This window comes from Uloborus diversus, chromosome 3 (assembly GCF_026930045.1).
Source record: "Uloborus diversus isolate 005 chromosome 3, Udiv.v.3.1, whole genome shotgun sequence".
Lineage (NCBI taxonomy): Eukaryota > Metazoa > Arthropoda > Arachnida > Araneae > Uloboridae > Uloborus > Uloborus diversus.
Window position 1 is genome coordinate 147,726,460 of NC_072733.1, and position 267,812 is coordinate 147,994,271.

The 267,812-nt window shown below is 32.3% G+C and overlaps 1 protein-coding gene across 1 annotated transcript; it reads right to left on the minus strand.

Annotated features, from left to right (window-relative positions):
• Positions 1 to 106,907: 106,907 nt before the first annotated feature.
• On the minus strand, positions 106,908 to 209,717 carry LOC129218278 (alpha-N-acetylglucosaminidase-like). The gene is made up of 21 exons (XM_054852509.1): positions 209,661 to 209,717; positions 188,904 to 189,051; positions 167,898 to 167,968; positions 164,456 to 164,617; positions 163,001 to 163,069; positions 161,965 to 162,028; positions 157,032 to 157,102; positions 155,084 to 155,158; positions 153,931 to 154,015; positions 149,343 to 149,492; positions 148,951 to 149,093; positions 144,706 to 144,778; positions 144,242 to 144,328; positions 142,274 to 142,365; positions 135,211 to 135,315; positions 130,541 to 130,661; positions 129,931 to 129,993; positions 127,806 to 127,849; positions 125,416 to 125,573; positions 124,686 to 124,811; positions 106,908 to 107,043 (listed from the first exon to the last, which is right to left on the minus strand). Exons 2-20 carry the CDS (start codon positions 188,964 to 188,966, stop codon positions 124,771 to 124,773), a joined length of 1,737 nt encoding a protein of 578 aa, XP_054708484.1. The 5' UTR covers positions 188,967 to 189,051; positions 209,661 to 209,717; the 3' UTR covers positions 106,908 to 107,043; positions 124,686 to 124,770.
• Between the last annotated feature and the right edge of the window lie 58,095 nt (positions 209,718 to 267,812).

Below are 267,812 nucleotides of genomic sequence, written 5' to 3' on the forward strand. Positions count from 1 at the left end.
TTTTTGAGCATCAATCATATTGTCCAGCTACAGCATATGATTTAAAAAAATAAAATATCTTTTAGCTGACAAAAAGTTATTTTTGGCAAATCTATTTCTATTCAAGTCAATCATCATTTTCACCCTTTTTTGAATAATCTACTTAAATATCTTAGAAACGTAAGAGTTGCCATTAGCGGAATTTCTTTAGACGTTGCTTCTTAAGTTATAAAAAATACGTATTTTTTAACTCATGTATACGTGCAAATGGGTTTCAGCAATGGGTTTGTTAAAAAATCATTATGTTTAATATAAGTTTCAGTAAATAACTTATTTTTTTTAAAAAAACTATTTCAGGATGATTAAAACATAATTGTATTAATCTTGTTAACATAAGACGACAAAAGAAAGTTTATTTTAAAAAAATAAATCAAAATTAAATTGAACCAACAAGCGCATGGGCACTGCGAGTGTGAGTTTTATATTCAAGCGTCAGTTAAATTTCAGCTCATGTAAGCCATAAGACAAACACAGGTAATTACCCTCATCCAGTTCTTTCGAAAAAAACTAAGAAAAAAAATGTTCTCCCGTTGAAGTAGGTCAAATCAGTCTGTTACTTCCATACAAGACTCAGTGCTGGGCACATACGCGCTCAAGAATGAAACATTTGTATCAATTTTACCCTATATCAACTGGATCCGGCCTTCCATACGATTGATATTGCAAAAATTCTCAATTCCTTTACTGTACTATCAAGTAATGCCAAAATCAAAAATTTAAATAAGTCTTATGGCATTTGCATTGCAGTGGGAAACATAAGGCAAGACGGCTCAAGGTATAAATTTGCCCCAATATATATATATATATATATATATATATATATATATATATATATATATATATATATATATATATATATATATATATATATATATATATACATATATACACTAGCTGAGACCCAGCCACGCGTTGCTGTGGCGAAGTAGATGGATTAAAATATTCTTTTGCTCTATATTTTGATAGAATCTAATTAATATTTTTAGTAAAGCTTAAAATAGTCTAGCAAATTTTAAGCTATATGAGATTGATAATGGGCGTGTTAGACTGAATTAAGTACTTATTGATATTAGTAAGTACTAACTAAATTTTCAATGCTAAAAGCACTATACTTACAGTTAGTAAATTTTGCAAGTGCGACTTCGGTCAAGAATAAAAGCAGAATAACTTGAAAGTGATAGTAAATATCGAAACTGATTGTTAAATATCGGAACGTAGAAATTAAGCGTAAACCAACATAAACTTTTAGAATGTACACTACACTTTATTCATCTCAGATTTCTCTATAGTTTGTAATCAATAACTTCTTTACAAAATACACTAACTAAATTAAAAACATATTAAAATTAAATTTTATAAATGAAGTAGATAACATTGACTTCGATCTATTGCTTATATTATTTGAAAACTGAAAATTATCTAAGCACTTATTTGTGCACGATATTCTTGCTTAACTTGTCTATTGCCAACTCGAATAGGTATGATAACTTTCTCCCTTGTGAGTAAGCGATAGATAGTTGCCCAATAGAGAAACATGTATGTTTCAAGTCCAACACTGTAAAAACGATTCAGAAACGTTCCTGGAAAATAATAGGCAGCTGATGTGCCCAATTTCAACCACTAACATATCTTACAAAAACCAGGAACGTTTTCCGATAAAAGTCAGTAACCTTTCTGAAATATTGCGAAATCTCCCCTGATAAAGCCAGTTGTGAACATTCTAGATGTATGAAACAGGCTTTATGTATTTGATTAGAGCCTTCCTAATTTCCCAAGAAAGCTCGAGAAGCATTCGAGCAATTCTCGCCGAAACTACGCGAAAATCGCAAGCAAAGACCAAGCATTTCCTTGCCTGCAATTCCTGCCTCGCAAAACCGCAGCTATCCAGCGACTTTTTTTTTCTCCCACTGGGAGTTTTATCAACCTGGGCGGACCGTGATCAAATTGAAGCCGATACACTTAATAAACACCGTCAGTCAATCTTTAAACTGGTAGCAAAAATTATTTTTCACAGCAGTGAAAAGTCTGCATTCGTGCATCTTTTAGCAATTCAGAAAACTTTTTTGCGAAGATACTTGATTTTGCGGGGAAATAGGTGAAATCACGAAACGTTCCACGAAATCAACTAGTAACGTTTCGAAATTTTTTTACGGTGAAACCGAAAGTAGACATTCTTTGGTTTTAAGATCTATTTATGGTCTTTTCAAAATCTAAACAAATCGGAATTGAAGCCATCCAAATGTGTTTGAAAATTATGACGCTATTAATGGATTGCGTGTCAACACAAAAGTTCTCCTTTAAACCTTTCCGTCAAAATCGTTTAAGTTTTGATGAAAAAAGTGTACCGTTGCATAATCTGGGTGGGTTTAAACTGTCAAAAAGAATAATTGGTGAACCAATTTTCAACCGGAAATCGTCAAGCGGTATTCCTTGTATATCCAAAGAATTTAAAAATTCAATTGGAATGTTAACGGCTTTGTTTTCATCGACAACTGTATAGCCTTGTTCAGGATCAATGTTCAGCACAATATAATTTTGATTTTTTTCAGCTGTAAGTAATGGCTCCTTATTTACAATAATTGTAGCTAAGACAACGTCATTGCACTGTTTTTTCTCGTTGTAAATCAGTGTTAACTAAGTCGGTGACCAATCGATCAGGAAATATCATACCATAATGACTAAACAACAAAATTGAAATTGGAATGCATAAATCTTAAATCAACACTAAAGCTTCATTATATATATTTGGTGTAAAATCTAGATTTGTTCATCGGTGTGTTTGTTTAACTCTATGAAGTACATCTTCAAGCATATAATTTATGTAGTTTCCCCACAGAAATGATGATTGTGTTGGATATTATGTCATCAAAATTGTCTTAAACAGCTGACGAATACTGCATTAGAAAATGCAACTCCCAATGATTGTCTGCTACCAATAATTACAGTTCACGAAATGCATCGTGATATGTATTAAATCCTCGATTAGTAAAGGTCCGCAAATATTCCCATCTTTTCGGGAATGCCTAACGAAAACAAATGCAAAAACAACATTCACTTTGTTTTGGATGCACAGTTTTGTTTTGGATGGAGTTTTGGTCCAAATGTCTTGGCTTTAATTTTTAATTATGCCCGAGATTGATGAATGTTGCGTTCTTTGTTTGCGTGGCTTCCATAATATTTTTGATTTTATTCAACACTGTAAAAACAATTAAGAAACGTCCTGAAAAATAATGGATAGCTAACAGGCCCAATATCTGCCGTAACATATCTTGCAAAAAAGTAGGAACGTATCCCACTTAAACTCAGAAACCTTCCTAAAATTATCCTGAATTCTTTCTGAAGAATTCCGAAACCTTTCCGATTCGAAACAATCATTTCTCTGAAAGCTTTAGAGAGAACCGAAGTAAGATTAAAAGTAATAGCTTGGCACATTTTTCGACTTACCAAGAAAGTACCAAAAGCATTATCGCAACCGCAGCCACTGCTAAGAAAGACTTTCAAGCATGCACAAAGAATTCTACTTGCTCGTTCATCTTGGAAAGTTACGACATCCAGAGACTCACTTGCTCCCATTCGGAGTTACGTCAGGTCTAGACGGGCCACGACAAAGGTAGTTAAGTCAATTCATTACTGAAATTCATTCTCCTTCCTGAAATTGTCCTGGAATCCACTTGAAGAGTTCAGTAATATCCCTGGCTAAAAGCCAGTTGTGTTGCCTGACCCCTCCCCCTTCAGATAAAACTTAGGTAATTTAAATACAAAGCTTAACACCTTTCTACTTTCCTAAGAAAGCTCCAAAAGTATTACTGCAAGGATTGCGGAGGGTAAGACTGACTTGCAAGAAAGTATCGCGAGTCTAACTCCCCTGCGACTTCTGCAAAGCTACGGAATCCAGAAGCTCATTCACTCTCATTGTGAGCTTAGTCAATGTAGACGGAACGTAATTGTCCTGATATTCCCTCATCGCGTTTTTTCGTCCCTATCTCGTACCTCAAATGCGACCAAATAAGGACCCTTAATAACGGCTTTGACACAGTCGGTAACGGAACTTAAAACTCGACATTTATATAAGCCTCATACGTTTTAAAATGCAGTGGTGAGTATGTAACTACCCGCTGCTTATCAACTTCAACTTGATTTGTAGAATTTGACCTTTACATTGAAAAGTGTGGCCTCTATACTCCTCCTTTTTACGGAGATATTGTTGATAAATATTAATATCCGTAACATATCATCATTTTTAAATTTTAATTAACTTAAGAAAATTTTTTTTAAGACTGAATTAACTTACAGCGCCATCTATTAAAAAATTACAGAACCAAACAATCGATACACACTATTAATGTATAATAAACATTTTATTTGCAATAAAAAATTATAAAAACTATCCTATCTTTTAAGTTGAAACAAATTGCAGATACGTATAAAATTTGATAAAAATCGGTTCAGTAGTTTCGAAGTTTACCCCGAACAAACATCGTGACACGAGATTTTTATATATATAGATATATAAACCACCTTTCCCATTCTCATTTTGAATATTTTTGAATATAGTGTTGTTGAGTAACAAGATACCGAAGAGACATTAAGCTGCTTCTGTAAATGCAGGCAATGTATTTCAGCATACTTTGCATCATTTTTTTTTTTTTTTTTTTGATCATTGAGCTGTTGAGAAAAAATGGTAAACAATTTTTAATTATTGCAGCATTGTTAAGAGTAAAAATAAACGGCCTTTACTCAAAAGAACTAATTAATTTCCAAAAGCAGAAAATATGTATACAATTTACTAAACGGCAAATTAACTTTTTTGATCATTTATCAAATCATTCGGCTGTTGAGACAAAATGGTACCTGATCAATTATTAACAATTTGAGCGTTGCTGAGAGTTAAAATTACACAAGACAACAAAAAACAAACTTTTGTCTGCATCCTGGTTTTAAATAGTCTATTCTTACTAGATTCAGGTAGGAAAATAAAAACAATATGTAAATTTTTTTTTATTCGCTGTTGTTTTCAAGATAAACAGAAGCACGCTGAAGAAAGATGCACTACAACCACCCATTGACTTGAAGATAAAGTTAAAAAGGGGAAAAAACCCTGTCCAATAAATGTAATTAAATAAGTTCTGTTTAATGAAAAAATGTTTTTTTTTTCCAAAAGTAGAGGTTTCTTTTATCCTGTTTCTGTAAACTCTTCATTTTCGATTGTTTCTTGCCCGTCAAAGAATAGCAGCAATAGTCCTGCAATATTTAGTGGGACTTAACTCAACTCAGTGATCCTGGTATACGCATTCCATTTCAGAGATACCTTCAGGATACTTTTCCCCATGCTCATTGCTCTCAGATTCAAAGTTTTTAGGCAACATATTCTGAAGGAAGTGGTGGAACTGGAGTTTACTATTGCATCCTAACCATAGCTTCCATATATCTTGGTAATTTTACTCTGAGGAAATGAGAAACAATCTTTTTTCATTGCCTTCACAAAGATCTTCAGTGAATCAAGTATTCCCAGCAGAAGGAGCATAGATGGAAGCAGAAATAAGTGGATCTACTAGAGACTCATTTTGAGCATTTTTCTCCATAAAACTTATTTTTTTTAAAGGCCATTTGTGTTTTATGCAGTGAGATTTTCCATCTCAACCAGGGGACGAAGTTTAAAAGACGTCCCATAGGAGGTGCTTTTATGTGCTGGAAAAAAAAGAAAAACAGTCAGATTTCTCTACCCCAATTAGCCCTGTATCTTGGAAGCGAGAGCTAATCTCTCTTTTTTATGACGAATTTCGTATTTAGCGAGAAGAAATACTTCGAAAATAAAATATTTTTGACCCGGATGCATTTTTTGTTGATTAGTGTAACCGACAGTTAAGCAAAAAAAAATAAGTTTTCTTTTTAAAAGCTGAATATTAGTATGACATTTCAGCGATGACAAATCAAGTTTATTGAATTTTTAAGAAACGATTTGGCTATTAAGGAAAAATGACAATCAATTCTAAACTATTTGAGCATTAGTAAGAGTAAAAATAAATTGAATTTACCCCCCCCCCCAAAAAAAAAAAAAAAAAAAAAAGTTTCTCTCCTAAAGCAGAATACAATGAAATTTCATTGATGAGAGAGAAAAAAAAAACTCCATCATAATCATGCTGAAAGTTGCTTCAAACGGTACTTACAAACTTCTAACGGTAATGCATTTGACTGAAGATGTTGGTCCCGGGATCGAGGCCTTTAGTCAAATATTATGCCCGACTAAAATTTTAGAAAGAGAAGTCCAGTCCCCACCAGTCCAGAGGTTTGGATACCGAGCTGATAACTCTATATATTAGCTTTGAACTCTGTAAAAACTATGATCTGACATCAAACAAATGTTGATGCACTTTCCAAAAAAAAAAAAAAGAGAAAAGAAAATGCGTGTTTTAACTAAAATTTGTGAAAATAACTTTGCATTGTGAAATAAATCTCAGTTAGTAATTACAAGTTCTTTAACTATATTCTAAAATATATACAAGTAATTAGTATTTAAAAAGTTACGTTCCTATGCTGCTATACCATCAAAAGCCTGGTAGTAAAACATGCGGTTAAAATAACCAGCATACATAAATGCAATCATAAAACATTTCATTTGTTTCCCCCTTGCATACAAATTGCTTCTAAGCCTGATACACATGAATATGAATGATATGTGAAACTTATTCTCTACTTCAGATCAATCACTCTTGCCATTTACAATGTTGGCAAATATTTTTGCTACAAAGTTTCAGATTTCAATATATAAGACTACTCAAAGCTAAGCAGGATGCTTCATGAAGATACATACAGAAATTCATATGCATACTCTCAGCTTTCAAGGTAATAACAAACACAACTTGGAAGAGTTTGTGTGACATATCTGGGAAGAACGTAAACTTCAGGTATAAAGCAGCAAAGTTTTGAATATTCATTTCACATGCGTTCAGTTATACAACGATTGCACAATATATTTTTGAATAAATTTTAAAAATTTGCATTTTGACATAGTTTTAGAAAATATATGCAATTTTTTTATGTATTTAATTGAAATTAATTCTCATTAAATAAATATGACAATGAAGTGCAACGCAAAAGTTTGCCATTCATTGCGAATTTATTGAGCAAACCTTTGGATGAAATAGGGCTGTTTCAAAAAACAATTTCTTGGTTTTGCAGTAAAATATCACTTTAAAAATAACCTTAACTATAATTGAAAAAAAATTAATTGCAACTCTTAAAGAAAAATATGAACATTTTAAATTACTTTCAGGAATCCATTTGGAAAAATTTCTACTGAAATAGACCATACAAAAAATGCATTAGGTAAAAGCTATTAATATTTATAATTCTAAACGTTATGCATTTACGTGCTCAATAACACAAACATTTGAGTAAAGCTACACCAGATAATTAAAAAAAAAAAAAGAAATATTAACTCACAATTTTTGATTATGAAATTATTGAAAAGTAACTTATAATATTAAATACCTAAGGGGAATAATAAATGTTTTAAAACGTGAATAAGAAAAAGTTCACGATGAGAATTAGACATATGTATTTTATAATAATGGATAATCTAAGCATGCCAAACTTATAAATATTAAAAATCAGTTACACAAGTAGATTTAAAGAGCGTAAATGATACTCAAACATTGTAGGAGTAACTTACATATTTTCTTTGCTGTTTTAAATAAGATACCCACAAAACTATTAAGTGAATGATGCATAAAACTGAACTCTTTTCTATGCAAATATATCTTACTCAAAATTTTTCTTGCCGTAAAATTACTACTTTGTATTCCGGGGAACTCAACAAACTCAATTAACATGTAGTCTTGAAAAACAGCCCAGCCCATTTGTCTAACTCTCGATATCCTTTCAACAACTACTCATTTACTCATTTTCTGCTCACTGGTTGCTTTCAAAATTATAAAAGTCAATTCAGTCGTTGGTAAAACTATTGAGTCTGAATAACTCAAAAGCTTGCAAAGAGTCTTGAGCTCCGAGTTGTTACAACGTATTACGTGTCAAATACTTTATACACGTGGTAGATATTTGCCTGTCATTAAAGTAATTGTGCAATACACTAACCATTGTCATTCATCAAGAAGCGTAATTACCTTAGCTAGGAGCAAAATAAAAAATAAATCTTCTGAAAATGTGCTTGAATTATTTTTATTTAATTATATGAATCGATTAATACACTTCGCACACGGTAGCTTGAATAAATAACTTTTAAAAAGCATAATGTGTTGTTTACCATTATTAGTGTTCCTTCTTAAGGCACTAATAATGGTAAGGGTTACCATTATTATATTTATAGGTGGTAAGTTCACCTTAAAAGTAGATAAATAAACCTATCAAGATATATATATATATATATATTTATTTATTTATTTATTTATTTATTTATTTAATGCAGTTTAAAAAAAATTTATGTTTTCCAAATTACTTTTGTATTGAAGACGTTTTGGTGTTAAGCATTATCAGGTTAATTAAACGGTGCTAGCTGAATGCCCATTTCAGCAATAAATGTGTTCTTGATTATTAGTTTGAAGAACAAGCGTTATTCATAATCAAACGATGAAGAAGCAAAATTCAAGTGTATTCCAAAAATTTGATATGTCTTGCCGAATTCTTAAATAAGAAAGATTATAAGAGATAAATTTTACTATAAAATCTATACTTATATTACATTGAATGCATCACGTTTAATGAAAACTTTAATGAAAAAAATTTTAGACGAAACCATACAGAGGCTAGTTCCACAAGAAAATTAATGTTTGATCAATTTGTAGATTCATTTAATACAGTTCTCTTTCGTTTGAGTTTTGCATTGAAATCTTGAAAAAAGTTTTTCATTTTGGAAAAAAAAAACCCCTCTGCATTCGCATTGCATTTGAAAAAAAAACTTGATTTAAAACATGCCACGCAAAATTGTAGCTTCCAGGATAATTATCAAGAGGTATAATCTCATAGCTAATTGCAGATGAAATTTAAAAAATTTCAATTTTTAATCTATAACTTGAATGTTATGAGTGATCCGGCAACAACATTTAGTAACAAATACTATTGGCAAAAATAATTTTAAAGTCGAAAACAATAATTTGTTTTTAGAAAAATTTTTTACATTTATAATCCTCTTGTTTTATACCACAGATATAATAGTCTTTTATCTTTAAAAAAAGCTAATATTTTGATAAATTTAACTTATGTCATTGCTTTGCTTTAATAGATATCGCTCTCCAACGAAAACTTTAGCGCATCACAAAAGATAACAGTAGTTGAGAAATTTATGGTTTTACACAATGCTACTTTTAACTGACTTGTTATTCTCAAATGCTACAATATGTTTATGATGTCACATTTACTTGTTTAAGATGGTTTGTTTAGATATAAGTACACGAAAGAAGAATTCAAAAGAGTAAAACACCAATCACTTTGTAAAACAACCTGCAATATTCAAAAAATAATGTATCTTCTTCCCTGAAACCTGCAGACTTAAAGACTGTGGAACTTTTCTTTCCACCGATACAACATAGCGCATTGATCAAAGAAATGGTTTTAGCCTGAGGTCCGAATTAGGCAGTAGTTCATTACAAACGGTTATCCCATATTGGTTTCTGGAGTATATTGTTAGATAAGACTTTCTTCTCATGAGAGATTTTTTTTCCTTAAAGTTGCATCAAAGTGAATGTAGAATACTTAACACAATTTTCAAAAAAAAAAAAAAAAAATAGTGTGAACAATTTAGCAGCTTAATTATTGAAATACAATAACTATCAACGGTTTTAGGAAATATAAATGCTTTTTTGGTTTAAAATCAAATGTGCGTTAATAACCGGTGTTACAGGAAATTGAATTCTTTTTTTGTTCCTAAAATAGTCAATATCTTTATGACCTATGGTAAATTAAATAAAAATATTGATGCATATACACTCCTGTTTGTGAAAATTGCAACACCACGAAGGACTTACGCGAGTGATCTGAAAATTGTAGGAAATGCAAAGTAGGGCATGATATGCAAATGATTAGAATTGCAGACCGGTAGCGCATGCGTATGCTGAGTAGCGCCCTCTGAACGGCGGGTCGAACCGAATATAAATAGACGGCTGTAGTGAGGCGTGTATGATTATCAGTGGTTATATGCTAGAGTAAACGTTAACTGAAATCTTTACTATGCCTCTACAGCGAAATTTGAGCAAAATTCGAAGTTTGAACGGGGCAGAATCGTAGACCTTCGTGAAGCTGGGTTGTCTTATCGTGCAGTAGCTGCTCGTGTGCAGCGTAACAGCAGCACAATCATGCGTGTTTGGAAGTAGTGGACGGACGATGGTCGGACAGCTCGGAAATCCAGGAGTGGACCCCGTAATGTGACGTCAGCTCGCGATGACAGACACCTGGTGCGTATGGCGCTGACGGATCACACAGCTTCTTCTAGACAATTGGCTGCGCAGTGGTCAACAGCTACAGGTGTTTCATTGTGTGCTTTATCAATTCGGAGACGTATGTTGCAGCGTGGGCTGCGCTCAAGGATTCCTTTATAAAGGATTCCTCTCATGCGAAAACCATCGCCGCCTGCGGCTACAATGGGCCAATGTAAATAGGAGCTGGCGTAATGATTGACAGCAGGTCGTCCTTTCTGACGAATCCCGCTTCAATTTGGGGCACCATGATGACCGAACTCGTGTCAGGCGCTATGCCGGTGAACGGCACATATCGGAGTGCATTATCGAAAGCCACAGTGGACGAACGCCCGGAGTTACGGTCTGGGGTACTATAGCATATCATGGACGATCACAATTGCTACGATTTGTGTGCAGTTTGAACAGTACCCGATACATAAATGAAGTTTTAAAGCCCCAAGCTATTCCTTTCCTGCAAGGATTGCCAGGGACTGTTCTATCTCTTTTTATTGTTTGTTTGGTTTGAAAATGTAATCATTTATTTTTACCATTAGCACTGAACTGTGTATTAAATTCCATTTAACTATGATGCTTCCTTCATGGTGCTGAATTTTTCACAAACAGGAGTGTATATAGATGTATACAAAGGTTTATTCTTCTATATTTTCTTGTTAACACATTTGAAAAAAAAAAAAAAAAAAAACCCGTAGTTCAAAATTCGTAAAAGAAACATCAGTGATGGACTTTTAAGTGATAAAAATATATTTCTAATGCTTGAGATTAACTGCATTAATTTTATTACTTAAGCTGTTGTTTCTTAAACCAATCGGGTACCCCAGCTCGAGTAGGCATTAGTACAAAGTAAACTCTTCTATGTTTATTGTATTAATCAGACACTATAACGGATGACATTAAGGTAAACGATGGAACTAATTAACTTTAACTATTCTTCTGAAACAAAAACTAATTTTTATTCATCTTTTTTCTGAGTAATGGTTTGCTTCAGTAGACGTTTCACTATAGATAATAACATTACCTTTCCTTAGCAACAAGTATCAGTTTTCCGACAGAGCTTTTAGTTACTCTTAGAGTTTTGTTACTCTTACACCCTTTTCAACCAAGATTCATAGAGAAAAAACTATAGAAAGGTAATTTATCTTTATAAATCACACTTGTGCGATTAAAATGATTAAGCATGTCCATTAAAAGGATGATTCTCCGCATTTGTTCGTACAATATTGCTCAAAATATTGAAATTTATAAATTTGTCGGATATTGCAACCATTGTATTTTAAGCTACATATAATGTTTTCAATTTAATAAAAAAGTATTTGTAATTTATCTATCGTGGCCACAGAACAACAGTAGGATATCTTTCTGTTATATCTAGCAGATGTCTTACCGTTGATTTGAGATGACGATATGATACCACGCAGTGATTATAGTAGGGCACAGTGATAGAAAGCACCCTGTACAGTGTTGAAAAACATTTCAGAGGTTATGTGACACAAGATGGCTTCTTTTAACTGGGGAAAAAAAAAGGTAAGCTCATTTTTATTCACATATGAGGTAAAATATCCCGCCGATTAGAAGTACTGAGGTGTAAGATCTGATTACCATGGGGGTCGTTCATGTATAAGACATCGATTAAGGACATGACTGTCTCTAAATGTCGACCTCAGACATGTAATAACAGTCGAATCTATGTGCGGAGGCACTCAATAGAGCATAAAATTTATTGAAAGAAGGCCTCTCGTTCAAATAAGGGATGGCTATATTCTTTAATAGCACCTCGTAAAAATCACCTGGATCAGATACGGTAGGAAATGCGGCTCCGTGCAGTTCTTCGACGAAAAAATGCCATTAAGTCAACTACAGTGCTTGCTACCTTTAGGTCATAGCAATATATATATATTTGTTTCATTCTGAACAAAAATCCACCATGTTTCTGAACATTTATATGAAAAACGCATCGTTTTATTGTGAAACGTTCAATAACTACAAAGTTTTGAAAAGTTTACTGAGTTTTGGATTACCCTGTCCATCATCATTCACAATTTGCACGATTGTATCTCACACTCCTATCATTTGAAAAGATAAAAATGAAAGCGTATCAATTATACATTGCTTGGTCGATACCACTCCAATAGGGTGCGTCTTATAATGCACTTTTTAAAAAAAATCTGAATTTCTTATGGGGCACCCCTTTAATTGCTTCTTTTTGATGAAAAAATACACACATAAAAGTTTCATATAACTTGAACAAAATTTAGAGGTTGCTACCAGCGGTCATTGTGAAATTAAAAGTGCGGTCATTGTGAAAAAAAAAAGAGTAAAAATAGGTTCCCGATTTTATATTGCCGTATTTAAAATCAGCATGAAATTGGGTTTGATAGGGTAATCCAAATACTTATTTCCTAATCATACAAAAAATAATAAGCGTTTCATGATTGCTATGTTATAATAATGCCAAACAAAAAGCATGCAAAAGTTCGATTACGCCATTCATATCATTTGTTTACAATTTCAGTCTTTTTCATCCACCAATATTGTAATTTTTCTCTCTTAGTTACTAGTATGTGAGGTATACAAACCTTTTTCTAATTGCTACTCCTCATCCAAACTATAACATCTCTTCTAAAACTTGATGAAAAGACCCTAATGGAGAAATATCTGAATGTTAGTAACAAAATCCTCTAATTTTCCCCTTTGGTTTTGATTCTACAACATCTGCTATACAGTGTTTCATAGGAAGTTCGTTAAGAAAGAGGCCAATTTGGAGTGTATCTCTTCAGAAATGTAGTCTTCAAAGCAAATAAAAGCAAAATCCTTTTCTGACAAGTAGATGTCAAAACAATTACTGGAAACAACAGTTGAAATTTTGGCATTTCCTTCTTAATAGTGAAAATGCTTTTCAACATCATCATGAGACCAAATCTAGATAAACTTGAATACAAATTCTTATTCTTCAGGATCAGTTGAAGTACATTCAGTTACAGAGGATAAAACAACTACACTTTCACGAAAATTGATACAGATTCTTCATGATTTTCTATCTTTCAAAGTTTCTTCTTTTTGTGCAAGTTTTGTTGCCTTTTTAAATAGAGATTTATTAGTTACCAATTTTGCCTTGTCATCCTAGTTTTGTTAAGTAGAAATAATTTCTCGTCTGGAAATGAAATCTTGCATAAAGTATCACCAGCAAGAGCAATGTCAAGCAAATAATGTGATGATAGATTCCAATAATTTTGTTTTTGATTGCCGAAATAGGACGCTTTTACTTTACTTTCTGAGTTGTTAACTAACAACTTGTGTTTGTTTGAGTTGTTAACTAACAGTTAGTTAAGAGGTTGAAAGTTGATTGTAGCTATAGTTAATTAACATGATTTAATAAAGTGTAAAATAATTAGAAAGTCAATAACAATCTAATTTATCACTAATTAAAATGAATGACAAAAAGGTTACATAAATAAATAATATAATAATCAATGCAAAAAAAAGTAAGATTTCACAAATTTTGCAGCAATGGTAGCAACCTCTAAATATTATTCAATTTTTATTTTTAAGATATGTGAATTTTTTTTTCATCCAAAGAAACAAAATGAGAGGGTGCCTCATGAAAAAATAAAACTTTTAAAAATAAGACGCACCATGCCCTCCAACCGCTCCTCCAAGTTTCGCGAGTAATAAACTTCATTTGATTTTCTCGATGCAGGAATCGAGCCTTTCTATTAAAAGAGGTAGATTTATGGTACATAAGAAACCTAGAAGACTTAAAAGCATGCTTTCAAAAACTCTTCTGTTATCAGCCCCATGATGAGTGATTGACACAACAAGAAATACATTTGAAAATAAATGCGTTTCTCAGCCTGAAAAATTAACAATAGACACTTTTCTTTGCAACCGTAAACTATTAATAAAAAAAAGGATGTCTGACGTTTGTAAAGAACTCTGCTGCTGAACACAGAAATCATAGAAACAAGAAATCTTTTGGCAAAAAATTCTTTTTCAAGTTTTATATTATGCATTCGTAATATGCATTCTGAATTGATTTACCATAGCTAGTAATTTAGTTTTTAAAAATACCTGTTTTTAAATTCAAAATGAATAAGAGAAATTGTTCGCTGTGTCGTAATTATTTTGATGAATTAATACAAATAATCGATCCTTACTTCTATTTTACTAAACGTGAAAATTTTAATTTTCTGCTTCAAATTATCATGAGACACTGGTAGTGACGTTTTACATTAACATTTGCATAACAATGTGCATATAAAAATGATTAAAAAAAAGAAGAATATTTTCTTACGTAATCTCAATCATAAAGAATATTTTATTAATTAGAAAACCTTTTCTGTTTTTTGTAGAGATAGTGTGCACCACATCCGCTTTTTTTTCTCGCTTAAACTATTAGAAACTACTTTGATGATATTTTTTTGCTATTATAATTAAAATTATCAATGATAATGAGTTACAACATATAACTTTTAATCTCTGCGATCAAAACAGAAAACGCCATACTTGGTTGAAAAAGCAGAAGTATATCAAACACTAAAAAAAAGCATTCGACACTTAATTTTATAGATAATTTCTGTTTAATGACTGTTTTACGAAATCATCGTATTGACGATAAATTTTGGAATTCAAATTGAGAAATTAATGATTACAATGATGACATATTGGTGTCAATTTATAGTTTAGAATCACATTATTATGAATAATTGATTGCTTTATCTTGGATTTAACTTTTGACTCATGCAATTAAGTGATTCGATGTTTATAAAAGCGAGTCAAAGCATTACAAGTATAACGCATTATAAAAATTCTTTTCGAGTAAAAGAAATTTAAACACAAAAAAGTCAATAAATTCGAATTTACATCATCCCTACAGATTCCAAATTTATCAATCTATTTGGAGAAATCATAGTTTAGAAACATGCCAGAATTCCTTAAAATGCGACTCAATACAGATAAGTAATGGCCTTAAAAAATTGTGTTGAAAACTAATACAGTGCGTTTTAAGAGTGACAAAATCCCAGAAAAATTTAATAATTCAGAGAAACTGAATCGATTAATTGTGAGTAGGAGCGTAAGAATCATTTGTATACTATGAAATTATTGAGAGACGAGTTTAGGCCCGATTGTAATTGACAAAAGAAGCACTAATTCTTGAGAAAGCCTTAAATGACATCACATGCAATTCACCGACTGTCCATTTGTGCCATCCAGAGACTTTAGTTTCGTCCTTGTTAAGGACTCATCAGTCTGGAATAGACATTAACCGAGCTGGAGGCAGATATCATCTTTTTGAAACTGAGAGTGCAAACGAACTATTAGCTAAAGTAAATTTAGCACACCGATGAGAGTCCACGGCAATGGTACCGTTTAACTCGTCAATTGAAGGCAAAGTTTGTGTATTAAGCAGCAAGTAGTGTCTTTTCCAGTCAGATGAGTCCATAAAAAGGACAAAACTGCTGTCTCTGGAGGACCTGACCAGGTTTTCAGTGTATTGTATGCAGTTCTGCCTTACAAGCGGCTTGGGAGCAGTAACTTGCTGCTTAACTAAATGACATTGCTTGGTTGTTGTTGTTGTTACTTATGATACTCGGAAACCCGAGCTCGAGTAGCAATGCTTCTAGATTTTAAGGCAGAGGGGTTATGGCTTCCGTTTTAATCGAGCGCCTATTTCTAAGTGGAAGTCCGATTTGGCTCAGACAACACAATAGATGGCAGCACCATCTACGGACAGTTCGATAATTTAGAACCTGACCAGAACCGAATAACTGGTCTAGCACCCCCAGAGGTATTGTTTCACTTGGAGGACATTGTGACCACGAGCATATTTAACGTCGCCCAGTCACCATTAATGACGACGGTGGATCTTCGAACAGCGAGGATAGAACCCGAGACCCTCCGTCACAAGTTTGATGCCTTACCGATCAGGCCACCACGGCCTCGACATTGCTCAGTTCCAGGCATGATTGAAAAATTTAATGCCAAATATCATTATAATGCAGAAGGACGAAAAATGTCTCCAGCATACAATAAAGCAGAGTCTTTCTTGTAGCTTACTTCAGTAGAAATAAACCCTTTATTTGTCTAACTCTACCTCAGTAAGAAATTTTTATTGCAAAAATCTAGGGTAACGGCACCAGTAACAGACATGCTTAAGACATCGCTCTCTGGTTAATTCAATTTTTTGATCATTTTAATGTATTTAGACTTTTTAAACTATTTTTCTTTCATGCAACTACATCTCATCTAACGTTTGGCTGCTTCTGGATCCTCTGAATTAGTTAATTTATTTTTTATATGCTAAATTTCGAACCGTGTGTAAATTTTCGTTCTTCTTCAGTCTTGAATTAAATTTTAAAAATACCTTTATAAAAAATTTAGTTTCTCCGACGCTGAATTTCTCGATACATTGTCTCAAGGGTTTTCAATAATTTATGTATTCTTTTATCAAGCATCGTTATGAAATGTGTACTTTCAAAAGAATACCTCAGGTAAATTCACTTTAAAAGAAAATATATTTCAACACTATAATACTTGTACCACTTGAAAATATGATCAATTTTTTCAGTTAACTGAAATTAAAAGAGTTTGAATGTGTCGTTGTTGATATAGCAAGTAATTTTTCTTTTCTTAAATTAATTTCTTAGTATAAGATTTAAACAAAACTATAACTCAAAAACTATATTCATAAAACGATTCTTTTCCATTTTATTTGTGTATTTACTTATTTTTTGAGTTTCGAGGTATCGATCAATTTACAGTTAACGTTATTCGTCAACTTGCATCTTTCCATGAACTGTCAGAGAGTCAATTTGATCAAAATCTTAATATGCCTGTCATTAACTTGCATTACATCCAAAATTGAGTTCTAGTACTACACCATTAAATTAGAAAAATGAATTTTACTCTTTTAGTTGTGTTTTACGCCTATTCCCTTTCTACATTTTTAATTTCATTTATGGTCACATTTAAGCGATGTAACTGCCCAATTCCATCAGAAGAGTCGCGTAGATCAGAGCGATATTCCATCTCATTTTTTATCAGTCTCATCCAGTGATTCCACCTATTTGTCTACTTTACCGTCTGGTTCTCTGTTACTAGTACAAAGATTCGGTTGTGTTTCAAGAGTCTGCCTCTAAACCCGTTTAAGCATTTAGGTACTTATGTTAGTAGCTTAGCTAAGTACGTAGTTATCTTAACGTATTTAAATTACGCAGCACATTAGAAATGTGTGAATATTCAAGCTTGCAGTAAGTGGTTTACTCTGATATGATTATTGATATCCCTGTAAATTTATTACTGCAGAAAAAATTGGAATATTTTGGTGCTTTTAAAAAAGTAAAAGCATCATTCTAATAAAGAAAGAAAACATAACTACAGTAAGCATATAAACCAAAGTTTTATGAAGTCCCAAGTTATAACCACTTGGTGCGCAATGATCAGTTTATAGATGCAGGTTTTCACAACTCGAATATACTACGGCATTGAGGCATTTACAAAAGTTCACATTTTTACAAACTTCCCGACAAATAATAGACCATTTTTTCTTCATCTTTTGTGACATAAAAGGTTTGCTTCAGCTGACACCCTTTTCAATACAAATTAGACACCCATGAACTTAGGGGATCAGAAACAAATTGAAGAAACTAAAAAAGTTTTTGATCATCCTTCACCTTCAATAGCTGGAAATAAGCTGCAAATTTCAGAAATGAGGTTTCCTACTATGTACAGTAAGTTTACTGATTTTCGTGAAAATATTACTCATATTGACGAAAAGATAGGCATTTCTTTCAAAAATATCAATTTTGTTTTCCATGTTTTTAACTCTTAAACACGCAGAGTTTTCTGTCCAACTTCGCAAGTTTTTTAGAAATTTTGACAGAATACAAGATAATAATTATACTAAAATTTGAAATAAAAAATATTGAAATTTTAAGGAATTGCGAACATTTAACTTAATTTTTTTTCAATACGAATGTTCAAAAGGCAGCACTAATAACTTTCAAATTTCCTAGCTAAATAAGGCTTGGCAATGGATAAAAAAATCAAGTTAAATATCATTAAAACCTAAAAAGATATTGGCGACCTGATGACTTATTCCTGCCTCTAAAAGATCCTCCTTAAATTGGCAATGCATGCCTACAATAGTTCTGTGTGATTCGTGATAAAAACTGATTATTTGTGAAAAACCCCTTATGTGTGTGTGATTCATTACGTTTGCAGCTCACAAATACAGCTAGCTCATTAGATCACAGATGTCTTTTTCTAAGCTTTTTAGATATTTAGCTGGATTTTTTTTAAAGAGTTTCCAAATCTATTTAACAACGAATTTTAAAAGTTATATTTTGTTATTTCTCGCTCATGCGCAGTGAGAAATTAATTGCTTCATTAAATCGTTATACTTCATGCTGCGTGTTATGAGCCAGACACGTGCGAACAAAATTGATACTTTTGAAGAAAAGGCTTATAGCTTCGTGAAAAAAAGTGATACTCTCTCGAAAACATGTAAAAACTACTGTGCATAGAAAGTAAACAAACTTGTTAAATTTACAACTTATCTTCAAATTTTTACGATGAAAGATGATCAGAAACCTTTTTGGAATTTTCAATTTGTTGCTGTTCCCCTAAATGCATGGATGATTTAATTCTCATTGGGAAATGTCCTTTTTTATTTGGCGAAAGTTACAGAACAATAATCTCTTACTTGCCGCGAGAAATTCTTTAAAATGTTCCGCTTTGAAAGTGTCCCAATACTTTTGGTAGCATAGTAAAGCAAAGCTGTTGCGGTTAATCGAAACTGGCAATTAAAAATTGCAATCATACCACCAGGAAGTAGAATTAAAATAAGTAAAAAGTAATTGTTGCAAAAAAACTTGATATTCGGTCGAAAAAAAAGAACTATTAAAAAAATTTGGCTATTCTTTCATCCGTAATGAACCGGCTACTGGTCTGATGTGATAAGAAATCTGACCAATTCATTACGTTGATCACTTAATGAAGACCCTAATCATGTCGAGAAGGATGTTATGCTTCAAATGGTATCAAGTTGGAAATCCTAAGCTATTACAAGAGCTTATTATAAATAACTTTATTTGGCAAGTGGGAGTATTTATGTACCATATCAGTATTAATAGTACCTATCAGTAATAGATGTTTTTAGTCTAAATGATCATATAAGTATTCTAAGCATCTACAAATGGAGAAGTATATAAATAAAGCTTCTTAAGCAAAACACAAAAATATATTTATTATTAAACAATGATCGTTGGTTTAGTTTTTATTAATGCTCAGAAAAACAAAAAACTTCGCAGAGTGAATTAATTTTAACATAATCAATTAATGCTTATTTTAATCTCTAATAGTAATTTAACAATAAAATTAGTTCGCTAAACCGAACTTTTTGTGATTCGTTCTATAAAACGTCATGAGAGTAAAATTCCTTTTTTCAATTTCCCGTGTCGTAGGAGGTTTACAATTGAGAATTTAAATCAGGGTATGTTGGCGAATGCTCCGTGGGCAGATTACCGAGCTCACTTTCTGCTTTATTTTAGTAGTTTTATGTATAGTTCTAACATCTTACATACATAAATATATTATAATTAATGCAAACGTTATTTTAAATTTGTCATTTACTACAGTTTTATTAATGAAAATAGTACATCTCTTTATTTTACTCTCGCGTGTATGGCAAGGCAATTAAAACTGGTCTATACCATGCATGCATACGAGAAAAAACAGGTCACTTTCAATTCTTAGTTCGTTCCTAGTTAACGATCGAGAGAAATTTACTTTAATGTGTCGCATTGCAAAGGAAATTAATCCACCAATCGTTCCCCAAAACATACGCGTATATTGAGTATCCAATATCTTTTTCCAACTCCTGAAGAAAATTGAGATGAATCAATGCATCCACGATTATTCTTCAAAATATTTCGTGATGATTAAAAATCCTTGTTTTGGTTACACTTTCTAAAATAACTGCCCTCCCATGTTAGTAGCATCCAATTTTGTGGCAAACCCAATTTTTAACTATACCGTATGTATGGTGTTTTTTTGTTTGTTTGTCCAATCACATAGCGTCTCACCTAATGAATCGAATTTGATGATTCTCTTTTTAATGGATAGAGGATGGTTCCACTTAATGTCCCATTACTTTGACGATAATTGTTCATTAGAAAAAAGTTATGGGTAAAAAACAGTCAATTTCATGCAATTTTTTTTCTTTTCTTTTTTTTGTTTGTTCACTCACAGCGTCTCACCTAGTGAACCTATTTTAATGATTCTTTTCTTAATACATAGGAGATTGTTCAACTTAGATCCCATTACTTTAACGATATTTTTTCATTAGAAAAAAAGTTATGGGAAAATAACAGTCAATTTCATGCAACTTCCCTATTAAAAAATTATTAAATATAAACAGTTGCGGATCCAGACTATGGGTTTGAGAGGGGAACTTTTTTAGAAATTATGTTCATCGAGGGTATATGAAATGTATTATGTTTTTGAAATCACAGTAGAGTCTCGTTTATCCGGCCCTCGTTCTTCCGGATCAAATTTTCTGAAAAAACATTTTTATCGTTACATAAATAACTAGTTTAAATTACGGTAGCAATAACATAGCTATAATACGCCAAACATTCGCTTTTTCTTTAGTTAAATGAAAAGCTCCTGTACAGGTTTTACAATAAATTACGGTGGGCTAAAAAAAGACAGTTCTTGAGAAAACTCCAAAACTACCTTCAATAGTGGCATTTTAGGATTTTGTTTTTGGTAACGTAAGTGGAAGACATGAAGCAGAGATTTTCCCGCGAATTTTTTTTTTTTTTAAATACAAGTCACTTGTTACGTTATAGAGTCGGGGGTCAAGTTGGGAGAAGGAGCGCAGAAAAGTTACTTTCTGCTGGAAATGTTTTAGAAATATTTTCTCTATAAAAATGCATTTTTAAAGTTATCCGTGGCGATATTAGGAAAGGGTGTTAGAATCGGAGTTTTATCTCAGAAATTTTACACAGCAAAGAACGAAAAGTGAAGTTCTAAGCTTTCTTTGGTCTCTTCAGGAGATCATGACACCCTTTTTGCATTATGCTTGAACTCTTATCGATACTCTTGAATTTGGCACCAGGAGCAAGGGGCACCCGCAGCAAGCAATCTGGCTTACCCCAGATCCGACAGTGACTCGGATTCAAGGTATTTTGGAATATTTGTGTAATTTCCCTTGAAAAGATCATTCCAAATTTTTGGTCATTTACTGAACCGTCTTTGATAGGGTGGTTTATTTGTGACGTCAATTACACAGTCCCCCATCTGAGACAAAACCCTCAAAATTATCTAGGGTTTTGAAAAGGGAACGTTCTTCTAGTTTCCGCTTTGTGGATCTCCCTTAATAAAAACATTGTTTCAAATGTTTGTTACCATATAACTGTAATAGTAAATATTGTGAGAATGTTGAACGAAGGCTTCTCTGAAGCATGTATCAAGTTTATTCCCCGTCATTGCTCTTTAGTGGGGGGCAAATTTAACCTGGAAGCGAAGAGAATCCCCTATGTCAATAATAGATATTGAGGTTACGTAAGGAGATATGGGATTGCATCACAAGCAACTTTTATGTTGTGACACAAAAATTAGTTTAGGAAATCGTTTATATTTAAATGGTTATAATTAAATTCGCATTTAAATGAACTCCAGAGAGAAACAAGGACAAATTTTTAGTACCAATCGCATTAAGTTTAAGGCGTGTTTATAGTTTTTTTTTTTTTTTCTGTATGGAGCATTTTTAGGAAAAATAAACTGAAGTTTCGTGATAGTAAATTCGTACATTTACACTAAAAAGAATGAAATGGAATAATTATGAAAAAAAATGGAACAGACTTCAAAATGCTATAAAAAATGAAAAATAATTTATTCTTTGAACACCGTCGATAGTATTTTTAAACTAATTTTAGAAAGGAGCAAAAAAATAGATAAAATCATTAGTAGCCATAATTCAACCAGTACAACTATAAATTTAACCGGGCCCAGTTTCTTCATTACCACTCGCATACATTACGCATTGATGACAGCAGATTTGAGTAACTGCATAAAAGTTTCGTTCCTAACTTAGGATGATTTTCTTAAAAGCTATGAATGCAGTATGGTTACACATTATTTTGTTTTTTGTTTTTGCGCCAACTTCAAAAATTTAGTTTAAAAGTATTATCGATGGTGTCCAAAAAATAATAAAATTATTTTTCACTTTTTAGAACAATTTTGAAGTCGGTCTTACTTTTTTTTTTCAAAATTATTCTATTACGATATGAATTACAATACTTAATGAAACTTGTTGCAGCATCACAATGGATGGTAATAAAGTATCTATAATAAATCCAGGCACGGAAGAAAGTTAAGTATTTTTATAGCAAATTGTTTTCACTATATTATTAACAGAACGAAAACAGACTACTTACGAGGATTCCCGCTGTATATCCATTGTCTTGATGCAACTTGTGTTTCAGTAATTTACACACATAAACTGCAGTTTCCTTGAATAGATGAAACTTACAAATTTAGTATCTTTCATTTGAAACACATCAGAAAACGCCATTTAAACTCCACCTTGCGGTTGCTTTAACCTGCGTCGTCGTTGCAGCACCTGCAAAATATCCGCCATGTTTATTACTCGCTAAGCATCGTGCGAGAAACTTCTATCCATAGCTAATTTTGATTGCGAACTGCGATATTTTAAAGTGAGTTTGGTTGAACTTGCATGGCGTGAATCGCAAAATGCCATCACATGTGTGCGATTAGCTATCATTGTACTTGCATGGTCATACAAGTAATTGAAGAAAACGGATTGCTACCCATTTTCAAGTGCCAAACTGAAACGACGAGCTTCACCAGCAGAGGTCAGTCAATTTCGAAATTTTTACCTCATTCCATACCGTTTCCGTTTTCTTCTTGTATTTTCTGTGCAAAAAGAAGTTCGTCTGAACAGTGGTTCCTTTTTTCAACACTCATATAAGGAAGAACCCTTACAAAACCATCAAGCCAGGCAATGTGCTGGAGAATCAGACGCATTTTTAGGTGCATATAGAGATTATTAAAGGGGGAGGTTTACACGAAGAAATCTAAGTATTTTTTAGAACTTTCAGTTTAGAACGATCAATGTAGGCTTACAGTAGTTACAGCGTGGATATGCTATTTAGTAGTCCTGTGACTCAGTGACCTGGGTTCGATTCCTGGGTTGGAAACGGTGAACTCCTTTTATCCCTTCAGGGGGTAATTAAAATAAGTACCAAACGTGCTTGGGAACTGAACCATGCGTGTTGGTCCAGCACCTAACCGGAACTTCTGCCTTGCACCCCAGAGCCCCTGTAAACTGAAATGGGTACAGTAGGCCTTTTAACCATATTGGCTGTTGCGTTACTGAATTTAGTTCTTTCATGCTATTTTTTTACGTTATTTGAAGTGGTGAAGGTACTTTTGGAGCAGTAGTGACACTTTAGTTTTTAGCTGATATGGGAATTGTACATTGTGTTGGATAAATATTTTTTTTTTACAAACTATATTTAGTGAATTTGAATAGTTATAATCTTAAAACTCTTCGCAATTTTCAAGCTAAGAATTTTTCTCTCCCCATCCCCTCCTATACAGAAACTCGCTTCCCTTTACCGGGGAACGTTGGTGATCTTCTACGGTCTTTTAGTACTCAAATTGGGAAAATCTGTGTTCATAACTTAATCGGATTACAAATGTACAGTTTTATTAAAGATACCAATACATATTATCTTCACTGCAGCTTTTAAACATTTAGCATGGATATTGCGGTTGAAAAAACTCAAACATTAAAAGTGCGCCGACCATATCTAGCCCCCTTTGTTTAGAAGACTTCTTTTGCATCTGTTTTAGCAAATTGTGCAAGGATGTTCGTTTAAATAAACAATGAAAACCGAGTATGAAATAAACAATGTTTCAAGTGAATTAGTTGGGTGAAACATTTTGGCTTCTGTGGAAGTGCGTAAAAAGTTCCCTTTATCTCTAAACAAAAACGCATGAATGTTTTGTAACATAAATTATAGATGCTTTGAAATCATTTATTTTTATTTAAAAATTTAGTACAACTGTTCTTCTCATTAAAAATATTATTTTCGTGGAAAACCCATGATGGGAATTGCTGTTCATATTGCTTTACTTCGTAGGAGTCATTAATTCACCAATCATAGCAAGGCAATAGGTATGCAATTATTTTAGGGGAAGCTGCTGTACCCACGGACGGTTGTACCGACGGACGTTGGTCGGGAAATTCCGGGTATCATCTAGAAAGATCCTAATTGGGATTCAACGTGTATGTCACAGCTCTCTCCAGTACCCCAGGAAGTTTCAACGCTATCAAAAGAACATTTAAGATTTTATCACTTTTTCGGTTTTAAGTAGGATCTAAAAAAAAAAACATGAGCAATTTATTTTTTTTTCGTCTGTCGTGGATTGTATTATTCATTTTTGTTGTAGGTATCATGGTTCCCTATACTTTGAAGATTTTGTTTCTGATTTTTAATGTTGTAAAACTGTGGCGCCGTCGATGTGATTGGCTTGCAAAACCAAAATGGCGTACCTTTGTACCCAAGGACACATAACCATGTGTACCCACGGACGGCAATTTTTAGTCTCCTTGAGTCACACCTGAGTCTTCTTACAATTTGAAGTACCTCAAAATTTGCCTTGTCATCAACGTCCGAAATTTTCTTTCAACAATGATGATGAATTTGAAGTAGTGCTTGAAGATATAGTGTTGAAGTAAGTTGTAGGATCTACAGACCGTCCATCCCACCTGTTTTCATTTGAAGTCGACTTTTTTAGATTTTTGTTGGTTTAATCTAAACTGAGTTTTTTGTAATGGGTCAATTTTGGTTAAAGGTTTCAATTTGTATATAAATTGAAGTTGTTATATGGGTACAGAGAGAGCCATACTATCATGAATCTAGTTTTTTTTTTTTTTTGGTTTAAAAAGATATTAATTATTCATAACATTATTAACTTTCTTAAGAGCAATTACTTTTTTTAAGAGTTCACTGATGTTAAAAATTAAGGAAAATTGAAAGAAGGGAAAAAACCTTCGATTAATTTTCAAAGTTTAATTTCTGTTGGATATTTTATTTAATGTTATTTTCAATGGATGTTTGAAGTATTTCAATATAAAATGGCTTATGAAAATGTACTGAGTATAATTGAGTTCCTCAGACCTATTTATATATATTTTTTTATATGTCCATGGGTACAAAGGCACCTGTCCTCGGGGTGAACGGGGTGTTGTACCCACGGACAAAAAAGATGGGTTTAAAGAAATTTCCTTTTGAAGTTGAAAGCTTTGAGATTTTCACCTGACAAAAATTGCCAAATTAGATGATTTGAACTCTGCCAGAAAATTTTTCTGATCGATTATCCATTCCCAGAGACCAGCAAAAATTGAAAAGTAAATTTTGTCCATGGGTACAGCAGCTTTCCCTATAAATTTCATGACAACCAACATATTTTTGTAAAAAATTGAGAGGAAATTCTTTTTAAAGGCAGTTTGAAATGGGCATCAATATATTTGGAACTTCCCTGCGTTTCTGAAAATATAATCTTATATAAATCTCCAACACAGATTTCTCACCAGATGTTTGTTTTTACGAAACTGATGTCAACTTTAAGACAATATTTATGACTTAGTATTGATCTTAAGATTGAAAGATAACTTTCGAATAAACGTATTAAGTCCATGTTATCATAATTATATTATATACAGTTCGATCTCTCGTTTTAATCCTTTGAATGAAAAAATAGGCATTATTAAAACAAATTCGTTTAGACTTTATAAGAATTTATGTTCAGTTCGAATATAACCACTACAAAGAGACGCAGTACCAGCGATAATTGGTTGGTTTGTTTATTTTGTATGGCGCAAGAGCCCGTACCAGCGATAAACATTATGGATCCTATAATCCCTTATAATTGTATTGTTAATAAATGAAATTATTATGTTTAAAACAAACATGCTGTCTTTAATTTTGAGTGGATAAAGTTTTAACTGTGTACTACTAAGTTAAGTTTTGCAAGGTGTTACATAAAATGTCCAGGTTCAAGTAATTACAAATTCTTTATAAAAAGAAACAGCTTTATTTCTGAGGGCTTGCAATGCTAGATGACATCTTATTTTGCTACAGCTGCTTAAAAATAACAAACGTAAATACACACCCAATCTACGCTAAAATATCGCACACCCTATACAACAGCGCCGAAAGTCAAAAATTGTCGATGTTTAGTCATATACATGTCTTGGCGCATTTTTATTAGTTCTATCAAAATGCAAGACAGTCACAAACGAAAAAAAAAAAAAAAAAAAATCTTAATTTTTTAGATGTGTCAGTGTGTTACTATAAGAATTTAAGATAAGGCGTAATACATTTAAATTGATTTTTCTCGAAAAGTAGTTTTTGCATTTGTGGCAGTGCTGTATTAGGTATGCGAAATATTATTTTCTAAAAACTCAAAATCCGCCCATAAATGTATATACATCTAAACAGAAGTAATTCTCCCTAAAAACAAATCTGAAAATACTGAGATGTACAAACATATTAAAACATCCACATCGCAAACAGTCATATTTCACGTGATAGGTACTGGCTTTTTTTTTTTGTATAAGACATTGCCTTATCATACAAATGTTTATATGCCAAGAACGACGCTGAAACAACGGCGAGAGCACTGAATTCCATATCACGCTTCAAGTTCAGAAGACTACTTCACCTAATTGGAACTGATGTGATATACCCCACCCTTGGCGACTTTTTCCTGTTGGCGCCAAGAAAGCGTCGCCAAGAAAACGATGTATGACGACATATGTCATACATCGTTCTTAGCGATGCTTTTTTTGCGCCAACAGGAAAAAATCAGATAAAAAACATGATCAAAGCACTTCAGAACACAATATATATAAAAACAACATAAAAGCACAACAAAAAACATCACGAATATATGTTTCAAAAATGTACAGGGCCGGGGTTTTTTGTAAACATATTAAAATACAATGAAATAAATTATTGTATTAATTACAAGTCGAAATTAATGCATTAATTGTTTTTTCATCATTTCTCCGGGATACTAGCCCTCGGTCTCATAGTACTTTCGTAATGAGACCGAGCCGAGGTCTCATTACGAAAGTACTATGAGACCTCTGGCTCGCCAGGACCTCGCTTCGCTCGGTCCGTTATCCCTCCGACTGTTAATATACATTACAGTCGGAGTATGGTCACAATTATGTATATTTATGTATATTATGCATATTCATGTGTATGTACACCCAAAGGTGGCTCCTTCCGTTCAGTGTACAATAATGACACAGTTTTAAGTGTGAAATATGCACCATTATTGTGCAGATTTATTAATAAAATTCAGCATTTTTAAGAGTACAACCGAAAGAACTTTCAATTGTTAACATAAAATTCAGTACCTAAAGGAGGCACGTTAATGTCTAAATAATTCTTGGCATCGATAAGAATTAACTTTTAGAACAAAATAACCGAACCATTTTTGTAAAATTAATTAACATACAGTAAAAATAAAGTTAAAAGCTACAAGAACCCCTCAAGGATTTGTAAAAAACAAAGAATTTCCGAAGTGAGAATTTTTATGTGAATTCTAAAATAAAGAACTTACCTTTTTATGGTATAAATCCTCACACTCAGTCCAAAACAAAACATCATCTGACAATGGCGCGTTACAGATACACACCACGTTGGAGTTAACTTTTCATTAACCTTCAAGTTTGAAGAAACTGGCATTTTCTAATGTTTTTACTTCAAAACACAACTACTGAATCTAAACTAACACAAAATAAGCATTCCTGTAAGGTATATTGCACAAAACAACACGTATCTCTCCTGCGTAAAACCAAGAACCCAAGTAAACAAGTTCGAACAAGTTTGCCTTCGCGTTGCCAACCACAGGTTAGTTTCACCAGGGATGCCATGCTTAAAAATTTATCGCCTCATTGGCGAGAAAAATATTTCAATTTTGTGCAAAAAATCGGATGTCGCCAAATGGGGGGGGGGGGTATATCACATCTGTACCACCTAATTTATCTTTGCACAGCTGAACTTGACGCTATGCACACTCACCATCCAATTTTTGAAATGACATAGCGGTATCAAACTTACGGCAAGACTCGTAAATACCTCCAAGAAAGAAACAGGATCTTTTCCTATCGATTCATTCGATAATCTCAGATCGCTGGGATTCTGATATTCGTCTTACTATCTAATTAACCGACTTCAAAAAAAGAGGTTATGATTTCATATTGCGGCTTTTTGTGTGTGTTTTCGAATTATTCCAACAGTACTGGACCGTTTTTAAATTTTTTTTTGTTTCGAAGGGTATACTTCCCAGATGGTCCCGTTGTAATTTGGTCTGGAGCTGATAAGCGGTCCCGGAGAAATCCAAGAAACTTGAAATTTCATACGTCATGGTCACGCGGTGTTGCTGTGATCGAAGTATTTTCACACCTAAAGTTTTGGCTTTCGCTTGAACGATATTTAATTCTCGCGGCACATGGATGATTAATTTTCTCAACACTGCGCCGAATGGTAATTTTTTATTAAAGGTGTTACTAATGTATTTATTACTGCGTAGCAAAGCAGTAAATTAAATATATTTTGAAACTTTAATAGTTGAATCAATTACCTTAATATTTTATTTACTAATAAATAACTTTATTTAGGCACTAAAATATAAAGTTCTTTATTTAATATTCCAATTTTTAAATATATTTAGTGTTCAATTGAGGGGAAATTGAATTCAGAACACCCCTCCCCCACGAATTAATTTACATTCTTTAATAATATACATTATAACTGTGTATGATTTCTGAAGTTTACCGATATTCTGGATTTACAATTTCACGATGCCGCCAGTTCAATTTGAAATTAGGGTTATATTAATTAGCAGGCTTCAAAAAAAGGAGAAGGTTCTGAACTCGTCGGATTTGTTTTTTCTTTGTAGAGTGTTCCATAAATACTCGAAGACACCTGCACCCAGGGGCGTGCACAGGGAGGGGGGGGGAGGGACACCTGTTGAACCGGGCCCGAGCCTGGAGGGGGCCCAATATTTTTGTAACTAACGGTGAAATATAGGGGTAAACAATATGGAGAGGGGCCCGGAAAAGTCATTTTGGATGGACTCCAAAATTTCTGTGCACGCCCCTGCCTGTACCGATAAGGAAAAGTCTTTTTTTGTTTGAAACAGCATAGTTCCTCGGCGGTCTAATATCAATCAAGTTCAGGTTTGATGAAATTGAGGGAACTCTTCAAATATCATACTCACATTTAAATCGATATGTACTTTATTAACTTTGTATATCGTCTCACTTAGTGAACCGGTTTTTATCCTTTTTTTTTGTTTAGTGGTGGTTTTGTTTAGGAGTGGTCTAACTTAGGTTCCAAATCTTTGATTTATCCTATTTGTTCTTTAGGGAAAAGTTAAGAGTAAAACAATAAATTTCATGCAATTTCCCTCACAAACGTTTTAATATAAAACCCATTGATAAAACAAAGGCCATAAAACAAAGGTTTATGCTTTCTTTACCTATAGTTAAAGAAAGTACTAAAAAAATATATTATCAAGAGCAATGATAATGAAAATTTTGAATTAAGGATTCTCTGAAGCAAACATAAAATTCATTCTAGTGATATTTTTAATCTCTAACGATCTCTTAATTTTTAATAACCTTTTGAAGTCGGGGCCTCCTATAAACTACTACCTAACGTAACTGAGTTGGTTTAGTTTTTAAGACTAATTTCGCGTATAGTTAAATTAGTGTTTAATTCAGGATTCGGTGGGTTGTCAGTTACGTTATGTAGTTGTTTATAGGAGGCCCCTACTTCAAAAGGTTATTAAAAATTAAGAGTTCGTATATAATTAGTTAGGTATTTAAAATAATTCATCGTATAGTAATTTAAATCTGTGTTTATTTTATAATTCAGTGTTTAGTTTAGTTGATTTTTGTACTGGAATTGTAAAATAAATTTCATTTCTTTGTTTGGGTAATAAATAGAATGTACGTGTAATCAGTTATTTTTTGCTTTTTAGTTCCTGGGTATTTTTTGAACGCGGTTTTTTTTTTATTCAAAAGTAATTTATTTCCTTCTGGTCTTCAGGTTGCAAATTGCAACGTCGCACAGAGGGGTATTTGAGCCAAAAATATGGCCAAAAATCAAAATGGTCAACTTAACTGATTGGTGTCGCCCTTAAGTCTCAAAGCAGGTGGATAAGCATGATATTATGTGGAAGCATTCATTTTTCATTAAGACGAACAATGAAAATTACCAGCAATCGGAACTTAGCACTTTCATGGTTCAGTTGTTTTTGTTTACGACATTCAAGTTTTTCAACAAACCTTTCACGTCTTATCTTCACGTGAAAATTATATTAGAAGAAACATTTATTATGGATGGCCTTGTGGTGAGGTTTGTATTGTATTGCTCATCAATTTTTACTTTTTAAGACTGTTGTTATCTGTTTTAATGCAATTCTTAAAGCCTCACAAAAATATCATCTTTTTTTTTTTTTTTTGAAATTGTTTATGTAATTGAATATTTTTAAACATTGCGCATTCATTTTTATTACTTCTAAGCTATACCCTCTGTTACTTTAGAATGACTACTTTGATAATCTGCAGCAAAAGTTTGCCCGAGTTTGCTCAAAAAAATAATAAATATATAAATTGAATACATCATTATTTTTATAATTTTGAGCTTTGCAATTAATTTTAGGTTCTATGGCTTCAGCCAAGATTATGACACAAAAGCAACTACACAATATTATAAAAGACAGTACCTAAAGGCTTTTTGACGCAAAGTTCAAGCAAATAGAAATTAAACTAGCTGAAATTATGTATCTCTCTTCTAAGAAAACATCGAAATTAAAAAAAATCATACATTTTTATTTCTGGGTCTTTAAATTAAAACTTGACATAAAATTGTTTTTATTTTGTCTAATTTATAATATGGTGTAGTTGTTTTCGATTTATATACCTGATTAAAGTCTGTGAATCCAAAAATAACAAAAAAATAAATAACTAAATAAAATCAAATTTATTTATTTATTTATTTATAATGAAAGTAACAGTCTGCTTTATTTACAGCTCTATTATTTTATCGTGCAAACTCGGGAAAAATTTTGCTGCAGACGGTCAAAATAGATAGTATTATAGGTTAATTTGGAAGTAGTGCAAATAAGTACACATTATTTAAAAGCATTCACCAACAAAAAGAAAAGAGGGGGATGTCATTTTTGTGAGGATTGAAAGAAATAACAAAAATTAATATAAAAATAAAAATTAATGAAAAATACCGTAAAATGGTTCAACTTTGCGCCAAAGGAGCAACAATGGGCCACAAATCCATAGTGGTGATTTTGCTCTCTAGTGGCCACTTCTTCGAACTTACGTGCTCCAAAAAAAATTCACCAGGTAGTATAACCATTTCGGTAGTTAATGACACTTTATCAGAGATTGCCAATGTTGTTGTATACCTTAGATAATTTAGTCCTTCTTAGTACGCGATTTGAGTCACTCATGGAAGAGCCAAAAGTCTTCTTTTGGACAGACCACTTATTCTGTTTTCCAAGATCTGGTAAGTTCAGATTTGCTTTACTATTTTATCAGTTATGAATTAAGCCGATTATTGACTTAAAATGTTTCATATTTTTCACAAGCTCTCAACATTTATCGAAAATGGGAATGTTGCTGTACAACAATGGGCCACCTATTTTTTACGATTTTTAGTGGCTTGAAGCTTCAATTTATTCTCTGTAAGCATTCTTTCGTCACATTTTGTGTTATTTAATGTAAATAACGGCAAGAAAACACAGAAGAAAGCTTGGAGTTCTCCCTATCTCCCGTATTCATAGGAGTTTTTGCAGAAGGTGCTAACTGAAATCCGGACCAAATATAAACTGAAATAATTTAAAAAAATTATTTATTTTGCTGAGATTTGGAATATGTGAAATGAGATTTCAGTTCAGTCTTTAAAATTTTTGTTGTGGTCGTTTAAAACTTTTCGAACCTACGTATTTTCTGAGGTACCTAGCCTTCAGTTGGTGAGATTTTTCTAGTTTTCAAATGTTTCTATGTCAAAATTACGCAGATAATAAATAACGTTACCAACATTTACCTTGTTGAACTTTATTAATCACTCGAGACGACAAGTGATGATTAGACCTTAAAAAATTGAAAAAAAAAAGGTTAAATGATGGACTAAAAAAATTCTTTATGCATCTTTAAGCAGAGGGTAACTTGTATCCACAGTCAACAAGATCAAGTTTTTAACGTGTTTTCTAGGTTAAAATGAGGTGCCCCATAGTTGTACCCGTAGGGGTACAACTATGGGCTACGGGGAAAAACATTCCATTTCCTCTTCTTTCCAATTGAGATTTTTTTTAAACATTTTATTCGAAAAACGAGATGTATAGCTAACATTGCTAAAGTCCTCAAATTTCTAAATCAAAGATGTTCCTTGGAATTTTCATTGAAAACATCGAAAAATGGCCCATAGTTGGACCATTTTACAGTAGAGTACAAACCTTGCTTAAAAGCCCTTCCCCAATAAGTTTTTTTACTGCTGGTAATTTTTTATGGTTAGTCTCAAATGGTTAGTCATCAAACCTGATTGGCAACCTCCAAAAACCTCTTCTATTGCTCTAGTACATACATTCATGCTGTCCTTAATTAGGATAATCATTTAAAAAAAAAAACCTCTACGTCAAGATTTTCTAGCACATTAACCGATTTCAATGCTGTTTATCGGTTTGAACAAGCTTTCTAGCTTGTTCAAAGGTTTCATTTAGATTTTGGAAAAACGTAATGCTACCCGGAAATTACGCATCTTTCATAGATTCTATCAATAATAGCTTTACGAAATGTGAAACTCAACACAATACTTTTCGATAAACTAGTTTCAACAGTAAGACCATTCAACGAAAAAGTCAACCCTTTGCCCCGCACGTGACGGTTCATATATTTCATTAAAAAGTAATAATTTTAAAGGGTAAGGACGAAATATTTTGCTCAAGTAATCACATAAGTTAGTAATTTTTTTAGCGGAAAAAAATGTTCATTAATATTTTAAAGTATTTTTAATTAATATATGTGAGACGGTACGTGCAGGAAAAAATCTTTTTTCCGTGGAATGTCCCAGTATAACAATGCGTAATTGAAAACGATTTAACTCAGCTTGTTAGTATTCGTCTGCGAACAACATTCTGAATACACTGAGTCATCCTCACTAAGAATAAATCTAACAGCATTTTGATTATGCATGCTTAAGTAGCCTCTTCTCGTCGAACGCAATTCAATAATTGCTTTTTTACTATTTCAAATTTTACTTGTAGAGACATTTACATTATTTCACTTCCTTTTACACCGATGTTCCTTATGAAATGGAACAGAAATTCAATTCCAGTTCTTATCAGTTTTAGAAAGCGCATATATGATATTATATTTTATGCGAATGTCTCAGACATAAATGACTGAATTCTTTAGTTTGTAACACAATTAAGAAACGAAATCTATGCTTAAAGCAATTAAAGTAGTCAATCCAGCTTTGAACGGTTCAAAACGTGTAATATATGTAATTCAAACATTCAGCTATGAAGGGTTTAATCAATCCTTTGCAGAGCAAATGTTGTTTTGATGCTATAGAATTCTAATTTACATTGCTCATCGATAAATGTGATAGCTTCAGACCGATAATAATTCCTTTAAACTCAAATGAGAAATCCGAAACATTGACTTAGTGCATTTTCTTGAGCTCTAATTTCGTTTACGTGTTCTGCTACGAGTAATATTATCTTCTTCTTTACTACATCATTTATTAGTCTGAAACATGTTCGGGGCTGAATCAATTTCCGTAATAATCAAATAATCCTCAAAGAATTCGTGTTTTCAGATATTTGATGTTATTTTTTATTCAATTTCTTTTCACATAAGTTTTCCAAAGAAGATAAAAACATTTTCTTGTACATTAGAAGTTTTTGCATCTCGATTTTTCTGCGTAGGATGAAATTTTACCAAAGCTTCTATCCGACACTGAGAACGGTTCTAATAAAGAATAGACGATTGGAACACAGCTACTGGAGGTGGTGGTGGTGGGGGGGGGGAGAAAAAAAATAAAGATATATATGTAATTACACCATTTTACAGCTAATATATCGTTTTTTTTCGTCACGAGTTTGTCTCGCTGCTCAGTACTCTTGATTTAATTTTTAAATTTTTCTAACGCTATGTAAGTATACTAACTTTCAGAAAGATTTTTATTTTATTTTATTTTCAGTGAATTATTTTTGATTTGAAGCTTGAATATTACGTATTTATTACGTCATTTTGTTTTTAAGCTAGCAGAAAAAATCCATCGTCAAATAGTTTCGTTAAAAAAAAATATATATATATTTATTTATTTCCTTTTTTTTGTTGTATCTTGTTTAATTCATTACTATATTAAAACAAGAATAAAAAGTTAAAAAATATTCGTGAAATACTTTCCTTGTATTTCTACCTTTTACAATGACGTGAGCTCAGATACTAGAGGAAGGCTTATGAAAGATATATGTTTTTGAAAATACATTGATAAAGTTCTAAACAAAGACAAAGCACTCTTAATTACTCGTCTGTCGTATGTACTAAGCCAGAAGAAAAGGTAGCAATCGACATGGATTTAAGTCGTCCTAAAAATCGTTCAAACTTTTTTTCGTATGAAAGACTATATGCAAAGTAAAATGAACCAAAGATTGAGAGTTTTGGATTAAACCCTTATTTTTTTTACTCCGCAAATGAATTTTATGAAATAAAAGCAGCGTGATTACCGAGTAGTCAATAAAAGAAATATTAATGTTAAATATTTCATTGACCTCAACCACAAGAAAAGTGAATGCTTTCAAGATTAAAGTTTAACAAGCTACGGGAAAAAATCTAATGAAACATTAGTTTCTACGGAAATAACTGAAGCTACTAAATTAAAATATTACGTACGACTTAGGTATTTTGTTTCACAAAGCTAAAAAGGAATCTTACGGTTACAGATTAAAAAAAAGGACAACATTCAAACATTTTATTGAACACTTATTAGGAGGTGCAATTTCAAGTACGATCAGAGAATACTTGCAACCTAGAACAAACCTAGAAGAATATTATCTATGTTGAGATACTGCTCACTTTCGACAATTGTGCAATCGTAAGAGAAATTTTTTCAGTTATGTTGATTCTTTTCTAGCTAGGTCAGAAACTCATGCTCAAAACGTCAATTTGATATAAGTTTACTCGGAATATTTTTCACGGTGACGTTTCGTGAAATACGATGAAAATGTCATGAAATATGAGCATGCTTTGCTGAAAGATAATTTCCTTAGGTTTCCCAAGAAACAAAATCTTCTGCTTGAAGTTTATATGTATTAGCATTTCAAGAGAGCGGAGTGTTCTCCATTTCATAATGCCTTTTTTATTGTCAAAAACAGATAAATAATAGGAGCGCTGTCAGTATCATTATTTAAAATTTTGCAAGGGGTGGCAAAGGGTATGTATTAATTTTTTTACGGAAAAAACAACAAAATGCGTAAAAAATTCATTATTACATTATATTTCTAAAATCTCGGGGAAGGGGCAACTAACCCCACCCATCCCCAGTTGATCACCCAAATGATGGTCACTGAACGCTGCATTCCTAGAAATATTCATATACATTAATGTTATATTATAAATATGCATAATAATAATATAATTCTTACTGTGAATGTAACTTAAAAAATATACAAGTAATATGGGCAGTTATTTCACTGAAGATTTTCGATGCAACTAGTAAGCAACGTGCGGCGCTTCCAAGATTTAAGAAAAAAATACAAAGTTAGTATGATTTCAGATATGGGGCCTATATGCGTGAGACTCACTCGTATATTTTTATACTGAATAATCAATGAACAAATTAGTAAAAAAAATAAGCAGAAAAAAGGATTTTTTGATAATTTTTTAAATATTTTAATAGGAACTCCTTACGCTTCTCTCATTGCCACAAAAGCTATGTGTTTCTAACTTTTCATCTATACAGCTCTTCAGAAGAATGTAAACAATTAACGTAATGCTCCATTCCCCTCCAAATCAAAATATTGGCTATAAAACTGCTGAAAACTAAAAAAAATACAGGGGGCTTGGTGTCATCAAATATTTTAGGGGCTTCGCCTCTGGCGATGCAACCGGAGATGTCCAATTTGGTACAAAAACCGAATGACATTTAATGATTTTAATGGAATAATTATCTATCCACTATATCACTAAGTAGTATCAGTATTTTTCCACTTCAAGCTTTAGAGGGATGATACTGGGTGAAACGGCCTCTTTTTAGTTTACTATTACAATGAAAAATGTTCTTTTAGGTGTTTAAAAACTAATTCTTTTAGCTTTTTGTTTTGATTTTATTTAAAAAAGTTTACTTTGCTACACCTAGCTGAAAATCAATTTATATGTGACTACCGAAATAGATTCAAAAAATACAATTTTCTTAGAGAGGTATATTGTTCAAAGTTCGGTAGCAAGTATATCACTAACAGTTCTGTCTAAGATTTGCAAAGAAACTTAGTACATAATTTTAAAACTCACAAATTTCATCTTGCTAGTTTGCAATACCCAAGAGCTATTATTGATTGTTTGAAGAACACCATCAGTATAAATTATGACTCTCAGTGCCGACAGGCTGACAGACTTCCTTTTATAGTCTTGTCTCTTTCGCTTGCCGCATGACGAATGGCGGGATGTCAAGATTCATCCATCAGGTTTTTGAGAATGTCAAAAGCAAACATTGGCTCTTTCAACACACACATATTTGTTATTTTAAAACGTTTTGCAGGTAAACTATTTTATTCTTATATCGAAGAGATTTTTCAAAACACGCATGAGGATCTAATATTGGATAAATGTTATTTCTGAAAGATGATGTAATACGTTATGAAATACTGAAAGAAAACTTTTTCAATTACTGTTATAGGTATTTGGGAAAATAACATGCTTCAACATAGATAGAAGCAATGACATAATTTTGTTAATGCATTTTCTGATTCAACATTGCGATGCATTTAATAATTTTTCTGCGGTGTCTTCTTTCAACCGTTAAACTAATTAGTCCTTAGAGATGCATTCATAATTTTGTTGCGTAGTATCATTATTAAATAAGTGCTCTCAATGTGTTTTATTTATTGAGAATTTTTATGTTTCAACTATAGCTGACGTGAGATATATTTTGTTTGTTGTTTTTATCTGTGCTATTCAATTGCTCTTAAACAAATTGTATTTTAAACGACATTTTTTCTTTCTTTTCTTGATATTAATAATGAAATTTTATCTTCTTGTGTTTGCTTCCCAGAACGTCGTTCGAAAAAGTCAAACAATTTATTCTTCATCAGGGGAATACAAGAAAAATATACATAATAATAGACATAGAAAAAAAATCGAAAAATATATTAAATAATTTAATTTCTAAGCAATACAAGTTTTACTACAAGTTTACAAGTTAGACTACGCAATACAAGTAAAAGTCCTGTCGTTGCTAACGGACAAAAATTGCTAACGGACTCTTGCTGGCGTCTCTAAAATAATTTTAGCAAACAGTTTGAAGTAAATCTCAGCTTCAATGACAGGGCATTTATTTCCAGCTTAATTATGACTATTTCAGACTGATAAGTCCATAAAAAGGACAAAACTTTAGTGTCTGGATGTCGTAACCGAGCTATCAATATATGCTTTTACATGCGTTTGTTTACTGCATGGGTAGTTTTGAAAAAATAGCGGAAAAACATTCGTAGTGCAAAGAAAACAAGAAGCAGTCCATAATTGTTCACAAAAAAAAAAAAAAAAAAACTTGGAGACGCTTAAAGGAACATTCTTAGAAAGAAATGCACCAAATAAGTGCCGTAAATAATATATAGGATTTACGGGGGGGGGGAGGAGGCATTATTCTATTAACCCCTTAACAATCGAGTAATTTTTCAAGAAAACGGTCATAAAAGTGTCTGTTTTTTTATTAAAGAAAATTACATAAAAAAGTGTACGAAAAACATGTGCATTCAATTTTTAACTTTTGACATTTTTTAGATTGAAATTTAAAATGTTTTAAAAATTTTATAAGAATCCCACAAGCAAGCAGCGAAAATTTAAGAAGTACGTCTCTTAAACATTAAAAAAGGATTTTATTAACATTTTGTGTAGACATAAGTAAAGAGTAGTAAATTTCTCTTGTGTGGTAAATTTCAAAGCGTGAAATATAGAGGCCAACGTCACAATCTGGCCAGAAAAACCGAATTTCCTTCCTGCATCCCTGCAATTACATTTAAAACGAACTGTTGCTGCCATCATAAGTGCATAAAAAGAAAAATAAAATGCATTCCGGGCAAAAGAAATGAATTGGTTTTAATAGTTTTGTCGCGTTAATATTGCACACCCCAGCACATAAATATCACGGGAGCGAGAAATGGAGGTCGAAAACTCAACACGGCATTTTCACGGGAGCGAGAGGGAAGGGGTTAACTGTATCTAATCTTAGTTTATCTACTCCAGAAAGTCGTTTATATCTAAATGCAACACTACGTACTTCCTTTATACTTTCTTTGAAACTCTGACTTAAGGAATTCCTTGTAACCACTTAAGTGCAATTTTTTGCTTTTACTTGTAGTATTTTAAAGATGTTATTGACTTTTTATATTTCTTTCATATACTTAGCCTTTCTACAAATTCACCTATACAGTTTTTCAAACCCGTTATTTAACAGAAAAACCCTTTTCTTACACTTATTGCACGATTACCACAAATACGCACTAAATTCAGAATTAGCTCATTTGTAATAAACAAACATTTTAATTTTAATATTGAAAACATTCTTCCAAAGGGTTTTTAATCTCACGTATTTTTAATATATTGTGTACCGCTATAGGATTAAGAGATAATTTTTAGTCTCCAAATCAATATTCTTGTCAGGAGTAATTGAGAAAGCTGTTGAAACTTAACTAACGTAGGAAAATATTTTAACGAATAATTGCACTCTTGAAAGTTAAAATTAACATTAACTAGAATAATTAAATCATTTAATGTACAATAATTAAGACTGAAGGAACATTTTATAAATATGTGAAGTAAATTTTAGAAAAATTCTCCTAAAGGATATCCGATGTCCTTACAATTATCTGATTTTATTTCAAAGAACACGTTCTGTATTAATGAATTGTTGTTTCTCTTCTCGCAAATCTATACATATAATAAAATAAGATGTTTGTGTGCGTGTGGCGCGCTTCCCGGGAAAACGGTAATTCCTAGAAAGATGAAATTTGGTATACAGGTACAGTTTTTGCCCAAGATGTGCACCTCGGGCTTCGATTTTTAATATTTTAATCAGAAAAAAAGTTTTTTAATGTTTTATGTGTTTTTTTGCACTTTTTACCTCACAGACCCCGAACCAATCGAACCACGCAAATATTTTTTGTACTATAGTGTAAAAAATTTAATTTTAAACATGATGAATGAAAAAATTTTGAAGATTGAGCAATTTTTGTATTTTTTATGATTTTTTGAAAGAACCTTTAATTTGCATTTTTTTCTGGGTTTTATTTTTTTTCTAATATCATCCTGCGAGAAGTATCAAAGCCTCATTTCTAAAATTTAAGTTGGTAATAGTAAAAATATTTCGCCCTCTTCAAAAAAAAAAAGTTCTTAAAAATACGCAATCGTTTTTTTTTACAATTTTTTTAATGCTAAACACATTGTCTTTTCACGCATCGGTCGAAAAAAGCGTTCTTCAATCTTTTATGCCTCTGACGTCACTACTTGGATTTCGATTCGATATTTACGATGGAATCTTAATCGCAAGCAATGCTAATCTTTTTTTTTTTTTTTACTATATAGCTTACTTCTACATTTTATGACGTGATGACCACATGTTTTTCCGGCAGCGCTTGCTTTTTTTCTTTTCTTTTTTGTTTTATTTAGGGATTGCATTTATTTATTTTTCCATTCCCCCCCTCACCCCAAGCTGGACCTTTTGCTGTATCTATATTACGTTACATTTCATAGTTGTGCGCATTTAATTCAATAAAAACAGCGAGTTTTATTTTATCTTTGTCGACCGCTACTTTTTGCACACTACGGGGAATTTTGGAGAGAACTTTTTTTTTTTGCTCTACTTAAATAATAAAAAAGAGCGGTTTTTTTTCAGTGATCTTTGTTTTTATTAGGAAATGGGCGGGGAGGTTAAAATAAATAGAAATGGATAAGAAAACTTAGAGATATATCGTAAAGGTAGATAGCCTCCGAAGGCGGCAATCTTGGCGTAAAAATGTGAATGGCACAATAAAAAGATAGAGATGGATTGATTAATACTGCTGCCAAATTTATTTAAACAGCCGCCGAAGGCGGCAAACTTGAAGTAAAAAAGTAAATGACAAGTTAGGCAAACAGCCGCCGTAGGTGGCTGCTTGCAGAGAAAGGTGAATGGCGTAAGAAGGCGAACCAGCTGGTCGCCGCAGGCGGCTAGTAATAAATATGATAGAAGCTCTAACTTAAAAAGTTTCTATAAAGAGGTTCGTAATGTTTTTCGCAAAGCAATATAGACTATTTTTTGAGTTAATAAAATTAATTTTTATCTAAAACTTATTTCTGTTCTCGCAGATGATAAAAAAAGAGAAGTTCTTGCTTTGAAAATGTCTATAAAATGTACTGAAATATCTATAAAGAGTAAACAAGTAAGTACTTTTTTTTTGCAAAACAATATCTACTGCTCATTTTGTGAGTGAATGAAATACATTATTTAAAACTTTTTAGAAATGAAGTAGGCTAGATAGATTCTCTGTAAAAAATGAAATTATGTTGACATTTGGCTATTTTTATTTTAGATCATATTATACCAAAAAGGGGATTCTGAGAAATGATTTTTTTTTCTGCACTTTACGTGAGACATTTTTTTATAGTGGGTCGTTCCATAGAAATGTCAACCTCAACCTCTGAATTTTTTTTTTCACAAAGCCTATTTTGTGACCTATCATTTCATTTAGCATACTTTCTAGTACATAAATCCAGTAACAGTTTGCAAAAATTTCATTCAGTGTTTTTCTTCTGGCTCTAAACGTGCGAGGTTGTAGAAAAGGCTTAGCATGTGCAAAAAACATGTGTCTACGTTTTCTTGTGTAACGTAAAAATTTTTGCAAATTTTTAAAAGAACTATGTTTATTCTAAATGATTAGATGTTGGCCCAATAAAATTGACTGCTGTTTTTGCATACATTATAAGATAAGTATTTTAATTAGTTTGGTTATTTCACTGAAATTATTTACGTTACGTTAGTCACGAAAATGTACTATTTTCTGCTTAAAAACTAAACCAGATGATTGAACCAAACAGCACTTTTTATTTTCTTACATCAGTATCATATCTACTTAAAAAGTGCAAAATATTTATTTTAGTATTAGTAGATATAAAATAACTTGTGTGACTAACGTAACATTTGAACTGTGACTAATGTAACAGTTTGCATGTGACTAACGTAACATTTTAAAAATGACTGCTAATATTTAAAACCTGTTTAATTTAATGTACATTTTCATGAACAATTTTGAATATGTAGGCATTCTATACTGATTAAAAATATAAAGGATGAAAAATACCAGCAATATTACATTGTAGACCTTCTGTTTACTTAGAAAAATACTGTTTTAAAAGTCTTTAAAAAGATACTTCTAAATTTAAAGAATTATTTAAAAAGATAAAAGGTGAGTAAACCAAAATGAATACTCTGCTGAATGTGCATTCAACACAAGAATTCAAGCTTAAATATTAAGATAATAGAAATACAGTCTTAACAAAGGAAAACGTCTCTATTTTTAAAAAAAATACATCTCCACCTATTATTAAAATGAAGTAATGGCTGCTCGTTGGAAAACATTTGAAGATGTTACATGATACAGTGACAATAAGCGCTGATATTTCAGAAAATGCAAGAATGATCATTTAGAAATTCAAACATTTGCGGTGATATCTGGAATTAAAATGCATTCTGCAAAAACATTCGAGTATTTTTTTTCAATATTACATCTTAATTCAAAAGGATGCACAACACTATTCGTTCGATAAATCAGTAAACCTTAAAAAAAAATATGCCATTGAAAAGTATTAGGAGTTTCTTATGACGATAACTAGTATATATGCAGAATACTAGAATTCGGTGAAACTATCAACTTTCATAAAGGTTATTTTTTAAAAGAGAGATATTTAGGATTTAATTAGCCCAAAATGATGTTATTCAGCATGTAAAAGTAGTTTTTTTATTTGTTTATTTTTTTTCGCACATTCAAATTGAGTTAATTGAACTGAATCCTTCCATTCAATTTTTTACACTAATATAGAAAAAAAGTAAAGAAATAACCATAATGCAACGCAAAGAAGGTTCCTAAAAAGTGAAAAAGTAATATAAGAGCAAGAGATTAATTACAAGAAGTTTTTATATGCATTCATTGCTTGTGATTCGACGGTTACGTTAGTCACGTTACGTTAGTCACACACAGTTTTTCGTAAAAGTACCATTAAGGGCCAAAAAAGATTCATCTGTAATAAATCTGTAGTACATTTTTAAAAATTGATTGTTTACCTCTTGCAAATATATCGGCCAATTTTAAACGCCTGCGTAAGTTTCAGAAAAAAATGTCTCGTAACATAAGCATTGTTTCTCAGGGTTGCAAAAATGTTACGTTAGTCACGATGCCTTTTTTGGTGAAAAAACACCTGCCAGCGCTTATTTTGCTTCAAATTCTTGGTAGAAATGTAAAAAAGTCACTTTGTACATTTTAAATCTGCATATTAAACCAAAACACATTTATTTTTACTCCCGGTGTAAGTAAAAAGAGTTTGGAAATTAGCTGCGAATGTTACGTTAGTCATTATGGAATGACCCTAGTTTGAATTGATAAAGGGAAGTTGTGTTAAATTTTACTTTTTCGCTGAAGTGTCGCGGTTCTCCAATGTGTTACTTAATTAATTCAATCCCTTAGTTAATTAATTTTGATCATGTTTTCATTAACGTTTTCAATAAATAAGTAGTTGCAGAGTTTCTTTGTAGTAAACTTTAAACTAATAATAAGCGTTTTTTTTTTTGACATTCGTTTAAATTTATTTCTCAGAAAACTTTTAGTTATTTCTGTATTACTCAACACTAATATTTATAGTTTACAGTCGTGCTTTTTTATAAATAAACTGATTTAAAATTAAATCATTTTATATAGCACATCTGTTCATTTAATAACAAAGGTTTTTAGGGTTCATGCAAAGGATACCACAAACCGTGTTAGAGCTATACAACATCTGTTTTGATGCATGTCCCAATTATTACCGACAGCTCGCTTATTTAAATTTTTTATAACAGTAAAAATATTTTAGTAAAATAGCGATGAATTAAAGTTGGGCATCTTCCTATTTCCTTTTCACCTTTCACTGCTAAAAATAGCTATAGACACTCTTTCATTTCACGCTCGATACCATTTGATGCGTTAAAAACGCTTAATTTTGAATTTGTCTTGTAATATCCAAGACAGCTTTAGCAGACCAAATGACACTACACATGCAATTGAGTTTCCACTTACTTTACCCATTTTACATAAAACGATACAAAAAACTCAACTTGATTTAACTCTGTTGAGCTGCGTCTTTTCAGGAGTTTACTGAATCATGATCCCGAAGACGCGACAGGGTTTTCAGTGCTCATGTATCAGGACTACTTAGGAACTACGGAGGATTTATGTAGACTTTTTGACTGCGGTTATCCGCAATACTTTATGCAAACCAAGAATAAGTATGGTGCATCATTAAAGAGGCATTATTTTTGTGTGACAAAGCAAAATACACCGCATAATCATTGCGGTGAATGCAAAATGTCCTCCTTGACCTTGGAAAATTCATCCATCAATTTAGTAGGATTTTCATTCCTTTGCGTTTTCCCATACAGCTTGGCATATTAGCGGTCGCACTGCTCCCAAATGGGTTATCTTTGAAAAGAAAATGAAATTGTAGTGTTATTACAACAATAAACTGATCTAGTTTGTATCTCACACAAAGTTTACTCTATGTTGACATATAGTTGGCTCTTGAATGCATTTATTTGAAGATATCATGCTAATACTGCTAATACTCAAATGAAAGCTCCTTTTTCATGCTATAGGCGAAAAAGTTAAAAAAATTTAGTAATGCTCTCTGTACTCGAAATATGTTTTCCAAATGTATCAAATAAAGAGTGTAATATGTAATTAGCATAGTTGTACTGCCGTGTACAGGTAACCAGTAGTATTGGCAGAAATGAGTTTGCGAGATAGTTGAAGAAACGTGTTCGGGATTCAACACAAACTATAGGGAAATGTAGGAATTAGACGTTTATTTCGCGTTTTTTTTTTTAACGGCAACAAAATAAGCAAGCTCGTACAATACAGCTAACGTACAACGTAATTCTAATGTATAACAAAAATGAAAAAAAAAATTAAAAATTGAAAATTTAGTTACTGCCTTTTACCTGCTCACTTCAGTATAGCCAAACATGCGAAAAATGTTTGCGTACTTTGGATACTGAGGCTGAATTTTCGTCAAGATAGCTGCGGCATGTTACAAACTTTGTATCAAAAGCCAGACGTGACTTCTCATATAACGTTCAAATAATAGGACAGTCCTTTAAATTCAAATTGTGCCAGTTCAATTTGAATTTCAAGTTTGCATGCTAAAGCATTGAATACTACAAACTATTTAAAAAACCTCACCTATATTTATTTACTTACTTATTTGACGCTGTATGGAGGTACAAGCTAGAACTATTTAAATTAGCTTTCCTTTTCTATATGAATAATGGCACCAGTATAATAAAACTATTTTCAAAATTCCATTCTTGCTTATTTCAAATGTTTCGCATTAATGTAATTTGCTTAAGTTAATGAGCGTAATTCTTACTGCCACAAAGTTTTCTTATTAGTATTTTAAGCGCTGCGTCTAATCCCGGCTTAGTCAAAAAATGCGTTATAAGTATTCTTGGAATTTGAAAGCTAAAAATCATTTTGCCAATTTCAGAGCCAAAGAATATTTTGTCGTGTGCTCAAAGAATGTGCTGATTTTAAATTTACATTATATAATAAGTACATAGAACATTACAAGAAGGAAAACGAAATATCCGTTATTCTGAACGAGAATCATGGAATAATTGAGTAATAGGAATAAAAAAAGTCCATGTTCCTATTTTTATCTTTTAGTCTATCAAGTGATGTAATAAAAACTATCAGCTATTCCTTTTTTTCCAAAGCTTAAACATATCAGGTTTAAATAGAGTCAGATGAGAATAATAGCTGAAAAAATAAAAACCCACAGAAAAATATCGTGTTTTGACTTAAAAGACATACAATATTTGAAATTCTTAAAAATTGGAAAGTCATGTCCTTGGGGGTTTTCCAACAGAATCGTTCCGCTTTTGTCATTATTCATCTTTGAATTCCTTTTTTTTCTGGAAGCGCGACACATTGCAAATTGTTTAGTAGACTGGGGCGAAATCTTTCATCTCTGTTGGCAGAAAGCGTTTATTCATAAAATAAAACGTGTTCAACAGCGATTGTATGTACATTGTATATTGTAAAATGCGTATTGGTTTGTGTGTCGGTGAAAATATACGTTTTTAATATTAAGATATCACGCCGCACTTAAATAAAAGTTTTCAAGTTGAGGTGTTATTTGTTTTGGTTTGAGATTTTATACATTTTTAAAAGCCCGTTATACCTTTTAAGTAATATTGTTCGCAATCTAGCTTTTTTTACTTGCTTCTGTTAAATTCCAAAATTATAATATTTTAAATCATAAAATAATTTACTTAAATATGCTTCCCTACGATTGTTTATTCTCATTATATAAAGTCACTTCACATTTTACCCATTCGTTACATCAAAACTTCTAGTTTGACAAAGCTTTACGTGTGTTTAATTAGATGCATTGGGTGTAAAAATGTTAATACTCAGTGCAAATGAATAAATAAATTTACTGACTATCAGAAACTGATCTCAATACTTTTAATCCTCTTTGAAATGAATGTAAAAATGCAGCAAATTATTAATTGTCTGAAGCAAGTTCCAATAAAAAAAAAGCAAATACATGCTTTCAAAGAAACATTGTTTAATAAATTTGCAAGAACTATTTTTCTTCCATTTTATCATCTTTTGACATCTTGTACAATAATCAACCTTTTCTCATTGTCAGAATTTTAATAAAATCTATACCCTGGTAGCATACATGAATAAATGTGCACAGATTGCCAAATCTTCCTCTGAAGCAATATATATGTGGATATAGCTATCAACATAGAAAAAAAAAGTTGCCTTAGTTAAATAATTTATGTCTTATCATAAGCAAGCGAATTTTTTTCCTGGAAGGCCCCGTTGTTTTTATCAGGGCCAAAAGATGCAAGGCAAGCTTAAATAAATATGCATTGTATCCTAACTCGCTTTTATGCACGAAGTACTGTCCTATTTTTCTTGGGCAATTTCACCTTCTTTGCTAAACTGGTTAGTTTTTATAATCAAGCTGTGTGCAAGTGATTAGAATAGATTAATGCATTATAGTAAAGCAAGAAAACCTTTAAAGTTACGTAATTACGTGATATAGACGTAAAAAATAACGTTGTGAGGTGCTGTAATCATTTAAGATGCATGATTTATGTCGTCATTTCAATTATATTTTATTTATTGAATATATTCATAACATTGTTACGCATTAGGGCGTATTGAAAAAAAAAATAAAGCTGTTTCAAATGTTTTTCGGAATTAACTGCGAACGTTAGTTTACTTATTAATTCAAAATGATAATAATTATATTTTATACAGTTTGCATTACTTGTGGTACATAGTATGATATTTATAAAAACTAGAATTGCTTTGAAACACTGTAATTTTCTCTCTTCGTAAAACAGACGAGAACAAAATGCAATAGAGAAAAATAGGTTTTTCCGAAGAAAATTCTCCTTCAGAGTAAACCGAGGAAAATAATTCAAAGGACTATTCATGTAACTAAAAACTGTCAAAAAATATAAGTAATAAAGTAAGTTAGTAAAGTAAAGTAATATATAAGTAAGTAATAAAGTAAGTTGTTAATGAAAAGTAAAGTAATATATAAAAATGTAAGTAGTTAAAGTAGTATATACGTAAGTAAAAAGTAATTTAGTAAAGTAATATGTAAGTAATAGTATATATTACTTTACTTTAAGTAATAAGTAATAAAGTTAATCCTTTAAACAACTTCAGAGTTACGTTTAAATGGAGCGTTTAGTATTAAACCTAGCAGAATCCATGTTTCATATTTTTTTTTTTTTTTTTTTTGGAGTTTGTTCATTCTTGGTTGTTGATATTGTGCTACAATACAATTTGAAATTAATCCCTAACAATTAGGTTTAAAACTTTTAAACTAGCTCATATTTATTTACTGAATGCACAGTAAATACGCCGGGCTAACATCTACAATATTGTAACGGATTCGGTGAAACTTCCAACTTTCTTGAAAGGATGATACAGTTCTTGATAAAAACACAGGAAATTTATTTACACTATGTACAGGAAATATCGTCAACAACTGCTAAATTATTCATCAGCAATTAAGCAATTATCACACAACACCGTAAACTCAACGTTTACACACGTATTTACTTCCAAATACGAAAACAACACAGCGAAATGCCTCGCAATAAACAGAGCTAATCCACTCACAGCACAAATTCTCAATCGAAACTCCTCTGTTTATTCATCGCTAACGGCTTATATAGACACCGAAAAGAAAGTTTCTCAAATATTCCACACGCTTCTGTAAAGTAGTAGACCGTTATCAAATTTTATCAATGAACAAAAAGGAAATAGGGGTCGTATACTTTAGCCATAAGAAAAGGGGTTGTATATTCATTACGGGAAACTATTTACAGGTTACGTTACTACAATAATTACTATTTACAGGATTTGTAACATTGCCCCCTTCCTAAGGACTGCACGTCCCGGGCAGTACAATCCCCAGAAAGGGTGCCAAACTTCTATCACAAGTTCACAATTACACACATTAAATAATAACTAACAGATACAGAAAACACAATAATAACAAGAAATATTACTAAACATTAAAAGCAAAAATTATCTACAACTTTTATGTTATCAACCATGGTTATTTACTTAATACTCATGAACTATGGCCATAGTATGGGGCTAACCGATCATAATGTACAACCCTAGGTTTTGCATTAGGTGATTTTTGGATCCTCACTACGACGTCATTCAGTCGGTTAAGGACTTTGTAGGGTCCATCCCAATGCGACTGCAATTTGGGTGACAGACCTTTCCGTCGGATGGGATTCCATAACCAAACCTTGTCGCCTTCGTTGAATTCATGCCCAGTAGACCTTGTGTCGTATCGGATCTTCATCTTCTCCGCCGCGATGTTGATTCGCTCTCGTGCGAAGTTATGAACGTCTTCCAACCGGGCCTGGAGATCGTGGATGGCGATCCCTCAGGCGATGAAGGCGCATCCGGAGGACGACCGAAGACGAGATCACAAGGTAGCCGAAGCTCTCGTCCGAAGAGCATCTGAGAAAGGGCAAATCCGGTAGTCTCGTGGACAGCACTGCGGTAGGCCAGCAGGAACAAAGGTAGCTTCTTGTCCCAATCCTGTTGATTTCTGGATACCATAAGTGAGAGATTATTCAGGATTGTGCGGTTAAATCTCTCCACCATGCCGTCCGATTGTGGGTGTAGTGGTGTTGTCCTAGTTTTCTCAATTCCGAAAATTTGACATAGGCCCTTAAACACAGCAGAGATGAAATTCCTCCCTTGATCGGAATGAATCTGCAAAGGTGTTCCGTATCTCGAGATCCAATGTTGGACTAGAGTCTCTGCTACGGTGGTAGCTTCTTGATCTGGAATGGGATATGCTTCCGGCCATTTGGTGAAGTAGTCGATGGAAACAAGAATGTATTTGTTCCCATCAGCAGTTCTTGGTAGAGGACCCAGGATGTCGATCCCAATTCGTTCGAAAGGAGCTCCAACGTTGTACAGATGTAGCTTCCCTCTGCTTCTCTTCTTCGGTCCTTTACGAGCAGCACAGGCGTCACAAGAATGGCACCACTTCTCCACGTCATCCTTCGCCTTGCTCCAGAAGAAGCGCTCCCGAACTTTATTGAGGGTTTTCAAGGCACCAAAATGTCCTCCAGTCGCATTACTATGTATTTCTTTCAGAACATCTGAAATCCTTGATCGGGGAAGTAGTAACTGCCACCTAGATGTTTTGCCCTCGTCAGATTCCAATTTCCGGTGTAGCACGCCGTTCCGTAAATGGAGTGAGTTCCATAAAGCCCAGTATCTTTTTGTTGCAGGACTGAAGATGGAAACGTCCTGCCAGCTAGGGCGTCGACTGTCACTTTCCATTAACTCCAAAATTGGTTTTATGTCGGGGTCTTCAAGTTGATCTTTTCGAACTTGGTCGTCACTCCAGGGATCAGGTTCTGATGATATTGGAGTCACTGTCACCTGATAGGCGGTAGGGCTAGTCGTTCCATACTGTTTTTCGATTCGGGAACAATAGTGGCAGTTCTCAGGACAGGGTCTTCTTGATAAAGCGTATTACCGTGAGATAACCCTTTTCGATGCTTAATCTCCATGTCATATTCCTGGAGCCGCTGTATCCATCTGGCTATCTGGCCTTCCGGATTTTTGAAGTTCAAAAGCCAAGTTAATGAGGCATGATCTGTCCGAAGCAGAAATTTTCGGCCGTAGAGGTAATGATGGAAGTGTTCTACAGCTTTCACTATGGCCAGTAACTCCTTTCTGGTGACGCAGTAATTTCGCTTCGACTTTGATAAGCATTTGCTCCAGTAAGCGATGACATGTTCATTTCCGTCAATTTCTTGGGATAAAACAGCTCCGATGCCCTCGTTGCTCGCATCAGTGTCCAGGATAAAGGATTTTTCAGGCTGAGGATAGGCGAGGATAGGTGTTGATGTTAAAGCCTCCTTCAGTCGTAGAAATGCATCTTCGCATTCTTTGGACCATTCAAACTTTTGCTTGCTCTCCGTCAGCTTATGCAAAGGTCGTGCGATGTTGGAAAAACCCTTTACAAACTTCCTGTAGTACGTGCAGAGCCCCAGGAAACTTCGCAGCTGATGGATGTTTTCGGGACGACTCCAACTCCTGACCGCAGATACCTTTTCTGGATCGGTTTGTACACCTTCAGAAGAGATGATGTGACCAAGGTAGTTCACTTCCCGTTGGAACAAATTACATTTGGACGGGCTTAATTTCAAATTGGCTTCCTTAAGCTTTTGCAGCACCTTCCTAAGATTTGCCAGATGTTCTTCGAAACTGCGTCCCACGATGATGATATCGTCTAAGTAGACCAGACAGGATTCGTAGGAAAGTCCTCTTAACACTGTCTCCATAAGACGCTCGAAAGTAGCTGGTGCATTGCAGAGGCCGAAGGGAATCACTTTAAACTGCCATAAGCCTTGTCCAGTTGTAAACGCTGTCTTTTCTCGGTCATCAGGGTGTATCTCAACCTGCCAGTAGCCGCTCTTCAAGTCCAGGGTCGAAAACCACTTGTGTCCGGAAAGAGTGTCCAAGGTGTCGTCTATCCGTGGAAGAGGGTAACTGTCTTTCTTGGTGATTTCATTCAGCCGTCGGTAATCGACACAAAATCTGGTGGAGCCATCTTTCTTTCGGACCAGGACGATGGGAGACGCCCAAGGACTGGATGACGGTTCGATTACATCGTTCTCCTTCATCTCTTTCAGGAGGGTCTCAACCTCTTCCTTCTTGGCGAACGGTAGTCGTCTTGGATGCTGTTTAATAGGGGGGTATTCTCCAGTGTAGATCCTATGCTGCGTTAAATTCGTACGGCCAACATCCTCCGATGTAGATGAAAACAGATGCTTGAAGTCATCCACCAATTGTTCCGCAGCAGTTCTTTGATCTTTCGATAATGGTGCACTCCCAATTGACTTCGATGTCAGGGACTCAGAAGACACAGTCTCGGGGGAATTGATTCTTCTAATGATGCAGTTTACTGGAGTACAAGTTGCTAACACTTCACCTTTCCGGATATTCTTTGGCCTTTCACTCACGTTGGCGACTCTCACAGGAATTACATCCTTAGAAAGGTCCACAAGCGTAGATGCTACCAGCACTCCTTTTAGGTTATTGCTTAGGTTAGGGTATTCAATGAGTCCAAATCGAAAACTATTGCTTTCTTCAAGGGAGCCAGGTATTAATGATTCTGACCTTGAGGGAATCGATAAATCTGTTTGGGCTATTATTTGATGAGCGGATTTTACATCACTTTCTGCAGGGAAAACGGCTATGTCTTCTCTCATCGAGTGCAGCTCATTAGTCTTGAAGTCGAGAGTGAAGTCATATTTCTTCAAAAAGTCCAATCCGAGAATGAAGGGGTCCGTGATATTAGCGACGAATGCCGTATGATGGTAGGTGGCATTCCCAAACACTATTTCCAAGTCCACTTTACCGTCAATCTCGATTTTGTCAACTGTCACAGTCTGGAGACTTACGCGTGGCGATGTCCACAGCAGTTTCAATCCAAATTCACGAGCCACATCTGTCCTAACGATTGTCACATTGGCTCCAGTGTCGACAGACAGTTTGCAAGGATTCCCATTTACATGGGCGTAAATGACAAGTCCATCACTGCCACTACTAGAAGAGGAAATCTGCAGAGCTCTGGTGGTGGTGATTTCCTTCCCTCGCGTAGCTTGGCGAGCCGGACAACTCCTTCGCAGGTGTCCTTCACTACCGCATTTCCAGCACTTCTGCTCTTGTTTCTTTTGGGCTGTTATGCTGCTCAGATGTCTTGCCAAGTCACCGAGTTGTCTCTCGAGTTCAGCGAGGTGGGACGACCTGGAATCAGACTCATCAGATTCCAGAGTTCGGATGAGATGGCGATCCACACGGGTTGCTTGCTGGGCGGCCTCCAACTTCATCGCATACATAACAGCAGAATTCAGGTCTTTGACATCCGCCATCCGTAGAGCTTTCTGGATTTCCGGATCTCGAACCCCGTCGATGTAGTAGTTGAGTGCCAGGTTGTCTCGAACATCCGCAGGGCAGTCGCAAAAAGCAAGATGAGACAGTCTCTCGATGTCCGCCGCAAGCTCTTGCAGGGTTTCCCCAGTTTTCTGGAAACGGGACTTCAACTGGAGTCGGCTGAAATCTTTCTGGCACTTCTCACCGAAGCGAAGCTCCAACGCAGATGTGAGGGCGGCGAAATCCAGACGCTGGCTGTCCGGAAGGGTCTGAAGAATGTCCGCTGCGTCACCTCTCAGGGATGCTGCAAGATGGCAGGCCTTGGTAGCAGAGTCCCATCCGTTCGCTTCCGCCACTATCATGAATTAGGTCTTGTATACCTGCCACGAACTTTTCCCATCAAATGTGGCCAGTTTAATGGACGGTCGAGCAACAGATGTGGGAGCGCCAAACTGTACAGAGCTGCTTTCCGCGGTCGCCAATCTCCTTTCCACGTCCTTAAAGATCTCTTCTTTAAGTAGATGAAATCTTCTATCTTCTTCTTCAAATTTATTTTCTACAGCATTGAATCGGCTTTCAACGATATCAAATTTTTCTTCAATAGCATCAACTCGATGCTCAATGTCATTAAATTTATTTTCCATCACAGTCTTTACCGAAATAAGGTCGTTTTTAATTTCTTCTTGGTTAGACGTTAAGTCCTTTTTCAGCACCGTTAAATCGCTTTTTAACTGGTCTTGATTTGCCAACATACTTGCAGTCAGATCACTTTTTAATTGTTCCTGATTAGCCGCCATATCATTTTTTAATTGTTCTTGATTAGCCGCCATACTTTCGGTCAAGTCATTTTTCACAGCATTAATTGCTTCCAGAAGTTGTTTTAATTGTTCATCCATTGCGCGAGTAATCACCATAAAAATAAAGTCCAAATTTAAAAAGTGTTTATGAAAAAAAATGTCCAAAGTCACACTTACTGCAAGAAAGTCCTGAAGTAGCCCCACGTTGGGCGCCAAATTGTAACGGATTCGGTGAGACTTCCAACTTTCTTGAAAGGATGACACAGTTCTTGATAAAAACACAGGAAATTTATTTACACTATGTACAGGAAATATCGTCAACAACTGCTAAATTATTCATCAGCAATTAAGCAATTATCACACAAGACCGTAAACTCAACGTTTACACACGTATTTACTTCCAAATACGAAAACAACACAGCGAAATGCCTCGCAATAAACAGAGCTAATCCACTCACAGCAAATTCTCAATCGAAACTCCTCTGTTTATCCATCGCTAACGGCTTATATAGACACCGAAAAGAAAGTTTCTCAAATATTCCACACGCTTCTGTAAAGTAGTAGACCGTTATCAAATTTTATCAATGAACAAAAAGGAAATAGGGGTCGTATACTTTAGCCATATGAAAAGGGGTTGTATATTCATTACGGGAAACTATTTACAGGTTACGTTACTACAATAATTACTATTTACAGGATTTGTAACAATATATTTAATCCACGGGCTAATATATGGCGTGAAGCCCAGTGGTTTAAAAGTAGCGTTTTGCCACTTCACCGATCCGGGTTCGATTGGCAGGTTTGTTGCTCAACCTTTCATCCCTTCAGTGGGTCAAAAAAATAAGAACCAAGCTCAGGTGGGGCACTGTCTTCAACACTGGGGCTTGTCTTCGCAAACCAAAGCTCTCGGTCACAAAAACCAAAAAGTTATACAGTATGCCTTAGCCTCATAGGCAGTAGCGCCACTGAGTTTTGCGGAATGTAGGGCATTAAAATGATATACGAAATTAAAATTAATTGTAATTTGAAAAGAAACAGATTTACGTTAGTTGTGGAAATTTGGTAGCCCAAATGTCAATGACATAATATCTCGCTCATTAATAGTTTAATTGAATCTGACGTTTTTACATTTATAAGCTACTCATAAAAATAAAAAAAAGTAATTCCATCAGAAAATTTAAGTTTCAAAGACAATCTTCAACTGTTTTGACAAACAAAGACATTTTGGCCTGCTCAGAAACATGGGTCCTGAATAAAACTAACGGTAGGAAAGAACTCCATCACGCTGTATTTAGAATACAAAATGCAAAAAGCACTGAATTAAAAATTCTTTATTGTCAATACAGAAAAATATTAAACCACACTTGATAAACTAAAACACGATCAAAACTTACATATTTACTGCATACAAACGGGAAAAGATCAATCATCACATTCGGGCCACTGATAAATCGTTATTTTCAGTTTTTTTTATCTCTTCTGTGCTGCAGTGTTCGTGCACATATGTGCATCATATGTGGTTCATATTCTTCACTCCAACCAACACTGCGGTGTCCTAATAAGGGCACTAGGGTCCTAATAAGGCCAATAATGGTCTTAGTTGGCTGCAATTCCCTTTTCTAGGGTTATCAGATGACAGGATAAAATGGCGGTACACAGCGACATTTTACTTTTTAAGTTCGTCAAATGCACAAATGAGGACCAAGAAGAATAAACTTTTTTTTTAATAAAAGTAACTACAGCGAACAAGAAGGAAAATTTGCTACGAAGTAAAATAAAGTAGTCTTGACGTCACTCTTCTGCACGTGCCCGGTTGCTTGGGGAAAAAAATTCTTTTTTTTCTGAGCAAACTGCAAAAAAAAAAAAAAAAAAAATCAGTTTAAAGGTTTTATCATTTTTTTATTTCCTCCTCAAAGAATTTCTAACCCTCTTAAATCTTAAAAAATGTAAAAAGTAAATAATGTTTGCAATAAAATTATGTTTTGAAGTTACACATAATTTTATTATAAAATATGTTGCAGGCATTTTTTTTTTTCACATAAGGATGCATGCACTAATTAATACGTTTTATAGCCGCCTATTTAAAGCTATTATGTTTCGTTAATCTTTTAAAAGTGTAAATACTTTCTTTTAAGATTTACTCGCGTTTTCGAGATCGTTTGGTGTTAATTAATCAACATCTAAACCTCAAAACATTATGTCGTTTTAAAGTCGAAATGAAACGATTCTAAAGCAGCATATAATTACACGTTTACACATCACTTTATGCGAGTTAAAAAAAGCTTTTACTATTTTAAACTCAGCAAAAATGTTGCTGAGTTATTTTTTTTTTTTAATTTTCTCTTTAGTTTTTATTAATTATGTTTTACAACGATTGAAAAAAGTAGCATTTTTAACCCATATTGAACTAGATTAGAACTAGATTTTTGCTTATATTTTTTTCTTTCATTAGCAAGTGCTGCGTTCAAATGCCAGTAAAATTATTTGCATCGTTTCTTTTCTTTACATTCATGTAAACTGAATTTTTTCTCTAATGGTTACATTTTTGTTGTTGATTAAAACTTTATTTACTTTCTTTATCTTTTGCTTTTCTGCAACTTCCTTAATAAGTTCATGTGTCTATGTTTCTATTTAAGTATTGTGATGCCAGAGTAGAATCGTTTTAATATCAAGACGGTTCTCTGTACAAAAAATTTTTTACTTTACTTTCAAAAAATCATTGTAAAAAACATTTCAATAATCGAAAGCTAAAGAGTAGTTACACCTAATTGTTCACAATTGATTTTTGTTCACGGGATGGTAGGCTCGTTCAGTTCTGAAAGAACTTTGCTGTGATACCTTATGATTAGCACTTCTTTTATTTGGCTATTTCGTTTCTTGAGATGAAACCTATAAAAATAAATGAGTTTCATTCGGACATCGTTTTTTAAGATTGAGTGAAGAAAAAAGGAGGAAAAAATGAAATGGAAACAAGAATAAATGGAGAAAAACTCTTTCATCTTTCACTTTACTCTAAAGAGCTAGCAAAATCTTTTATGTATTATATTTCACATTAAATGATATGCCAAAGAAAAGATTTACTATGTCATAGTCTGACGTTTCTTGTTAAAAATTCAACAGAGGAACAAGAGCTGATAAATCTAAAGAATTGTTTGCGCATTGCTTTTAATCTTTTTCGAATTCCTTTGCGGAAAAGAAACAGAAAGCAAATTGTAATATATTTGGACAATGTGGTTGACGAAAACTCCCGAAACATAATAGAAACTTAGAGAGCTTATATAAATGCTTCTAAGTTTTTTTATGAAAACTAACATGAGAAAACTAGCACATAATTTTGAACTTATTCATCGCATTACAGTGTGAAGTTTGAATCTAATCACAACACGTTATATTTATAACAAAAACCGGTATTTTGATAATCTAAAAATGCAAGTAAGATGTTTAAAAATTAAGCCTTAAAACAAATAAAAAGTGCCTTAAAAACGCTCAGGAATATACGAAAGGATGCCGATTTAAATTGATAGCCGTTTATTACAATTGCGATTTTATAAATATGTGTTAGAAGTAACTTATACAAAACATTGAAATTAAATGCTTGATGATAAAAAAGGGAAATAAAAGGAAGAAAAAGAAAAACTTAAGCAGAAAATAAAATAGTAGAAGAAAAGGTGTAAAAATGGGCACCCCTCTCTAGTGCCTAAGGTTGGTACTGAAGGCTGCGACGAGGACTGCAGATGGTTTCATTTACTGATATAAGACATTAGAAAGCAGTTGGGAACATTTTTTTCAAGTAGTGTAGTTTCAGCATGAATTATTGTGCAAATTGGTGTTTTTTTGGAGTGCTAACCTTTAAGACTCATGTGAAATCGTTTTCTTTTCTTGTTCCTATGTTTAGTTGAAAAAAATTTCACAGTGGCATCCGGAAACCGGAAATCTTAGTTACTTTTTGAAGCACACCTTCAGTAACGCACACTTTTACGGTACATGTTATAGTGACCATCTTTCTTAGGTGCTGTTTGTGTAAATACGGACCCTCATTTAAAGGGTGCCCATAACTATACCACCTCTTTTTTTTTAAACAACAAAAATCATTTCTCAAGCGATGCAGCTTGCATTGTTCGTGAGGGAAACTTCTCTGAAAACATATGGAGAGAAGTGTGGGTCAAATGTGTTATGTGCCAAATGTGGGTACACTTAGATTGTGCCGGGAGTGAAAGAGCCAGTTGTGTTTGCGATTTTTTAAATATGTTGCCCCCTGTAATAAATAAATCCTCTACCATTTTGCATAGCTCTATCCTGCTTTTAATCTAATTTTGGGGACATTTTTGAAGAGTGCCCATATTCACATCCCATTTTTTGTACTGCTTTTTTTTGAAGTTCTTTGTAAGTCGCCATTTTTGAAATGAAATAATTGATGTTAATCGCTGCTTTGCCTTCTCGCATTTAGTAGTTTTACTTGTTACAGTGGTTAATGAAATAGAAAAATCTCGAATGTTTCGAATTGAAAGTAACTTTAAATAAAATGAAAAGAGGGTGCCCATATTTACACCTTTTCCTCTATTAGTACCTGAGATAAATCGTGCTTATAAATCTCAACATATGAAGTAGTGAGGAGCAAATAAGTGCAAGAGGCAAATATTGGAGCAAACCAGTACAGACGGTATGAGAACGTCTCCTCTATCTTAGGGGGCCTAAAAATAGTACTAGTAGCCTTGGTAGGTGTGTCTATACCGCATGATTTGGAAAAATATTTGAATGAAAGCCCACCTATGATCTGAAATTTAAACGCGTTTTACTCAAAACTTGAAAACGTAGAATTACATCCCTTTGCTTCTCACTTTAACAAATCATTCATTTCATCATCTCTCATTCATTTTAATGCACCAGTTCCTAAAGTTGCAATAGGTGGTTATTTAAAGGGAGACACCAGTTTAGATGGGTCAAAAAATCAACTTTTTTTAAAGTAATAAAAAATTAGTGAAACTATTCAAGAATATGTTGTAAAAATTTCAGTGAAAATTTCCGATTAGTTCCAATACTTATGAACACTTAAAGTGACTGTGGAGATTCAAATACGTTCACAGTATTCTATTTCAAACACGTTTTTCTTGAAACAACATTTTTTCAACTGGTGGGCATTCTAGCTCAAAGAGTTATGGACGAATCGTTCTGAAAATTTATGTGAATATTCTTTATTCAACTGTACTCTATATGAAACTATTTTTATTAAAAAATATTTAATGAAAGATATATAAAAGCAATGATAGAAAAACTTGCATTGTAATCAAACACCTCAAAACCCCACTTGAAAGGATCTCAAAAAAAACTAAAAAAAAAAAGTTGAGAAAATCTATAGGTATTTGGCCCACTTCATAAGCCTACATCTTAAGAAAATCTGCAGACTGAAAATCTCTAGATTTTCTGCAGAATGTTCTGAAGTTGAGAAAATCTGAAGGTATTTGGCCCACTTTTAAACCTAAATCTTAAGAAAATCTACAGACTTAAGATCTGTAGATTTTCTGTAAAAAGCTCTGAAGAAAATCTTCAAATTTTTATTCTCAAGGTTTTCTTAGAATATATAGGCTTAAAGTGGGCCAAATAACTTGAGATTTTCTGAAGGTGGGCGTTTCTGAAGATTTTCTTTAAAAATTAATTTTTTCAGAAAATTTTACTTATTTATTTATTTATTTCGAAAAATACAGTAATTAAGAAAATCTTAAAACTCTTTCGGCTAAAACATAGTTCAAAATGATTTGAAACTCCCTAAAAATTGCATAATGATAATGTATTTAATCTAGATTTGATTATGTGCGTAGATCATCCAAATAAAAGCTTAAGAAGCATTTGAAATTTCAATCTACATACATGAGATGCTGTCATGATAAAAATTTCCTACCACAAATAACTTGGAATGTAGTATTTAAAATTAGTTCAGAAGAATAAACCTAGAGTTCTTTTTTTTTTTTTTTCCATTGTGCTTGGCAAAAAGAGATACCTTGAAATAAGATTTTTTAATTTAGACTAAAATGTGTTCACCGTACTGATGTAGGACAACGTATACAATGTTTTTATTTCATTGGTGTTATGAATAGGATACACTTTTTTTATTTCTTGTAGATGGTACTAATTTTTTTAAGATAATGGTCATAAGTCAAATATTTCAAACAGAAATTGACAACAGAAATCCCTTCTACTTCAAGAACAGTTAGTTATATTGTTGAAAATTTTGTTGTGAAAAGTACTTCATTGGTTATTTGAGAAGTGGAATGCACCTGAATATTTTTCCAATCAGAGTAGGAAGAATATAATTTAATGGGAAGATAGTAATAACCTTGAATTTTTTTTTTTTAACATTATAATATATATTTGCTCTACTCTGATTTTAAAAATATATATACTGTCGGCCCTGCTTAATTGAATACTGTCAGTTCCAAGAAATATTATTTGATTAACCGGGGAAATACTTTTTATCATTCCAAATTGACAACATTTGTCTTAAAATGTAGTAATAATGAATCAATAACTATATAATGAGAGTAATGTTTTTGGTAAAAATATATTGAAACAAGCTAAGTGAACAACAAAATAATAGGTATGTATAATAATTTTAAATATATATTAGAAGGGTGCAAGGAAAAAAATGCAACTTACAACCTCATCTGTTGTATGCATAAAATATAATTTAATATTTTTACATGAATAATTGTTCATACGTAATTAATTTTTAAAATACTTAAAAAAACTTCTTAGCAAAATATTGTGAAAGCTGATCAATATTGTTTGATTAAGCGAGGATCTTTGACATTTCCTCAGTGGGGAAGTATTCGGTTCCAAAAGGTTTTATTCATATTTTGGGTATTTGTTTATCCGTTACCCGTTTAAGCGGGGCTATAAGAATACACACACAATATAAATTTTTTGTTCTGATATGAGATATTTAGCATCAATTCTACACTTCTGAGACTTAATTGTGCAACAATTTCTTTATTCCTAAACACATTTAAATATATATTACTGTGAAAGCTTTAAAATAAGAGAATGTTGACTTTCACCGTCTCATGTGGACAGTTGCCAGATATTTCAAACTTTTAGTTTCATGTAGAGTGAAACTTTGGAAACTCGACTTACGGATAACTAGACTAACCTGGTAGCTCAACATTTTCCTTATGGTTGGCTCAATGCTAATTTCAATGGGCTAAAATCTCTCTAACTTGACGCACATTTGCAGGAACCCCTATAAGTCAACATCCAATTGCTATTCTAGTCCACAATTTTTTCTTTCAACATTCTTTCATACTGACCTTTTCTCAGAACCTTACGCTGTGATTTCTTGGTCAGTCAATCTTTTTTGGGAAGTTCTTTTAGAGAATTCCATTTTTATCCAGGGGAGTCTGTCACCACTCTGTGCTGTTAATGCAATTCTAAAAGGCTAAGGTAAGATAAATGTCCTCTAGAGAAAGGTGGCATTGTGACATGTTTTTCAAATAAGGGTGAGCAGGACTTTATCTTAAGACGTGGCTGACAAGAATCTGTTTTATCTCTTTAAAGAAAATAATGGCGAATTTATTATGTACTTTTTAAAATTAGAAAATTCTTTTACCGGAATAAACTTTCATAACGTGAATGTTAAGCATTTGTAAGTGATAAGGCTTCAGAGTAGAGGGAAAAAATGACCGGCCCCGACTCTGGGAATTTTAGATCCTTAGACTACGACGCCACTAGCAATGGCAGAGTTGCAGGTTTTGGGAGAAAATGACCGACTCAGACTCTTGAAGTTTTAAAACTTTGACTCCTTTGCCCCAAAACATGTCAGTCATTGACTCCGCAGCCCTGGTAAGTGATACAGAAACTGTTTAGGAATTACAATTATGGAACCTCAGTAAGTTGACTTCCGCTTCAGTCGACATGTTTTCATGTTCCCCGGGGGTGTGAATTCAGACCTGACTGACAAGAATCTGTATTATCTCTTTTCAAAAATTATGGATTTATTATGTACTTTTCAAAATAAGAAAATTCATATACTGGAATTATTTTCCATGATGTAAATGTTAAGCATTAGAAAGTGACAGGGCTGTGGTGTAGGGAGAGAAAATTACCGGTTCTGACTCAGGAAATTTCATACCCTTAGACTACGACTCCGCGAGCAGTGGCAGAGTTGCGGGCTTAGGAAGAAAATAACTGACGCTTGAAATTTTAAACCTTCGACTCCTGAATCTGACTCTTTTGTCCTAAAATCTGTCAGTCTCTAACTCTGCAGCCTTGGTAAGTAAAAGTGATACATAAACTCTTCAGGAATTAAAATTATGGAACCTCAATAAGTTGACATCCACTTAAATCAACATGTTTTTAATTTCCCTTGGGGTGACGAGTTATGAAGCTCCACTGTATATATATTCAGTGATGTAACCATCAATTTTTCTGAGGTTATACTTCCAGTAATCCATTATCCACAATTGGTGTACGTGATCATATACATAGTATATTATAATATGAAAATTTATGCAATTTGATATTATATGTCTAAACAATGTTTGAGAGTATACAGCATATATATGAAGTATACCCTATGGGAACACCACTGTACATATTTCAGTAGCGTCACTACAAAGAGCGATGTTTAATCATTCAAATTTTAGCGAAAATAGAGCACTATATTGCAGGGAGGGAGAGGTTATTTAAAGGTATATACTTCCTTTAATTATAAACCTAAATTTTATCAAATTTTTAGATCAGACAAGATAAACAATAATAATGTAGGGCAATCACATGTGTTTATGCATGCAGAGGCACTGAAAATCATGCAAGTGCAGGTGCTACATTTAGAGTTTTGAAATCCATGACTTTAATTGCAACTTTCCATGACTCATGAGTTACAATTTCGTAGAAAAAACATTCATTTTTCACAAGAATACCGAAATTTAGTGTTTTGTGAAAAATAAAATTTCAACCACCTGAACTAAAGTTAGACATTAAATTAAAGCGAAATGTAATGAGCTGAACTACTATTGTAACCAAAAAACAGAAATAATAAATTTCAAGAACATTTTCTGGTTTTCAACAAATCATACAAAAATTAGGTAGGAATTTTCATGAAAGCAAATTTATTATTTTTTCCTTGAAATATCTGATATAATACACAATAATCTCTCAATTACTAAAAATACTGATTTTACAAAACAAAGGAACCTGCTAAACTGGTTTTATTTACTGCATTTTTTTTTGAAATTTACTTTTAAAAATATGTTATTTTAAGAACAGAGAAAGATGCTAAGATTTAATTCGTTTGAAAGCTAGCAGTTTTCTTTTTCAAATGCGTGACTATCAATAATTTACTAAAATCAAGTTCAGAATCAACCAAATGAAATAAATAATCAGAATAAAATAAACAATTAAATTAACTTACCAACTTGATCAACAAAATTTTAGGAAAACCTACAAATATTTGAAACATTCCCAATGTTGTGTAAACTACATTTCCACACTTATGAATAATTTTAGATAAAAATTACCCAAGCTTCCCATTTTCTATCAATATTTTTAAATGTTCCAAACAGGCAAGTAAGTGTTAATGGTGTATTTTCATTCTTGACCCTGTAATGAATATGCATAGATATTACAGAGGCACATGTTGTGCGCACATACATTTGCTGATATGTGCATTGCCTGATAATATTTAATTAATATCTATACTAAGCATTATCTTCAAAAACGGTAAAGTAATGCAAACAATTCCATTTTTGCTGTCATGGATATATGATTGGAAAAAAAGCTAATGGGATTGTCATTTATTTTCATCTTTCAACTGCATATTGTTTTTCATTCCTGCAGATATTTTGAATTTTCAGCGTGATGCTTGATGTGAATAAGTTCTTTTCTTACTGTAAGAATAAGTTCTTGGCTAATGTGAAATTTTTGAAAATCAACTCTTTTCGTGCTTTGAAAAAGTGCATAAATAAGATATTATGAATGTAGAATCAGAATTAAAATTTTAACATTTTTTAGCAATATATTTTTACCTTTTTAAGCATAAAGTAGAAGCAATCGTATGTAAAAGAGATACAGTAGAGTCTCAGAACTGGATAACTTGGCAGACTCTCAGAAACACATTGAGAAGGGTGAAAATACTGTTGTTAAACCCCATTCCCGAATTCCTGGCATTTCCAAATTCGGCCACCGTTTAGTCAACATTAGGGTAAGTTTTTTGACTCTGCTGCACACGGTACTTGCCACAATTGTGCAAAATCTAGGAATGTAATGATTTCATAAGCACTGTGTGCATTTTAGGAGCACTAATATAAAATAATTATCCCCTCACACAAGCTGATTAGAAAATCTTGTTTTTTTTCTTATTTTAAATGCAATTTAACGCATTAGACAAAACAAAGCTTTCGTAGAACTTTCCACACAACTTAAAAGGAGTTTATTCGAGATATAAGAGAACTTTGTATTGAAAAAACTAAATTATTTTAGGACTGAGTGAAATCCTCGAGATAAAGAAATATTCGAGTTGTAAGGCTTCGTGTTATCGAGAGTTGACTGAATAGGACACCTTTGATCATGCCTGGATTTGTAACTTTTGGGCCCCCTAACTGTCCACCAGAATATGCTATGGCACTAATGGCCACTGCCGTTTTAGAGGCGTGCCCCCCCCCCTTCCCCACATGGCAGGTACGTTAATTCGGGCCTGAATTTGAAGACATTACGGTAAGGAACAGGGGGGAGGGGGAGAGAACACTATTACGTAAGTTTTGAGGAATGGAAGTTAAAAATTTATCTAAGACGATCTTCCATGATGTTACAAGGCGGAGGTTTGCGAATTTATAAAAGGGTAAATATCTGAAATCAATCTATTCCTCCTTCTTCATTCGCACCTGCGGAGAATACAAATTAAAAAATTTGGGGCAGTCTCGAAAAGTTTCACAACAAGGTAGGATTAATCAAGTTGGAATTTAAACAAAGCATATCAACCTATACTTCTAGTCCGGCAAACTTAAATAATTTTTTAAAGCAAATGAAACAACGTTAAAAGCACAAATATGCAAGAGCACTGCAGACACGTCAGTGGCGACTCGTCACTATGGGCCGAGCCCACTCGGAAAAATTGTGCATAGTTAGATTATATAAAAATGTCTTTTTGTGTTTCAGTTTTAAATAAAATCAGGCATGAAACTGATTTTAAATTTTAGCACTCTGCTAATCGCTAATATAAGAAAAAAGTGTTCTTTTTCTGGTGACTAGCGACAGCGCTTTAAGAATGATCCTTCAGACCATCTCAATAACGGCCCACAACTTAACCAACTGCGAGCATTACGAAAACGGCAAGCGACGTCACCCCGAACGATGTGTATGGGCCGGCTCCTTTCCTGCCTCTTCGAAAAATATCTTCATCTAATAGCAATAGTAAAAGCAGTGGGAAGAATGTGTCTCGTCTCGTGTCGCTTATACAATGTTTCAGTGAGGCAAAGGGCAGAAATTTCAGAGCCCACCCCACGGGGAAAGGAAAAGTTCTCTCATCGATTTCTCTTTCTCTCTCTCTCTCTTTTGATTTAATCCATTTTTTTCCTTTTCTTTAATTTTCTTATAAAAACAACATATTGGTAATTAAGTAAACTGCGTGTTTCTAGAAAAATTAGTTACCAGTTTCGTAATTTGATATAAACGAAGCATTTTAGAGTGAAAGTTAATGCTGCTGCATGATCCCAGTCACAATCTAATTTTTGCTATCCTGCATGGGAAAAAGAGGGGGGGGGGGTCTCATTGGTCTTCATTGCCGTATTATTTGGCATACTCACCTTAGTTCTCTTCAATTTATGTTTTCCTTTATTTGTGAAAACTTTTATACAATTGTCAGAGGCAACCCAAACTAAAACTTTTAGGAGGAGAGTGGTTAAGTTGTCAATTTACAAAATGAAACTCCGAACTTTACCAAATGATAAAAAATTGGCATCACACGTACTTAAATATAATTAGAGGATACTCTGGGCCTTAACAGCTATATGGACTCCAAATTTGCCAAATAAAGAATATTTTGGGAGGCCACAATGACTTCCATCGGGGTGCCCCTGATAACAGCGGGCCCACCCGCCGAATTAAGCCACAAGCCACCGAGACACGTGTTTCTGTATTACAAGGAACATCTTTTTCAGTGCATAAAATGCGAGATAATGAATGTAAAAAAAATCGGATATTTGTCGGATGTCTTTAAATCCGTAAGCTCACATTTTGTGAATTAAAAAAAGCATTCCTTGTAATGCCAAAACACGTGTTTGCAGTGTTCCTGCACATTTGTGCTTTTGACGTTGTTTCATTTTTTAAGAAAAGGTATTTTTATACTTCTTATAAATAATTTTCGAAGTGGCAAAAATCCATTTAATAATATTAACATTTCATATTTTCTATACTTACCTTTTTGCTCCATTTTTAATAAATAAGTTTTATCAACTTTGGGGCTTTAAAATATAAGATTTACTCCATTGAAGCATAACAAACTTCATTATTCTCAAAATTTGAATTTTACTTGTAAATTTGAATTTTAAATGACTGCAGTATATTATATGCTTGCACTTTTTTATTAATTGTAAAATCCGCTTTGAACAATATTCAATTTTTTACAACTACTCGGTATTGGCCGAGTACCGAGTACTCGGCAAATTGTCTGAGTAAGTCGAGTACCGAGTAGTTACCGAGTACTCAGTACGTCTCTAATTTAAGCTATTTTTTATACTTATTGACAAAAAATGAAAGACGTATGCGGTAGGTTTCTGGCAAGGGGGACTGACCTGATAATAAATGTGTCAGCTATAGTGTATAAGTCTGCCTTGCTACGCTTTCACTCATTCTCTGTTTTGTTCTTAATTTTGGGTTACTTATTAATTAGAAATTTTTTACTTACATTCAAGTTTTCATTTAAATTTTTCACCATATAGTCAAGTAACATGCGTCTATCTTTCCATGCTTGTCTACTTGCACATTGCTCAATTTATTTTTAACTATACATTTGATATTTGAGTCTTATGTGAAATTCGTTTTTCTTTAGGTTACTTCTATGCATTAAGTTACTCACAGTCAACTGTAGTTTCAATTTCGTGCAAATAACGTTATAAATAAAAATAATCATAATAAAAGTAAAAAGAAAAAACCCGAACATATCAAATAAAACGAACAATGTTTCAACTACCAAAACACGCAATAAAAGCTGCACATGAACAAAAGTGTGATTTTTTTTCCCTCACATTAATATGAAAATTAAAGCACAGTAGGGACATCAAAGACTCAATTTGCTTTAAACAAAAACAAAGAAATAACGAAGCTGAAAATTTAAAATATCTAAAGAATTAACTAGCAATTATAAGCACGTGTTTTACGTTAACAAGCCCAGCGATTTGGCGATATACGATAGTAAAGAAATCACATGACAACAAAAACCCTGTAGAAAAAAAACCTGTAGCTCAATTAATATGAGCAAAAGCAGTTTAAAGACAAAATAAAGCTTAAAATTATAATAATAGCGAAAAAAAATTGAATGAGCGGAAGCGAAAAGCATGGAAGAGGCATACAAGCAGATAAACAAATCGCCGGTCGCCGGTAAAGCTGGAAGCAAGTTCTCTTCACTTCAAGCCCGAAACTGATTAGTTTGGAGCAAAAAAAATATGAAAAAAAGTGATTCATAAATCATTAAATAAAAAAAAAACAACAACGAATTAAGAAAAAAAAATGCAGCATTTTCGGACAAACTATCAGAATATGAACTAGTGTTGTATTAATTTTCATTGTCGTGAATTGCTTAGATTTTGCTGGACTCTAGATTTTGCAGTAGGACAGGAAAGTTATTGCGCAATCAAAAGTTAATTTCATTTATAGATTGGTTCTTTTATGTCAATCGTATCTTGTTTTTATGGATAAAAATGTAGAAATATGTGTTCAATTTGTATAATTTTAATTTAAAAAGTAAGCATTGTACTATCACAGATTATATTCTTAAAATCTAAAGGACACCTATGTTCACAATACTTTCTTTAACATCGAAAAACTCCATTCGACATCAACATTTAATAAAAGAAAAATAAAAGTGTAAAATTTCCCAAAGAGCTATTTTATGACTCAATATTTAATTTTACATGACTTTGGATTTCTTACTTTTTTTTTAGAATCTCAAAATTTCAGTCATTGTAAAAAAAAAAAAAAGTGTAAACATTCCCGTTTCACAGACTTTCTGGCGAAACGCCCTGGAGGGTCTATCCCCCCCCCCCGCGCAAAGGGGTGAAAACCCCTCATGTAAACTCCTGAGCATTAAGAGCCTGTTTCATATTTAGTAATGATCCGATGCAAACTGTGGATTAGTATTAAAAAAAAACTCCATGGGGGGGCGACCCCCCCGCCCCCCACATATGGGCGAAAACCCACCTATGCGTGTTCCTACTGATCAAAGGATTTCTGTGTCAAATTTGTGAAAGATCGGACGAAAACAGATATTGTACAAAGAAAACAGCCCAATGAGGGGGGTCGCCCCCCCTCATTAAGGGTCCCCCCCCCCGCCCACAGTCGAGATTCTCCTTTCGTAAATTTCTGAGCATTGAACGACCTCTGTTCAAATTTAGCAAAGATCCGATGTAAGCTGAATTTTTATAAGGCCCCCCCCCATGGAGGTCGACCCCCTACAGGGAGCAAAAACTCCAATATGAGCTCCTCCTGATCAAAGGACCTTGGTGCCAAAATCACTTTAGATCCGATGAAAACTGAATTTGAATAAGAAAAACCTTTTTCAATGGTGGGGGGGGGGGATAATCGACAATCCTCCCCTCACTATAGGAATGAGAGGAATCCCCCTCTGAATTCTCGAGCATCAAAGGACCTTCGCACAACATTTATAAAATGAATTTTCAAAAAAAAAAAGCTTTAAAATTTCGAAAAAGAAAATCGCAAAAATCGTTGTTCGTTCGATGTTAATGGTATCTGCAGATTTTTTTCAGATTTTACTTTAGCGCCAAATTGTTTTTAAATTTGTGTAGAAATTCTTGAGACAAATTTAGCAAGCTGTGAATGACTCTAAAATGTTTCAAAAAATTCTTGAGATATTTTTGAGGCAAAACAAAATCTTAAAAATATCTTCAGATTTCTGCAGAATTTCTCAAGAAAGCGGCACTTTCTAGAGAAATTTTTGAGATCCTTTTTAGTGGGGAAACGTGCAATTTTCAACTTTTTTGATAATAATTACGTTCATATTCTTAGGAAATATGCTGTTTACGAGAAACAAAAAGTGTAGTGGTTACACACAAAAACTGCGGCTTCGATAATGCCCATCAGAAGCTCTAATGGCGACCACATATTGACAGGAGCTTCTTACTCCACTATTTCTGGTGGAAATGACTTGAAGATATAAGGGTTGCGTTCGACCAACCTCACCGGTCGCCCGGTGAATAACCGGTTACTAACCGCAGCGTTCTATCATCTATCGGTTACCGCACCGGTTGCCATTTTAAGCTGTTGATTGGTTGATTGAAGCACCTGATCATTAGCTGTCACGTGATCGGTTAACCGGTTGCTATCGGTTGAGCTCGTGTACTTCAAAATATGAATAAATTATTCTTTAAGTATAAAAAAAAATTGATTATTTCTTTCCGGTTAAAAAGAAAGTCACGAAAACACTAAAGTTTTGGCCGCCTAAACTGGTTTCTCCCGTTAATTATATCATAAGAAAAGAAGCTCTTTGCTATTTTCGAGTGTAAAAACAGCGTATCTGGTACAAAAGACAATTTTTAAAACTAAGGGAGTTTTCTCATATCTCTAGATGTGATTAGGCTTAATTTAAAAGATAAAAATCAAGGTAACGGTAATTATTAAAAATTGAGAGAGTCCATATCAACCTGATTTTGGGTCATAGAAACGATATTAATGTAATGCAATTTGCACCCAAGTTCTAAATTAACTTGTGTTTTTACTATTTGTGTTTAAAAGTACGGTTCTCTTAATATTTTTTTTGCCATGTAACGCAAGCTTATTGGAAAATAAAAAAAAAACGGTTTATGCTTTTAAACATTTGTGTTTCATAATGCTTTTAAAGATTTTTACGTCAATTACTTTTCATGAAAAGAAGAAAAAAATAAGGACTTAAAGTTTTAAGATCAAATCTGTCGTGGGCAGATAAAGGGTAGTAACTGGATTTTTTTCATTTTTTGCGCTTTATTGTACAAGCTTGCTTGTTTGGCTTCCGCTGAATAAAAAACAGCACGAAGAAAAGTCTAAATCATGCATTTTCCCGTTGTTAGTATGGAATTCACAACACGTTTTTCCAAATTTCTCGAAAATTCATTTCTGCAGAGGCTGCCGCTTGCCTGCCCACGTCAAAAATCTATCTTGTTGTTGCTCGTCTCTGATAAAAATGTTGAGTTAGTAAATCAAACTTGCTTTTGCAGATCTCAGAGGAAATAGCAGTGTAGCATACCGTATCAGGGAGAGTAAATCCCGTTTGGAATATCTGGAAGAGCTCCACGATAATCCATCATTTTCTTGATTTTCACGTGGCAGGTCTTCATATTACTTTTATCCAGGGCTTTATTTCGAACAAAAGAACTGTGGTAGCATTATAGCCTGTAGAACTTACTTCGCTGTGGAAAATGCCTGAATTTCGTTTAAATGCTGAAATTGTCATAACATTGAAAAGAATTAGGGGAGACCGGGGCGATATGACGAGCCGGGTAAGATGACGAATGCCTTAATTTTTCCGTTTTAAACTAGGTAACTGCATCAACTGCATGCTACTGGCTGTCCTATCCGCTGTTCGTTCAGCAATAGTATAGAGACGCTGAAATCCCCATATTTGTGTTAGTTCTGAAGCTCTGATTGTTTACCGTTGCCACGGTATAACTTTTATGCATGCGTAAATAAGCTCTGCTGCATATACATATAGGATATATCGTGTCTCTTGAGTATTTATGAGTAACTTAGTATAAATACTACCTATTACCATGAATAAATGTCAATTAATTTCCTTTTTTTATGGCAATGGAGAAGAATCCGTTCAAACAGGCAACGCGGGGCAAGATGACGAGCTTGCCTATTGCCCGTGTTTCGGAAATTATGTTGTCCACTTTATTAAATTCCTGCAAACGCTGTGTGTTTGTCCACGTGACCTTGCGCTTCTCCTCTGGGGCTAAAGACGCATGGAATCAAGGGAGGTATTGTTCGAAAGCGGTGACTAGGGGCTATTTATAAACTAGTCGACCAAATGACTAGTTGAATGAATTAAACCAAACAAAGAATCCCCTGCTCTGCTGATAATTAACAATCATAAATTTCGCATAGCTTTGCAGGCTATCTTATATTGCAGTGAAAAAACATTACCATGGTTGGGTTGCCATTTCACACATCGCATCGTCTCTAGTTCCTGATGCGTCATTTTTCTGCCCATTAAAAACCTACTATAGCCAGGCATGTGACAACTTTATGGTCATTCATCAAGGAAAAACTATCACAGAAAAAAAATATTGGTGAGTTCTTGAGCACCGCTAACTTCAAAGCAGCTATAGTTGGAAATGGCGATAAAGGGTTTAAAGAATGAGGTATTGAGTCTCATAATTTTCTTGTTTTTAGCGGACTATGACGGTCCAGAGCTGTAAAAGCCAAGAGGGGTAGCACGAGGAATATTTCAATCGTGAAAATGCTATTTTTATTTGTGTCTATTGTTAGCTGCACAACTTAACACTTGAACATTACGCTATGATGCATTACGCTTAATTTAATACTTATACTAAGATGTAAAAACACAGTAATCATTTGTAAAACTAGGTAACATATTCAAACAATAAAATATGTTCAACCTTTTTCAACGTTGTCATCTTGCCCCTAGGTCGAAGTCATCTTACCCCAGTACTGGGGGTTCTTACAGTTGCAATAAAAACAAGCGATGTTCCTTGCAGAGTAGGATTGAATGTTTACTGAACGTAAATAAAAGGAGATCCACCGACGTCACTGAACACGCCAAAAGTTTTACTTCCTTTTTAGTCATTTTTTTTTGTTAAAATAAAAATATTTTTATTATTTTTGCTTTGAATGTCTAAATATTCAATAATATCATTTTGAAAGTAGCGTCCTTATGACAAGAAAATGTGTCTATCTCTGTCACGCGCAAAAACTTTTGAGGTAATAGTTGTACAAAACATTTTTTGGTACAATATAATGTTGGGAAATGTAATAAATTGGTAACTGAATATGATTTATTTTAGTGATTCTAAATTAGAGTTCAATAATACTGGGCAAAATTTGACTTAAAAATGAGTGTGATACTTTTAAAAACTTTCCTCCCAAAATATTCTTCAAATAATTATATTCAATGTAATGCTTTTATAACAACTTATTTAATATTAACGAATATAAAACAACTTAAATCTCTTCATTAAAAATTTATTAGTTTTCATAACCAGATCCCAGTTGCAACTTTATTGACTTGTAAATTCATAAGCTAACAAATATGAAACTAACTCATATCTCTTAACAATTGGGCAAAAAACGGGATTATTTCTTGAAATGCATTAACAAAGCACTTCGCTTGTATTGGAGTACATCCAAGTTGAACTTTTAACACGAAATTCAACGGTAAAAGGAGATAACGTTAACAGAAATTGCATTTGATATTATTTTGAATATCACCGTGGTAATGAACTCGAGCTCTTTCTGGTTAAAGTAATTTTTTATACTTCTCTTTTCATTTAGAATGAAAAATAACCACTAGCGCTTAAGTACTGTTTTACAAAAAAAGTTTAGTGTCATTCTTATTCAAGGAACCTTTCAGTCATGCAGATTAAAAAAAAAATTCTCTGTGTGATTTTCATTGAAATATTTTGTCGCGAATCATTTATTCGTTTTTAATTTTTACAGTAATAATAGCTTGCGCTAAATCGTATGTCGAAACGGATACAGAACCCTGTGCATTTTTTTCTTTCGGATTGATACCTATTTGTAACTCCCTGAAAACTGTCTAAGAAGAAAATCGTTGGAATGATACTGAAAGTCGTGACTATTACAACGTGTCAAAAACGATATTGCTAATAAAATAAATATGAGTATAAAGAAATGGATTCTAACTTTTTATTATATGTCTCTGTGAAACATATATTGAATTAAAACTAAAAATGTACAACTAGTAAGAAAGAAATTATTATCTTGACATTGATATAGCTTATAATATTTAATAACTTAAAGAATAATCGCAGTAAAAATCAAAATGTTGCTCTGTGTAAACTTTAAAGCAAAGGGATGTACTATTTGTTCCTAAAAGAAATATTGGAGTTATTTGTTTTTTTTTACATAAAGCTTTTGATCTAAATGTAGATATTTTTGTTGTTACTATCAGCAAATTTCAGTTATACAATTAAAATTTTTTTCTTGAATCTAAAGCTAGTATTTTGAACAAATATACTCAAATGTACAAAATAGTAATGGTGCAGCTGTTTACTTAATTCTTACTCTTTTTAAAATGGAGAATAAGTGTATTTATGAACTATTACAATATAAATTCTAAATATTATACACTAAAATTTTTAAGTTACCTGCAGTGTATTGTTATACATTTTGCACAGTCGAACACATGTTAAATGTATTAAGCACACTTGTAATTGTTTTTTTTTTTTTTTTGCACTAGAAGTCAATCCTTCCTTAACAGAAGAATATAAAATACTTTTAGTTTCCATCAGCACAAGTGATACCATTTGAAATTAACATACTTCATGAGCACAGGTAATATTTCTTTTCAGGTATCACACATTTATTTTCACTAACCGCGGATCCTATGGGGGGCATGGGGTGTCATGACCCCTTCCCTTAATCCACCAAATATAATTTAAAACTGCATTTTGAAAACTTCAGTTCAACAATTTAATATGTAAAATAATGTTTATAGGCAATTTTAACTGATGTCCTCATGTTTCTTCTGTGAGTGCTCACGAATTCCATTCAAATATACATTTTAAAAGCGTTATTTTTTCCGGTTATGAAGTACTATGCAAATCAATTATTTTTTACAAGTCCACAATAAAATTCATTTCGTGACAATGTGTCAGACAAAACTCAACGGTCACCCATCATTCATTTTCATGATCATTTTTCTGTTAAAAAAAAAAAAAAAAAAAGCTTTAAAATTCTAAAATAGCATTTTTGATATAGAGTAAGTCGGGGTATCTTGCCCCGTGAGATAAATTGCCACAGTAACTGTATTTCACGGTTTCAGAAATAGGGCGTGCCTGTGTCGAAATTTTTTACAGTATTTGTGTATAAAAAAGTTTTACGCATACACTACAGCCATTTTTAATGAATTTTTAAGGGTAATTACAGCGTATAGCTAAGTGAAAGATAAATACGACAATTTTTAACGCTTGATCTAAGTTAGTACTTTTAAGAACTTTTGTTAAAGTAACTAGCGTTTCAATATTCTGTTAAATTATCTGTTTATACAGGACGAGAACATCATAAAGAAGGCTCTTACCATTGATTGCAACAAAATTGGCTTGCTATTTAAGCAAGAGGTGGTGGAGCGATTAACCTTGACAAAAAGGTGATTTGCCCCACCTAATTAAAACTATTTGCCCCACTAATAAATCGACTAGGTAATGTGCCCCACATTGAATATTATTTACGTGTGTTGATATAAATCCGAGAATTACCTTTATTTATTTTCTTTTGCCAGAAAACTAGAAGATCGCGATTGTGTCTGCATGAGGAAGTTTTTATTTTTAAATTTTTAAATGTAAAAACAAAGAAAAAAAAAAGAAATATTTGAGGACATTTAGTCACAACATTAAAAAAAACATACATGTTTGAAACACTGAAAACTAAGACGAAATTTTTTCTGGATTAGAGAATTGTTTTCTGAGGTTTAAATTTTTAGGTTTAAAAGGGAAGAGATGATACTAGTAGATCTAGTAGATGCTGCTTCACAGCAAGATTTAGAAAAAAAAATCAAAGAAAGTCTACCAAGGATCTAAACGCGTTTTTCTCAAAACTTTAAAAATTTCATGAAATCCCTTTGCTTCTCACTGCCTCATATGCCACATTAAAATTAAAATCTTTTAGGAAAACAATAGCGTTTGACGGATTCTTTAGAGAAATAATCATTTAAAATGCAGACATGTTTTGTTATACATGTACATGTATGTACCTTAAGTACTTCAAGTGTTGACTTGTAATACTTTTCCCATACCCCATGCTTAAATTTTGTTTAAGTATGTACTGTTTGTGCAACATTTTGTGCGTCATTTACTGCATTGAATTTTAAAAAAGAAAATCTCTAGTTGGATTTGAAGAAAACTCAACTGCAAACGTTATTTAATGTCAAAGAAATTCTACGTAAAATACTCTGCTCGGTTAAATAAATTGCTTCAATTTCCAAAACAACTCAAGTCTGAATTTGATTATGCTATTTTCTACAGAAAAAAGCTCTATATTCTAAAACCCTGATTTAACGTTTCAAGATGAGAGCCTAGGAATAAGTCTCATTTTATAATTTGAATTCATTTGAAAAAAAATAATCTGTACTGTGCGAAGAATATAATTTTCGTTACGACAGTTTTACCCCAGTGCTTATTATATTTTCCCCATCTCTTAGAAAAGTAGAAATTAGTTCAAGATTTAAAAAAAATTGTATAATGCTGATCGAGTTTCCAACTTCTCTATTTTTAACAAAAGTTTCTTACATACTTTTTTCAACATCCTTTTTTTTTTCCAAAATGAGAGACAAAGACATTACATGATGCTACGTAATATGGAGTAATGGTTAAACTTAAAAAAAAGGTTGCAAATTAATGAGCAGATTCACCACTACATGTGATGTTTTCCACTCATTTCTTTTACTTCTTTTTTTTATTGTAACGAAAAAAGACATCTTAGAACGACGTAATATATAAAAGCGTGAATAGATTTCAAGAAACTAGTTGTGAACTAATGAGTTAGTCAGTATTTCTCTGGGGGGTGAAAAGAGTGGAAGTGGAAGAATATAAGCTTGCTTTTAAAAACTCCGGTTTTTATTATTATACTTGACTGTAAATTCAATTTTTAAAGTTCAGTAAAAACTTTCCTTAATGTCGATATTTTTTCTAAGTGTTTCAACTTTTGTGAGTTTGACTCATTTAAATGAGGAGAAACCTCTAAGTTTTTAAAAGCAAGATTTGAAATTGCGGAATTATTTCTTATATTACTGTACGCTTCATAAGGACTGCTTTGGTAAGTAAAAAAATAATGTAATTTGTTTGAAGTGCAAATAAATGATTTATGAAATGCAAACATTTGTTTTATAAACTTTGGGCAAACATAACCTGACAGCATTGTGAAAGTTACGCAGATCCTAATCACAGCCTTATGATGCTGCCAAGGTAACTTTGTTCCACTTGTTATGTTATTTTGTTGTACTCTATAATAGCATACATGTCGTGTAAAAAACCTTTTTTTTTCTGTTCTGTTAGGAAGTTAAAATTTATGTGTAAGTGTCATTCCATAGAAATGTCAACCTCAGCCTTAGAATCTTTTTTTTTCACAAAGCCCTAATGTGACCTACCATTTCATTCAGCATACTTTCTTCTATATAAACCCAGTAACAGTTTGCAAAAATACTATACACTGTTTTTCTTCTATCTCTAAACGCGCAAGATTATAGAAAGCGCTAAGCATACGCAAAAAACATATGTTTTAAGTTTTCTTGCGTAATGTAAAAAACATTGCAAGTTTTTAAAAGAATCATGTATATTGTAAAAGATTAGATGTTGGCCCAATAAAACTGAATGTTCTTTTTACGAAAATTATAATTGAGTATTTCACTGAAAATATTTGCGTTATACGTTAGTCACGAAAATGTACTATTTTCTGTTTTAAAACTAAACCAGATAATTGTACCAGTCAAACCTTGTTATTTTCTTACATTTGAATCACTCTATACTCTACTTGAAGAGCGCAACTTATTTATTTTAAATACAGTAGATATAAAATAAATAGTGTGACTAACGTAACATTTGAGCTTTGACTAACGTAACAGCTTAGATGTGACTAACGTAACATTCAGAAAATGACTGCTATTATTTAAAACTTATTTAATTTAATGTACATTTTCATTAACAATTTTAAATAAGTAGACATTCTACATTCATTAAAAATATTTAGGGTTAAAAATACCTCTAGTAGTGTTACAATATAAACCTTCTGTCTACTGAAAAAATGTTTTTAAAGGTCTTCTTTCAAAAGAAATACTTCCAATTAAATGAAGAGTTATTATTTTTTTAAAAAAGTGGTGAGTAAAGCGAAATGAATACTCTGCTGAATATGCATTCAACATAGAATCCAAGCTAAAGAATTAAGAAAAGAGAAAGACAATCTTAAGAAAGGACAACGTTTATATCTTTTGGAAAGTATATCCACTAATTATTAAAATGAAGTAATGGCAGCTAGTTGGAAAACATTTGAAGATGTTATATGATACAGTGATTATGAACGCTGCTGTTCAATAATACAGAAAGTGCACGAATGGTGATTTAGAAATTTAAACATTTCCGAAGATATTTGGAATTAAAATGCATTCTGCAGAAATGCTTTAACAGTTATTTTTTCAATATTACATTTTAAGTCAGGATATATAACATTATTCGTTCGATGAATCAGTAAACCTTGAAGAATAATCTGTCGTTGAAAAGTGCAACGGAGTTTCTTATGACGATAACTAGTATATTGGCAGAATACTAGAATTTGGTGAAACTATCAACGTGTATAAAGTTAACTTTTTAAAAGAGAGATGTTTAGGATTTAACTAGCACAAAAACGATGTTATTCAGTTAGTAAAAGCAGTTTTTTTGGCACTTTCAAATTGAATTAATTAAATTGAATCCTTCCATTCAATTTTTTACTCGAATAAAGGAAAAAGTAAAGAAATAACCATTATGCAGCATAAAATAAAATAACTGAAAAGTGTAAAAGTTAGGACAAGTGATTAATTACAAAAGGTTTTTATGAAAATTCATTGCTTTTTATTCAATGGTTACGTTCGTCACACACAGTCTTTCGCAAAAGCACCACTAAGGGCCAAAGAAAATTCAGCTGTAGAGGAAGTGGTGCAAATGTGGAAACCCTGTTTTAATTTTTGGTGTATCTAGTTTTTTTATCGATGAAATTTGTCAAAATTATGGAAAACACTTCAAAAAAGATTATAACAATAACTGCTTTTGGTTTTATGCAAAACATTACGTTCACTTTCTATTAATAATAGTTAATAACAAACTGACTCTTTAACCCGATTTTCAAAATGTGCTGGTAATGTGGAAATGTTTGTTTTCTGGATAAAAAACACTAACTAAAAAATTCATTCTTAAATGTGTATTTATTATACATAGCAAAACTAATACAAATGGTTAAGAATTAAACTTTTTTAGTAAAAAAAATAAAATAAAAAAAAATAAATAAAATAAAATGTTCACTTGCAAAAGTCACAAATGTAATGATCATTTACACATCCAGCGCACAAAGTATGGCACCAAGACTCACAAGCCAAATATCTGATCCAAAAAACCTCCCCTTGAACATCATTCGAAAAATTACCACATTAACCCCAGTGTAGCGCTTCCACATTACCAGCATAGCCATATTGAACTATGAAGATAAAACTTCGCTATATTTTCAAGCTAGGAATCTACTTAATTGCACCAGATTGTAGAGTACTTTTTGCTTAACCAATAACTGCCTAAGTACTAAGAAATAGCTTAATGGACTATGTAATTATACCAACCTTAGAAACTTACCTCAAAAGTTTGAAAAATCTAGAAAAACTTAAAATAACAACTTCACTGATAATAAACCACGAGTTGACAACCAACGCTTCTACAGGCTTACTAAAACACAGTAACTAGTTGATGCGTTCACCGCAAAAGTGCAACGCTTCACAAACCGTACAGGTTATATTTCCACATTACCAACACACTTCCACATTTGCACCACTTCGTCTAGTAATTATGCAGTACATTTTTTTAAAAACTAATCTGTTTACCTTTTACAAATGCATCAGCCAATTTTATATGCTTGCTTAACTTTCAGAAAAATTTGCCTCGCAAGAAAAGCATTAATTCTCGGGGTTGAAAAATGTTACGTTATTCACAATGCCTTTTTTGCTGGAAAAATATCTATCAGCGATTATTTTACTTCAAATTCTTGGTAGAAATGAAAAAAATCACCTTGTACATTTTAAATCTGTATATTAAACTAAAAAAAAAAATCATTTTTCTTCAGGTTTTAAGTAAAAAGAGTTAGAAAATAAGCTGTGAATGTTATGTTAATCACAACGGAATAATGACTCGTAATTTTTTTACTTTTAACTTTCAACTCAAATGATTCTAATCCTAGATTCGTGAATTTTATTTTTCTCTCAATATTCTTTTTTTTTAATAATGTTAGTTATAAGTGACAAATATAAATTAACCCTATATTCGGTGCTTTTACCCTACATATAAAGCTGAAATTGATTAAACTTGTGTTAAGTTGGACATATCTGAAATATATACATATACACGTGCGGAAAAAAATAAGAGTACAACAAGAAATGTACAATGCAAATAATCAAACACTTTTTGCACACGTACACTTGTCTCCTTTTTGAGAACACTATTTTTGGTCAGTTTTCAAAGCACGTCTAGAAACACTGTTCGGAACATGTATTTCCTTTTTAGCGCACTTTTTAGACACTTCATGGATGGTTTTTAAACATTTTGTGGGACACGTTTTGGTACAGTGTTTAGGGTATGTTTCGAAACAATTACGGATCACTAATATCCTCCCGGAATGCGTGCTACACAAGTATAAAAGAAGCTTACAAAAAGAAAAAAATACGCACTAAATGCACTTTTGTTGAGACTGTAGGCTTGATGTTGGGTTTAGACTTTGAATGAATATGATTATTAATCTGCATTACTACTTTGAAAATTTAAAATCTAATGGCATATCAAAATCAATTAAATAGTTTACAGCAAAATGACAAACGAGCAAAAAATGTAGCATCAAATTATTGTAGAAAATCATATTTACTACAGAAATAATATCTAAATTTGAAATATACATTTTCATAATTACGTTTTCAAAGCCAATCAATAATGTAAAAATTAAACAAAAATATGTCAAAAACAAATGGTTGCATAAATTAATTTAAAAAGAAATCCTCAAGATCAAAAACTTTTTTATTACTGTCTACACTGTCTGTTTACGTTTCTACTACTTAGCTATTCAGTACAGTCTACTGCTCGGTTTATGATCAATGACCAATAAAGTAAGTAGTGTTCTTTTAAACCATTAAAATGCAATGAAATTCTTTAATAACTAATCATTTCTGTGAAACTTCACTGCAAAGATGGAATTACCAATTAATTAGTATTTAATTTTTCTTCCTTGTGCGAAGTACACGAAGAAATGTATTAAGCAAATAAAAAAAAGAAAAAAAACACACAATTTTATCTAATTAGGCCTAAAAATTCCATTATACGTATTCCCAAATGTATGTTTAGTGTTTTTGACCCGTCTTCAAGTGCACATGAACGTACGGGCAATCAAAATGCGCAATTTAATTCATTACTGAATTCATTATCACGAGTTTTCTCTTGACGTCAGTATATACGTATGTATCAGAGGTGAACTCGTAAATGTGGCAGTACCAGAAACGCCAATGAGAAATAAATAATGATTCCTGGCCAGTTTTGTGTGAGAGCGGAATTCAATTTTCTTGAAAAGTAACGGCATTCCGGTAAGTTCAAGCACCAATTCACCCCTGCCTGGTTTTGATGCATCTCGTATAACTGAAAAACTGTACGCCGTAATAAGTTAAAATTTTGTATGTAGACTGAGTGGAGTCTGGTTGTGCACGTCCCTTTTCGGTTGTGCACAGTGGTTCCAAAAGAAGCGTTTACACTTTTTCGTTTTTTGATCCAAATCGGTGTAATTTGCAATGAAACTAAGAATATTTTTCTCGATTATGTTCAATTCGATCGACTTCTATCTACCAGTCACGTAGGGAAAAATTTTCTTCTGGGTGAAGTAAAGGAAATTTCTGGCTGTACTTTTGGTTGATAGAATTCGTTGGAATCGAGTCATCAATTATGTTAGAGTTGAATATGCCCCTGAAATGATGTTATGAATGGACGATCACTTGGTGACAATTTGGGCAACAAATATTTCACTATTTACTGTTTATAATTTTTTTTATTTCAGAATGATTTTTCGGAAAATTACTTCTGGAATAAAATTTTGTGAAAATCCAATTATTAGGTTGATTAAAAGTTATTCAACGTAACTTGCTTTATTTTAATGGCATATTCAACCCGATTGTGTTCAATTCGATGGAATGCTATCTGCCAGTAGCGTAGTGATAAATTCCAACTGGATGAGGCAATGCAAATTTTTGGCAGCGCTATTGGTAAATACAATCGTATTCGAATCGATCAAACTCTGTTTGAGTTGAATGTGCCACTTCAGTTTAAAAAGTTTCAGTTGTACTTAAGTTTTTTAAATAATGCGATTTTCTTTAAATAAAAACACGCGTTCACAGAAATTCCTGGTCAAACTGGTTTAATTACACTTTGAAATACAGAGTTCTTTTTAAGAGGTTAAATTGTCTCAAGGAAGAAATAAGTTCACTAATGCAGCTAAAAATTAAAACACGTATTTAGTTTACATTTTAAACTGCCACACTTAGAACCTCTGAACTCCTATTTTGCAGTTTATTAAACGCATCTTGTCGTAAAACAAAATATTTTTTAAATTAACCTATTTGACATAAATACACATTTTAAAATTTACATCACATTTCTGGGAGTAGTATTGCGGAATCCATATCGTCTTTGTGCAAAAGTTTAATTAGTTGAGTATTGGTGAACTTAGACTTATTTTGTTTCGAACAAACGTCTAACTTACTTTAGTGTGGAGGGTTCATTATTTCAAGGCTTTTCAAAGTACGAAAAAAATGAATTTCGGTTTCAAATGTCTGGAAAATTAAATACAAACGTCATCAGGCAAACAGTCTTACATAACTCGAGCTTGAACAGAAGTATGTTCATTTCTTTTCAATAAAAGTAAATCTTAAAACGCATCTGCATAAATCGTTTACAGTTTTCTTACTAAACAGTCATTAAACTCAATGTTTTTTAAATTAATTTATTTGACACATATATAAATTTTAAATTTTTCATCACATTGCTGGATAGTATTGCAGAATCCTCGTTTTTACGTGCAAGTCGATTCTATTGCAAAATTCCATAAAAAAATAATTTATAAAACCTATTTTTTTACATTTATAAACTTTATTAGCTGAACACAAATAATATGTGTCACCTTTATGTACACTGAATTCTCTTGGATAATAGTTTTCTAAAATGAGACCCCCCTCCTTCTTCCCTTTCCTTTTATTATGAAATATAGCTGAAATTTTTTTAAGATATCAGTTTCTTTTTAAAATTTACAGCGAGATTCTCCGAGTTTCCTTCCTCTAACATCTTCAAATAGGGGAGAGGGTTGTACCTTGGGACACTTTTTATATTTTAATTTTTAACATCAATAATGTGAATTAAATTTAAAATCTAAAAGTCACATTAAAATACCCCAACATACTTCTATTCAATATATATATATATATATATATATATATATATATATATATATATATATATATATATATTTTAAAGTTATAAAAAAATATCGCCAGCCGTTTAAAGTAAAGGTTCCAAGCTGTCTCAAGGTACAACATCCTATTATACCTTGGGAAACATCATTCTTTACTATGGGAATTTTTTTTTTTTTTTGATTCAGGAAACAGCCATATGTTTCAACCAAATTTGTACCAGAAAACAGAAAAAAAAATTTTTTTCATAGTAGTGAATTAAATCATGAATGAACAATTATGAATTATTAATAATGAATTTTGAATTATTATCTAACATTCAATTTATTTAAAAAACTACTTAAGATTAAAACATTGTTTCGTGTTCATAAACATATCTTAATTATTAAGAACCATGCATACGTTATACCTTTGAACGTATCCTAAGGTACAAAATGTTTGGCTGTCCCAAGGTACAATCACCACGTGGTTTAAGAAAAGCCAAAATGATGGTCAATCTAGATGCAATATCATTATTTTCTCATAAGCAAAATATCAAAAGAACTTCTCTTTCATAACAAAATAAAATTCAGTTGATTAAATTTAGAAATACGAAAAAAAAAAAAAAAACGAAGAAACTATTTGCTATGGGGTCATAAAATTTACTTTCTCTCACAAAATCGTCAATTTTTCTCATTTGATGCTGATTTTTACTATAGCACCATTTAGTGGTGAAGGTTACTATTAGAGATTGAAAAAACATGGCTGCTAAAAAATAGATTCTTAGAAATCAGCAGTGTCTTGAGGTACAAACGTCCCAAGGTGCAACACTCTCCCCTACAGTTTAAAACGGTACTTTTAAAATTGAATTTTAAACCATTGAGGTTGGACATCCCCTTAATTCCCCTAAAGATATTCTTAATTCTTCACTTCTGAGTCGTTTTCGGAAGGGGTCATTCATGGAACCTCTTAACCTTACAGTTTACTAAAGACGGTCTAAAATTTCAATTTTAAAAATCCAGATTAATTCATTTTTCTAGAAAGTCCCCCCCCCCTTTTTTTCTCCTTTTTACCTCACCCAAAGACAGCTTAATCGTTATTTTCAAAATATCAGCTTCAACAAATATTTCGGGCAGGTAACCCTACACGTTTTTCCAAAAATAAAAAAAATAGCCTAAAATTGGGTTATTAAAGCTAAAATCGGAGTTTTTTTTAGTTAAAAGCCCTGAAAATTCCGATTATCCCAGTCTGTGGCCCCCTGAGCCTCTCTTTTATAGTGTTAAATTTGTTGCATGAAATATATGTATATTATTGAAATATTTCTTAAATAACAGCATTAGAATGCACTTTTTACTTATCCAATATTTACACGTCTTTCGTCAAATTTTCTTCATATATTTTTCTTAATTTTAGTTCAACAAGTTGTGCATTTTTTTCATAAATAGGACATGGTCATGTTTCAAAATATAAAATTTTTATTAACATGTCGAACAGCAAATTGAAAAATTGATTTTAATTAGACAAAAAAAGGTTAATTTCTCAGAATGATCTTTTAAACCAGTGGTTTTAAACCTTTTGTTTCCCTGTCCTATTTTTGAACAATTCCAGGTCCGACATATATACTGAGGTGCACACATACATTTATACAAGCCTATATAAGCTTTAGTAGTTTCAGAAATCAGACCAAGATAGCTGATATAACTTTTTGCACATATTTCGAGCTCAGATTAGAAATTCAAACATAATTGTTTTTGCTTTACTATGCATTTATGTTAAATTTAAATTGTGAGACTCAAAATTTCATAACTTTATATAGTGTAACAAATAATAATAAAGGTTAGGGATCCTTGTTCCAAGCATAATCGATGGTCAAACATCAGGATTACAATTGTATAGTATTTGAATTTAGATATTTAGAATCTTCTATTACTTAAGCAGCATCATGAATAAAAGTTTATTTAAAACAAAATGTGAATGCTCAGAGATGTACAAGTGCTTAATGTACAAATGTTAACGCATAATGTACACAAAATATGTAGCTCAACGATCTGCAAGTACTAAGTTAATTTTCAAATGCTTAAGCATAATGTAATGAATAGTGATAGAAATAAGTAACTTGCATTAAAAATATTCCAAACCAGACCAAAACGGTTATAGATGAAAATTCTGAAATCGACATCAATGTTTACTTATACTTTCTGCGTAGCTTCGCAGAATTTGACACACGTGATGAAATACGTTACAATTTCGTAGCACTAAGTTCTTTCAGATAAGTTTGAGTGAGGGGATTGAAAAAATGTAACAAAATTTGCTGTAAAAATAACAGCATTTTTTTAAAATAGTGTATACATACAGTATATAGTACAACCAACCAATCTTTATCTAGCCAACTCCCTTTGCAGCAAAGGAAGCAATGATTTCTCAAGTGTACCCAAATGTGACCAAATATGCTTTCAAATGTGTTCACGAACCATCTGTTGTCTGGATTCGTGTGTTGGCACACGAGGTTCAGTATCCAGAGCACATTCGGAACACTTTTGAAATCTTTTCCTTCTGACGGAGCATATTCAGAACACGTCATAGTGCACATTCACACATTAGGATCACTTTTTTTTGAAACTAAGTGTTCCAAATTGTGCAGCTTTATTTGCAGTGTACTAAAATATATTGTTGTTGTATTTTTAGTCATTTTTAGGAGATTTAAGGCCCTGAAAAGATTGTTTTGCTTCAAATTGCGTATTCCGTAACACTTTACAGTACATAATAAGAAATACTTGATGAATTCTGTTACCGCTTTAAATTGGTCGTGCCTTTGTTTTTTGAATGAAATTTTTATATTCAAGCAAATTTCATCATTGCTTTTCTTCTTGCAAATTGTTACAAAATAACCCGTGCTAGTTATTAGACAAGTGCGGGTTCTAGTCTATCAGAATTTTACACCGAATTTCATTTGCAGTTTACATGTAACACAGCAGCTAAAAGTTTGTTTTCAAATGAAAAATAGCAAGTATAACAGTAATATGATTTGGAAGAATAAAAACTCTTGGAATGTTTTGAAAAGAATTTAATAATACTTTTTGGGGATTGCTTTTTTTTCCTTTTAGAATCTATATAAAACTGCATTGTGACAAAATTCTTCTTCCTATGATGATAAGAATGTCATTTCTAAGCTTTCAATACTGAAAACTAATGTGCCGTATAATGAGGAAAAGCTATGTGTCAAACATAAATATTGATTTGATACTATTTTTAAAACTTTATCACAAAAACTGTTTCATATGTATTATTATTGTCGATGAACTTAAATCAATTTGGTTCATAAAGAAATCAGGTGAAAATATCTTGCATCAAAATCAAATTTTAAATTGTTCGTGTGAGAAGTAACGAGATGTGAAAACCATTTGAAAAAAAAGCATTATTTTCCTGATATGACAATGCAACTTAAACATTTGATTTTTAATTACATATGTTACTTCTAAAATTATCACCTATTTTTCTTAGAACGTTTTTAAATGCCGCCTGTTTTCCGTTTTTTTTTTGGGTGCATAATTCCTAAGGTGGTTTCAAGGAATAGCATAATTGTTCCGCTCAGATATACTGATGTATCCAAAAATAAACATTCCCACATGCAATGTAAAATTATTTAGTTTTAAATTTTTAAAACCTAATGTCTGGTCTGGTAAAGTACTTGGATCAAGCCAGCCAGCCACATCTTTCCTTTGAATGAGATTTCTTTTTATCAATGTAAGCAAATTTTTGCATTAACCTTATTAACTCAATTCTAGACACATCATTAATGTTCAGTTTAACGTCATTATGCTACCGTTTTCTCTTTTCAAATAGGGGGACCATGGAGAAAAATGGACTGTTAAAAAAAAAGTAGAGTTCCCTCTGGTAGCAGGACATTTGCAGCACGAATAACAATATTTTTGATAATCTGCACTGTTAAAAATTCAGGAAACTTTTATGGTAAATATTACTGTAAAATGGTGTGCTTACAATACAGAAAAAAAATTACATTAAATTGTACCGAAAACATTGTACCCGATTGCAGCGCCAAGTGATACGCCTCGTTATTTACAGTGCAAAACACATACACTGTATTTCCCCTCATTCATTAGATGTGTCCCAACTGGTATGGTGGTCAGTGAAGCAGCCTGCCAATATGAAGGTTCCGAGATCGGGGCTGCTGCTCGCTAAAACTCTCATTCAATTTACCATAAAAATTTGCAGCAGAATTACGGTATAAGTCACAGGCAACATGGCTGCCAGTAACTTTTGTTGTAAAATTTCAGGATTTTTTTAACAGTGTGCCGGCTTTTATCAGGCGACTTGCTAATAGGAGTGGAATTTGTCTGATTCGGTGACCTCAGCAAAAGTTTTGCAGTCAGCCCCTCTAAAATTCCAAAAGATTTTGTTCTCAACATAAGATTTGGTTCATATTTACATCTAGTATAATGGGATAATGATCGCTGCCTATGTTGCTCATAACTTTCCAATTGCAAAGTGGGAAAATGTTGGCGCTAGCAAGAGAAACTTCCAGAGTCTTGGCAGTATTATAGCCGAAAGAAAAATAAGTGGGAGAACCATCGGCGAGAAATGGGGGCGATCTATCACTGCCTCTGCAGTTGTTAAGTAAAATATAACGTTTGTATAGTAAAAAGTCATAAAATAACGTTAAAAAACGGAAAATAACGTTTGCATGGGATACAGAAGTTTACTAAGTTCTTTGAATTAAGTCGTAATTTGACGTTAGAAATAACATTTTAAAGAAAAGAAAACGAGAAGATTTTTATGCTGAAAAAAAAAAGTATTTATGGAGAAAAAAACCAGAAGTTAAGAACTTTAATTTTCATTCGTATTTTTATGTTTTGTCGTTATCTTTGAAAAAGAAATGATAATGATGATTCTTTATGGCAACGGTGAATCAAAATATGGTTTTAAATGTACTTATTCGAGCAGAATTCTCTTAATTATCCTGAACTTTTTGCCCTTTAGTTTATATTTTTGCTTAGGCTTTACGCAAGGAAACATTTTTACAACCAGATATTTATAAAATTACACTAATTGTTTATTTATCTATGAGCAATACAGCATTTAGGGCTGCTTAATCAGCTATTCACACTAATTTTAACGAAATAAGTAAGAATTAAATTGAATTTTTACATAAAAAATACACATTTTTGTAGTATATTATTTTGTTCAACTGTGCGTAATAAACTTTACTAACCTACAAATATAATATAAACAAATAAAAATGCGAAGATTAATAAAATATGTTCTCTTACTAGGCATTCATACTAAGTTATTTATGAAGTCACTTCTCAATGTACAAAACTCAGAATACTTCAAAGAGTTACAATATATTCACAAGCTGTTACAATAATACAAAATCCATTTGCTTTGTTATCATAAAAAACAGAAATAGATTATCTTTTCTTTTCACACAAGTTGGAACATAGAAACAAAAGTTCTCAAGACGGAAATGAGACTAGTTTTGTCAGATCTGTTTGATGGATTTCTTTTGCTATACATTTGTTGAAACTTTTATCTTTGTGGAATCCATCAAATATCAAACATTGCTTTTTTACTTTAAAAAAATATTGCGCAAACTTTAGACATGAATGAATGGCATGCTTTGCTTTTGAATCATCAAAGTTTTTAGTTTAAAATATCAACAAAGAACTGCCAAAACTAGAGAGAATGCAATTTATTTTAGGAAATCGTAGTGAATGTCTTAAAGTCATCGTGACATTGTATCGTAAGTGATTTGTAAGAAAGAGTACATATATATATATATATATATATATATATATATATATATATATATATATATATATATATATATATATATATATATATATGCACACTGGTGTGCAAAAATTAAGGACGAGACGGTTTTTTCAATGTAACTTTGTACAAAAGTTTTCCAAATAACACATTTAATACTGTAAGATCCCCAATACGTAAGGACATGTGTAATGTAAGCAACACTTACTAAAAGAGAAATCAGAGGGATAAAAAGAAGCTTTATTGAAAAAGTAGCATTTAGCGCAATGCGACTGAAGGCCGAAACATCCCTGTGATGGGTGTCCAGCAAGTAACATCTGGTCTTTAATAGGGGATATGATCTCCCCCGAATGCTAGGCAGGTTTCACAGCGTCTGCCCATGCTGAGAATGAGGGTGTCAATGAGTTGTTGAGGCATTGCTGCCCATTCGTCTTGCAGCGCCAATCGAAGCTCCCGAATCGTTACTGGTGGTAAGGTACGAGCTGCCAAGCGTCTGCCTAGAAAATCCCATACATGCTCGATGGGATTGAGATCCGGAGATCGTGCTGGCCAATCCATACGTTCAATATCCTCACTCTCTAAGAGCTAATCGGCAGCTACTGTGCGATGACATGATGCATTGTCGTCCATGAAAAGGAACTGTGGACCCATAGCGCCTCTAAAAAGACGCACACATGGAAGAAAAATCTCGTTACAATAACGGGTCCCGTTGACTGAACCTGCGTCGAAGATGTGAAGGTCTGTACGACTACAAAGCATGATGCCTCCCCAAACGAGAGCACCGCGACCTCCATACCTATCCCTTTGAATGATGTTCGAGGATTGATTGCGGCTTTCCCGCTCTCTCCAGATGAGTATGCGATGAGAATCGCTACTCAGACTGAATCTGCTCTCATCTGTAAAGAGTACTCGTCCCCATTCATTGTCTCTCCAATTCCGGTGTTCCCGGCATCACAGAGAACGCCTTCTCCGATGGGCAGGCGTTAGAGGTACACACCGTATAGGGCGTCGTGCAAACAGACCACCACCGTGCAGTCTTCTGGCCACGGTAAAGCGCGATATCGGTTGTCCAGTCGCCTGTGTCGTGTGTCTAGCGATTTCTCCCGCTGTCTGCCGCTTGTTTCTTCTGTCCTGTAAGACAGTATACCGGTCATCTGCGGGTGTGGTTCCTCGTGGACGACCACTACTGAACCCCCCCCCCCCCCGGATAGCTGTTCCTGTAGTTTGAAATTGTCTCCAAAGTCGTGAAACGATGCTGTGAGCAATTCCGAACTCTGCAGTCACACTTGTCACACTGCGGCCTTCCTCCAACCTCCCAATGATTCGACCTCGGGTAAAAGCCTCCAGATGTCGTCTAACAGATTGATTATTCGCCATTTCTCGCTGAGGCAGCAACTCGGTGTGATTTTAACTGCTATACGGCGTGCAATCTATTTGCCAGAAATACTGATCTTACACCGACAACATGCTTTATACTATTCAGACACTCCCCCATTACGTCTGCCTGCATATCTGTTTAGTTTTTTTCTTCTCATCTTTAATTTATAAATCCAGTTTCGTTTTTTAAACCGCTAATCTTCTCAATCTATGCTTTTAATTTCTAAATTATTTAACTTTCTTTAATTTGTTCACTCACTCGAAAGACATCCTATTTTTTTTCTGAAAATTTCCTCAGGTAATATTATTAACATCCACAGAATAGAGCGATCACTATCAGTGTGGACAGAAAAATGGATAGGCAAAAATAGTTATGTGTTGCCAATCCAAATAGGGGGAAAAATTAAAGATGAATAGTTGTGAGTATAGGTCGTCATCCAAGTTTGAAAAAAGGTCAATTTTTTTTCTTCGGAATGCTAATGTTATTAGTGTTTGTTCAAATGTGATTAAATGCTTGCGAATTATTTACTCTTATTTAAATATCTGGGTCATTTCATGTCAAGTGATCCAACGTTTCTTCATAACATTTTTGTATTTCTTTGAAATTTGGCTCATCGATTGTTCCCTTGAAGGTCATCAAAAGTCCAAATTTTTAGATTTTTATCTCTTTTATTTTTTTATTTATGAGACTTTGATTTTTAGAAAAGTCCTCTATTTTTCATGGATGCTTGAACATAAAATGGACAATAACTCAGCGCCAAATATAGATAGAAGGTTTTGGTAAAGATCATTTCAAAGTACATTAGTTGCTGTTTAATATGATATGCAACATGACTAATTTTATAAAAAATTTCATTTTGAGAAATTTAAATTTATGTTTAAAATTTATTTTTTTTTTAGAAAACATAAAATGATTTTTAAAAAAAAGTGTATTTTATCTTTATTTGAGCAAAATTTCAAGTTGAGGTCTCAATGGGATCATATTTTTACTGGTGATCGTCTAGTTAGTAGAGTAAGTAAGCATGACTATGCTTGAAATGAGCTGACATGAACTTGTACATGAACTTGCTGACATAATTGGTAAGCCTCCCCCTCCTCCCACACCACCACATTTTATTTTTTTCCCTTCAAAACTCTTATCAAAATAAAAAAAAAGCTGGTACGTAAGAGTAATAAGACTAACAAACGCTGCCAAATATCAGTATTGTTTGAGGCTTTTAATGGGGGGGGGGGGAATCACAAACACTAAATTCGGGACATTTGTAACAGACAAATAGAACACTCCATATACGCCGTATACGCCGAAACACTTTTCGGACATATTATTTGTATGATGCATACACATATTGTGCATAATGGATTACTGGGAGCATACCCTCAGAAAAAATGATGGGAACATCACTCAATAGAATCATACTCATTTTCAGCTTTTTTTTTTTTTCGGAAAGTGGGATGGTATAGTAAGGGGGGGGGGAAGCAATCTGGAATGAAGCTTAACAACATGGAAAGTTATATGCTCAAAAGAGCAAACTTTGTTTGATTTATGACTGTTTTTATTTTTTTGTATAGATAGATCTCGTTGCATTACTCTCCTTTACAACAGAAATTAAAAAGAAACATGCAATAAAGAAAAGAAAAAACAGCTGCACTCCAGATGTTGTAGAAAGACAGTTATGTGTGGACAGACATATGACCTGATACTATGATTTGTTTGTAGTTTTGTGTGAAAAGAATGGAAAAACGTTAAAACAACATGGGGGACAAACACTATTTTACTATGATCTTGGGGCAAACTATTTTCCTCCTTCCGAAATTGAAGGTTGGTGCTGGAGTAGGGGATGAAATGAATCATAACTTTCCTTATCAGAAATTGAATTAAGCAAATGCACTTTGTGAAGCTACGATCGAAAAAGAAAGACCTGGTTTGAGAAATAGTCAGGGTTGCATTTCGAAAAGTGTGTTCCGAGGTATGAATAAAATGTTTTGACTTTTTTTGATAGCTTATGTTATGTACATTTCAGATGCGATTGATGCCACTTTGCCAGAGTTGAGCATTTTGAGTAATTCAAGATGGCATCCAAGATGGCGCCCAAAACATTGAAAATTTTGTTATGAAGCAACATTAACTTTTAATATATTATTATACGGTCGAACCCGCTATAGTGAACCGTCTGCGTACCCAGGGTTGTCCTAAAAAATTATTGTGACTGGGCGAATATTCTTCGACCCCCCCCCCCACCCCCCCAAACACTTTTTTATAGAGTAAGATGAACATTTAAAGGCCTTCTTTTAAAACCCCGAAAATCACATTAACAAGCTGTTTAGGGCTTGTAATCGTTTGATAGAAAAGTACCGAACGTTATCATAACTTAATTTTTAAACATAGTTGAACAAGTAATCTTAAATGTATGTGTATTTTACGAAAGCAAATCTAATGTTTGAGCATTTAAAAATTATTTTTGATAAAAAAATAATAATAACAATGATAATAATATTTTAGAAACTAAATTACAATGCATCAAAAATTTAGTTCGCAGCCTCTTCTCATATTTTAGTGCCCGGAGGCATCGCCCTGCTCGCCCATCTCTTCCGACGGCCGTGTGTGCACTAGGGTGGATCGAAAAAAATGAAATTTTGAATCTTAATTTGGAATACCCACCAAAAGCTGTGCATGTGTAAGAACAATACACATGTAAAATATTATCAAGTTTGAGGGTCCTACCAAGGCTTGAACTTCTCCAAAAATAGGAAAAAATGTCAATTTTCCCAAAATTTTTATGAAAATAATAAGGTTTAAAATTTTTGTTATAATACGGTTAAAATGCTTCCTTTGAATACTCTTTTCATGTATCTTCACAATTATTTACAGTCTTTGCACCATTAAGTTCGCACATAAGCCGTTAAGTTTCGCGAAATCAACCAAAAACTGACTTTTTTTAAAGCTTTTTTGCCCATTGCAATAGTTCTTCTTTTAAAGTCCAGTTTTCTTTTTTACAACGCCTGTACAGAATACAGTTTTAAACGGAAGTGAAGTTAAACTTTATTACATTAACTGCCCAGCATTCACTAAAAACAGGTGGCTGCATTTCGAGTTCCATTCTACCTTTTCCATCTGCCGAGCCATGTATTAAGCATAAATTTATTACTCATTTTACATTAGAAATAAAATATCAAAATCATTGTTAATACACAATAGTTGTATTAACTAAAAAAAAACATGGAAGTGCATTGGTTACAAAGAATGTATATTTACTCACACACAGTCGCTCTCACATATAAGCATCAATATTTAACAAAATGAGGGACTTGAAAAGTATCAGTTAGTTAAAGCCAGAGAAAACAGTAGTTCGTTACATCAATTCATGAAACCTATTTGAAATCATTTTTTGATTCAAACGATGACATGATACTTCGAGATTTGATTTTTGCTCTTATGAAGCCATCTCTTGCCGATTGACTAATCACAAACAAAGAAGCTTCTGTAACCATATTAGCACAGCGTTCCACCACCTGAGTGTGACAGGAGAACTAAACGAACGCAAAATTGGCGTTGGTGTTTTCAATCTATTGTTGAAGACTTTCATTAAATATCTCAGCTAAAATAGGAGAGGGGTGGCAGTTATTGCACATTCCGGTTGATAACATCAGAGTAGTCTGATGCATTAAAGTTAATCCTTGAATTATAGAATACTCTTATTTCTTCATGAACAGAAGCCACTTGTCTGGCCTTCAAAATCTTCGCAAAGTCAGTTCTCTGATGTACTTCGTTCATCAGTGATCACTGTCAAGAGAATATTTTCTGGGTGGCAAAAATAGGCATTTCGTTGAATGACAGGATCAATAATTTTTTCCGATTTTCACTCACGTAGCGAGATGCTATAATGACACTGATGAGAAACAGCAAAATTTTGTTTCAATTCCAGAAGAAGAAAAATTTGCAACGGCTATACTCTCGCCAACAGAGCCATCAACATTTTTTGGTGTTGATGTCACTTCAAAAGTGGAACAAATGAGGCCTTCTCTGCCAACGCTATCAAGAGTGTGCTACCAATACGGCATTTCTGACAGATGTGCGATGTGCTGCAGCATTTGCTTCAGAAACATTACAGGATTTTGGTTCTGTGTCAAATAATTATCGCTCTAAAGTCGTTGATAGGAATAAAAATTCGAAGACAGCGACAGAAGTGCCACAGGTATCACAGACGAAGTACAATGCTTCTCTTCGAAACCTGCAAACGAGTATTGAAAGAGTTTGAAAAGTACATTTTTCGATAGCCGAAAAGTCAAAACTATGACAAAAAGAAATGGTTGGAGACAGATGCCATAGAAGAACCATAAGCGAGGAATCCATGGTTGAAAAATCCAATGCTCTTTATTTGGGTCATGTGACGACAACTTCTGGAACGGGAAAACATGTCGCGACAGCAATGTGACTTTTGAACTGAAAATTTGTTGAGGCCGTAAGGATCTTTCAGCTTTTGGCTGTGATGGCATGGCCACGAATGCCAGAAAAAAGAACGGTGCAATTACGGCCATAGAGAATAAAATTGGACATCCTGTCCCATGGTTAATGTGCGAACTGCATACGAGCAGCCTTTGCGTCACCTGTTCACATTACTTGATGGTGAAACTGTTGGTCCATGTGAATTTTCGCAGAACCAATAAGTAAGTTGCTAGAAAGGTGCAACAATTTACCACTGGTCCAGTTTGAAGCAATTACGCTCCTTGTCGTAGGTGCTGGGCTGTTAATATAATAAAGTATAATTTCTTTTCCATTTAAAACTGCTTTTTGCACAGTCATTTCAAAAAAAAAAAAGCACTTTAAAGGAAAAAAATACCGCAATGTGCAAAAGGCTTAAAAAAGTCAGTTTTTTTTCGAAATTTCACGAAATTTTACAAACTTGTTGCGAACCTAATACTGCAAAGAATAAAAATAATTTTGAAGATACATGAAAAGCGTGTTAAAAGGAAACACTTCAGTGGTATTAGAACAAAAATTTTGAACCTTATTATTTTCATAAAAATTTTGGAAAAATTGATATTTTTTCCTATTTTTGGAGAAATTCAAGCCTTGGTAGGACCCTAAAGGAATTCTTCAAACTTGATAATATTTTACATGTGTATTGTTCTTACACATGCACAGCTTTTGGTGGGTATTCCAAATTAAGATTCAAAATTGCATTTTTTTCGATCCACCCTAGTGTGCACCCCGCAGTAAGTCCACTGAAACAGATGATTTACTAGAACCAAATCAGTAGGGTCTGGTGGGGAAAGTGGTCAATAGGGTAAAGTGGTCATACTTCAAATAAATGACTATAGCTTGGAAATAAATGTTCGAATGAATGTGAAAATTTTATTTCAGGTTCGGTGAGTTAGAAAATACATTTTGAATACAAAATTTCAAAACTGGCAAAATTTTATTTGGTTAAAAAAAAATATTTTGTGTAAACATGAAAATTTTAAAAATCTAAACACCTCTTTTAACTTCTTTGGCAAATTTTGTTTGTTAGAATTATGAACAGATTGACGGCACAGGAAGCTTCCTACATGTCTTAAGATCGCTTGCTCATTAGCAGTTAGCTGAATATATTTTAGATAATTTTTTGGAACAATTTCAGTAAGATGGGGTAAAGTGGTCATAATATTAGGCTTAACGAATATTGTTCTTCTAATGTCACTTAATAGTTAAGTATAAGGCAGATATAAATTAAATATTAATTTCACTTAATATGTATTGTTCTTACCGTAAGTAGGGTTAAATATACCAGTATATACGTATGCATACGCATATACTCGTGTAGGCGCGTACATAAACGTATTCACATAAATGCATCAATAAATACGTATATGGGTATCTGCGATATAGGTATTTTTTATCTATGCAGATATACATTCGACTATACACGTACATACTTGCTTTTACTCGTATGTATACGAACACTTATATACTCAGGTAGACACGTATATACACGTACGTACTCGAGTAGACACTTACATAGAAGCATATGATACCACAGGACGCGGGAGCGTCCCGCCCCGCCAAGGAAACCAAACGTCAGCAGCCAACAGAAGCAAATCCACCGCCAAAGACGAAAGGAAATAAAAGCGACCAAGACCAAGATTACACGACAGAACAAGTTGGGGTTTTTTTGGGTTTTTCACCCCTCTGTATCTCAGCCCCATGAAGACCCCCGGAGTTTGGGTACACTCAATCTCTAGTGGTCCCCTGACGCCGTAAACCAAAATACAATCCCCTGGACCATCAGGAGGAGGAGGTATTAAAGTTATAAAATCGCTCTTCAAAAAAGTTTTCGCTTTCTTTGACAGGGCTACAGCCCAGACGAAAAAAGGAATCAAGCTGAAATTTCGCACACACATTCCTTGTGCCCTACTGATGTGTCTTTTGTGCCATTTGACCCCTCTCCCCTTCCCCCCCTCTATTTTACCCCCCAAATTGTACCTTCCCGCGGTTCTATCACAGTCCCCCTCGGGGGACTACGGTAATGATTTTTTTGTATACATATTCTTGGGGGGCCATTGAGTACATATACAAAAATTCAACCCCCAGGGACATCATGGACCGGAGTAATTGAAGTTTGAAAAATCACTAATTTTCCCTAAATTTAATATGTACTTACTCTCAGCTCATAGGGTTTGTTTATCTTGGACTGCAATTGCAAGGTTAGAACAGATCTAACAGTTATTCCAAAGTTGTCTTAGGAAATGAAATTCAATCAAGACTAAAACATATCCAACAGTTGCAACTATACGTTAAATCACGGATATCACAAATTTGCCACAGCGACTGCGCATGCGCGCAGACTTAGCTCATTGGGCTTTTTGTTTTCAGATTCTATGTTGTTTGTTTATACTTAAGCGGAGAAACAAATTAATGAATGAGATTAAAATGCTGTCCCCCCCCCCCCCCCCCAAGTTTTGCCGATACTAAATTTCCTTCACCCTGTTTTTCAGTTTTTATATATTTATGGAGGGAAGAAATTTTAAATGTCGGCGCGAAACTGCGGTTTAAACCATTACAATTTTTTACGTGACAAATTATATGAAACTGTACGCATATGAATACGGCACATATAACTTTTTAATTGAAAGCGAAAAATAGCACTTTTTTATTGGTTTGCTTATTTTCTAAATTAAGGGATTTTTCACAAACAACACATAATGAATTGAAAATATATGAAATACGTGTGTGGATATCCGTGCTTTGCAGTAATTTGTTAGCTGAAAATTTTTTTGCAATTTGCGCAAGACTTTTAATGAGCTTAGTCCACGCGCAACATGCGCATTCACTATGGCAAATTTGGGATATCCGCGATTTGACATCGAGAAAAGTTGTATAGATCTTCGGGACACATTCAAATTTAAAATATTTAATGGATTAGTTTTTTTTTTTTTTTTTTGCTTGGTGATAACATGCGTTATTTTGTTTTTTAAATGAACTTTTAAACAAAACTAGGTATTAAACAAGACAAAGACTTCTATCAAGAAAAAGATAAATCACCAAACAATTAAAATTATCCCATAAAACGTAAAATAATCCACGATTTAAGAAAAAATGTATGTAAACAAGAAAGTGAAAAGCTAGATTAAAATAGCCCTCAAGCTGTAAAACATTTAAAGAAACATTCATGAAAATGTTGAATAATCTGTCAAATAAAGAAACTGTAGTAGAACTTATTGCGAAGTTGTAAAACACTCGAAAACAATATAATTTAAAATATAGTATTTTATTATCCAAGAAGTTTTCTTTGCAACAGAGAGGATAAAAGAATTGCAATAAAATTTAAACCGTTTAATTCACGCAAAATGAACATAGAATCTTAATAGTCAGAAAATAACTTGACGTAAAATTAGGCTAGCTATTATTGTTCCTTAAAAACACAAAACAGCGTTGTTTCAATTGAAATTTTTCTGACTTGAAGTTCTCAATTCTAAAAATACAGACAAAGTAATAATATCAATGCAAAAAGATGTGATATCTCATCAAAAAAAACCCTGTTGTAAAAATTTCCCCGCCAAGAAAACCTTTAACATTTCCGCACAAAAAAGAAAACCTGCATCCTAAACCCAAAAACCCTCAGCCATAAAAAGTTATGATATCTAGTTTGCCCGCCAAGTATCTGCCAAACTATCATCTTCCCTCTTCTCCTTTTTCATCACAGCTACTTCCATTAGAACCTCCTCCCACCTTCAACTCCTCAGAAATATGGATAGATCTTTTAAATTGTTTATCTTGTTTGGCGGGAAGCTTTTCAAAGTGAAGTGGTTGCTTGGTGAGCAAAAAGCTTCCCGCCAAACAAGATAAACAATTTAAAAGATCTGTCCATATTTCTGAGGAGTTGAAGGTGGGAGGAGGTTCTAATGGAAGTAGCTGTGATGAAAAAGGAGAAGAGGGAGGATGATAGTTTGGCAGATACCTCGCGAACAAACTAGATATCATAACTTTTTATGGCTGAGGGTTTTTGGGTTTAGGATGCAGGTTTTCTTTTTTGTGCGGAAAAGTTAAAGGTTTTCTTGGTGGGGAAATTTTTACAACAGGGTTGTTTTTGATGAGATACAAGTATACAGGGTGAGTTTAAACTCTTGGGAAAATTTTTAAAAGGTGTAGAGGGGAGGATAAGAAGTAAGAATGATAAGGAACATATGGTCACAAACACAATGCTGACGCACTACATGCACGCAAAGTCAAAGACTGATGGATGCAAAACAGGTTACGAATTTGTTACACTAAGGCAATTCTACACAACATTTTAAGTCGTAAGAAAGTTTTAAAGCGATTGAAGAAATCTGCAGCCTGCAGCTGTAATACAAGCGTCGTAATCACAAAGACCTCTCTGTTTTAATAACGAGACTCTTGAAAAACTTTCATCCATCGCTGCGCCTTTGTTGCGATGCGTGTATTAGAACTACTACGGGCCGTAACTTTTAACAAGTGCTCTAAATATTGCTTTAAAACAAAAATTTTGAGTAAAATCATCTGTGTGTAAAAAAATTGTGACCTGTTTTGCATCCATCAGTTTCTGGCTTTGTGTGCATGTAGTGCGTCAGCGACCATAAGCTCCTTATTATTCTTTGCATTTTATCCTCCCCTCTCACACTCCTTAGATTTTTGCTCCAGAGCTTGGATTCACTCTGTAGGCATATATGTATATAAGCCTATATACTCGTGTATACATATATGTACTGGTGTATACACGTAAATGTACGTATATTGGTCTTTTCAGGTATATAACTTTTTTTACACGTATATATACGTATATAATTCTATAGATACATGTATATACGTGAGTAGATACGTACAAACACGCACTGGATGCATCCACGAATTAACTCGTGTATACCCGTATATACATTTATGTACACTTGTGTATGTACCCACATGTACACCTGTATATATATGCGTATATACGTCTACTATACACGTATATATTCAGATATGCACGTGTATACTCGAGATACAAGTGCATACATGCATATGATGTTCGTTTATAAGCGTATATACACGTAGCGCGTATATAAACATGACACATATATACTCGTGTAGATACGTCAACACTCCTTTAGGTAATCACATATACATGCTTATATACTCGTGTATACACGTATATACTTGAGTAGGCACGTGCATGCATGTATCTGATGTATACATGTATCTACTCATATATGAACGTGTTTACTCATGTTTACGCGACACGTATATACTCGTGTATACACACATATATTAGTGCAAATACTTGTAACCATAAAAATAACTGAAATATACAAATATTATGGTTATTTAATATGGTTTTGCATTTATTTTTAACTATGACCACTTTACCCCATGCTATGACCACTTTCCCCCATCCCATGGGGTAAAGTGGTCATAAATACAAAGGGAAAAGAAAGTGTTGTAAAACTAATTAAATCAATATTTTTTTTCTAAACTTCAATGTACTGTGTTCTTTAATAATGCAATGTAAAATATCATCAAAAAAAGTTGAAGTGTGTAAATAATTTGTTGTATTTATTATCCACCAAAGTTAAAAACCTACGATTTTATGACCACTTTACCCCACCAGACCCTATTTTCTTGTATAGTTTCCGACTGACTGCTGCCATCTTCAATATATTTGATAATTCTAACCTTATTCTCAATGGAAAATGTTTTGCGTTTTACAGAATTCAAAATTTATCCATATATTGTGTGAAATCGATGCCAAGATAATGAAGAGAGTTACTGTAAAAACGGGGAAATTCATAGACTGTTCTGCTTTCCAATTTTCAAGGGTTGACTTGAGGGAACAAAAGGGTTCTGAAAAATTGCCTTTACACAAATAAGAAAGTAACAGAAGAATCAGTCGTGATGTTGTACATAGGGAGAAGTTAAGGAGAAAACTGGAATTGTGTATACAGCCTTTAAATCCATCAGAGCATCCTCAAGGACTGGTAAACATTGTATCTGGAAAAATTGCAGCAACTAAATCAGTTAATGTGGACAAAGCTTATGAAATGGCTAAGATAGCAGTACATAATTTTCAAGAAAAGTGTCTCAAGTGGATTTCATGTCAGTCAAAAAAAAAAAAAAAAATTATACGCATGGATGAGGATAAAGAGAGTGGCAAACTTCCAACCGTGTTACAGGTGGACGCTTCTCTTTTTTATTCCAAAATCATTGCTCTCCAAGCAGAGGTATAAAAATGACTGATATCTTAACATACGAACTTTCTTCTGTTACTCCATCTATGTTTAAAGACGATGGAAACATGAGAGAGGTTGTTGGTATGTCTACTTTAATGAACATTATGAGTGTGTCGCAATCTAGTAGAAGTAAGCCACTGACACTAATAATCGTTGACGGTTGTGCTTTACAGTGGGTTGTGCATTGGCCTTTAGGAGGGTCTGTGTATGATTTCCTGAAAAATTTTCTTGAAAAAAATCACTGACATGTTGAAAGATGCTCATGTCCACCTGGTATTTGACAGATGCTATGACTACAGCATCAAGAGTGCAACAAGAGCCAGTCGTGGGAAGAAAGTATGAAGGAAGTTAGTGCTAACTGAAACGACACCACTTCCCCCACAAAATATAACGCTGTCCAATTACAACTCCAAGCGTCAATTGATATACATCTTTTATGTAACTTCATTTCTACAAATGTTTGTAATGTCCCAATTGAGAACTGTTTGGTTGTTACTGGACAAAATACTAAGCCATTTCAAGTACATAGGGGCAACCTCAGTCAGAGAACTGATTTAAAAACAAAACACGAAGAAGCAGTTATTATAATGATCCAGCAGCTAGCATCTGAAAGTAAAATGAAAGAAAATTAAACTGTTCATGTTATATGTGACGACACTGATGTATTCGTGTGACTGTTATACTCCTACCATCGATTAGGTATGAAAAATGAAGTCTGTGTGGTATCGTTAAAACCAGGAAGGGCATCAGTAGACATCAAAGAAACAGTTTCAAAATACAAGGATATAATTTTAAGTTTGCCGGCTGCTCATGCCCTGTCTGGCTGTGATTCTGTTGCTCCATTCTATGGGATAGGAAAGAAAATAGTTCTGAAGTGTCTTCAGGCTGGTAAACAGTTACGAAAATTGGGTCATAAACAGAGTTGTATGACAGAGGTAATTAAAGAATGCACAGCATTTATTGCTTCTTGTTATGGTGTTGAAGGTGCTACGGATATGATAGAAGTAAGAATTTCTCTTTGGGCAAAAAAAAAAAAAAAATGGTCAAGCACAGCTACGAGCTACTTCATTTGCTTCATTACCACCCACTAAGGACTGCTTTGCCGAAAATGTAAAACGGGTTCACTTTCAAACTATTTTGTGGTTATCTGCAAACAGTCCGTTATTTCTTCACCCAGATCCAACATCATTTGGTTGGCAAAAAGATGAAATCAACAAAGAGTTTTTTTCCCATTGCCATTCCACAAAATACTCCAATTGCTCCAGACTACATTATAGCAATGACGAAGTGTTCATGCCGATCTGAACAATCCTGCATAACTATGAGATGTAGCTGTAGGGCAAATAATATTTCATGTAGTATAATGTGTCAATGCTTACATGAAGGGGAAAGGTGCTGCAATCCAAATACCAATATAGCTCGCATTGTAAATGAAAGTGACTCTGAAGAAGAATTTCAGCTGGATTTGTACTTTACAACTATGTAACCTTGAGCTCAGGTAACAATATCACATATATCTTTTTTATATCAACTTCAGTACTATCTTTTGAACTGCAACTTTAGAACCTAATCCTTAATGTTAACACTTGAAACATAGTTTCTTGACATCAACACGCTTGCATGCATTTTTCACCAAAAATGACGTTGTATTCTGATTCCTCGACCTAAAAAACATATAAAAAGATGTATCACATGATAAAATCGCTCCAAAACTAAATTTTCACCTTTTTGAGCGCCATCTTGGACACCATCTTGAATTACTCAAATTGCTCAAATCTGGCAGAGTGGCATCAACCGGATATAAAATCTACACAACATAAGCATTCAAAAACAGTGAAAAATTTTTATTCATACCTCAAAACAAGGTTACCCTTTTTTTGAGCATTTGGCGCCCAGACTAAAAAGAAGAAAACATATGGGGTAAAAATAATTTTCAATTCAATCCCCAAGTAAGGCGTGATACAATTATAGTGTAAATCATATGTTTGGGTGCGTGGGAAGGAGGGGGGATATACTTTGTCTTGTTTCAAAGAAGAACATTTACCACCTTTTAATAAGTATACTGTTATTTGTTTTTTTATTTATTTATTTATTTATTTTGAAAACTAAAAAAAAAAAAGAAAAAAAAAAGTGGTGGTGCAAGGGGGGGGGGGGCTTGCCAATCTACAAGTTCATTGCAGTTCATTTCAAGCATAGTCATGTTTACTTACTACTCATTTGACCATCACTAGTAAGAGAATTCCATATTTAACTAAATATAATCTGAAAAATATCATTATTTCTTAAATCAAATTTTATTCAAAAATTCGTAAAAATATGATTCCATTGAGATCCCAACTTGAAATGTTGCACAAATAAAGATAAAATACACATAATTTTTTAGGATTTTTATAAAAAATTCATTACATGTTTTCTGAGAAATTTAAATTTTAAATTTAAATTTAATTTTTTTTAATATAATTTTTTTTTGTAAAATTAGTCATGTTATATATCATAACAAGCAACATCTAACGAACTTTGAAATGCTTTTTACAAAATCTTTCTATCTGCATGTGGTGCTGAGTTATCGTCCATTTTATGTTCATGCATCCATGAAAAAAAGAGGGTTTTTCTAAAAATCAGTCTCATGAATAAAAAAATAAAAGAGATAAAAATCTAAAAATTTGGACTTGAAGGGTTCATTCGATGAGCCAAATTTTAAAGCAATCCAAAATGTGAGTGAAAAAATTTCTCAATGACCCATCTTTAAAACGATTTGTCTTCTTTTACATTTTTTATGTTGAGCACAATCAGTAAAGTCGGTAAACTAAACAAAAGTTTGACACTTTAATCCTTTTTTGTACATTGCAGTAGTTTCTTAAAGTCCAGTTTTACACTTGTCATATAATGTGTGGCTCGTCTATCTCTTTACTTGTAGGGCAACTATCATTAAGTACATTAACCAATTAACCTTTGGTGCTTACATAGGAATGGGGGTCATGGCACAGACTGCGCCGTTGAAATTTTTAGGAGGGGGCGCGTTTCAGGGGTAATTTTCTCCTTTTTGGGGGGCTCTTGCTTTTGGGAAGAGTCTTCGAGATATTTAGGGGGGAGGTGCGCATTTGCTGTTATGGTAGGGGCACCCCTGCATTAACAACCCACAAACTACCATGTAGATGTGGATTTGTGGATGCATGTTTTTATAATCCTCACTTTCCCACCCACTTAACTAAGAGGGATTTTCAGTTCGATATTTGCGATATATTTACATAAACGATTACTACTTATAATTTAAACAAATTTTTACTTTTAGATTAAGGGTTGAAGTTGAATATGACTTAGCTTTACATTCTTGATCGCAAATACACTGCTCGACATTGAAAATGCAACACCAAGAAAGAGTGGTCAGAAAGTGATGACATTTGGAAAAAAGACAGAGACAGCAAGGAATAATAAATGATCTTAATTTCAAAATGATAGGCAGAATACAGAGCGAGAACGGCTTCGGTTCAGTAGGATGTAGGACCACCGCGGACAGCGATACACGAAGAAACGCGTCTAGGCATAGAGTCAATAAGGGTGCGGATGGTGTATAGAGGGATGGCTCTCTATTCCCTTTCAACCATTTGCCCCAGTTCGAGGCAGGGACAGAGTCTGCAAACGGCTTCCAATCACATCCCACACATGTTTGATTGGTGACAGGTCAGGAGAAAATGGTGGCCAGAGAAGCATCTGTGTGCGTTGGAGAGCATGTTGGCAGATGCGATTACTGTGTGGTCGGGCGTTTTCCTCCTGAAAATTTGCATTAGATAGCCCATGAAGGTAATTGATTGCCACCGGCCGCAGCACATTATATAAGTATCGTTTGGCCTTCATAGTGCCCTGAATACGAACTAGAGGTGATATAGAATTGTACGCAATTGCGCCCCAAACCATTATGCCACGTTGTCGTACGATGGGACGTTCTACAGTTACTGCCGGATTAGATCTGTCTCCACGTCGACGCCCCACACTTATGCAGCGACTATCACTGGATAAACAGAAGCGGGATTCATCTGAGAACACGACATTTCGCCATTTTGTCAACCACGTCGCTCTAGCCCGGCACCATACTAAACGTTGCTGTCTATGTTGTGGTGTTGTGGTAGTCTTCTTAGCGAATTCCGTCTTGCAGACCACGTGCGACCAAACGACGGGAAATGGTTCTGGTTAACACGGGAACATTCAGGGTATCTTGCTCCTGCTGCAGAATCGAGAAACAAGTGACTTGTGAGTCTGCTACAGCTTGTCGATGGATGCGTCGATCCACGCGTTCTGACGTCACTCTGGCTGTTCCTGCACCCCTTAATCTTGCCACATTTCGTTGTTCAAACCATCTTCGGCACAGCCGATGCACTGTGCTCGGATCCACGTGGGTATCAGCTGCGATTTGACGTGCGGACCAACCTCCTCTTCTCAGTCCAATCACCATACCCCTCGTAAAATCGACTATCTGCTGGAAGTACCTTCGTTGACGGCGGCCTGGCATTCTCTCTTGTTACACGTATCCTCCAAGACAAAAGCAAAATTTCTTCGATAATTCTCCAGTCAGAAATAACGACACGAATATTGCCCATTCTGCAAGTTCCTTCCCTTATATCTTACTTCATGTGCGTCGGAGAGCTGCGGATTTCACATCATTTACATAACTCAGTGATGTACGTCTACTCTAAAATATGCATATATTTCTGAACACTCCTTGGTGTTGCATTTTCAATGTCGAGCAATATATTTAGTAAAATCCATTTCTTGCCAGATCCTTAAATACCTTTCTGTCTGTTAATTTGCCGAATTTAAAATCCATTACACAACCTGAGCTTTGCACAGGGACGTTTAAGTATTGATAATAGCAAGTGTAAAATCATTCTTGCATATCAATGTAGGGGAAACCCGGGCAACGTGAATACCTTTAACTTTTCCTTATTATTGTCGTTTAGTTATAACTTTGGAAATTGAAACAAATGTTTATAATCAGTAATTCGGTTTAATGAACTTACGTAATGCAATAACAGTTGTCCTTAATATTAATTACACTATTAGATATAAGGCCAGTTTTCAACAATGGCATGAATATCCCCTTTGCCCTACACCCCGGGTAAAGTGGATTCGGTACTAGGGCAAAGCGAACAACAACATTATTTGTCATGAAACTAAACATTAAAAATAAAATAACCGTCGAAAATTAAAGGAACATATCCAGAAAACATTTTATTCCTAAAATGCTAATTATTATTTTTATTACAAACAAAGAAATTGAACTTTAAAATAAAATAAACATCGAAAATTACAGGCTCATATCAAAAAACATTTTTCTGCAGTACTAATTATTGCAGAATTTATTATAACAAACAAATTAAACTAAAAAATAGTCGACATCCAAAGTTTAGGAGCATATTAAAAAAAAAAATTAAAAAAAAAACATTTTTCTGTCACAATGCTAATCATTGCAGTTATCACAAACAAAATCATTTCCATTTTCGAATGCTGAATACTCTTTATGACACCATTGAGTACAAATACGACATTGTATCCAGTTTTCCTTTGGCTGATTATCTTCTTCAATGACCATTTCATCACAGAAAATGCACCTTACATCATCAAATGCAGTCCTATGTTTTGTAGCAGAGATTTTTGATTTAGTGTTTTTGGTAGTGGTCTTCTGAGAAGCTTTAGTCGAAACGTCATCTAGTTACTTCATGACAGTTTTTTTTCTTTATTTTTAAATTTTTTTTTTGCTGATTGTCCTTTACTGGAGTACTTGTCAGGAGTGTAGATCTGTGTAGCTTTCGTTTTCGTGTTGTTATTGGTTTAACAGTCTGAGGAATAGGTTGTAAAACCGAAAGACTGTAGTAGTTCTTAGAACATCTAGGTTTGGGTGAAGCGGTGGGAACATCATTGCCTTGGACTTATTCTGTTGTTTCAGATCCCAAGGGAATATAAAGATGGTCTTCAATGATAGCATTGTCTTGAGATCTTAAAATTGAAAGACTTCCAGGTTCGGATGAAGTGGTTTGTCATGACCGGGCATAGTGAATATGGTATCCACTTTGTCCAATCCGCTTTGCCCTACAGGTACATTTTTGAGGTTACTAAAAATTACTAAAAAAAACAGAGCAGTCTAAACTTGTCGTCTACGGATAGTTGAAAGCTATATAATCGTACATCAAATCCTACTCATAACAAAGAACTTGCAACAAAAAGTATTAAAGTTATGAATGAAACACTAACCTCTGTAAACTAATATTGTTTGCCCCAAAACATACTTTGTTCGGTCACTGGCGTCGCGTGACGCGAACTCGCCCCGACGTGTTAGCCGCACACGGAGCGGCAACAGGCGACAGTTTCCATGACAACGCGGCTGCCGGCCAACTAATTATTTGGGAGTTATAGGCAAAATTCGCTTTGCCCGGGGTATCCACTTTAGCCGAGTTTCCCCTATTGCTTCTAATCTGCATACTTGGTTACAGAGTCAGTGACCAGTTTCACTATCCCTTAAACAGCTAAAAAAACGTTTTTAGACTTTTTTGAAAAAAAAAAAAAATAATAATCATGTGACTGAAAAAGTGATTTTTTTTCTATGAATACTGATTTCACCTTTTTTATATTGACTGTGTAACATGTTAATTGATAAACTCGTGATGTCACGTGATACAAAACGGTTTTTGCTCTTTAATAGTTCTTTTTGCATTTTGTGTGTCTGATCAGTATTGATGGCATAGGGACAATTTATCTGCACTGAAGGTGTTGAAAATCAATCTTTTCAAGGCGTCAAAACATTGTATGTAAAAATAATAAATGTTTTTAAGGAAGCAAAACACAAATTTCTTTAATGATCAGTCAAAAAAGAAATAAATAATAATTAAAACTGTTGTTTCATCCCAAGATGCACTGTAAATTTTGCTTTGCCACTAGTAAAATTTCAATGAATTTTTACTAGTAGAAAATACAGTAAGAAGTATACACAATAAACATAGAACTTATGCATAGTTTTGTTATTGTGTTAGTTCTAGGTGTTGTCAAAACTGTGCAATAAAAGATAAATGTGTAAAAATATGTTTAATAAATGTGCATTTAGATAATGTACAAAAATCAAAGCTAACTAATAAATACATTTTATTATTTGCGTTCGTTTATTAGGAAATATTAAATTTGTCTTCTATGTGACCATATCTTCTTAAAAGTCTCTTTGATATTTTGATTGAGTCACCTGAAAAGAAAAGAAAATCAAAAATAAATTTTGGACTCAGAAAGAAAGTTTTTATTATGTGTAATGAACGAATTTTTAAAGCCGCAAGTAGAAAGAAAGGTTGAAAAAAATGCCTTTGACAAAAACAACATTCATCGATTTGTTTACTCTGGTTGCAAAATAATTTATTATGTACAGCTCAACATTTTCCAAAAATCTTATTTTCCTTCCATGCTTTATAAAAATGCTGATTACGACTTTTCTTTAACAGTATGAGTTTATACAATGGCAAGTATGAGTTATTATGCAAATACAATCGCCTTAGGCCCAACAAACAGAATGATAAAGTTAAAACTTTTGTGAGAATATGCACAGTTTATTCGAATCTTTTATCTGAAGCACACATTTTCAAAAACAGATCCGATGTGTTTATTACAAATTGCATAAAATGTTTAAAAAAATTAATGAACGTGTTCATTCAAGTGTTAACGCATATCCATATTTTTCAGCAGTAAACTGAAACAAGAAGAAAAATTCAATTCAGGAAAAAATGCTTGTACCTTAAGAAAACGACTAAATATTTTTTCGTGAGATTGGGTAGCAAATTCAATAATGTGAGCCAGAGAAATCCGATAAAAGGGGGGGGGGGAGGTGCAGATGTGAACATCTTTTATGTTATATTTAAAACGTATTTTCAATTTCTTAAAGCAAAAATGTCCATATGTTTCAATAGCCTTTACTATTTGTTGTGGATTTTTTTAAAAAGTTTGTTGTTGTTACATATGCCACTCGGGAACTCGAGCCCGAGTAGCAACGCTACTCGATTTAAGGCAGAGGAGTTATGGCTTCCGTTTAATCGAGCGCCTATTTCTAGGTGGGAGTCCGTTTTTTGGCTCAGACAACACGATAGATGGCAGCACCATCTACGGACAGTTCGATAATTTTGAACCAGATCAGAGGCCGAATAACTTTCTGGTCTGGCACCCCCAGAGGTCTCGTTTCACTTGGAGGACATTGTGACCATGAGCATATTTATCGTCGCCCAGTCACCATTAATGATGACGGTGGATCTTCGACCAGCGAGGATCGAACCCGGGACCCTCCGGCCCCAAGTCCAATGCCTTACCGATCAGGCCACCACGGCCCTTAAAAAGTTTATATAGGTGCTTTGCGAAAAAAAATAAGTTCTTTGCCCTCAACGCATTTTGCGGCAACACGAAATGTGCTCCAAGACCAGGAACAAAAAATCTTGTGAGACGCTTGTTCCGATGGTTGAAAAATCAATCCTGCAATTGTGCATTAAATATTTTGTATTGAATTTAAGAGGTTTTTCTTTACTACAACTATAAATCCGTACTTATTATTATAATCTGGTGTTTGATCCATTATTAAATTTTTTTACGAGGTGTATTGGAGGAGGAACAAAAATATGGTTATTTTTCAATTATGGTTAAAGTGATTTTTTTTTAAAAACCTTTTTATCAGCGGAAAGCATTTTTGTTTCATTAATTGAGCTTAAATTCCATATCTTCCCCTCAGAGCAACACTAAGACATCTTATTCCAGGAATAACACTAAGATATTCTACTGTTGCTCTGGGGCGACGATATGTAGGCTTATTTGTTGGTGTTATACACATTGTTTTGCATTTATTGATCATAACATACAGACCAGACTCCGTGTGTTAATATCAGAATCAAAAAAGTTAAGGGGGAAGAAATATGGCGTTTTAACCTTTTTATCTTCGTACGGAATATGATAATGCATATATAAATTGATTTCAGTTGAAGTTTTTAGTTACATGAAATTTTAAAAAAGTATATTTTAATTCAACTATTCTTCGAAACTAAATTGTTGACAGGTGTGCAGTAAAAAAACTTTAATAAAAGCAATTAACAATAAATTTATATATTCATTATAGTAAAATATTAATTATGAATATCTAAACTGTTTCGAAAACTTATTGAGGAGACCGGGTACAGTTGATACACTTCATTTATTTTATTTTTTCTTATTCTTGTTACTGATGTTACATACCAAACTAAAATTGCACGTAATACTGTTACTATTTTCCACTCAGAATAATTATTGCATATTTTTTCCGATATTTAGCTCCATAATTTGATTCTGTAGGAGTTTTCTAGTGGGTTTTGATTTCTCTATTGCTAAAACTTTTGTTTATGTTCTTATAGTTGAAGATAGTTACTTATCTAAGTAAATAATTTCATTTGTATTATTCTATTGTGATTGTTCTTTATAACTTTTTTTTCTCTTAATGTTTATTTGGCGAAACATTTTAAATTGCAGAAAAAAATCACTTCACTAGCTGAAGAGCAGGGTTACGGTAAGCATGGTTGCTTGGCGTGTCAAGCAATGAACTATACTCTTGCAGGATTATTTTGAGTTTTAAAGCCAATGCTAATTTTTTTATGTGTTTCGGCGAATAGTTTTAAATTCCAAAAATACTCTAATGGATTTTTGAAAATAAGTGTACCCCTCTTAGTTGAAGAAACATGATCATTTCACATCAGAAGGCATGGAAGGGTGTACGTGGACTTTATTTTTTTTTCAACTGCTAGTATGACATAATTTCTTAAACACCCTGTCCGACAGTTGAAAGCAAATCGTAAAAATTTACTTTGGTGCAAAAAACAAATTAATTGATCTGCCCTAACTCTCAGTGAGAACAAATACAGTTTCTCCGGCCTACATTGGTCAAATTAGCATAAGTCTTACTTCGTCATAAGACTTTATGTTCTGCGGGCGTACGCATTCACGCTATTGATAGCTCTAAGTTTTGGCCAAACAACAGAAGCCGATATCGTAGAGGAAACGTCAAGTGTAATTTCCAATACCATTCTTAAAGGGATTGTAGATGTTACTGCGAACCGAAAAGCAGGTCCAAAGCAGCAAGTCACGTTTCACGACCCATCCTGAAATCAGACACATTTTCATGCGAAAAAGCCTGAAGTTTAAGACAAGTAAAATATGTTTTTTTCTCTTTTAAATTATTACCGTATTGCATGTCATATAAGTACAGATTTGCAGGAATTATGCAATCTGAATATATTTTCTTCGTTGAATAAATTGCTTTTACTCACGTGTAGGTAGATAATTTCAGTTATTTAACATTGTTAAAACATTTAATTTGGCTTTTCTGAAGCTGCAGACCGGTGGTTCACCCGGCGTATGAGTGATCAGAGCATATTGTCAAAAACAGACAAACAGTTAAAAAAATAAAAAAAATATATATGTAAATATAAAAAATTCTGGTATAAACTTACATTCAAGCTATTATACAGTTTTTTTCATTTTCAAACCCTCTTACCGACTCGACTGGCCTTTGAAAGAAATGCTTATTGGTCAAATTCAGACACATTAATTAAGAACGATTTGTTTATAACTCACATCATGTTTCATTATTAGTACCTTTACTTTTTGCTGCCCGTGTAAAACAGTTGTCACGTGTATTACCCGAAGAAAATAAAAGTTGGGTGCGACCAGTTTATGACTTTTTACTTCCTTTTACAAAAAAAGAACTTTTGTACTCGCGAAAAAATTTTCACTCAAAAATCGGTCTTAATTTCCCTTTTGCTCACCCCCAAATGAATATTGAGTTTTTTTTTCAACCCGACCACACGTGGATATGTGCCTAAGAACGTACAGACACCCAAAATATCCATTTTGACGATCCCCAAGTTAATTACAACGAGTTTTCTCGTGACGTCTGTATGTACATATGTATGTGCGTATGTGTGTATGTATGTCACCTAACTCAAGAACGGAATGTCCTAGAAAGTTGAAATTTGATACGTATACTCCTAGTGGGGTCTAGTTGTGCACCTTCGTTTTTGGTTGCATTCGGATGTTTCAAAGGGGGTCTTCTGACCGTTTTTGGGGGGAAATCATTGTTAATTTCGATGTAAACTCAAGTGGTGTTATAATATGGGGGACGCTTGGCGATATATCCCCAGTCTTTTGGTCGCCAAGCTTTTGTCGCCAACCTGGCGACAAATTTGGCGATTTTGTATTTTTTTTTTTAAATCTGGTTTCAATTTGGCTTCTGTTGGTGATATTTAGAGAGTAAACTATTGAATCATATTAAAACTGCCAATGAGAAAATGACATTATATCGGAGTAAAAGGAAGTCATGAGATGCACACATCAGCTCGTTTAATTTTAATTTTTTGTTCTTCACTTCCGAATTCTAAAAGTATTATAGTAAAATTTATACCGTTAAGTTAATAATTGTACCGTTTGTAAGTTAAAAAGAAGCATTCGACCGAACTAGTGGTACTAATTAGACATTTTTTATCCATTGTAACCTGCTACATTTGACCAATTATAGATTTTTTTTATTTTAAGTAACATTTACTGCAGATTACTTTTTATACGCTGGTGGGTCATTACGATAAAAAATTTATACGAATATTTTTTTCAGTATGTTACCTGAAAATGAAACCAACAAATCATACAAATATTCTGACCGTTATGCTGTTCCGTCGAGAAATCAATAGAGCATGTTCGTAACTTACTAGAATAAATAGGGTAAGGTGGGGCATTTGTGACTGAAAAATCCATTGTTGATTTTTGATTATTTTTAACTGGAAAACTATTTACAGCAAAGTATTAAAATAAAAACTGTCAGGTGATGTACTTTATAGTTATGTACATAATATGCTATAGACCAGGATCTGAAGGGGGTTGAGCATGCATGGAAAGGCTGACGCAATATTATTTCTGATTATTGAACAGGCACGATGGTAATTATGAAACCACATGTCGTCGCCCTCTGAGTGGTCGACAACCCCGGGGGAGGGGGGAAAGCAGTGGGGGAGCCGTTTGCTAAAACACTCATAACTCGCGAATTATTGGAGATAAAACACTGAAAAAAGTGGCAATCGACGCAACAAAACAAGGGCTTCATAAAAGCTGGATATGATTATGGACCTATCTTTGTTGGTTTCCTGAGGAAAATTTCATTTTTCGCAAACAAGCAAAATTTTTGAATAAAATGTGCAAAACAAACTTTTTTTGACCAAAATAAATTCCAAATTAAAATTATTTTTTTTTTCAAATAAAGTCCTAAATATCATTATTTAATTTGATAAAACTATTTAAGTACTGCTAACGCGTTGAAAAACAAAATGACAGTAGCAAGCTTGAACACGATTTGCAGTATAGTTCAGGATCTGAAGGGGGGTTTTGAGCATGCATGGAAGATCTGACGCAAAATTATTTCTGATTAATGTCACAGGCGCTATAGTGATTATGAAACCACATGTCGTCGCCCCCCTGGGTGGTCGACAACGCCGGGGGGGGGGAAAGCAGTGGGGAGAGCCGTTTGCTAAAACACTCATAACTCGCGAACTATTGGAGATAAAACACTGAAAAAAGTGGCAATCGACGCAACAAAACAAGGGCTTGATAAAAGCTAAATATGACTATGATCATATCCTTTGTTAGTTTCTGAGTAAAATTCTATTTTTCACAAACAAGCAAAAATTTTGAATAAAATACGCATTTTTTTTTTTTGAAATTATCAAAATTATTAAACTGTTCAGGGAACCAATAAAATCTGAAGTATCACTATCCAGTTTGTTTATAATTACTTAATTATTATCAAAGCGTTGAAAAGTGAAGTAAAAGGAAGCTCAAAAAGCATTTGAGGTAATTCACAAAAAAAAAAAAAAAAAAAAAAAGTTTGCGGAATGTACCTTGAAGACTCGACATAAACCAAAGTAAATTTTGTGGCTCCCCTGTTTTGGCGGTTTTATTTCGTAATATTATCAAAACAATGTCCCAGTTAAGTAATTACTTAATTATTTAACCTTTAACGCCTTAAAACTGCTTACTATGGGTCACAATGGCACTTTTTAAAAAATTAATACATGCAAGTTTGCAAGTACGAAGTAATTACAGAAAGGATAAATGATCGGGATAACTCTTTTGCAGATTTAACACCTGAGTTATGAAACATAGTGAGCGAGGCTATTGCCACATAAGCAACATCAAAATTTCAGTGGAACGTTAAAAAAAATGTGAATAGTCTCTTATCCAGAGAAGTCCTGCAATGGCAATGTCTTTCTTCAATAGCGCCTGCAAAACAGCAAAAGAAAACCAAAGAAAACATTTGACCTGGGAAACGTTAGCTCAAAAGTGATGTTAGTTACATCTAAAAATCATTCCCACACAATAAGCCCAATGCTAGGTTAGGTTCATCAGAATGGTTCACTGAAACAAAGCGAGAGGTCCGATTTCGCGATTGTAATTGAAAATGATACTTCTTGCAGCAAAACTCTAGAAGAAGCACCCTATTTTAAGAACAAAGTTCAAGTTATCGATGAAATGACTCTGGTCCATAATGTCTTAAATACTACTTTCAAATGCCAATGCTTGTCATCTGAGAGCCAAGTAATAAATTTCTCTGAAATGCCCGAGTCCAACCAAGACGAAGCACGCAACAGAATCTATCTTCCTCCATATGATTCAGTGCAAAATAGGGGGAAAGGTAACTAATACTTTATAGATCAGAAACTAATGAATTCTTATTGACAATCTTTGTTAAAGGACAGAGGTTGCCATTTCATGTGCTGGTGTTGTGGAAAGGAAAAGAGCTTTAGGATGGCATCTGTCTTCAGGAGCACTTACGGAAAAAAACATCTAAAATTTTGCAAGCTTTTGATACATTTTCCGACTGCGATTCAACAAGTAAAATAGGAACAAAAAAGTATGTTTTCTCTTTACCAAAAAAAGTAGGAAACTGTTTTTTGTATACTAGAGTTATCATTAAAACAATATCTGAGTGCTTCAGAATTTCAACTGTTAAAAGCTGTATTATAAAAAAATTGTCAAGAAAATAGGTATTTCTGGCGAATGCAACCATTACACACAATAATTTCTTGTCACTTCCATCAGAAATAAATATAATATCAGCTCTCTACCATGCTCCTGCAATTCTTTCCATCATGTGCTAAGAAGTATTGCTCAACTGTACTATTGAATCAATTCCCCTGTACCTTAGCAGTGTCTTTAGATGGAACCAAGTTTGGGTTTCACTTGAATTAAAATAAAACAATAAAGCGCCAGACCTTATAATGCAGCCAGTGATACCAGAGAGTTTAATTCCACCCTGCGCTGGCAAGAACTATAAATAATCTTGTAAATGTTTTATTAATCATTCATCTTGCTGTAAATACTGTGCTATTAAGGCTAAAGCAAAAACCCCATAAACTACAAAATACTCGGAAGAGAACGATTCAACAGAACAATTACAAGCCAACAAAAAAGAGTATGATCCAGCTTTCCGAATTTCTGATATATTAATGCTTTATGTATGCATATTGATATTCTGCAATTATTTTTTGATGAGCATTATTTTACTAATTTTATTTAATTAGTTTTTTTTAGAACTCTAGTGTATAATTTTATATTTATATTCGTTTTCATAAAAGCTCAAAGATGCTTCTCATTTTTTATATTTATTTAGAACATATTATTTCTCGTATCATTGTTCTTTGTTGGGTAAATTATAAGAAACAATATCCGCAAAACAATACCCGCAATATTCTTTTGTGAAAATTGAAAATTTAAATTAATAGAAATAAATAAAAGTTATATTTGAATTGAAACTACTGTGGGCCTGGTTCTCTAGTTCCTCTCAAATTTAAAGCAGTATATAACAAAATTAAAGCCATAATTGAATACCTTGCAATTAGAATAAGTTTGTAAACTGAAGAATGAATAGTTCGTTATAAGGATAATAAGCCTATTTTTTTATCCTTAGCATACTGCCGTTTTATTCAATGCGCTAACTTAGGCAGTGCTTGCATTTTCTTTTTCGCTTTTTAACGCTCACGTTGGTAATAAGTAAGTAGTTTTAAACAAACTGAATAATGAAGTTTCAGATTTTATTGATTTCCTAAACGGTTAAATAATTTAAAAAAAGAACTTATCTTTGGAAAAAAAGCTTTTTGTATTTTATTCGAAATTTTTGCATGGCTGCTAAAAAGGAATTTTACTTATAAACCAACAAAGATAGAACAATAAACATGTTTAGGTTTTTCAAGCCCTTGTTCTTTTGCATCTTTTGCCACATTTTTAGTGCTTTACCTCCTACGGTTAGCGAGTTATGAGTGTTTTAGTAAACGGCGTCCCCCTACTGCTTTCCCCCTCCCCCGGGGATGTCGACCGCCGAGGGGGGGACGACGACATGTGTTTTCATAATCACTATAGTGCCTGTAACAACATTCAAAAATAATTTTGCGTCAGGTCTTCCATGCATGCTCAAAACCCCCCTTCAGATCCTGAACTATACTACGAATAGTGTTCGAGCTTCCTACTGTCATTTTGTTTTTCAACGCGTTAACAGTACTTAAACAGTTTTAACAAACTGAATAATGATGTTTAGGACTTTATTTGAAAAAAAATCGAACAATTTTGATTTGGAATTTATTTTGGTCAAAAAAAGTTTGTTTTGCGCATTTTATTCAAAAATTTTGCTTGTTTGCGAAAAATGAAATTTTCCTCAGAAACCAACAAAGATAGGTCCATAATCATATCCAGCTTTTATGAAGCCCTTGTTTTGTTGCGTCGATTGCCACTTTTTTCAGTGTTTTATCTCCAATAGTTCGCGAGTTATGAGTGTTTTAGCAAACGGCTCCCCCCACTGCTTTCCCCCCTCCCCCGGGGTTGTCGACCACCCAGGGGGGCGACGACATGTGGTTTCATAATCACCATCATGCCTGTAACAATAATCAGAAATAATATTGCATCAGTCTTTCCATGTATGCTCAACCCCCTTCAGATCCTGGACTACTATTTGTGGATGCACGTTTGAGTTATGGTTAAAAATGTGTTACTTTTTAAAAAGGATCTAAAAAGTCACATTTGCCCCGGGACTGGGGCATTAATGACTTTTTGAGGGGCATTTGTGATGACTGCCAATTATAGGTACTTATTTTAGTGCTTTATCATTCAGGGTAATTGTGATGAAAAATTTACATTCTGAACTGCAAGTAGCTACATTCTTAGTTTTAATATGACAATAGGTTCTTGAGAAATTAAATTTTATTATGACCCACAAATTAGAACATTTTTCAAAATTAAAAATGATGCATGAAAAAAGATGTTATAACCAACAATTTATAAAGGAAACAGAGCAAAAACGTCATTTTTGAATTTGTTAAGTTTTTGTACATTAAAGAAATCATAGCATATGTTTTTGAGTCCAACGTGAATGGTCCAATTCCTATAATATTTAGTGGACTAGCAAATATAAATGGCTTATTAATTTCTGAGATATGATCTCTTCTTGGCCATTGGAAAGTTTGGTTTTCAGCCTTGTGAAGAAACTTAAACATATATCCAGTTCCAGTTTTATTCTCTGACAAAACTCTCCCAATATAATAACACTTTTCGAAATATACAGCATACTATTTCTCTAACTCGACATGATACTGAACTTTATTCAATTGTTGTTTGAGTTCATCTAAAGTCCAATCTTTTAAATCACCTTGTAAATTTAGTTGAGTTCCATGAATTTTGCCATCATCTTTATCAACAGAACTATTTTCATTTTGACTCTTTATCTCAGGGTAAGTTTCAAGTTTCCCTATTTCTTCATATTCTTCTAGTTCATCAATAATAAAGTCACTCACAGATATATCACCATCACTGTCCTTGTTCAACTCTCTGTTAAGTTCTTCTTCCAAGTCTCCGTCTACTTCGTCACTATCAGAATCTACTTGATACACTTGAAGCTTTTTTTTTCTGTTTACATAGATTTAGAGCTTTAAGTTCACGTTCTTCCTTTTTAATTTGTCTTACAGCATCTTTCTTTTTCTTTTGTAATCTTTAATCTTCTTTTTATTTATTTTCTCTAGCCTCTCCGATTCTTTTGCTTTCTTTTTCTCCAGTTTTTCTTTCTGTAATGCTTTCTTTTTTTCCTCTTCCGCTATTCGTTGTTCTAAATAAGATTTACTTGCTAATGCTGTTGACAAATCTATTCGAAGACGTTTAGTAGCTGTTAATAAAGGGTTGGGTAACAGTTTGAAGTAATATATCTTCAAATGAGCATCTTGTTTCACTTTGGCTAAGTCTTATGAATTTAATAAATAAAAGATAATACTTTATAATAACAGCAGTACATTTGAAACTTACAAACCAAAGATCTAAGTGATGTTTAAAAACATGCCTCAAATCAACACCAACTGGTAGCCATACTGGAATCACTTTTGCCCCACACTTGTCATCACTATTGCCCCCGTCCCATTTTTAAAGGGGCATTAGTGATTTCACTTAAAATAGCTGTTATAAGTGTTATAAAATTTATATTATTATAAATTTTAATGTAAAACTTCATTTAAAATAGCGTAGTACAAAAATTATAGTTTTAGAACAAAAATTAAAAGTTTAGTGAAAACCTTTGTAGACCTGAAATCCATGTTCAAAAGTAATGTAATAGGAAAACTCCATCCATTAAAAAGTATAATGTAAATGCATCTCAAATACTTTTGAGTGTTATATAAGACATTTTAAGTTATAAGACTGAGGTAATTTCATATAGTAAATAATAATATCACAGGAGTAATAAACCCTGGTCACATTTGCCCCAAATCACAATTGCCCCACCTTACCCTTCCGTTTCCTGCCTTTCTCTTATAAGACGAATAGCCCAAAGACTGAGCCAAAGCATGTTCAAATGTTGTTTAAAGTAGACGAGTTCACCTCCATTACAAATGTGGCAGCATGGGAGTTTATGCATAAATTAACAGAAAAAGTTCATTGGTTAATAAACTCTCATTTCTTGTTTCAATTATTTTGTACAAGGATGTGATTTTATCAGTTTTATTACAAATATACACATTTCACTTAAGAGCTATAACACACATTTTTTTTTCCTCAAGATGCTTATTGTGATTAACTGTTTAATCATATTAGTGTTGAAACGTGTTTCTAACATTTTAAACGCATTACGATGAAGTTTGCAAAGAAAAAAAGGAAAACTAATATAAAAATTTTCTGATGATAAAAATATTAAAGAATGCTATGTAAAACTGACTAATTATGATAAAAAAGTTTTTTGCAAGGGTAGCAAGCTTGTTTAAAAAAAACATCCCTAATCATCTTATTCTTAAGTTATTTGACAAAAATATTACTTTTTAACGTACGACTGATAAGTGCTCGAATTATTTAAAAGCTCACTCAGCTTATATAACATTTATTGTTAACTAAATGCACTAATTGAAATTTTAAAACCACTTTAATCACGATAGATTGCTCACAAGGAGTATTTTAAGCTTAAATTCCTGTAAGTACTCCACCTATTCACTACATATAATTATGGTTATTACCTCTAAGTCCTTTAAATTAACGTTTCTAAAAAGTATACTTAATTATTAACTAAAACAATACGTACAATTGTAACGCACCAAAACAATTTTAAAAAGCGCAGCAAATTTACACAATTACGTTTGGATACAATTTTGAAACAACATTTTTTTTTACTCTGTATCCCAATAATTTGTTTTAGTTTCAGTAAAAAAAAGTACTGGTAAATATGGCAACTGGAATAGAACCAATTAGATATAGTAATTTAAAATTATAACATTTCTCAAGCAAAATACCTATCGCGTTTAAATTTTGAAAACCATTAAGGGTTGTAAAAATATTTCAACGACGTGTCTTCACGATTTACTTGGTGTGGAAGAGTGAAACCAAAAACGCATTGCTCATTCTATCCTAAATTTTCTGCTTTCACTTATTTGAGACCAATAACTTACATGTATTTCTAAACAGTGATATTATCAAGTAAGCAGATAAGGAAATGACTGATGCCATTCTTCATTTGAATTATTGATTCTCTTTATTTTCTCCCCGCCTCCCGTTTTTTTAGTTTGAAACAGTTCCACATTTGCAGACAATAACGAGGAAAAGTCTTTTTGCTTGTACAAGTTGTCTGATCCAAGTCCAGTCAATTTACCAAGTAGTTTCCAAGTACTTTCAAAGTACTACGAAGAGCTTGCTTTGCAATATCTTCTACACTTCACGCTAAGGAGAACAAACTAAATTATTTAAATGAATATTTTTTCGTATGTTGTATTGTTTCAAAGCAGCATCCTCCAGCTTCTTAGAAGTGTGATTAGAATCTCGGAAAGATAAAAGATGCAAAGTAGGGGAAGACCACCTAAGGTAAACGCACCAGTAGTGGCCACTGCTCCAGTAGTGGCCACTTTAAGGTTTAAATTTTAAAAATAAGGATTCCAGGTCTCCCAATGGATTCAAACTTGTAGGAGGTAGAGCTTAGACTATATTGTAGTGAGCAGTTCAAGGATGAGTAGGTAGAGCATCATGGAAAACTGTTATAAATTATTTAGTACGGTCGTCTGGATTGTCCATGTTTTTTCAGCTGTCTTCTAACGCTTCTCCATAACGAGGTATAAAAACATTGTGTTGTGTTATGAATAGAACAATGCTCAAAAATAATATTTTTAGAGCTGTAACCATGTTATGAAATGTGAAAGATCATGTTTGGAACGTTTTCAACTCCAAATAGTTGTTTTCTCGGCTGACAGTTTATGTGGCCACTACTGGTACCAAAAGTGTTAGGAAATTCAAAAGTGGCCACCGAGTGGCCACTACTGAATCAGGAAGGTTTTTCATAAATCACCTAGATTTTCCTTTTAATAGGTTGTAATACCTTAATATGATAACCTGCGCCATTTCTAATGTAAAATGATTGTGTGATCTAGTAGTAACCACCCGGTGGCCACTTCTAAACAACAATATGGCCACTACTGACTCATGTACAATGGCCACTGATTGATCAAATTTCAGGTTTGGGAAAAAATTGAAAAATTGATATTCTGGCATTTAAAAAAATAGGACAATTGAGGAAGAATAGGGCTATAATATGCTCATTGAGTTTCAAATATGGTAATTAATACTGTAGCCCCACAGTTTAACGAAGCCGCAAAATATGCTTCACTGTGTCAACTGCTAGGTGCGTTTACCTCTTGTATGGACAGGCCAGGATTACACATTACGTCATCCCCTAGGCCCCAACCTTAGGGGCGCATATCACAGAGGGAAAACATTATTAAATAGCTTGTTGGTTAAAAAAAAAAAAAAAAGAAGAAACAGGAGTTTGGCGCGCTAGTATATATAGAGGAGAAAAATGCAACTAGAACCGATTGCTACTTGCCTGCTGAGCAGGTAAAAAAATGCAGGGGGAAGGGCCTTATGTTTGATCGAGGTAATCCCTTTTCTAATCAAAGCAGATAATTTTTAATTTCTTAGGTTTAAGAATTCATTTCTTGAAAATACAGATTTTCTTATTAGAAGTAAGTCACACACCGTAAAATTAGTAAGAGCCATGGTATATAAAATTTTCAGTTATGAAGCTTGTTTAAGTAACCACTTTTCTCTTGGAAGTCTTTAAATCATGTCAGTAAGTATGTGTTTTTCAATTAATAATCTATTAATTCATATTTATTAATGACTGCTAATAGTCAGAAGCACCCGAAATTCAAAAATTTTGGGAAGGGGGACGAACTGAATACCGAATAACAAAATGCGAGCATTGTACTACTAGTAGTTTTCTAAAATATCTGTGACTAGCAATAATTTAGTGCTTACTAAAATTAACATAAATAATCAGAAAAAAAAAATTAAATCAAAGTACTACTTAAAAATTAATTTACCAGACAATACCAGATATTTACCGCCAAAGTATTTGGATAGGTTACAAATATTGTAAAACTTCCAAATATGTGAAATATGTAACATTTACGGACTTTTTAAAAAATTTACCTTCGAAAATTCCCTGATTTCTGTAATTTATCGATGTCCAAAACGTCCGTAATTAATTCTTCAAACCGATTTTACTGTCCAAAACGTACGTAATTAATTCTTCAGACCGATTTTATTGTCTAAAATATTCATTAACTCAAGACACAGCTGAGAATTAATGATAATTTTTATGAGTCTCTTGAATCAAAACGGATAATTAACATTTTCTCATTGAATGCGATCGGCAAAAACCAGAAGTCTAAAAGTCCTCAACTACACAATGAGACATATAAGGAAGGTTAAAAATAATGCTAAATACATAATTATAAATGTCCAAATTTTAAAAATCTCATGAAAAGAAAAACGAGCGAATATTAGAAAAGTAGATGCAATCGGATTTCGAAATGTGTGAAAAATTCGTATTGACGAGTAACAGCGGAAAAAAATAGCCAAGATGTGTATGTTTAATCTAATGTGTAGAATTCGATAAATATTCAAAATGTTCTTGAACTCAAAATCCAAGACCAATAGACGATTTCTATGATTTTTGAGCATTTTTTGCCAAAAATCATGACTTTCCATAAACATTTTCGATCATAGCCGAATTCCATGTCTTTCCGGGTGCGCGAACAGCCTGCCTTTAGTAGTGTTGAAATCTTATGCTACCAATATCCGATATCCATTGATGTGTCTTCGTAAGTTGTAGGAAACAAATTGTCCTAGAATTACATTGAATAGTGTGCTTACCTTATTATTAATTATGAATGATTTTGAAGTGATGGTAACTATTCAGTTCATACTTACCAAAGTTTATATGTATAATACTTATATAAGTACATACATTTTCTTTTAATTTATTTTTTAAATTAGCTTACAAAAATTACAAATGCAAATTTTCTATTTAAAACGTTTCCTTTTATTCTAAGTACTTATGTACTTTGAAGAAAGAAATGTACTATAAAAATGTGATTAGTACAGTGAAATCCCGTTATAACGAGCTTCAGGGAACCGCAAAATTTGTTCGTTGTAACGAGAATTTCGTTGTAATGTAATTCCTGTAGCGCAGTAGAAATGAAGTAAGGACTGAAAAGTTCTTTCGCTGAAACGAATGTTTCGTTGTATTGGTATTCGTTGTAATGGGAGTTCACTGTACATTGGTAGGTACATAATGTAACTATCATATTGAATCAATTTTATTCATCAGTTATTTGGATTTAAAGTAAGTAATGTAAATTCTAAGGAAAGGATGTCAGATGGCCTCTACTGACTCATGCATGTGGCCACTACTGAAAATCTCAGATTTTGGAGTGGCCACTAATGGATCAAATTCGATGTTTTGGAAAAAATTAATAAAAAATTGAACAAATTGAAATTCGGGCATGTTTGTAAAATGGGACGATTAAGGGAGAGTTGGGCTATAATACGCTCACTGAGTTTTGAAATTAGTATTGATATTGTAGATCCACAATTTAAAAAAACACAAAATATCCTTAACTGTGGCCACTACTGGTGCGTTACCTTATATTGGATCTCCTAAGAACAAGAGGCCCGTGTCGCTAAATGTGAAGCAAAAAGTAAAAAAATAATGCATCTGAAGCCAAATTTCATTAGGAACCGCCATAGGAACTTACATTTTCTGTAAAAATGACAATATTTTTTTTTTAAATTATTTTTGACAAAGTTGCAAAAGTCCAATCTAGGAATATATGCGCCTATATTGAACCATGGGCATCCTAAATTGGCCCTAACTGTATATGAAATAATAACTTGCAATTGAACTGTACGGTCTTTTTTCAGGATTTGCAATAGAATTTCCTTTGCTTTGAGCTAACTGTTGATGAACCCACTGATGGTACAGTAAAATCCCTCTAATGCGGACACTAACGGGACAAATTTTTTTGCCCACAATAGAGAGGTGTCCGCAGGACAGGGTTTAATAATGTTATTTGCATTATAACTGGGGTTCCGCATAAAAATTGTCCGCATAAGAGGGGTGTCCGTTAGGAGGGGTTTTACTGTATTTCATACATTAAATCATACTTTGCACGTCATCTCTATGGCAAATATTGCAAGTCCAGTTCTTTTGTTCGGTTTTTTTTTTTGCTTCTTCTTTTGCAGCCTTTTTTGTTTTGTGTCCTGTTTCTGTGCCGATGACGTTACAACGTTTGCCGAAGTAGGTTTCCTTCTTCTGCCTTCCATTTTTTATGCAAAGGTTATATGTGTGCCACTTTAACAAAATCATTAATAGAATCAATCGACCAGCATAACTTGATGATAACTAACCACTGATTCCTTCGGAACTTGGGTTAATTTTATCCCTACATTGTTCTTGTGCTTTCTTGAGCAGCTGACACCGAACATGTAACATGTTTACTTTGGTAGTCTCATCTGGACTTTAAACTTCTGACTCGGTTGCTGCAAAATCGCTGTGATTAAACACAATTATACTAACAGTTCAAACTCCTGTTCTCGAGAATCCATTCACAAAATATTGGCCACGCTTGCAGTTTGTTCATAAAGAGTCACCTAACAGTTCTCTTATTTTATATTGGGTGACGACTTCATTGGATGTTATCGCATCCACGCATCACAGGTTCGATTGAAATATGTGGACAGAGGCTTGAAAAAGGATACTTTAAAAGGCTATGAACGATGCTTAGTGTGTGTTGAAAGAGGAAGCATTATTTTACCGTTGTCGTTAGCCAAGTTTATAGCATAGCCCCATATCATCGTTCCTACAAACAGCTAAGTCTCTTTCCATTATCTTTCCTGCCTATGAACCACATTTCCCCTTTTAGCTATTTTCTAAAACCAAGAATGATATAAAATAACGTAACTTGCAATTAATATAGAAATTAGCTTAAGAAAAGGTTAACGAGCACAAATTTCACTTACATTTTAAAAAAAAGGAATTTTATCTAACAAAACTGAAATTGAAGATTTTGCCTAAAAAGAAAAGGAGAAAAAAATCTATTTTATGAGGTTGAAGCTTCTTAACAACTTGCTTAAGAAAAACCAATGTGAATGCTTTAATAAGCCTTATAAGTTTTATATTTTCAGTGATCCTAAATGCGCATTTAAATGTCACCATTAAATTATTTTCTATTAAAAATTAAAAAGTTTGTCTGACTGTCATGTTCTTAAACTCGATCACCGGTCCTTGTAATTAGTAAAATAACCAGTCAACAAGTAACGTGAACAAGCACATATTTCAGCCAAATTGAAAAACTTGATTTAAGAAAACTGAAATTGAATCTTATTGGATGAACACCTAGTTTTATGGATGGCAGCTTCTAGAAAGTGTGCTTGGAAAAAAAAAAAAAATCAAAACGAATATCCTTAATTTTTTAATTAGTGTTGAAATATGATAAAAATAATCCTAACTACGTTATTAAGTTACACTAAACACTTATTTTATAACGTGATAAGTAAAAAGGCTTGCTTGATTACATATTCTCAATTGGACCACCGGTTCGATATAGGAATTTTTTTTCGGTGCAATAAAGGAAAATACGCCATTTTTTTATTCTTTTATTTATTCCTTGTTAAAAAGTTTCCCAACCGTGCATGTAAATATATTGCTGTAATCTCGATTAAATACTGTTTAAAATAGTATAAACGCAATTTTCTCAGTTCACAAGTTTTAATATTTATTCTACTAGATACAAGTTCACAAAATAAAATCGAACACGTTTTCAACACAAACCACATCGTAACTCAAACCATACAGATTGAAATGTGACGAAACTTCATCCTCAGGGGTTTCAGACTCAAATCTTTGTGTTTTTACCGATAGAATGTAGCACAGGACTCTGCGCTAGATTTTAAGCTTCCGGTCCAATTTAAGCAGCGGTCCAATATAAGAGGTCTTACCCTAATCCTGATTTTACGGTGCGAAGAAGAGTTTTGTGTTGGTGAGTCCGTTTCCTCTTCTTTAACTTCATCTTCATCTTCCTTTTCATGAGCTGACAGTAGTCACTGGATAGCGGTCGGCAGCAACTAAGTTCAAAAAATTCAAATGTTCCTTATACCTATGCGGGAATTATGTCTTCATAAAGTAAGGTTCCTTAGTCTATTCTTCAATTAACTATGTGGAAATCTAATCTTCATGAAAGTATAGGACAGCTTATTTCATCAAGTATATGCTATGCACGATGACAAATTCATGCACAAGTTATGCATTCAACATGAATTTTAAGGAACTAAGTTTTTTGTTTTTTCCTTTTTCATGCTATTTTATTAACTTGTTTGTTTGCTAAGACACGTCATTGTAAATAGTCATTTTTAACAGTGTTTTTAATTCAAAAAGATGCTCTTTGTTTCAACTTAAAAATACCTTAAATGAGCCGACGTTCATCGATCATGTATCGTGATCTCAGGGCAGAAGGTGATTAGATTATTGCCTTTTATCTATCTGAATTAATTTTACTACCAAACTAAAAAAAAAAAAAAAACCGGATCGTACAGCAAACTTTTATTTGTGATGTTTTAATACCTGTAATATAACGACTGTAAATAATAAATATGTTTTCCCCATAAGTCGATACGTATAGAGCTGTGTTGATATAGCTGTGATGTCGATAAGTATAGAGCTATGATTTACCTTCAGATAGCGTAGGATAAAGTTCATCTCCCAAGCCAAAAGGCATTTCAACTCTCAAGAGAACTATTTTGTTGAAGTCACTTTGCTTAAAAGGTTTCCGATTAACAAGGCAGTCATCTATAACTTCAAAAAACAATTTCCATCTCTGCTGATAATATCTGTAATTTATACATAAGATTAAAAACACTGTTTCATTATGGTTAAAGGTGAGACACATAGTACACCCAAATCTGTTTTTGTGCGGTCTTTTTTTGTGCGATGTTTTTTTTTTTTTTTTTGTGCGATATGTGAAAAGTATTTAAAAAACGAGCGGAAATTATTTATAAAACGAGTGCGAGGTAGTATCTTCAAGTGACGACAGGGGCATCCCAATGGGAAGTCACTGTGACCTCCCAAAAATTTCCTTATTCGGGAAATTTTTCAAGAGTCGGCAAAATTATCATCACTTGGCTTTTTTACCCGACTGTGCGTGCGCGACGCAAAGGGTAATTTGTTTATAAGTCTATGTATGTATGTCTGTTCCTATGTGGCGTTCTAGGGGCTAAACACCTTGACCAATTTTGGTAAATCTTACGTCAATCGATTTGTCTCAACCTTGGGAGTGTCACTAAACACATGACAGTAATCAAAATTCCTCATATCAACAACCAGTTGCCATACTTTGTCAGTTCGGGATCGGCGCACGTTGGGTGTTGCACATTGTGTCGCACGATACCTGAGTGCGACAAATGCAGGTAGTTTTTGCTGCCTGAATTCTTTTTGTTTACTAAGTCTACTAATTGGGGTTTCAATAGCCAAGTGGTCTAAGCGATTACTTCTCCCACTTGAGGCGGTGGATCAAGACACCCTTGCTCCGGATGTACTTTCCCCTCTTTCTAGAATATCTATATATTTCTTCATATAAAGAACACATGTAAATTCTTTCATGTATTCTTTATATGTATTATGTACTGTAATAAAAATATATCATGCGTAACGAAGGCAAGACACTCAGATTGTAGTCCTCATCAAAATAAACCCGTGCAATAAGCACCAAGAGAAAGAAAGTTTACTAATTCGATTTTCATCTCTAACATGTTGCATTTGTTTTTCCTTGATTCAAGGGACTGAGTTTCACGACGTGTACTTTCTTGCCAGGTTTTTTAGTTTTGCGAGAAAGATTTGGCTGACGACGTTTCCGATTTCGCAGTATCATGAGTTATACAGGCTGTTTATATAGCTGTGCTGTGGTTGACTTAAGTTCGCGCATTTTTGTCGAAGGTCAAGCACATGTAGCTTTAAGCCTATTTAGGTCCCTAGAGGGACTAATTACCAGTAGTTTAGACCACCGCAAGTTTTTTTAATAAACTTCACGCTACAAACGAACTCTCTCAATGAAATTACAAGATTGCGAAATGTACCGTCTTATAATCATAATAACTAAGTCAATGAAAATTAACTAAAAGGTGTAAAATAAAAAAAAAATATTATATAAAAACAAAAAACCCGACTGCGTAAAAACCAAAAAAACTAAAAAGAAAAATGTATGAGCCCAGTAGTTTCGAATGTTTTCAAGTACTACTGAATAACTACGCCGTTGAAATAGTTTTATAACCGTACACAGATAAGACAAATCATAAATTCAAAAGCAGAATAGAAAGATCAACAGTCGGGGCTCATTCAAAATTTACTGGGTTCCTTGAATCAGAAAGGAGTGGGACCAGACTGTTTATCCTTAAATTCTACTTTTGAATTTATGATTTGTCTTATTTGTGTACGGTTATAAAACTATTTCAAAGGTGTAGTTATTCAGTAGTACTTAATAACATTCTAAACTACTGGGCTTATACATTTTTCTTTTTAGTCTTTTTGGTTTTTACGCAGTCGGGTTTTTTGCTTTTATATAAACATTTTTTATTTATTTCGTTTAAAGATAACTTTTTGAGTTATTTTCTAAACGAGACATTTTGTATGCGGTACCTATCCACCGCATAAAAACTATTTTTAAACTGTTTTGCGAAAACAACTTTTTATAGCTACTAGTGAAGTTTGGAACCATTTTTTTATGCCGTCCCTATCCACCGCAGAAAAATAGGTTTGGATGTATAGGAAATAAAATACATAACAAAAATATACTTTTTGAAGTTATAGTTTTACGGAAAACTATTTAAACATCTTGGGACCATGAATCTAAAGCTTTTAGTCTAGTAAAATATCATTATTTTTTTTATTTCACTCAATTAATAAATTGTAAGAAAACATTATTAATAGTAGTTTAATTTCTAGTTTCAAAAATGATATTTATATGAGAGGCTCCTACATTTGTGTTTATTTGTTTCTGAAGTCTATTGTTTATTAAAATTATTTCACTAATAAAAACGCCAGCAAGAAGACAAAAGAAAATAACTTACGCTGTAATGAGACCAGCCCATTGCTTATTTGCATAATCAAGTATCTGAAAAGTAAAAAATGAAATTTTTAATACTGAGTTTTATTCACAAGCCTTAATTATTTTATAAAAAATATGTTAATAATTACTTCCCCTTAATAAATATTGAAACATTAGGTAGTTGTCGTAAGGAACAGCGCTAAAACTATCAATGATACAATAACCATAGCTTTTGTGCAAATACAAAATTCTTAAAGTTTGAATATTGGAAAAAAAAAAAAAAAAAACAGAGAGAGAGATCATAAAAATGTTCATGCTTCAAATTGTTTTTCAGATTAACTCAACGACTTGTTTTCCCCATTGAACGATTTAGAAGGAGAAATATGTGACGTAAGAACATTTGGAATCAATGGTATTAAAAAAAGAGCCATAAAGCACATTTTATGTGTAAAATTTTAAACCAATTGCAATACATTCACAGTAGGTGTTATAAATTTTTGAGGAAAATAATTGGATGACGATTTATCGAAATCAAACACTAGAAATATATAAATGAATAAAAACTGAAGAATAACTTCTGCGCGCTTCATGAAAATATCTAATGTGATTGCTGAAGTTTCGCACTCACTTTTGAATATGATATTTATTTCAGAACGCTAGTTCGAATGTATTTGTAATGCTTGAAAATTGTCGCAATGCTTTCGTGACATACACTGTTCAATAAAGGAGCTATATTACAGGTTTTTTTTGGTATGAGCAGTTTGGTATTGGACATTTTAAAGTTTGAATTGTAATGCATGTACAATGCATGTTGAACAGACTAGGTATTTCTCCAAGGTTACTTTAGACTGATATTTCCGCGTTAAAGAAAGCTCATTAATTAATGTCCGAATTGGAATAGGAATGAATCTTTATACACAACCAAGAGTGCTTGCTTTATTTTATTTTTTTTCCTAGAATGTTTTTAAAGCACACTGTCCCGTCATTTGAATCGCTCTATATAATCATCAAAAAAAAAAAAAAAAAAAAAAAAAAAAAAAAAAAACAGAATAACGCATCTCTCTTCTATTATAAACGCGAAAGTTTGTATGTATGGATGTCTTTCACGCAAACACTTCCTAATGGATTTTCATGAAACTTTACAATAATATAGCTTATACATCAGAGTAACAAGTAAAAAATACTTTTAAAAGATATTGTGTGAATTGTCCAAAATATGTAACGATCAAGTAAGTAGGAAAACAATCTGCCATCGGCGAGCTATTCTGGCATGCGCGATTCATATATCAAATTAATACTTTTATCGTTTCTGGAAATTGCGATGCGTACTTGAGTTGAATTTTTTTCTCTATAAGGGAGCAGGATTATCCTTTTGTATTTTTAATTAGGATTCTGAATTAAAACAATTTTTTTTGTAGGTGGAGCGGAATATTCATTTTTAAAAAATTGCGTTACGTATTTGAATTAAATTCTTTTATCTACGGGAGACAGGATTTTTCATTTATAACGACATTTCCATTTACGGGAGACAGGAATTTCCATCGATTACAATGTGTGTTTTCAATTACATTATTTTTCTTCGATAGAAAAGGGGAAAGAGATTGTTTTTGTTCCAAACATTTTAGTCAAAAAGATCGGATTGCTAATTAATTGGAGTTCGTTTCGCTCGTTAATCGGCTGGATTTCGGTAGTCGGGTCGCTTGGCAAGATAGGCGATAAACAGGGGAGTTGGTGGACTATTTGACATTTTAAAGCAACTGTAAATGTAATTGTACGCTTTTTATTTCTGTGGAGAAACATTTCAAATTGGAAAGCAACTTATAGTTTTTTTTAATGGTGTGTGCGGGAAGGGGGGGGGGATTTCGGTGTAATCAAGGGAAATTCTTTAAACTCATAGCATGGGCATCGCCGTGCTAGTAGATCTTGTTCTAAATTAGTTTAAGTACTCCTACACTGTCCTTCCGAAATAAAAGAGGAATTTCTGCATCGTTTCACTCTTTCTCCATGTGTGTAAATGCTGCAGTTTAGGCTCCTTGTCACGTTTGCCCTCTGCTTCTAGTCTTTTTTTATTTGAGCACATTCAATTGTACGCAAAATAAAAGATTTGATGTCCCAGTAATTAGATTTCCCATGTAAGCATGACTTACCTGACCTGTAGGTCCCCAGAGTGTTATTTGATTCCTCGCATTGTATTCATACTGTCTTCTTTCCTAAAACAGATATAGAAAGTATTAAATGGTATTAGACGGTTGTAACATACCTTTTCAAAATGACTATTTCGAAGCTATTCCATTGTGTACGATTTTTTAAACACTAAAAAGAAATCCGACGCACATACTATATACACGTTTTATGACAGGCTTGGGAACTTAAAAAAAGTTAAGTAAATAAAAAAAACTGAGTCAATAAATATTTTTTCTAACGCATTAAATTCAGTTTTTGGTCTTTTAAGGGTTAAAAAGTAAAAATAAACTCTTATCAATTCAATCATCATCCGTTATCAAGCATAAAGCTCTATGATTGGCCTCTTTTTCGCATCACATGTTACCTTACACACAAATTTCGTAAGTCAGTATGTTTAAATGTCTCTACAAAAAAATAATAAGTTTTATACAAGAGACATAACGTCTCAATCACGGTGAACTATTATTAAAAAAAAAAAAATAATAGAAAATTAGTCTAAAACAATTCAGCCTGAAGAAACACATGTGATATTAAGTTAAAATACGATAAAGATAATTTTATAATTAAACTTACTTCAGGAGTTCTAGCGAAGCTTTTTGCAGCATCTAACCACTTTCCTAAAAGGAAACCTTCATCTGACAGTAACAAATCATTTGTGTCGTTATAAAACTTAAGAATAATTTGTGATGTTTTTCTAAAAAGTAAAAAAATGAATGTAAGCGAGAAAGAATGAATATCTGCACTGTTTCATTGATGAAATATATTTTATAAAATTAATAATATTTTTAAAATAACGTTCCACATGGAGGATGACGACGAATACCGTCGTCATCCTCTCCGAGTTTTACGTCTATCAAAATATGAAAAAAAAAAAAAAAAAAAAAAAAAAAAAAAAAAAAACAGGACTGGTTATAAAATTGGACAACGTTTACTTAAAGTTTTACATTGATCGATTGGACTAAGTCTGCTGAAGCAAGATCCTGCTAAAAGGGGAGAGCATTTTTTGTTGACCTCTGCTAGACACGAGAAATTCAGAACGTCGTCATTTATAGCAGGTGACTGTTGGAGTAGGTTTTTACTAAAAATGCGCCGTCGATTATAAGACATTAATGCTGCAGAACATTCAATTCAAACCATCCTGGTCAATATTAAAACATCATTGCTATTATAACAATCGATTGAAAAAAAAATCGAAGTTTTAAAATTTGTTCTGATATATTGTGCTTTAAAATATAAAGTATATTTATACAGGAACCTCTTACAAAAAATATCAGAGGAGGGGAGAGAGATTAATTTGTCAGTAGTTGTGCTCTTTTCAGTCGTTAATCCCTTCAGTGGGTCGATAAAACGAGTTCCAAGCGTGCTTGGGAACCAAACACTGAGGGTTCCGCGTTAGGCTAACCACCTAACCGGAACATCTGCCTTGGACCCCACAGCCCCCTCGTCAGGAAAACTGACTTGGGCACAGCAGGTCTTCGCTCTCACTGGCTGTTGTGCAGCAGGGTTGGCTTAGTTGTGCTCTTTATTATAAGATTATTGAGCACTCTATGCATAGTCAGAAATAAATAAAAGCGATGAAAAACTTCCTACTTTCAAATTTGACAATATAATTGAAACTAAACTATGAAGGATGCGCATAATATATAATTATACATTAATTATTATTCAAAAATTTATTGTTAAGCACATATTATATAAACCTAATATGCATGTATATAATTGTATATAATAATTGAAATAGAATTATTTTATTGTTATTAAATTAAACAGTTGTGAAACTTGTATTTGCCTACTGAATTAAGGCAGACTATTTAAACGATAGAATGAGGTAACGAATGATTTTTTCAAGCTTTGTCATAATACGGAATAACATTAGAAACATTTAAAATGCAAAATAAAAAAAATAATGTAAAATTACTTAAAACCTTAATAACGTGAAACACTTTGCGATGTAGTGCGATATATAAATGTCAAGCAGTTTCAAAACTTCTATATTTTCATGACAATCATATATATATTTATATATATATATAAATTTAATCGGATTCTCATATTTTTGCTATTAGCTTATTGATAGAACAGTTTTTTTTTTTTTTTTTTTTAACGTCTATTGTTTTATATTTTCAATGCGTTTTTTCGGCGGAAAAATAGCAAGTTTTCTCATTAAAACATAATTACAGTAGTTTTTTTTAATTTTGTTTCTGTCTGGTAAGAAGATAAAACTTCGTTCTAGCTGTACAAATTAGTTCGTATTGTGTTTTGATTATTGTTTTGTTTTATCCAATTTAAAAACAAAATAAAATGTTATTGAAAGATTTCATTAATTTATATTAACATTTAAAAAATTGATAAACAAATATTTATATTGCATTGAATGAAAAAAAAAAACCCTCTGCCTACTTGCTTTCAATAATTTGTAACAATATCACTTATTGTTATTTTTTTTTTTCGTTTTAAAAACATTTATTTTATACTTATTATGCTTTATTGTTCAATATAAAAAGGGAAACAAAATATAGTTAGCACGAAGGTACTTATTTATCTTATAGTTCTTTGGTTTTTTGTCTACTTTCAACAATTAAGAAGTCTCTTCAAAAAGTGTAATTTTTCTGTCACACGCCTTTTACCGAAAAAAAAAAAAAAAAAGAAACAGTTCATTTAACAATGCTTTTTAATTTCATCGAAAATATATATCTATTTTGACCTTCTAACAGTTTTTTAATAATAATTTTTATTTTAGTATATTTTTCGTACACAACATGTGAATTCTCACCTCCGTGGCATGTCGCACGTGTGACTGTTTATGTTGCTTAATAAATTGTTTAATTAAAAGTATATATTTATTTATTTATTATTCCTTTCACAAGTGTCTCAAATACTAATTGTTTAAGTATATTTAATTTTTTAATATTGTATTTTAGTTCATCTTTTTAGGATAAGTAGTCATGTCACACAAAAAATGCTCACCTCCGTTACCAAACTTAAAATGCCATTCCTCATTATCAAGTGGCAAGTTTACTTTCCATGATAGAAGGGAACTTTTTGTTTATTTTTAGCCATAGTTGAAATTGTGAGATTTTTGTCGAAAAAAAAGGGATTTAGATTTTGCTGTAAAAACTTAGTGTGGTTATTCTTACTTCGCTCCTCCGTGAACTAAAATTTCAGGGATGTAAATTAATGTAAAAAAAGAAGTGAACATGTTTTCATATTCTTGACATGTGCAGATTGTACCAACGAAGAAAAACATATTTCCCTGAAAAATGTATACATTAGGCTTAATTAATGGAAACTTTCTTCACTTCTGTGAATCTCACCTTCGTGACAGACCATATCAATGTTGTGGAGGTGTTAATTTGTGAGGTGAAAATAAATGATGGAGGTTAAATACATCAATCTTAGGCATTCTACCACAATTATAAATTGCCAGTATATTCTCAAATTTACTAAATACTATTTTTAACACACATTTGAGCTAAAACGATAAATATTAATTAAGCCGTACTTTCATTAGGAGAGATTAATATTAAAATCCCACTAATCATTAAAATAGCTCATTGTTTGCACAATTAACAAAATTACTATTTTGATATTATATGGGCCTCAATTTTTTAACATTATTTGTTTATTTATTTTTTTCCCTTGAATAAAGCATTTTTTAATTTTTTTATTTATGATTAAAATAATTGGAACTTAGCTGGATCATTATTTATGGCCACTTCTAGTAGGTAACACTTTCATGTAAGAATGAAAAAAAAAAAAAAAGGTTTCGAAATTTAAAAAAAAAAATTACGTTTTCTGGAGAATGATCCATATAAACAAATGAACTCTGTTCAGTTCGCGCAAAAATTATTTTTTGTTCCTATGCATAAATATTTGAGAATGATATTACAAAGGTTTATGCTAAATAAAAGTGTTGAACTATGCATAAGTCTTGCACGCTGAAAACATAAATATATAGTTTAAAATGAATAAAAAATTTAAAGTAAAAATGGATCCAGCTGTTCTTTGTGCTAGACTATTACTTTGCATGTACTTTGTATGGCAGCAGTAAATACCCACATTAATGCAGTTAAGTGCATTGTATGCATCTTTTGACAATTGTTTTTTCGTAAAAAAATTTAAAATTTTACTGGGATGATAATAGACATGTAAACTCATGTTTATCCGGTAAAAGTTTACTAATTAAATCTATATTTTCGATACAAGTTTTTAGTTAGCATTTTCAGTTCAGTTGGGTCTGATCTTCATTGGGGGGGGGGGGGGGTTGTTTTGATCAATTCGCTTGTTGTTAAATGGCTGTCGAGATCAGCAAGTTCACTTGCTGTGTATTTTATTAAGAACAGGATAAGTTTTGAATGGGTGGATAAAAGAACCTGTAAATAAACCCGATGACGACAATGTGCTTTGCATTTTTTCTTCTTAGTAAGGGTTGAGTTTGTACTTACTCGTTACAATGCGTTTGGAAGGCATGTAGATTCATTTCAACAAAGAGAAGTGACTACAAAGTTTTTACCCTTGTTTTGTTTCGTGTTACTGATTTGAAGGATGGCTATGCCGAAACAATTGCAATGCGATTCGATCTCTGTTTAGCAGTCACTGTCGTACACATTTTAAAATGCATTGCTATGTGACTACAGTACCCTCTGGCGTTTAATGTAGGAACTACTTCTCTGCAGGAACGAGTGACAGAGAATCTATGTGCTCAACATACCACTTGCTTCATTTCTCTGTATTTCACTGTTTTGTTGTTATGCCATTTCAAAATTTGAGAATCCTCCATGAAACACCTAATATCAAGATTAAGTCTCTGTGAGCTCTATGAAGATAGTAATAAGGAACCAAATAACTCCGTCCTGATCCAGTACTTTTTCCCTAACTGAAGAGATTTTTAATCAATTAAAAAGAGGAGAGATTACCTGCAATCCACGCGTACATAGTACCCTAGTTGGCAAACGTACTATCAAAACCGTTTGGATGATTTCTACATAGGTAAAAAAAAATCCTATTATGAGAATGGTGCTGTTAACAAATAATGTTTTTTAATTATAAATGTATTGAAGATTACATTTTCGCAGTAGACATAAAGCAATTAAAAATATCGCTGCCACTTCACAAATTCATTACTGAAAGATCAGGTGAAATACATATAGAGAATACCTACCTTAACACAGATACGTACATTAAACACAAGGAAAGCAATTCATAAATAATCACAACGAATAAAAGAATGTATAAACTATTACCTGGTTTTTCGTATGTTCTTTTGTCTAAAAGCTTGCACGTATTTAGAATAAAGGAAATCCATAACAAGTTGCATGCTTTGACGAGTTACATCAACTAAGTCGTGCCTAAAATTTAATAAAACAACACGTAAATGGCAGTAAAATACCTCACCGAAGCCAAAGACACGCAGAACTACATGCAATATACCGCCAGCCCGGTATTCCACCCAGATACTGCAGCTTCGTCCTTGTTGTGGAATCATCAGTCTGGAATGGGGAATAACCGAACTGGTCAGATGTCATCTCATTGAAGCTGAGGGTGCTAACAAACTGATAGATAACGTAAATATATCTCACCAGCGAGAGTCGGCAGACATTGAGCGGCTCATCTTATAAATTGAAAGCAAAGCTTGGGTGTTAAGCAGTAAGCATCCCCCCCCCCATCTGCCTTTGCCTTGACTTAGGGGCGGTAACTTACTGCTTCTTTAACTTTTAAACTGATTGTATACAGTGAGATTATATACCTACATCATTTTTGGGAAATAAAATTAGTTGTTTTATTGCTAACTCTAGTCTATGGGGTAAGGGTAAACACTCTGGGGCAAAAGGAAACATAATTTCATTCGCTAAAAGAGTCATAAAGTGAAAAATTTTATGCTCAATTACTCTCAAAGACTGCTTGCTTTGACACAATGTGCAGAATTTTATGTCGTAACCCATCCAAAAGAAAGGGAATAACTTAAATGTAAAACAATGCAATCATGTTTCTCTTTACTTCAACCGACCCTACATAATTTTTTTTTTTACATTCTGGTGTTCAGCTTGCTTTTAAAGTTTCTTTCCACTGGTTTCCTCATTTTTTCCATCATTGGTCAGAACTTCCGTTAAGTAGAAGAAAAGTTAATTAGCTAAAGCCATTAAACTAGGAATGGGGTTAATCTTTCAGTTCTATATACACTTTGACTCTCCGCTACAATACATGGAAGTATTTTAGTACATGTACATTGTAAAATTTTGGCCCTTGTATAGCGTTTACTAAAATCATCGAGCATACGGCATATGGAAATTCTTAAAACATCTGCAAAAATATTTTTAAGTAAAAATTGCTGGAAATGTAAATACTCGGTTACATATAACTCCCCTAGAAATGCCTCACTGATTAGAAATTACTTTTTCAGATAAGAAGTAAGTTTTTAAAACTACAAAGAAAACTTTTTATTATATGGTTACTGTTTTTAAAATTTATGCGACAAAATGGGAAGAAAATCCTTTAAAAGAATTATGTAAGAATTTATTTTTTAAAACTTCTTCTTTTTACAATTTGAAACAAACCCATTAGTCTGCTCTTTTTGACAAGCTATAATTCAGAACTCTAACATTCTCTTGTTGTTTGCAAAAATATTAGAATAAGTATTGACGTTACTTCCTTTAAAAACACTGCTTGGTACTTTGTAGCTCAAATTTTGTAAGAAATGCGTTTTTAACATTATTACGCAAGAAATTTACAAAACATTTAATCCAGTAAATAGAAAACAACAAAGGCACTCTTGTCTCATGTTTTTTCCTTTCAATAAATCAAAATGCCTTACTCTTAAACGCATAAAACGGCACCAAGTAACTTGACTCTATATATTTTTTTACGATGTGCAAAAAATAATTTAAAATCTTATTTTTTTACTTACTTTATGTTTTGGCATTTTTCAGAAACGCACGATTTGTGTTTGACAGCTTTTTGACACAATTTCTAGAAACTCAATGTAGTGAAACCGAATTACCCATGAACGAACACTCTGTTATTGTCATGTGAATATTCAGAAAATTTCCTCATCCGTTAGGTTTTTCACGTGCAAGAAGAGCGAGAATTTCTTCTGCCCTTATCAGAATGAAATGTACAATGCTTCTCAACCATTTTCTTCCTAAAATGTAGTAACTTTTTAGAAAAATAAATATCAGTCTTCTGCTTTTTTGGATTCTTCAATTTTGTTTTTTGAAAATCAGGTGTGCTATTTACATCATTTGTTCTTGATAAATGCTTTTGAATACATTTCCACCACAGGTTATTTTTAGAATATATATATATATATATATATATATATATATATATATAAAGAAAAACCAATTAATTCAAAAAATAAAATGATGATGGAAATTTAGTAAGCTTGGGGATGGTAAATAAAACAAATGGTGGATGCATCTAATGCATAAAAATATTTGGTAAATTAAGAGGTAAAATAATATAGTTTGGATAGGCAGCCAAATATCATCAGCATGACGACTGAATGAATGATATGGATTCAGATATAAACTATACCATTAATACCAAATTAATTATTTATAATTTTTCCCAGCAGGGAGCCTGTCCTGTTTCAAATATTTATTGGTTGGTTTTGAGTGTACACTAAAATGAAGTCTCGTTAGGTATACATTTATTTTCCTTATAAAGAACAAAACTTGATATCAAGAACGTAAAAAGAAGGTAATTAGCTGTTTTTAATGAATCACTTAATTTGGTCCGAACTTTTACAAGCCTTCTTACATTTTCGCAGAATTCTGACGTAACAATTCAGAAGCACAAATTGCTTTTGAAAAGGGAAAAAGCGCAGCTCGCAAATTAGACCAAAATAATGACCGCTTATACTTAAATCTTCGGCACTAACCTAACGGAACAATAACAATTTCATGAATAGGTGCAACTCACTTTTTTAAAACTCAAGTGTTGTTTGAGAATGGCAACTTCTAAAATAAAATAAACTATATTTTAAATATTTTATATTAATCTTTTATCCTTTTTTTCGCCCATTCTAAAGAATTAATTTATACAGTGGTGGCGAAAAGTATAAGGGCATAAGAAAAATCCCTTAAATTCTTGACTGTATTTGCTCGGAAAGTTTTTTAAATTTTATTACTGGATTCATAAACTGAAGTTTGAATTTAGCCATCCTTGTAATATGGACAAAATTATAAAGAAAATTCGATTTGTCTAAAAAGCAAAATTTGTTTTTTTTTTTTTTTTTTTTGTTCTGCACTCTGCACTACATAACGATATAAATGCTTAGAAGGCGATTGGGGTCTCACATTCTATTTCTAGTCATGCCGCCACGTACTAAACTGATTTTACATAAATTTTTTGTCAATCAAACAGACAAATTTTCTATATTTACCCCTTTCCCATATATATATATATATATATATATATATATATATATATATATATATATATATATATATATATATATATATATATATATATATATATATATATATATATATAAAATCCTGTCGAAAGATCAGTTACAAAGCAGCTATCAATCACACATGAAATAGATTTCATAGAATTTCATGTAGATTAAGGTCTTATTCGTGAGCATTTTGCAGTTAAATAGCTTTATCCGTATCAGCATTATATCAGTACCGGCTTTAATAGAGGTTAATTTCTCCCAAAGTCACATGTGTTTGAGTGCATACTCAGGCATAACAATTTATAATAACTTCGATCGAAATACCTCTTATTGTGATGGTAATGCCATATATTTTCACGGGAAAAGCTAATAAAATTAAACGTTGATAAAGTTGAAGCACAAAAACGTTTATCGCATAATGCTCCAGATTAATCACCAAAAGTTTTGTTAGCAATATATCGTATTACTTTTTAAAAGCAAAAGATGCTTTATAAGGAAAATAAAAGTATACCTAAGGAGGCTTTATTTTTGTGTACACTTAAAACCAACTAATAAATATTTCATGTAGGACTACTGCGAAAATATTATAAATAATTAATTTGGTATTAATAGTATATTTTATATCCGAATTCATATCATTCATTCAGTCGTCATGCTGATGATATTTGGCTGCCTGTCCAAACTATACAGTGACTCCGAAAAGTGTTTGTACACCTTGAAATTTTGTAGTAAAACCAAAATAACGCAAAACTGAATTCGAATATGAAGTCCAATATTTTTTTCACACCATTCCTATGCCATTCTGAATAAAATCCAGTAGTTTTTTCATAATATTGCCTGATTTTATTTTTGAAATTTGACAAAAAACGAAGAGACAGAGAAAAAATACGCCGCAAAAGTCATCGTACACCGAAATAGTTTCGAATAAATTTATGATTAAAATTATCATATGTCGTTTTTTTATAATTTCTGCATTGTGATGACACTGTAAAGTCATTTGGCTTTATCTTTTGTTTGTTTATTTTCTAATATTCTGCTTATTATTTTAAAATGGCAAGTATGCGTAAAAAGTAACAAACACGATTGGAAATTTGATTTTTTTCCCCTCACAGTAGCCGTAAATTGGTTTGAAATGTCTCTAAATTAGTTACCTTATACCATTCTATAGCGAAGTACTTGATAAGACAAGAATCGGATCAAAAACAAGGTAAGAAAAGGTCAACTGGCGAAATTAACAAAGCGGTGATCGGAGATTTACAGTTAAAAAAATTATGAAAAATACACATTTGAGTGCTGAAAAAGTTTCTGCAGAATTGAATAAGACATTTTACGTTTAATTTTCACCTAAAATTGTTCACCAAGTTCTCTGATTTGCTGTATTAAATAAGAGCTCTTCTCGCAAAAATGTTCTTGTTTGTGCGAAAAACAGAAAGCTTACGCTTTCCGTCGTAAAATCAATGATAAATAAGCTCAAAACGTTTTGGAACAACGTCTTACTTATAGATGAACATAAATTAAACATTTTGTGTTAAATTTTTGTATAATTGTAAATATAAGTAAAAATGAGGAATTAAATCTTAAGAACATATTTGGGATCAGTTAATCAGGACGGTGAAGGTGTTCTTGTGTGAGAGTGTAAATCAGCATCAGGACTTAAAAATTTGGAATTTTTGGATGAAATAATGAATTATGCTGTTCATTTTAATATTTTTAAAAATAATTTTAAACAATTAGCCCAAAATTTGGCAATCGGAAACAACTTTGTTTTTTTATCAAGGTAACGACAAGAAGCACACGTTTGTGTCTGCTGCCCCAAAAATTGTCCTTAAGCTTAGGAATATCTCCTCAATCGTCATATTTACACTTATTGTAACATATTTAGAGATATCTGATGTCTAGGTTACGAAAAAACTGCTTTAAAACGAAAAGAGAGCTGGAAACAGTAGAACTTGAAATGTGGTTGAACACTTACTCACACACACACACACAGAAATCGCGCAAAAAAAGAAAGAAAAAGAAATCTATTCCCAGGCGTTTGAAAGCTGTTGTTGATACTGCATGGTATTCTACTAAATAATAACTTAGTAAAAAGTTAGATTATTTACTAATTTGTTGAAATTTTTTCAAAGTGTAAGAAGACTTTTGCGAGATCAAGTTTCTGGCACTTTTTGATTATTGATTTCTTAAAAATCAAATTTTATTATGTTATTAAAAATTTTGATGCAGTTTTGTTGAAAATAGATCCTAGATCTTATAATTAAATGCCCGTTCCAAAATATTAATTTTAACGAATGGATAATGGCGCATTTCATTGAAAATCGTAAGTGTATAAACACTTTTGGGAGCCACTGTATTATTTTACCTCTTAATTTACCAAATATTTTTAAGCATTAAATGCATCCACCATTTGTTTTATTTGCCATCCCCGTCCTTACTAAATTTACATCATCATTTTAAGTTTTGAATTAATTGGTTTTTCTTACACACACACACACACACACACACACACACACACACACACACACATATATATATATATATATATATATATATATATATATATATATATATATATATATATATATATATATATATATATATATATATATATATATATATATAATAAAATGATAATGGAAATTTAGTAAGGACAGGGAAGGTAAATAAAACAAATGGTGGATGCATCTAATGTTTAATAATATTTAGTAAATTAAGAGGTAAAATAATGTAGTTTGTTTATAGTTTAGTTACGCATTTTTTCAGTGTTTTTTAAAAAGCTTTTTTGTAAATCGTCGTTTTTTAAATGAAATAATTATGTTGCCTTCTCGCATTGAGGATACTTGTTATAATTGTTAACGAAAGTTAAAAATCTAGAATTTTTCGAATTGAAAGTAATTTGAAATGAATTGCAAAAGAGGGTACCCATATAATCATATTTTACTATGTAGGTCACAACCAATTCTGGCGTCAATTTGTAGCTCTAGAAGAAGATAGTTTTTTTTATCAAATTCAAATAAAAAGAAAATGTATGTTCTTGTCCGTCTGAAGACAAAAATTATATGACCTACATGTATATTGCTGTATTTTTTAAAATTTAAATGTAAGTCCCAAATCACGAACGGTCAGAATTAGTTTGAAAATTTACCCGACCTTAATAGGATTTTTAAAGGAAATCTTGTTGAGAAGATGACACTGATTGGTATAAACAAATGCTATTTTGAAAGAAATAATAAGCAGTAAAAGCACAGCAGCGGTGGCACCGTTACGATTCTAAAAGAAATCCTCCTCGGTGATGAAACTCCATCTTAAACACCCTCTCTGAAATAAAGAGAATAAGTTTTCTGATACTCACACCTCTTAACTAAGCTTCAAACACGCTTCTTTAAAAAAAAAAAAAAATCCTATCCTTTTTATTCTTATTTATTTATTATTATTTTTTTTCTGAATGAAATAACGCATTTCAATACGAGCAAAACAATATTACTTCAAGAAAGTTAAAACAAAAACAAAAATTTTCCTTTCATCGAAAGAAACAAAAAATCAAACATTAAAATTGGAATAAGAAAATTAAAAAAAAAACCTTCCCTCAGAAGAGAAAAATAAAATCAAACACGAGATCTCAACTCGAACAAAATAGAAATCCTCCTCCAAAAAAAAATAAATAAATAAATAAACATAAAAAAGGGATTTTGTTCCCCCATGACATTGACTTCATTTTTCTTTACAAATACAACGATGCAACCTACAATGTCAATTAAACATTGGATTCATGTGACCTATCTAAGTGGATCTTTTTTTTTTAATTTTTAGGGAAAAAGATAATTAGTGAATCCATCATGCCATTTTTTTTTTCGTCCACAGAAACTAAATTTATGTCTAAAATAAGTTCAATAACTATTTCTCACCTGAAGAGTTTTTGTTTCGATATAACCAGTTCTTCAGAAGCATTAACAAATAGTCTCCAAGCTGCAAATACATCTTTAGGATCGTACCAAACCTGAAATTAAAAAATGATAATAATAATCAAGGAAGTTCACTGTAGATGCTCCTTTCTGAAACTATATATATATATATATATTTCACAGATGCCATCTTTAACTAGAACATACATTACTAGGAATGATAAATTTCTTACAAAATCATATGATCATCTATTGTAGTAACGTATCACCTTATATTTCACGATAATTTTTTTTTTTTTTTTGTACAAGATAAGCAAGTATAGTTTGCATTACTACAGATAACACTTCTTTTAAAAGAGACTAAAGAAAACATTACGGATTAGAGCAATTTATGTGCAAAAAAACGAAGGAATGAGTATTATTGTTCTGAAACATCCACTAGCATCTATTGTAGAAAATGGGATCAGCTTTTAACACATTCTACAGCACAACCGAGGTTTTCTACTCACTGAACCAGCTTCTTTTGAATACATTACAGGATTAACTGTTATTTCGTGAGATTAAGTACTACGATTAAGTAACTACAAACTTGACAAAATCAAATAGTTTAACTTTGTTGAACATTTTTGTTCGAAAGAAAATATAAATACTTCTAATTAAATAAAATTAAGAAACGAAAATTTACTGAACTTTTAATAAAATCTTCACATTCTCCAAAAATCACGAAGAAATATTTATTTGTCCAAATTTTCTCAGACTAGTAAGAAACACTTGAATGGTAATTACTCAGTTTTAGTATCCATCTGCGGATTCAGGCAAAATTTCTTAAAATTTTATGTATAAGCTAAACATATTCTTTTAATGTAAAATTGCATTCACGTATCCGAATTTCATGACTGTTAAGCTGTTAACAGATTCGTGGTTCTTCCTTGCCTATTCCTGTTTTTTTTTTTTTTTTTTTTTTCAAAATTATCTAGTACAAGTTATGAAAAAGTTGTATCAGATCGTTCTGCTCTCCGAGTTGCACGCAAATCCTATTTTTTAAGTGCTCCTCTGGAAATACTTCTTATTAATAATGAACTGCGATACTTCTTGGTCAGGAACGATCCAATAATTATCCTTCATAACTATTGATGGAAGTATTCATAATTATTATGCATATGTTAAACAAAAAGTTCAAAACCTGGAAAATGTCACCATTAGCTGGTGAAAATCAACATTTACGTATCAATGTATGAAAAGCTTCTGAGAGACACTGAAAACTTCCGGTGAATCATATATATATATAATCACTTAAAAAAAGAATGAATCGAACGCCATCTTGCGGATAAAAAAAGCCTGCATGGAATACATTTTGACATCAAACAATACAAGCTTGAAGACTTTCCTCTCACTCAATTTCTTCTGCATATTTTTCTCGTTACGATAGCTATGCAACTATAGACTAAATGTTAGAATTTGAAATCACATGCTGTCTCCATAGTTAGAGAGTTTCACAACTGAAAAAAGGGCATATTATTAATCATTTAGGAAGCATTTAGGTTTTTAAGGAGCTAGCATTGATTAATGTAAATGTAAATTTTATTTTTTTACTCCTTACCCATCAGCAAGATCATTATGCATTAGGTATGGTTCGGAAGGAGGCAAATACAGTTTGAAGCAGATCGGATAAACACTTGTATTTCACTATTTCAATTACAAAAGTATATCTTGGTTAAACTGTTTACTAACTTTGAAAATAGTCGTTTTGCAACATGTCATGTATTTTTGTTGCTATCTTGACCACTTATTAAAACATCTGTGTTAAAGTGAAAACTAGTTTCATCGTACATAGTCAAAGTTCTTAAATTTATACGTTATGTTATTTTTCCAATAAAAAGAGTAATTTTAATTTTTGTGAAAATAGCAACAATGAAAATATTTTTACTTTATAAAAAGTTTAAAGAACAAACTAAAAAAAAAAGTACTTACGTAAGGTTTCAGCTTTAAAGAAGGTCTTTGAATCAGAATATATTTACCATGATTTCTATATGGTACAGTGGCGTTGTACACACTTTTCTGGAAAAAAGTGATTGTTGTAGTTATATTTTTGTTTTCGATAAATTACGTAATAATAATTACGTAATTGTGTGCATGTGAAAAAATGGTAGAAGCTTTTATTATCTGCTAATAACATTATTAAATAACATATAATGAGAAAAAAGAAAAGAGTAAATCTGTAATACTTTCTAAATTAATAATCGGAAATTTTACTAAAACTAAATAGGTAAAAATTCAAAAATAAATAAATAAATAAATAAATAAAAATAAATAAATAAGTAAACTAATAAAAAATGATGCAGTTTAAAAGTGCATTTTAAAAGTTTTTAAAAGTTTAAAATGCAGTTTAAAAAGTTTATTCATGATATTACTTTCTAAATAACAAAAAATCATACTTTTAAGTACTTCCATGCTTCAAGTAAGTTCGAAGAAAAATGACCATATCTTCGAGTAGTATATTGTTTTAACCTAGAACGAAAATGTTAGTTATCTAGTAAATGAGCTCAAATTCATTGCAGTTGTGATGAATGAGCTCGTATTCATTACAACTTTTAATATTGTAAATTTCACACTTAAAATTACTAATTATATCATGTTTTTATATATTGATTAAGTTTTGCACAATTACTTTAATGGAATGATCTTTTTAACCATTTACACAAATAGAAAACCTGTAGAACCATAAATATCTCCTTTTATGGTTTTTCTGCTATTTTTTCAGACATTACATTCATCACACAGGCTACATTAAACATTCAACTGCTCAAACGAACAACTTACCTTACGTGGGGTGTAACCATCTGGGAAGTCAGATCATAAAATTAATGTACTGTTCTCAAGATATTAGCTAAATGTTCGTTAAAGTTAGATATTTCGAGGTTTGAAATGATGAAAAATGAAATTGGGGCTTAAAGCAGCAGAAAATTAATTTCCATCAACCTCATGACATTTTTTATCGATTTTCGAATGTCTCACGAAGATAATATACATTTATGCAAAAAAAAGTAATTATCTCATCATAATAGAAATTTAATTCTTGGATGTTTAATGTATGACAGTATGGACAATTAAATAATTTCCACAAGGATGATTTGAAACCTTAATTCAGATTTTTTTTATTTCTGGGTAGTGTAATATTTTAACAATGAACTCAACCTTGCAAAAATAAATATTTCATTTCAAACCTAATGTTTTTTCCCTTTTAAATGGAAATATTTAATCATATCCCCTATCTTAGGAATCTTCATCTTTCGAATAAAAAAGCTTTTATTTAACAGGTTTTTTTAACTAACGTTTATATTTCATTTTATAAAAAATAATTATCAAATAACAAACACACGTTATTAGCGTTCTACTAAAAAAGACTTAAACAAATGAAAACCAGCCATTTATTAAATTAACAATTTCATTAAATGAAGACTTTGCTTGTTGGTGACTTGTCGTGTCCTGTGTGAGTGTTGCAAAATGATTATTCACAATTATCGTACATATAGTTAATAAATAGGGGAGGGTGGCCCAAAGCGGGTAGGTCGCCCAAAGCGAGTAGGCCTTTGTATGCCCTCCCCCCATGATGTGTAAGCGGCGACGCGTACGTATGTCGTGTTTACATGAACACCACCGAGTTTTTCTCAGTCCAAGCGAAGCAGCAATGAAGCGGCATGGCGCGACCAGGCTCAAAATTAAAAAAAAAAAAATGATACATTTCTTAAAAAAATTAAGTTTTGTAACTTGTGATTAGTCGAAGACCAGCTTATTTTTTTGCTTGTCAATAATATTTCGTTTTTCTGACACCATTCACTTACAATTTACGATAATCATTTCGTTTGTTTCTCTTTTAAATTTAAGGTTATAATTATTGAAATAAAAAACGTGCCTTTAGTCTGCGCTTTCTAGAGCGTACCAAAACGTTGTTGGGGAAAAAAAGACGTACCCAGGCCCAGGATTGCGAAAATAAACTAAATCTCAGAAACGTAAACAAAAACAAAGATTTTTGAAGTTGACGTAGAATAGCGTATAGTTGAGAATTATATAAATTTAGAAAACCGCTCTGCACATAGTCTGTCCCACTGTGAGATTGAACAGGTCAGTCTGCTCATACAGTACTGGCCAGAATGGATGACTCACCACAAAAAACTGTGATGTTTATGAATGCACAAGAATAATAGCATTAAACTAAGTATTTATTTTATGGGAATTACCAAGTTTAGTAATATAAGCATAGTATACATAAATAATCGAGAAAGGGTTCAATATTAGGTGGGGGAACCTTTTTTATCCAATACAGCTTGGATACGATCAGGTATGGAAATACATAATTTTTCTCAATAATCTGGTGTAATTTCTGTAATCCACACTTGTTTTATAGTTTTTCTTAAATCCAAAAGTGAAGTGGGGTTACGCTCATCAACTTTGCACTTTTAAATTATCCAACAGTTCAACAGTTTTTGACTGGGTTTAGACTCGGATAATTTCCTGGCCACGGCCCACAGATCTGAAACTCCTTCTTTACAATCCATGACTTAACAGATTTATTATGGTGCAAAGTTCTCCATCATGTTGGCAGTGTGTGCACTGGTTGATATTCATAAACGTTGGTAACTTCTCTTTCAGCACACTGAGATAAACAGTTCCATTAATTGATGTGCCTTCAGGCATGAACCACAATCCACATCTTCCCTTGGCACAAATGGCTCCTCAGATCATGAGTTTTGCAGCTTTCTTCACGGTGGGATTATTGTAACGTTGACAGTCTCTTTTATCGGGAGGTCGTCGTATGTTTCTACAAAATGCATAAAACTGCGATACTTGAGTCTCGCCTGACATCACATGTTTCACGCGCATCACATGTTTCCATTGCTCCGCAGTCTATTCCTAATACTTTTTACAAAATGTTAGTCGGTCAGCAATGGTTTAGGGAGACAATTTAGGCTTCTTAGCAGGCTTGTAGGACTTTAAAATGGCATTGAATAATCTTCCGCGGATTGTCCTTTGGCTAGGGATATTATCATCTTTTGGTAAACCAGCTTATATTGATCCCGCTGATTTTCTGAATGACTTCTTCGTGGCCTAAATTTTGGAATCATCCATGCGCTTGCTTGTGCTCTTGTGACGACCAATTAGTTTTGAATATCCATAAATTTGGTTGTTTTGAAGTTACTTACCGACCTGGAAGCTGTCTTTTGCGCCAATTATAATCTGATAGCAATTCCCCGAGTGCTATAACCTTCTTCGCTCATAATCTTTATTTGTGCATGCATTTCGAGAGAACTTCTTTTACCGGGCATTTTGATATTATTTCACCCTTCTGCAAAAATTTGTACGTCAACACATGGCAAACACAGCTAATAAACTAACTAAATGTCAGGCAAGAACACCATTGCTTTGGAAATCAGCCAATACAAACATCTGGCACCAATACGTCAATATGAATGGAAAAAAGTGAGTCATCTAATCTGGCCAGTACTGTACGTTTACTACGGGTATATTCATTGCCTTTGTTGTCTTATGAGAACGTTTTGTTCGCTTTTTATGTGTGTTTTAAAATTATCCGGGATTACCAATGTTTTTATATCGTTACATTAGTAACAGGAAGTGCACTTTAATCTTTCTAAATAAAATACTTCTAATTCTCTTTAAATGAATTTCATTTTGTTGCTAAGGTGCTTTTCTGTCTATGTTTTAGGTTAATTTTTTAAAGTTAGTTGCTCATTTATCATGTCTCACTCTTTTACGCCATCGTTTCAATACTTTGTTTTTAGCTGGAGTTACCAGTTAAAGAGTAGATTCAGTATGTTAATACAGTCAAATACATAAATGCCTTACCTTTCTCAAAGCCAGGATTAAGGCAATTACCTTTCTTATCCTCCTTTTTTAAATAATGGTCCTGCTCTGAGAGCTGACTACTTCAATACCCTTGCTACGCTCTATTTCTTTGTGTAAATTAATGATTAAGTTTTCATATCTTTTCAAAGGTCCGCTTCTACAATTTTCCGCAATCTATAATATTTTGAAATTTCCTGACCTGATTTTTTTCACATAACTTTTTATTATCAATTGAGGGTATTCTTCTACTATTTCTGAAGATGTATTTTTAAAAAATCCTTAGCGAGGTGAAAACTTTTTTTTAAAAAAAATTAATCTCTTAAACAGTTTTGCAATATATACATAATACTACCTTCAACCTAGTACACGTAATAGCTAAATGTATATTTAACAATATGATTTTTTTTTTTTTTTTTGCACTTCAGGCAAGATAAAAAATATACAGAATTGAGGCTTAGAGAAGTTAACGATGTAAGAGGACATTATCAAGTTTTGAGTTACACGCGTTTAAGGTTAAGTCATAGGTAGGCTTTCATTGAAAAGTTCTTCTAAATCATGCGGTATAACAGAACCTACTAGGGCTACTACACTGTTAAAAATTTTCCGGAAAATTTACGGTAATTGTTACTGGCATAAATGTTGCCAGTAACTATTACCGTAAAAATCAAATGTTACCGTAAAATTTTACGGTATCCTCGGTAGGCCATGCTGCAGTTCAAGTGCGTGGTTTCACTTTATGTGACAGCTGGCAGTTTCAATAGTATGATTTATTTTTAGATATGTTTATAAATCAATGAGTTTTTAACTTAAACAGTTACCATTCATCAAGGTTTGCTGGAGCTTTACGCCAGGCTATTTCATTCATTAGTTCGTAAACAGCATCATTGGTTTCAATTCCTTCGGGTGTTATGCCAGTTCCAACCATTGTACTGTTATTGATTGTCCTTCCGTCAAAAGGACCCTTAATAAAACAAATCGTATTAAGTGCATGGAAAGTTTTAATTTTTTCACATTATTAAGCTATCACACTAAACACTAGTGGTTATCCGAAACACTATAAAAATTGCAGACAGTTTCACCAATAAAATTTTAGCCATTTGTGAAATGTATTAATGTTAAATTCATGTATTCTTTTATTGCAATATGTGAATAAAATGTATCTAAATATAGATACATATATAAAAATAATAGTGTATATGTTAAGATTTACCATATTTATGCTCTCCATCGATCCATAAAGTCCTATGACGCCACCGTAGTTATGCAGCATACACCAAATAAATGGTTGCCCATAATATGATTGAAGACGATGGTATTGAGGATATAACTCCGACTGAAGATCTAGAACAATCATTTTTCCCTAATTGTAAAATAAAAAATATTATAATAATGCAATAACCGAGGTCATTTAATAATTCATATACAATACAATAGAAAATTAACCATATTTCTCAAAAGGACTTTTACTGATCATCCCTTGAGCAAAATAAGCAGTCATTATTAAAAAATCTCATAGATTTATAGCTATTTTTTTAAATGTTAAACACTTTGTAAAAAAAAAAAAATATCATAGCTGGCATAATGTCAACTTTTGAGAAAGTGTTAATTTGTTTTAAATAATTTTGGTTCTAAAAATAATTTTTACCTTAATCATTTTTTTCCGAGAAAACAGTTAGAATTTATCCTGTAGGCACGACCTAAGGAGATTAAACCTTTTTTTAATAGTTCAAAAATCGTTTTTATCAACCAAATCAAGTTTTTTGCATGTTCCACGATTTTGCTCTTAACTAATAAAATATGTTTGAAGCAAAGCCTTTTTTTTACTACGATGTACAATTGTATGTCATATTTCATATCTACTCGTAAGTGCTAATGTTATTTTTTTGTAGTTATTTTGAACTGTTTAGAATTAAACGAAATCATCCACAAATCAAACATTAAAGCTTGGTAATATGGCCAAAATCTTTCAAATTAAAAATTTATGTTAAGAAATCCTATTTTTCTTTCTAAAGTAAGTAGAGTGGGAGGGGAGGTTATAGAGAAAACAAACAGACACACATTTCTACTACCTCATAAATATTTTTATTCAACTTTTAATTATTTCGTAATTTTTTTTTAGTTTTTCAGTAAATTAGTTTAGTACATTTTTAAAAGTTTAATTACTAAACATATTTACTTGTTAGTTTATTAGTAAATGTCGAAGATTTAAAAAAATATATATTTTTTAATTATAAAAAAATGATAAATTTTTTTTGTTTACAAATAATAAGGTAATAATAGTTTTCTCATGACTGCTAAACATTACAAATTAATTTTATATGTATTTCATGCCAACATAATTAAAATGATACTGACAAGAAAATTGAACGACTTTATGTTTTATATTCAACAACTTTATTCGTAACATTAAATTTCGAATGTTTTACCATAATATGTATAAACATTAATCAGTTTCAATCCTTCAATTTACCGAGTCTTAAGTTAATGTTTCCTTCATCATTTTTTTTTCAACTGATGCGAAAAGAAATAATAAAGACAGGATAGACTTGGCAGGAACAGTTTTTATAACCTTTTTCCCGAAGACTTCATTTTTACTCCACTATGAGCAGCCCAGATGATTTTAGGCATACTGCTAAACCTTAAAGCAAAGATAATTATTTTCAATTAAAGAGAAGCTAGAAAATTAACTTAGCTGCTTATTCGAGTAGTAAAAGTGATTAATTATTGTACTATTAATCAACTAACAACGATAGTAAAAAATGTTAGAGAAAAAGCAGAAATGTTAACTACGTAAATTTTTAATAGACACTTAGAAACCTTTTTTTTTTTGGTTTGCAATTCCTGATGGTTCAAAAACATTTGCATATTTTTCTGTTATGCAGCAGCACTAGTCACACAACAGTTATGCTCTTTCTAGGTACGTCATATAAGGGGCCAGGAGAGGGCACTCGTCCCCCTGTTTTTGAAGCATTGGTGTATTTGCTATGTGTGGGCGTGGTTTTTGTTGCCTTTTTTGGCAAAATATACCTTGAGAAAAAACTCTTTGTCCCCCTACCCTGAAAAAACCCTGAAATAACGGACCCGGTTCTTTCGACATTTTTGCATGTCTTTGGGGATTTAAAAATGTCAGCATAAGAGTCTTAAAGATGCAGATAAATTAGCTACAGATCAGTGACGTTCTTTCCTTAAAAGTCCTGATGAATTTTAAAAAATTAGTTTGAAGCTATCAAAGCTACAGTTATATTAGCTACAGAAGACTACTTTTATGGCTGCTTGGAGTACATTTTGAGAAACGTGCAACTTCGCGCATGTCCCAGATATTAAATCTTGAGCAATCTAAATTAAAATTTAATGAGCGTGTTAGATTTTTTTTTTTTTTTTTGGCCAAAAGAGTTGGACTTTTCCTTTTATTAGTAGATTAATATCGGAGGATCCTGATGCTTCTTTAAGAATATTTAACCTGCATAAAGATAAGATTTTTCTCAAAGTAATTTTAGCGCCTGTCATTGCAATAGCGACGTGAACTAATATTACACACATTTCTGTGTAGATTTCTATGACTACAGGATTTAAAAGGAAGTCGTTTCCTAAAGTTGTCTTTGGCGAAAATGTTCTTTTTTTTTTTTTCATGGATGATGAATTTTATAATATGCTATTAAAAGCTGCTAGGAACATAAAATATATATAAGGATATTAGTATCATAACAAAAAATACATTTAATATAAAAATATATTATTTTAAATAAAGTTCCTTTGCTTAAGGGTAAAATATGTTTAAAATCATCAAATATGATATGTAACACAAACCTATTTTGTATTTAATGTACTGAGTTCTTTTGGATACAGTTTTCTTGTAACCAATGTTCTTATTAGTTCCTAAAGAAACTTTTAAAAATGTATTCCTAATAACACTTCATATTGCAACTAATACCTTAAAGAGTTTTTTTTAATTTCGCGATAATTAAGAGCAAAAAATGATAAAGTTACGCTGCGTTTTTTTTTTTTTTTTTTTTTTTTTTTTTTTACCGTAACGTTATTGAATTAGAGAGCACTTGAAATAAGCAAGTAAATTTAATAACTTCGACCTTATGACAGTTAGAATGATTTGTAGGGATTGATAAGAAATTATTTTAAATTTACTACTCTTGACATAGTAATATATACAATATTTTTCTATTCCGTCCCTAGCTTTATTAAGTTAGATCTATCAGGCAAGCAGGAATGCTGCGAAGATTCTTACAGAACTACTTAGGGAAAATATATCCTTCATAAAACTAGTTAATGGTTTATTATTACTCATAAATACTTTCCTTTGCTAACAGAGTTATTCAATCAATTATGCAAAAAGGACTCTCAAGAATGTTGATTAAACTAACCAGTGACTCATCATGGAAATGCAGATTATCATTAGTAAACACTGGTATGCATTACAAAATTTTTCTTTACATATGTTTTTGGTTGATGTAGATTTATAGTATCGAAAATCAGGAACAATGCACCCGAAACAAAAATATAAGTACCTCTAAAGTAATCTTTCCTAACAAGGGAATGCATGCTTGAGCAAAAGGCAAATATATTTTTTTGGAGGGTGAAGGGCAGTTTGACAAGAATTACTTCAGTAGAGTGGGTAAATATCTTCTAGTATTGCGACCTCGCCTTCGACAAGACCTGACTATCTTGTCATGTGACTGATATTTGCAACTCCCCCTGGGCGCGATGGTTCAAGTGCAACCATTGGTTATTGATAGTTTTAACTATGTTAATATGATCTATGAAAAACTTTTCTTGTGAAGAAAAGTGGTAAATATCCTTCTATATTCAAATTTCCTGCAAAATATAATATCACGCGTTAAGTAAGCAAAAACCGGTTTTATGTTGGTAGTTGAAATACTCACCTTAAACTACAAATCTGCTATGTAAGGGTCAAGGAGCGAACAAGTGATTTACTGTTTTGATTAAAATGACTTTAATTCACTCACTAACTTATTTTGACATGAGTTTGAAAGTTGTTTAGACAAAGTCATAGCTTTCAAATCATACTGATTAAAAACAGTAATTTATCAATTCCATAATACAGTCGAACCCGCTTAATGGAATAGCCATTTTGCCACGAAAAAGTATTCTAATAAGCGGGATATTCCATTAACCGGGATAAAAACAACGCCTTACATTGGTTTGGAACATTGAAAATGTATTATATTAAGCGGGATAATCTTTTAACCGATATTCTAAAAAGCGGGCTCGACTGTATTAAATTAAATCACAAAATAACACCTTTAATACTCTATTATTACGCAAACAACCTATAGAAATAACGGAACATTTCAAGAATAAAGAAAAGAAAAGAATGAAAGAAATAACCTGTTAAATCTCGAAGTGCAAAACATTTTTCCCCGCTTTACTCCAAAATAAACATCATCATCAACATCATTGACAGTTTCTATAGTCAGCATGATAATTGCGATGATAGTTTTTTTTTATTACCATTACTGTTGACACAATTGCCAATAAATGTTTTGCAAATCATATATTATAATGATTATTTCTGGATTTTCATAATGATTCATACTATACATATTCCTCTGTAATTATGAACATTTAATATGATATTTACTATTTACATTTAATATTTTTTATAGCTCAGTAAAAAAAAAAAAACTCAAAAGTAAAAAAACTCCAAGTAAAAAAACAACTGTAGCTCAGAAAATTGGTCAAAAAAGTTTTAAACTGATTGTTTCATCTTTTTATAAATTTAAATGTTTATCAAAAAATAATTTCTCAGTAAGTTAATAACTCACTATAGGTACGCCTTCTAAGAACGCCTTAGCTTGTGGTTCCTTCCAGATATCCGGATCAGAGTAAAACATCCAACCCTGTGTTAACCTAAACAAAAAATAACAATGAAAAAATATTTCAACACAAGCTTGCACAGTTCAACAATGGTGTAGGCAGCACCGCCTTTATTTTAAAGCCATTGCACTGCAAATCTAGAAGTCCTCATGACGCAACAGCAGAACGCTAGTCTCACTTGGCTATTTAGCGCCCTCAACACTCGCCAACGTGTGAGTCAATCTAAGGAGAAAATACATTCCTGTACCATTTGTTTTCACTAATGTTACTTTCCAGCAGATTTCTCTTCGTAGGTTTAGAACTCATTTTCATTGTAAAATTAATTTTACAAATATTCCGGTATTTTAGTAATTATGTACAATGGTGAGGAAGAAAAAAGGAAAGAAAAAAAGGCTTTGAAGAATTTTAAGAGTCCATAATGTATAAAATAACTTGATTCCTATATGAATACACAAAAATAGGTAGGGTATTTATGCATTCTTTTACGTTGAAGGTTAAGAGATATGTTTCTAAAATAAAGGTATTCGTTGCTTATCAAACAAATATTATTTAAAATATAGATAAATACGATAGATTAAAAGTTTATATATATATATACTAAAAATTATGTTTTCCTTTTTAAGATACCTATAAGTCCTTCCTTCACCCATATAGCAATTTTACGATGAAAGAAATATTTAAAGAATTTCTAATTTCAGATAACTTTTACATTTGCATTAAAATAATTATGATCACTGAATTTAATGAATTTTATTAATTATAACAGAATTTAGCTATTAAATTCCCCAACATTTCTTAGAATACAGCTAAAAAAATTGAGTAAACGTATGTCGCCAAGGGACAGTGAACAAACAAAAAAAAATTAACTTAATTTTTTTTTAAATATTGCATTTTTTGTCATAATAATCTATTTAATTACTTTTTCTTGCTGGTAATGACTTATTATTTATTTACTCCCCGTTTCCATTTTTATTTTTATGCTGAACACATTTCAAATCGTGCACTGTTTCGCAGTTTTAAACTTTTGTCTGCAATCGCAGATCCAGTCAATTTAGTAATTGAAGTAATCTCTTGTTGAAAATATAAGCTTCTTTTTCTTACCAAATAGCATCTGGATCTATTTTAGTGAGTGAGCTATAAACTGATTTTGAACATGCCTTCAAGTAGTTCGGATCACTAAAAATAAAAGAAAATTATAAATATTTATAAAGATAAACGTGAATCAACAGTAATCTACTGATTTTAATGACATTGTATACTTCATCAATCAAATCAGGAATTTTGTGAGAGAAATTACAAAATGCGTCTCTGTTCACCAAATTGCTTTGAGGAATAAGTAAAGCAGAAAATTTTAATTTTTTATTTAAATTCTCTTTTATTTAAGTGTATTTATTATACATATTTTTTAGAAGTCCAAACAAAATTATTAGTGAATATCATTGTACAGTAAATTAATGAATCATAATTAGTGATAATTTTCTGCCCGTTTAGATTCAATTGACTTTTACGTGTTTTAATAAGTTCGAAGCTCATTTTTACTAATTACTTTCGTGGAAAATATGATGCCTGTTCCTATCATTTTTTCCCCTTCGCCTGTTTCAAAATACACTTTCTAAAACCAACAGGTTTTGTTTCAAAAAAAGTAGAAACAAATATAGCATTATATTTTACAAGAGTTTGCATTTTGAAAAGTTATGGAAAATTGAGCAAAACGCAATAGAATTATCACATTAAGTACTATTGCTGGACTTAATTTAGCATTCGGGGAATGCGGATTAACGATAACTTCAATGTTGTATTTTATAGAAAAGTTAATAGTTTCAAGAACTGCATAAACTATTATACATGCAGCATATGCAAATAAGAGCCAGAATAAAATAAAATTAAGCCCCATTTTTTTACAGCAACATGCTACAATTGTTTTTTCTTCCTTTTACAAAAAAGGAAGTATTGTATTCGCGAAAAAATTTTCACTAAAAAATCGACCTTAATTTCCATTTTACTCACCCCCGAATGAATGTTGAGTTGTTTTTTCGACCCGACCACACGTGCATATATACCTAAGAACGTATAGAAATATCCATTTTGACGATTCCCGAGTTAATTACAACGAGTTTTCTCGTGACGTCTGTATGAACGTATGTATGTGCGTATGTATGTCGCATAACTCAAGAACGGTATGTCCTAGAAAATTGAAATTTGGTAGGTAGACTCCCATTGGGGTATAGTTGTGCACCTCTCCTTTTGGCTGCATTCGGGTGTTTCTAAAGGGGTCTTTTGCCCCTTTCTGGGGGGAAATCATTGTTAATTTCGATGTAAACTCAATTGGTGCTGTAATTTGGCGGACACTTGGCGATATATTGCCAGGTTTTTGGTCGCCAAGGCTTGTCGCCAACTTGGTGACAAATCTGGCAATTTTATTTATTTATTTATATTGAATCTTGTTTCAATTTTACCACTGTTGGTGATATTTAGAGAGTAAGCTATTGAATCACATTAAAATTGCCAGCAATGAAGAATGACATTAAATTGGAGTAAAAGGAAATCATGTGATGCACACATCAGCTCGTTTTCTTCTTTTTTTTTTTCAATTTGATGTACTTATTTAAAATAGTAGGATTAACTTACGAATTGAGAAATGAATAAAATACTAAAATATTTATGGTGAACAAAACCCCTAAGATGTCTTATTAATAATGCCTTACTAATGCCCTAATTTTAAATGCCATAATAATAAGGTTTTATTATGGCTAATTATGAAAGTTCTTCAAATCGAAAAACCTAATGCAAGATACAAGTTTTTTGTGCAGATATTATCAATAGCATATAATAATCAATTTTAGGACTAAATATAATTAAAAGAAAAATAAGCTTTCGTAAAGTTAGTTAGAAATATATATTTATTTACAGTTAATTTTATTTTTACACATTTGCTAATGATCCTTAAAAAAAATAAGAATATGCCTCTTGAGTATATTTTTAGTTAATTAATAACTATTGATAATTTAAAACAAATGTATCTAATATATCTGACTGGTTTTGCACTTACTTTGATGGAGGCGGCATTTCATTGAAGAGATCAGCGTTATAAACATGATCAGTTCCAAACTCCTTAATGTACTAAAAAAATATTTCTTTAAAAAGAACTTAAGACTATTAAAAATAAAACAAGAAATAACAGACAAGCAATAAAAATATGCAGCGCAATAGGGGATTAAAAAACTAATACCAAGTAAAACAAAACTAAATCTGGTCTTTATTTTTTGCCTAAGTGATTTCCTTCTTTTTACAAAATGATGATTTTGCTTCTTTCAAAAATTTTATAAAAACTATTTGAAACATTCTTTCATCACTAATGATCTTTTAAAGATCATTAGTGATGTGTGGAACCAGTAACAGATGCCCATTGAATGGGAAGAGGGTTCAATTTTCACCATCCACAAAAAAGGAGACAGGCTGGACTGTCGCAACTACCGTGGTATCACAATTCTGAATGTGGCTTTTAAGATTTTTTCTAACATCCTATTTCGTAGACTTCTTCCGTATGTTTCAAAAGTTGTAGGAAATTATCAATGTGGCTTCCTGGAGGGGAAGTCTACCATAGACCAAATGCACTCTATTAGACAAATCCTGGAAAAGACCAAGGAGTACGGAATTGATACCTACCATCTGTTCATTGACTTCAAGGCAGCATATGATTGTATCAACAGGAATAAATTGTTCGAGCTTATCAGTCTTGTCAAAATGACTTTGCGAAGCGTAAAACGCAGAATTAAGACCATGTCCGAAGTATCGGAGATCTTCTATACAGAGAGAGGCCTCAGACAAGGAGACTCTCTGTCTTGCATTTTGTTCAATTTAGCCCTTGAAAGGGTTATACGAGACTCAGGTATCAACACTAGAGGCGCAATCCTGCAAAGAACTATACAGATATTGGCATACGCGGACGATATCGACATCGTTGGGCGAAGAAAACAGGATGTGATCGAGGCATTTGTTGTCCTTGAGAGCGCTGCCAAGGAGTTGAGCTTGGCTGTAAACGAGGAAAAAACTAAGTTTTTGGTTGCGAGCACTAGAATAAATGATGTGCAGCAGCTTAATATTGGAAACTACTTTTGAAGGAGTCACCCAGTTTAAATACTTGGGTGCACTTATCAGTAAGAATGAGTTTAAAGTTGAAATTGGGAATCGAATTTTGACGGCAAATAGATGCTACTTTGGCTTAAAGAACCAATTAAAATCTAAGCTCCTTTCCATTAATACAAAGATAAACGTATACAAAACCCTCATAAGACCGATCATTTTATACGATAGTGAGACATGGGCAATTAATAAAACAGAGGAAAACAGACTTCTCATTTTTGAAAGAAAGATCCTTCGGGCAATTTTTGGAGCAGTAAAAGAAAATGACGCTTGGAGAAGTTTATATAACTTTGAAGTATACCGTAAATACAGACAACCCAACATCTTAAGAGTAATTAAAGCCAATAGAATCAGATGGCTGGGGCACGTATTTAGGCGTGCAGATCTGGATCCGATTAAAAAGCTAACTTTTTCGAAGATTGAGGGTACAAGGAGAAGGGGAAGACCAGCAACAAGGTGGCTGGATAGTGTTGAGAAGGACCTTAAAATTTTGGGAGTGAACAGGTGGAGAAACTTGGCAACGTGTCGTACCGCCTGGAGGAAGCAGACGGAGAAAGCCTTGGCCTGCACCAGGCTGTTGTGACATGAGAAATTGAAACATTCGGCTTATATTTCGTTTTAATAATATCTCACAAGAAACCTATTGCTTAAAGCAGTTTTACAAAGCAAATGTCATAGCAGAATTCATGCTTTCGCTAACGTAATTCTGAAGGGATTCCAAAAATTATTTCGCTTTTGAGTTTGGCAAAACAATTTTGATCAAGAAAAAAATATTTCGTACGGTAAGCTATTACAGTGTGGCATAGTTCAAAAACATGGTAAGTAGGGAAGGGTGGCCCAAAGCGGATGGTCGCCCAAAGCGGGTCGGCCTTAGTATGCCCCCCCTCCCCCATGGTGTGTAAGCGGCGATGCATACGCATGTTGTGTTTACCCGAACATACCCGAGTTTTATTCAGTCCCACAGAAGCAGTAGTGAAGCGGCATGGCGCAACCAGGCTTTAAAAAAAAATTAACTTGTAATTAGTCGAAGACCAGCTTATGATTTTTGCTTGTCAATAATATTACGTTATTCTGACACCATCCACCATTCAAAAAATTTCTGTTTTCAAGCAAAATGCACGAATTCCTTCTAGAAGGACAGCCCACTGAATTGATAAATTAGTTGAAACTACATGATGCATAGAAGCAGTTACAGATTTTTTTTCTAGACTTCTAGCTAAAAATAGGGAGAAGAGATCTTTTTAAAGGGTGAGACCTGAAAGTATGGACAATCTCTTCGACATTGTGCATGCAGATGCTTTGAAAGAGATAAAAAATGAAGAAGATAGGAAATTCTTAATTCTTCAGAGCAGAAAGGACACCTTAGCTCCACTATTAGAGGAGAAAAAAATACCCCAGCAAATACGTAAACAGCCCAAGCAATAATGGTTTTGACAATAGTGACCATCCTTTTGTCGTTGATAAGCAAACACCGGCAACTAACACAGCAGTGACATTACACGCACAGGAGTTACGACTCGAATAGAAACATGAGGCATATTGCAGTTTTAACTCCTCGTTTTTCTGAAGTATCACTGATAGACATTATATTTACATATTGGTCGCTGCTGCAGAAGCGTTTGGGCATGATACTGAGGATCTAATCATAAATCAAACTTGTCTTCAGTGCCTTCAAAAAATATTTAGAGAAGAGAGACATGAAAAAGTTCTACACAAAAATTTAACCTTAACGGATTGCCAAGAACTAGTGTTAATCTGAGACAAAAAATTGCTCCTTGACAGGAGTTAGCAGGATCAATAGCTTGGAAATTATAATAAATTTTAAATGGCATGCAGTAATTGTTGGGAGTTCCTGAAATCCTAAAATCATCAAGAGAAGAAAAAGTCATGGCTGCTTATCAAGGACTTGAAAAACAGGGCTTAACCGATGAAATTTGAGCAGTTTGGCCAGATACAACAGCAAAAACATAGGCGACAAATACCTTTCATTTTGAAAAGATGACTCAGGTTATATAAGCGGAATTGTAAACCTGACAAAATAATTGTTGTGACTGATACTGCAGAAAGGTGTAAAATTAATTCAGGAACACAATAATATTCTCACAAAAGATGAAAGTGAGAAAAATTTTGTTTTACACATTGTTGCTCGTGAAAACTGCCCTACTTTTACAAAATCCTCACTTATGAAAAAATAGTGTTCAACATTAGCTTGTTCACACTTTCTTTTGATTCTATAGAAATTATTTGACATAATAATATGTATTTATTCTCTAGAAATTGTTGCGTTATTGAAGAAAAATGCAATCTTGTAAAAATATTTACTTAAATTCTTGAACTGGTTGAAACTTCAAGGGATTTGAAGAACCCCTAGAAACTGTCCAAATGAAAGGAAATTTTGTGTGACCTGTTTTTATTTTCATTGGAACAAGATAAGTGGGTGGGAACAATAAAATTTTAACTTTCGAAAAAGGCCCTATAGCTATGGGTCACCCTACTGTACATTTTTCAGAAAACATTTTTATGATGAATTACAAATCCTTTTTGATAATGAATCATTAACAATTTTTCATCAAAAAGGTGTATTAACAAAATTCAAATCAATGATTGCTTTTTATACATTAAAAAACAGAAATCAATTTTAAATAGCTGAAAAAAACCTTTTATATGCGGAAATGCCTTGCAACTGACTTCTACACTATAACCGCAACTTTATGGGTGGAAGCTTTGAGAAGAATTAAATATCGGGCGTAATTTGAATTATTAATTAACGAAATGATTAGGAACGAAATAATGCAGAAACTAAAAATAGAAAACAAAGTGTATTTTATCAGATGCTACAAAATTATATTTTTAATTGCGTGTTTTTTTATTTTCAGTTTTTCGCACATAAACGATATGTTAATTGTGAAAGGGAAATTATTTAAAATGTATGATGATGACAGAGTCTGGTCTATTTCCCTTTCACGATATATTAATCGTATAATGATTTTTATTTGCATGTTTACTGATATGTCCATTTTAAATAAGTTGATGCTTGAAATGAGTGTCACAGAAGACCTAACCCCAGTGCATTTCTTTAATTATGCATAGAAATTAGAAAGGCTCGGAGAAACATTGGGTTTATTATAAATTTAAGATATATTCACTCTTAAGTTGCTACATTAATCTATCAATACGAAATTCTGAAGTAAGATTATAGTTAAATTAGTAGTAACTATCAAAGCAGTTTTGGTATCTCTAACGTTAGCGTTGCACTCAATGACCAATCTTGCATTACCTGGAAATGACAGAATAATGATGTATTTTGCCTGCAACTCTAGTTGTATCCAGTCTGATGCTTTTGTATGGGTTTACTACATAATGATTTAGCGTAGGATCCAGATACTGATTTTGAAGGAGTTTTTACAAAGGAAAATCAATGATCTGGCTTATTACTGAGAGTAGCGATTTTCAATAGTAGCTGTTTACATTACGATCTGTGGTAGTTGACCATTACTTCAATCTTAACTATTCCGCATTGCACTTGGTAAAAAGCAGGTCTAAGGTGCATAGATCGCTTTCTCTTCTAGGTTGTGTTTATTTTTTTCCCGTTGTTAAAGTATCGGCAATAAACCGGCTCTTTGGGCATTGCAAACAGGCTCTAAATGCAACTAAAAAGAGCATTTTTTAAATTTCCCAAGCAGCTTCGGTGCTTTTTAAATGTTTATTTAATCGTATCTAATTTTATTTCCAATAAACAGTGGTGCACTATTAAGTTTTATTAAGTAGCCAAGACTTTTTGATTACATTGCAGCAAGTAAATTTACAGACAACTAATCAAAATAGAGTAGATTGCATACTTCTTTGAGAAATAATCCTCCAATTTCTTGAAACAAAGGATCTGTCGGCTCAAGGAAACTGACACTAAAATATACAGAAACAGGAAAAAAAAATTCTTAAAATTCAAGCATTTGAAACATGAGATTTTCTTTTTTTCGCATAACATTAAAATGTACAAGTAATTTTAAAAGGTGCATTAGTTTTTCCTTACATAAATTGATTTTTTTATCGGTTTGAATGTAAAAATTAATTTAAAAGAAAAAATTTAACTGCTATTATCTAGTATATACTAAATCATTTGCTGTTTAAAATGAGCTTGAAATTGAGAACTTACATTTCTGTAAATAACCAGTTAAGGACATCCAGCTAATAATGGGCAATTTTGTCTTGTATTATCAATATCAAGTTTGTAATCGATATTACAGGAATACCATCAGTGGATTCTCAAAATAGCGTCTTTCAAGAACTTTTCCAAGAAAAAGTTTTTACCTCCATTGCGTTTATTTTATTTATTTATTTATTTTTTTTTTTTTTTTGTAACTACTCAATCACCAACAGTGAAATTTCCTTGCTTTGAAGTTTTTGGTGAGTTTCTTTCTTAAGGCCATTACATTACTGTTTTTTTATTTGATCTCTGTTTTATTGGTACGTACTTATTCCTTAACATTTTTTCTAATCTACAGGTAAAAATTTGCCTCTTAATTAGATATTTCAAGCAAATATGCAAAAAATAAATTAATTAAAAGAAAGTTACGGACACATATGACCATAATTTAACTTTTGGACAATCTTTATATACATTATTATTCAGGATTAAAAATAAAACCTAACTAGTAAGCTAAAACGTTCAAACAATATATAAAATATGCAACTGTAATATCATTTAATTTATTTTGTTCATTTATTTAGTTTTGTTGATGCTTAGACTAACCCTTTAAAAGCGATTTGTGAGGTTTCCATTTTTTAATTTTAATGTTTAACTTTTAATTACTTTAATTTACAAAGTAATATCATTGATTACAACAATAAAAAGAACGCAGAAAGTATCCTACTTACTTTGAAAATGGTGGCAGAAAATGTCCCCAAGAGTTGCCCAAAGATGTAATTGATGCATTTGGATATAGCCTGTAATAAATTATAGTCATAAAACGCACGAATTTTCTTTTTAGAACATTTCATACATTTTTTATTCAAAACATATGGTAAAACATAAAAATAATTTTAAAAAATAAAACAAAAAAAAGCGTTTTTTTTTTATGTATGATGCCTTTCAAAGGCTCGTAATGATAGAAAATGTACCCTTTTATTTTTTTTACAAGTTTTAAACTAGTTAATTGAAAAAAGATAAATGAGTTGTTATAAGAAGAAGGGTGTGATTGATTATTTCAATTATTCTCTAATTAAAAATAATAGGACGCTCATGAACTATTAGCTCATAGAGAAAAGCCCTTTATTTCTTCTAAAGTTTTTGAGTTCCTATGCTTTTTCGAGTTTTTGGAGGGTGCATATAATGACGTAGCTAAAGGGGGGGGGGGGGTGTTAGAAAACAAATTTTCCTCTTACATTTTCAATTTAACTTGCGATAAAAGGTATTATTTCTAAATAAAGCTAAGGTGTTCGTCATTTTTTATACAGTTACCACGATTTTTTATCTAAGCAAAATAAAAATTTTAAGGTACATGGTTTTCTATGAACTTTTTTGTGGAGAGGAGCCCTGCTCACAACATTTCTCCATATAAATAGTCGGCAGAATGAAAAGGTAATATATTTAAAGGGGCCATAGATTTAAAAGTCAACTATAACACTTGATTTTAAAAGATTTGATATGAAAATCGTTTGTATATTTTTACGAGCTGATCTGCTATGGACTTCGTTAATACAAAACGATAACTCTGAAAAATGCATAAAAGAATAACCATTATTATTATTTTTTAAAAATATATCCTCACATAAAAAGCATAACATTTAAGAGTGTTTTCTTTGAAAACATTCTTCCTTAATTTTAAATCTTATTCACAGTGCAAAATTATGGGAAATAATTTGACATAATTTGAGATTTTGCAACAAATCAATGCCTGTGCTATGACGGTGAATAGTACTGTAACTGCAGTACACTATTTCTAAGGTCAATAATACAGTGTAGAAAAATTAATTCTATGTCAATCACAAGTTTTATTGTCTAGAATTGAGATTGCAATAATTAATAAACACATATTTTCTGTTCGAAAAAAAGAACCAAGTAAAACTGTTTGGCACTATTTCCGTGAGTGTATGTAATCAAAATTTTAACTTTATATTTAAGATGGAAATAAAGAGTTAGCTTTGGTAGACAGTAAAATACTTCATTATTCTTTTCTTGCTCAGGAGTATTTCTGATTAAGTAATACTTGCATTTTTTTTAAATATATAAATTTGTAAGCAGCGTAATAGAGCGCTGAAAGGTCGAAACATTTACACCTTGTGCATTTAGGTTATTTAACAAAACACAATGTATGCAATTAAAAATATTACCTGCTGAAAGAGGGAACCACTCGACCACTAAAAGCTGGCAGAACTGTTGTCATTCCAAATGAGCGCATCCGGTCTAAAATTTGGTGCTGTAACTTAACTTGAACTTTATGCCAGTTTTCAGAAAGTGGACCAGCCCAAGATTGCACATTTCCCATTCTGTTCCTTTAAAAGGAAAAATTGCGAAGTATGAGAAATGTATGGTTCATTGAGTTTCATTAGTATTTCAGGCACAGATATATTTAAAAACGTTATAGGGTCATTCCATGTCAAGTGATCCAAAGTTTTTTCCCTCACCTTTTTGTATTTCTTTGAAATTTGGCTCATCGATTGTACCCTTTGAGGTAATCAAAAGTCCAAATTTTTAGATTCTTATCTCTATTATTTTTTTATTTATAACACTTTGATTTTTCGAAAAACCCGCTTTTTTTCATAGATGCTTGAACATAAAATGGACGATAACTCAGCACCATATATAGATAGAAAGATTTGGCAAAAAGCATTTTAAAGTACATTAGTTGCTGTTTAATGGGATATGCAACATGACTAATTTCAAAAAAATTTTAATTTAAAAAAAATAAAATTTAAATTTTAAATTTATATTTTTCAAAAAAGGTATAATGAATTTTTTTAAAAAAATTCTCAAAAATTTGTGTGCATTTTATCTTCATTTGTGCAAAGTTTCAAGTTGGGATCTCAATGGGATCATATTTTTATGAATTTTAAAATAAAATTTGTCTTATAAAATAATGACATTTTTCAGATTCTAACTAGTTAAATATGGGGTTCTTTTACTGGGGATGGTCTAGTAAGTAGTAATTGATTTGATGACTATGCTTGAAATGAACTGACATGACTTTGTAGATTAGTACCCCCCCCCCCCCCTCCGCCACACAACCACTTTTTATCTTTTTTTTTTTTTTTTTCAAAACTGTGTTTAAAAAAAAAGCCGGCACGTAAGAGTTATAACCATAATAAACTGGGACGCACGCAGCTAAACATCAGTAGTGATTAAAGCTTATAAATGGGGGGGGGGGGTCATAAAAACTAAAAGTCAGAAAAACTGAAGAGAACCACTCATTTGCAGCTTTTTTTCTTTCGGAAAGTGGAACGGTAGGGGGAGGGGGGGGGCAATCTGGAATGAAACATAATAACAAAGAAAGTTATGCTCAAATTAGCAAAATTTGTTTGATCTATAACTGCTTTTAATATATGTATAAATAGATCTCGCTGCATTGATCTCGTTTACAAGTGAAATTAAAAGAAAACTAGCATTAAAGAAAAGAAAAAAACAGCTGCACTGCAAATGTTGTAGAAAGACAGTTTTATGCGGACAGACATATGACCTGATACTTAGATTTATTTTTAGTTTAGTGTAAAAAGAATGAAACAACATGGGGGGAAACACTCCTATTTTGCTGTGATTTTGGGGCAAACTATTTCTTTCCTCCATTCAAAATTGCAAGTTGGTGCAGGGGTAAGAGACGAAATGAATCATAACTTTCCTTATCAGATAGTGAAATAATCAAGTACACTTTGTGAAGTTCGGATTGAAAAAGAAAGGCTTGGTCTGAAAAAAAAAAAAGCATCAGGTAAAGCGTGATAATAGTATAGTGTTAATCGTATGTGTGAGTAAGTGAGGGGGGGGGGGTAATGTACTTTGTCTTGCTTTAAAGAAGAACATTTACCAGCTTTTAATATGTTTTCTATTCATTTTGTTTTATTTTACTCATTTATTTATTTTTTACATTTTGAAAATAGTTTTGAAAAAAAATAATAAAAGTGGTGGCCCGGGGGGGGGGGGGTCTTTTTCTTACTTTAAAGATGAACATTTACCAATGTTTAATAAGTTTACAATTCATTTTGGTTTTTTATTCATTTATTTATTTTTTACATTTTGAAAATAGTTTTGAAAAAAAAATAAATAAAAGTGGCGGTGCGGGGGGGGGGGGGGGGGTGCTTGCCATTTTACCACCAATTCACGTCAGCTCATTTCAAGCATAGTTATGATCAATTACTACTTACTAGACCATCCCCAGTGAGAGAACCCCATTTTTAACTAGTTAGAATCTGAAAAATGTCATTATTTCATAAGTCAAATTTTATTTAAAAATTCATAAAAATATGATCCCATTGAGATCCCAACTTGAAACTTTGCACAAATGAAGATAAAATACACACAAAGTTTTGAGAATTTGTAAAAAAAAATTCATTATACCTTTTTGAGAAATTTAAATTTAAAATTTAAATTTCATTTTTTAAAAATTAAAATTTTTTAAAAATTAGTCATGTTGCATGTCCCATTAAACAGCAACTAATGTACTTTAAAATGCTTTTTACCAAATCTTTCTATCTATATTTGGTGCTGAGTTATCGTCCATTTTATGTTCAAGCATCCATGAAAAAAAGCGGGTTTTTCGAAAAATCAAAGTGTCATAAATAAAAAAATAATAGAGATAAAAATCTAAAAATTTGGACTTTTGATTACCTCAAAGGGTACAATCGATGAGCCAAATTTCAAAGAAATACAAAAGGGTGAGGGAAAAAATTTCCCAAATTTTGGATCACTTGACATGGAATGACCCTATAGTTTTTTGAATGGGTTTCTAGGAAGAACCTATTAGATTTTGTCATTAGGAGAATGAAGGGTAAAGTTAAAACAGCTGGGAAAAGTAAAATGGTAAGATACTTTTAGATTGCAACACCTTCTTTGTAGCGATACTTTAATGATGTTCTTAATCATATAGTTAGTTCTAGGCAAAAAAAGCTGTAAAGATCAAGGAAAATAGAAATACAAGTCATTTTCAAAATTTGATCCATATATTGTAATATTTTGTAATGTATCATAAAAGGAAATTGCTATTCAATATGAAAAACATTTTCTAATAAAGGTTCTAAGCAAAAATTTAAATCTACAGATCTCCAGTGGAGAACTAACTTGGATAATATTAGACATGCTTTGATTTTAAATATTTGACAGAATTTATCAAGTACACGGGGGGGGGGGGGGGGCAAAGTAAAGTAGTTTATCTTGCTGATTCCTTTATTCATTATTTACTTAATTCATTTTTTGTTTCATATCTATTCATTTATTTCATTCATTCTTTTTTTATTAGTTCATTCGACGAAAAATAAATTTAATCACCGAACAGAAAATATTCCGTTAGAAAATCATTCATTCTTTTTGAATAACAAAAAGAAACAAAAAAGAAAATTTCTCACATTTTTTTAAAGGTAAAAGTTTATTGCCAAAAGGGGAAAATAATAATTTAATACATGTGTTATTGAATGCATTGTTCTTCTTTGTGTAAATTAATTAACAAAACATATTTTCAATTTTCTCATTTTGAAAAAATTAAGTTATCTTACTTTGTCCTACATTCCCAATAAATTTTATGACAAGCAAAAAAACAAGAAATGAAATAATTTTTTTTTCTTTGCTTACCAGGCCAAGAAAGCTGGTCCAGTGAAGAAAGCGTCGATATCATTTTGTGTAAAATTTAGCATTTTGAAAACCTGTGGGAAAAATAATTCAACGGTTCTTCATTACTTGAATTTCAAGTCATAATTTAAAAACATCCGGAATTAGTGATATATCCAGAGATTTCACTAACACTATTAAACAGTTTCCTACTTAAAGGGTAAAATCTGGAATATGGGGTACATTTTATTTTTGTCACCTAAAACTAACATGAATAAGAAAAATATATTGAGCTTAAAATGAAATTCAGAATTCTTTGATTAGGAACATTTGAGTTTAAAATTTTTATCCAAACGTTGTATCGATAAATTAATATTTTTCTATTCTTAAGGTATCCGACTGCGTTAAAATCGACATTTTCGATGATATAATCGTAATTTTTTTAATGATTTCATTTTGTAGTCTGATTCATTAGCCTTCAAAAACTCTCTTAGTTTTTACTCTACGTGAATTACAACCGGAGTTATAGCTGTACTATTACAGAGTCGTACACCTAACTCCAGACTGGAAGTTATATTTAAATGTGTTTTCTGAAAGAATGATATTTTTGAAGAAAGCTGTCTACTGTAACAATGATGTCTCAAAAAGTTATTCAAGTACTGATGTGAAATTTTCCGAGATAGTTCTCTGAAATATGCTTGATGAAAAAAAAACTAAGCTGAATTTCAGAATTAAGTAATATTTTAACGGGGATAAGTTTAAATCAAAGCGTTTGTTTACAAAAAAATATCAGTATTGGATTTTTGTTCAGTTTTATTTCAGAACTATTTTGAAAAATAAGAAATCTTTTTTGAGCAAAACACACATAAGTGTCATACAAATGTATTACTACAAGGATTTATTTGTGATTAGACCCAAACTTTGTCTTTAGTTTTTAGCGTAAGACAAGTATTTTCGCTATTTTTCTTCAAATTTGTCCATTTTTAAGAAAAATAATATTTTGAAAGCTTGTTTTTACATTTTTTTTCATAGTTTTGAAAGATATGTAATTAAAAATTAACATTAAAAAATGTCCAAATTACTTTTCAAAAACATGTCTTCGAACGCAGTCGAATACCTTAAATCAGCTATTTGCAATTTCAATTTCACGCAAAACATTATTTTTTTTCGATTATCATTACTGTCCACATAAGCCAATTAGATGCATTTTTTACTCCCCTAGCCAACTGTTCACCACCTTGATCTCCCTAGCACCATTTTTACCTTCGCTTTTCCTTCTCAAAAAATTCTTTCTTTTCTAATCAAATTTATTACAAACATCTAGCGCTCAAACTGTGTCCAAAGATAAACTAAGAAATGAATCATTTTGACTCAGAGTAGGAAAGAACCTTTTTGCTGAAGTGAGTAGCTGAAGCACTTAATTTAAAACCATTATGAAATTAATAATCACTAAATTTTATAAAAAAAGTTGTTGATATTCCCACATAGACAAAGATTCTCCCACCCCACTTTAGATACCACCACAAAGATATTCCCACATAAATCACATAACCTAAAGACAAAAAATATTTATCCCATCTATGCTGAAATGTAGTAATCTGAACATTGACTAAAATGGTTGTCTACTAAATCACATGGAAAGCTCTCTCATGACAGGTGATTTACAAAAAATAAATGATGTATTTTGTATATATATTGGTACGGAAGAACCATTTTACGGTGTTATATTTTTAAAAAGAGATTTTAAATGACTTTATTTTTGAAAATGCTTTACATAAAAATTCTGGTTTAAAGGGTTAAAATATCGAAATTGCGCAAATTTTACGAATTTTTGCGACTCAACGAAGAGTTTAAGTATTTTATGCGACCAAAATATTTATTTTATGAGCAAAGAGTTTCACTGCGAACTATTTTCACTACAGGCGTTTAAAAAAGCCTTGCATAAAAATTTAAAAAAACTGTACTAAACTGTTAGTTTTGCATATTTGGCGAAAGTTCAAGAGACTGGCGGGGGGGGGGGGGGTCAAATTCATTTCGATTTCAAAATAATTTTTTTTTAATACATTTGATATACCGATACAAAACTTTTCCCTCCCTAAGATATGTATATATCAAAAACATACTAAACAGTGAACGCCGATTAATTGAATTAGTGGTTAATTGAATCAGCCGCTTTAATGAATCAAATCATCAAAAACAGAGAAAAATCCAGCTTTTTTGAACTAGCCACTTTATTGAATCAGCCACTTTTGGAAATCAAAAATGTTTAGAACAAACGTGATTCATATAAGCGGTGGTCACTGTATATCGTACACAGCGTGTCCCCGTTTAACCTAAAAGGACCATTAGTCCTAGATGCATACTTGTAATTGTAAAAATGATTAATACAAGTTTCAGAGTTAAAGTTTAAAGCAAAAAAGAAAATTCGAGAAAAAGTGCTTAATCTAACATTTTATACAAAACCTAGGTCCTCTAATTTATACTTAGGGAAATCATCTCCATAGGGAAATAATTCCATCACAAAAAGTTTGAAACTCTTGCTAGCAATACTCAAGAACATACTGAAGTTCAAGTTATTTACGGACCATGCACAATATGAGATTGAAACTTATCTTCCTTTCAGAAGAATGACAGTTTGTCGAAGTAAAAGGAACACAATATTTATATTGTTCACTGCGATTGAAAAATAAATGCAAATTTTACGCTATAATGCGTAAAAATGCTCTACAAACACTCGTACAGTTTGTCAAAACACACTCTGTGCAAAAATATATTGTAATTCCCTTTTTAGCAACTATATTTGCCCCTAAAATGTGACTGCGGGTTTAAAGAGGTGTAAGTCACAAAACGCCGCGTTTCCTATCACGATGAATATTTTTCATACTAATGTCGAACCTTTTGTGTTGGAATTATTTTTCAATGGAAATTATATCCCTGAATATAAGTTAAGCTACCTAGGGTTCGTATAAAAGAAAATAGTTTAAATATTTTTTCACAAATTTTCTTTTTTTGCTTTTAATTTTCAATATCTCTGCACCATGTTTTAACCATTTTTGCAGTTGGAAGTATGCATCTAAGACTAAAGGTTGCAAAAATAGAGGACTTGCAGGTTAAACGGGAAACACCGTATAATTGTTCCAACGAGTTTTTTTTTTTTTTTTTTTGTGTGTGTGTGTGTGTGTGTGTGTGTGTGTGTGACAACGCAATAACTCTTTCATTTTGTGTTCACTGTTTTTGTCAATTTCAACGGATTTGTGTATTTTGAAATCTTGCCTCCAGGTGAAACAGTAAACCGTTTTTTAAATTAAGGCATTTTTAGATAGTTACGCGTAAAATAAATAACCTAAAAGCGGTTCAAGTTGCTGCGAGACAATAAATGCGCCACTTGACAGCTTAATTTATCCTTCAGCTTATTTTGAGTGCTTTGAAAAATTAAGGCAGCTACATAATTGTAGTACTTGCAAAAACGCTAGAATTATTTTCAAATTTTGAGATATCTCTCAAGTTAATTTTTAATTTAGTATTTTTTAACACTTAATAATTTTTAAATCTTATTATAATTGAAGATATTTTGATTATTTCATATATTCATACTAAATCTGAGATCCCCCAATTGGAAGTCTATATAGCACAATTCATACAATAAACTTGCTATCGAAATTATCAATACTGAAATTTAAGCTTTTTTTACAATAAAACGCATTTCAACAACCTTTAATATATACATTAAACATAAATATTATTTTCAAAAAGTAATTCAAAAACGTTATGATAATGCTACAAACGCGTTCCTTAATAGTTGTTTACATTTTGAAAGGTAATATTTTCAATGGACTAACTGGGTATCGAAATAAAAAAAAAAAAAAAAAAAAAATATATATATATATATATATATATATATATATATATATAGTATATATATATATATATATATATATATATATATAAATTGAAAAATTAACGATGAAGCTCGCGAAGTCTTAGATATTCAAATTGAATTAGAACGGAGATATATAGACTCTGGATCTGGTTTTAGACAGCTGACGAGATAGAGTGTGGTGGGTTGGTCGCCCAAAGCGGGTAGGCATTCGTATGCCGCCGCGTGGGTGTGCAAGTGGCAATGTATGTGAATGTCGTGTTTACCGGAACACCCCCGAGTTTTCTTCAGTCACAGCGAAGCAGCAGTGAAGCGGCATGGCGTAACCGGGATTTAAAACAAGAAAAATGATCCGTATCTAAAAAAAGAAGGTATGTAAGTTGTGATTAGCCGAATACCAGTTTATTTTTTAAATGTAAATAATGTTACGTTATTCTGACACCATCCATCAACGAACTTGGTTGATCATTTTGTTTGTTTCTTTTTTAACTTTAAGATTACAATTATTGAAAAAAAAAAAAACATGCTTTTAGGCAAAGCGGGTATATGATTTAAACATAAAGTTATTTATATTTTCTTGACGCATGTGCTGACTTAGATTTTCTATTTCAATAGGATAAGTATAACTTTAAAAGCTATTCTTTATGATGGCAATTAGGCTATTAATAAAATCAGTTATTTCGTTATAATTTTTAAACAAATGTGCTGACTTAGATTTTCAATTTTAAATTGGATAAATGTAACCTTTTTATACATTTTTTAATGGCAGTTAGCTAGTCAACTAATTTAATCATTTTTAACTTCATACTTGATTGGCAACTGTACCAAATCACGATTGGTTAAGCTTACCCGCTTTACAAAAACGGCTTACCCGTTTTAAGCCCCTCTGGTAGGGAAAAGCGGGGTTTTTAAAGTGGTTCGCAATGTTTCATAATAAATAAATTTTGAGTTAGAACTATTGCATGAAACACTTTTTATTTTTAAAGTTCAAGATCCCTTCTAGGAAATATATAATGACTGTCGTGTAGACCCCCCAAGGTGAGGGGTAAATTAATTGGATGGCGGCAGTATCGTATAGGGAGTACATTGAACCCAAGCCGGAGTCTTGCAACCACGACAATCGCAAGAACCCCTTGACCAATGAAGCGAAACTCGTAATGTGTGAGAATAATATGGCGGGGACAATCAGACTTAAATGACATCACCATACAGGTCAAGCACTTTTAAAGATAACTAAAGTTGGCACTTTTAATTACGTAATTACAGAAATATATTGGAAGTGTCTCACCCATCATGTGATCTCGCTTTGCAGGCCCGCTGTAATCCAAACATGAAAAGTCCACACAATGTTTAGAATGGTACTTAAGGGAAGTTTATTTTCACCAAGTCGAATCATGTCACAAAAATTGGCTCACAAGCCGTGCAATGCCCGGTTGGCAGCACTGGGGCGAAATATCATCAGCTCCCGAACAATAACACTTTATCTATTCCAATTTAGGCCATCATAATATGAGATAGGGATCATACATCCAAAAAATATCAAGCACACACATGCAGGCATGTTGGGGACATAATGAACATCCCCGCCTCAAAATCGGGAAGTTTGGCCAGGCATAGCGGGAAACGGCACATCCGCTTAAAAAAAAAACAAACAAGCCCCGCGCACGTCGGCACAGCTCCGAGGAAAATTAAGAACTGCCGAAATATCCAAGCAAATTACGTGGGCAAGCGAAAAAGTCCGTTACACCGATAACAAAACGGGTGATCGAAATGCACAAATCAACACTCTTAAACAAAATATTATCATATACGGCAGCCTATGAACACAGGGAAAAAGACACTGGCGCCACATACGAAAAAACCGTCTGCTCTGACGTCATCACTATTCTAAAATCACAGACCGGGATAGATCAAAAGTTCGCTCTGAGGAAATCTGCGCGAAATCGAAACAAACGAAAAAATAAGGGAATCCAATGTGGATTACACCACATTTCCCCCCTTCGACAAAGTTTTGAAAAAAAAAAAAAAAAAATGGTCAAACAGGAGAAGAAAAAAAATTGTCAGGTACAACTAGTACAAATAGGCCCAGGCACACAGCAAGAAGCTGTAAAGAAGCCTTTCACAACCGGTGTAATCACAAAAAAATGTTCAAGAGGTTGTCAGAAAAAAAAATGTGCATCGAAATTTCACTCAAGCCACGCAATTTTCAAAAATGCTCAAAGAAGGCACAACACAGGGCAAACAATTATGTACACAGGCTCTAATTTGCAAACAAAAAAATAAATTGGCACGTGCTGGTCAAAATTTTAACACTTCCAATTGAGCCTCAAAAACTTCCCAAAAGAGCATTAACAAAAAAAAACTTTCAGTTTTTTTCTTAAAATTGCCAAAATTTTCAAAATCAACTATGTACAATGGCATCAAACATGGCCAACAATTCAAATTTTCAAATGCCAAAAACAAAAAGAGAGCAAAGTGGCCAAAAATTTTCAATTTCAAAAAAAATCTCTCTTTCAAAGGTTTCTCAAAAAGGCCAAAACATGCCAAAAGTATCCTGATCAGTAAAATATCTTTTCACATTCATTCATCTCCATATATACAAGGATACTCAAACTTTCAAATTGGCATTTTACAACAAATATTTGATGCATTAAATTTTTAACATGTAATTTCACAATATCAAATTCAAAATATTTCATTTCCAAAACCCTTGCATCAAATTCAAAATTTTGGCATTGCATCAATTGAAACCTTTCTTCAAAATTTTTACACATCATACAATCAAATTACTCAGATGCAATTCTCTTTATACATACAGTGTTTCAGCTAACACAGAACATGGGTGCATTAAAAATTTCAATCAAAAAAATTTTTCACTTCTCAAAATGCACCAAAAACTTTTCATTGGTACCAAAAAATATACAAAATGGCCATATATCAAATTCTGCAATATATACAATCACTAGTGAATCCGAAAATCAAAAATGTGTACGCATGGCAACTGCAGCATTCATTAAAACGGAAAAAAAATCACACATGAATTAGCTCTGATCAGAGATGTTAAATTTTCAGTCATCTCAAAAAAAAATTGCATGCTTCAAATTCACTTCACAAAACATGGAATTCCACAAAGAAACAAAGAAAAATATTTACATGTTGACACAGAATGCCCTTCATTCAAATCATTCATTTCAAGTTGTCACACATCATTCAATTGGTACTCCAAGAAGGTTACAATTTTGAATGAGGTACGAAGGAAGATTTTTCCTTCACATTACAACAACTCATTTTTGTAAAAAAATTTTTTTCCAAATGTGAGAAATTTTGAGGTCGAAATGAAAAGAGGAATCAGATCTGAACAAATTTAGATAGCCAAAAATGTACCTCTACAACAAACCAAAATGGGGAAAACAGGGCAAAAGAAGTAGGTGATCACCAATTTGAACAGGGCTCAACCCAACCAAGAAGTACCATCAAATGAACCTTTCACAGTGAGCAAATCATTCCAATCAGTCAACCTGCAAAAAGGGCAAACAAACGTGACAACAAAGGAACTAATATTTACAACAAGAGGTATTTCACATATACAATATCAAGAGCAGGTATCAAAATTTTTCATTTTAAATTCACTTTTCCATTATTTTGATGCTTTCAAAGACATGTGACCAATAATTCAAGAGCATACCAAAATATATTTCAAATTCAAAAAAAAAAAAAATTGCTCCAAAATTTTGCTTTCAAGAGGTAATGCACAGAAAAAAATCTTTTGCAAAAATCTGCCATTATTTTTAAACAACATGTCACATGAGTCACAAACAAAAAAAATCAAAGCAGTATGCAAGTTGAGTGAGATCAAATGCCTTTCAAGTGAATTTTTAACTTCAATAGACAATCATCAAAAAAAATTTGGCTATTCATTCACAAGCATACTTATGTTATGCATCAACCCCTAAAAAAAAATTCACTTTTCATCACTCAACATTTATTTTTGTCAAAAGAGAAAAAATAGAATTGTGTGACAAGGACAATTCCAAATTTCAACCCCAAGCCAAAGAGGAAAGCATATGCACATCAATCAATCATCATTAAAAAAATTCAAAAGCAAACATCAAAATTTTCAAGAAAGAAAAATATATACAAGATACTTGACAGCATTTCATCTTGGAAGAAGCACCCCAAGGTCCATGTTTCTTGCAGAAGACAACTTCTTCATGCGCGTTACTTGCAAAAAGTTCCAGTCGCCATTGCACATACACTAAAAAAAATATTTAAACACGTATCACTGAATTTCTGGAGGCACTACCACCTATTGATGAGATCACTTCATCATCAGGATCACTTGCACAAATCAGAGGTCCCTTCATGGCACTCGGCAGTAGGCACTATTATTTCTCAGGTCCAATCACTATCACGGTCAGCAGAAGGAGCCACAAGGACATAGCGGCGGCAGCGCACATCCAGCCACTCAACGTCGCCGAAGCTGGTATGGGGATCTGGTCTGTTGCACCGGCACAGGATCATGCTGGGGAACAGGAGCTCCGACATCATTCTGGATGTCAGGCACGGGAACGGCGTCAGGACCCGAAGACGGTCCGGCGGAAGCATCAGGGCTCTGGGGTCTCACAGCAGGAACCACATCAGCATTCACAGGTACCTGAAATGGGATAGGAGATTCCGGTCTCCCAACATCATTGTTCTTATTCCCAAATTGTTCACCACCCAAATGTGATTGTCTTTTTTGGAACTTCACCAAACGGTTTACATGTATTTTCTTCAATGGTGCCTGCTTGTTATTCAATTCCTGAATAAGACGCAATACGGGTGAGATCACTTTTTTAACAAAATATGGGCCATCATATGAAGGTTTGTACTTGTTTTTTGACTTCAAGTACACAAGATGACCAGCTTGAATATTACGAGGTTTACAATTTTCATTATGACTTTGATTTTGTGCCAACTTTTTAGTTACAGAATTCCGGTAGACTTCACGATACACAAATTGAAGTTGCTCTAAGAGCTTGTGCAATTCAAAAGCCGAATCCAAAGATGGATTAATATTGAAATTAACAATGTCTGTTATCAAAGACAACTCCCGACCGAAGTGAACAAGATTAGGAGAGAATTCAGTAGCTGAATGTGTGGACGCGTTATAACAGGCTTTATGAACATCAACAGCATAATCAAAATCAAGACCAGAAGCTAGCAAAGCTTTAATTGAAGTTTTAATGGACAAGTTCACCCTTTCACTCAGAGTGTTAGCCTGGGCATTTGCCGACGTTGTATGCCTTAATTGTATATTAAAAAGCTGATTAAATTTAGCAAACAGTTCACAATTGAACTGACGACCAAGATCTGTCAAAACTAATTCAGGTCTGCCAAACAAAGTGACGTATTTAAAGAACGACTTAGCAACTGAGACAGCAGTTATATTATTCAAAATATACAACTCTAAGTGTCTCGAAAAGGCATCAATGACAGTTAAGATGTATTTGTTGTTGCTAAAAGGTCCAACAATGTCAAGTGTCACTAATTGATTACATTTAACAGGTGAAAAGGTTTCCTGAAAGGGTGCTTTGTTTATCCGATGAGGCTTTGCCTGAATGCACTTAGTACAACTAGCACAGTAATTTAAGCAGTCAACATACATTCTCTCCCAATAAACATTTTTAGTTAAAAATGCATAAGTCTTATTTATGCCAAGATGTGAATGATGAGCAATACTTAAAACTTTAGCTTTTAAAGAATCAGGAATGACAATTTTCAAATTTTCCTGATCATCATTAGATGAATTACTTTTGCACATCATTAAAACCAAAGTTTCAGGATGGATACAAAATTTGTTATGTTTTTCAAGAGCAACTCTATTAAGAATAATATTATAAATGACAGATAATTTAGGATCTCTTAATTGCTCTTTTAAAATTGTCGATTGAGTTACTTGCAACAAAGGATCTTTCTCCTTTTCTCCAACATCAATTAAACTCAACACATTGACACAATGTTGTAAAAGTGTACCAGAATTCTGTACATTATCAACAAAATTAACATTTTGATCAAAACCATCAGTGTTTACACAATTCCCAGTATTATCCTCATACACTTCAACAATTTCCGGTAAAACTTCCCCCTTATCGAAAGTTGTGTCAACCACAGGGTTAATTCGATTATCACGTAACAAAGAAGGATCTGATACTATATCAACTTGATGATTCGTAAGGTCTGTGCGAGAGAGCATGTCAGCAAATAAATTTTTTTCACCAGCCAAATGTAAGAAGGAATAATTGTATTCAGATAAAGTCATTAGCCACCGAGTAGTTAAAGATGCAGGAGACGAGTTTTTACTGTAAAATTTCAGACTTTTGGCATCACACAATAAAAAGATATGGCGATTAAATATGTATGACTTGAATGCTTCGAGAGTCTTCACAATTGCCATCAATTCTAGCTTTATAGCAGGATACCTTGTTTCAGCTGGAGAAAGCAATTTCGAAAAGAAAGAAATTGGGATAAACAAACCTTCTCTCTTTTGCAAGAGCACACCACTTATTGCCAGTCCACTTGCATCAGTGTTCACATAGAATTTCTCATTCCAATTCGGTTGAACAATATACGGATTTTTGAAAAACACTTCTTGCAATTTTTGAAAACATTCATTCACTTCCTCTGTCCATTTAAAAACTGCTTTAGGATGGGTCAACTGATTCAGTGGATGAATCAAATCAGAAAATTTGTATATGAGTGTTCTGTAATATGAGCAAATACCAATGAAACGCTTCAGCTGCTTCTTTGTTTTTGGCGGAGGAAAGGAAGTAATTTTCACAATATTTGACGAGATTGGCAAGACTTTATGTTGGGAAATCTGGAACCCCAGATAATCTATTTTGTCCATGAAAAAATGACATTTTTTTGGTGACAGAGTCAAGTTAAAGTCTTTAAGGACTGAAAACAGTTTCTGAAGCTTAGACTTCATCTCATCAAAGGTTCTGGAACCTATGATCAAATCATCTTGATAGGAATGCACTCCGTCCAAGTTTGTTTGTTCACAAACAGTGTCAGAATAATGTTGTTGTATGCTCGCTCCACTGGCCACGCCAAAAGGAATTCTGTGAAAAGCATAAGTACCCCAAGGTGTTGTGAAGGAGAATTTGTCTCGATACTCTTCTGGTAAATCAATTTTATGATAGGCAGCATGTAAGTCCAAAGTTGAAAAATATTTATATTCTGACAATGAGTTGATCAGAGAATGGATCTTCGGAAGCGGGTAAGATGAATGAACAATTATGGCATTTAAAAGTCTTAAGTCTAAGGCCAATCTGTACTTTTGTACACCTGATCCATCATCTTTTTTCTTCACCAGGAGACAAGGGCAACCGTAGTTAGATAAATTCCTAGAAATCACGCCAGCCTCTTGTAACTGATTTAATTGATTTTTAGCTTCTTCTTGAAGACTCTGAGGTATGGGGAAAGGAAGCGCCTTAATTGGATAATCATGAGTGAATTGAAAATCAACTCTGATTCTGTCTGAATGACCGAGAGAGTTCAAAGAACTTGAAAAACACTGAGTATTTTCTTTCAACAAATTTTGCATGTCAGACAGTTGATTATCCTTTAAATGAGCCAAATTAAAATTTTCCAAGTTAAATTCTTTTTCCCTGAGTTGCACAACTTCATTAGACGCCTGAATAAAGTTCAGTGAATGCTCATTATTTTTATTCTCAATCTCTTGAATATGGTCAATTTGACTCAAATGCCCCAAAGGCATGTTTTTATTGAGATGAACTTTTTGGGAAGAATGGTTCTCAACATATAGATAAAAAGAATTTTTCTTGCACAGCTGCCCATTCGGATCCTCATCAATAGAAATTATCGACTCTTCAATTTTAACTGAATTAACCGAATCACAAATTGTAAACAAAAAATGTGATTTGTTGTCTAACTTCCCATGAGCAAAAACTTTAATGAGAGCAGTTTGTTTTGGTTCAACAAACTGTTTAGAAAAAACCTGAACTCTATTCATTGCTTCCAAACTGGGAGATGTGTAAGCACTACAATTATTACACAAGTTCACATTGTTGTCAAGTTCATGAGGGCTCCTCAACAAAGGAAATTTGTTACCGTCATAAAATAATACATTCTCTTTAGGGAGAATATACATGTTATGTTTAGTTAGGAAATCATAACCAAGAATTCCCACAAATGGAGAATTATCTCTGATATTCATAGTGTAGAAAGAATGACGAAAGAAATTACTTTGAATTTTAAATGAGAATTCTACACATGAAATAAAATCTACACTGGAATTCACAGTGGATACAGTTATTCTTCTTCCTAAATTTTTGATTTTGACAATTTGTTTAATTTTCTGGACAACATCATCACTCAAAATGCTAAGACTAGCTTCAGAATCAATCAAAAAAGGAAAAAACAAATTAGAAATTTGAACTTTGACCAATGGTAACTTATTTGACAAGTCCTCATGATGTGAACTTTGTAATCTTACATTTACCAGAGCAGCAGGAATAAATTCCTGAGCTTCAACCGACAACGATGAATTATTTTTCACAGGAGGAGTTTGAGTTGCAAGAGTTTTACCCAATTTAATGACACCGGTAGACTTTCTAACAGGTTTCGAGCAACTATAACCACTAGAGTGAGTCACATCAGATACAAAAGCACTACGATTAACAGGATTATTGCCCATCACATTTAAATTTTGATGAAAAGGCATTAAATTGTCGAAAACAGGTGGTTGTGACATCACAGCATTATTTGCAGGCAAAAATGACAAGTTAAAACCAGGAGGAGGTGGAAAAACCTGATTGTGTACATTGTAACAAGCATCATTACCATTATGGACATTTTGTGTATTTTCATTAGAGTTCAAAAAATTTTGTCCATTAACAACATTTTGGTTAGCAAAATTTGCTCTGTGTTCAACAACTGGTTGAACTAATGAAGAATTACCTCCACCTGAATATGAATTATTAACCATGGGAATATTGTTAGGTATGAAATTACAATTGTAATTTGGTAACAATTCAACAGTGTTATGAATAGGTTGTGGGAACTGAAATCTGGGCTCTGGATTTTGTACCGACAGACTTCTATTTGGAACATGATGTTCAAAATTTACCATTGGTGTCTGATTTTGCATTTGGCACGAATTCTCTGATGTCAGTGGGACAGAATTTTGAATTGTGTCAACGCGAACAGTCTGCGAACACTGAACACTTTTAATTGGAGAAAATTGAGTTCCCACATCATTATATGTCACCTTATTTTTAAGAATTTCTGAATAACTCAAAAAATTAACCTGACTATTCTCCTTATTTTCATGCAAAGGAAAACGTTCATTTCTTCTCCGATACAAATTATCAAATCTAGCATTTGCATTATTAAATTGAGAAAAATTTCTCGACAACGACTTATTTTGAAATCTCACATTGTTATTAAATTGTTTCAAAAATTGAAAACACTTTGATTGAACATGCCCCAATTTACCACAAAAATTACAAATGATTTTAGCACTTTCTCTATCATTACAAAATGTTTGTTTCCCATGAAACACACCATTTTGATCAGAACGCTTAAAAGGAATTTCATCAACATCAGACAAATCATCCACAGAGGTAAACAACTTTTTTCTAAGTAAACAATCATCAGAGTTCATTTGTGAATTTGCATTGAGATTTTCAACATTTTTTAACTGCTCTTCTAAAAACACGATTTTTTTGTTAAGAGCTAATACCTGTTCATCAGAAAATTGAGGTTGGTCATAAGACTGAACATCTCGTTCTAATTGTTGCAATTGTTCAATTTTGTTTACAGCTGAATCAAAAGACTTTATGTTCAACTCCAAAATTTTGGATCTAAAGTCTGAAGGGATAGTGGATAGCAATTTCTGCAACATTATCTCATTCTGGAATTCTGGATTTTTAATTTTGAAAACATTGGTGGTAATTAATTTTATTCTATGAGCCAAATTCAAAATTGACTCTGATTCTTCCATGCAAATAGCATGAAAATCTTTCATGGAATAAATATTTGTGACAGGCTTGAAAAATGTCAACAAAGCATCAGTTATTTTTTCCACTGAATCAGAATAGCGCAAATCAGGTGTTTCCAAAATATATTTGAGTGCGGCTCCTGTCAATTTACTTTTTAAATATAGCACTCCCTTCTTATTTTGCCAAGAATTAACTTCAATTATATCTTTTACTTGCTCTACAAAATATTCAACCTGAGTGGAATCACCACTAAAATTGTTTACATGCAACATAAAAGGCGATTTGTTTACATTAGGAGACCTTGAAACGTTTTGAGGGGTTTGTGTAACATTTGTGTTTACATTTGAATTCACGTTATTTGTACCGTTAGAAATAACAGCACGAGGTGCACTATTTCTGCGAATATGATTTCTGTTTTTCATGATTATCACTTCCGAGAATTTTTCTTTTTTTTTTTTACAATATTCACAAATCAAATATTTTTAGTCATGTCAACATATCAAAATGCATATTGAACATATCAAAAAAAATTTGCACCTCTAGACCCCACAAACACATTTTGAGTCTGATCAACCCAGCAAAATTCTTTACACAAATTATTCATTTTGTTTAGAAAAAAAAAATTTTTTTGTCACACCCCAAAAAGGGACTGGTCACGCACCAAAAATGTCGTGTAGCTCCCCCAAGGTGAGGGGGGAATTAAGTGGAAAGGCAACCGTGTCGTATAGTGGGAGCATGGAACCCAAGCCGGAGTCTTGCAACCACGACAATCGCAAGAACCCCTTGACCAATGAAGCGAAACTCGTAAGTGTGAGAATAATATGGCGGGGACAATCAGACTTAAATGACATCATCATACTGGTCAAGCACTTTTAAAGATAACTAAAGTTGGCACTTTTAATTACGTAATTACAGAAATATATTGGAAGTGTCTCACCCATCATGTGATCTCGCTTTGCAGGCCCGCTGTAATCCAAACATGAAAAGTCCACACAATGTTTAGAATGGTAATTAAGGAAGTTTATTTTCACCAAGTCGAATCATGTCACAAAAATTGGCTCACAAGCCGTGCAATGTCCGGTTGGCAGCACTGGGGCGAAATATCATCAGCTCCGAACAATAACACTTTATCTATTCCAATTTAGGCCATCATAATATGAGATAGGGATCATACATCCAAAAAATATCAAGCACACACATGCAGGCATGTTGGGGACATAATGAACATCCCCGCCTCAAAATCGGGAAGTTTGGCCAGGCATAGCGGGAAACGGCACATCCGCTTAAAAAAAAAACAAACAAGCCCCGCGCACGTCGGCACAGCTCCGAGGAAAATTAAGAACTGCCGAAATATCCAAGCAAATTACGTGGCAAGCGAAAAAGTCCGTTACACCGATAACAAAACGGGTGATCGAAATGCACAAATCAACACTCTTAAACAAAATATTACCATATACGGCAGCCTATGAACACAGGGAAAAAGACACTGGCGCCACATACGAAAAAACCGTCTGCTCTGACGTCATCACTATTCTAAAATCACAGACCGGGATAGATCAAAAGTTCGCTCTGAGGAAATCTGCGCGAAATCGAAACAAACGAAAAAATAAGGGAATCCAATGTGGATTACACCACAATGACAATTGTTATGATAAAATGCCAAAAGCTACACGTTTCGATCGTTCTTCGTCAACCCAACCCGCTTTGGGCCACCCTCCTCTATATTTTTGATTTTAGCTATCACATTATCTATTATTTATTTCACTTTATATTGTTTCATAAAAAATATTTTATAATAAAGGTGCTCTTTTTCTAAGTTCACTTTCATCTATTATTAAACATTTATACAAGCAGCACACTTAACATTAAATATCAACCAATTAATATTTTCCGCAAATGAAAAAAGTGTAATAATACTCTCAAAAGATAAATTAAAATTTAACGAATCACTCTGCCTGTAGGATATTTAGCAGGGCTTGTTGTCGAAAAACAAAATTATATCAGTATTAATTTATATTTACTCCGATTCGAAATGTAGCTTTAATCAAGCTAAAAGAAAGGACATTTTTAAATTATAAATATTTTCTTAACTCAAATAAAATTTCCTTAGTAATTATTTATTTAGTCTTTTAAAACGAGTTTTGAGAAGTATTTTCCGTTGATTATTCTTTTTCTAACTACTGAGTCAGCATTTTTTATTAAATTATTCAACATTTATGAAGAAAAATTTATTATCAAACATTTGTTAGAATTAAAAGATAAGATTTATTATTGCTATTTAAGTTGTCTAACTATTTAAAATGCAGAATACGCGATGTGAAAGGAAAACGGAGTGTATCGGTTTTCTTCTAAAAACTGTTTACCCCGCTAAATAAACGTCTTAATTTCAGCTGAACACAAAAAGAAAAGAAAAAAAAAATGAATTTTACTAAGGGAAGGGGGGTGCAGTTTCAAAAAAATGATTTTTTATTTATTATTTTGCCTTGTAGTTAAACATTTCAAAAATATATTCCCGAAATTTCAGATCGTTTCCAGCAACATTCTGAAAGTTATCAAGTTTTCAGTCTCCGCTCCTTAAAAGTGTAGCTCCGACAGCTGCCAAAAAATGCAGCAGCTCTTACAGCTGCGGACGCTCTGAATGTCAGAGCTGCTGGCTTGGGGTTAGCTAAATATAATATAAATAATAGTGAAAAAAGAAGAGGATGAGGAGATCGAAGCTGCTACAGTGACTGTACTCTATGGAGCTACAATTGATGCTTTTTAACTTCTAAAACTTTAAACGCGTTTTTCTGAAAATCACATTTTCTAAGTCTGTGTTAACTCCCATTTTAAAACCAACTGACCGATTCATTTCAAACTTAGTGCACACATTTTGCATATAAGAAACCTCCTCTCCACGTTGAGTTTGAGTTTTTTAATGGGTTTTTTACTAACCAAATAGCGGGATTTTTCGTGAAAAATAGCACTTTTAACTTTAAATAGCCGCCAAAAGTTTTAAAGTCAAAAAAAGATCTGAGAAAGTAGGGGGAGGACAAATTAATACTTTAAATAAATTCAAATAGAATTTGATTTCGGAAAATGTTAGCTGAGATACAGTGAACACAGCAAATCATCATTCTCCAAAAGTGCTCTGGGAAAAGCTCTGTCACTAGCTTGTCTGCGCATATTTTTTGATCAAAAGTTAAAAGAATGTTTTTGAAATCATACAAAACGCACAAAAGGTTTCAATAAATTTAAACCATTTTGCAAAAACAAAAAGCGTAAAAAACGGAATTTTTTGACGTCGAAACTCCCCCCCCCTCCTGAGTATAGTACCAAATTTATAAAACTTCCTTGCATCTTAAGATGAACCGATGTGCAAAACCAGATGAATCGATTATTGCAGAAAGGGCATAAGTCACATTTTTTCCAAAATTGAGTTAGCTGTGGTTCTCCCATATTTGTTTGTAGAGACATCGACTGGTGTAGTAGAGAAGTCGATCCTTGCACAACAAAGCACTTTGTTTTGGGGTCACATTTTTCGTTTGGTGCAGAAAGGGCATAAGTCCCGGACTTATGCCCTTTCTGCACTAAAAGCAAATGAAGGAATAGTAAGACGCAATAGCAAGATCATAGAAGAACTAAATTTTTTGGCGTAATGAAGTAAAAACAAATTAGTCTTTTGATATAGCATAATTTCGGTAATGGTAGGTTTGTCAGTTCGCGGGATTAGGGGGGTTTCAGTGAGATATACGCTCATCAAAATAAGAACACACTGCAGGAGACTTTTTCTAAAAATAACACTAAAGAAATTTAACAAGATGGCTGATGACTTTCTTCTGAGAGGACATTCGTTTGTCCTTTGCGACCGGGATTTTGGGACAGTAAAGCGAATGTTAACCAGATATGACTGATTATAACCATGTGATATCCGGTTTCGGGCCAGCATTTTATCGACGATTTTCAAAAAAATATTGCAAAGTAACGCTTGTCGGCTGAACTACCTTTGACAGTATTGAGTATAAAGGGAAAAGTTTCATATTGTTGGAAGAAATAATATCAAGCTGATTATTCATTGCAGTTTTGAACATGTACATCGAACTTGGTACACAATAGTAGACAAGAGAATGATAGAAAAAAATGTTTCCATGGAGGATGTATGTGATGAATATGAATATAGTTTTATACACATGTAAAACTTTTGCTTTTTATCTCAGTTTGTTAGTTTTTGTATTTTTTTTATTTGTTTTTGTGTTTTTCCCTTCAATTTTTTTTTTTTGCACCATACTTCATTATTTTACTAAAACAAGACGAGAGAGAGAGAGGAAAATATACGATGTATTTTCTCAGAAAATAAAGAATTTATGAATATGTACTTCACTAATTATTTTTGTCACTTTGTTATATTATTTTTACTATCAAAAATCAGTTTAAAACAAATCTGTTTCACTTGATTTGTATTTTCATCACTCGAAACTAGATTTTCAGGATATTTATAGCAGAAAGGGCATAAGCCCAACTTAAAAAAAAAATATTATTATTATTATTTCAGTGACGAAATGAAACGTAATTTAAGGTGAGGTTATGATCCTACCTGTGGTTAGATTAGTCATAAAACTTTTCGTAGAATTCAGTTCATTTCTGAATGAAAAAATCATTTTTCATTGATTCCTGAAAAGTTGCATTAGTTGGACTTATGCCCTTTCTGAAATAATCGATTCAGATTACCTTGCTGTCCTCGCCCTTACCAAACAACAGGGGAAAATTGACACGCTGTTTCACTCATAAGTAGTTATTAAACCGTTTTTGTAGTTCAATGGATCATAAGCAAGCATTTATTTCAAATGCTCATTTTTTATTTTAATAAAAAATCAGTTTGAACGTAACAGTATAAACGAAGGGAAACAGCGAGAGAGAAACTTGTATTGTGTGTAACTTGTATAGAAACTTTTTTTAAGTTCCACGTTTTTCATTCTGGGAACGACAACTGTTGCAGAATACGCATCCGCATAATGACACAATCTTAAGTGTATTATTCCACATATCATGGTTTAGGAAAAACCTATAGTAGCGCAAAAACTTGTAAAAAAAATTACCGATTTTTGTAAAAAAAAAAAAAAAAACACTTCTGTACTCGCAGTCAAGATCGCATACTCTTCGAAGTCTCCGGCTACGCGAGACAAATTCAAACTAATGACGAAGTCCCTGACTGTTATGCTAAGGGAATCGTCTGAAAGGAATACCCATTAAACATGCAACTAAGAATAATATGGTTTCCCTTGTTAGTCTTTGGTGGAAGGAAAATATCCATCAGAAAAAATCTTCTGACCTTTCTTCTGGGAGGAACAACATCATTCAGCATCAAATACCGTATTTCCTGCTACCATTGTTATTGTAACAAAGAATGCACAGAAAAGTCAGAAAACTTCGTTGTCATAAAAGTAATAGTTCAAATTTTCTATGTATGAATTACAAAAAAGAAAAAAAAACCCTTGTGCAATATTCGAAGTTTTATGTAAAATAACAAGCATATAAAAATAAATATTGATTGATGCGAGGAGTTGACAACATTCATCTTCAGTCAAGGGTTAGTACTGGTATACGTTTTTGCTTGTGGAAAAAAAAAATATTCTGAACTTTGAAAAAATACTTTTCGAAAGCTAAATTTGTCGTTTTTTAATTCGTGGAAAGTTGGTTAAAACTAACTCAAAAAAGGAAAAAAAAAATAGTAAAACTTTCTTTCCTAAAAATATTTTATTGTGGTACGTACCAATGTTTTCTCGATATTGATGTGGCACTGGGATACACTTGTTTATAGTGCTAGTACATATACATTTGCTCAACAATTAGCACGATAATTAATTGTTTTTTTAACCCTATCGGCAAACGTACAAATATTTATGCACACACCGTATCTAACCTAACTGTTCATGTCTTACTGCCAGCATGTCGAACCATTCATAATGGCATAGATTAACACTAAAATGACTTATACATTTTCTGCAAACCTAGAAAGACTGAAGGGGGCAATGTGTCCCCTACCGATTTTTCGGGGGTATTCTTTGAAAATTATTCCTGAGTGAGTCCATACGTCCAATGCACCTTCTTTTATGACTAACTAAAACTTAGTACGGAATTATTTTCAGTTTTCCTAACTTTACTCGTTAAAATGTAGAATTAGTTTTTCTTTCCTAGAGCAATTCTAGTGTTTGACTGGTAAGCAATTGGTACACTTTTTTGCATTTGGAAATCCAACCGACAGCAAGAAAAAGAAGTTACAGGTTAGCTAGGGTGAAAAGTATTTTTATGCTACAAGAGTTAGGAGAAACGATAGAATAATCTTTTTTTTTTTTTTTTGTAAAATAGCTTAAAGGCCTCTGTGACTTCGCTCATTTTTCTAGTTTTAAGAATCAATATTTACAGCACTATGAGGCGAATTACTAAATTATTAAACAAACATTTAAACAGTGTCATATAATAAAAAGTCAGAAAGTTCCATTAATCTCCATTAGATATTATTAGAGCTATTGAACAACAAACTTACGCGAGGTGCCAAGCAGGCCCCACCGTCTTTCTATTATTAGATGTGCCATCGAAAGGAGCAAAGGGAAATTTTTTTTAAAAAACCCATAGACTGAGAGTGAAAATAACAGTTAAAGGGATATTGTTCGATGAAAAAGAACTAAAGTAATATTCTAAAGAAAACGTAACACTAATTAAAAATATTTTCTATTGTTATTTTAAGGTCTCATAGATATTTTATATGAATGAATGGTGTCGGAAAGTAAAAACATCAGTTTTAAGGATATTAAAAAAAACGTATTATCGCAGTTTGAAGTACGAGCCTGATATAAGGTTCAAAGTGAAAAAAAAAATAATATTGATCTTCCAACTTTGCTTTCTACTCATAAGAGAAAAAAAAAAGCTCTTGTTTTATTTTTTGCTGTCAAAAGAAAAAAGAAAAGAAACAAGAAAGCGTAACTTTCTCTTTTTCTGAAAAAGATATCCAATTAAAAATTATAAAACAATTAGTTTTGGTATAATTTTGCATGAAATAGTTAACCGATATAACTATTATTCAAAGAAATACTTCTCGAATGTAGACTTTTCAAATAGAGATGGCAATAAAAATCGTAAGGCAATAAAAATTTTATAAGCATACCTGACCTTTTCAGTTATTGCTTCTTGAGCCGTAAAAGCGAGTGGCAAATTTATTCCATTCAACGCCATCCAATCTACTTCTTTTTCCCACCGTTTCCATGTCCACCATACAGAGGAATAACTTATGGTGCAAACATTTTGGTAATATCTGTATCTAAAGAAAAAATATGTGGTGGTTAATGACTGCCAACGAAAAAAAGAGAAGTAAAATTATTATACAACAGAATAGGTATTTTTTTGAAAACAATGGTTTTACTTCATGAAAATTCATGAAAGAAAAAAAAAAGATTTATTTATGCAGATTTTTTTTTGTTCAAATCGCTGAAAAAAAAAGAAAAATAGCAACAAGAACGCTCATCATTATAACAATTAATATTTTCACGAATGAAAGTTTTGCAATTAAAAAACTCTGAAACAGCAAAATAAATATGAAAAAGAGAATTAAAACGGACATTTTTTTTAAAATTCCACATGCATAAAATTACGATGTGAAATATGGCTTGCTTTTGAGAACTAAAAAAAATATTCTCATTAGTCCCTTTTTAAAGTATATATTCGACTTCATGAGCAACCGAGACGAAAATAGAAGAAATGGTATTTTTTAAAAAGTGAAAAAAGTTTGTTTAAAAAGAAATAATTCAGCAAAACCATGTTGTTTCAGCTAAAAGTAAATAAAATATTTTGATATACATTATACAATTATTCCTCAGATTCCGTATTGGCGGATTCCGTTAGTGCAAAATATTTTAATTACATTCTTATAATCAAGATTATGATTGCATAAAATCAAATAACAATAACTCACTTATCTTTGTTGTAATTTGGACGCCGCCCATTAAACAACCCAAGATCCCTAACTTCTTATAGATTTCCTCTTAAAGAAAGCGCAGATTCAGTTTCATAACAAAATGTAACTTGGAAGTTTTTCATCTAACGCCTATCCAAACTTACGTAGAAGATTTAAGGATGCATTATATCATAATGCGTGTAAAACACTCCTTAATTCCTCTCATATATGATTTTAAAACTTTCTGCACTTTTAGGAGACCTATTTTAACATGATTTTCCGCATTTAGCAAGCAATTTAAGGTTTTTAAATGCAGATCACCATTCTAACACTTTTATAAACTTTAACGATACCATTTTACTTACGGAAATACGTTTATAGTTTACTAAATCTGTATCTCAGAGGTAAACTGTCGTAAATAGAAAACAAGAAAAAAATAGATAATGAGTGTAGTTGGTTAAGACAATTCCTAACCTTCAGGTATACATTTTTCTTCTCTTAATTTAATGCAAAATTTATTTAATTTTGCAAAGTAGAACTTTAAATTAATGCGTTTGAATAATATAATTTTCGTTATAAACGCCCTTAAATAGTAAAGAACTCTGTATCACCCCGCTTATAAGTTACCTTCAAATAATTGCGTTACTAGTCTACATGGGCACTTTCCATGCCCATGTATTGAATTTTGCACTTCAGAATTTTACTTCATTTACATTGTATTAATCAACTACATATTTTTTCATTTGAAAAAAAAAAAATCTCAACCTAGATTATTACTGAAAAGAAAGCACACCGCACCGTAATTTGTCAAATGGTCCTTGCTCTAAATGATTCGTCTTAGGTAAATACTGTGAAAAGGTAATTAAATTAATTCGAAAATGTAAAGAAAAATATTAAGCTTTAAGAATAATACGGCTCCCTTTTCTCAAATAAAAAAAAACAGACGAATGGTCTCGAAATACCTGTATGATACATATCTTGCGTGGGCTTTATAGGGAACTCAGATACATGTGAATGGATTTAAAAGCGCTTCCTTTTTTGGCTTTTAAAACACTTTAGTTAGCTCACAAATTTAAAAATTTTAAATTTCATAATGCAAAGTCGAGAAAAATACAATAAAAATATTTTTACAAGTATTAAACGCACAATAAATTACGCAAAAATAAGCCTTTGCAATTTTTAGTGCCTATTTTCCGTCAATTCATAAATATAAATACCATATTTGTGAAAATTTAAAAAGAAGCTACTGTTGCAATTGTTTTTAAAATGAAATGCATTGCAGAACGTCTTATATTATATTTCCTACTTTCATAAAATGTTGTACACATAGCTAGCTCATTTCCCAGTCGTAGTAATCATTCATCTGAGTGACATCATTCAAGTGAATGTCTTTCAAAGAAATGCTGGAAAGCATTTTAGTTTAATTCTGCTCTACTGATGAACCTTGCATGAATAAACAGACATTATTTCATTAAAGTCGTTAATGTTATCCGCACGTGATCTTGGGCTCTAACAAGAATTTTAATGGCAATTAAACACATTTCTCTTGAGCTAATGCTGCCAAATTCGCAGACAAAATTATTAACGAAGATAATGCATTTGCATTGTGTGCATCTGAGTTAATTCTGCAAGTACACTTTCAGCACAATTTAGGATTGTGCTGGGACAAGTGTTTTGTATCTTTAACTTCAGTATCATTTTAATATTTTTATACTACCTTATCAATGCTTCTTTTAATTATTTTTGTTTATTTAGCTGACGAGTAGATGATGGCAAGGGGAAAAGACTTGAATAAGAGAAAAATAGTAGTGGAAGAGAGTCAATGATTCATTGAAAAGAATGCTCATGGTAGAATCCAAGTTAATTCAACAAGGGGCGTAACTTGATGGTCTCGGATTTTTTTGAATTTAACATATGTTAAAATTAATTAAAAAAATGATGGCTACGGTTTTTTTTTTTTTTTTTGCCCAAAAAAAATCCCTGGGCCTATATATACAGGCCGCCAAAAATGGCAGTCCTGTCATGTTTTCTCACTAGAGATTTTCGCCAAAATCTTTAAAGTACATCCCAGGAACGGTAGAACATATTTTGTTGCGATTTGCTTTATTTAAAAGGATATTTTTTCTTGTTTAAAAAAATATGCATCATTTTGAAATATGTGCTTTAGTTTTTTTTTTTTTTTTTTTCAGTCTTTTGAAAAAAAGAAGTATAAAATAATTTTTTTTTGATTTTTCTCGAGACTGCCGATTTCAAATTTTTCATTTTTTTTTTTTGTTTGCAGTTTAATGGAACCATTGAGCACTACGTTCCCTGAAAAGGAGAGCTTCCACTTTTTTGTTTAACAGATTCAAGACATTTGAAAAAATGAGGGTTTTTTTATGTACTTTTACGTAAAGACATACCTGAAAATTCAATTTTTTTTTTTCGCAGCAAGTGGCCAGAAAACTCTTTTAATTCAGTCATATAGTGAAATATTTCATTTTGAGTCTCCAATTTATTCAGGGCATTGAATTTAGTCAGAACACAAAGGCATTGCGCTTAACGATTGTGTTGGTGCTATGCAGAAAGGTTGCGCGGGGAAATGCAGCGAATCGGCTGGAGATTGCGTTCTTGTTTTCATAAAAAAAATAAAACTCCTAGATAAAGTGGAGACTCAAAATGAAAATTTCGTCATATAACATAATTGAAAGTGTTTTCTGGCCACTTGTTGCGAAAAGTTTTTTGAATTTTCAGGTCTGCCATGACGTAAAGAGTTTCTTTAAAAAACTCAATTTTTTCAAATGCCCCTAAAATCTCTTAAACGAAAAAGTGGAAGCTCTCCTTTTCAGGGAACGTTGTGCTCAATACTACTAATTAACTGTAAAAAAATGAAAATTTTTTAAATTATCATTTTTGAGAAAAAAAATAACATTTTTTTGTTGTTTCAAAAGACTGTGGAAAAAAAAACTAATGCACATATTTTCAAATGTTGCATATTTTTTTAAACAAAAGAAAATATCATTTTAAATAAAACAAACCGCAGCAAAATATGTTCTACATTCCTGAGCTAATGTACTTTAAAGATTTTGACGAAAATCCCAAGTGAAAAATCATGACAGAACTGCTATCTTTGAGGGCCTGTATCTCGGCCCAGGATTTTTTTTGGGGCAAAACAAAAAGAAAAAAAAATATGTTGAATTCAAAAAAAAAAAAAAAACCGAGACCATCAAGTTATTCCCCTTGTTGAATTGAAATAAATTCTACCTCATACATTTAAAAAGCAATAGAGATGCAATTTTCATAATAATTAAAAAAAAAAATGGGTTGCATAAGTCAAGAAAGAATACTTGACAAATGTTGTGTAAAAATCTCTAAGAACTAAATAAATTCTAAAATGCAAACAAAATTAATTGTCATCATTAAAGTTACGATGGTTATTGAAATTAAAACTTTTATTCATTTTTCGCTTACGAGAACCAGTGTTTCGTAAACAATCACACAGTTTTGTATCTTTCTGGTAGGAAGGGAAAGTAAACAATTGTTTCCTGCATTAAAGTACACAGCTTTCAGCACTGCGTTATATTTTATGAGTTTTTTAACTTCAATTTTGATAAATTATCCGATCGATAACTTTAGTAACATTCTTTTTTTTCTGAAAGTTTGGCCTTTTTATTATGCAACTGATGGACAAAATGGCTGAAATGTTTATTGTTTGACATAACCCAAGCAGCACAGAGGCGTTCAAAGCTCGTTCTATAACACGTTCTGAGCACACCATCTGACATGTTCAAATTACGTTCTCTCAGAACGGTCTAAAAAGCGTCTATGTGTCTCATCGATCGATGTCGTTTAACACATTGAAATCTGGTGTTGTACCACCGCTTTTGCACCAACTTTGAACGTGGAATATTACGTTGCGTTAAAGTGCTAAGAAGACGTTTCATTTTGGTGTTTACAACACGTAATTTAATATTCTGTTTTCACGGGTAAGATCTTCGCAATAATTTTTTTGTAACACTCCGAGCGGGCTTTTTTCACAAAAATTCAGTTGCCATCAGATTTCTGCAAATTTCGCATAGAGATCCTTTGATGCTCCAGGATTCACATGGATAGTTTTCACTCCCCTATGGGGGCGGAAACTCCAAAAAGAAATTTCCCTTACACAAAAACCAGTTTATGTTGTATCTTTGCCAAATTTGGCAAAGACGACATTGGATGCTCAAGACTTAACATAAGAAGTTTTCGTCCGCCCCTCTATGGGGGCGAAACCCCAATAGCTCATTTTCTTTTTTTACTAATCGAGTTTACGTCGGATCTTTGCTAAATTTGGCTCATAGATCCTTTAATACTCAAGAGTTAACATAGGTGTTTTCGCCAACTCCAATGGGAGGGGGGCTCCCATAGAGGATTTTTCCTTGTACAAATCCAGTTTGCTTCGGATGTTTGCCTGTTTGGCTTATAGGTCCTTTGATGCTCAGGAACTTACATAGAGTTTTTCACCACTCCCTACGAGGGGGGGGGGGGAGAAATACCCCACAGAGGGTTTTCCCTCTTACAAAAATCTAGGGCCGGGTCTTTGCTAACTTTGCACATAGGTTCCTTTAATGCTCAAAAATTCAGATAGGGGAGTTTTCCTTCCTTATGGGGACGGAAACCCACCAAAGAAGGTTTTCCCTCATACAAAAATCCAATTTATGTTGAATTGTCACAGAGGTCCTTCGATGCTACAGAATTCACGCAGGAGATTTTTCTCCCCTCAAACAGGGGACAAAAACCCCCATAGAAGTTTTTTGCTCCTAGAAGGGGCTTTTCTCTTTTTGAAATCGAGTTTTTGTCGGATCTTTGCTAAATTTGGCATAGGTCCTTAGGTGCTCAAGAATTCACAAAATGAAGTTCTCGCCCTCCTCTTATACAGGGATTTTTCTCGGACAAATCCAGTTTACGACGGATTTCTTCCAAATTTGGCACAAAAGTGCTTTGGTGCTCGAGAATTCCCATAGGGGAGCCTCCCGCCCTCCACATGGAGAGTAAAACCCTCAACCTTACATAAAAATCCAGTTTATGTCAAAATTTTGCCAAATTTGAAGCATTGAGAGCGGTTAGGGCACTTTCAGCTCTATTATTAAATGCATTCTTGAATCATAATGTTCCGTTTTTGGGCACTTTTTTATCCTAGATTTTTTTTCCACCTATTGTTTACAATATCTGTAAAATGTGTAGCGTATTCATTTTTGCCTGCATTCAGCAGACATGATAACATATTTACAAGAATAGCTATGAATTCATAGATTCTGATGTAAAGGCTTTACTTTCCTGCAAGAAGCTTCTTATCGCACTGGATAGCCGTGCTTCTTGCAGCCACACCACAAGTTCGCGGTTCGACTCTTGGGCTTAAACAATGAGTATTACAACTAACTTCAGTAGTAACTTCGCATGAATACGCGAACAGAATTTGGGGGAAAAAAAAAAACGGGGTTTTTTGAACTAACCTGGATTTTTGATCGAGTACCCGGTTCAAATGATGAAAAATCCGGGATTTTACAAAAATTATTTTAATTTTGATCACTACTTCAACATTGTTCAAACTACTTTACTTCACAGAGCTTTATAAAATGTTTCATTATGCATTTATTTTTACTCAAATTTATCGCAAAAAATGTCAAAATTGAAGAAAAAAATGAATTTGAAAACCGTTTAACATGATCATTTAAGAAGGATGCATATACTTTCTTGCAGGTTTATCATATTTTGAAAAAAGTACTCTTTGTAATTCAAAAACACATTTAGTAGCAATATATTTCTTGCAGTTTTTTTTTTTTTTCAAACTTATGACAACGTTTCAAGACAAAGGAAACAGCATAAACCATAAACATGAATTATGCCATGTATTTTAAATCCTTCGACATGAGAAGTTGGAAATAAAAATTTTAACTGTATTAAAAAATATAATTATAAAGTCACAAAATGATTTTACACATAATAATACAGAATATGACATAAATATTCAGGTATGGTTATAAATTAAAAAATCTGGTGTAGTCATCACACAGGTTGGCCAATTTTATGTCATTAATAGCGGTACCCGCACGGCTTTGCTCATGTAGAAAATTAAAAGGTCATTTGGTTTGCCTGTGTATTTACAAATAATGGATGATGAATTTCTCGCCAATTTGCTATGTTAAATGGCTCGCCCATGTTAAGGTTCCACGTTATGATAATTTGCGTCCACGTTATGATATTTTAATTATTAAAATGTTCTTAAAATTGGAATAGAAAAAGAACAAAATCCAATTTTTTAAAAATCGCTTCGAGGTGCACCCCCCCTCCCATACTACAAACTAATTTTGTGCCAAATTTCATGAAAATTGGCCGAACGGTTTAGGCGCTATGTGCGTCACAGAGATCCAGACATCCAGACAGAGAGAGATCCAGATACCCAGAAAGACTTATTCATTACTAGTAAAGATTTAACTTTTTCAATTTGTAACCTTGCCTTGATCAGCTGTTAAAAAAGATTCCCTGTAGGTTTATTAAAACAGTTTTTTGCAACAATGAAAGAACAAAATGTTTGAAAGTGATTGAAATAGATACGTTTTGCTTATTTTGATTCCCTTAAAAAATGTATGTTAATTAATTGGAACATCCATAATCAGTTTTAATTTTTAATACTTTAGAAATTTGGACGAAGATTATAACTATACGATTAATATAGTTATAATCTTCAGTTTATTGCTGAAGTCAATGTTTTAATATGCTGTAAATTTTGAAAAATCCCACGCTACCGAGATAGTAGAGTTTTTTCAGCTGAGCTCAAGTGAAAAAACCCGGGTGGGTTATTTCGAGCTGAGCAAGGTTTAGTGTACCCTGTTCATGAAGGAATTAAAATACATTCAATGAATAAAATAGGTATTCTAAATTACTTACAACTTTAAAATAATGTACGGCTTTGATATGTATACGAGTATATGGAGAGATATATTTTCAAAAGAAAATAAAACAACATGTTAGCAACTTTATTAAAAATATCATGGGTCCTAAATTGCTAGGAGGAAATTTTTTGAAGCGCTTGCTTCTCTTTTTCCAGTTGGTCGGATAACTAATTTTTAGAATTTTGAAAAGTTTACTTTAATAAAATCTTTTCTTAAGTATTTGAAAAATACCTCAAACTTTCAATGACTTTCACCCTTTAAGTCAGTTTGCGGTACTAAACTTTCAGATTGACTTTAGGGGCCATTTCACAGTATTTTGTCCAAATGTAGAATCCGCAATACGATACTTTTTTTGCGATAGCTATTCAATTTGCTGTTTGATTAGCACATTGTTTTATTTTGAGTTTATATGTTTGTTAGGATTAACTCAGAATAAAATTTTGTGCAATGAAACAGCAAATTAAATAGTTATGGTAAAAAAAAAATCATATTCCGAACTCTACAATTGAACAAAATACTTCGAAATTGCCCTTAGAGAATTTTATGTTGAAACCCTTAGTTTCCGGCTCCCTCTTCTTTTTTTTCTCTGTAAAATGCAAGTAGGGGAATATGGGGTACAGGAAAACAATTAAGATGACTGAGCTTTTACGAATTGAAAAAACTGGTGATTTGTTTTGAAAATTATAGTACATAAAGAAAAAACGTTGTATTTTATAATAAATCTGCCATTAAAACAGTATTTGTTACTTTTGGCAGTAAATTTGTGATTTTAAAAGAAAAGTGGAAAATTTTCACTTTTTTTTTTCATAGGGCAAAGTGAAAAATAAAATATTTTCCCAATGAATTATTTTCTATTCGATTATAAAAAAAAATATTTTTGATCAAATAACTTCGTTAAAAAAAATCAGGTTCGCTAAAGCGAATAATTAAATAGATTAATTAATGTATAAAGAAAAATAACTAAATAAAAGTGTGAATTAATAAGAAAATAAATGAATAAATAATCGAGTTACTAAATGAAGTAATGCAAATGAATTTATTAACAAATGAATACGTTAGTGATTCAGTAAAGGATAGAGCGACTAAACGAAATAAACTATTTCACTTTGCCCAATCCACTTTTAACAGCATGTACTTGCCTAATTGCAAAAAAATATTCAAAATACAAATAAGCTAAATATTAACTTATACATACTGCACTGAATATTAGAAGGTCTCAATTAATATACCAAATGTTAATAAGAACTACTTGATCATTTTAGAACAACAAAAATAATTTGTTACTTGCTACAAAGTATTACAATACGAGTATGAATGTTTAAAAATTGAATGTATTACCTTGTTTTAATCTCCGGTGGGGTTTTTTTTCTGACTGTAATAGACAACATGTGCTACTATATAATTAAAATAACACCAACCAGATAGGTGGCGGTAAAAGCCAGAGTAAAATATTTCACCATTTCACTTTGCCCTCCTATTTCACTTTACCCTACATTTCCCTACGTTTCTTAAATGTTCTTCTACGTTATCTCAAAAATAACTCACATGAATTATATACTTATACTCGTTACTAAATAAAATCAGAATAACATATTCACACAAAAATGAATTAAGAAACTCATAAAAGTCAATAAAAAATTTAATTATTAAATATCCTTTATTTTACATGAGACATTTTTACATATATTTTAGGAACAACCAAAAAGGAATTTTAAAGATCATATCTATCCCGTTTTTGGCTTTTATTGCCTAAAATTAAAACGAAAATAAGAAGACAAAATTCCCAATTAATCCGCATATATATATAATAGCCAATGATTGAGTAAGGCTCCTGATGTCATCAACAATGAAACTCACGCCACGGAAAATGATGTAATGCTCATTTAAGATTTTTTTTTAAATAATCATATTGATAAATTGCTAAATATTGATCAAGTATGAAGGAAGAAAAAAAAACCTGAAAGAGGGTTCGAGTTTTTTAGTTCTGATCAGAGAAATACGATAGATTATAAATCACAAAAACTTAACTCATTAAAAATAACAATTAATGCAGTAATATATCCGTAAATTATTCCCTGAATGGTTATTTTTTATTTCAAAACATTTCTACGATTCGAACACCAAAATGGTAGAATTATAGGCAGAATTTTTTTCTATTTTTCAAAGTAATAATTTTAATTTCCTACCTATCCGTTTAAAATTGCATAATTTGTTGATTTTTACTGTACGTTGAAACATGAGCAGGAGGAAATTCCAAGCGGCAGGTGATAGCGTTAACATCAGACAAATATGCAACATAATATGGCTACTCGCCATTTTGTTTTGCTTTAGAATAGAATGAATTAAATTTTATTCAATGAATCTTATTTTTGTAACCCTGACACTTTTGAGATAAATCTATCTTTTTAAAGTACTATTTGAATGAGGAACTTTTTCTGTTAACCAAATAAGTTATTTGTAATGAATATTTTTTTAAACAGAATAAACATTTTTTTTTTTTTCCAGAATGTTCGAAGGTCAGAAAAACGGATTAAATTCAGTACATATAAAAGACACCAGTTATCTCCAAATTAAAACAAATTTATAAAATAAAATTAGACTTGTGTATAAAATTTAGATATTGAAGATTTTAAAAAAAGGTATACTAATTGCCACGGAATTTGATAAATAGAACTGAGAAGATCGCTAGCTTTTTTCGCCATAGGCCTAACCTATGACAATAATTACAAAGTAGCTAGGATTTTTACCCCAACTTAATTTAACTCGAATACTTACTTTTGACAAAAGTTAATCCATTACTGTGATCTTTAATCTTCAAAGAAACATCCAATTTTACAGAATTTTATGTATTCGAACGAAGAGAAGATCCCAAGGAAACTTCCACCACATTATACTATTCCGAGGTAAACACAGATAGAGGGCGCTCAAATTAGGTGGCATTAGCACTAAAATTGAACGGTAAAATTAACACTGGTTTGATGCCGTCAAATATTACGTTATATTAGCACGGGAACGGCACCGTGATAATATTACTGTTTTTGTACGTCGAATATAACGAACAAGTGACACTTAACACCGTCATTTGACCAATAACACGATTTCTGCACCAAATTTGAACGTTCTGGTGCTACTGGGGAAAAGACGAGCTATTTGTAGAAGGTGGTAAAATAACAAGAATCAATAACACTTGTAAAAACTATAACAGTTCCACCTACTTCCCAAGTCATTGAACGCGTATTAAAAATTAAAAAAATGAAAATCAACGTTAGTATTCAAAAATAAGTGAAAATTTCAGATACGCATTTGGCGATTATAAAAACTTTTTGTCGAACACAAAAGATCCCAAGCAGCACAAAGGAGTTCAAAGCTCGTTCTATAACACGTTCAGAGCACACCAGCCGACACGTTCAAATTACGTTCTCTCAGAACGGTCTAAAAAGCGTCTATGTGTCTCGTCGATCGATGTCGTATAGCATGTCGAAATATGGTGTTGTACCACCACTTTTGCGCCAATTTTGAACGTGGAATATTTCGTTATGTTAAATTGGTAGGATGACGTTTCATTTTGGTGTTAGCAAAACAATACTGAATATTCTGCTTTCACAGGTAAAAAAAATTCGAAAAAAATAATTGTGTACCTCATAAGGGGGTTTTCCATCGACAAATTCAGTTTTCGTCAGATCTCTGCCGAATTTCGAGCTGAAGTCTTTTGATTATCGAAAATTCCTCATAGAAAGACCCCCAACCCTTCAAAGAACACCACAATGAGGATTTTTCTTTACAAAAAAAAATCCAGTTTATGTGGGATGTTTGACAAACTTGGCACAGTCAATTTTGTTAAATCATTTGATGGTCGAGAAGTGTCATAGGGGAGTCTTCGCCCCCTTTCTATGGTGTGCAGATGCTCACATTCAGGACTTTTCCTTTTACAAATTGAGTTTACCAAATCTGACCCGTAGATACTTTGATGCTCAAGAATTCCCTTGGGGTTTTCGCCCCCTGCCGATGGGAAACGATATATAGAAGGTTTTTCCTTGTACACATTCAGTTTACGTCGGACTTTGCCAAATTTGACTCATAGGTCTTTTGATGCTCAATAATTCACATAGAAGCTTTTGCTTCTCTCTATAGGGGCAAAACTCTCTATAGAGGGTTTTCCTTCTTACAAAAATCTAGTTTACACTGGGCCTTTGATAGAATTTGCACATAGCTTTCTTTGATGCTGAAAAATCCACATAGGGGAGTTTTCGCCTCCCTATGGGGGTGGAAATTCCCCCAAAGAAGATTTGCCCTTATGCAAAATTCAGTTTATGTTGGATCGTTTAAGAGATCCTTTGATGTTCAGGAATTCACATAGGGGAGTTTTCTCCCCACCCTGAGGGAAGAAAAACCCCATAGAGAGTTTTTTTTTAATAAATCGAGTTTATGATCTTTGCCAAATTTAGCACATAGTTCCTTTGATGCGCAAAAATTTACAAAGGGGGAGGGAGGAGTTTGGCCTCCCTTCATAAAGGGTTTTTCCTCTGACAATTCTAGTTTACGACGGATCTGTTCCAAATTTAGTACAGAAGTGTTTTGATGCTCGAAAACTCAAGTAGAGGAGTTTTCGCTTCTCTAGTAAAATGCAAAAATATCTTATACAAAATCCAGGTAATATCAAAGCTTAGCCAAATTTAGCACACCTAAATTTAACGTTTTGCAAAATTTTGGCACATTGAGAGGAGACAAGGTACTTCGATTCCTCCCGTAAATACTACCTTGAATTACAATACTCAGATTTTGTGCACTTTTTACTAAAAGTAGTTTTTTTTAACCTTTTGTTTACAATATCTGCTAAAAGTGTACAGTTTTTGTAAATTAGGGTTTTATATTTTCTGTTCTGCAGACTAAATAATAACACAAAATTTACAAAAATACCGATTAATTTACAGATTTTGATGAAATGAACACTTGTAGAAGCTTTATTGTCCTGAAATGCAACTCCCTAGAGCAGTTTATAGCAGTGCGTCTTGCAGCCACACCACAATTTCGAGGTTCGACTCTTGGGCTTATTCAAGGTGTATTACAACATAACTTCAAAAGTAGTTTCCCATGAATACATGAACAGGGTTTGAAGAAAAACCGGGGTAATTTAAAAAACCTTAGTTACCCTGGATTTTTTTTAATCAAGTACCCTGGACATTGTTGAAAATTGCGGACTTTTTTACAAGAAAAATAATTAATCTTGATCACTATTTTAACATTGTTTAAACTGTACTACTTTGTTACTTTTTTTTTCATAGAGATATGAATAATTTTAAATCCTGAATTTATTTCTACTCAAATTTATTACAAAAATCGTCAAAATTGAAGAAAAAAATGAATTTGAAAACCATGTAGCATTTACATAAACTACACCGCTAGCTAACTTCTGAAAAACTTACTGAAAATATTTAGCATTTAGGTGAAATATTATCAAAATTAATTTTTCTGAAATATGACCACACCATAAATAGAAAACAGATTCATTAATTTTTCTGAAGCATGACCACACCATAAATAGAAAACAGATTCATCCATACAGAAGCAAGTATGTCATATTTTGAGAAAAGCTTTCTTTTAGTCCCAAAAGGCATTTAGTAGTATTTTATTTCTTCAATTTGTTTAAAAAAAACAACCTCTGACTAAATTTTGCGTTAAAAAGAGCCGCATGAACCATAACCATGAATCATATCAAGTATTTTATATATCCTTCCACACAAGAAGTTGGAAATAAAAATTTGAACTGTATTAAAAAATATTAAAATTAATAACTATAAAGTCACTAAATAATTTTGCACACAATAATTCAGAATATGTGAGTAAATTTTCAGGTATGATTACAGTTTATGGAATCTGGAATAGTCATCACACAGGTTGGTTAATTTTATGTGATTATTGTAATCTACCTTTACACTTTGCAATCTTGCATTAAACATCTATTAAAAAAAGAGATTTCCAAATGTAGTTAATCAAATCATTTTATTTCAACAATACAAAAAAAAAAAAAAAAGAAAGGAAATAAAATAAAATCTTCGAAAGTGATTGAAATAAATTAAATAAATTGCTTAGTTTGGCTTCCCAGCAAAAATATATTTTTTTAATTAATCGTGAAATCCATATGCAGTTTTAATTCCTAAAACTTAAGAAGTTGTTCAGAAAGGCAGATGCCAATTTTCATACTTTGTATTATTTATTTTAGATCTAATATGTAGTTTGTTTCTGAAGTAAATGTTTCAATATGCGGTAAATTTTGAAAAAAAAAAAATCCACTTTATCGAGATAGTTTATTTTTTTCAAGTGGCCCGTGTTAACAAACCCACGAGTTTTTTTTTTTTTTTCGTGCTGTACCCGGTTTGACGAATCCTGTACGTTAATAAATTAAAATAATTCAATAAATAAAATACATATTTTAAGGGGAGTTAGTACCCCCTATACCGTCAATGTTAATTTCCACATGTTCATGTACCTTTTTCTGAAAATCTATTAAAGATACAAATATTAATTTTTTCTTTTCCTTAAATAGACTTTTTTCTCTATACTGAAGTAAAATTTTACAGAAAGAAAGCTTTTTTAAAATATTCTAATTAGATGTATGGAATTGGTGGCAAAAATTTCAAAGCCTAACACAATCTAGGTTCTGAGAAAAGGAACATTTAGTTTCAAAAATACTATTTCTCGATATAGCAATTTAAAGAAGAAAATCATACCTTATCAAAATATATTTACATTTTTTAAAGCTTATTTTAACTTACTTCTCATATGAGCACAATCAAAAAGTTTGTATCATTAAAAAGGTATTTAAATGGAGTATCAAAATATGTAGAAATCAAAAAATCGAATTTTTGAAAGTATTTAGGGTATTGACTCCCCTAAAAGTTCTTACAATTTTCAAATGATGCACTATCATGGCTAAGATGTGTCTACTACATATATGGAGACATAAATTTTAAAAATAAAATACAGCGATATTAGTAAAACTATCACAAATGTAAAAATTTGCTAGGGAATTTTTTTTTTTTTTTTTGAAGTGCCTGCTTCTTTTTAGTTGGTCTGTGATGAATAACATTTGGATGATAAAAAAAAAATACTTTAGTTGAATCATTTTATGATTCTACTTGAAAAGGGTCTCAAATTTTCAATGGACTTCCCTATTAAAGCTATTTTACGGCATTAACTTTTTGATTGATTAAAGAATTTTATGGTTAAAACTCTGAATTTCCTCTACTCCCCCTTTTCTCTCTCACTAAAATGCAAGACGTTCCTTAGACCTCAGAAAAACACATGTGAATTATATTCTTCTATTCCTTAGTTAATTGCAAAAGAATCACGTAAGTCACACAGAAAATCAATGAAGTAATACATACAAGTAAATAAAAAATTTAATCACAAAATACCCTTCATTTTACATGATAAACTCTTACACATATTTTGATTTTAGGAACAACCAAAAAGGAATTAAAAAGAAAGGCGTTGATCGTTTTGTCCCATTAATGACCTTGGCTGCCTGAAAGTAAAATACAAATAAAAAGACAAAAATTGCAGCTTATAATAAGATTGAGTGCGTAAAAAATTTGAAGTACAGTCAGAAATCACCTGACGTAAATATTCTTATTTTTTGAATGATACAAATTAAACTAAATAAGTTGGAAAAAAATGTAACCCCCAATAGTACAATACAACCGTTGATCATACCTTGGGAGCCCAGTGTGTTTATCATTTTTTAGAAATAGTCATAGAGAGGCAATACATTATTTAACATAAGAGACAATTTGACTTTGATTTTCTTTGATGAAAAAAATTACATAATAATGTATGTGAAAAAAAAAAAAAACATAAAGGATGATTCTAATTTTAATCATGGAAAAACCATGCTGCTTTTAAAGGAATTTCAAAATCCAACTCGAGTATCCATGTTTGTGATTTGTGTGCTATATATCGGTCAAGACCATTAATTTGTTCAAATGGGGAAAAAATCACTAAGAAAGTTCTATGCGTTTTCTATGATAATACTTTTTTCCCACCTTCATTTCATACTGCAAAAAACATATTTTCATTATTTTAAAAATAGATACTCTTTCTTTCTGCATTTATGCATCATTTTCATGTATTTATTTGTTCTTTGATTTGGAACCTAAGTTGGTTAGTATTTTTAGTCTAATTGAGTAATAATTTTAGGTGCCATAACTTGATTCTACTTCTACACAGTAAAACTAGTTTGCACACATATAAAACATGGCCTGCTGGTTTCAGGAAAAGATGCTAGTTGCAATACTTAAATCATCTATTTTGTGCACATCTCAGAGTAAATAACGAAGAAAGGTAAGAATCAATGTACCACACATATTTTCAGAGATATTACTAGAATTATATTCAAGATATGAAAATATTCATTGATATTTTCCAAAATCGCGTTTATTAAGACTTATAACAAAGGATGAAATGGAAGTTGTCGGACAAAGAAGAGATGTGCACTAATTTGTCTTTTTCATTGTAAAAAAAAACCAGAAATGTTCCTAGAAATAAACGGACAGCTAAAGTATCTTATTCCTGCCGGTAACATATCCTGCGAAAAACAGAAAAGTTTCTGTCCCTATCAGAATCTTCCCAAAATTAACCTGGTATGATTTGGAGGAATTAAAAACCTTTCCACCTTTCCAATACAGACAAACAAAGCCTCTTCACTAAAAATGTTCATGATTGGATGGAGTAGTTTTCTCTTTCTGATACTATTCACTATTTTGAGGTTAGTCTTATGTATAGAAAAGCACATGCTGTATCTTTAATATTGAGAATACGTGGGGTTTAATGGGAAAATGTCATTTGATTATTTGGTGTGACATATAATTGTTTTGATTATTTTGTATGCATCTTACTTTCATGTTTTCAAGAAACAAAATTATATGCGAGGATCACATGTCTAATTTTAGTTGTTTTTTTCCCCAAATTCATGCTATAAAGTATGTAATTTAACACACTTGTCTTCCAATAATTTTATAATTACGTAACGAATTATAACAAGTGTATTAATGAGTGCTTAGATGCTTTTACCTGTTATTTATTTTGCAATACATATATTTCCTTCAACTATTTTATTTTTTTTATAATTTGAAAGATGCAAAGATTTGTCATCGACTTTAATGTCTAGGAGTTGTAGACAATATAATTCAAAACGTATTAATAAGCTTATTTCATTTGTTACTGTTTTAATTTCATTGTGTTCCATTTCGTATTGGGTGACTTCATGTTAAATCAGGTGGGCACTGAACCTGACCATTTCATACTAACATAAAACTTTCAAAAATTTTGCTCTTTTATATCATAAAGATACATATGGTTTTTAAAAAATCTTTCATAAATCATCCTACATAATTAAAATCTGAGCGTCTGTACCTATCAATCTATTATTAATCTATATACATATGTCCGAGTAACTTCTCCCGAACGCCAGTAAACTGACCATCAAACCAGGTACAATTGGATTCCTAATTTTCCCGTCTTATGTTTGGCTGTTTAACATAATCCTCCGATAATAATTAGCAGAGATGTCAATTGAAAACTATTTAATACTAGAATGTCATCCGTCACGGTATGACAGGTGAAAATTTGCTTCTATATTTGAACGCAGCCATTGCCTGTTTGGTGATATTTTAGTATTTTTAAATTTTAACCCTAACTCCAGTGGATCAACTCTAAACTCTAGTGAAAATTTGTTTCGACATACATTTAAACGCAGCGAATGCCTGTTTGGTGATATTTTGGTAGTTTAAGTTAAATTTGGCAATTTAACTCTAACTCCAGTGAATTAAACATTAACCCCAGTAGATAGTGGTCATTGTTGACCATTTTTACGTTTCTTTATTCTCCTAAAATGAGTCTTACCAGTAAAACAGTTAAGTCATCGTATCGAGTTCAGCCTTGTCACGATTAAGCATTTCCCTGCATGTAAAACATTACCAAAACATTCTCAAATTTTCATGCCGTGGCGCGAGTTTCATTGTTGAAACACGCGGGTTACTTGATCACCGACTATTATTTATATGAGGATAATACATAGGATAATACTTAGATTTCTCGACATGAAATCTCTATTTTTCGATGACTTTCATCCATTCAAGTTATCAATGCTTCATCTCAACTTTCCGTAACAATGCTTTTATTGAAATTTATAGCTTGAAGAAAACCATTGAGAAGGAAGATCTGTTGCCAGTTTATTTCTTGAACATAAACAAATAAAATTCTGGGTTTTGCTTTGAGGCTTTTCTTGCAATCGGTAGACTTAAAACGTTTCCTTTTCGGTTATTTTTCCGGAATTTGTCGCAAAATTTTACTGTGTGTGTGTGTGTGTTTTTTTTTTTTTTTCCAAGCGTGATTGTTGAACACGCGTCACTTGACACAACTTTCATTTTCGAGGTAGACCGTGTTACCCGGGAGAGCAGCTAGTGCGTAATGAAGTTTTGAGGTTTGTTAATGTACCTTCCTTCGGTTCTTTTGAAATCATATCTCAAAGCTATGGGAGCATCAGGATTGTGTAATAGCTGACAATTACATGCACTTTGATTTGTGTGTGGTGGACAGTAACTTAAATACTCTTCAAAAAAATTTTTTTCACATAATTTAATATTTAGAAAAAAAAAAATACTCAATTTTAAGATAGTCTTTTTGAGATTTTGAAAAAAAAAAAAAAAAAGATTTTCACTGGAACTATTGAGAGATTGCACCAGGGGTGATGGTGGATTGAAGTAAAATTTTCTGAAAACTGAAATTTTTGGAAGGTGCGCCCCTTTACTCCCCCCCCCCCGTGAAAAAACTTGTCAAATATGCATAGAAAAATAATTTGAAATCATTTGAAAAGTACCACTTTAAAAGATTTTTTTAAAATATTTTTTTAGTTTTAGAATCTGTCGGCCAAAATTTTTCGGAAATTAGAGATCACAAACAACCCTGATTAGCACTCATTTTTTGAGATGAAAGACAATATCTCAAATAGTCATTGATATTAAGTTATACAAATGGAACAATTAAGTTTTGCAGAATGTTCGAAGCTAAGAAAAAAAAACCAATTAACTCAAAATTTAAATGAAATTCGACTTATAAACAAAATTTACATGTGAAAGATTTAAAAATAATTATAATTAAATTAATCACTTACTTTTGATAAAAGAATATCCTTTGCTCCGATTGTTTTTGAGCAGTTGCTCCGAAAGCTGTTGAAGTTGGCAAGCAAAGAAATTTCTGAAACTATTCCAAGGTATACAGATATAGAGGGCGCTCGGATGCAGTGATATCGGAACGTCAAATATTACGTTATTTTAGCACGGGAATAACACCGTGGCATTAGAACGTTTTTTGAACGTCTAATATGACATCACCTCAGAATTAAACTGGTACCGTGATAATATCACTGTTGCTGTACGTCTAATTTTACGTGCAAATAACACTTAATACCGTTATTCGACCAATAACACGATTTCTGTACCAGATTTGAACGTTCTGGTGCTACTGGGGATGTAATCATACAGATGAATAGTCATTATACAAAGACACATATCTGTTTTTTTTTTTTTTACCTAGTCGTATCTTCAGCAGTGAAAAGGCGTTCCTCCTAACCAAGAGATACGTGTCAGCAATTTTTACTGCTTCTGACGCTATTATTGTTTTTTTTTTTTTTTTTTTTTTTTTTTTTTTTTTTTTAAGTTTCAACGTGTCATTTTATTATACTTTCTATTTAAAATACATGGACAAGCTTAACCCGGGTGTAAGTCGCGTGTCTTTATATTACGTCAGTGCACGCATTTCTGTCTTTTCCCCGCCCTAGCGATCTATGAGACGAAAAAGAATTTTAAATAATTTCTTTTGGGGTTTGCTTCAGCTAATAGAATAAACGATGCAAAAGTATGCAAATTATGTATTTACTATGCAAAAGTATGCAATGAAGAACAATATTACAGCGTACGTTGAAAGAAAGTTACTGTCGGGAACCTGATTAGGTTGTCTCGCTATTGGTCTATATCACCGACATACATTTCCGAAAGCTATGCAACCTTGAAATACCATAAGAAATTTACAGAATTCTGTGTGAGGGTCAGCAATACAGGTGGGCCTCATTATCAATATAAGGGATGGTAAGATAGAGCGAAATATATAACAACGGAAGGGGAAAAGACCAATACTGCCTTGCTAAGCACAAAAGTCGTATCTGCACTTTTTATCAAAATTGAGTTACGGTCATCAAGTGATTCTCTGTTACATATTTTACCTAATTACAATATTTTATGGTGATTTGTGAACGGGAAATATTTTTAAAAAAATTCTGAAAAAGTTGCATCCGTATCAAATACATGTAGGCACACAACTGAAAGCAGCAATTTCTCATTTTGAACTCAGCTGCAGATGCCACTTTTGCGCTTAGCACGGCAGAATATGGCACTACTGATAGGTTAAATTGATAAAAGAACAACTCTCACAAAGTATTTCAAGGCTACTGTTCCGGGGTACTAATTTTAAAAAATACATTTAGAAGACAGAAAAAGCGTTCTTAACTTTAGTGAAACTTAGGGCTAAGTGAAATAGCAGGACAGAGTTTTAATGGCCGTAGTAATCATTTAGTTGTTAATATTTTGATTACGATATTGCAAATGTAAATGCCACAGTCACATCAATATTATGAAATACTATAAAAAATAAATTATTCGTTATTTATGAAGAGTTATTGAAAAAAATATTTCCCATTTTGTTTAATAAAAAAAAGAGAAATTGTATTTATATATTTATCAATAATTCACTGCATATTTAATATTTCTCTTAAAGTTATAGCTAGTACCACTTTTTAAAACCGCTTTACTGCTAGGGAAGCATTTTCATGGCCAATTTGAAGCGATAATTTTATTTACGAGACAAGAGCTTGTAACTGTTGCTACAAGTCAATGTGACAAATTAATTAAACCAAACAACTTGGTCATAGAATAACAGTTTCAAAAATATAACAACATATCGCCCTGAAAATAGTGCAGCATGCATGTACACTAAAGTGAAAATGTAATATCTTACTTATCATTAAAAGTTATCTTTAAAGGTTTAGGTGGTTTAGGTAAAACGTTGGGAAGGATGAGTTGCTGACCGGACCAAGATATGTGACAATTACAGAAATACTTTAAGAAATGATGGACACCAGCTGCTGCAGAATACCCTCTGTTGCCAGTGATGAGAATTTTTCCTCCTTCACTTTCAATCTGAAAACAGAAACATTTACACACAAAAGTATTTATGACGTATGTAAAGTCCGTGAGCTGATGAAGTGAAAATTATAACAATTTAAGTCTGCTAGTAAAAACTTTACCCCAATTAGCCCCCACGTTTTAAGCCTCTTATTTAACTGGCAGCGCAGTTTTTGCGAAAAGTTTTTCTTAAGAGTAGATTTATGTGCGTGTTCCTTTTTTCCATTATTACTTTACGTATAAATACATTTTGATGCTTATTACACAATTAGATATTCATGCGCGATTATATAATTAATAATATCCTAGTCTAGAGTAATGAACATACTATGGTGAACGATATGAACACCCTCTTACAAGGGCGGATCCCTTGTAAAAGAGATCCCGCTTTAAGGCTGGTGAGTGTTGATTGATATTTATTGCGTTCACATCATTACTACGTATCCTGGTTTGGACATTTTATTACAAAGTTTCAGACTTCAATTCGGAGATATTTCAGGGGGAAAGCACGGAACCTGCATCTTCCTCTATAGTGAAAAAAAAAAAAAAAATCTGAAAAGTCACTTATTGTATCTGAGTAACGTGCCGGGATTTCAATGGTTTACACCAGTTTCCTGTGAAAAACAAGTTTTCCCCGGAAAAAAAAAAAAAAAAAAATCCTGAATCGCAACGAGTTCCATGAATGCCGATTTTACACTGAGGTGAAAAACAGTTTTTCCTACCAGGGTAAAAATATATTAGACTATAAAAATATATTAGGTGTTTCTTTTTCAGCAAAGTTTCTCCCCATCTGGGGTGACTAAGTCTCAATCAAGAGCGAAATGCAGTCTCCGGATATTGTTGCTTGGAATTTTTTGCTCTTCAATCTTAGTTTATGCCATATTTTCTTTAAAAGCTATACTGGTAATTTGGGAAGGTACCAATCTATTAGTGTTATACAAAAATAAGTTTTCACTGAAGGTTCATGAGTTACTCTAGAAAAATGGCTGACTTCGATTGGGAAGGTTTCTGAATTTTTCAGAGGGATTCAGGTTAATTTCAGAAATATTCGAGGAAGATTACTGATTTTTCACGAGAAACTTTCCCGTTTTTTGCCAGATCTGCTACTGGGAAAACATTAGGCACATTAAATCTCTGTTATTTACCAGAAACGTTTTGAATTTTATTTTTCACAATGATATGTCGACATGGGATGGGATCCGCTGTAAGTGAATTTCATAAGAGATGGAAACACTTTAAAGCTTTTTGTAACTGTTGCCTTTAATCTAATGACACTTTTAGCTAATAATCGGAAGAAAAAGATATGCATCACGGCTAACGGGAATTCAGTTTTATTTTCCTTGACTGTGTTCTATGTAAGATTTTAAATAGCTGACGCAGCGACGTTTGGCACAATCTGACGAGAATAGGGATTTTTAGGTAAGTGTTAACTTTATTAACGTAGTTTTCTTACTCGAATGGAAGTTTTTCGGTACTCACGTCGAAAATTTGATGAGGATTTATAGGGACTGTCGATTTGCGCATAAGAATCACGTTCTCTCCAGAGCGTGGCGCAAACCCGAAGATTTCCCTCCTAGGAATCCAGGCCTTCAGGAAGTTAGTAAACATTTCAGAGGAAAGGAAGTAAGAAGAATTGCTTCTATGCTATTACATTAGCTAAGATTATTTCAATGAGCATCAAACTTATGATTATTCTTTATTCTACTCATTATGCTAAATGTTTATGCTTTACCAAAGGTTCAAAGGGCCGGCAATGCATTAGAGTAATTAATTGTTTTAAGTATTGGTACCACTTCTTTTATTACTGCCTCTTGCCAAATATTAAATTCATTGGGTTCTTGGAATGTACAAATAAAATTTTAAAGATTTCAAAAACACAGATTTTTTTTATTTATAATATAGGTAATAATTAATTTTTTATTTGAAATGATGCGTTATGAGTTTCGCAATTAATTTTATTAAAATTAGTTCACAAAATATTAGTTACAATAAAAATGAAATGGCGGACCACTGAATTTCTACTGACGATAAATGAGTAGGTAGTAGCTGATCCGTGAGTACACTGCAAATAATCGGTACACATTTGAAACTCTTTAAGTGTTCCAGTTGCCTGAATATGTGCTAAAATGTATTTCGAATGTGTTGTGTACAAAGAAATGAAGCTGAAATGTTTTACTAATCCGTTCCGTTTTAAAGAAAACGTTCCAAAAGTGCACCGAATGTGTTTTGCTGGGAATCTCTATTCAGCCGAAGTTTGGGAATACACTTGAGAACACATAGCGCGCAGATTTGAGAGTGCTTGTGAAATCACTGCTTTTTTAGCTACGCCATGTTTGTAAACAATCTGGATCGACCGCAATCATTTTCGTGATATTTTTGAATGCTCAAAAGGTACGCCACTTTCCTTTTTTATGTTCTTTACAGGTAATTTTTGTATTTGTACATTTACTGAGCTTCATACTTTTGTTTTAAATAAACTAATAATTTACCATACCGCTTAAGTTTTGAAAAAGATGAAATCCTGTGTTTTAAAACTGTGTGGTTACTTTAAGACTAATGTGTTACGATTCTAATTTTGAAACTTGACGATTGATTTAGGGCTCCTGTCCTTATCTTTCGATTTAGAATTTTTTAAGAGCATCGGAATTAGAGGTTTAAACAAGGGCTCCTAAACTACGGGTTATGACCCAAAAACATTTCTAATGAAGGTCGAATTGCATTTCTTACGCTGTTCAATTTCAATCTTAAAAAAAAGCATCTCTTTCATCTAAATGCTTTTTATAAGTATTGTCATCTACTTCTTGTTTTTACAAATAGTTCAGGTGATTTTATTTTTCTGGTTAGCAATTTTTTGATACGTTAGTATTTTTGCTTGTAAACACCCCTTAAGATCGATCATCATGTGCACAACGTTTTGGTTTAACAAACCGAAAAAGAATGAATCGCTGGAGGTTCTGCGACTTGGATTAGGTTAAACTTGAATGTGATCAAAATCTTCCACAATAGTATGAATGAGATTCGAACCTAGGTCCAGAGATCAAGATTCCTCTAAGTAATGATGTTTGACAAAATATATTGTCTAATGTTTCATATCAATCAATTTTATCTTTAATTTTGAGGATAAAATATTGCGTACCATTTAGCATCTTATTTATGGATAATTAATTTTACTATCTGTTGCAGTTAAAAAAATCATGAAATTTGAGTTTCATGATCGATGTTTTGCAGAAATGCCAAGCAAAGTATTGTTCGAATGAATAATCTGAGTTCAAAACATTATCTAAAAATCTTATTAAGTATCTTAGTCAAATTTTTGAAATCATTAAAGCAATTAGAGCAAACAGGAAGCCTTATATAAATGTGTGTATTGCGTACGTACAAGACATGTATCGGGTCTCGTGTTCTTAAAAATGGGGTCATGACACAAAAATAGTTAAAACCGCTAGTTCAGAAAAAAATGCTTAATAGTTTTTTCTTTAATCCCACTTTTTAATTTGCCGTGTGATAAAAAACATGTGAATAAAAAATTTCGCCCTTTATTTCTTTGAAAAAAACCTTTAGTTCTTTGTAAACAGGTACAACCTGATAACTTATACACAAAAACATTTTTTTTTTTTTTTTTGAACCATGAAAAGTTTCATGAAAGACTTAGTAAAAATTGTTGGATAACTAAACGTGATGTCTGTTATGTCTGTTGCAGTGTAAAAACTATTTCACAGGAATTTAGTTGTTATATGTTCTATCACAATGAGAGATAGATTAAGGGTGACCACAGACTGAGGAAACAGGAAATATCAGACCATTTTCTGAGAAAAATACCGAATTCAATATTAGTAACGCAAGTTTAAGCCATTTTTACAGTTCTGGAAGGGGCGTAGGGAGATCTCCCTTGGAGATTTATCTAGTCTAAAATATGTTTAAGCTGTCTTTGATTATGTAAAGATGGGGAAAAGTATGGAGAGGGGGGAAGGACACCTCTAGGAAAAAATGTAAGAATGCAGTTTTAAAACTGTACATTTAGGGCACTTTTAAGGAACTTTGGGTTTTATGTTCCGGGGTTCATTTCAGCGGAAAATATTTTTAAGCTAAAGTGTTAAAAACATTTTTGTAAGGTAACTTGAGGAAAAAGGGTATTATTAACCACAATATTTTGAAAATGTTTTTTTTTTTTTTGTTAAAGTATAGTTCAAAGCTATCTTTGTTGATGTTAGAGGAAGGAAACTCTGGTTGGGGGGAGGGGGCGGTGGTATCCGGAAAATTGTAAAAACTGATGCGTCTAAAACATTTTAGCTATCTTTGATGATGTAAAGAGAAAAGGAGGAAGACAGGTATATAAGGGCTGGAGAGTCTCCGCCCCGAAATGCAAATTAGGAGATTCAACGTCATACGCTGTGAATTGGATAAAAGCGCGAGTTGCGCTGTGTGTGGTCATCTTCAGTTCGTTCATAGCCCAGGCAGTATTCGAGTGGACTGTTTCGAGGTATTTCCTACAAGCCGCGGTTTGCGCATAATCCATAGGTCGCTGGAGCATAACCGGCCCTTCTACTTTAGTTCGGGAAAAGTCAACCTCAACAGTATTCTTCATACCACGGACTGGAACCACCGGAAAGTAACCCTTTCATTTACTCTTTATAACGTCCAAGGACTATGAATTTGTATGAACAACCTTAATTTAAAGCATTATATTCACTCAATGATTCCATTATATTATATTCAGTTGTTTGCTAGCCAAGAAGCGGCATTTGTACATAATGTAAATAAAATAAGAATTATTTTAAATAAGATGTTCTCTGTATCAGTTTAAACGTTACCTAAATTGAACGGACAAGCATCGTCCAAGGGCTTTTTTCGGAAAAATTTATTATTATAGAAAAAATACTAGAGGAATGTGGGGTAAAGTGAAAGTGCTAAGCTGGCTAGATTTTTTTTAAATGAACAAATTGGAAATTTTTTTTGAAAATTACACTTTACAAAGAAATAACATTTAAAAAAAGTGGAAAAATTTCCCTTTATTTTTTTATAGAAAGGGTGAAAAATAAAATATTTTTCTGAATGAAAGATGTTCTATTCACTCATAAAAAAAATGTATTTGTTTAAGTGAATGATTAAAAGAAGGGTAGAATGAATAATAAAAAGATAATGAAACAATGAACGAATACTTAATAAAATACTTAATACATGAAGAAAAATAAATGCCCGTATAAAATAGTGAATGAATAAGAAAATGGGTGAAGGCATGAATAAATAAGTGAATTAACGAATAAAGAAATGTAAATAAATTAATAAATGAATCCGTAAGTGATTTTGTAAATAACACTGCGAGGCAAAAAAAAAAAAAAAAACTTCAAAATGCTTCTGACATTTTGTCGGGTGATTCTTATGTAGAATGACCCCCTGAATCCGAATATGACCTCCGTTTCCCTCCCCCCTATACGTACCAATTTTTTTTAAGGACCCCCAAGTTTTTTCAATTTTCTTTAGTTTTAGAGCAATTATTATTATTATTTTTTTTTTTTTTGAGGTGAAAGGAGCTTTATATTAACTGCTAACATTGTTTTGGTGGGCAAGAGAGGTTCAAATTTCAAGATCATGGACACCGATCGCAAAAAGGTGAACTTGGCGGGGGGAGTATAACCTCTCAAAATAAAAGAAAAAGCACAAAAAACGATCTTTTTATTCTGATTTTTTTAAAAAAGATGTTTGTAAAAAACAATTTCGAGCAGAATGAGAGTATAAGACTAAGCTTCTAATGATTCCTGTGTACAAAAAAAATTTTCGCGACGTAAAAAAAAATATCATGTGAATGTCGCACGTTGCATAAGAGTTGAATCGCAGGTCTTCATTCAAAAAGGCATTCCTCTGGCTGATTTCTATGTAAAATGACCCCTATGACCCCTTGTTTCCAAATACGATCATCTTTCTCCCTATCACGCCCCCTTTTTAGAACCTATCCCCCCTCCTCTCCACCGCCATTTTTTCATTTGAAGGGGGAAAAGAGCATTACAATAACCGTAAACATAATTCTGAATTAGATATGTGCAAAGCTCAAAATCTCATGCATATGTAGCAAAAAGGAAAACAGGGGGGGGGCACCCCTCCAAACACACTGTGCAGCAAAAATTACTCTCAAATGCTTCTGAGGCTAATCCGCTTGATTCTTCTGCAAATTTACCCCCTGAATCCAAAAATGATCTCCGTTATCCTAATACATGTACCGATTTTTGTACAACTCCCCCCCCCCCTTTTATTTTTTTTTTGGGGGGGGGGGGGGGCAAGTTTTTGTTTTGTTATATATGCACAAGATTTAGAACTTTGCACATCTCTAGTCATTCAGAATAATGTTTACGGTTATTGTAATGCTCATTTTCCCCTCAAAATTTAAAACAATAAATGGCTCTGGATCAGGGGGGAGGGAGGTTCTAAAAAGGGGGCGTGATGGGGGAAAGATGGCCGTATTTGGAAACAAGGAGTCATTTTATATAAGAATCAGCCAGAAGAATATCTATTTGAATGAAGACCTGCGATTCAAATCGTATGCAACGTGCGACATTCATGAGACAGTTTTTTTTTTTTTTTTTTTTACATCGCGAAATTTTTTTTGGACATAGGAGTCATAGAAGAGAGTCTTATACTCTCATTCTACACCGAAATGTTTTTTACAAACATCTTTTTAAAAAAAGCAGAATAAAAAGATCGTTTTTCGTGATTTTTCTAATATTGGGGGGGGGGGGGGTTATACACCCGAAGTTCCCCCTTTTTTGCAATGGGTGTCCATGATCTTGAACTTTGAACCTCTCTTGCTCACCAAAACTATGTTTGCAGTTAATATAAAGCTCCTTTCACCTCCAAAAAAAAAACCCTCTAAAACTAAGGAAAATTGAAAAAAACTTGGGGGGGCCTTAAAAAAAATGGTACGTATAGGGAGAAAACGGAGGTCATATTCGGATTCAGGGGGTCATTTAACATAAGAATCAGCCGACGAAATGTCAAAAACATTTTGAAGGTTTTCTTTTTTTTTTTTTTTTTTTTGCCGTAAGAGTGTAATTGAGTGAGTAAACGAAATAAACTATTACACTTTGTTCCATTCACCTTGCCAATATTAGAAATACAAGTAAGCTTAAAATTAACTGAAAAAAGAAAAAAAATGCCGCATTAAATATTAAAAGGTCTCAATTAATATTTAAAATGTTTGTAACAATAATTTTATCATTTTATTCTTACAAAAATAATTTTTGACTTACATCAAAATATTACAATATAGATGTCCTTTTTTGAAAATTGCCATTATTATCATTAATTTTAAGCTTCAGATGTATTTTTTCTGACTGGAATAGAGTACATGTGCTACTATATAGTTAAAATATTACGAGATTGTTGGCAGTAAAAGTAATTATTTCACCATTTCACTTTGCCCCACATTCCTCTACAGCCTACAAATAAATGTATAACGTATTGCTTGTGTTCTCGTAATTAAGCGTATGTTTGTAAAAAAAAAAAAGGCTTTTTCTTATTTTTTTTAGGTACTGGCTTACCCGGTTGTAGAAGAATGATAGTTTCACGCATTGTTATGTAAATTTTTTAATGTGTATCTATAAAGTTAATTAAATTTATTTTAAACATATTGTGTTTAATGACTAGATAAGTTTGATAAACTCAGTTCAGTGTTATGTGCTCAAGTTTGAAACATAAATCCCATGCGTATTTTAAATTTAGCTGCATTAGTTAATGAACTTGATATTAACTGTCTGATTGAGTTCGACCTGAATGTATGGAATTTAGTTGCCATCTGGAGATTAAATGCAATACGATGGAAGCTAAAAAGAGTACTCAACCAGTCACGTCTTAAGAACCGAAACGGCCACACAATTTTTGCACCAATGAATTTTCATACACAAATCATTTTTATTTTGAAGCAATTAGTTTGCAATGCAATAACAATCCCAACCTTAGTATTACATGTTGCCTTTCAATCAATAATAAAAGCCATTATTAATTTCAGGATCCAAACCGCACCCCTTAAAAAACATGCACAAACCTGGAAGCTTATACAAAAGGTTTGTACTCACCTTTGGCGGAAGGGGGGAGGGAGGGGATAGAAAAAAGGCAAATGAATGGAATTTCAGTTAGATCTCATACGGTAATACCTTTTCCACACCTCATGTTTTAATGTAGTACATTTTTTCCTCATTCAAGAAATAAATAAATGTTTTGAATAAAGTGGCTACTAATGGTAAAAAAAGGGATACTAAACTGAAAGTGTATGTCAGTCACTGACGACTAAGTATTTTTTTATTTATTTTGTTTTTCGCGAACACTTTTCTTCCTTATGCAAGGAACTAAAACTAAAAATAATTAATTGATAATTGTCAGTGCCGGATATACGATTTTTCCGAGCTAGGGCAAATCTTGAAACTGATGCTCCTACTCATTCTCCTTCAAGTTTTATATTGAGTTTCAACGCCTCCCCCCCCGGAAATAGAACAAATTTGTTGTCCCCCAAAAATTATCTCACGGGGGCAAGGATCCCAACTCCCCCCTTCGCCCCCAGATCCAGCACTCATCGTTTTAGTTAATATTCAAGGAAATAATTAGTCATTAAAGAATTCCACTGCATTTACATTTTTAAAAGAACACAACTAATGTTTAAGGTCATTGATCAGATACCAAGCAATAGATCACTGAATAGCAAAGTAGCACGAATTCAAACAATGAAGGCAAATTAATTTTGATCTTGAGAAATAAAAATTTTTGAAAATGAAATTTATGAAGCAACAAACTGAAGTTATGTGAGCCTTTGTTTGTACATTTTTGATTACTTTTTACAGTATGGATTAGCTTTGAAAACTAAAATATGGAAATTAATATTTTAAATATATGCAGTTTCTGTACTAAGTAATATTGTGCACTACATTTTCCTGCAACCTTTTTATTGGTAAACATTGTTCGTGTGCAATTCTGCTGTAAGATAGTCAATTATCTTGGAAATATCATTGTATTTTAAATTTTTATAGTAGCTATGCTGACTAATAATTACATTCATCCAAAGCCTAAACCATCATCAGCCTGCAGTTTCAAAATGAACACGAATTTAGTGCATATTTATAATTTCTAAAAGCTACTTTTATATTTGTGCGGTAGGTATCCTCGGATGATATAAAGTGCGAAGAAATTGTTCTAAAACGCATTCTAGAAACTGTATCTGTATGTGTGCCACAAAATGTTCAATGAAGTGTTCAAAAACGTGTCTTTAACGCGATCCTATAAGTGCTTAAAAAGTGCGCTAAAAATAATGCTGAACTAAATATATGTTCCGAACTGTGTTTCTAGAAGTGTTTTGAAAACTGACGCAAAAAAGTGTTCTAAAAAAGGGGATAAGTGTACGTGTTCAAAAAATGCTTTAAAAAGTGTCCATACAACGGTTCTAATAAATGTTCCGAAATAAGTGTTCTAAAAAAGGAGACAAGTGTCCGTGTGAAAAAAGTGTTCAAAAAGTGTTTGATTATTTGCAGTGTAACAGTCGAGTTTGACAAAAAGAATTCAAAAAAACAATTTTCTTAAGTGATTTTTTAAATAACAGTAACAATTTGAATCGTTTGTCTATTTATCGCTGACAGCAGTGGAAAAATCTTTAAAAGGATGTCTTATTTTTGATGTTTCATGAAGCATTAAGGAAGTAATAGCGTACCCACAAAACACTTTTGAGAAATAGCATATCGCTCATTTGGAAGAAGAGTGCCACAATACGAAGAAATGAAATTTTACAGGAGAAGAGTTTGAAGTTGAACTCTTTAGGCAATTTGCATTAAGAAAAGTAAGTTTGCTGTGCTCTCCAGCGGTTAATATTCGAACAAAAAACTCTATCATTATTTTCCAAAGAAGATAACTTTTTTATTAAAGCGAAAAAAAAAAATACAAATTTCGTATTGTGGCACTTTTCTTCCGAACGAGCGATATTATGGTGCTTCGATTTACCACGTTAAAATGAAGGGGCTTTTTTTTCTGGTTTCATCTTAACAAAACAATACAAATGTGGTGTAGAATGCTATCCCAAGAAAGTTAAGATTATATATTAACGAAAACTTGAATCACAATTCAATTAGGGGAAATCAGTCATTGAAAAACAATACTTTTTTTTTGTTGGTAAAATCTAACAGTGATGAAGAAGATGATTAAATAGTTTCTGTTTTAAATTGGCAATAATAAGCCCTATGATTTTAGTTTAGCTATAAAATGTTCTTGAATTTATTATTTGTGATTTTCTTATTTTTAAGTGTTTTAAGAGAAAAAAATATTTAAATTTGGCTAAATATCTGTTTCACTTACTCCTTGTTATCATTCCTAATTGTCGTAAACGTGCCCCACTCGATGCGTTAACTTGCCTCGTATCCGCGACAAGTTTAAGCAAACGACTTGGTCTCAAAAAACATTTTTTACGCTTAAAAACACAAGCTGAGGAATAACTGAATATACAAATTTGGACTTCATTAACTGATTCAAAAAACCACAATGTCTAAAATTTCCTAGGTTAAAAGGGAAAAAAAAGAAAATTCATTGAAAAAAATCCGCGTAAACTTGCCCCGGTCTATCCTACACTACAGCCATACGCCTGGTAAAAAAAAAATAAAATAAATTGAAATAGCTGCCCATAGCTTTGTTAAAATATTTTTACGAGGTTAAACTGTGATTTACCATGATTAATTAATGTTTTGTTTCCTTATTTTAACAACAAAATTGTTGCTCAGAATTCTGCATTGATGGCAATTTGGATCGGAATTCCACTGAAAAAAATAAGTCATTAAAACGATAACTGTTTTCCGTGAGGATTTAAAATCAAGAACTAACCATTATTAGCATGATGCTCTAGCCAACTGCGACAATCAATCTCTGTTTTGAAATACCATGCTTTGAAACAATGCGTAGTTAAAAACAAAATATTTTTTTTTTGACAAAACAACGAAAATACAAATTGTTTCTTTTTTTTTTTTTTTGCTGAAAGTGGGGGAAAATATCTTCAAAATGATGCCCTACGTATGGAGTTTGATAAACTGTTAAGGAAGTTATAACACTTCTTCAAAGAAAAAAAAGGCACCTGAGCCCCCCCCCCTCCCCCAAGCACATATCATTTGCTCGTCTTAAAAATAACTTTGTTTTTTGAATAAAAATGTGTTTTAAGAAACAATTGAGTGTAATGCAAGCAGAAAAATATAGAATTTAGTTTTGCAATGGTTTCCGTGTTGTAATAATTGCATAAATTCATATTTTTACCAAAACCAGCAATCAAACTCCTAAAAGAACGAACTTTACACAAGCATTAGCAAATGGATGCGCAGATTTGTATAGGTAATTATTGTAACCATTTAGGAAAAAAAAACATTTTTCAAATAAGGGCAAAAACAAAAAAATAAATAAAAATAAAAATAAAAATTCTTACGGTTTTTTAAAAATTAAAATGTTTTTAATTTTTATTTTTTTTTAAAGCAATGTTTTAGAACTTTGAAAAAAAATAATTGATTAACAAAAAGGTTTACATGCAAAAGTTTCAAAGAATTACACATTTGACTGAAATTTAAGGAAAAAATCATTTATAAGCGTAAGATAGATTTTCTTACAACAATAGGTGGAATTATTTTCATATGTAAACAGAAAAGCTTTCATGGAAGATTATATTACTTTTCATAAAAACTGAATGTCTTTTTTTAAGTGAAATTTGACACATTAGTTTCATTAAGAAAACATTCAGAGGGAGGTAAGCTATTTAGAATACATAATTACTTTTTAAAAAACAAAATTGCATTTTTCGAACTTGTCTACAAATTCTAGATCATATAAAGGGGTTTTATGGAGCAAAAAGGAAAAACTCTATTAAGGTACTATTATTTTTTGCGTTGTATCGTCTAAGTAATTAAATTTTAAAGTTTTTTTTTTTAATTTTTTTATGTTTCTATAAGATGATACTTTTAATCAAATATTGTTAAGTTTTATAAATTAGTATATTATTTCTCAGAAAAGCAATTATGAAACATAATATCTTAGAATAGAAATTAAATGTACATTTCAAATGTTTAAAATACATATAAAATATCTGAAATCTTAATGGGTCACAGTACCTTTCAAACATTTTTTTTTAAAATTTAAGTAAATTTTATATTTCTTTGAAACCATAACATGCATACTTATTTCTTAATCAATAATTTATTTTCAAAATTTAAAAATATTGTCTACGTTTTTTAAAAAATTCAAAAAATTGAAGAAAACTTTAATTTTTTGAGATCTCTAAGGCTTTTTTATTTTTTCACTAATTAAAAAATTTTTTTTTGCTAAACGATCACTATAATTATCTCTAAAAATCAGTGCATTCATTTGCTTTTGAGTTTATTAGAAATTTTTCTGTGATTGATTATGTAAAAAATCAATTCTTTTTTTAAAAAAATGGTTTTTAAAAGTTGAACATGCTCTAAACATTTGAGTAATTTATAAAATGCTTATCCAATGCACAGTTTCATCAAGTATGTTATCCCAATTGCAAAAAGTATTACTTTAAAGCTGTATCTTTAATAGAAAAAAATCCTTTGGGATTCTAATGACATGAAAACATAAAAATACCATCATCGAGAAAAGCAGTTTAAAGTTTTTCTTTTGCATAAGAACACATAGTGAGCATGGCCTAAAACCACTCATAACTTTTTAAATATTTGAACTGACGCAATGAAACTTTTTCCCTGTCTTCAGAATAGGTTTTAGTTTTGAAATAAGCAATAAAAAAGTTTTTGATCGTTTCCTCATTTTTGAGGTACTGTAACCCCTTAAAATAAAAAAAATATCAACGGTAAAGAAAGTAATCAAAAATTTACATACTTGAAATGCATCTCCTTGGCTAAATGAAAAATTAACATTTATTATGAACTGATCTGCTTTATCTGGCAAAAGCCTCTGAAGAAGTTTTTTTACGGCATATGATTCTTGTTCTGAAGATGTCTTGCTAAAAGTACTTCCTTTTCCTAAATTAAGAAAATGAATTTCTCAAATTCAATCGAAGATTTGTTCTTCGAACTTTAAGTAACTCATGAAAATTGTTAATAATTTAATTTTTATTTCTCCAGTACAATGTATTTTTCTTTAAACAAATGCTGTAGCTGAAACTGCTCGCTGTGGATAAATTTTCGACTTTTTTTGTAGTGTTCAAATGTTCAAACATGCTACTTTAATTGTGCAAAGATTTCCCGATGGATATTTTTAAATCGTTAGAAATATAAAAGTACTTACTAGTCCATTCATTTTCAGATATAACAATGTGCGCAGTAAGAGCATTGAAGATTGCCTACACAAGAAAAAGATGAGTTAGTAGATTGTAGCCTTATGTTCATTATTAATAATTTTTAATTTTGTATTGCGCATGCCTTTTATTATTGGTTATTTACCGCTATAAAAAGTATTACCTTTTTACAGCGAGAACAGGAAACACGTTTCGAAAAGATTCGACAGTAAATGCATTTTAATTCATTTGAATTGAATGCTTTTTTACAAGAGAAATTGTTGAAAATAAAGAATAAACAGGTAAAAATAAAAATACTGATGTTGAAAAGTTGAATGATGTTTTTTTTTTTTTTTTTAAATTTAAATCTGTCTGTCACAAAATGGTACACTCAAGCATTCAGGTCACAAAGCTGCCATCCTTCAAAAACGTTTTCTTAACTACTGCAAATGAGGTATACTATCTTGTCTGATGTTCAAAGAGACAGGAACAAGTGTTTTAAGAGTAGATCAATTTGCCTTTACTCTTCCACACTGCAAAAAATAATTGTTGTTTTTAAAGTAATATACTGTATTTTCCTACAGTTTAATACTGCTTTGCTAAATAACAGAGAAAAACTGTAAAACCGTTTTAAATTGCGCGAAACGATGCGCAAAAGGTGTTTCCTTTCATACGGGAAGATAAACGAATGAATTCGAGGTATCGATAGCCATGTTAGTAATTTTTCGGGGGTGTGCTGAGACAGGACTGATCAGCTGTAATTCAAGTTAAAGGTAAGTAATAGTTATATTATTCATTCCCTTTTCCTCAAAATGTAGTTTTCTTTATCATCGATAATGTATGTAAAATAATAGTGTGTATTTTGAAATCATAATTCGTATTCCAATATTCGTTGATGTTGACTTTGCAGTTTCTTTTAGTTGCTAAGTTGTAGCGATTGCTTTATAGCAAAAGTCCAAGTAGTTGATGTGATCCTGAATATTTTACTGCACGTATGATATTTTTTAAACATTTTCTGAAATTCAAATTTGATTCAAAAATAAATCAATTCCTTTCTTGATCGTATTTGAAGTTATTAAAACATTAGACTTTGTTTACGATTATATTCTGTGTTATATAGGATGTGAGTACTTAAAATTTAAATTCTTATGTTTTCTAGTACATTTTTAGCGTATTGCGATTGACTTCTTTCTTCTTTTTTTCTTTTTCTTTCTTATGTTCAGTTTTAAATTCTTCAACAGTTTGCATTTAAATATTTTATTGATAAACTTTACGCTATAGCGTAAGTAACTTTTATATCCTGTACAAAATTCGATGAATAAAACGTAAATAAATAAAATAACGTAACCGAGAGACATGCAAACAGTATCAAGTTTACTGATATTTTTTGTTGAAGAATTTGCCCCTCTCGAAATACAATACTCTGATGTATGAACGACTCAAAATTCTCTGAAATCTGGAGCCAGCTTTCATATTTATCGAACAAAACTAAAATAACAATAATTAAAAAAAATCATCAATGAAGCACTCAAAAAAAAAAAAAAAAAATAAGCATTTTTAGATACAAACACGAAACCCTTGTGTTTTAAAAGTTTTATATTTGCGTCAGTAGGAAGTTCAAGTTTTACTTCAGGAAAAATGCACTAGTACCAATGAAACTTGTGAACCTAAAAAAAATTTTAGAAACTATATTCAAAGGCACTCGATGGGAGGTCACGGGAAGTCTCTATGACCTCCCCAAAATTGCCATATTGGGAAAATTTTGTCTGGTGATTCGGCAAATTTGGGGACAATTGTAAAGTTGCAATTTTTGAATTCTCGAATGGGCAAAATTTATTAGATATTGTACTTAATTGTGCGTACTTAATGTGTGCATGCACCAGTATTTTATTAATCGGCAATTATGTAAGTTCCGTTCGACAAATTGAGATTATACGCCTTCCAATATATTTAAGTTCAGGCCGTGCCTGGCTATATTTTAAAATTTTCGGCTTTTCATTTCTGATCTGGCAGTGTTTCGTTCTCGTCAAAATTACAGCTTTTAAATTTAAAGTAGAATATTTACATTATTATGCATTGTTTGTCATATTTTATTCGCTTTGAAGGACATGCTCATTTAGAAAATTAGATGCTCGAGAACTACAGTAGAATTTGAAACTCTTATAACCTTGAAACTCATCAGTTTCCTTACATTTTAACTTTTAGAACACTTTGAGTCTTAAATTTTGGCATCAACATGTTCAGGATGAAGACAAAAAGTATATTATAAATAATGAAAAGTGTGATTCTGTACTTCACTGTCTTTCACTGCATATAAAAAGTAAAAATATGTCAGAGTGTTATCCGTGTAAAATGAAAAAAACGGGGAATTTCGTTTAAACCTGTAACGGAGATTCAAGCCAAAGCCAGGTAAGATCTTTTGCATTTAAATGCGATGGGTTCCTTAGCAGTTGAGTTATTTAGGGGAAGGGGGATTATTTTCACAATAATAGACAATTTTTCCAAAAAATGAGATTTTCGAATATTTTGTCAGATTTCAAAAAAAGGAACAGAGAGATTTGCGGTAAAGATTTGATTACGGAAAGAAAATTCTGAACTCCCGGTTTGAAATTTACCTTAGCGACCAAAGCATAAGAATCGAAAAGACCAACAAATCCTCCAGTTAACAAAGTAGCGTCATAGAACACTATAACTCAACATTAATGAATGGAATTAGGACACTTTTAAATGAATCGGGTTTGCCTAAGCAGTTTTGAGCCGAAGCAGCTATGTGCTTCCACTGCTTACGGACTAGAGCGGTTTTAAAAAGAAAAACCAAAACCTTTTTTGAGATATTTAAGGGAAGAAAGCCATCTATTAAACACTCCCGTGTTTTTTGGCTGTATTTCGTATATTGGAATTTCAAAACAGAAAATAAACAAATTGGATATGAAAGCTAAACAGGTAGTTATGGTAGGATATGCGTTTCATACGAAAGGTTATAGAATTTGGGGTCCCAAAAATAGCGAATTGACAGAAACTCTGAATGTTTAATTCGATGAAAATAAATTTTGGGCGGGGAAAAAATACAGGAACGGGAAACAGAAATATACAGTTTTATTTCACTTCTGAGTAAATCTGAAGTAGAAGAATATCCTGAAAATCATAAAATAGCATGTTATGAAAATTAAATGGGTTAAAGAAATACCAAGGCAAAGTATATATTGACACGACGGTTCTAAAGTCCGAATCGCGAAGTCGAGGTTTATTGTTCTGAAAATAACATTGAATATGACCCAAAGTATTTTGATTTCACTTGTGATGATAATTCAAGAAAAGTATCAGATTCTGATGAAGATAGGGGGGATAATTCAAGTAAGCTAGAAGCTAACATTTCCGAAGATGTAATTCCTTCAAATTTGAAACAAAGTTTGAGAACGCCAGAAAGTGAAGATTGGCAAAACGCAACAGAACAGATGAGAAGAACGAAATAATGCGCTTCAAGGCCAGACTGGTAATTTTAGGTAATCACCAGCTGGGGGGGGGGAATACTTTTCGCAAGTGTTCTCTCCAGTAATTTCCTTTCCTTTATTTGACTTTCTTTTCAATTTTTGTGTATAAGCTACATTGGGTCCATTTCCAAGCAGATGTTTGCAATGCGTATCTATATGCGGATTTAAAGGAGGAGATTTCTCAGACAACCGAAGGGTTTGACGATCCCTGAAATCTAAATTTTGTTTGTAAATTGAATAAATCATTCTTATTCTGTTAAAGAAACGATGGAAGCGGAGTATATTTCAATTAGTGAACAATCTGAGGAAGTTATGTGGATCAAAAAATTTTTAAATAAAGTAATTGGCCACGAAAAGAGTTCAGAATTTTAGATTGTCACAGTGCAGAGTACTATTAATCAATCTAGTTGCGATCGATTTTTCTAATTCTGCAATAGAAAATTGCAGAACTAAACAGATTAATGTAGGGTACCATTTCCTAAGGAATTCGATTGACAAAAATGAATTTGAAATAAAATTTGTTGAGAAACTAAAAATAATTTAACTGATTGTTTCACAAAACCTTTCTGTAGGGAAAATTTACGAAAAGCTTGAATTGCAATGACATTTTTCTAGAGTTTTTTTTTCTGAAATGTTTCAATTATTCCATTATGTTTAAGCTATAATTTGTGCACACAATCGGATGGCCTGTAATATATTTTTTATTCATTTCTTATAGTATTTCATTTTTTGCGTGTGCTGGCTTGCCAAGAAGGGGGATATTTGCTAGCGAATATTTTGTTCCTGTCACTCCAGCACACGGAAAAAAAAAAACAATTGTAGTTGATTTCATTTTGAATTTATGCCCGGTAATATGGTTGCGGTTAGGTATTTCGGAAAAATTTAAACTATGAATTTCATTCTAGCCGCCTGAATTTACTTCATTTAAATTTATTTACTAATGCAGTATCATTTCTTTCAGTTTAGTGGTGTGCAAATGTGAAGAACTACGTAACTTGTGATCAGAACTGAATGGCAGTCTTTATCAAGATGGCAGTTCGCATTTGTGTTCCGCTTGGAATTTCAAAGAAGCCTCTAGTCTGAAAGTTGTTTTGTCGATTCACTTTGTGACATGAATGCCGGCAACGGAAAACGGAAGTTTTTAAGTATGTCTTTTCATTTATATTTTTGTGTTTTCGGATGTAATTTGTAATCACCAATGCTTTTGAGTTTTAGAGCGTTCTTAGCCACTGAAGCCTAGCCTACGGTCTGCGTGCCGTATTGGGCCCCTGAAGCTGATTTTTGTGGCCCGTTGTCAGGTTCTATGTTACAATCAAGAATTATATTTCAACAAGATAAACTAAATTTTATTTTGTTTTGATTAAAATGTGATCGGTCATACAATTCATTTAAGTCTGAATTTTTTTAATTTGTAATTTAATATTAGATTTTACGGGTAGTTGAATATTATCACCTCAAGAATCACCGGTATATAGAAAGTTCTGTTGCTAGAGCTAAATTAGAAGTACATTTCTTTCGTTATTATTTTTTTTAAATTTTCCAGTAAATTTTGAAACACTGATTCTTTGTTTTTACATGTTATTAAAATCGAAGGAACCAAAACAGCATGCTAAAAGTACGATGTATTACATATGAAACTTTCTTCGCATATTCAGACTTGTGTGACACTTATCAAACAAAATTATAGATTATTTTTATGGTAATGTAAATAAAAAGCACTTACTTTGAAAATGTGAGCATGTTTAAATCTACAGTTAAAATTGGTGCGGTCTTCTGGCAAAGCATTTTCAAGAAAGGTTGCATTGTTTACAACAAAGACGGTGGGCCAAATGTGACCTTACAATATCTTAGCGATTAGAACTGGCCCTACCAGATATACTCTTTTTTGACATGTTTGACGATTTATTATTTTGTTAAAAATTTTTAACTTTTCTGACCGATTTTCATTTTTTACTGAATTGACTTTAAGCCATCTTGATTTTGGGAATATAGGATTGTTTCTTCCAGATTTCAGGTAAACTCTGAAAAACTTCAAGAAGAATTGTCTAAATCCTCTCAAAAGAAGTGCTCTTTAAAAAAAGTCGCTGGTGGCTTAAATGGGGGACATCAATAACTGTTGAAAACGGGGTCATTTCAAATTATACTTAAATATTAAGATATATAAGAGATAGAACGTTCTTACGGTATTATTTTATTTCAACTGAAATGACTCTTTTATTTGATTCCTTAGTACTTAAGAAAAAAGCTCCAAAAAATTAAATTTTAATAATATAATAACACAATTATGGAATAAAATGCATGAAAAAAAATATTTTAAAAATTCAGTAAAATATTTCGCATTAAGTACAGACTGAGTTCTAAATTATTTTACGTCACACTTTGTTTCATAATCAGATTTCAATAATGGGCAGCTGTCAAAGAAAAAGAAGATGAAACTGGTATCAGTTGAACATAGCTCGAGCTGTTAACAAGTGTTGGAAAGGAATATGGGTTACCAAATAAAAGAAAGAAAGAAAGAAAAACCATCTATACACGGTTTTCAGTGTTACTATAGCAACTGGGGGGGGGGATTAAAAGAGGCTAGATACAGTATCCATTGTTTTAAATGAATACCTAAATATTTCCCAATTGCTTGTCCTAAACGTCGACCTTGCTCCATTTTCTAAAAAATAATTCTCTACATCATCCTAATTATTGTTTTGAAGTAAACATATTGCAATCAGATAATCTGGAGCTATTATAAGAAGAAACTAGTTTCAAGTTTTATCATCCTTAAAACGTTTTTAATTTTTTCTTTAGGCCAAGATGTTAGCTTTCCCATTTTGGATAACTTTCCGTTGCTTTTTTTTTTTTTTTTTTGGAATTCTTGACTTATAAAAGGAGTTATTCTCCCGATCACTTCAGTTAGCTGATCGAAAAAAATAAATATTATTCTTAATCAACGATCTCATATGTAATTACAAAACCCTTCAAAAATACCGAAAATTACAAGGATTTTTTTTTTAATTGTATTTCAGAAACCAGTATAAGTGCATTTCTTTACATGGAAGAGAAAATGTAAGATTATGTTCTTTCTTTTTTATTTTTTGAGTTCTTATGTAAAGTATTCAGATTAGGTCTATTTCAATTAGACACTAATAAACCACCTTTTCAATTGCGTAGTTTCCAAATTGCTGCACAGCAGTTTTTTTTTCTCCTTAAAACAACATATTTAACGCTTAACTGGTTCCTGAAATAAACGATTCAATTACAATTTAGGTATATGTTAAGCGGTTTCAAGATAAAAGCAACTCCCAAGGCAATCTTAATTTCAGATCATTCAGAGTCATAATTTTAATTATTTTAGGGCGTATTTTTATACCTACGTAATTTGATTTTTCCATGAATGTTTTTTGGTGTCCACAAGTTTTATGAGATTCTAACAATTTTTATTTTGACAGATGCTTTCATGATATAAGACCTAATGATGGCACCTAAGTCGGCAAAGATGTCACAAAGAAGAATCAAGTTTGTAATGTAAAAATATTGGCCTTGAAAAAATTAGCATTCGGTTTTAAATGAATTTCTGCAATTTCACTGTAAAAACTACTAATCGATATTTATAGGTGATGTATACGAAATAAAATAATTTGGCAATTTTTAATGGTGTGAATGTTTCATTTTTTCTCATGAAAACAGTATAACATAATATAAAGTTATATAATTTTTGGAGTAGTAAAACCAATTTTTAACTTTAATACTAGTACTCATAAACCTTCAGATTTTATTATACCGAGTGAAAAATTGTTTCTGTTTAGTAGCTCTGGAATTTTAAATCGTCACATTTTTATAGTTTTCATCTATGGAAATTTTAAAAGGTTAATAGGATAAAGTATTATCTAATCTATAATAATCAGTTTAGAATAAAAACCATTCTGTGCGGTCTAAATGCTGTATACTGCACATATGGTGTGAAATAAAATTAGTTTGTTACTAGTATTTCTCAAATAAAGTAGATCCAAATGCAACTTATAACATTAAAAAAAGAAGAAAACCATGAAAATATTCTGTTTTACCATAAAAGAAAAATAAATGCATATAATTGCATGCATCAAGTTAAAATAAACTTAAAGGTTTAATGGATTGCATATTGCAAAACATTTCTCACGTTATGCTGCACATTTTAGCATTACAATAATGCTGGAAGTGAAAAAAGTACTTTTAGTGAAGATACGATTTTAGTATTTTCAGTTATATATAAAAAAACCTTTCTCATTTTTACTACCTCCATGGATCAAAAAGTTTTGTATTATGAAAAAGCTATAACTTCTTAAAATAAAGCTTCAGACCACATTTTGCAATTTCCTTCAATTTGTAAATTTTTAAGTCTGCAGTAGAGCTGACAGTTTTTTGTAGAAATGAAAATGCACCACTTTTTCTTCTTTAACATGTGTTTATAAAATATTGAGATGGGGCATTGATTTATTTTGTGTACAAGGAAATTAATATCAATAAAACATATATTTAGCAGCAGTTAACTATTTTTATGTAAAAGTGTTTTATATTTCTTTATTTGTCGCTTTTCATAGCCTAAAACATTATTTTTGTTGTTCGAAAAAGAAATCCTTCAGTTTAGAAACAACACTACCAGGTGGTTTGAATGAACTTTTTTTCCAGAAGAAAAAAGAAACAAGATCCGTATATATATCGAGCGTGTCAATGTGTGAGGGGTACAATGTTGTGCAATAAGGTGGATCGAAAAACACTTTTTTTCCCTAATCAATTTCTAATAGCGCGGAAAACTTGCGAATTGGCATCCTAATAACGGGAAAAAATATTTTAAAAAAGAGCCCTCAAGTTGGGAAAAAATAGAAAAAATCGGAAATTTTTAAAGACGAATATATTTTTCAAAAAATAATTTACTTCATTTCTAATACTATAAAAATTACACTTGTTACCTAAATGTATATAAAAAAACTTAGGGGCACATTTTGGGTCATTTAAATTCGTGCAGAAAGCCTTAAAATACCATTTTTAAAGTAAAAGTCATATTATTTCAAAAATTCTTAAGCTGACATAAAACTATAAAAATTTTCTATCAAATATCCGTTTTGATGTTTTACATACATTTCTCTTATGCTGAAATGACTCATGACTCACCACGTGCCGTTCTGTCATTTTACATTTTTCCAGGGTGGGGGGGGGGTTGAGTCAAAGGGTGCAAACTCAATGGAATTTCCAAGGAAAACAGAAAAAATTACGCCCACCCAAATGAATATATATTTATTTCTCAAAGCCGTGGTGGAGGTGGGGGCAATGAACCGCCCCCTGACCCCTTAAAAGATGAATCAAATCGCGTTCCGGTATCAGCAAATCGAGTCCCACTCACCACCCTACCCAATTAACCAACGAATTGGATGTGACTAGTTATGCTGAAGTTCTTTGATTTCTGAATTCGCATCAAATGCTCTTGATCTGATTGATAATTACTATGAAAACCTTTTCTATTTTGAAGCCTGCGATATTTCCCTTCAGCCTCTGTCACAAGTTTTGCTTGTCTCTCTACCAATTGAGTGTGGTATCAAATATTTAAGTTATGGCAGGGCTTTGACTTTCAATGAATATTAAACATCCGTTTTCATGCTTTACTTATTTTTTCATTGTGTTAAAATGACTCAGGACTTACCACATGGAGGTCGCAGCAAGTCAAATTCTCTCCTCCCTTCCACACACAATTTCAACCTAACCAGCCAACCAGTTTGTGTGCGCTTTTTCTGTTGAAGTTCTTCAAATTCTGACGTAGTAGCAAATTTGCCATCAAAGATCTTGATATAAATTTTGTCTACTTAATAGAACCATCTGTGTTTTCATGCCGGCAAAGTTATCCACCAGTCTCTGTCACAAGTTTCACAAATCTCTCTACTCATCGAGTATGGCACGGAAATTTAACCTTATCGTTGAAATTAGCACACCCCAAGCACAGAAGTTATTTCAACAAGTGCTCCAGAATTAGTTGTTAAGAGTGCCAGATCCCTCAGTTATTCCCAACGGTTAACTGTGCTAACTGGGTATTAGGACGTTATGTGTTTCAAATTTTTCCGACAAGTTTAATGCAAAAACTGGAAAAATTATAGTAAAGAACTACGATCCTGCTTGGTTTATTGTTAAGATGCATTACACCGTGAAATACGGTCCAAAGCATATAATAAAGATCATTCAAACAACAAGACATCTACCAAATAACATTAAAAGAAGTCCTTGATACCTTCATTCATAAAGCTCGTTCTTTGTCATTCAGAAAATATAATCTGGCGATGATGTTGGGCTACACACAGCACATTTGCGAATTAGGCTACGATGAGAGTACTGAAAGTCTGAAATGAGCCGCCAGTAGGGCGTCACGTTAGATTCTAAAATCTTTCATTAAATAATTTTCAAGCCGCAGAATATCCTGAACTTATTGATCGGCTCAAGTGTAATCTGATCCCACTACCACTGTAAAATATGACAACAGAAGACTTTGAATTTCATTGAAAGTCAAAGCCCTACCATAGCTTGAATATTTGATACTACACTCAATCGGTATAGAGATGTGCAAAACTTGTGATAGAGGCTTTGAGAAATTGTTGCAAGCAGGAAAACTCAAAAGGTTTTCATATTAAATAACAATCAAATCAGTAACATTTGATACGAAGTCATAATTTAAAGAGCTTCTGCATAATGAATCACATCCAAATTGGTTGGTTGATTGGATACACTGCAAAAAAAAAAAGCTGTTGTTTTTACAGTAAAATACTGGCAGCTCACATTCCAAAGAAAAACTGCAAAAATTACAATTCTAAACTGTAAAATTTGCAGTAATATACTGTCTTTTAATGGAGTTGCCCTGTGAAATTAACAATGATTAACTGTAAAATTAGCAGTAATATACTGCTTTTTAATAGAACTGCCCTGTAAAACTTACAGTATCAAACTAAAATTAGCAGTAATATACTGTTTTAGGAATGACTAGACCTGTAAATTTAACAGAGATAATATGTAAAATTAACAGTAATATACTGTTTTGTAACGGAATTGCCCTGCAAAATTAACAGTATCAAACTGTAAAGTTAGCAGTATTATGCTGCGGAATCAACTGAATTGCACCATAAAAGCAGCAGTAGTATATGGTTTTATAAATGATTTGTACAGTAAAATTAACAGCAGTAAACCATAAAATAAAGTTATCAATTTTTATGCAAAAGGGTTTTTCACCCTATCGTTGTCTCTTTTCATAGCAGAAATCACTGCTTTTACAGCTGAAGAACAATATAGAAAAGTAAAGCATTTGATTCTGTATGTACGTTGTAGAAATCAGCCTACATACGAAATCTGTTCCTTTTCTAAAGTTTTTCAACAACAAAAATAATGTTTTAGGCTATGAAAAGCGACAAATAAAGAAATATAAAACACTTTTACATAAAAATAGTTAACTGCTGCTAAATATATGTTTTATTGATATTAATTTCCTTGTACGCAAAATAAATCAATGCCCCATCTCAATATTTTATAAACACCTGTTAAAGAAGAAAAAGTGGTTCATTTTCATTTCTACAAAAAACTTTTAGCTCTATTGCAGACTTAAAAATTTACAAATAGAAGGAAATTGCAAAATATGATCTAAAACTTTATTTTAAGAACAGTTATAGCTTTTTCATAATGCAAAACTTTTTGATCCATGAAGGTAGTAAAAATGAGAACGTTTTTTATATATAACTGAAAATACTACATCGTATCTTCACTAAAAGTACTTTTTTCATTATTGTAATGCTAAAATGTGCATCATAACGGGGGAAATGTTTTGCAATATGCAATCAATTAAACCTTTAAGTTTATTTTAACTTTATGCATGCAATTATGTGCATTTATTTTTCTTTTATGATAAAACAGAATATTTTCATGGTTTTCTTCTTTTTTTAATGTTATAAGTTGCATTTGGATCTACTTTATTTGAGAAATATTAGTAACAAACTAATTTTATTTCACACCATATGTGCAGTATACAGCATTTAGACTGCACAGAATGGTTTTTATTCTAAACTGATTATTATGGATTAGATAATACTTTATCCTATTAACCTTTTAAAGTTTACATAGATGAAAACTATAAATATGTGACGGTTTAAAATTCCAGAGCTACTAAACAGAAACAATTTTTTACTCGGCATAATAAAATCTGCAGGTTTATGAGTACTAGTATTAAAGTTAAAAATTGGTTTTACTACTCCAAAAAATATATAACTTTATATTATGTTATACTGTTTTCATGAGAAAAAATGAAACATTCACACCATTAAAAATTGCCAAATTATTTTATTTCGTATACATCACCTATAAATATCGATTAGTAGTTTTTACAGTGAAATTGCAGAAATTCATTTAAAACCGAATGCTAATTTTTTCAAGGTCAGCATTTTTATATTACAAACTTGATTCTTCTTTGTGACATCTTTGCCGACTTAGGTGCCATCATTAGGACTTATATTATGAAAGCATCTGCCAAAATAAAAATTGTTAGAATCTCATAAAACTTGTGGGCACCAAAAAACATTCATGGAAAAATCAAATTACGTAGGTATAAAAATACGCCCTAAAATGATTAAAATTATGAATCTGAATGATCTGAAATTAAGATTGCCCTGGGAAGTTGCTTTTATTTTCAAACCGCTTAACATATACCTAAATTGTAATTGAATCGTTTATTTCAGGAACCAGTTAAGCGCTAAATATGTTGTTTTAAGGAGAAAAAAAAATTGCTGTGCAGCAATTTGGAAACTACGCAATTGAAACGGTGGTTTATTAGTGTCTAATTAAAATAGACCTAATCTGAATACTTTACATAAGAACTCAAAAAAGAAAAAAGAAAGAACATAATCTTACATTTTATCTTCCATGTCAAGAAATGCATTTATACTGGTTTCTGAAATACAATTTAAAAAAATCCTTCTAACTTTCGGTAGTTTTGAAGGATTTTGTAATACATAGGAGACCGTTGATTAAGAGTAATATTTATTTTTTTTGATCGGACAACTGAAGTGATCGGTGATTGGGAGAATATATATCTTAAGGATAATAAAACTTGAAACTAGTTTCTTCTTATAAAAGGCTACAGATTATTGGATTGCAATATGTTTACTTCAAAGCAATAATTAGGATGCGGTAGAGAATTATTTTTTTACAAAATGGAGCAAGGTCGACGTTTAAGACAACCAATTGGGAAATATTGAGGTATTCATTTAAAACAATGAATACTGCATCTAGCCTCTTTTAGCCCCCCCCCCCTCCCCTCCCCGAGTTGCTATAGTAGCACTGAAAACCGTAGATGTTTTTTCTTTCTTTTTCTTTTTTTTTAAACTTATATTCCATTCCAACACTTGTTAACAGCTCGAGCTATGTTCAACTGATACCAGCTTCATATTCTTTTTCTTTGACAGCTGCCCATTATTAGAAATCTGAATATGAAACAATGTGTGATGTAAAATAATTATTTAGATTTCTGTACTTAATATGAAATATTTTACTTATTATTTTTTAAAATATTTTTTTCATATATTTTATTCCACAATTGTGTTATTACATTGTTTAAATTTAATTTTTTGGAGCTTTTTTCTAAGTACTAAGGAATTGCATAAAAAAATCATTTGAGTTGAAATAATACCGTAAGAGCATTCTATCTTATATCTGTCTTAATATTTAAGCATAATTTAAGATGTTTCATTTATATTTTATGTCTTTCAAAATATGGACGCCCCCCCCCCCGTTTTGAATAGCTATCGATGTCCCCATTTAATCCACCAGCGACTTTTTTTTTAAAAGTGCTACTTCTTTTGATAAGATTTAGACAATTTATCTTTAAGTTTTTCAGAATTCACCTGAAACCCGGAAGAAACAATTCTATATTCCCAAAATCAAGATGGCTTAGTTAAAGTCAATTCAGTAAAAAGTGAAAATCGATCAGAAAAGTTGAAAGTTTTTAACAAAAGAATAAATCGACAAACATGTCAAGAAATAGATTAAATCTGATACTGCCAGTTCTAATCATTAAGAAATTGAAAGTCCACATTTGGCCCGCCGTTCTTGTTGTAAACAATGCTACCCTTCTTGGAAATGCTTGACAGAGGACCGCACCTCTTTTAACTGTAAATTTAAATATGCTCACCATTTGCAAAATAACTGCTTTTTATTTGCATTATAATAAAAATAATCTATAATTTTGTTTGATAAGTGTCACAAGTCTGAATTATACGAAGAAAGTTTCATACGCTGTAATACATCGTACTTTAAACTCTAATCTTTATTGTTGCTCTCATTATGAAGTTGACTTTAAATTTTGTTCCTTTAAATTTTTACAAACATACGTACTATAAATAATAAAGTACTTAACATTCTGATTTGGTTCCTTCAATTTTAATAACATGTAAAAACAAAGAATCAGTGCTCTAAAATTTACTGGAAAATAAAAATAAAAAATAAATAAATAATGAAATAAATTACGTTTAATTTAGCACTAGCAACAGAAATTTCTATATTCCGGTGATTCTTGAAATGATAATATTCAACTACCCATAAAAACCAATATTGAATTACAAGTTTAAAAAACCCAGACGTAATTGAATTGTATGATCCATCACATTTAAATAAAAAAAAATTTAATTTATCTTGTTCCAATACATAGTTCTTGATTGTAACATAAATCCTGACAACGGGCACACAAAAATCAGCTTTAGGGTCCCAATATAGCACACAGACCGCAGGATAGGCTTTAGTGGCTAAGAACGCTCTAAAACTCAAAAGCATTTGTGATTACAAATTACATCCTAAAACATAAAAATATAAATGAAAAAGGTACTTATGAACTTCCATTACCGGCATTTATGTCACTAAGTGAATCATTGCAACATCGTTCAGACTAGAGGCTTCTTTGAAATTCCAAGCGGAACACAACCACGAACTGCCATCTTGATAAAATGAGACCACCCATTCAATTCTGGTCACAAGTTACGTAGTTCTTTACATTTGCATACCACTAAATTCATAGAAATAATATTGTATTAGTGAATAAATTTAGATGAAGGAAATTCAGGCGGCTCGAATGAAATACTTTAAGGCATGAATAAAAAAAATAGAAATATATTACAGGCCACCCTTTTGTGTGCACAAATTGTAAGTTAAACATAATGGAATAATTGAAACATTTCAGAAAATGAAAAAAAAAAAACTCTAGAAAAATATGTTATTGCAATTCAAGCTTTATGTAAATTTTCCCTAGAGAAAGGTTTTGTAAAACAATCAGCTACATTATTTTTAGTTTCAACAAATTGTATTCCAAATTCATTTTTATCATTCAAATTCCTTAGGAAATAGTACCCCACATCAATCTGCTTAGTTCTGCAATTTCCTATTGCAGAACTAGAAAAATCGATTGCAGCTAGATTGATTAATAGTACTCTGTACTGTGACAATCTAAAATTATGAACTCTTTTCGTAGCCAATTGATTTAAAATTCCTTTAACCCACATCCTTAGATTATTCACTAATTGAAATATACTCCGCTTCCATCCATTCCCCCCCATTAAAATCCGGTCGTCGTGATTCGAGGCGTAATCTGAATCAGAATGACAATGATTTATTCAATTTACAGACAGAATTTAGATTTCAGGGATGGACAAACCTTTCAGGTTGTCTCACAAATCTCCTCTTTTACACCCGCATATAGATACGCATTGCAAACATCTACATGGAAATGGACTCAATGTAGCTTATACACAAAAATTCAAAAGAAAGCTTCAATCAAAGGAAAGGAAATTACTAGAGAGAACACTTGCGAAAAGTACCCCCCCCCCCCCGCCTGGTGGGTATTCAAAATTACCAGTCTGGTCTTGAAGCGCATTATTTCATTCTGCTCATTTGTTTTTAAATAAAAAAACCATCTGTACCCTTAGTAAAGTCAGAACAAACAGACTTTACTATTCAGCACAAAGGTATTTATTTATCTTATCATCTGTACCCTTTTTTCTTTCTAAAACTTTCATTCAGTGGAACCAATATGCAAACTTTTTTTCTCATATCACCTGAATTTCTTGAGCCATTCCGTTTTGCCAATTTTAAATCTCTGAAATGTTAGCTTCTAGCATACTTGAATTATCCCCCCTATCTTCATAAAAATCCTATACTTTTCTTGAATTATCATCACAAGTGAAATTAAAATATTTTGTGTCATATTCAATGTTATTTTCAGAACAATAAACCTCGGCTACACGATTCGGACTTTAGAAACTTCGTGTCAATAGAATAATACTTATCCCTGCATTCTTTATTTTGCCTTGGACTTTCTTTAACCCATTTTATTCTCAACATGCTATTTTATGATTTTCAGGATATTCTTCTTCTACTTCAGATTTACTCAGTAGTGAAATAAAACTGTGTCCCTCTGTTTCTCGTTCCTGGGGGGGGGGGGGGTTCGCCCAGAATTTATTTTCATCGAATTTAACATTCAGCGTTTCTGTCACTTCGCGATTTTTGAGATCCCAAATTCTGTAACCTTTCGTATGAAACGCATATCCTACCATGACTCCAATTTGTTTATTTTCTGTTTTGGAAGTCCAATATACCAACCCCGGGAGTGTTTAATAGATGGCTTTCTTCCCCCAAATAGCTCAAAATAGGTTTTGTTTAATAGATGGCTTTCTTCCCCCAAAAAGCTCAAAAAAGGGTTTGGTTTTTCCTTTTAAAACCGCTCTAGTCCGTAAGCAGTGGAAGTACATAGCTGCTTCGGCTCAAAACTGCTGAGGCACATTCGATTCATTTAAAAGTTTCCATTCATTAATGTTAACTTATAGTGTTCTATGACGCTACTTTGTTAACTAGAGGATTTGTTGGTTTTTTCGATTCTTATGCTTTGGTCGCTACGGTAAATTTCAAACCGGGAGTTCAGAAATTCCTTTCCGTTATCGGAGCTTTGCCACAAATCTCTCTTATCTTTTGAAACCTGACAAAGTGTTCTTAAACCTCACTTTTCTTCTTAAAGAAATAAACTGGAGAGTTTCTTGAAAAATCGTCTATTATTGTGAAAATAATCCCCCCCCCCCTTTAAAGAACTCAACTGCTAAGGAACCCATCGTATTCAAATGCAAAAAAAAAAAAAAAAGATCTTACCGGGGGTTGGCTTTCAATCTCCGTTACAGGTTTAAACGAAATTCTCCGATTTTTTTATTTTACACGGATAACAATCTGACATATTTTTACTTTTGATAAGCAGTGAAAGACAGTGAAGTACAGAATCACACTTTTCATTATTTATAATATACTTTTTGTCTTCATCCTGAACATGTTGATGCCAAAATTTAAGACTCAAAGTGTTCTAAAAGTTAAAATGTAAGGAAACTGATGAGTTTCAAGGTTATAAGAGTTTCAAATTCTACTGTAGTTCTCGAGCATCTAATTTTCTAAATGAGCATGTCCTTCAAAGCGAATAAAATATGACAAACAATGCATAATAATGTAAATATTCTACTTTAAATTTAAAAGCTGTAATTTTGACGAGAACGAAACACTGCCAGATCAGAAATGAAAAGCCGAAAATTTTAAAATATAGCCAGGCACGGCCTGAACTTAAATATGTTGGGAAGACGTATAATCTCAATTTGTCAAATGGAACTTAAATATTTGCCGATTAATAAAATACTGGTGAATGCACACATTAAGTACGCACAATTAAGTACAATATCTAATGAAATTTAGTCATTCGAAAATTTAAAAATTGCAACATTACAATTATGTCCCCAAATTTGCCGAATAGCCAGACAAAATTTTCCCAATATGGCATTTTTGGGGAGGTCATAGAGACTTCCCGTGGCCTCCAATCGAGTGCCTTTAAATATAGTTTCTAAAATTATTTTTACGTTCACAAGTTTCAATGGTACTAGTGCAATTTTCCTAAAGTAAAACTTTAATTTCCTGCTGACGCAAATATAAAACTTTTAAAACACAAGGGTTTCGTGTTTGTATTTTAAGATGCTTATTTTTTAAGTTTTTTATTTATTTATTTATTTATTTATTTATTTTTTTTGAGTTCTTTATTGATGATTTTTTTAATTAATATTATTTTACTTTCGACCGATAAGTATGAAAGCTGGCTCCAGATTTCAGAGAATTTTGAGTCGTTCAGACATCAGAGTATTGTATTTCCACAGTGTCAAATTCTTCAACAAAAAATATCAGAAAATTGTATACTGTTTGCATGTCTCTCTGTCACGTTGTTATTTTATTTATTTACATTTTATTCATCGAATTATGTACAGAATATAAAAGCTACTGACGCTATGACAGAAAGTTTTTCAATAAAATGGTTAAATGCAAAATGTTAAAGAATTTAAAACTGAACATAAGAAAGAAAAAAAAAACAGAAGAAAGAAGTCAATCGCGATATGCTAAAAATTCACTAGAGAACATAAAAATTTTAATTTTAAGTACGGACATAGTATATAACACAAAATGTAATCGTACACAAAGTTTAATGTTCTAATAACTTTAAACACGATCAAGAAAGGAATTGATTTATTTTTAAATAAAATTTGAGTTTCAGAAAATGTTTAAAAACTATCACACGTGCAGTAAAATATTCAGAATCACAACTACTCAGATTTTTGCTAGAAAGCAATCGCTGCAACTTAGCAACTATAAGAAATTGCAAAGTCAGCATCAACGAATATTGGGATACGAATTGCGATTTCAAAATAAACTGTTTTTTTACATACATTCTCGATGATAAAGAAAACTATATTTTGAGGAAAAGGGAATGAATAATATAATCAGCACTTACCTTTAACTTGGATTACAGTTGAACAGTCCTGCCTCAGCACACCCGAATCATTAAAAAACATGGCTGCCAATATCTGAATTCATTAGTTTCTGTTCCCGTATGAAAGAAACACCTTTTGCGCATCGTTTTGCGCAATCTTAAATATTTTTAGTTTTTCTCTGTTATTTGGCAGAGCAGTATTAAACTGTAGGAAAAAGCAGTATATTACTATAAAAACAACAATTATTATTTGCAGTGTAGGGTGGTGAGCGGAACTCGACTTGCTGCCATCTCCAGCTAATTAAGCCCATCATTTACAGGGTAAAGGGGTGGTCCATTGCCTTCCACCACGGCTTTGAGAAATAAATTTATTTACATTTGAGGGAGCATGATTTGTGCTGTTTTCCGTTGAAACTTCCATTAAATTTGCAGATTTCGACAACCCTCATCCCCTCGGAAAAACTTAAAAAGACGGGCCTGCACGTGGTGAGTCCTGAGTCATTTTAGCATAAACGAAATGTACGTAAAACATAAAACGGATGTTTAATAGTACATTTTTATATCTGTCAGCTTAAGAATGTTTGAAATGAAAAAACTTGTACTTTAAAAATGGTATTTTAAGGCTTTCTGGGCGAATTCAAATGATCGATAATGTGCAACCAAGTTTTTCCTGTACATTTCAGTAACTACAAAGAGCATATTCTATGCTATTAGAAATGAAGAAAATTATTTTTTGAAATAACTACACGTCTTTAAAAATTGCCGATTTTTTCTATTTTTTCTTAATTGTAGGGCTCTTGCACGATTTCAAAAATTATTTAAAATTTTTTAATTAGGTTTTCCGTGGTTAGGATGTCAATGCGCAAGTTTTCCGTGCTATTAGAAATTGATTAGAAGAAAAAGGTGTTTTGGACCCACCCTATTCTGCAACTTTCCTTTTTTCGGGACATATGTGATTGAAATATAAAGGGTCATTCCATAAAAATGTCTACCTAAGCCTCATTTTTTTTTCACAACGCTCTAATCGTGACCTATAATTTCATTCAGCATACTTTCTAGTATATAAACCCAGTAATAGTTTGCAAAAGTTACATTCGGTGCTTTTCTTCTGGCTCTAAACGTGAATGGTTGTGGAAAAGGCTTAGCATGCGCAAAAAAAGAAAAAAAAAAAAAAAATACGTCTAAGTTTTCTTGCGAAATGTAACATTTTTTGCACAATTTTAAAATAACTATGTTTATTGTTAAAGATTAGATGCTGGCCCAATAAATTTGACTGTTCTTTTTATAGATGTTATAAGATAAGTATTTTAATTATTTTGGGTATTTCACTGAATATATTTGCGTTACGTTTTTCAGGAAAATATAATATTTTCTGTTTAAAAACTAAACCAGATAATTGTACCAGTCTGTATTTTTTATTTTATTACATCTGTAATAAAAGTGTGAACTATTTATTTTAGATACAGTAGATGTAAAATAATTAGTGTAAATAACGCAACATTTGAGCTGTGACTAAAGTAACTGTTTAGATGTGACTAACGAAACATTTTAAAATTTACTGCTAGTATTTAAATCTTGTATATTTTTACTAACAATATTGAATAAGGAGATATTCTATACTGATTTAAAATATTTAGGATGAAAAATACCTCTAGTAATAGTACAATGTAAACCTTCTGTCTTTATGAAAATATTTTTTAAAGGTCTTCATTAAAAAGAAATGCTTCCAATTAAAAGAAAAATTATTTATTTTTTTTGAGAAGAAGAGTGGGTAAAGCAAAACAATACGTAATGCTGAATATGCATTCAACACAAGAATCCAAAATAAAAAATTAAGAAAACAGAAAGATAATCTCAACAAAGGAGAACGTTTATATTTTTTAGAAAATATTTCTACTAATTATTAAAATGAAGTAATGACAGCTCATTGGAAAGAAGAAAATGCATGAATGATGTTTTAGAAATTTGAACATTTGCGGCGATATCTGGAACTAAAATGCATTCTGCAAAACTGTTTGAACATTTTATTTTTTTCAATTTTACGAGTACATTTTAATTCAGGATATACAAAACTATTCGTTCGATGAATTAGTAAAATTTTGAAGAATAATATCTCGTTGAAAAGTACTACGGAGTTTCTTATGGTGATAACTAGTATATAGGCAGAATACTAGAATTGGTGAAACTATCAACTTGTATAAAGTTAGCTTTTTAAAAGAGAGACATTTAGGATTTAACTAGCCCAAAAATAATGTTATTCAGTTAGTAAAAGCATTTTTTTTTTTTTGCCACATTCAAATTGAGTTAATTAAACTGAATCCTTCCATTCAATTTATTACACTAATGTAGAAAAAAATGAAGAAATAACCATAATGCAACATAAAAACGTTCTTTAAAAAGTGTAACAGTAATGTAAGTGCAAGAGATTAATTACAAAAAGCTTTTCATATGAATGCATAGCTTGTTATTAGATGATTATATTAGTCACGTTACGTTAGTCACACGCAGTCTTTCGTAAGAGTACCACTCAGTGCCAAAAAGAAATTCAGCTGTAATAAATATTCAGTATGTTTTTTATAAAAATAGACTGCTTACCTTTTACAAATTTAGCAGCTAATTTTAAATGCCTGCTTAACTTTCAGATAAAATTGCCTCGCTATATAAGCATTGAATTTCAATCTTGCAAAAATGGTACGTTAGTCACAAGCTCATTTTTTGCTGAAAAAAAATACCTATCAGCGATTATTTTGCTTTAACTTCTTGGTAGAAATGAAAAATAGTTACTTTGTACATTTTAAATATGCATATTAAACCAAAAATATTTTATTTTTACTTCAGATTTTAAGTAAAAAGAATTAGAAAATCAGCTGCGAATGTTACGTTAGTCACTATGGAATGACCTTATAATGGTATATTTCAATGGAGTAACTCTTGGTGTATCGGGAAGGATCCATAAAATATTCATGCATGCTTTAAATATTATAACTAAGTTGGTACATACATGGACACTGAATTTAATGTAATGATTGAAAACTAAAACGATACTTAAGAGAATGACCAATGACTTCCAGAAGACACATATAGCTAAATGACGATAAGACGTATAAGGACAAACGTTAAGGTGAAGGTTTACTTTCAAATCCTAGTTTTAAGATTGTTTACTTTCAAAAGTATTTTTGAAATCTTTCATTATTGAAAAATAGGTCTTGATTTAAAATATTTTCTTAACGTATTCTTGCGTTAATTTTAGTTACAGAGATGCATTTAATTAAGAAATTTTAAAAAAAGAAAAAGAAGAAACACAAAACTATTTACTTTTATACTGGATCTTCATTTACGTTACACAATTCAGCCCGCTATATACTACGTAGGCTGTTCAATAAGTAATAAGACTAATTTTACTGCCGCGAAACCACTCATCGGAACGTTCATTTTTGTGGCATGAAAAATGTCTATTGTCTGTATGAACAAAAGCTACCGATAGTTGGTGTGTACAAACTCATGTTCCTGAGTATCACGTGATTGAATTGAAGCCTGTTGGCGGGCGCCTTCAAGACGCAGCCAGTTGTCAAAATAGAAGCATCGTTGGAACAAAGTTATGCGATTAAAGTTTGTTTTGGTCTACAAAAATCAGTTTTGCAGTTTTGCATCGTGAAGTTTTCAACGATGAAGCAATGTTTAGAGTCAGTCAGTGATTTCTGGCTGTTTCCTCAACTTAAGAAACCATTACAAGGCTAACATTTTTAAAGCAACAAAGTAAGTCTAAACTCTGCGGAGGCGGTTTTGAAAAAGCTCTCACAAACTTAACGTTCGCAAGTTTTTTAGAAGTGAACAGAACGTTGGAATAAATGCATTTAGTCCCGCAGAAGTTATTCTTAAAAAAACCATGTAATTTATGTCGATTCATGTTGTTCCGTATTTTTTTATAAATTTAGTCTTATTGCTTATTGAACAGCCCCCGTATTTTCAAGGAATCATTTAACAGTAATTGCTAAAAACGACTCGGTAAATTTAATGTAACTCTGATCCAACTTCAGTTAGGAAGAAGAAAGTAGAGACTAATCGTTTTATAAATATTTTGGGATTTTCAGCGCCCCCCCCCCCCTAAACCTTTTCTTTCTTACTGATTTTGTAATTGGAGCTTCTTACAATCTGCTATTTTTTCTGAAAAAAAAATATGTGCAAGTACGACTTTTAAACATGGAAAAAACTCGCTTCCACTTATATGTCATATTGCTAGTTATTTATTCTACGCTTTTGAGACTTTCTGTTAGTCCTTTGACACTCTAATGGTGTATAAGTTTTAAATTTCTACATTAAATTCGGTTTCCACATATAAAGTAATACCAATTTAGTTCAAATATTAAAACGCCTTTTTTTTTTCTTTTGCAAAAATAAATTCATACCGTTCCCCTACTATTTCCGAAACTGTTAAGCTATTTTCAAAATAATCGTGCTTTTTCCAAATGATGTTCTAACATTGAAAACTCATTAGCGAATTACTCTCCCTTAATCTTTGTACACTAATGTTATCTGTAAAATACAGAGGTTCTTATAGGGCTGAATCGTTGTTTTTTCATCAAAAAATAGATTTTAATTACTGCTTGAGTGCTAGAATCCCAAAAGATATTTGAAGTTCTTTGATTAATGATTTATGATAATAATAAAATGCAAAAAGAAAAAAAATCCTCTTGATCGAGACCAGAGTCGTAAAGAACGATATAAAAAATAATTTCCAACTTTAATTATACCGAAACAAGTAAAAGTTTCAGATGTAATTCAAATAGTATGATAATCGGATCTTTAACTCCCAATTTAGGTAGATTAATAGGTACTTTCGTATGATTTTTACCATTCTCTAGTGTAGAAAATTGGATTAAACAGTTGAAATTTTAAAAAAATTTCAAGTGTTCTGACTCTGATGTGCAACATTAAATAAAGTGCCCATAAATAAAGTTTAACCATTTTTTTTAAAGAAAATTTTATGAGGCAAGTAAATTTAACAGAGATGTGTATTACTTGTTGTCACATACCAGCAGAAAACAATTTTTTTTAGACAATCAATGAAGGATATAGTTCTAGTACCATAAATTGGTCATTAATTAAAATTAATACGATTTAACGTTATTAGCAGGCCTAGATTTGGCGCATGCGTACTTACAAACGCCATTAACGAAACAAGTTAAATAGTAAACTGCTTTTGTCATCCCAGACAAACCAGGTTAGTTTGAGTGTATGCTTATCGGTTAATCAAACGCTCCATTCGAATTCCATCTATTAATTTTCATTAAATGGGACCGTCGTCGAATGAGTACTCCTTATTGGAATAACTCCATGGAATAATTTATTTCTCACAGAATATTGGAATGCAATATGGTGTTTCGGTTAACATAACTTTCTTGAGAAGTTTAATGATTTACATTCACTTAAAAATGCCGGGAATTCTTAATGGATAAGGGCATCATTTTAAAAGTACAGGGATTCTTAGTTAAGATTCTCTGTTAATGCAGAAGAACAAATTTGCAGATGGTAAACATTGAGGTAGTGATTTATCAATATTAGTTATTTTTTATGAGGTTCTGTGGACTAAATTGTTTGTTTAACGAATTTTCCCAGAAGTAGTATTTAAACGCGTTTGAACCACTGATACTGAATACTGTAAGAGCTTATCAACATTAGCATACTAAAGACTTTGGCAAAGGGCAGATTTTTCGGATGAATCACCGGTGAAGGTCGACATTCTGATTTTTGGTCTGTTGCGGTGACAGATTGATACTACGGACACTTTTTGCGGCACTTTTCGCCTGTCTTTGCAGCTCCCAGTTTGGGAAACCCTGTCATAAATAAAATCCGCATTTCGTTTTCGCTGTAAAAAGGTACTAGACTGAGAAAGTTATTTTCTTATTTTTTTCATATTACCTGTCAAACTAGTATCGTGGAGTCATCACTAGGTTACCGCAGATCGCTTGAATTTTAACAGCACGACCTTTGCCGTTGCATTAATTTTTTCTATGTGATGTGGCGAAAAATTCTGTTCCATTTTGATCGCCAAATCGTGATTCACCGCTCAATAAATTAGACAATTTGAATGTGGGTCTACATTCAGCTCTATCACTTATTAAATTCTTCACTTATTTGGAATCTAAACGGTTCATTTTTTATTACATATATTTTTCATCTTACCTTACATTGTAATTTTTATTACATAGCATCGAACTTGGAAAATAATTTTATAAAAACAAGGATTTCCTGTAAAATATATTTTAAATGTGCTTTTCAGTTCAACTTTTGATTAAATATATTATTTAATAAGCAATATTAAACAATTATATAATTTATTTAATGTTAAACAAAATGCAACAAATGCAGTAAAATAAACAATAATGCTCATTGTAATGTAACAGAGAGATTCACGGATTCAAAGCATTTTGTTGCACAAGAAATTCTTTTGTTACTTTTTCTAAGTATTAAAAAAAAAACGCAATTCTTATATGTGATACTGAATTAGATGCTATTAAAGATTATACTTTTCACACAGAAAGTTTTCATTTTAAAACTTGCTGACTTCTATGCTCAAGAAAACAAAATTTACTAAAAGCTTTATCAGTCATCACTACTTTAAACTAAACAAATATTTTCCTTTCTTTTCATCTCAGCTGCTTCAATGCGGTTGTTCTAAAGCTTAAAAGGTTGTTCTAAAGCTGCGGTTGTTCTAAAGCTTATGCGGATTTAACTAACAATGGAGGTATTAAGAGCCTTTATTTGCAGTTTGAAGTCGGAGTTAAAATCAATCCGATTAGACAATGGAAATCCCATTATAACATTACATAAAAAACTATGCACGAGCAAGTAGTGTACTAGCAGTAATATGTATAATTATACCAACTCCTTAAGAATCCTACTTTAATTGGTAATTTAGAAACTTAAACAAGAAAATAATCACCACTTGCGTTTCAATATAAAGCGGCGCATAAATTTAGGTATTAATTCGATCTTCTCTTTTTAATATTAGCGAACGGGAAAAAATTTAGTGGGATAAATTCAGCTTGAAAGAGTTTTTAAATTTTACGACTTAAGATCGTTAATGCTTGCAAGGTTTAGTTTCTGTTCGCCCTACAATTTTCCTTTTAATTGATAGATTTTTTAGTAAGTTTTTATAGGATTAATTGTTCGACTGACTGACTCAATTGATACAGCATGAATAATCGATTTTAAAATCATGAAAATATTTTATAAGGTGGGGAGACAAAAATACCCTTGTTTATATATATATATATATATATATATATATATATATATATATATATATATATATATATATATATATTATACATATATATATATATATATATATATATATATATATATATATATATATATATATATATATATATTATACATATATATATGTATTATACATATATATATATATATATATATTATACATATATATATATATATTATACATATATATATGTATTATACATATATATATATATATATACAGGGGCGTACTGGCCAGGTCGGCTAGTCGGGGAACCCCGACTGGGCCAACTGCTTAGGGGGGCACACTTAAATAGTTGACTCTTTTTTATCAAACAAATTTCCCCCCCCCCCCCCCAAAAAAAAAAAAACTTAAGTTCTTGCATTTCAAATTCAAGTCGATATTTTGCATAAAGTATAACGGAACAAGTTCTATAGAACTGAGATTGATGATATACATCAGTGGTGCCCACCTTTTTTTTGTTTTACCTTGGGCCACACCTCATATTAAGAGGAATATCGCAGGCCAGAACAAATATAAAATTTAATTATTTTTCTAAATACGTAGAATGGGAAAACAAGGAAAATTAAAGATAATTATAAACCGAAATTTGCTTCCAGTGTTACTGCATGCCTATTTTATTGGTACGAACTTTGGATCTGTATTTTAGAGACCAATATATGACTACTTGACTCCTAATTTTGCAACTATCATTCATATAACCCAATGAAGATGATCAGTAAGTTTGAGATGTTTCACAATATATTTTGTGTTTCATAACATTGAACACAATAACGGGCCACATACGATCAGCTTCACAGGCCCCATGTGGGCCGCGGGCCGTATGATGGGCACCATTACTATACATGATGTTTCAGTCGTAGACCAGCTATATTTCTACATCCATTCCGTGGTGAAATAAATTTAAAGCTATTGAAAAGGCTAATAGCCAAGAAGACAACAATATAAGCACTTGGGATAAGGGGAAAAACTTTTGAGAATAATCGAAAATTTGCTCTCTGCAGCCTCGAAAATTGTTGACTGCCCATTCAGAATTGGGTCAACAAATATGAGAGGATAATATCCTGGATTGCTGGCCCAGTTGGAAAAAGACATCGGTAACATTCACTATGTTCTCGAAAAGCAAGTTTGGATTACGATAAACTGAATCAGAAACACGACAAAAAATTGGCTCAGAAGGGAGAGCTCCTGAATCTCTCATCACTTCCCCTATACTTTTTTGAAGCCTCGATGTCGACAATTTTCCTAGGAAAGCCCCAGAACCCTCCCCCCCTTACGTCACCAAACATAGCGTAGAAGTACGTTTTTAGGCCTTCAGTTCCGAAAAATTTCCTATGGAGAGTACACGTATTTAACTTAAGGGGAGTCAGTACCCTAAATATTTTCAAAAATTTTATTTCTTGATTTTTATATGTTTCGAAGCTCCATTTCAATACCTTTTTAATGATACAAATTTCTTGATCGTGCTCATATTAGAAGTAAGTTAAAATAAGCTTTAAAAAAAATTAAACGCATGTTAATAAGGTATGATTTTCCCCTCTAAATTGCAATATCTCGAAATGGTATTTTTGAAACTAAATGTTCCTTTCTCTCAGAAACTAAATTGTCTTAGGCTTTGAAATTTTTACCACCTATTCCATACATCTAATTGCATATACTGAAGTAAAATCTTTCTCATATTTCAAAAATATTTTTTATAGAGCTGATTTCGTTTTACAAAATTGCATTTTTTGAAAAAAATACAGTGACTTACGCATTAGAATTAAAAAAAAAAAAACTAAGCTTCCTTTCTGCAAAATGTTACTTCAGTATAGAGAAAACTGTCTACTTAAGGTACAGAAAAAATTTCATAAATGTATCTTAAACATATTTTCAGAAAAAGGTACATGAACTTGTGCAAATTAACATTGACGGTATAGGGGGTACTGACTCCCCTTAAGACTATGGGTACTTCAACGTACACACACTCGTAACGTTTCACTATACAGAGAAAAACTGCATTTTTAAATCTTCAATGACAAAAAAGCTCCAAGGACATGCTAACACTTCTGTACGTCCTCAAAGACAGCCTAAATAAGGTTTTGAATCGCAAAAAAAAAAACCCTTCCTGAACCCTTTAATAAGCTAAAAGATTTGAAACTGGCTTAAATTTGAGAAAGATTTTATGATTAAAGTTTTGAGAAGCCCGAATCTCGCACCCCTTATGTCTCCTATTGTTTCCAAACGAAGCCTTTTTTTTTTGTCGTGTCCATGGACAATTAAATGGCTCCGTGTGTCTTCAAGACCGCGTCCGCTAGCCGCAACGCATCTGTGCTGTAGAGAACCTCTCGAAGTTCTGAAGCCAGTGGCACCATACCCAGCTGCAGAACATGTGGGATAAGGGCCGGGCACTCAAGAATGTGATCCGGAGTCAGTTAGGCATTGGTGCAGTTCTTGCAGGGAATATAAGTTCTCGTTTTGTCGGGAAGAATTTTCATCCTTTTATAGTGGTTTGTTCTTAATCTTGCAATTGTAGATGTTAGGATTCTGGGGCAATCAAAGTCGGTGATGAGGGGCTTCTTAAAGGTATGTGGCAGAAGTCTATGTTTTGCGACAGCATTTGAGTCTGCTAGCGTGATGGTGGTGCAAGGTTTGCCAATGTTTCTGCCTTCTTTTGCTAGGGAATCCGCACACTCATTCCCTTCAATATTCACTTGTGCCGGTATCCATTGCAGCATGCAGGATTTTCCATTGCCGTGCAAGTCTTCGAGTAGAGCATTTATGGCAGAGGTGATGTTGGTTGCTCCGTTTTTGATTGCTTCTAAGGCTGCTTTTGAGTCAGAGAAGATTGCCAATCCATCAGTTGGGACTGAGATCTCTTGATTGGTCATGTAAAAAGTGAGTGCCTCCTTAATCGCAAGAAGTTCGCTGGTGAAGTTAGAAGCAACTATGCCTGTGTTGATTTTATGTATATATTTATCTCCATTTGGAAGGAGGAAGAGAATGCCAGCACCTCCTTTGTTGAGGGATATGTCAGATAAGCCGTCCATATAGACAGTCACAAAGTTACCCCGGGAGAACTTTTCAATCGTCTCAAGGCCTTTTTGTCTGAGTGTTTGTGGGTCTTCTTTTTTCGAGCATGGCTGTAGGAGGTTCAAATTAATCTTTGTTTCCTTTGGTGGCTTTCTGGGAAATAGAGGCTCTTGCAAAAAGTTCAAGGTGGAATGCTCGAACTTTATTTGGCTCCTGATGTAAAAGCCTGTAACCGCTAGAGAGCGCGTCCCCGGGTGGCGGATAGGGGAATGCCTTCAGTGGTCTCCACTGGTGGTAGAAGGGAAATAAAATACCTTCCGCGGACCAACAGGTAGAAGTTCAACCTTTCGAGGCTCTGGCAACCCTCCTTTCCATGGAAACTAAGCCTTAAGTCGCGTTTTTAGAACAATTTTAAATTCGAAAGTGTCTCCTGACTCAACTTTTGGTAACATCAAGGCTTTTTCCTAAAGTCACCAACAATAGTCTTCAATTAAGGGCCTTGAGGCAAGAATCATGTAAGTCCAAATTTTTCATTTATTATTATTTTTTTTAAATTAATTTTTGCGTGTGGACATTATAGATGTTCCGATTGGTGCAGCAACGGGATAGAAATTTAAGATGAAACCTCTGCTTTGTATTAAATAATGTGGGAAAGGTAATAGAGTTTCTATTCTACAATTATTGTTTTTGTTGGTCTTACCAAAAATGAGTGAGTCTGAACTTACCTGGTTCTTGCATCGAGGCTCTCAATTGTATTTTTCAGATTTAAATATTTTTCAGACTTAAATATCGAAAAATGTCCAGACAAAGTCTTCGAACCTTCAGCATTCCATTAAAGTCACTTAGTATAGCTTCGAATTATAATTAATAGAAATTTCCTTGAGAGAGCTCTGTAACCCTTTTATCAGCACCTTTTATCTATAGCCTAAAATTCATTTCAGTTTCAGAAAAAAATGCCGAGAAGGAACTAGTGTTTCTCCCAATCCAAAAAATTAAAACTGCGCTTTCAGATAAAATGGCACTTTTTGATAGAAGTTTTGTCATACAAAAAGGTGCTTTTTAAAAAACTTTTTGATATATAAGGTGCAGATAAAAAGTACAAATGTTTTTGATAGCATTTAGTTTTAAAATATTGAGAAGCTTTTTCGGTTTTTAATTTTTAAAAAATGCTAAAAACATTCAATTATGTATCCTGATCAGATTCTTGTGGATAAGTGATTGAAACGAGAGACGGACGTTTCATTGACAGGCTTGTGTAAATCTTAACCTTTCGAAAAAAAATTTAATTTTGTGAAGTTTTGATCAAACTTTTAAGAGGTAAGGAGGGTTGATTAAGTAAAGGGTCAAAGGTTAGCCTAAAAGCGAAAGTGCACGGCGCCCTCCTAAAAAATTTTGGAGCAAACGCTGGGGAAATCTGTCTCTTTTCCTTTTAAACTTTCCCAACATATTATAATAATGTGTTTTTAAAATTTCAATGTCGAATAATTCCGAAAGAGAGTCGCCGGATTCCCTATAGTAACTAAATGTAGTTTAAAATTGGGTCGAGTAGACTTCAGCTTTTAAATGCTACCAAATGAGATCACTGAGCCTCTTTCTAACGTGACCAAAGATAGTTTTGCGTTTTTTAATAGTTCAACGTCGAAACGGTTTCGTTGAAAGCCCCCGATGCTTCCCTGTTCCATACATTTTACCAAGGGTAGCCTAAAATTGTATTTTTAAAACTTCATATTTCGGAGAATTTCCGGCAAGAGATCCCCGGCCCCGACATTCTATTGTAAACAAATGTAGACTAAAATGGACTTTAATTTTGAAAAAAAAAAAAAAAAGTGGGGGAACCCCTTTCGTACCAGCTCCTCTAATGTTACCGAAAATTGTAAAATTTCAGTTTTTGACATCTATTTTGCAAATATCACTTGGAAGGAACTAAAACTCCTTCTTTCGATTCTTTTCTCTTTAAGCCTATATAGATCAACCAATTTCGAAAATTTTCAGGGGGAATTTACCTGATTCCTCCTTTTTTCTCAGGTCCTTCTTATGTTGTCAGTATGGAAGCCTAAAGATGTCTTTTAGCACTTGTAATCGTTAGTATCCTTCTTTCAAGGCACAGAAAAAGGTGTCAAATTTACCTTCATTTTACGTTTCACAATTTTCTTTTTTCAGAAATTAAAAACTAGATTTAAAAACTTAAAGGAAAGTAGGAACTAGCTACTAGCGGCAGTTTAATGTCTTTGCTCGACCTCGGAAGAATTAGATCCGGCACTGTTTAATTTACCTTTTTTTCATTTACAGAGGTGGGCCAAAATATTCTTTTGCCGACTGGGCCAAACTCAGCCAGTCCACCCCTGTATATATATATATATATATATATAGTGTCTCAAAAGGCCGTTTCCAACCTGACGTGCTGGTCTGTCATCATACCTTGACAAGCAAGCTTCACAACGTCGACGTATGGATTCAAGGAACCGTTCAAAATGCGCAGGTATTAAGGATACGATACGTGCTGCCACTTCCACGATCCTGGCTACAAAATCCGAGTCCGATGTCGCGGTAATCTCGTGTTGTATCCCCATAGGTAAAAATCCAGGGATTCAGGTCAGGGGATCGCGATGGCCATCTATCTGGTGACTTCCCACTCTCCCCCACCTACGAACATTGCCACCAAGCGGTCATTTTTCACACTTTCGGACCCAAGCTCCTATGTAAATCTTGTTTGTCAAGGTATGACAGACCTGCATGATCAGTTTGACAACGACCTTTTGAGACACCCTGTATAAATGTTTAGATAAGAGGGTGATTATAATTTAAGTTCCACTTTTAAATCACTGTAAAAATAAAACCACTGGTCCGAATGACCTCAAATTTCAACGGATTATTATCGAAGAAGGGGGAAAACGTACGGTAGAAAAAAAATAATTTTTTGGAATTTTTAGCAATAGATGGCGCTGCAAGTGTCAGAATATATAAATCAAAACACCTGTCATGCGCACGACTCATTGAAGTTGTTATAAAAACCCCAAATACACGTTTTTTTTTCCTCATTTCGCATCTGAAAAGTTCACTATGACTGTCTCAATGAAAGACCTGGCCGTCCCGATCACCTGTTCTTATCCCGTGTGACTTCTGGATATGGGGCCATCTGAGAGCTATTGTGTTCAGTGCTCCCATTGCAAACTTTGCTGAGCTGAAGGCATGTATTGCGCAACCTATTCTAAACGTGACCCCGGAAATACTTCAATCAGTAGTAGAACATACTGCTTCTCGATTTCAACTTGTTACAGAAAACGGGGTACATCATATTGAATACCTTTTGCGCCAGTCTCACGAAAATTAAAGATCGATTTTAATTTTTATTGATGTTTTTTACGCGGTTTTCGGCCTCATGACAATTAAAAACCGATTTTTCCCATCCGATGTGATATGACCTTGCCGTGTTGAATATGCTTACTTAACTAACAGTATCAAACCGGTACCCTCGTGTACGCTGAGTAATACAGTGTTTTAACGTATAGTTTACACCTTAGGTAATATTTTATAATTTACTAGCTGCGTGCCCAGCGTTGCACGGGCTACTTAAAAAATGAAAAAGATGTCCAATTGATTTTTTTGTATTACTCTAACATCAGTTTCTAAATCGCTGAAGAGTAAATAAATACGCGTAATGCAAGGTTTGCAAAACACCAGTAGGGCATATTTTTGGCAAAAATCTCTTTAACGTTAATCATAGTTATCAATGATACAAGTTATGAATATTTTCAATTAGCACAAAAGATGAAAATATATGCATTATCAACTATAATCTGGACTCACGTTCAAATGAATTACATCTGATAGACTATATCTGAAATATTTATGTACAATTACAATTAGCTTTTTACATAAAATGACACACACTTTTTGGTTGATTACGTGAAACTAAAGCACCAAGACTTACTAAATACCAATAAGCATTAATTTAATATCAAGTCATCAGATTCCAACTAAGCTTTAGTTAAAATCCTTAAAAACAATATTTTTGTTCAACCCTGTTTCACTTAAAGAAATGAAAACAATCTTAATTTAACGTGTTCTTTTAACGATACAAACTCTATTTTGAAATAGAAACTGAAAGGAAAAAGAGAGTTATTACAATTCGAATATTCACCCATGTGACGGTAAAATGTCCAACAAAATAGACATAATTAGTTGCACATCCTAAATGTACCAAAATATGAGGCCGGTGAATGATAAACTTACACTACAATCAATAAACATTACTAAAGAAACATTTTTCATATTCTGAAAACAATTAAGAATGTTGAATGTAAGAAATAAAAAAGACAGACGATAAAATAAAGGCTATATCCAAATAGAGCAACCAATTTTAAACTAATTTAAAATGAAATTCTAGATGGAAACATTATTTTAAGATTTGGACAGCAGCCAAAAAAATCTCTTTTAATACAATTTTTAGAATTTTATTTGCTCACCCATATGAAAAATGGCAACAGGAAAGAAATAAAAATTCCCGAATAACGTTATGTTAATTAACGTTTTAATTAATATCTCCGCTAATTTAAGTCGTACGATTACGAGATTTGTCCTATTGTTTTCTTTGGAGAATTTCGAATTGATCGGTATCTTGTTCGACTCTCGATTCGCAGCGGTTCTCGAGAAGATCGATCTTCAGACAGACAGACAGACAGATTGACGCGAACAGATTTTAATATTATAGTGGATTTATCATTTGTAGTCGGCCACTACAAAATTATGATGCTTACAGCGCCATCTATTGCTAAAAATTCCAACTATTTATTTTTATTCTACCATCAAGTTCCCCCCTTCTTCGATAATATTCCGTTGAAATTTGACGTCATTCTGACCAGTGGTTTTATTTTTACAGCGTTTTGAAAGTGGAACTTTAAAGAACTTACACAAACATTCTTTCAATTTTATTTGTAGTTTATCATGCATTTTATAATGATTTTAAAAATATTTATCCACCCCGATTTAGAACTCATTCACACGTGTTTTAAGTTCTAAAAAGGGTGGTTCACTATAATATCAAACAAATACATGTAACAATTTTTAAAAAATGAATCAAAAAATTTTACGAAGACGAAGCAACACGTTTTTCTTACAATAACCCATTCTCTTCCCTGCATGATCTCCACTCTAAACGGTAAAACTTCGAACTCGAACAAATCTTAAATTTTGTGGAAAATATTTCGAACTTTTCGTGTTAGTATAATTTTTTTTACCGAAGAAGATTGCTCTAAATATGACTGAAAGAACCTGGTAATAAAAAAATTAGAATTCGTGTTTTTATTCTTATTTATTTATTTATTTTTTTGCTTGCTTTAAATCTTTTAGTTTCTTACCTATGCTTCTAATTTTGAACATTTGTTAATATAGACTAAGCCATGGTAATTCGCTGTACACAAAAAAAAAAAAAAAAAAAAAAAAAATGCTTCATCCCTTCTATTTTTTGTAATTATTGATTGAAAGTTGACGCACAGTACAGATACAAAATAAGATTTCATTGACCTGTGTATAGCATGAGTTCAGATATAAATGAATGCTAAAACATTATGAAGTTCACTACACTACAATCATTGAGTTCCTTTTTGTTTTTACTTATTACATAATGCAGGGGTGCCCCCCCTGAGAACAAGCGCGCCCCTCACTCCGAAATGTCACAAAGACTTTTTCTCCCTTATTTACTAATATGTGAGATATACAAGCTTTTTTCTGATTGCTACTCATCATCCAAACTATTTGATAATATCTCTTCTGAAACTTAATGACCCTTACAGAAAAAAATCTGAATGTTCATAATAAAATCCTAATTTTCCGTTGGTTCTGGCTCTACAACATCTGCTGCATAGTGTTTAATTGGAGGATTGTTATTTTAGGTTATGTCTTTTTTAAGAAAGACCACTTTTGGAGTTTGTCTATTCATAAATGTAGTCTTCAAAGCAAATAAGAGCAACATCCCCTAACAGTTAGCATTAAGGTTAAGAGTTGAATGTAGCTACAGTTAATTAACATGATTTAATCTTCTATACATATAATAAAATAAGATGTTTGTGTGTGTGTGGCGCGCTTCCCGGGAAAACGGTAAGGCCTAGAAAGATGAAATTTGGTATACGGGTACAGTTTTTGCCCAAGATGTGCACCTCGGGCTTGGATTTTTAATATTTTAATTAGAAAAAAAGTTTTTTAATGTTTTATGTGTTTTTTTGCACTTTTTACCTCACAGACCCCGAACCAATCGAACCACACAACTATTTTTTGTACTATAGTGTAAAAAATTTAATTTTAAACATGATGAATGAAAAAATTTTGAAGATTGAGCAGTTTTTGTATTTTTTATGATTTTTTGAAAAAACCTTTAATTTGCAGTTTCTTCTGGGTTTTATTTTTTTCTAATATCATCCTGCGAGAAGTATCAAAGCCTCATTTCTAAAATTTAAGTTGGTAATAGTAAAAACATTTCGCCCTCTTCAAAAAAAAAAAAAAAAAAAGTTCTTAAAAATACGCAATCGTTTTTTTTTACAATTTTTTTTAATGCTGAACATATTGTCTTTTCACGCATCGGTCGAAAAAAACGTTCTTCAATCTTTTATGCCTCTGACGTCACTACTTGGATTTCGATTCGATATTTACGATGGAATCTTAATCGCAAGCAATGCTAATCTTTTTTTTTTTACTATATAGCTTACTTCTACATTTTATGACGTGATGACCACATGTTTTTCCGGCAGCGCTTGCTTTTTTTTCTTTCCTTTTTTGTTTTATTTAGGGATTGCATTTATTTCTTTTTCCATTCCCCCCCTCACCCCAAGCTGGACCTTTTGCTGTATCTATATTACGTTACATTTCATAGTTGTGCGCATTTAATTCAATAAAAACAGCGAGTTTTATTTTATCTTTGTCGACCGCTACTTTTTGCACACTACGGGGAATTTTGGAGATAACTTTTTTTTTTTGCTCTACTTAAATAATAAAAAAGAGCGGTTTTTTTTCAGTGATCTTTGTTTTTATTAGGAAATGGGCGGGGAGGTTAAAATAAATAGAAATGGATAAGAAAACTTAGAGATAGATCGTAAAGGTAGATAGCCTCCGAAGGCGGCAATCTTGGCGTAAAAATGTGAATGGCACAATAAAAAGATAGAGATGGATTGATTAATACTGCTGCCAAATTTATTTAAACAGCCGCCGAAGGCGGCAAACTTGAAGTAAAAATGTAAATGACAAGTTAGGCAAACAGCCGCCGTAGGTGGCTGCTTGCACAGAAAGGTGAATGGCGTAAGAAGGTGAACCAGCTGGTCGCCGCAGGCGGCTAGTAAAATATAAAGTAAATACAAAGTCAATAACAATCTAATTTATCACTAATTAAAATTAATGACAAATATTGTTCATGAATAAATATCACAATAATAATTACAAAAAAAGGAAGACTTCACAAATTTTGCAGCAATGGTAGCAACCTCTAGACTGCTGTGTGCAGGTAAAGGGCAGTAACTGCAGATTTTTCATTTTTCATTTTTTTGCATTTTTGTTATCTATTGTACGTTATCTTTTTTGTACAAGCTCGCTTATTTGGTTTCCGCTGAAAAAAAGGCGCGAAAAAGACGTCTAATTCCAACATTTCCCTATTATTTGCATTGAATCCGAAACGCGTTTCTTTAAATACCTCGAAAACTCATTTCTGCAGATACTACCGTTTACCTTCACACGGCAGTAGATATTATTCAATTTTTATTTTTAAGATATGTGATTTTTTTTTTCATCCAAAGGAACAAAATGAGAGAGTGCCTATTAAAAAATAACACATTTAAAAGTAAGACTCACCTTAATAATGAAATAATATATGAGGCAGTGGGAAGCAAAAGGATGTAAGTGGCAAAATTAAAAATTTGGAGATAACCAGTACAAATGGCAGGTGAACCTCTCCTCTGTCTTGGAGCAAGAGATAGTATTAGTAGTCCGGGTAGGTGCTGCTGTTTTGCGTGATTTAGAAAAAAAAATCAATAAAACCCTACCTAGGACATTATCTTTAAACGCATTTTAATCAAAACTTGAAAATGTCCACTTACATCCCTTTACTTCTCACTGCCCCATATATAACCAAGAGATACTTCCACGAATTAGCTTAAGAGCTTATATTTTGACTATTTCACATGTTCATATGTCATATCTTAAAGCCATGCATTATTCAACCATATCAAAGATGAATTGCTGATTTAGTTATGTTGCATGTAATTTTTTAACTGCGTAACACGTATCAATATTACAACATCAGTTATACAAATGCAGGAAAATATTCTGCCGCAATAATTTTTAATTACTAAGAATAAACTTTAGCTCTTATAGCTATTAAAGACATAATAAATTTCAATATCATCCTATTAGATCATACTCTTAAGTATGATGTAACTCGATAAGTTTACGTGGATTAATCTTAACGGAAAACTTGTTTTAAGTAAATACGTATTTCACGTTTCGATACATAAATGAAATAGTTAGTTAAATATAGCCTCAGTAATTTATTCGGAAATTAATCAAAATTTGACAGCTTAAGTTGATAATTAAGGAAATAGACATACTTAATCTCAATGCTGTAATAGGCTTGAATCGGAACAAATTAGTCAAGTTCAGGGAAGCATGTAATCATACCGGAATCCTTATTAAAAGCTTTCAAGCTTTGAAGTTGCTTTAAAATAGATAATTAAGGTAACGAACATCCCTTAAATCTGCCGTACTTTGGGTTATGCGGCTCTTCTCCACCCTGCTAATTCACAAAATTATGCTTTGAAATTTCACAAAAATAAGAAGTTCTTAGTATAGTAAAATTATTATCGTGTTCTTTTTTTTTCTTAGATTTAAAAAGATTTAAATAAATTTACATAATAAAAGTATGCAATTCCTTTATTTTACGAAATTTATAATAATTAAAATTGTTTGCTTACCAGAATCCACAGCCATTTGTGTGAGATTTTTCGAGTAATCATGCCTGAAACAATTTTTAAAAAATCACATATGTACATTGTAAATTATTAGATATGATAAAAAAAAACGTTTAGTGTATTTTTCTTTAAAAGTACCTTTATTGGGTTCATTTGGAATATATTTTTTTAAATATTATTGGTGCGACATGCAAATATAAATTTTGAGGATTCATTAGTTGAGAAAACATAGGTTCATTATCATTATGTTCCTAGGATTTACGAAATAAAATGTGTTAAAACATTTTACAGTTCACAAAGCTAAAATTGAAGCTATATTAGAGACGAAAAATATTTTAAAAAAATAATTATTCACAACTACGTTGTCTTTGTATTTCAAATCAAAAAGAGCTAAAAATAAGCTTGTTAATGTTTTTTAGATTAATGAACTTTAATTTGCTATTTCATAAAATATTTTTGTTTTATCAAAACACTTTGCAGTCTAAAAGGAAAAAGAACTTCACCCCCACGATTTCTTGAAACAGTATTTTTTCCGGTAAAGTGAGCATTATTACTATTAGAATTATTGTTATTATTTGTAATCATAGCTTTGCAGTTCAGTGTATTAAATTTGCCGCTTACATTTTGATAAAAACATATTTCATGCCTGACGGAGAAAAAGAAAAGAACTAAGCAAACTTCATTTTGAAAATGAGAACGTGCAGACGTGTAAGTACATAAATAAGTAAAACAAATAACACAAATTAAGCTTAGAAATGAAAGAAAAGGTTTCACAAAAATGTTTATTTTCCACACTAAATTGCGCTTGAAATAACAAAGTAGTAAATTTTAAAATTTTGCACGCAAAAGCTCATAATTTAAGGGGTTTAAGTTATGGCCACAGTAAGAAATTGTTAGAAAGTTTAAAGTTTATTAACCCTTCTGACCTGAACCTTTTAGTAATTTTAAAACAAAAGTGATGATTAAACATTAAAGTTTATTTCTTAGTATAAGTTCTTACTATTTTAACTCATCTGAATATGTCTTGTTTGTAATGTTCAAAACTAAGAATTTAAATGTAATAATTCATTTAAAAAATGTATCCAACATTAGGAGACCTTCCTCGGCATGCCATCTACAGCTATGATTCTTAAGTCTTTAACACCAAATTAGATTTTGCTCATTTATATGTACTAAAATAACTCAAAATAAAGTATTTTATTCATGTTGGAAAATGAAATTTGTTCTTTAACAAAAATGATGTCAAATCTAAGACGTTAAGGAGTTAAGAGTTACATTTTAGTAAAATTAAAATATCCAGCTCTTTGAGTGGAAATGTGTAATTTAATCTCAATATGTAATTGCACTGGGTGTCTCAAAAAATATAGTCAAATTTTGAATGGCGGGAAAAACATTATTTTTGAACATAAACTGAAATGGAATAGCTTCGAATACAGAAGAGAAATGTAATTGAATAATTATTAGGAATATCGATAATTTCCAATTTCCAACTTCAATGCATAAATTTTTCTTGGTTTGGTGCGATAAACGATGTATTTGAGACATTCCCACAAAAAGTAGTCATCCGCTAATTTCCAATTTCCAACTTCAATGCATAAATTGTTCTTGGTTTGGTGTGATAAACGGTGTATTTGAGACATTCCCACAAAAAGTAGTCCATCTGATTTAAGTTTCTGTCTGAATCTAGCAAACATCCGACGCGTTGGTAGCGGTTTTGCGAATTCCCTTCTGAATCATCTTTGCACTTGAATGGCGTTTTTGGTCTTCCAACAACATTTAAAGACAAACTTTCTCTCTACCAAACTAAGTTGATTTCCAGCCATGCTGTGATTAATTCGTTACACCTCCACTACTTTAAAGGCAGCATGTTAGCGACAGCGAAACTGTAAATACATTTTTGAGACACTCTGTAGATGTACAAAATTTTTACAAACCAAGGACTTGATACTTAGGGAAGCTCATGGCAGCTAAGCTCTTGCACTTAACATACTAGTTTTTTCGACTGATTTTTTACACTGACTAGTTATGTATCCAAAAAAAGCTCTGAAGGCTGTAAAGCTTCACCTTTTTCTTTGTTTAAAATTAAGTCATGTTAAGAGCAAAGCATACAAAATAAAAGTAAGAAAACAAAATAACAAGTCAAACTCTGAACTAGAACAAGAAATGAGATTAGCGCATAAACTAAAAACACTTTAAAAAATACACATACACCAACATTTAATTTCGTCTATTATGCACTAATACAGTAAAACAAAATAGATAAATCGCTTGCTAAAACAAAACCATAAAATTGTCTTTTTGATCAAAAGCACTCGAAACATTTCAAAAAAAAAAAAAACTGTTCAAAAATAAGAAAACAAATGAAAAAAACTACAACGTAATCAACAAAATAGCGAGAAAAAAAGTGTGTCTTGTTTTTCTACCAAACTATATTTGAAATATATGAATTATATATACTACATAAAAAAGCACAAGCAGTTATTTTGCTTACAAATGCAAGCCAGTGTTTTTTTTTTCTCACATGATGTTTAATTTTTATATTTTTGCTATTTAAAAAACTAAGATGATATTCAAAGTCTGTATTTTTAAAAATATTTTAACACTTTTCTTTTTATTCAATAAAAATGTACAGATGATTGTGTTTTCCCAATTAAACCTTCAATATTTTTCCTTTTTTTTTTGCGTGTTCAGAAAGGTACAAACATTCTTTTGAACCTTAAAATTTAATATGGAACTTCCCTTTTTTTCAGCTGAAAATTAGCCTGCAGTTATGACATTTTTTAATGTGATTTTATCCCGCAGTTTATTCCGAAAATAACAACTTATTTTCATGTTCTGCATGTTAAAAGAACGAGAAGAATGCCTACACAGAGCAAGAATGGTACATGCATAGAAATTTAATACAGTTTACATGTCAAGCCTGCATTTCAACGCACGGAGACCAACGTTTCCCTATAGAACAAAACATATCCTTTAACTGATCGCTGTGATGATGCTGACTGCTTCGACAATGCTTGTACCCAGCGAATGTAAAATTTGCGACTTTCAACCTGTATACAAGGGATTTAAGAAAAAACCTAAGAAATAAATGCAAGGGGTGTTTGATCTGGTGGATTTATTAGATTGGGGGCTGTTTTCCGTATTTTTGCTGGTACAGTTGACTGAGCTCTTCATACGTTTTACCACACAGTCACACGGGAACGATGGCTATGTTTTCTTCTGAGGAAAGTTTTTCTTCAAACACTTGTGAAAGAAATCAGTAAATTAGTGTTTTCATGAAAATTGACCGTTATTTTGGAACACCCTGTAGTTGCTTTCATTCTTTGAACGAAATATAGGGCGAAAATCCTAAAAATTAGATAAATAAATCGTCAAAAGAATGGTTATGATTTTCTATTGAGAAGAAATGTTTCAAACTGCATAGTGTTAAACTATCTTTTGAACTACAGCACTGAAACTCGCAATATAAAAATATTCTTTTGAGATTACTTTGTAAAGGGTGTCCCAAAATTAACGCAAGATTTGAATTTGCTACAATTTTTGCTGTAAACTGTTGGCAGCCACGGAAAAAGAACAATTTGACAGCTGGGAGTTTAGGGTTAGTAAAAATGGAGTGTTATGCTATTATACAGCCAGCGAAACAATTCAATCACTGCATGAGGAATTTCCTGTTCGTGTACTCTCTCGTTTCGGTGATATGAATTGTACCCTAGATTGTGTGATTTTACATCATTAGACTTCTCCCTATGGGGTTATTTGAAGTCAAACGTCTATGTGAGCAATCCCACAACCACCTGCGCATTACCTAATTGCGATATCGAGCGCCAATAACAGTAAACTGCTTGACCCGCCCAAACTTTCATTATTTTTCAAATAATTGTTCGATAATGAAAACGCATTATAAAATCGAAAACGCTCCATTTGTAATAACCCTAGACCCTCAGCTGCCAAATTGTTCTTTTTTCAAGATTGCCCGCAATTTATTGCAAAAATGGCGGCAAATTCAAATCTTGCGTTAATTTTGGGACACCCTTTATAAAAAACTCATTTGAGCTGGTTTTCCTTTTCTTGTCTTTAAAGTATATTGACATAACCAGTTAATTTTTCAGGCAGCTTCAAAGATTGAACTAAGTAAAGAGGTAGCTTTCTACAAGTCAGTTTCATTCTCAGACTAGATTAAAAAATGCTGGTTTGACGAAAGAAAGATTAGTGTGTGATAAATCATCATTATTGAGCAAACAATGGGAGGAAAGCAATTTATTTTCGCTTACGTTAGTTGACAAAGTGCACATTTTGCTGTTATACTATTGAGAAAACACGCTCCATTCGATCGAACGAATTTCCCATTTAATTTACTTTCTTTCCGCGCTAAAATGTTTTTAGTGAAATATTTTCAGACTTATTTTGAGTAAATATTAACCCCTGCAAGCCTGGTGTCAATCCCTGGTCCTGCTTCCCGTAAATTGGACATGAACTTTTAACGATTGTTAATCATTTTTGATTGGTTAAATTACTTTAATTTTTTTTGTTGGCTCTTCACATTCTGCTGATTTGTATCCATGCAATAAATTTCTTATTTTGGGATCGGAAACACCCCCAAATAGGGATTGGGAGATTAGGCATGTTTTTCGAACTACAGATTCTCATTGCAAAGGCGAGGTTTTTTTCTAGTTTTAAAAAAATATATACCCTTTTATTTGTCATTTCAAACACTTATCTTATGTTTTATTAATGTTTGGAGGGCATTTTACAATGAAGTTTGTGTGATGTTTCATGGATTGTGTTAGCATGAATATTTACTTCAAAATATGTATTCGGTATATTGGACAGATCATTGCTCTTTTAATTTTTAACCTACAATCTTGGAATTTTGTTTTTAAAATACTCTTTGCTATGGTACTCTGTCTACCAAATAAAAGACAAATGTTTTACTATTTCATAATTCCAACTGAAGGGGCTAAATGTTGCCTCTTGATGTAACTTATAACAAATTTTAGTCATTAAAAACTTTAAAAAAGGAGAAAAAAATCTCATATATATATATATATATATATATATATATACACAATAGCGAATGATCGAGTAACGCTTCTGACGTGATCAACAATTAAAGTTGCTCCACGGCATGGTAATTTGGTAATATTTTTTAATGTAATGTTTCATCATGTGACCAAACTAATTTAATTTAGATTTCAAATTTGAAATTAATCATTTCAAAATATGTTCAATAAAAAAACCATGCCAAAAATAAGTTGAAAAAATTAATTTAATAACATACGTAAACAAAAACTCACACGTTTAAACAATAGTGTAAGTAAATAATTTAATATAAAATATATAGAATAATGCATTTTAAAATAGACTTTACCCCTTCGCAAAACTATGGATAATAAAAAATCAGAGAATGTTTGAGTAACTCTGCATTCAAATTTTTCTATTTTTTCTAGTTATTTGGGAATTTGAGCTCGCTTGCAATTTAAAATATAAATTGAATTTCTAATATTCAAGAACTTCAAAGAAAACTTTCTATTTGACGAGTTAAGTCGATTTTACTTAGTTAAAAAATGTACAACGTCTTTGCATTTCACTAAATGACATCAAATTTGTGTTTCAAAACTAGACATCGTTTTTTTTCAAAATGTAATAACTTTTCATCTAAAATTTCTGACAATTCGATGACGTTGAGACTAAATAGGCGTCATTTCATCTCGTAGATATCTTCAACGAATTATTTAACATAGCAACGGTCCTCTAAAAATAAATGAGAGTAAATAGTAAATTTTTAACTTGCAATGTGTAGCAAAATGTAGATTTACTCGATTTACTTTCCTAAAAATCCATTTCTTTGCTTTTCAGATTTCCAGTTTTTCCTAAACGAATGATACATATTTTAACTGAAATGAAAACGAATGGATTGCAGACTTTTTAAAGAAAAAAATGCGTAAATTTTAAATTTTAAAACATTTCTAAAATGTTTAGCTGGAATTAGATTTCTAAATTAATAATAACTTATTATGAAAACTGACTTGAGTGTTAATTAAATATCCATCGGTAAAGCAATAGTAATGTTAACATTTGAAAAGTTTACTTATATCATTTAGCATAGCTCTACTGTGCAAACCAAATAAATTTTCCAAACTTTTAGTTAATAAGTAAATATGTTTTAAGTGCTTTTCCTTTACTTAATTGTTTGTAAGATTTTGGTTTGCAAAACCAAAGTACTCAGGAAATAAATAAATATATAAATGAACCCAATCTGCTCAACTTGGTAAAGCTAGTCACAGTGTGCGCTTCTTCTCTAGTCACTTTTTGCAAAACAGCTCTATACTGCAATGAACAAAATCCGTGTGCTTATACTTCATGCAGAACGCGGTGGTAAGGCTTGACCACAAATTCCATACATATAGGATTAACAAAAGGGTATTGAATCAAGGAATCTAAGAGTTAACCCCAGAGCCTCCCTCGCTATACCACGGAAATCCATTTTTACACATTTATTTCTCTTTTATGCAGGCATACAATAATTATTCAGCCGTAACCACTGCTGTTTATTTGTGGTTTACTCACATGCCACTTATTAAGAAAGAAATGAAAAATTTTCTGCAGAAAATAAAAAAGCCTACACAACAACCAAAAAGAAAGGAAATAAAAGAAAAAAGCAAAGCATTTGCAAAAAAAAAATTGCAGACACCTGTTTCGGGTTTTTAATTTGCAAAAAGATTAGAGTTTCTGAATGTAAAGACATCCAAAAAAAAAAACTCTAACCCAGAACATGTGTGAGCATTATTTTGCAAATTTTTCGCTTTGTTAATATTCCATTTATGTACTGTTATACAACGTTATATATTGCCAAGGAAAAATAAAAAATACTGATTCAAGCAAAACCCACTTACTGTAATACTCTTAAACCTGAAGAAATTTTTGTTTTAAATACACTTTGAAAATCCACTTGTACTGGGAAAAATCGTTGAACGCGTTTGAAGGAATTTTTAACTTCCCAGACTATGAATCAAATAAAAATTATTCGCACGTTTTCCAAACTTAGTTTCGCACACTCTAACACTGATTGTCAAAATAAAACTGGTCGTGATCCTATTTTAACAGGTCATTGGTTAGTAGGTTATCAGGGACGGGAAATTTCGAACAGCGATACTACGTTCTCTATTTATCAGCTGTTGA

Coding starts and splice junctions, on each gene's coding strand:
- LOC129218278 (XM_054852509.1), bottom strand. CDS start 188,966: ATGGCGTTGAATGGAATAAATTTGCCACTCGCTTTTACGGCTCAAGAA. Junction 129,994..130,540: donor GCTTCGCTAGAACTCCTGAA/GTAAGTTTAATT, acceptor TATCTGTTTTAG/GAAAGAAGACAGTATGAATA. Junction 127,850..129,930: donor TCTGGGGACCTACAGGTCAG/GTAAGTCATGCT, acceptor TTTACTTTTCAG/ATACTTGATTATGCAAATAA.